Source organism: Centruroides vittatus, unplaced genomic scaffold (assembly GCF_030686945.1).
Source record: "Centruroides vittatus isolate TY-2023 unplaced genomic scaffold, ASM3068694v2 contig_956, whole genome shotgun sequence".
Classification (NCBI taxonomy): domain Eukaryota; kingdom Metazoa; phylum Arthropoda; class Arachnida; order Scorpiones; family Buthidae; genus Centruroides; species Centruroides vittatus.
In genome coordinates, this window is record NW_027122635.1 from 285,463 (window position 1) to 552,874 (window position 267,412).

General features: G+C 30.0%; 5 protein-coding genes across 9 annotated transcripts in view; 4 read left to right on the forward strand and 1 right to left on the reverse strand.

Annotated features, from left to right (window-relative positions):
• Positions 1 to 963: 963 nt before the first annotated feature.
• LOC136985242 (ankyrin repeat domain-containing protein 50-like) lies at positions 964 to 21,446 on the reverse strand. Of its 3 annotated transcripts, none has more exons than XM_067282491.1 (5): positions 21,249 to 21,446; positions 7,568 to 9,267; positions 7,352 to 7,473; positions 4,179 to 5,090; positions 964 to 3,089 (listed from the first exon to the last, which is right to left on the reverse strand). In XM_067282491.1, exons 2-5 carry the CDS (start codon positions 9,216 to 9,218, stop codon positions 1,887 to 1,889), a joined length of 3,888 nt encoding a protein of 1,295 aa, XP_067138592.1. In that variant the 5' UTR covers positions 9,219 to 9,267; positions 21,249 to 21,446; the 3' UTR covers positions 964 to 1,886. The 3 variants fall into 3 exon arrangements, with proteins under 3 accessions (XP_067138592.1, XP_067138593.1, XP_067138595.1); XM_067282492.1 differs by having other exon boundaries at positions 21,245 to 21,446; XM_067282494.1 differs by lacking the exon at positions 21,249 to 21,446 and adding an exon at positions 13,560 to 13,739.
• Positions 21,447 to 21,955: 509 nt separating this feature from the next.
• Positions 21,956 to 86,865, forward strand: eIF2Bepsilon (eukaryotic translation initiation factor 2B subunit epsilon). The gene is made up of 15 exons (XM_067282500.1): positions 21,956 to 22,092; positions 29,520 to 29,644; positions 42,744 to 42,929; positions 43,712 to 43,886; positions 46,701 to 46,856; positions 47,862 to 47,947; positions 52,058 to 52,177; positions 53,749 to 53,849; positions 58,406 to 58,551; positions 60,357 to 60,471; positions 63,276 to 63,470; positions 64,223 to 64,313; positions 66,724 to 66,922; positions 73,532 to 73,696; positions 85,986 to 86,865. The coding sequence occupies exons 1-15, from the start codon at positions 21,964 to 21,966 to the stop codon at positions 86,040 to 86,042; spliced, it is 2,046 nt and encodes a 681-aa protein (XP_067138601.1). The 5' UTR covers positions 21,956 to 21,963; the 3' UTR covers positions 86,043 to 86,865.
• Positions 86,866 to 90,772: 3,907 nt separating this feature from the next.
• LOC136985237 (putative polypeptide N-acetylgalactosaminyltransferase 10) lies at positions 90,773 to 154,189 on the forward strand. 3 transcript variants are annotated; one of them, XM_067282474.1, is made up of 11 exons: positions 90,773 to 90,949; positions 113,816 to 114,058; positions 147,742 to 147,953; positions 148,674 to 148,840; positions 149,575 to 149,763; positions 151,584 to 151,761; positions 151,955 to 152,183; positions 152,503 to 152,724; positions 153,120 to 153,230; positions 153,658 to 153,801; positions 153,880 to 154,189. In XM_067282474.1, the coding sequence occupies exons 2-11, from the start codon at positions 113,888 to 113,890 to the stop codon at positions 154,030 to 154,032; spliced, it is 1,776 nt and encodes a 591-aa protein (XP_067138575.1). In that variant the 5' UTR covers positions 90,773 to 90,949; positions 113,816 to 113,887; the 3' UTR covers positions 154,033 to 154,189. The 3 variants fall into 3 exon arrangements, with proteins under 3 accessions (XP_067138575.1, XP_067138577.1, XP_067138576.1); XM_067282475.1 differs by lacking the exon at positions 90,773 to 90,949 and adding an exon at positions 104,210 to 104,525; XM_067282476.1 differs by lacking the exon at positions 149,575 to 149,763.
• Positions 154,190 to 229,653: 75,464 nt separating this feature from the next.
• Positions 229,654 to 238,845, forward strand: LOC136985244 (methionine adenosyltransferase 2 subunit beta-like). Its single transcript, XM_067282497.1, has 5 exons — positions 229,654 to 229,922; positions 232,621 to 232,735; positions 235,695 to 235,847; positions 235,922 to 236,112; positions 238,505 to 238,845. The coding sequence occupies exons 1-5, from the start codon at positions 229,734 to 229,736 to the stop codon at positions 238,757 to 238,759; spliced, it is 903 nt and encodes a 300-aa protein (XP_067138598.1). The 5' UTR covers positions 229,654 to 229,733; the 3' UTR covers positions 238,760 to 238,845.
• A 13,545-nt stretch (positions 238,846 to 252,390) lies between these two features.
• GatB (glutamyl-tRNA(Gln) amidotransferase subunit B, mitochondrial) overlaps positions 252,391 to 267,412 on the forward strand; it is a 15,522-nt gene continuing 500 nt past the window's right edge. Inside the window, exons 1-10 of the mRNA XM_067282470.1 lie at positions 252,391 to 252,666; positions 252,739 to 252,852; positions 253,369 to 253,567; positions 254,307 to 254,429; positions 257,805 to 257,918; positions 258,055 to 258,139; positions 262,492 to 262,726; positions 262,802 to 262,932; positions 263,008 to 263,131; positions 263,222 to 263,311. Of these exons, the coding sequence (XP_067138571.1) occupies positions 252,397 to 252,666; positions 252,739 to 252,852; positions 253,369 to 253,567; positions 254,307 to 254,429; positions 257,805 to 257,918; positions 258,055 to 258,139; positions 262,492 to 262,726; positions 262,802 to 262,932; positions 263,008 to 263,131; positions 263,222 to 263,311 (1,485 nt within the window). The 5' untranslated portion in view covers positions 252,391 to 252,396. The remainder of the gene's footprint in view (positions 252,667 to 252,738; positions 252,853 to 253,368; positions 253,568 to 254,306; positions 254,430 to 257,804; positions 257,919 to 258,054; positions 258,140 to 262,491; positions 262,727 to 262,801; positions 262,933 to 263,007; positions 263,132 to 263,221; positions 263,312 to 267,412) is intronic.

Sequence of the window (267,412 nt, forward strand, 5' to 3'; positions counted from 1 at the left end):
TAGGCTATTTATCCCAGTCAAAATTCTCTATCAGATAAAATAGTCCACATTTATGTTATACGAACATTAATTTTATAAATTGTTTTTATATAAAATATATTTCTGTTCGGGAGGGAGGAAAAAAAACTATGTTTTGTTTTATATATATATATCATTATATAAGGCAACTCTCCTGGAAATCAGTTTTCTAATGTCCTCGTAAACAACATTAGACAGCGAGCCAAGAGTAAAGTCGATTTTTCTGGAAAAACAATCTATTAAATTATGCAAATATGCCTATTCTTTAAAAAAAAGATTGATAAAGTAATCTTTTTCCATAGGAAAAATCGTATTTTAAATTGATGAATTGAATTTTTATTTATTTATTATTTACTTTAAAAATAATTATTACCGAGATAAAATGAAGTGGTCGTACGAACTCGGTATCGACGGTTTCATTAGTTAAGAGATTTTTCGATATTTAGTAGAATGGTTGCACGTTTCGCGAGTCAAACAAGGATTAGAGTTAAAATGACGTGATGAAAGGAGCCCTAAATACTTTTGGCTCGAAACAAAAACTAAAAGAATGCTCGAAATTAACGAAGTATCTTTAACGAGCGTGATCCACGTTCTTTGTCTAACTGGAGAGTACTTAAAACAGTGTCCAGCGATATCTTCTTCCAAAGGACAAAAGCCAATCAATCTTTGTTGGGAAAGCTTTATTGGGTGGAGTACGACAGAAAATGGGTAGGTTCGGGGTAATTTACAACCTAACAGATGTTCTATACGAGATTCCGATGCGATAGGGTTCGATGCAGACCATTCCAGTTCCCAATAGAAACAATTAGATATCCATCTCCAGTTAATGAAATAATTACAGCTATAGATTAAATTAGAAAGGAAATCCTGTTAACGACTAGAAAATAATAATAATAATAATAAAAGTTGTGTTGTACAAAATCAGTTTCTGCACAGAAAACAAAATATAACTGTATAGCCTTTATTTGTCCCTATATTTTCTGTACACTCGATGTTAACCACGTACATCTGAGATCATAGTTTTAAAATGTTATCTCCGGTCGGGATACAATTTGAATATTCTATATTACAACATAACGATTTCGTTTTTTCATATTACAATTTTTCCTAACAACTCGAACTAATACGAAAGAAAGTATTTATTTTATTTATTTTGTCCTTCCTTTCTTTCTATTAAGCTGTAAAGTCGTCGAATGTTTACTTTTAAAGCACTGATAATCTAAATGAAACTATTTAAAGTATTTTTTGGTCATCGCGATTAGATTATACTCGTGGAACCCAGTTGTTGTTCCAGAAAGCGCACTATTAGCACTAGAGAACATGACTAATATAATTATTTAACCTGTCGTCAAATGAGTATCTTTAGCAATAATCCCGTAATATATTAAGAAAGCTTCCAATTGAATATTCATAAACTTTTCTATACGTTCTGCACTTCGTAGTTTAACCGTTTTTTAATCAATCGATGATTTAAATTTCTGATTTTTATACTTTTCTTTTATATAAAAAAATAACAAAATCGAACGAGATTGATAATCTGATGAATCTCGTTCGATTAAATGAACGATAAAAAATTATATCGTTTTTTAAGAAATAATAAAGCGAGCGATGAACGATTCTTTTAAAATTATTTGTATGTATATATACTTTTTTAATTTTTCGGAATTCAATTTTGGCAGTAAAGATTGTTGCTTTCAAAAGCAGGGCATTGGATTGTTTGATATCTTTAAACGTTTATACACATGGAGCTGCCTCTGTATACATTTATATATATATATAAATCCATTGGAAATGGATTAGAAATTTAGAATTTCTTTCGAACGAAAGAGAGTATTGTTCATATACAAACTGTTTAAAGAATGCACAAATTATAAAGGAGTTTCTTTCTTAACACTGGGTTTAAGTGCCACTTCGTAATGACAAGGAATGTGTTTATTCCTCAAAAACTGATTGGAGTTCATTCCTCCGTCGATTCCGAACGAGTTTTTCGTGGCCATTCCTTTATAATTTGGATTGGTCACGATACCGTTCCTACGAAATCGATTTTGTTCTTGAGTCCTTGATAGGGATCTTCGAGGACTTTCTGGTCCCTGAATTCGCGTCTTCGGTTCGGATTTTAACGGTTGGATGACGAGGGGCACATGGACGGGATGAGACGTTCCATCTGTATCACTGAGTGGTGACTGAGGCGGACTGGGTATGGGGCTGCGAGGTTCGCTGAGTGGCGAAAGAATTTGGCTTATCCTATGTCTCGGTCGGCTACACTGTTGTAATTGCTGTGTGAATGTCATCGGAGCATTGCCGTTAACCATTTCTTTTCCTCGATGAGAAGATTTCGTGGATGTAGTCAGATTGCTGGAAGATTTCGACGAGGAGCGATTCGACACGCTCGATTTCCTCGGATCCACCGTCGATTCCGGAGAACTATATAAACCCGGTTGATACAGAATGGCACTACAAGGTTTAGTTTCGGCCGTAGAAGCCGAAGTTAGAGAAGTGGTACTAATACTTCCGGATTGTAACCCCTGACGTCGATGATTGCTATTAGATGCTATGTATTCCTCTAATAATTGAATTACCGGCGTGTGTCCTCCTTTGGTGGCTACGCGTAGTGGATTGCGTCCGAACTGATCGGCATGATTGGGATCTGCGCCATATTGTAAAAGCACATTCACTACTTCCACGTGACCTTCTTGGGCAGCGATGCATAGAGCGGTGGCACCTTGATTGCAAACGTGATCCACTCGGGCATTTCTCTCTAGCAACAATTTTACAATGTTAACGTGACCTTGCCAGGCTGCCGACTGCAGTGCTGTTCTTTTATCGTTATCGGTCGTATTAACATTTGCTCCGTGATTCAGTAAAAGCTCCACCATCTCGTAATGCCCTTGCCAAGACGACACGTGAAGAGGCGTTCGGCCTTCTACATCCGTCACTTCCAAATCTGCTTTAGAAGAAGCCAAGAAATCGGCCATATCTATCCTATTATCGAGAGCCAACAGATAAAGAGTCGATCTACCATCCGCATCTTTATAGTTCACATCGGCACCCTGGGAAAGCAACACTTGAACCTAAGAGAATTAAAGAAAAAGCAAAACAAATTGAATAGCGTATTATTTAAATTACATAATTCTAATTGAATATTTAAAGATCATTTCGATTAAAATGAGAAAGTTATATACAGTATTGGTATATCAGCTTTATTCTCAAGATAGTTTATTGTTCTTAATGATTTGTTCTTCTCATACTACACTATTAAATAGTAATTCTTATCAATTTTGCATACGAATAAATTTTAGAAAATAATGCTAAATTAACAATAAAGATATATACCATTTTTTAACCGTGAACTTGTGGAAGAATGATTTATACGATTTTGATATATCAACGTTGGCCGAGGGCGAATTTTCTCTTTCTTTAGATTTATTGATCAAAGGAATCTAGGAAGTTTCTAGTTCATTTTTACTTCTTGCAACAGGGAGGTTCATCAAAGCGAAAAAACCAATACCTAACCTGTTACTGGAGCATCAGCCCGATATATCATCCTTGCTTCTTCCCAATCTGCACCCCAGAGATCATCGTTTTCTGATGACAAATGGCTAATAGTGAGATGACTTGGGGGAGTTCTTGACAGAACTTCAGTATTTCCAGGAAATTTTTTATGAGTTCGTTGAATGGAATAACTTATGATTTGGTGATAATAAGTTGAATGGAACCGATTTAACTTTCACTTTCGATTAAAACTTTGAAAATAAATTTACCAATAAATTTTTGTTAAACATACATTTTACTGTGCTTTGTTTTTATACTTAATAAATTTTATTGTGTAGTTTTTCACTTTTGAGTGAGTTTAATTAACTAATCTATTAATTCTTATTATCTCTGGATTTCAGATCCAAGTTCAATTCTATGATTTATAAAATTATATGGGATTATCTGCGGTCTTGACTTAGGTCATAAATTTTTTGTGCTTCAGTACTTCAAATATTAGCAAAAAGATCGTTCGATACTTCTTTTTTTTTGGTATTATATAAATAAAAAATAATAATGATATATTTAATACATTTTTAACTATTCTAAATTATCATCATGTTTACATATTTATTTCTAGTAATTATAGGTAAATAAATTTAGAATTTTTCCTAGAAAGTTATACTCACTACTTCTTTGTGTCCTTCTAAAGCCGCAACTCTTAAAGCTGTTCTTCCGTCGTGTGCTTTGTGATCAATACTAGCCCGATTATAATTAGCTAATTTTTCCGCCAATTTGGAATGTCCTTCTTGGGAAGCCAAAATCAGAGGTATTCTTCCGTCATTATCGACTTCTGTAACTTTTGTGCCCGCTTCTACTAAAATTTCGCAGACTTCTTCGTGACCTTCGTATGCTGCATAATGCAGAGGCGTCCAACCTCCATTGTCTCTGTGCGTTTCGTCCAGTCCTCTGTCCAAAAGTTGCCTAACTACCGATGGATTTCCTTGGGATGCGGCCACCGACAATACAGTTCTACCTTCACTATCAATGGCATCCACTGCGGCACCCCAGAACAACAGAAGACTAACGACAGCGGGATGACCCATAGAAGCTGCTGCGAATATGGGCGTACGACCATTGTTATCGGCATGGTCAACGTCAGCTTCTCCTTCTAATAGCAATTCGCATACTTCGCTATGACCCTCGAAAGCGGCCACGAGTAATGGCGTGACTCCTTCTTTATCTCTATGGTCTACTTCAGCACCTTTCTCCAACAGTAAACTAACAACATCCGCGTGACCTTCGGAGGCTGGAACACATAAAGATGCCACGGAAAGAGCGGTGCGTCCGTCCGAATCTTCGTGATTAACTTCTGCTCCGTGATCTAAGAGATGTTCTACAATTTCGGAGTGTCCCATATAGGCAGCGGCGATCAGAGCAGTTCTTCCTTCGTTATCTGCTTGATTCACGCAGGCACCGTGCTGCAGCAGTGTCAGAACAATATCATCGTGGCCTCCCCAAGCAGCTGCCCTCAAGGCAGTTCTCATGTCTGAATCGGCAAGATCAACTTGAGCTCCTTTTTCTAGCAAAGCATTTACAACCTAGGAATAAAAAGTAATAGATTCTTTAACGATAAAATTATGTTAATTATCCAAAAGAATTCAATATTTCATTAACAGAACGAGCTAACTAAACATAATTAACTTTATATCAATTATTAAAATCCTTTCATTAAACTCTTACATCTCTAACTATAGTTTTAAAATGTTATTTACTTTAGTTTTGCTAATCACATCGATGGGACCGATTTACAACATTAAAATAGAAAACGGAAAGTATTAAAATATAAATTTTCTGAAAGTATTTGAAATAAATAAATAAATATACAACCATAAACACACAGTATGAAACGTAAAGAAATAAAAATGTCAATAACATACAAGTTAAATATTAATATTCTGAATAAAACTTTCGTCATTAGAATATTATTTCAGAACGTTTAAATAATTGCTATTTATCCATAGGACTTTTATCGCTCTACGTTCCTCCATTGTAAAGTTTTAGAATTTATTTATTTATTTTTTTTTTAAATATTCATTTCACTTACGTCTGAGTGTTTTATGTATATATAAACGCAATTTATCACTTTTTCAACACGGCTTGCAAAAAAAAACAAAAAAAAAAATGTCATATTGGTGACATCCTTTAATCAAGATAAATGTAACAGCTACTACATTCAATAAAGAGAATGGAATAATACATTCATTTGCATTGATACTAAGTGCATATTCAACACGAGCACTCGATGCCATGCCAATGCTATTAATTTGGTTTTTACAACTTTTCACTTCTAAGTTTCATGGAAGGGGTTTGGCTAGCGGCAATTTGACGAAATGTTTTTACTTTCCATGCTAAGCTAGCAAATCGCTTCATTCATATTTCATAGGATTCCTCAAAGTCTTTTTTTATTGATTCGACTATTTAATGCATATAACCCCGAGGGAAGAAAAGATTGCATAAAGAGAATCTTGAGAGACGATGATCGCCATACATACGATGATATTATTATTATTATTATTATTCAAAACTATACTCTACCTCATTTATTTTTATAGTTTTCGATCGCAAATTATACATACCTATCCATTCCTTCTAACCAGTTCCCAACGGTGCAAATGCGAATTAAATTTATGGACGAAATGTACAGTTCGGAGAGATATATTTTTGCACGTTTTTTAGTAAATTCTTCCCCTGATAATATCAATAAATCTAAAATGCACGAAAATAAAAGTATCTTTTTTGCGACACATCCGGATGAAAAATATAGAAAAAAACTCGAATGACTTTTTATAACGTAAATGAATTAGCGACGGGAAACTTTTATTGGTAATTAGGAAATTAATTAATATTTCCGCCTAGAGCATGCGAATTTCGATAGATTTCTGCAACGATCTGTGAATAAAAGATTTTCTTCGGATAAATAGCTCTTCGTATCAAGTAATCACTTCGATACATCACCATCATCTCGTGCAAAAATCTCTGTCAGTCGCATTCGTATTCTTTACTTTTACCTAAGTGATAGAATCTTGCGTGAAGATTTATGAACTTATAACCCACGACTTTTTAAATTTTCGCAATTAATTTCTCGTAACGATTATTTTTCAATTTCACCAATCGACGGCTAAAAATACTTTATAATTTATAAAATTACAAAGATTTCAATCAATGAATTTTTAATTTCGCTAAAATAAAAAAATATATATAGAGAGTTAATTAGCGTGATTCGTCTTATATAGCGATTTTTTTCCCCTCACTGCGATAGAAGTACTCAATCTCCAAACAATGTGATGCATTTTTAAATCGAAAAAAAGAAGCTAAAATCTGCCTTTTGTAGTTATTTTTTTGTTTTAACAAAAAAGAAATCTATTTAACTCTTTTTTTTTATTGAAATTTTAAGATTTCTTTTATCGATAATATCATAAAATAACCTTTTTTAAATAGAGATTTTTCTGGAGGAAATCATTTCGGAATGCTTAATATTACAGACATCAATAAAACAATTAATAATATTTAATGATAACGATAAATATACTTGAAAGTAATTTAATACACTTTAAAAGTTGTTATTAAATTAATAGTATAATTTAAGTTTTAATAAATATATAAGAATTTGACGAGATTGATTCTCATTAATTTGATCAAAATGCATCCTGTTTCGGATATATAATAATAATCGTCTTCGATAATAATAATCATTTTTCGATTGACAAGCAAATTACGGATATATTTAAGCTATTCTATTAAACTGTCACCAATAAAATTTCCTATTTCCTCATTACAATCATAAATTCGTGTTACTTACGTCGATATGACCAGCCCAAGCGGATGATCTGAGAGATGTCCATCCGTCACAATCAGCATGATCCGGATCCGCTCCCGATTTGAGCAACACTTCTACCACCGAGAGATGACCTTGTCTCGACGCTAAGAAAATAACAGAGGAAATCTTTAATTAAATATTAAATTACATAGGAAAGAGAGTTTCTTAAACATTAAATATTATTTTCTACAATATTACCTAAATTAAGTGCGGTCTGTCCGTTTTTGTCGATCGTTTCGATGTCTGCTCCCCTTTCGATTAATCTCTGAACGAGTTTATCGTTTCCGTCGTATGCGGCCGTATGAAGAAGAGTTCTCTGGTTACTATCGATCTGATTAATGTTACCACCATTTTGTAGAAGGGCCTCTAGAGGATCATCGGGAATTTTGTTGGTGTTTACGGATTCTTTCTCGCTTTCGTCTCTTACGACGTCTGGCATTTGCGCTCCGGCATCTGTAAGTAACTTCAAAACTTTCTGATCGTTGGGTGGAGGTGTTTCCATCAAGGATGCTTCGACGGGCGCACCGGATACCACCAACCACAGTGGGAAATGATGAGGTTGAAGAACGGGCGAAGGGTGTATTTTTGATAAGTGAAGGGCAAAATCGCATACTTCTTCCGGTGATAAATTAGGTGCCTGACGCGTATACCACATAGCGATCATGGCGTGACCTTCCGTTACGTGACAAAGATATTTCTGAGTACAATGTTTAACATCGAGCAACCATTCGGCAAAGCTATGATGAAAGAGAATTTTTGCTCCATCAATGTCATCGACCAATAACTTAGAAAGAAGTGTCATACGTTTACTAAATTCTTCTTTAGTGAGATGAGTATTTTTGGTCCATACACATTCGTATAATTGATTTTCGGTTAGAGGCTTCCTCGTGGCTAGAATAACATTCAAAATCGGTTGAATCTTAAGAAACTGTTTCCGAACGAAGATACGTTGACATAACCATAAATATAATCCATTTAAAGTTCCCGGGATCTCTCGAATTTCTCTCAACATAATAAAGTTTTCCGCTACCCCATCTAGAACTTTCTCTAAGTATATAAAGCAGCCATTACTTTTAATGTGAAGCTGATTGAGCATTTCGGCTGTTTCTCTATTCAAATGCTGTCTCAGAGCTTCTTCTTGATCTAATCGACTGAGTATATACTGCTGAACATCCCGCACGACATGAGATTTTCGCAAGTCGTCGAGGCTTATCTTACGGAATCCCGTGAATAAACGGGTAATAGATTTATTTTGTTTTCTTGCCGAGCATACTAACAGCAGCCATTGCGGGAACAAATGATGGTAGTTTGAAAGCAGTTCGGCAATGCTACGGCTTTCACTTCCTCTATCGGGAGCATTGTGAAGACATGACTGGTCTATCGAATCCACCAACAGAATATATGGCTGGTTTGGTGGTTCGATTTCCAGTAAAGGATAAAGAACTCCATTCTTGAATATCTCGTCGACGGAGGAATGGTTTTCTTCTTGGCCTACGGCACCCGAATTTTCGATTTCTTTTAACTTTTCGTTAAATGATCCAGCTAAATATGATTTAGAGAGTTGTTCCGCCAGAGATTGGACGAAATCTTTAACTGACAAGGTCTTAATATCGTGGGCCTGACAAAAATGGTAAGCGAGGATTCGTTTGCTTAAGGTGTTCTGCTTTCCTCTTTCGATGGACGGCCATACCAATTCGCAGAAAACTGCCGTTTTTCCACTTCCGGGACCTCCAACAACCAATACTCCACTTGTTTTGGCCGAATTTCGGTTTTCCAAACAATGCGATAATTTTGCAAATACCCATTCCCGACAATAAAAGTTCTTCCCATGAAGTAGACTTTGGGTCATGGTTTACCGTCTTCTACCCTTAAGTAGCATTCGTGTGTCTATCCACATGCTGTAAAAGTAAATTATATTCAAATTAAACTACAATTCATTTACTGTACTTCGACTATTTTTAATAATAACAATGTAATAGAAAAAATTTCGAAATTCAAAAAGAGCTATACTTAAAATGTCTTCGAATAATCATAAATTATTCTCTAATCGGTTTATTTATAATTCAGACATTGTTTGATACAGTTCACGGCCTCTTTGACATTGTTCCAATTTTTTAAATGCAAGTTCAGCGATCTATAAAAGGATATTTCATCGTTCGGCAGCCAATATCAATTCAAATTTACTTCATTAAATGAATTTCTTATAGAATAAATCAAGCCGATCGTCTATCTTTGACATTGAGGACGAGTGATTGGCCATCAGTCAGATAACAATAACAGCTATCTACTTTCTTTGGTTTCCGAGTGAGATAACGTAACCATAGCAACCCATCCGGATAAAGTTACCGTTAAAGGAAACACTCAAGAAAGAAGTCTCTGTTATACTTTGTATCGCCTTTAAGTACAGTACATCCGAGAATTATGATTTGGATGCACGATCAGTCTTTACTCAATGAAAAATTTCAATTTCAAAGAAATTTCGATTAAGATTCCCAATAAATATATAGGACATTGAATAAAAATCATAGTAAAGTTCAAATTTTAAATATATTTAGCGAAGTGAAACGATTAAATACAAAAGTAAGATAAATAAAAATAGCCAAATTTACGTAGAAATATTAAAATAATAAAATGATTGTAAGCAATGCTCTTAGGCAAATATCATCTGGCGACCAAGAAGGAACACGATCTAAATTCACAACATCTGCTGAGCGACGTCTTTTTATATCATCCGGTTTTGATACGGCATAAGTAATGCTATAATTCTCAGATAACTTTTTCAGAAGCTTAAACGACATTACTGTTAACATGCCGAGCAATTTCGGAATAAATTGAAAAAAATATCAGGTGAAATAAGCGGGGAAAAAGGGAAAAGAACGGCGAATTTGGGTCAACATTATCGATTTTCTAATCAGTCTTAACCTTGAACTACATTTTGGCAGTGGAAACATTGAACGACTCGATATTTATTACCACCTACACCACTATCTAACACAAATCCTTTCATGTTAATGACATAGTTTTGATGTAACCAGTCCCGTAATACGTTAGAGATGGAATCTGGTGTGTTTGTGTATCAAGTTAGCGATCACAAATGCCATTATTACATCTCTTACTGAAAGGATTACCGGGAGAGAGCGATACTATTTTTAGCAAGAGATTTGGTACTTTAAAGTTTTTGTATGTAACCAAAAACGGGAGCAATTTCTAATATAATTTTTGTCATTTTATTTTAAAAATTAATCATTTTAATAAAGAAAAGTTTGCTCGAAAATATCCATGCCCTTATCACGCTAAGATTAAGCAACGTCAGAATTGATTCATAGAACATAAAATTTTATAATGAAATAATCAATAACTGTGTGTAATAAGTTTGTTTTATGAATTGATTCTTAATGCACATGCAATTTACATATAGATGTTAATGGCACTATCAAATGATATCAATTCAATTATGGTCGTTATGGACTAACATTACGATTCTATCGATGGAATTTTCTTTCAAATTACTTATCCTTTATAGTTTTATTAATTATTCATTATATAAAATAAATTATTACTTCATACATAAGTCATACTTTCATATATATTGAATTCTAAAAGGATCGTTTAAAGATGAAAAATATTCTTAACTAAGTAAGATCTTTTTGAATTTCTATTGATTAAGCTTAGCAGTTCATAATTTTTACTCTTATCTGATTTTTTTTTCTCTCTCTTTAGACTCGATGGAAGGAAAAAGAAAGCTATTTTACAAATTTTAACGATTTTTAGTGAATAAGAATCCATTGAATAAGTTCAAATGTTAAACATCGATAAAACAATTGTCGTGAAGTCATCTTAAAACGAAATGATAAATCATTCAGGAGAATTCTTTTCCCCTTTTTAAAACGATCTTTTAAGTTATGCCATTGTTAAAGTTGCATCGTTTTTTCTGAAATTCTAGAACTACGATCGATGCAACTGGGGTATCTTTTGTATTTTCTTCTTTTTACTTGTTTTTTTTTTTTTTAAATTTTGGAATGAATTGGTCTGTCAACAATGGTCAAGTGGAACAAACAAGACGAATGATTTTTCTGCTTAAAACTTTACTTTTTATCATTTATGAACACCTGTCAAAATAATTTTCTCATTTTCCTATTTTCATTTCTTTTTATTCTACGTAATAACCATACTTAACAGAATTTTCTTCGATGTTTAATCTTTTCTTTTTAATAGTTCACCTCTTAATATTCTTAGCAACGTATAAAGTAAATGTAGTAGTTCTTCCATTAACACTAAATATTGTTTAATGTTTCAAAAGTTTACGATGACGAAAATTCTCTTTTAAAATTAATTTTAGTTAAAGAAACATAAAATAAATGAAAATAAACTCTGGGTTTTCAGAATTATTATTTCATATAAATATTTTATCCATTCAACAATGCACTTTCACCATTAATATCGTGCATTGTTTTATTTTATACAAGTGAAATGACTTTTTTAAAATCAAAACATACTACGAAAGCCGGTTATATATATACATTTAAATCCAATAATACTATCTCTTACAAAATAAAATATAGGAAAATTGGCAGGAATTTTGTCGTGTAATATGTAACTACTTGAACCCGAAAGGATAAAAAAAAGGAGTACAAAAAAAGTCATTTTTTTCCCACAACAATAAAACATCGGCTTCTGCAATGCAGGCATTCCTGTAAGGCTTCAGTACTGACGAGAAGTATCACTTCAGGGGCGCAATTCGTTTTCATTCTAATCGCACACGGTTGGCTTGATCGAGTAGTATGACCTATCAGTTAAACGCAGTCACGGAAACAAGTCACTAACAGCCAACGTCACGTTACAATTATTATTGATCATTTGTGATCAATAATAATTGTTTTGAACTAAGAGAAGATCAATTAGATTATGAGAATATTCGTCATTTTTTTGACATTTATTGATATTGCATTGACCACTATAGACAGCTTACACATTCGTGATTAAATAAAAACGCCGTCTTTTAGTATAAATAAGCTAAGTTAAAAGCATCATTAAACATGTATAGAAACGACATATTTCTAATTATAAATAGCAAGATGCGAGCGCGACTTATGAAAATTAATGTCGTGTCTGCCGAATTAGTACATTTTTACCTCACTAATTCGGACTGACTCACCCCTAGAAAGTGTATCTTTTGGTATACTCAACGAAAGAAAAAAATAATTCTTTTCCCGAAATATATATAGTTTTTCTTATTTTATTGATGGTGACGGAAATACCATTCTACAAATCTTCAGTGGAAACTGATGTGGACGACACTAAATATAGAAGGCTTTCGCTGCTGCAAAAAGATACATCAACAGATATTTACTAGTTTTCGGATAAGAAAGCATACCATTAATTTCTTACAGCGTTGAAACGATTCGCGTAAGCGATAAAAACTTATTTTTCATTTCGAAAAAAAAATCTTTCGAGTTTCACAACAAATCACGACTTAAACTTTGGACAATGTCCAAAGGAACAATGACCCGATCCCAAGAAAGAGAGCAGAATGTCAATAATAATAATAATAATAATAATAATAATAACACAAAAAAAACAATCCAGTTAATTGAAAGTAAAAAAAGGATTGTTATTGAAGTAGAATTGTTTTCGAGATAATTACAATTAAAAAAATCACGTGTCCTATATTAAAAGCGGGTCGATATAAACCCAAACAAATACTGTCATTGAAAATAAATGGCCAAGTAAATATGGCCTTCTGCTAATTACGACTGCGTGTGAAAGCTTATAATTATTTAGAGAAGAATAATCGCTTTCTCCAAAAATGAATCACTAACGACACGTCCGAGTACTGGGCACTTGACAAAGCGCCGGCTCCATTGGTGCGTTCACCAATTTTTACCAGAAAGCACCTAAAATACACAAACTAATGAACTTTTTCCACTCATTAAGCCATCGTTATCTTTTTTTTAAAAAACAATAAAAATAATAACCAATAAAATCTTTAACGAGAAATAAACGAAGAAGTTGTCCGTAAACTTTTTTTTTTCTTTTTTCCTCTTCATTTAGCGTAATCTCGCCGAGAGGTCAAAGGTCGATAAACGCTTTATAATTCGAGCGAGAGACAACGCGTAGAAAATAAAAATTATACGAACCATTTTGCGCCGGTTGCATGTTGGGTGTGTAAACAGAACCACATAGAAATTACCTGAAAAAGAGAGACTCGGGATAGACGACGCCTGGATGTCGGCTGCTCGCACGTGCACCGATTTGGAAGTCTGCCAGACGAAGACGGCGCCACCCGGCGGAAAACGCGACTGATCGATTTCTGTAATAAGGGTTGGTTACGAGAGTTACGATTCGAATGCATTTTTCGAAATGAATTTTTTGTTTAAACCGAAAATAATTAAAGAAAATATATTTCATTTTTTAAAATATTTATTACCACCGAGTCGGGCTGCTTATCTTTTTTTTTGCTCCCCCCCCGAAATAATGCTAAACACGTGACGTGCCGGTTCCCTCCCCCACTCTTTTTGACCTGTGTATACAAAGATAGAGCGTGCGCGATAGAATGGGAAAAACCAATTCTGTTCTTCAATTTGTTAAAAGCAACTTGATTTTTATCCACTTTAGAAATTAAATTTTATCCGAAGCTTGTGATTTTTGCTCGAAATTTTTAATTAAACGTGGTTTTTCCCTTCGTAAAATAGCTCATCATTTCAAAATTGCTTACATTACATCGCTAATAATCTATTTATTTTTTAATACACGCAGAAATGCTGACACGATTTTATTTATTTATTTATTTATTCATTTATCGCAAGTTATAATTATAAATAACAGATTTAAGAAATTCGAAAATAAAAATTCGCGCGGAGTTTTTTTTACAAATGTATGTATATTCGTTGCAAAATCGATACAATTGTTATAACTAATGCTTCTAAGTAACTTTAAAACATGATTTAATTAAGTACTTTTAAACTTTATAAAAGTAATAATAATAAAATATATAAATAAGAGGAGATTATCTTTAATAGAAGGGGGGAAAAATGTACAGAAACTAGAGATTTAAATATTAAAAAAAAGAGAGAGTATTTTCTAAAATCGATTTAGATCTTTTATAATTATTTATAAATTTTAAATCTAATAACAGTTTAAGAGCTATTATAATGTTTTTTTCTTTTCTTCTCGAAAACATTTTTGAGAATGAGCCAAGAGGAGTTTAACCTTTAAGAAGCCGTAAACTGTGAAAATTGAGCGTTAAAAATTATATGGAGGGAGTGCATAAATTTTATCTTTTTACAAATAAAAATAATGATTTAATATCTTACTTTGTGCAGAGAGGAAAATTTGGGGTGTAGAGATAATTCTTGGCAGAGTCCTTCGTCTAAAGAGAGCGGCTCATTAATGGCAATTAAACCCATCTGCTAAACGTTATTGTTGTTAGAAGAAATGCAAAAATGTCGGACGTGAGGCGCTAAACTTCGATATATCACATGCCTTACTTAAAATTTCGCATCGATACTACAAAATCGGTCACGGAATCAAATAACTTAAAGCGCTGTAATATTACTATGGGCTAAAAAGAAGGAATAACCGTCAAAGAAGAAAAATGTGATTTTTCTCAAAATTCTATTTCTCTTCCGTCAATGCCAAAAGAACCAATAGTTGCATAACAAAAAGACTTGACAGAATAACTGAATTCCCCAATGGATAGGCAATGCACCATATGTTATATTAGGATCAGGTGATCAATAATAATTCTGTCCATCCAGTACTGGTGGATATACAGCCCGTTGTTGCCACGTGGTCTGGTTGGCGCCAGAGTTACCCAGGAAACCATTTGAACCTCTAGAGACAAAGATTATATTTTAATGCCTCTTCTTGAGGCTTCTCTCGCCGGGATTATCGAGAGATTTTACTTGTCTGAATTAGCGAATCATAAAGCTACCGAGATAAAATTAAGTATACTGTATTTCTAACTGTAAATAGGTGGAAATCGATTTAACCAACCGTGCCAGATAAGAGGATATTCCAATTTCGTTATCTCAATTTTGTGATATTTATTATTTAAAAACTTCTGAGAGCCGAAGATCGCATTTCCTCTATTTCCGTGCAATGATACATCTACGGCTCTTTTAATGATTCATTTTAAGATATGAACTTCTCTCTTTTGTTTTATCCCGGAAGGTTTAACGTAAAACAATCTAAAAATAAATCTAGGGGAAAACATTTGTACGTTAACTTTAATTTCATTTTTGTAATTAAATCACTTTTAAAATGTTTACGCTATTTTTACACATTTTAAAATGTAAAAGCACGAATTATAATTTACACTAAGCACGTTTGTAATTTTTTATTTACTAGAGAACAGTTTGTTACTCGATTATACTTATTTAGTAAATGTATCTATCGAGTGTGGTTAGGTCCACACTCTAATTTCTTTTAAGATAATTAATTTCTCAATGATAAATTCTCGAAAGGATACAAGAACGACATACTTTCTCTTCCAATGTTTCCAATTAGCACTCGTATCATTATCTCATTGCCAAATTAAATCGGCCATAGGACATAATATCCCACTAACCAAGTGCCGAGAGAAACAAACAGAAGGAGGTTAAGGACACGATTAGTTACCGAATGGTCAACGACCCTTGGCTATAGGCGAATGAGCATGCGTCGGATACATTCGCACGTGGGAATGACGTTTTCACGCTCGGGATATCACGTGACTAGAGAAAGTAAAAGGGATCGGCTTTTGATGGATCACCAAAGATGAACCGAAATAGACTAAGTTAAGAAACAATTTGACGCCAGCCTTTTATACCTTGATTGCTGACGCTCGAGACTGCAATGAATGACATTCCACGGGATTACTTCACACAATCTCTCCCGCTTTTTTTTTTCATTTTAAATGATAGTTTCTGATTTTTGTTTAGGTAATTCTTGTTTGCTGGACCGTTAACTTCGAGTTTACTGTTCTCTATAATTCCATCTAGATGGAGGCGAAAGAGGTGATGCTCGCTCTCCAATTCGATTATTACAACTCTTAGAGAATTTTTACGAGCGATAAAATCGGAAATATTATAGTTTCGTTACGTATGGATCTTCCGACTGTAACTGCAGGCTGTATACGGTATAATTAATATAGAAAAAATTGAATGGCAGACTCATTGTCCGTCGAGGCCTCCTTATAAATCCGTATCTGCTATAAATTATAGATATTTGCCAAGCTAATAAATTTCAAATTAGACAGACTGATGAACCGGAAATCCGGATTGACTAGTTCACTAATCTGGATAAACGACTTCTGTCAAATAATTGAAAGAATAAACCGGATATTTATAGAATTAAATCTCTTCAAATGAACGTACCATATATATCATATATTATTAAAACAATATGAGTTATGACGAGGCATCAGAAAGTAAAGTACTTCCAACAAAGATTGCAATTTATTAATTCCGGACTGATGTATAATTTCGACCAGGGGTAATCAAATGTCGCACTTGTTGCCTACAAAGGCCATTGACATTTTCGTTGACATACCTGAAGACAAAAAGAAAAAACTGATGTTATGACCAACCGATAAGACGAACGAGAATATTCGAATTTAAGCCCCAGTTAAATTTAGCTAGAATGAAATATTCAGTCAAATCGATGATTTATATTGTATATAAACGTATAATAAATGGATGTTAACGATATAAACTCGGTCTTTTATAAATGAGTCAAGCGTTAATTCCTATTTAACTTCATACACTTGATAAATACGTAATTTCGTTGATAGATTATTAAAATTTTTCCATCCATTTTTAATCGCTACGTTAATTAATTACATCACGCACTTAATGATTCAAATTTAACCTTCGTTCGACTGCATTATATTTCAATACAATTTAATAATTTTATTCGACTATATTTTAATAACCGTAAAAGTTCCTATTTTTTGTTACGTATAAACTGATATTATAAAACGTAATACCTCTATCATATTTCGAGCGTGCAGAAATCCTTTCTGCTAATCGATCCGTTAGAAATATTTCAGGTAGTGAAGGGAAAAAAAAATCAAACTTTGTGCAATTGGAACTGCAGAAAAGTTAACCATTTGGAAAAAACCGAGATTTAGAAAATGCCAGAGGCTAACTCGGGCAGATTGTCACTAATTCGATCTAGCAACGGCATCTCGGGTAATTTCTTATTTAAAATTTAAGGACGGACATTAATATAAACAGCGATGCAATCTCGTTCTGCATCTTAATTCTTTCGGGAACGATAAGACAGCTGCTATAGAGACCACAACAGGTGTTGAATGCTTCTTCCGTTTGTGATCAAGGTTACTGCTTTCACGTTAATACAATATACTACGCCAGCCACAACATTACACGAAATGCATAGAATTACTTCCTCCGGCCCCATCCAATTAAATAACTTTAGTCTGAATAACACGGATAATGGAAAGGTATAAAACAATGGATACAATTTCATTAAGTGATAGCTATGCATCATTAGCAGAATTTCAGTTTCCCTTTGAACATTCTTTCTATCCGGAATGTGCTTTATACGATTCGATCGCATTGATCCTTCGCATATCTCTAGATATTAATTACATAGCGATTTTTTTCCTTATTAATTACATTATATAAATTCAATTCTCGAAAAAATTACAATAAATAAATTTTCAAACGCGATTATTATTTACAAACCTCCATTCGAATATGTAAATTTGCAATTAAGTTACACAAAAACGCAAACCAATGTTATGATTATTACTAATGTAATTAGTAGCAATCATTTAGTTTATGATGATATTGATGATCGTCATTATTAGTCATATTAAGTACGTGTAAACATAAATGTCTCCTCCATACATTCTACGCACGAAGAAGTTCAATTTTGACTAGAGAATCGATGCCGCTTAACATAGTATTCAATTTTATTTATAATTTACGTATTTATAACTGCTAAAACTATTATAAGCCGATATCTCTCTTTTTCGCTATGAAAGAAAGAATGACCTTAAACGCGACAAAGCGTGACAACATCGCATTTGTCACTTTAAGCGAGACGAGATAAGTTGATGTCACTTCGCGAAAAATTCTGTATTCGATACAACTAACAAAAACAAAAAATGAGGAAGTAAAGTTCCATACACCGCACAATTTTATTTATTAAAATCTTCTTCGGAATCTCGGTAACGTTTTTGTTATACACTTTTAAAATTAAACAAATATAACCCGATTATAAAAAGTTAATGCCATGTAATTTAATAGTAAATATAATAGAAACAATCATTTAAAGCCGAATCAAATACTTTTATTGCAAAATTATGCATCGTTCTTTGACCTTCCAGACTCTACCTGACCATATGGCCTGTTCTTGCAATGTACTCAGTAATTAAAAAAATAAGAAAAAAATCCAGATTGCCTATCAATTTTTTTAAATACTGATTATTGTTTTTTTTTCAGTAATTTTAACCATTTTTTAAATTTTTAATTACTCGCGTAGTAATATAATGCAATATTGAAGATGCAACACTAATTACAAAATTGTTCATTGATTGCAAATTTAATTATATATTTAAATCCGAAATTACTTAAAAAGCCTCCAGAAACAAAAAGAAAATTGGCAATCTGCCCTAAATCAAGCGAAATCGAAAAAATATATATATAAGTTATAAAACACACACACACACATATATATATATATATACAGGTGTATATATATATAAATAGAGAGAGAGAGAGAGTAAAAAATTGGAGCCTATTTTCTAATAGGAAAAAAATCTTTGAACATTTTCTACTTAAATAACAATTATATATATATATAATAGAAACTGATTTTTTAAAATTACAAATAATTTTGTTTTATTCATTAACTTCAATTCATAGGAACTAATCTTATATATATAATTATATATATTTTTTGGCTTTATGATTTTGTAGAATTCATTCAGAGGAAAGTCTTCTGCAGTGCGCCAGTAAAAGTCTGTGATAGTGAACACCTGTTCTATATAAATACACCAGAAATAGCCCGATAAATAAAAGTTTTATTGCTAAATTAACTATAAAAAAATATCAATCTTATTACCTAATGATTGCATTTAAAAAAAAAGAAAAACTAGTTGATTTTTTAATCGAAGGTGATGGTATAAAAGAACTAGTCATCTGCATACCTAAGCCATATGATTACAAATCCAGTAGAGGAGCAGTTCCCACATCCATCGATAATGATGACCAAACCTCTGACTCACCTCGTGTGTCAACAGGGACTGTCTACTTTACAGTGCTATTCTGAACTTCAAATAACTAAGTTAAGAGCGTCTCTAGTACAAATTTTGCCACCGTTAAATCATAAATCAATGTATCGATTTTGTTTATTGGCTGTTTGTTTTATAGATTCAAAAAAAGTTCTCTAAGGAGAAAATGTAGCTACTGAAATGTCTGTTTTGAGTAGATGCAATTTAGACAAATTTAAATCGGTAAATCGATAATTGGATTTGATTATCAAAAGGGAAAAAAATACAAGAAAATTTATCGCAAACTGCTATTTATTAACTTAGCTTTTTTTTAAAGCAGAGAAATTAAAAATTGTATTGTTATTTGTATATAATAATTTTTAATTTATAAAAGAATAAATAGAGGTGTTCGTAATTGTTTTTAATTTAAAATTGTTTTAATAGCGTACAAAATTTTAAAACTTTAAGAATTAAAATGTATCAAATTTAAATATGATTAACTGGTTATATTTCAAAATAGTTTGTATATAAAACGAATTTTTGGACTGGAAATTGAGCCGGTGGGATTAATAAAACGGAGAAGAATCGAATTCGAAAGTCATCACGTGACAAAGCGGAAGCAGTTAATGATGTTGATTAGCGAAAATTTTGCAGATCTCTCAAGCAAAACATTATCTTTAAAAACTCTTTCAGCTCCGACAGATATCGGGTTGATATCGAACACCATCCGATAATCCGTCGACGTCTATCGGAAATTAAAAAAAAAACCAATCTATAATTTGTAAAAGTAGCTAAAGAATGTAGACCGTTTGTAAAATGGCGAACGGCTAAGTAAATAATTGCTTCCACATACAGACTCGACCTACGACCTCAGATTTGGACCGAAAGTCCATCTAAGTTACAAGCAGTTTAATGTAAACATAATGTGCCAGGTGTTGGCTATCGCATTTATTATTATTATTATTATTATTCTTAGCACGAAACGGCACACTACTGTATGTAATTTATAATAAGCATTCTGACTCGATAAAGTGTATATAAAATTTAGTCGTCAAGCGTAGTTCCAAAGTTGCAGCACAGCATCTGTCATACACCATAGGAGGTTTTTTCAATTCTGTCCGGGTGGGCAGGAACCTTACCCTCTCTAGGGTAGAGTGAAGTCAGCTGTTGACCCTAAAATAATCCGGTATATGCACATATACAGGTTTTACCCTAGTGCCAGAAAGTAGGAAAATGAAAATAAAAATCGTGCTAAACTTTCTCTCTCTCTCTCTCTTTTAAGTATCGCGCCGTTTCTTTTCAGTAAAAAATAGGGAGAAAAAATTAATGGAAGCGGTTAATAGCGCATCTGTAAACATAAAAAAGAAAACCCATTATAAATACACTACAAATCCGTTATAAACCATACGCGTTAAACTATACACAAAAACACTAACATTTACAATTTTCTATGTTATATACAAAGGAATTAAATTATATTTTCGGTTAAAAAAACGCTTTAGATATTGTTTTTAATAGAAAACATATTTATATTTTTTATGTTTAAAAAATAAAAGTAATAATAATAATAATAATAATAAAATAAAAACATCGCAGCCGTGCAACAAGCCGTTGCTGATGACAGCTCGATGGCATGGAAAAAAAAATCTCATTACCTACTTTTTCAGTATGCAGTTTAACTCATGTTTGCTGTATTCCTGCGGCAATACTAGGTGAATGAAAAAGTTATGGATAGTGATGTTGACTGTTTGGACGTCATGTTCGAATCCGACAGTTCTGATGGTTATAATACTCGAGCGAGAGTCGACCTTCAGATTGCCCCGATCCTGACACAAAGCGAATGGCAACGTGGGAGGAGTCTAATGTCTCCTTTCTGATTGGTTCGTGCTCGACTTTCTGCAATTGTTTTTCTTATCGCTTCTAATAATCTTTTTTCGCTATTATTGAAATTAACAAACCAATTCTAGATTTAAAACATTTTCTGTAAATTATTTAACATTTTATATCAATTTTGTTTTTAGTTTTATCGTACAGATGGCGCTGCCACATTTCTAATCAATTATTTTTTTTTTTTAAAGTATAAAAGTTTTTAACTGTTTATTATTATTGTTTTAAGATTTTTTAAAATTGGTATTTTATTTATATTTTAAAATAAAAAGGGGAGTAATTCCTCTTTTTTTTATGTTAGCGATGACGAAGTTTTAAAAATGATTAGAAAAAATTATTTTATTAAAATTCAAACTTTTTATTAATGAAAAATTATCTTTTAGGTTTAATGTGTGATTTTTATAAAATTACAGATTTTATAAAATATTATTTGATTTTTATACGAATAGGATGACGAAACTTTTTAGTGCTGTCAGGTCATTACAAGATGGCGGAGAACAGTAAGAAGAAGGCGAAAGATAATGAATTATTAAAACAAGAAGAAATAATTCGAGCTGTTATTGTAGCTGATAGCTTCGACGCGAGGTTTCAGCCTCTTACACAAAATACTCCAAGGGTATTTGATCCATTTTTTTGCTCTCTTTCCGTGTTCTATTGCTTATCCACGTGTTAAAACTCAAACACGTGGTCATATTATTATATTGTTGATGAGAAATTTGTTTTTTAATTTTGATAATTGATATGAATTATTTTATCTTTAAAGAGCTTTTCAGCTATATTAGTTTATTTCTTATAAAATATTTTTAAACCTTAATGAAAATCACATATACAAGACTTTGGTAGAAGGGTTACCCATTTGTTTACATATGTTCTATATATATAGGCATATACAGAGAAAGTAACTTTACCAAAATTTAAGTCAAATGTCGGTTGAGAAATATATCCCGAATAGCATATGTTTTGATACTTTTATAAAAAAAGTTAGATTCATTATTTTGTTAATCACTTAAAAATAAATATTAAACATGTATAGGATATCAAAGTATGTAATAAAGTATGTAAATAATCTAATGTAATAATAAGATATAAATTTGAGATTAATATTTAAGTTAAGTTTATATCATTTAAGACATGGAAACATGGATAATACTCAGTGTAAATATTGCATACGTTTGTATTTCTGAAAAACAGAAATATCTTTTAATAAATGTGAGAATTTTTTCTTTATTAGCAATTACAAATAAATACACTTGATTGAAAACTTTTAATAATACTATTATATTTCTGTTGTTGGCCATTGCAGCAAAAATAAAACTGTAGATCACTGGTTCTCAAACTTATTTCGACCACCGCCCACTTTGAGATTAAAAAAATTCCTAGCGCTCCCATATTTTTTAACTTGCCTTTTTACATTACCATCTGTTGCGTATCTTAAAAACAGTTGCAAATATAATGTTTAAACATGCGTTATTATATGGATAGGATAGATAGGGTGTGATCTATATCCTATTTCTGAGATCAAAGAATGTTTCAATGAGATGAAATAAAACTCATACTTAATCATATTTAGAAGTATTTTTATTAACATTAAAAGAAGGCTTTGAATTTAAAACTTATCTAATGTGAAGGATGAATCTGATGTATTTCGACCAGTTTGTTAATAACAGGGTTGAATTCACTTAAAATCAGCCATAAGTCGCCGCGTTCAGTAACTTGCAGCCGATTTCTGTTTTTAGTTAGCAACGTTGCTACAGCACTAAATCCACGTTCACACAAATACGACGATGGGAATGCTATCAGAAATCGTTGAACAACTGACCATAACTCAGGGCACAGTTGAGAGATTTGCTTCTGCAGCCAAAATTCTTAGTAGCCATTCTTGAACTTTCATTTTTAGCATATTTATGCAATAATGTTACTATAATAAGTTCATTCATGCTATAATATAAGTCAACATGTTAGAAATATTCAGGTTGTGATCTTCAATAAAAATTAAAAAATATATAGATTGTCAGCATTTTATATATATTTTAGTCAGATTTTTATAGATAGAATTTGTCTGCCTTCGCCCCTCTAGATTTCCTTAATGCCCCCTAATTTCCTTTGAGCCTTCTACTGCCCCCCTGAAAGCCTCCAGTACCCACAAGGGGGCGTTATCGCCCACTTTGAGAAACGCTGCCGTAGATTTAAAAAAATATCTTCACTTAAATTATCTATTATTAATCATTATAAATGTTTGGATGTTTCTTTTTTAAATTTTCAAGATTAACTCTTAATTATGTCATATTATGTGACTATTAATTATGAAATTTTTCAATTTAGTTTATTACATTTCATTTATTTATTTATTTACTAATATAATGTATTATATACAGTTTATTAATAATTTTTTACAATAAAAGAGAGACAAATAACTACACCATGCTGAAATGTTCATAAAGTAAATAGTAATAAGGATAAAAACACTGTCTTTTTAGCATTGTCTGTCTTTAATAACAAAAAGAATCACTCGTGCAAGTACTTCTAACATTTACAAAAATTCTTCCTTGGGTGAGAAGAACATATATTAGATTGTTAATACAAATTTTAAAAAATGTAATGTATCCTAGTTGAACAAAATTACGAAATTTGAAGAGCTTAGAATAATTAACAAATTCAAACATTTGGCAAGTGCATAGAAAGGTAAACATACGGAATTGAGAATAGTGTTATTTATTGCAGTCAAGTTCATTATATCCAAGAAGATGAGCTCTTGACTTCTAATTAATCTTTTATGGATTTGAACACTGATCCCTTGGGAGCTCTAGCATGAGTTTATTACAGGGCCCCAGTGTTTTGATGAACACTTTTTTTGCAATAAAATCTTCATGTAAACAAAATTATAATGAAGTAAAAGTAATCATTAAAATCAAATTTCTTCTAACTGGCTTAATATTTATTCTTTGTGAATTAATTTCTTTTTGAATTTAACAATGCATTTAATAATAGATCATTTATCAAATTTTACATACATATGAATACAGGAAAGCATTAGTTTGAAATTCGAGTAACAAAATATTCACAACTTCAATTTATTGAATTTCAAATTATGAGAGATTTAGATATTTCTATATAATATGCCAAATGCCATGTAACTGATGTAATTTATTAAGGAAATGGAATATGACTAAGTGTACAGAATGCTATTTTTGTTAATTAGTAATAATTAATAATAAATAATAATATAAATGAAGTACAGGTAAACAGCGAGAACTTCATGGGTTGCCAGATAGGTTTATTAAAAAGTAAAGCAGAATTCCTTGAAATGTAAAATCCATCCAATGAACAAAGTGATAATAAATACAGATACATTGCACTAACCTTATATAGCTTTGCAGTTAATTTTTGAAACATAACATTAATGTTTCAGCCCACCCTAGGACCTTCTTCGGATGGGAGTTCTATGAAAAAATTTTCTGGTGCACCAGTTGTGTTATGTTTCAAAAATTAACTGCAAAGTTATATAAGGTTAATGCAACATATTTTTATCCTTGAAATGTACTAATTATTTTTGAAGTGGCCCAAAAAGTAAATTGCCCAAATGTAGTAGTAACATAGGGCCCTACAAATATCTCAATCTGCTATTTGTAGCCCAACCTTGCAATCCCAAAACCCAGCTGTATTTTATGAGATAAGAGAAAAAAGAATAATCCATGGTTAAGGTAGTCTCTGAAAATATGTTACTTTAAAAGCAAAACCACATTGACCAAATCAGTTATTCTTGATCTATTGTTCTCTTACAGTATGGAGGCACTTTGATCTAAATGAATGAGTTAACATACACATATCACAGTTCAAACAGAATTTTCATGTCAAATTTTGAAGTAGCTGTATTTTAAACTAAGGGTGCAACTATGCAAACATGCGCAAGCAAGCAAGAAGAGGTGTGATGTGATAAACATCAAACCCTGTCAGATATGTGTGAGAACTAGAAATTTGCTCTCGCCAGCGAGATTTCTTGCTTCTTGCTTTTGCATGTTTTTCTTTGCGAGAACTATATTGCTCACAACTTCTCACTCACTACTAAATTTGCGTCTGCATAGTCTCACCCTAACCAGATTCCTTAACATAGAAATCTCTATATCCCCAGCCAGGACAAATAGTACAGTTACAAACTAACAGGATTTCGAATTATCCAAATTTGAATTTATGAGATTTTCTTTAGCATATGAGAGTATAAAACATAATTTAGAAATCATTTTGATTAACTATAAAATTTTTAAAAAATAATTTAATATTATATTATAATTAAAATAAAATATGTTTGGAGATAAAAATCAAATCATTTTCTAAATAGTCTCTTATGAATAATTTCATATTTATTTTTTTCTTTTGTCAATATAATTTTTATCATTATTAGATTTATAAAATTTCCATCTTTTGTAAATTATTTACTTATAAACTTAAAATGGATATTGAAATTTTAAACAAAATAATAAGTTATTTCAAAATTAATGAACAAGAACTATTTGCTAATTAAGAATGATTAATGGCAAATTTTGGTGAAATTATACAGGGTTTGGAACTTTGATAGTGAGCTCAAACTTATAAAAGACACCTGAAGGGAAACAGCAAAATATTAGTTAATGCAGCACACTCGAGCAATACCATCACTTACTGTAAGTGGAACAGTTTTGCTCTGTCTAGTACAATGTGAGCACTGCAGTGATTCAAAGAGCTGACAACATTCTAAAGTGGTCAGTTCAAATCACATTGAAGGTAAAGCATCATTGTTGACTGAAAATTGAAATTGCAAGGGGTCAAACTCAAAAGAGTGCCATTAGGAACTTTTACAGGCTTGCAGTAATGTAGAACTGTTGTATAGTATGGTTAAAAGGTGGATGGAAGCATTTCAAAAGGGACATCACAATGTCCATTACCAACATTGGCCTGGCCATCTCCCAGTTATGGAAGGCCAAGTGCATGCGGGGGCTTCATTGATGAAAAATGATCAATGGTGAGAAGTTCATCAGCTTGCACAGGAGATCAGTCAGGCTTGTACAACATTTCCACTTTCTGAAGACACAACTGCAAATGTGGCAAATTGTGTCTTACTGAGTACCACATTGTCAAAGTGATGTTTAGAAATAGCAATTTTGTATCTGGAATGATTTCCAATGTGAAGGGGAACCATTTTTAAGATGCATTATCACTCTCAATAAAACATAGACTTGCTTGTACAAGCTCCAAGTGAAACACCAGACCAATCTTTGCTCTGATGTTCCAAGTGAAAGCACCTAACTCATGCAGTACCCAAGGACAAGGTCAGTGACCATTTCAGAGCTTTCTCACAGATTAACACAATCTGTGAGCTCTAAGGAAGAACCGGTGTCATTTTCTGAGCAATCCACCCATCATCTTACATGAGACTGCTCATTAGTTTTGTCATGTAGCTGCAAATATCAATGACTTTTTCTCTCAGTGAGGCTGGGAGGTGCTTTATCATCTGTCCTATTCACCTGACTTGAATCCCTTTAATTTGTACACAAAGATGAAAGAACCTCTCAAAGAAAAGTGGTTCAAGACATTTTATGCACTCCACTCTATTCAGACCATTAACACATCAGGCTTTTCTGATGGCATTATTTGACTTCCACATTGATGACAACTGGTAATCAACAATACTGATGATTATATTGAAGGTTTGTGTACTGCTTAAGCTTCTGTGTTTATTTTATTTTGTGTATTTTAACTGGACTCACTATTAAAGTTTCAATTTTTGTATTAATGTACAGGATAATCCTAAACAAAATTGAATCAAGCTTTAGAAATAAATAATGTGTTTTTAAACTATTCAAATTTTTTAAGTATTGTATTTCTAAATATAACATGAAGGTAAAAACTAACTAGTAATTTCTAGAATGTCATTTTACAGATTTTTTTCATACTTTGGAATTTTATTTTAAAAATTCTCTATAGTTATTATTATTAAATTTTAAAATAATACAATCAGAAATATAGTGTTGTCATAAAAGAAAGTGTTTATAAGTGATGAATTTCTAGAGTATATGTTGAAGTTGATAGTTTATAATCAATAGTCAGTATTGAACTTTCATTTTAATGATAGAATGAATCAAAGAGTTCTATAATTTTGTAAATTTGAAATAGTTTGATGTTTTCATTATTTATTTTATTCAAAATAGATATAGAAATATGAAAACATTTGGATATATGATTATTTTGTATTCTGTTTTTCAATTTCAGTAGAGCATCGATTATCCAAAACAATTCAGGACTGGGATTGTTTGGATAAGAGATTTTTCAGATAACTGATCATTTACGAAAAAATATATTAAACACAAAATTGTACTGTACATATTTTGTATCATATGTCTTACAAATACATATCTTATATAAAGTAGTACATTAAAGTAGGCCTACAGTTTAGGTTGGCAGGGAGGGGAAGAGTGCTGCAGCATCACAGCACTAATGGAAATTTGAATTTGCCGAGTGGAATGCTTTCGGTTAACTTGTTTCGGTTGATCGGTATTCAGATAATCTATGCTCTACTGTACTATTGGGTTGTTCAGAAAGTAATTTTGTTTTTTCCATAGAAAAATAAATGCAGTATTCTTATAATAAATAAATATTTTATTGAATTATATATTGACCATTTTGGTCAAATACCTGTTGTCATTGTTTCTGGTAGTAGCATGATTTCACATTCATAAGAGTTTTGATCGTTGTTTACAAAAAACTGATCCAAGTGATTTTTGACATTGTCATTTCAAGTAAATGTCTTACAGTTAAAAAAAATTTGTATAGACCGGAACAAGTAAAGTGCCCGATCTGGCGAATATGGTTGGTGTGATAACACATCCCATCTAAGCTATAACAGTTTCTGACGAGTTACCAAACTTGTGTGAAATTTGGCATTATCATGGTAAAACACTACACTTTGTTTGTTGATCAATTCTGGCCTTTTCTGTTTGATGATATTACTCAATTTGTTTACTCGATGGCAGTACACTTTTGAATCAATTGTTAAATTGTCTGGTAAAAGCTCAAAAAAAAATTTCTTTAAAATCCCACCATAGAGAGCATCTCTCTTTAATAACATGTGGAACCCATATATCGAGCTTTGAAACGAAACCAATTCGTTTTAAGTAATAATAAACGGTTCAATTTAACAGATTTAATCTCTTAGTGATTTTACTTGTTAATAGACGGCAGATTGCTTCAATCAGTACCTTTATTTTGTTTTCATTGGCTTCAAATGGCCATCCAGAATGCGGTGTATCTTCGATATTAAAATTGCCAGAACGCAATTTTGTAAACCAGTTTTGGCACTGTCTTTCTCTCAACACATCTTCTCAAAACATGTACCACAATTTTTTTTTTTGTTTGAACAGCATTTTGATTTTTTAGTTATAAAAAAGCAAAATATGCCGAAAATGATGCTTTTGATTTTCCAAATTTGATGGGTCACCGAAAAAAAACAATTGTACAGAATCAAACAAAATTTTTTACAAATAAGCCTTAAAATGTCAGCTGTCGAAGTATATAATGAAAGTGTGGTTTAAAATAAAATTGGCTGGTAAAAATACATCTAATTCCTCTAGTAATAAAAAAAACGAAATTACTTTCCGAACAACCCAATATGTATTCTAAAACTGAAATGTAAATTATACCATATAACAACTTTGTAATTTTATATTTCTGTTTTGTATCTATTGTTCAAAAATGTACCAAGTAAATGAGATCTATAGAAATGCAGTACTCTGAAAGTTTTCTGATCAGAACTGTAATAGCTTTATTTTTCTTCCAATTTAATTATGTGCTTTTGTTGAAGACACTATTTAGGCTAGAAAAGAAAGTTTTGTATTACAATGTAGTGTTATAAATATTTTGTAGTCTTAAAAGCTAAAATACACTGTGTAATAAATAGGGATAAAAATAAAAATATTAAAACTGTGAAAATTTTTTGTCAGTATTGCATTTCTATAGATCTCATTTTGATCAATTCCAACCCATCATTGATAAATATAATTTTAATAAATACAGGTTCTTTTACCTCTTGTGAACTGTCCTATGCTGGATTATATTTTAGAATCATTATGTTTATCTGGTGTTCAAGAAGTATATGTTTTTTGTTGTGCATTTGGCCAACAAGTAAAAAATCATATTCAGTAAGTAATATTAATATTTATTTTGAAATGTTATAATAATAATATATTAAAAATAATTGTATTTAATTTTATTGAACTGTTTGTGTTATGTGTAATTTATAATTTCAAGGAACTAATTTTTAAATAAAATTAATAACATCAGTTGTCTAGCAACATTTTAAAAAAAGGAAATATTTTAAAAAATAAATTTAATCTGTTTAAGTGTTATAAATATTTAATTACTTTACAGCTAATATTTCTGTCATATTAATATTTTATTGTATATGCTTGAAAATTTTCTTTTCAACATTTTGATACAATATAAAAAAATATAATTTACAGTAGAGCATTGATTATCCGAAACAATTTGGGACTGGGGTTGTTCAGATAACTGATCATATACGAAAAAATATATTAACCTATTCAATGTTGAAATCTTTCTCCGTTGCGTCTCGCTTCGCGTTTAATTTTCGTCAATGATAAGCCTAACAAAAATTTTTTAAAAATAATAATCGTGGCTATTGTATCGGTAAAAATTATTTCTTTATTTTTCACAAATAAAATAAATACAGTAGAGAGTCGTTAATTGGAACGCCGGTAATCGGAATGATTTTCAGTTGGACTGTGTCATGCTGAATCGAACGTTTTTGATACTAGATTTACTTCTAAAGTATAATTTTCATGTTTTTATATTCTTCAATATATTTATTTTGTTTGTACAAAATGCAGAAATAATTTTTAACGATACGATAGCCTCGATTATTATTATAAAAATTTTCATTAGGCTTAAAATAGACGAAAATTCAACGCAAGCGACACGCAACGGAGAAAAATTCAACACGAAGCGACACGCAATGGAGAAAAATTTGAACATCGGACAGGTTAATGTATTTTTTTTGTACATAATGGGTAATTGGAACAACCCCAGTCCCCAATTGATTCCGATTTTCGACTCTCTACTGTATATTGAAAAATATAAAAACAAAAAAATTATATCAATATTTTGGAAGTTAATCTAGTATCAAAAACATCCTGATTCAGCATAATACACATCCGGACATACAGTCCTTAGAAAAACACCACACAAAACAAGCAAAGCTCACCACTCATGATGGGAAAAAAGCCTCGTTTAAATACTGCGCATCCTTAAGTAACCTCTCATGGTCATGCCAGTACTGCCAGCTAAAACACGTACACCAACAAAAATAATATTAGAGTAGCCCAAGACATAGCCAAATATTGTAGCACTACAGTGCTAACAGAAATTTGAATTTGCCGACTGGAACACTTTTGGTTAACCAATGTTTCAGTTGATCAGTGTTTGGATAATTGATACTCTACTATATTTAGACAAATTGGAGAAATGAATTTCTATGGAATACATTTTAAGTATAAAATTTGCCTATCTACTGAAGATGAGCATGGAGAATTATTACATATATTGAAAAACAAATTTTACCCCAAAAACAAGTAATAAATCAATGAAATTTTTAATTGTCATAAAGGCTCATTTATATTTTGATGACAGTGGAAAAGAGAAGAGAAAACAACACTAAATTGGTTAAGCGTGCAACACTTTGCACATTATTTATGACATACTTGCATTCTTTTTGAGCTTGTGGGGAAAATTAGAAGAAAATTCTAATTTTCTTTGCTTTATAACCAATAATTCTTTGTGATGTTAAAACCAATAAAACAGAAATGCTTATTGATACTTTTATGTATTATCCATGTATTTTTGATAATAAATTATTTGAAAATAGATTTTAAATTTAAATAAATATTAATTTAAAACTTATATAAAATATCAAAAATATAGTTTTCTAATATTTTATTGATTCATGAATTTATTAAAATTCTGTATTTAACTTTTTAAAAGCATTTTACAAATTTAAGATAACTTTGATGATTAATTTGCATGTGAGCCAAGAAGAGAATAATAGAAAAGAGAACAAACATATTCTATTCTATTCTCCTTTCCATTCTTACAATGTATGAACCAGCCTTAATTCTTTTAGTATTGAGTACTCTTTGCTTTCTCAAATTTTTCCATTGCTCGAAGCTATCAAACAAATAGGTAAGGTCAACTCTAGTGATTACATGGTATAGTTTGCTTGGAGGAGTTCATATGTTTATATGTACAGTACAGTAGAGACTCGTTAATCGGAACCCCGGTAATCGGAACAATTTTCAGTCGGATTGTGTCATGCTGAATCGAACGTTTTTGATACTAGATTTACTTCTAAAGTATAATTTTCATGTTTTTATATTCTTCAATATATTTATTTTGTTTGTACAAAATGAAGAAATAATTTTTAACGATACGATAGCCTCGATTATTATTATAAAAATTTTTGTTAGGCTTAAAATCGATGAAAATTCAACATGAAGTGACACGCAACGGAGAAAATTTTGAACATCGGACAGGTTAATATATTTTTTCGTACATAATTGATAATCGGAACAAATCACTAATCTGAACAACCCCAGTCCCCAATTGATTCCGATTTTCAGTTCTCTACTGTATATATAAAATTGTAATACTTTAGAAATTTATTCATAAATATAAAATAGCAAAAAGTCCATTTATGAATAAAAAGCAAATATGGTATATTCAATAATTTTCATATTAGAAATAATATTATTTAATTATTAATACTTTTTTAGAAAAAGCTTCGGAAATTTGTCACATAAGAATGAATATGTCAGTTCTTTGTCCAATCAATGTCTTGACAAAATTTTTAATAAGGCCCAACTTATGCAGTGGTGGAAGTATATTACTTGGATCTATGAGTGGCTGGTTTGTACTTGGTATAATGCATGCAGAGGCCAGTCTTTCTTGTAATGGAGATTCCCAACACAGCTATCCCATTGACATAGAAAGCAACAGAACTTTATATAGCCTTGTTGCAATTGTAGTAAAATGGCCAAGGATGACACAATATATTAGAATATGACATTGCCAGACTCACTAATGTTGCAATATATATTCAAGCAGCTTGAATATGACCTCCTTTTGTTTGCCAAAATGAAAGCCAATTGAACTTTTTAAATGGCATTCTTTTGTGTCTAGTAAGGACTGGATGTTTTCATTTCTTTAAAAAAAAATGAGTGTAGAACAGTGTTACATATACTAAGATTGCAAAAAAACTGAAAACTACAAAACTTTTTTGAAAACCTAATTATGACCTGAAACCCAGATAAAACCAGTTGTGATGGCAAAAAATATAACTATTAAGTGTTTTCTGTCTACGTAATTGATTAAATAGACATCATTCTTCATTAATAGAAAGAATAATTTCATTCACAAGAAAAAAGTATGAAAAAGGACGTATTTAAATTTACAATTAACTTGAAATTTTTATTTTATATTTTGGTTATGTACAGTTAAATTTTATTACAAAATTAAAATAAAAAACTTTTAAAATCATCAAAAGGAAAGTGGCCACTTATATTGACAAAAAAATAAAACAAAATAAATAATTATCACCTTTAAAACAGATGAAATACAATCATATTACAACTTAAGTAATCTAAATTATATTCTAATTCTAAAAAAATCTAAATAATAACTCTTCCTTGCTGCTTGTGATTTTACCCAACATTATTAAAAAACTAACAAAAATTTGAACAATGAAACAGTTAATGGTTTCAAAATCAGGTTAAACCAAGATTTTGAGAACCAGTTTTCAAACCTATTACAGTGATGCCTCATACTTCGAATTTAATCCATTCCCGGAGACCATTTGCAGTCCAAAGCAATTTTTTCCCATTAAAAATAGTGGAAAGTGAATTAATCCATTTCCCTAAACAATACCCATTTTGATAAACTTTAAAAACGGCAAATACACACGTAAAAATAACATAATTAAATGCCCAATAATAAATTTAAGCATGAATACAATAATTAAAATGCATGATTACAGTATAATAAAATGAAAATTGCATTTACTGGTTGCACACAGTTGACTTTGGTGTCTTAAACATGGCTGCCAGGTCTGTCACGTGTACTGCTTTCATGCTTCACCAATAAGTTCCTTTTTCGTCTGAATCATCGATATTACAGTCTTTCTCTTACTTGTCAGACATTGTTGCTTTGATACACTTCTTTGATGCCACAGTAAATAAGTAAAGGTAATATTGGGTTTGACAAAAAGTTTTTGTATGTTGTTAACAGTTGTTGTTACTTAACATAGATGTGTGATTTAATTATAACAGTTGTGAAATTTAACACATTGCCAATTTGAGATTGTATTTTTTGTTCAGAAACTTATTTTATGTTTTGAGTGCATTTTTCACAGCATGTGCAATTTGAACTTTTGAAGTATCATTCAAACTCTGGAGTGAATTTTTCAAATTTCACATTTGAACTCCGAAGCATTTGATGTTAGAGTAGTTTAAAGTACGAGGTACTGTACCATTGTATATACTTTATATTTAAGGCTTACAATTTTGGAAAATAAAAATTATAAACTGACAATTTAATGAATAAATTTTATATTTTAGAATATAAATATACATAATTTCAATCATGTATAGATCAAAAGAGTGATGAAGTGATTCTGGTAAACAATTGAAAATTAGATGTAGCTGTAATCTTTGAATCTAAATTTTAGAAATTCTTTGATAATATACAGATACAAAATATATAAAATATTATATTTATATTATATTCTTTTATAATGAAATTTGATGATTTAATCCTTTATGACTACATAAAGAAAAATTTGTAAACTAACAAAATATCAATATTATTTATGAAAAATTAATTTGTTAACATATTTGAATTTTAAAATTTAAGAAAAAAATCAATATTTTAACAATATGCTACAAATTCTGTTAAACTTAGAAAGAATTGATTAGTCTAATTACTCAAAGGAAATATATGAAATGTGAAAAATAAAAATTTTCCTAATCTTAAGTTTTTTATGTTATGGGCTGTTTGAGTATATAAGCAAACCTTGATTTACACTATTTCAATCAAAACAAAACACTTTCAATTAACACAAAATCATTAATAGATTTTGTGTGATGATATCACTTTGAGTAACCGGAACTAGTTCCTGTTTTACATGTTTATTCAATTACTGTGAGATTAACAATTCTTTATATGTGTCTTTCTTCATTAACACCATGTTTTTGACTTGTCGGCTCTTGTAATAATTACATCATTCTCCTGCATCCATTTCTTACTCTCTCTTATATCCTTCCATATTGTATCATGGGTTGAACTTGCATATTCCTCGTTTATCTTAAATACTGTTCTCCATCTAAAGGCTTCTTTTTTAAGCTCATTGATTCCTTCTAGCGCTTGTTCAACATCAGGGATAATTTTATCATATCTAAGCTTTGGGCATGGAACGTACTTAGGGCCAAACTTGCAGGCCTCCTTTATGCACGCTGGTGGTGTGATATTGTCCCAGCACGTTAATGTAGACAAGGCTTGTGGTCTTGTGTTTCTTTGCTGCTGTGTTCTTATCCAACTTATTTTCTTCTTATAATTCTTACTCAACCTTTCCTTAACTTGATTCGCTAAGTTTATTACTCTGCTATTGACTTCTGTAACAATTCTGGGTTTATATCAAACAGATGATTTTCTAATTCTACTAGCTTTTTCATCAAATAGTACTTAGTATGCCATGTATTTTGTATCGCCTTTCTTAAACGTAATAACTTTAGTCTTGGGATAAGCGAAGAGCATTCCTCCAGTAAGCATATTTGCCAAATTGACATAGGGAATACACCTCCCTTTTTACATTCTGTTAAGAATTTTAGTTTGGTATCATTCTTGCAAATCTTCAGAACTAACTTTCTATAGTACCTGGTCGGCATTGCCATTAATCACTATAACTTCTATAACTCAAACTGCACTTACTGTCATAAATCAAAATGTTCCAAAAAACCTTTAACATGCAACTTAATTTTGCTAGCAACTAATGTTTTTGGACGGCTTCACTGACCTTCTTCAGGTTCGAACATAAAAAACTTCATTCAAAATGAAAGTTCTTTTTCTTAACGGAAAAATTCTAGAGCGTTTATTTTTTAAAGAAACAAATCATTGTAGATTTGAATGCGTCGTTTTGTTCTTTTAAATTTCCATAATGAGATATTAAAATTTCTGGAAAACATGAGTTAAATAATTTTTGTATGACACTCCAAAAAATGTCTTGCATAAAAGTTGCTAATACTAGAGTTTTAGGATAAATGTTATATTTTATTTTTAATAACTAATTACTATTCATTTATGTTGTATTTAAATATTTTAATGAGATACCTTATTTTATTTCTTAGTTATTCAAATTTTATGCAAATTGAAAATATCTGATTTTGTTATGCATTATTTCATAGAAATCTGAGTAAAATAAAATCACTTCAGACAACTGTGAAATTCAAAATTCAGTTTTTTATAAGTATGTAATTGAGATCATTGTTGAAGAACACATACCATAAACAGAAATATCTTGTTTGTTGTTATCTATAAAGCAGTCTCTTTAATCATTGATATTAACATTAAACATCACACTTAATATGTTTATTGTATCATGAAATTATGTGAAGATAATAAGAGATAAAGATGTATTCAAATTATGAATAAAAAGGGGTGAGTTTAAAAAGAAATTGTTTATACTAAATCATAACATAGAGGTAAAATTTTTTTTGAAAACATGTTTTTAAAAATTTTAATGGCTGCTGATCCGAAAGACTTTTGATCTGGGATTTATTGTAATTATTTTCATTGATTGTATTAATCACGTAATCCAAATTTGCCTTTTCAAGTAAAATTGGGGTGAATTAATCATTTATAGTGATTACAGTGATCACATAGTGGAATTTGTCTGTAACATACTTGTCATTATGGAAAACCATATTTATATATTTCTATAAATTTTTGTTATTAAAATACCATAATTAATTATTTAAATTATTAAACATTGGTTTGAAGTTCAAAACATCCGAAGAGCATTGCTGTATTGTATTTTGGAACATGCATACAGTGATTGATTACAATAAACATATATCAATGATATGTATCATTGATATATGTTTATTGTAGGAAGTGAAATATTCCCTTTTTTTATTCACTTCCATGTCAGAATACATTCAATGAAAACTTGACCTTTCTTTGTACTTGATTGTCAAATAAATTTAAAATGCCCTTAAAAAACTGAAAAAATATATCTGATCAAATTGTTAAAACTTTTCAAACCAGAATGAGAATAAGTGGGCATTTTCCATTCTTCTATCCATATTGCACTGGTACTATTGCTGTCCAGTTCCATGTTTCACATGCAACCCATGATGTTTTAATATGTGGCTCCTGGGGCTTATTTTCTTGTTTTCTGCCTTATGCCATTACGCAACCTTAGTTAAGCTGATATTCATGACAAATGTTAAAAGTAAACTCTACCAGGAAAAAAGATGCAAATAAATTATACAGGATGTAACAGAAAGGTGTGTAAAAAATTTGAGGGGTTGTAGAGTTGTTAATTTTAAGTTGAACACTCTAGGGCTATATTTTGATTTGAAGCATTCATTTTGAGTTATAAGCAATTTTAAAAAATGTGACACCACTTCCTGTTTAGCAAAATGCCGTTTGAGGTGTGAAAATATTTGTTGATAATTGCACATTGGTTTGATATTTGTTACTTATTATCTGCAATTTTATTAATTTGTTACTTGGATTTTCAGCCTTGTTTGTAACTATACGGGTTATAATGGGTGTGAGGAAAAGTAAAGGATGCATTAGTAATTTATCAATCAAAGTTTTTACAGATATTATTGAACACTTTTATTTAAATAACAAATCATTTACAAAAAGTGTTTGAAATGGCATCCATCAGCTTGAATACATGCTTCAGCCCTTCAACGAAAGGATGGATAGACATGTTCAAACACTCCTGGATAGGGTTTCTCAAACGGGATTCCGCTTGTTTTTTTAACCCAGGAAATCCTGCAAATTTCTTAAAAATTCACTTTTTTCTTATTTTGTGTTAAAGTTCAGGAAATTTTGCAAATAAAAAGTATAATTAACTCATAAACTGTTAGAATACATTTGTATTTATTAATTTTAAATCTACTTATTAGTTTTTTAAATTTTTGCTCGTTATGGCATGTCACAAATGGTCAATAATCAATGTGTAGCTTATTTCTGGCAGGATTCTGAAAATTCTTTACTTGTCAGAACCTGTAATATCTGGAATAATTGTGATTATGCTGTTTTAGTTTTTAACCATGCCCAGTAGCTTCAATAACTGCATAATGCCAGGTTGTGCGAATTGGGCCAGGATACAAATGAGTACAAAGTCTGCAAGTATGAAGTTTTTCTTCATAAACCTAATTATTAAAGACAAACAAACTGTCGAATTATCGGGCTACAAGTTTAATACTGCTATTAAAGCAGCCAAGGTAGACAAATCAAGAATACTAGAGAACAAAAGAAGTACTACAATCTCTAAAACGAACTAGAAATCTCCAGGCTACTGGTGAAAAAACACATAACATCTGTTTTCTCTTAAATGCATTAAACACGATTCCAATCACATCAATTGAATTGGAAAGGGCATTCTTGCAGTGGCATAGCGTGGGTGTCAGCCGCCTGGGGTGGAGGAAAATTTCGCCGCCCCTCATTTAGGTATCTCAATTCAAAAGACTAAAATATACAGTAATTTTAATGAACTTTTTGGCAAAGAACAATCAACATTATTGTGTATTGTACAGGTGTAATGTGTATTTATTGTGAAATTTTGCCGTCCCACTACGCTACGCCACTGCATTCTCGGTAGCAAGACTTTTTATTACTAAAATAAGAATTAGATTGAGTGATCGGAGTATTGACCATCTTTGCTTTTTAAAATCTTATAAAAATTTACAATAATATTTTATATTATGTTTTATTTAAAAAACGAAAATTACCTGCTGAGTTAGAAGTGTGAGAATCAGGGGTTACGCGATGAGGTCTAACCCGTTATCCGACAACGGGGAGGTGATTCCCGCTCACGTGGTCAATGGATGGCAATTTAGGAGGGCAAAAATCGAGTGGGAGGTCATGGATAAGTCGATAAGGTGTTGGCCGCGTTCGAGTAATCACACCTATTTAAGATTCTAAACATATTTAATGAGGATATTATATAAAAGATGCATACATTACTAAAAATGACAATAATGGTTATACTAATAATAATAGTTTAGACGCAACAATAATCCTTCACGGAATAATAAATGAGGTGGCTAGCGGGGGTTTTGATGCTCGTACTCGCATTCAGAGAGATTTCTAACCCTTTCCTTTGTCTATTATTAACTAAACCTCGACCAACTGAGGGGAGAGAGAGATTTCCGTATGACAAGTCAAACATTACCTTGCTATCCGTAAGTCGTCGGCGTCAATTCGAGTGGAGGGCATGGAGGAAGATTGTGGATTAATTCTATTCGAGATCCTTGACGTCACACTCTCTAGTGGGGGTGTGAACACCTTTTTATACCTAATTCAAGGGGTGTGAACTGTCATATAGCCAGGATTTATTTGCACACCTGTTATTGTGGTCATGTCTGGATTTTGTTGGTACGGACGCCGGGAATTGAGATGTTTGTTTTAATTACAGACCTAAGTGCTTCGCAGAGGTGAACTTAAAATATAAATTTCTATTGACATGACAGCTCGCACCCATCAATTAGCGTGTAGCTGACAATAATTATTACAATCTTGTCTACTATTTTGATATTGTTTATGTCCAATGTCGGGTTCGACGATGATCTATGGGATTTATTGCTGCTGCATGTGTCACGTGCAACAAAAAGAGGGATGAGAACATCACTTATTCCCATCTTGTTGATTCTATCGTCTATCGAATTACTGTAATACAAACGATTATTTCCTTCTTGTTTATATATATTTTTAACAGCTATTTTGTAAAGATCATTGCGGTTGTTAACCTTGGAAGGCCTCTTTAACTTTTTTACTTCACATTCTTCCGTAGAATTAAAGGTTTATAAAAAGAACGATACTATTCAAAAAAAGGGGGAAAGGGGGTGTTTCAGATCCTCGCAGAAGTTTGATCTAAATTCTTTTTTTTTTTTTTAAATTTTTAACTTAATTCAAAGTTACATTTTTTTATTGTTGTATGCAGTTTCCAGGAAACTTTAATAGATTTTTTTTCTATTGGTGAACATTTCTACATAATTCAAAGATAATTTTTAATATATATCTTACACAGCGTTATTAATATGATTTTGGAGGTTGGAAACGTATTAAATTACTTTTAAAAATGAAAAATAATTATATCATTTGATTTCACAATATTTTGTATATCTTAAAAATAATTAATTCTATTCCGGGATCCCAGGAAACAGTTCACTTTTATCCCAGAATCCTGGGACAAGCAAAAGACCAGGAAATGAGAAACCCTACTTCTGGACAATTTTTGATTGAATCACATAATCAACTTGATATTCAAATATGGAAATTAGCATTAAAATTAGCAGTACATTTAAATGTTTAAAACATTCCATATTCGAAGATATTCTAAGAACATTTTCAAATATGCAAATTTTGGAACTTGTCACCAGCCTAAAGCAGATGTGTATAAAGTTAAGTCATGTATTGTTACAAAAAAGACTCAAAATCCAAGTAATAAATTAATAAAATTGCAAATAATAATTAACGGATATCAAACTAACATGCAATTATCAACAAATATGTTCATATGTCGAATATCCATCAGATGACGTTTTGCTAAACAGGAAGTGATGTCACATTTTTTTACAGACCCTATCCTGGGATCCCGGGAAACAGTTCACTTTTTCCCGAAATCCCAGGACAAGCAAAAGACCGGGAAATGAGAAACCTATGCATTACTGATATATACTTTTAAATTGCTTGTATCTCAAAATGAACACTTCAAATCAAAAAATGGCTTTAGAGTTTCTGACTTAAAATTAACCCCTCTACAGCCCTTCTTATTTTTTACACACCTTTCTGGTTACATTCTGTATATTACTAGTTTGCATATCATTAGCATATATTATTTTAGTACTAAGTAAACTGTCAATTATGGAGTATATTGGTACTCAGAGGGCTTAAAGCTTTCACCTCCATAATAAAAATAATACATGCAGTGCTCCCAGAAGTCTACAAAGTTCACTTGTGGCTTACATCCAGAAAAGGATATTTATCACTAGGTTTCTCAACTGAAATCCCGGGATCCCAGTTGTTTTTTTAATTTGGGAAATTCTTCTCATCCCAGGAAATCTCACAAATTTCTTAAAAGTTCACTTTTTTTCTTATTTTGCGTTAAGCTTGTAGAAATTTTGCAAATAGAAAGTATAATTAACTCATAAACTGTCAGAGTACATTTGTATTTATTAATTTTAAACCTACTTAGTTTTTTAAATATTTGCTTGTTATGGTATGTCATAGATTGTCAACAATCTTATGTTGTCTTAATTTTTAACCATCCCAGTAGCTTCAGTAACTGCATAACATCAGGTTGTGCAAATTGGGCAAGGATACAAACGAGTATGATGTCTGCAAGTAAGATGTTTTTCTTAATAAACCTGATTATTAAAGCCAAACGAACTGCCGAACTATCAAGCTATAAGCATGATGCCACTATTAAAGCAAGGTAAAAAATCAAGAATACTAGATGGCAAAAGAAGTACTGTAACGCATCTCAAAAATTAAATCTTCCAGGCTACAGGTGAAAAAAAAAACATAACATCTGTCTTCTCTTAAATGCATTAAACACGATTCCACCCATATCAATTGAATCAAAAAGGACATTCTCAGTAGCACGACTTTTCTTTAGTAAAATAAGAATCACATAGTGATCGAAGTATTCACCATCTTTGCGTTTTAAAATCTTATTATAAAAATTTACAATAATATTTTGAATTATGTTTTATTTAAAAAACGAAAATTACCTTCTAACTTAGAAGTTTGATCTAAGTTCATTTTTTTCTTTAAATTTTCAACTCAGTTCAAATGCATTTTTTGTTGTAAGCAGTTTGCAACAAACTTTAATAAATTTTTTTCTATTTGTGAAAACTTTTACGTAATTCAAAGATAATTTTTAATATATATCTTACACAGCATTATTAATATTATTTTGGAGGTTGCAGAACATATTAAATTACTTTAAAAATGAAAAATAATTATATTATTTGATTTTGAGATATTTTGTATATCTTAAAAATAATTAATTCTATCCTGGGATCCCGGGAAACAGTTCACTTTTTCCCGAAATCCCAGGACAAGCAAAAGACCGGGAAATGAGAAACCTATGCATTACTGATATATACTTATCGTATGATGAGTTGTGAAAGATTTCATTATTTTAAATGCTTTTTTTTATTTCTGATGTTTTAAGAGGTTACTGTAATAGATTTCTATCTGCGTTACAAGAGAAAAATATTTTATTAGCATTTCCATTATATTGAGTGATCAAAATGAAAGTACTTCTATTCAGTGCTATCTCAAGAAATATTTAGCAGTACAAATGCAATAAAATTTGATAGGGTAATCTTCCAGAATTTGTGAGAGACATTTCTGTAAAAGAAGGATTAGTATCAAAACTTACCACTTTAGTACTTTTGGCACTACAAACATTTTATTTGTACAAGACACTTGTTCTGTGCAGCGACCTTAGTAATGCATGGAATACTGCTCAATGTGATCTCTATTCTCAAGATATGAGTTCTGAAGACAGTGACAGTGTGTTTAACAGTACACTGTAATTGACCTTTTGTGATGTCTCATATGCAGTAAGACTGTCTTTCAAGACTGCCAAATTTGCATTGTCTTCAATAAACCACACTTTTTAAGTGTTCTTACAAATGAAACTACTTTTTGTTTGTGGTGCCAAAAGTGCCATCGTGGCAAGCTTTTACCAAAATGTCTTCTGTATGCCTTGAAATGTCACCACACCAAATTTGGTTGCATTTAGACTGTTAAATATCCCTCTAGACAACATTTAAACAGAGTACTTTGAATAATTAAATAAAAGTATATTAAAATATTAAATATATTTTAATATACTTTTATTTAATTATTCAATATTTTTTATTTTAATTTGTAAATTTTAAAATATATTTTATGAAAATCTTTACTGTAATTTAATTTTTCCAGGAAATCAAAATGGTCTTCTCCAGTTTCTCCAATGACAGTAACAACTATTCTTTCAGAAACATTTCTTTCAATGGGAGATGTTCTCCGGGAATTAGATTCTCAGGGATTAATTCGTACTGATTTTATTTTAATAAATGGTAACGTAATATCAAATCTACCCCTTGCAGAGATTTTAGAAGAGCACAAGTAAGTTTGATTTTTTTTATATGTAAAAGTTTTATTTAATTAATAAAAAAAAATGAAAACATTGTTAAAAATGATAAAGCTCTATTTCTTCAAGACGTTGTTCTTGTGAATACATCCGTTATCATTTATTTTAATATTTTACATATGAAAATTTATCCAATGAATTAATTTTAAATATTATACAATTTATTTGTTTTAAATATTAAAAATTTCAATTTAAAGTTTAAATTTTTAATGTATTGACTACTCAAATAGATGAAAAGTTTAAAAGTGATTGAAATAAGCATCAAATTCTTTGATGCATTTAGGCAAACAGCAACACATTATAATATTCAGTTATTGTACAAATGATGTTGGAAAGTCAAATTTGTAGAAAGTAACATTTCTGAATTTTTGGATTCGCATAGTTTTAAAAATTAATATGAAAAATATAAATTTGTGAAACCGAATATATTGCAAAATTAAGCAATATTGACTTTCACAGATTTGCAATTAAGCAATATCTAGTTTTTAAAACAATCTGTAACATATAATATTGGTCTATAATTTTGTTTGACAGAATGTCTATTAATTAATATAAGCAATTTGAAAATTCTGAAAATATATTCTGAAATTTATTACTGATGTGATATGATCTTATTAGTGGTTTGAAATAATTTGCTATTTGGTTTTATTCATAAAGTGAAATAGAAAATCATTAGAATGTAATGTTTATTACAGTTTAGGTTTATTTAAATATATATATATAATAAAATAACAAATAAATTTAAATTTTTGAATAGGAGAAATCGTCAAAAAGATAAAGGTACTGTAATGACTCTTGTATACAGAACAGCTTTACCTAAACACCATTCCAGATGTTTAGAAGATGAAGTTGTAGTATGTGTAGATAGAGATACTAACAGAGTTTATTTTTTACAAAAAGTTGGAAATCAAAAGAAAATTAAGTTTCCTTTGGTAAGTCTTATTTACGTTGATACTCAAAATTAAAATTAAAGAATAATCTACAAATCGTAACTCAAAGTGTATTTAAGGAAATGCAACAAAATGTGATAAGGAGGTTTGTTGCATGACTCATAAATATATATATGTATGTATGTGGAATATACTAAACCAAAATCTATTTTCAGTTTGTTAAGATACTTGCATATGATTTAAATTTGTTTTATGCATCATTTTGAAGCTTATTTAATACCCTTTTGCATCTATTTTACTGTTTAATTTCATATTTAAAATAATTAGAAACAAAAATATGCTCAATTTTGCTATTCTTGTAATGGTCCTTCTCTGCCATTCTAGTTGTTGAACTTGCCTCATCCAGTATAAAAACATTTCTGAAAATAACTTCTTGAGTTGATATTCTTTTATTGAATTTTTGTATATTTTTTAATTTTATGATATTAACAGAGAGATTGTTATAAATTACATTTTGGCTAGAAAGATTGATGTGATTTCTTTCAAATAAAATGCTGAATGAAGAACAAGAAAGAAATGAGAAATTATGTTTGATTAAATGTCATCAACTTAACTTTCATGCAGAAATGAATATCTAACTGTGAAGGTATTTACACAAAAAATGCTGTATTCTGAAAAATTACAGTCTTATGATAATAAATTTTATATAAATTACTTTATTTATTTCTTGATTTTCTCTATTTATTTTTAATATAACAACAGTTTTTTACAGTAAATATTTTGCTGGGTACAACTAGTAATATGGACAAATTATTCAAGGAATCTCTCCTTGAATAATTTGTCCATATTACTAGAGATGGTATGGAGGATGATGATAATATGTTAATGCAACAATTATACACTACATTTATCACATGTTCATATTTCATGTTCACATGATGTATGATTACCACTGATGGCTCACAAAAATTCATCATAGTGTTTTTTAGATTGTTAATGAAATCTTTTGGCAATAATATCCACTTATCCACAAGAGCCTTCTGACAGATGTATTGATCTTATAAGGCTTCAGTTTATCTTTTAGAGTGGTAGTTCCCAAAGTGGTCAATATCGATCCCCATGGTCAGTAAGGCATTTTCAGGGGTTAGAAATTAGTTGAGGACAATTGGGAGTTGATTGAAAATAAAATTATTATTGCAATGGGTTAAATATATGACAGTTCATAATGTTATAAATTTGCACACTGCAAGTAGATTTTTTTCTATAAAAATGGTGTATAGATTAATACTGAATCTCCAGATTTATTTATTTAATTATTATTGTATGTATTAGAAAAAAAAGAAGAGGAATAGACAGTCAACAATCAAAAAAGTTTGGGAATCCCTGTCCCAGATCTTTCCATATATGATCAATGGGATAGAGGTCCAAGTGACAAGTTGACTGTTCCATTCAATGAATATCTTCATCTCCAAGGAAATTGTCAACCAAACAAGCTTGATAGATTCAGACATTATTGCACATAAGAATGCGTTTTGGTCTGATAGTTCTCCTGAAAAGCTTTATTTAATATTTCAGGATTGACTCTGGATCTCTATGCAGCACATTCATAAAAATCTCTCTGTAAGATGTACTGTACATACAGTGCACATCTGTGCAACAATTCATATTTCCCAGATGTCAAAATGTGAATTGGCTCAAATTGAATCCTGAATCATTTGTAAAAAAAAAAATAAAAAAAAAAATGGATCCATTAATCTGTACTCCAGAAGAAATGCTGGTGGCTATATAGTAATAAAAGTTATTTGGCAGATTGAGTAAGGGTCTTCTGCCAGATGATCTAGGGGATCTTTCATGAAGCTTTCTATAAACAGTATATTGTGAAATCATTTTCCTTACAGATGATGATAACTTGAGAGAGATTTGCCTAGCTGTCATCTCTTTATGTCATCTTACAATTTTATATGGCAGTCATCTGGAATGATATTTTCTTAGTTGACAATGAATTTCTGTTTATTGGAACTACTTTTAGAGCAGTAATTCTCAACCTTTTTTTTGTCATGGTACACTTTTAATAATTTAAAAATTTGGAGGCACGCACGGTTACTTTCGGTAAGTACTGGGACAACCGGTGAAGTCATAACAGTGATTTTTAAACGCAGTTGGTTATTTAGGTCACATTTTCTAAATGCCTTGGTAACTACCAGCAGTTACCGGTAACACCAGTTACAATTTCCAAATGCACTCTAGGAAGGTAGGCCAATTAAACTACTGTCTGACGTTGCTTATGTATAGATATTCACAGTGGTGGCACACTTCAAACATCTCGCATCACACTAAAGTGCCATGGTACGGTGGTTGAGAATCACTGTTCTAGAGTCTCGAGAGGATATTCTATTGAACTTTTAATCTTTGGACATCTCACTCTGGGATTGAGCTACTTCCATTTTACCACTTGCTCCTAACTGTTAATTCACTTTCCAATCCATTCACTGTCTACATGATTTAATCAGTTCAAAATACCACTAAAATGAATAGAGAGCTGACTGGTACAGTATAAGAATAAATGAATTCAATTACTTCATATTGCATTCATGATTTGCTTATATGGCTCATATGGCAGGCAGAATGAAATCAATGCATTGTCATGTTTGAATGATTATCATATTTCATTGTATTTCCTTACATACATAAGTTATATATGCATTTTTAAATTATTGTTTAACTTTGAACATTACTACATATTATGTATATCTCAACTCAAACAGTAAATGTATATTTATAATTAAATTCTTTGAATATTAAAAATTATATTAGTCAATTTTATATAAATTATAAAATTAAAAACTTTAATTTTAGTCAATATTTCAAGATCATGGAAACATTACAATTAGACATGATTTACTAGATTGTCATATCTGTATTTGTTCTCCTCAAGTTCCATTATTATATTCAGATAATTTTGATTATCAAAACCATGAAGATTTTGTACGAGGTTTACTTTTCAATGAAGAGGTAATTTAATTGTTTATTATTAATAATACATTACATTTATTTAATATAATTTTAAATCTTAATAGAAACATATTATATAGCCTTTAAGTAGATATTTTAATTTGTCAAATACTCTTCAAATAGAAGAGTATTTGACAAATTATATAATAATAAAAAGTTAATACATTTTTTCTAGAATATTTGTGAAATTTCATTAACTATCAAAAATTTTATATTTGACTAAGTCAGACATTATAATTTATATTGTTAAATGTAATGGTATTTATTTACTCATTTCAATAAATAAATATCAAATAACTCACTTCTCACCACACCGGAATTACTTCCAAAAAATTACATACCCAGAACCTTTTACTGTGTGGATCATCTAGAAACGATTTGGAACCTGAAGCAGAGCCCAGAAGGGGTTTGAAAACGTTTGTGTGATGATATTTATGAGTTACCACACCATAAAAAGTTCTGGGTACGTAATTTTTTGGAAATAAATATCACTATATTACAGCATATATCTGAATAATTATTTGTATTTTGAGTATTTTCATATGGAAAATACAGGCTGTCCTCATTTTACCTGTTGTTTTCCTAGAGGATGCAGCATAAACAAAATAGGTGCAAAATAAATCCATTTTATTATGGAATAAATATTCTAGATTTTGTGTAAAAAACTTTTGAGATTTTTCTGGAAAATTTAAAACTAGCTTTATTATCAGCTTCTAAATTCCATATTGATAAGTACAATGTTTTCAATGTCAATTTAGAGGCAGGAATATATACTAATATAGTTTATACAAAAGTTTTATCTCAGTTCTAGTAACTTTTTAAGCTTATGGATTGTGTACAGCCATAGGTTATTTGCACAAAAATACAGTAATTATTATTAAACTTAAAATAAATTTGAATTTATTATTGTTTTCAACAGTAATTTGTTTTTAGACCATTAATTTATGAAATTTTTCTTAATTCATTTGAATTATGTTATTTTTGAAATCTCAATTCTTTATTCAGATTTTGGGTAACTCTATATATCTCCATGTTGCTGAAACAGGATATGCAGCACAAGTGTCAAACTTTTTTATGTATGATTCAATCAGGTATAAAATGTTTTAATTAACTTTAAAAATTTTTAATATTGAAATTAATTTAAAATTTACTAAAAATGTATTTTTTGTTTACTGATTTTTAATTTAGAATATAAATAATAATATATTTGTTTAAGCATTATTATATTGTTAAAGTATGGTTATATTTGTGTTTATCAATTTTTGAGAAATACACATCAGAAGTCATGACAATGACTTCCCACCAATTTTTAGTGATCAGTTATCAGTGAGATGCTCGCCAAATTTCTGGGTCGATAGGTCAATTTATTCCCACTAAGTAAAAAAGTCAATAACTAACTATTTATACAGGAATCAGAGTTGCCGATTTTTGGGGTTTGATTTCTCTGCCTCCCTAAACACCTACAGTAATTCTGAATATCTCATTGAAAAGAACATTTTTTTTAGGTAGTATGCAAAATTTCAAGATTTTCTATAAAGTGGTTGCTGAAATATAAGCAATTGAAAAGTACAAAAATTGCCAAAAAGGCTGTATTTTTTTCTTCTTTTTCTTCTTCATCTAGCATTGCAGACGCTTGTAGAGAAAAAACTACTGCTAGAAAGCTCAGATTTTAAACTTAAGCTTTTCTTGTTATCAGTGAGATGCTCGCCAAATTTCTGGGTCGATAGATCAAAGTTTACAGGGGTTTTCCATAGAGTTAATTAAGTTTTACATCTTAATTTTATGCTTATAAGGATAAAATTGCAATAAGGTCCATCTTAAAAACAATTTGAATAAAATTGCATGGAAACAAATGAATTTTATTCAAAATGTTACTCAGATTTTCAAAAGCTCAAATTTATGCTAATTAAAACTTTTTATGTTGATTTTTCTATATAAAAAGCATCAGTCGGCAATGCATTCAGTTGGCAGTGCATTCAGTCGGCACTTGGCAAGTGCCGACTGATCTTATATCTTGACATAATAATACAATTATTAAACAAAAACAATTGATATCAAAACAAAAACATCCAAGATGTAAAAAGATTTTGCCAAATAAAAATTTATGACAATTTAGACGACAATCAAAATTTTTTTGGGGGAATTTTTCTTTGGTAAAGATAAGCTTGGCGCTTGGAAGCGGTACCCACAAGATTTTTGCCTGTATTATTGTTTTCTACATTTTGCCTTCAAGCACCAAGCTTATCTTTACCAAAGAAAAATATAAGAAAAATTTTGACCGTCGTCTAAATCATCATAAATTTTTACTTGCAAAATTTTTTACATCTCGGATGTTATTGTTAGATATTACAATTCATATTTTGTTGTTAACTTCAGTTATATTTAATCAAAATTAAAATATTTTAATTTAAAAATATTTAGTAACAAATTAGTTAAATAAATTTGGTAATGAATTTATTGTGACAATAAAATTCTAGCAATATTTCATTATTTGCTTTGCATGAACAAATTAGTTTGTAGCTGGATTTTAAGAATTTATGTCAAATAATTAAAGTTTTTTTTATTTAGTTTATTATTTTTATTTAATTTTAATTTTTTTTCTTTTTATGGGAAGTACTAATCATTTTTAACAATATAACACATTTAATAAATTATTCTAAAAAATTACTGGAAAAAGATTCTTCATAATTTTACTACTACAAATTTATTTACTGTTGCAACTTATTTTTAATTATTATATTTCAGAGATTTTATTTAGTTTTTTAACTTTATCTAATTTTTTTATTATAAAAGCAATTATTAAATTAAATTATTCAAGTCATTGATTGATAGTTGAAATATTGATATATCTTATATTTACCTTTTAGTTTGAAAGTGCTTTATTACAATGACTTTAATTTAGAATTATGTGAAATTATAAAGAAAACTCTGTTTAAAATACAATTAAATAATGTTAACAAATTTAGAATTTTAAGGATGACTTTCCAAGAAACATAAAAAATGAGTTAATGTGTTCTTGCTTCAATGTTTCAATTGTATTTCCATTTTTTGGGATTAGGTTGAGCAAAGTTAACTTGAAAATTGTTAGGTTTGTGTAACAATGTGGTATATATAATGGCATTGGAATTGTTTTCTGATATGGAATGTGAATTTTATACAAAATATTGCTTTTGTTTTTTAATTTGCTGCCATGTGTTATTTTCAGTCACAAGTTATCTTCATGTGTTCACTAATTTAAATAAAGATGAATTTTTGGGTACTTCTACTGTTATATGTGTACAGGAGGGTCTAATGATGTGTTCACTTGTTTATAATCGATCAGCGCAAATCGCAACCGTCAATTTCGTAACGGTCAACTCTTTGATAACAGGTGCGTGTCTGGGAATTGTAACGGATAAGTTACGGCGGCGCTGATCGATTATAAACAAGTGAACACATCATTAGACCCTCCTGTACAGTATTACTTATGATGATTTTCTAGTCTGAGCAAATCAATTTCTGTCGCAGTCTGGTTCGATTTTGTTAACCTCAGATCCAGAACTTTCTGTTTTAAGAAAAACAAGAAAAATCATTTCACAATCCTGTTTATCATCAACGCTTGCTGGTCCTCTTGATCCACCATCCAACATTACACGCCCAAGGCTTTTCTTTGAAACAAAAGCCCACAAATCAGGGTGGTCTTTATGCTTTTTAGTAAACAAACATACCCACCCCATGTACTTTTTAGAAAGAACATTATCAAAGTTCTTTAAACCTCTAATTCTGTCATTTGAGCTATGTTTGTGTGCTGAAATGGAACATGTGACTTCACTGCTAATGCAATGTGTTGACAAAATATGTTACTTTTATCTGGGAGGTGTTATTTATTAAAAAATTGGAACCCTGTAATAAATCTATGTTGGATCTCCCAAGAATTTGGGTATCACTTTTTAAAAATTGGGCATTTAACATTTATGCCAACATGGTATTACCTATTTGCAGTAATTCTAAATTTACTAATGACATGTAAATGTTTATCTTATTATTTTATCTAATTTTATTTTTTATTTCATAATAATTTATCTCTATGCTCATGCCATTCTCGTGCATCTGTTGGTTTAAATTTAATTTATAAAATTTGAATTCCATTTTGAATATGTAATGTTACATTTGAAAATTTGTATTCCATTTTCAAATATTTAACTTTGCTTTTTTTAAAATTTATCATAATTTAAAAAATTTAAATTATTTAAAAACCAATGGAGTCAGATTTTGTTGCTAATCTTACTTAATTGTACTATAGACTAGTACACGAAAATTTAAATTTTCTTCCCTTTCTGACTTGTGGAGGATTAGTGACTTCTTAACTCTAAAACATTTATAAAAAATGAAGTAGAATCAAAATTAAAAGGTTGAAAAAACAAATCAGTTTCCCACAAAGAGAAATTCTTTTTATTACTGTAAGCTTTTCCCTAAATGCATTTCGCCAGACACTCTGGCCTCTTCAGTAGGGTCAATTACAAGTACACAGTACAATTTAAATTTCCATCCATGACAAGTACCCATTATTTGAATAATGTACTGTGTACTTGTAATTGACCCTACTGAAGAGGCCAGTGTCTGGTGAAATGCATTTAGGGAAAAATTTACAGTAAAAAAAGAATTTCTCTTTGTTGGAAACTGGTTTGTTTTTTCGACCTTTTAATTTTGATTCTACTTCATTTTTTATAAGCGTTTTAGAGTTAAGAAGTCACTAATCCTCCACAAGTCAGAAAGGGAAGAAAATTTAAATTTTCGTCTACTAGTCTATAATACAATTAAGTAAGAATAGCAAAAAAATTAAATACCTTCTAAAACCGATAACCGGTGTTTATACAACCCGGTGTGGGAGAAGCGTTAGTAAGAATAGCAATTTATCATAATGTTTCAAAGTTACATTCTTTGTCTAAAGATGACTGATAAAGTGTTGAAAGTGCCTGCGTTAATGTTATAATAAAAACTGTTTAACACCAATGGACAATAGTTGTTTCTTGTTTTAATGGATTATATTGAATATTGATATTTACATTCTCTTTATTCTGAATTGTTTCATAATTTCAGACTATGATGTTATTTGGAATTTAACATTAATACTTTTTAATAAATAACATAATACAATATGATTACTCAAATTAATTTGTAATTAATAATATCCAGCTTCATTAATGAATGGTTTTTAACAGTCAAGATATTATAAGAAGATGGGTTCATCCAATTGTTCCTGATGTGCTTGCAATGAATGGAGGACGTTATAGTTACCTTCGTCATAATGTGTATAAACAAAAAGATATTGATCTTGCAAGGTAATGGATTTTAATTATACTTTTTAATAACTAAATAACTTTTTAAAATTACTTTATAATATTTTGTACTGCAAATTAGTTTAACTTTTTTAACTTCAGTATATGGGTAATTTTTAATGCTAAAAATTTACAAGCTAATTAATCTAACAGTTCTATAATTCTACAAAAAAATCACACCTTTAAAATCCAGCAATGAATTTAATAAAATAAGAATGTTTTCGATCGGTTTCACTGACCTTCTTCAGTTACAATAGAACAGAAAAATAGAAGAACATGAATACAGAAATTTAAGAACAAGAATTCTAAAAAATAAATAAATAAATAACAGCAATTGTAGTTGAAATTAATAAAATAAATAAATAAATAAATAAAATAAATAAATAAATAAATAAAATAAAAATTCCATTTCTTGTAAGTATGGCGAAATTTGGACCATGATATATAGGAAACCTGGTTTTCAACCTATTTTAATTCCATACAACTCAGTTGATCTCTGGCACATCAGATTTGCAGTCTTTAGATCCTTGATAAGAAGGACATATACCCATTGTACTAGCATTCAGCACACCGTAATGGAACTGAATTACATCTTAAAAATTGCAGAGCAACAAAGTTATTCGATAAAAATAATACAGAAATTGATTGCAACCTTTCAAACATCAAAATGTCAACATGCATCAGTGAACCAGAAACAAAGAGTTACTTTAAATTATATCCCATCTTTCCCTGACAGGGAAGCCAATAAGCAGGGTTGAGCTCGCAGCTGGACCCCTCGTGGTTCTTGCAGAATCATAGGGGTTATTACCCAGTGGAATAAATGCCTCAATGCTGGTTGTAGTGCTATTGGACTTACTCTTTCCTTCTGACTGCAGTCTTGTCGGCCCATATCCAACTTCTTTACAAGAAGTTGTGAAAGTAATTAACAACGGTAGACAAAGGGTTGTAAAAAGGGAAAAAGTATCTAAACAACGGTAGACAAAGAGTCATAAAAGAAAGGGGAGAGAGGGACGAGAGTTGAAGAAGGAGAGTCAGAGTAAAGGTGAGGGATGGTAGAGTTAGTGAAGAGAGAAGTGATGGAGTTTGAAAGTGGACAAGGAAGGATAAGGAGAATCTCATTAACTTCATAGGATGGAGTTTCTACCATATACGATCAAGTGTCATTAAAGTTTGGTTTTTGCTAAGATATTTGACTGTTTCAACTTGGTACAATGAACTGACAGGAGGGAATCCATGATTGCAGGCTAGATTCTCTACATTGGCGTTCATTACTTTAACTTATAGGTAACAGTTTGCAAATAAATATGCTGGCTCACTTTCATTTGATTTATTCTAATACATTTTGATTGAATAAAGTTATTGAATCTTCTGTTTACTGATTTGTTGATGATAAAAGAAATGCAATACTACAGAACATTATATTTAAAAAAAATAAATTGAAATTAAAATTCATTATAACAAGTTTGAATTATTATTAATTTGAATATAAGCATTATAGGATATTGAATGTTTTTAAAGTTAAACTCATCAATAAACAATAGTTTTAAAGTAATAATAATTATTATTTTTCATAGGGGATGCATTCTTGAAAAAAATGTTGTAATTGCTCAAGGGACTAAAATAGGAACAAATACTAGAATATATAATTCTGTCATTGGATCAAATTGTAAAATAGGTAAGACGTATAATATATTATTGTAATATAAATTATGAAAAAATTCATTTATTTGAATAATTTTTAATGGTTATTGACTATACTAATTATAATTGATTAAATTTGTAATTTATAAATTTACGCAGCTAGAACTGAAATGATTGTTGCTATTTATATAGATTTTGTGTTTTGTTTAACTTCTTGCTTTTGTATTAATCAGAATTATTGTAAGATGGTAAAGCCAATTTTGAGATTAATAATTTAATGCTCAAATTTAGAAAACTTTTTAATATTTAAAATAATGTCATATACAGTAGAGTTTCAAAAACTCAACTCTTGATAGCTTAATATGCCATAAAACTCATCTTGTTGTAAAAAAAAATACATGTAATTTTTACTTCTACAACTTAACACTAAGATCAAATAAGTTATTGATCTTTACTAGGAACACTTGATAATAACATCAATTTTATGTATTAACAATTGAATATATCCCTTTTTCCAAAGTGCACTGCAAAATGCCATGATACAAATGTCACTAACTTAAAAGTAGCCAATACTTTTTTAATTAAAATTTAACTACAAATGAAAATTAACTATTGGGAAGCGGTTAATGTGTACATGAATTTGCATGTATAATATCTTTACAAAAATTCTGCTCTTTAGCATCATTGCCATGCCATAACACTTGCTATTTTCTGTAATTCATCACATTCTCGGTCCACGTTAAATCGAGTTTGTGGGACTTTACTGTATTAATCCTTTAAATTTTATGTCAATAAATAAATTGAAAAATTAAATATTAAATTAAAATAAATAAACAAACTGATAATATTTTAAGTGAATTCAGATTTATTCTCAATAAAATCTAAAACTTGAATTACTATAAGAAATGATTAATTAAATACAATAAAATACTTCTTGTCTAGGTTAAAATGTATAAGTGAGCTGTATAATGGTCTCTTTATTTCTATCTAGACTTATATTGTCATCAGACACAAGACCAGCCTCAATATATCAATTTATTTTTAATAATATGCATTTTGGACTTACAGTCCTCTTCAGCTTTTACAAATTTTCCACAAAATTGACATATTTACAACTTCAAATCATACAAAGGAATTTTGACATTTGGCAATAATCATTTACAATTTTATCCATTAAATATTCAATTAAAAGTATTGGAGCCATGTTTAGAACAATGCAAGACACAGTTAAAACAATAAAGTAATACACAAGCTGACCAATCGTTATAATTACAACATATGAAAGACACTTAAAATAACAAAGTAATACATGGCACTTCCAAAATTAGTGATTCATTGAAATTGAAAGATGTTTTTATTTTAACATTAAAAGTATATAATAATAAATGTAACTAATCCAATAATCACTTAAAATGAAAACAAACAGGCAGATTCCTTTATCGGGTATTAAGCTAAATAATTTAAATTAATTTTAGAATATTATGGAAGAAATCACATCTACATCGTTTGCAGGAGTTGCAGATTTGAGTCTCATTCCAAGCTGATCTTTTCTCAGAACATTCTAAAATTAATTTAAATTATTTATTTATAAGTATTATATTTATCAAGACATGGCTTCCTGTCTCTTGTCAAATTGCTTAGTAACTAGTTAGCCTTAATAGTTTGATAAAGAAATCTGACTATTTGTTTGGTATTTGAAACAATATAAAAATTGAAAAATTTGATGTGTTATGTTAGTTAAACACTATTAATAAAACGTGCTTTATTTCAATTCATTTTCACAAAAGATTATAATTTAAATATTTTCCAAGTCTGTTAGGCTTATTCTTCAAGAATTGAGTGCAGTAAAATTACTACAATACTTTAAAAAAAATAAATATTTTTTATTGCAAGTGTTCTAATATAATCGTAAAAAAAAGCAATTTAACATCAAATAATAAACATCAAACCATGTAAATTTACAAAATTAGTAAAAACTATATAAAACTATATTCAAATATAAATAGAATAGAATAAATAAAAATTTAGCAGTTTTTACAATCATTTTGAATGAATTCTGAATAAAGTTATGCAAAAGAAGTTTGATTAACAAAAGATGGCATTAAATTCGTAATCTAACTTATTGTTATGCAATCATAAAATTCAAAATTTGAAATAAGAGAGATTTTTAAAATTATCAGTAAAGAATTCTGACTACTTTCTACTTCTTAGAGAATATTAAAGAACAGATAAACTCAAAACTTATGCATTTTAATTAACAGAATTAGTGGAGAATTTTACTTGAGGATTTGAATCAGATCAGAGTTGCTTTATTTTAGAGTAAATATTATTGTAAGAAGGAATGTTAAGATGCTTTTAAATAAGAAACAGAATTAATCTCTAATCAGATAATTTTAAAGTTAAGTTTTAACTTATTAGTTTACTTTTGAGTTTCAGTTTCAGTTGTTATTTTATTCTGAACAACAGTATTCTATTTTAGGCTTCATTTTATATACTTGTTGTTAAATATCAATACAATAGAGTCTTGATAAGGGGAAATTTCTTAATTCAAAATTCTTACTAACTCAGATTTTATACTTCTCCTATGTTAACTTCATAAACTCAACAAATTCCATGTTTCTGTAAGTTGAAGTAGTTTTAAGAACACATTTCACTAACTCAAAATTTAAGATTTGGAAACTTTATTTTCTGATTAATTTTGCATGCTTTTTTTTTTTGCATTTTCAAGGAAATGTATTACAATATAAAGTTGGAAATTAGTATTGCATAGAATTACATTTCTGCACAACATAAAATTCAAAATTTTAATGTTGTTTTTGTACCTAAAGTAACAATCTATTCTCAAATACAAATTGACCAATCAAATCATAGCACTTTAAAATCACTCTTTTTTTAAAGCCTTAGATTTTGGAAATTTAAAAATGTAATGACTACATTCGTGATTTTACAATTTACTTAGTTATTGTCCAAAGAAATTTATGAGTTTTCTGTATGTTTCTCTTTATTTGGAATTAAATATTCGTACTGTATAAATTTCACTATAAAGTTTGAATCACATTTAACATTTTCATTGCTGATAGTGACCAGTTAATTAGTTTATTGATCATTTTTATTATGAAGTACATAGAAATGGTAAACAAGAAAAAACTAAAGATTTCGTTGATAGCCGAAAAATTACCAAACATAAAGACCTACTACAAAATCTAATATTTAGATTTTGAATTACGCTGATAAACTATTTTGCATTTATCTAATATAAATAAACAACAACTAACCCGTTATATATAAAGACCAACAACTGCCAAATTATCGGGCTAGCAAATGGCTATAGTAATATTAATAATTTAAGTTAATTTGGTACTAGAGTTAGGCGTTAGGCGCCATCTCTTGCTAAATTTAATAATTAGAATTTTAATTAAATAATTTAAATAAATTTAGGCTTAACTGGAAGAATAATGTAATCGGCCCGAAGCGGTGATTCGAACCGCATACTTCTGCTATCCGTGCAGACACGTTACCAGTTACGCTACCCGGACCTTCGGTCCGATCCTCCCCTCCAGTTGATATAAGATTACCGTAAGCCGATTTCTTCCAGTTAAGCCTAAATTTATTTAAATTATTTAATTAAAATTCTAATTATTAAATTTAGCAAGAGATGGCGCCTAACGCCTAACTCTAGTACCAAATTAACTTAAATTATTAATATTACTATAGCCATTTGCTAGCCCGATAATTCGGCAGTTGTTGGTCTTTTCATTTATATTATTTATTATAGACTGTAAATAGTTTAAAATTTATATGAGATGCAACAAAGCTCAAATATCTGAGATTTTAAATAAAAAAAGATTTTTTTTAATTAGTTTAAATTAATAATAAGATTTAAAATGTGAATTAATTTTTCAGACTATAATATAAAATTATAACTTTATGAAAATGAAAATACAGTAGAGCATCGTTTATCCGAATCAATTGGGGACTGGGGTTGTTCGGATAACCGATTATGTACGAAAAAATATATTAACCTATCCGATGTTGAAATTTTTCTCCGTTGCGTGTCGCTTCGTGTTGAATTTTCGTCGATTTTAAGCCTAACAAAAATTTTTATAATAATAATCGAGGCTATTGTATCGTTAAAAATTATTTGATTATTTTGTACAAACAAAATAAATATATTGAAAAATATAAAAACAAAAAAATTATACTTTAGAAGTTAATCTAGTATCAAAAACATTCGATTCAGCATGACACAGTCCGACTGGAAAGCTTTCGGTTAACCGGTTTTCGGATAAACGATGCTCTATTGTATTTTGATACGGTTTATTTATTATTTGTGATTTGATAATTTTTAAGAAGATAATAAGTGAGTTTGTGTAAAAGAAAGTTTTTATTAAAAATTTAGATTTTTTGTTTATTAATGAAACAAGTTATTTATATGTAAATCAAAGATTACAATAAGAAATTTGAAGCAATCTTAACATAAACTGATAATCAGTTCACAGAACAAATATATTTATTATAAGATACATTATAATTATATACAGATCTTTATATATCAAAATAATGTAAAATGTTTTAAAATTAAAATTACAGGTAATAATGTCACAATTGAGAATTCATATTTATGGAATAATGTAGAAATTGGAGACAACTGTAATTTAAGAAAATGTATCTTGGCTGATAATGTTATAATAAAACAAAATGTAAAGATTTTACCTGGTTGTGTGATATCAGATAAGGTGAGAGAAAATCTGTTAATAATTATTTCATTTCAATATAATTTGTTTATATATTTGACTATGTATAAAGAGCAATGTTTTTCTTTAAAGGTTCTTAGAATGAATTAATAGTCTATTAATAATATGCTAGTTATTTTAAGAATCAGCTAAAAATTATTTGAAAAAAGAAACTGTATTAATATGATTTATGTTCTGCCTAAATGATATACATTGAATTAAACAATTTAAAATTTAATTTGAAATCTAGTTTAAATTATTTTTCTTGATGATATAAGCACTTCTCTTGCTATAAATAAAATACAAAATTAGATAATGTCATACATTCCACCACAAAATATCAATTGGATTTCTATAAATTAATTAATTTCTATCTGTATTTGAGTTACTGGTTTACAAATAGTGCTATCTATTGGCAAAAAGTTTAACAAAATAATAAACTAAATATTATTTTTACAAAAAAGGATATAATTTTAAAAAATAAATTATTCACTTAATTACTGGAACAATGATTTAGCATGAAATAGACCTACTATATCATTACTTAGACAGGTAGCATATAGCCAAACCTCTGATCACATGCAGGGTCATCACAACCTATCCAACAGAGATCACTTTTCAAATATTAATAGTACACCAGTGTTAATCAGTAGTTGTTGACTATCATCTCTTCTGGGAGGAGGTCAACGACTAATTTTAGTCAAATTACTTTGATCCCCTTCCACAACAGTCCTTTTTTTTTTTTTTTTTTTATCAGATCAGTGATATGGTTGCGTTCAAATAGGAAAATTACATGATATGAAGTTACCACCCTGTACAAAATATGTTTTAAGTGGTTTTTGAGGATGCCGAGTTTAAATATTTTGTCTGTTTTTTGCAAAATTTGATTCATTGACAAATACCATTTGATATTTGCCTGTAGAAGGTACAGTTTCTTAGAGTTAACATTAGGAAAAAAAATTATATCTTAAAAATGAAATGACCAATGAAACATGACAATGATAGGCTAAAATTACCAAACTCTTTATATGGTTTTCATTTTAATATTTGTTATATTATAATATTTGATTTATGTAACAAAGATTATCTTACATAAGGATTTATAACACTGAATAACCAATCTAACACATTTTAAAAATTCTTTACTCCTCTACTGTACACAAGTTAAAACTTTTTAAAATATGTTAGATTGGCACTTCTTACATAAGATAATCTTTGTAAATATAAATCAAAAACTATAATATAATATAATAGAAGGGTTAGAAGTATGAAATAATCTAATAACCTTAATCTTTGCTATTGTTATTTTTTACCCAAACAATGCTGGTAGTTTCTGCTAGTTTTAGATAAAAGGTTTCTGAGATACTTGAAACTTGAGGCATTATCATGATGTATCTATGATTATTTATTAGAGAGAAATATTTTTATCAGTCTCCAAAATATGTTTTTTCAAATATAATTTTAAGAAAATATAATTTATTTGTAATATCATTTAAAATGAAATAGTTATTTTAAGTTTTAGCAAATGAAACTAATATATTTTATTATAAAGTAATTACTGTTTATTAACTTAAATTTATTGCATCTGCTTGTACCTTGTGAACTCTTTTGTAAATGTATGATTTCTTGTATATCTCAAACTAAATAGTTGGTCAAGATTTAAAACTTCTTAAAATATAAATTTAGATTGCTGATTTTATCTCAAATATTGGGTGTTTTTAATGTAAAATATTGTTTCAGTATTAATTATTGTCAATTTTGTACATTGAAAGCTTAAATACAACTTAACTTAAGTTTTATTAATGTAGGTGATTGTAGGACCAGATATTACACTTCCAGAATGTACATTATTACAGTATGAATTTCTTGAAGAATCGGAAGACTTTGCAGAGGATATTATTTCTGAAACCCCCAGAGATAATGGTGAATTTAAAAATTTAATTTTTCCAAAGCATTTTTTTTTTGTCTTAATGTAAAATAATTCTCTCTCAAACTTTTTTCTTATTTCTCATTTTAAGCCTCTATACTATGAATATCTTCATAAGTCTTTTATGAAACACACACGAATGTATAAAACAAAATTTATTCAGGAAGCCAAACTATAAATTACAAAACTGTGTTTTGAAATTTATAGTTTGGCATTTCAAAATAGTTATTTTTTGTTTCATCTTTCATTTTCCAAATATCTGACAAGAAAGAATCTGAATTAAAGTCAACAGAAAAAAGTTTTTGAAACAAAGTGTTTAATTGATTAAATTTTTTGTGTCTTTTCTACAGAATAAGTTTAATTAATTTTCTTTTGTTTTATTATGTGAACTCAGGTGATATATTTTTCTTAAAATAAATACTTATCAATATATTTGACAAAAATCAATATCATACTATTATATTTTCTGAATCTCAGAAATCTAGAATAAACAAATGTAACCAGTAGAAAATTTGTTGCTGTATAAGTTATAAGAAGCTTTATTTCAGAATACAAATAAGGTAATTTGCATTAATTTATTTATAGTAAATGATTTGGAAATATGCAAGAAATATCTAATTTTAAATGACACATTCATAAAATACCAAATCAAATTACTTATTCATATTTTTAATGTAAACAGAAGCTTTATGTATACATATATATACATACATACATATTAAACTTTAAACTATTCTATTTTTAAACATAACATTCTACAAGAAATTTATATAACACAGTGTGATTATAAAGTCCCTCCACAGCAGGTGGGAAAATGGGAGGAGCTTCCAGGAATGAAGTAATGAAGTGACAGACAGATCATGTGTTGAAATAGTTAACACTTATCCTGCTAGAAACTTAATACAGTAGAGCGTCGAAAAGTGGAACCAATTGGGGACTGGGGTCCTTCCAGTTAATGATTTGTTCCAGTTTCCGACTTTGTACGAAAAAATACATTAACCTGTCCAATGTTCAAATTTTTCTCCGTTGCGTATCGCTTCCTGTTGAATTTTTCTCCGTTGCGTGTCGCTTCGTGTTGAATTTTCGTCGATTTTAAGCCTAACGAAAATTTTTATAATAATCATCGAGGCTATCATATCGTTAAAAATTATTTCTGCATTTTGTACAAACAAAATAAATATATTAAAGAATATAAAAAACATGAAAATTATACTTTAGAAGTAAATTTAGTATCAAAAACATTCGATTCAGCACGACACAGTCCGACTGAAAATCGTTCCACTTTCCGGCCATTCCACTTACCGGCGTTCCACTTATCGACGCTCTACTGTATTACGTTTCTCAATATATCCTGTTATTTTTTGCTTTAAAACATAACATTACATTTTTAGCAATGAAAATATGATTTCTTTGTGTATTTTTGTGTGTTGTGTGTCTGTTAATAAATAGTGTGCACTATTTATTCAGAAATTTGAAATATAAGCGATTTTGTACAACCACGATCATTGTCTGATTTGGAGTTTTGTCACCATATTTTGCAAGCGAATATCAAGCCATTTTATTTTTTATATATGAGTTAAGTTTACATATGGTATATTAATGTACTAACTAATAATTGTTCGAATTCATTAATAAAAAATCAACAAATATAGTGCCAATTATATTGATTTATCTGATGAAAATGTCGCGATTATGATTTAGGCCTAACTGAGATCGAAAAAAATACAAACAAGCCACATAATTTTGTTATTATTTTAAACCTGTATATATTATATGATATTGTCAATATAAAAGTCAAATTCCTATATTTCTGATAGTGCTAATGCCATCTTATGTACATTTGCTGAACCGACTTAATTACGAAAAATAGCTACGGTCAGAAGTCTACTAATAATATTGATACAGTACATCATTATTATGAATAAATTCATCAATGTACTATATATTTCATACATAAAAATACAAATTTTAAAGCTATATTGTAATTTTTAATTTTTTTATATTGTATCTTTATCTCTAAAACAAGTCCAAATAACATTAAAGCATAATACATAAAAATAAAGTCCACACACATCAAATTGAGTAATGTACAGATAAATGTTTCCAATATCAGAAACTGTTTTTACTTTTTATCGAGCTTTAGTCAATCGTGTTTTATTTTCAGTAGAAAATATTGTAAAATTGCTTAAATCAGTCAGCACACAGGTAAGGAACTAGGTTAACTGGACCAGCAGGGTAAATTAATTAAAGTTATGATGTCGTCAATTGGCCAAGTCAAATGGGCATAGCCAAGTCCACTATGGAAAGACTTATTATTGTACTGTATAATTATAATTCTTTGACATTAGAAATTTTGGAAAAGTAAAATTTGAGAAAGTCTGCATTACTTTTTTTTAAGTTATACAAAATTTTCTATTTCTTATTTCAAGTCTTTGGCCAAAAGTACATCTACAATGTATGTAACTGTTCACTTTTATTTCATCACATTTATTTTTAAGTATGTGTATAGATATCGGTGTTTACAAATTATAATTTGAATTATAAATGTTGATATGTTTACAGTAAGTAGCTATGAACATTATCTGTATGGTCACTAAGTTCTGTTGTTTGTATTATATTTTCTTTATTATCTATTATCATTTACAAATTGATCTTATATTCTCGAACATATAATACTGTACATAAAGCTATATATTGTCTAAATATTATCTATTTTGTTTGTTATGATCATGATGATGATGAAATTATTACAGAAATATAAAATACTGAGCTATATTATAATTTGATAATCTATTTTTAGCATCAAATGTAGCATTAATTGGAACAGAAGGACATGGTGTTTGCTACCAAAAAACCAATAGCAATTTTCCTGAAAGTGAAATATTAGACATCTGGGGACAGTCAATAAATTCTGATGATGATATGAGTTCTATTGCATCTTCTAATGTTGATGAATTATCTGATGGTGTTAGTCCTGTTCCAGACGATACAAATAGTATGTTTTTAAATTTTACAAAATAAATATACTGTATTTACTGGCATATAAGACGAGATTTTTATTTATTTTTCACTGCTTCAAAAACCTAGGTCGTCCTATACGCACGTGCGAAGGATTCTTTGCATTTTTGCAATAATTTTTGTGAACTGTGTATTTGCATTTTTTATTGAATGCTCACCCTCTGGTGTTTAAAAACAAAAGTATTTTATAAGGGTTGTTTGAATCCTTGTGTATTGTCAGGACTAAAGATGAATAGCAATAGGAAAAGCAAAGCTTTTGAATTGAATTCCAAAATTATATGGAAGCCCAATATAAGTTTTAATCCATTCCCACGTGAAAACAGATGATTATTCGGAAATCAGAAGTTGGAGAAACTCATAAGTGTAATCGACAGAGAGTGGATTTTACTGTTAATAATTGGCATAAAAGGTTTCCAATTGTCCAGCTTTACACAAAGAAATTATGTTATCAATTTTACAAGAGTTTTCCTTAAAATTTAAAATGCCAGTAATTTCTGCAGGTCAACGTGTGCATTTACGTGCATTTGATATTTTATTTGTGATTAAACTAAATAAAATTAGAATTGTATTAATAAATCTAATTTTCTTTATTTTGATCTTTAAAGTTACACCTTGTCCTATATGTGAGATTGTCTTATAAGCAAGTAAATATGGTAATTTGCTTACTAATTAGTTTAAGTAAAACCCTATGTTATGAGAAATTAATATTTAATTATATTTGCGACTTAGTGTTTTATACAGAAGTACTGGATAGTCTTCAACGTGGAGCAGAAGAAAAAATTAAATGTGAAAATTTAATTTTAGAAATTAATTCCTCAAAGTAAGTTGATCTGAAAAAACTTATGCAAAATTTTTAATTATTTAATTTTTTCATTTGTTTATTTTTATAAAAGAGGTGAAAGATTTCTTAATGTTTCCTAAACTAAATAGGAGTGTCACAAAAAATAACCATTATACAGCTTGAACTTTATGCCAAATATCACATAAAAAGGAAGTAAAAACACTTAACAGTTTTTTTTATTTTTGCAAGCACTTTCAACAAATTTGTGTTCATCATCTTTAGGCAAATGAAATTTAAAAATAAAACACAATGTTCTAATGCAAATGGAACACATATTTAAATTGAAATTAAAAACTGTTATTAGCATATTCAAAATTCAATTACACTAGATGTTGTATTGTCATGCAGTTCATGCGTGGTATACACCCATGTTAAAGGTGTGATGGCAGACGTATATCACTATTTAACCATTTATATAGGATAACTCACATGCTGGGCAGGTCAAGCATGGGAATGTTGCTTGACCTGCCCAGCATGTGTGGGTTGCATTATATAAATGGCTCACTGTGTTTTCATTTTGACTATTGCTTACAAATTTTGTTTCCTAATTTCTTCAGGGAGAGTGTGATTTATTTCCATGAGGATATATCAATTCTTCTGTATCTGTACCTTAAAAATTTATTAATGGTTTTGTAAAATATGTCATAAACTAAATCAATTTTAGTTTGAATAGTTAAAGAATTTACGTCGAGAAATGACCAATCAAAAGAACATATGTAGTTAGCAGCCTGCTTAAAGTTAAAGTGAGGTCATAATGGAACTCTCGCAAAACGTTTGGGATTGTTCACGGCAGCACAATCAGTAATCTCCAGATATGTTTATTTTATGTTATGGTGATCTTTAGTATGTAGGCTGTTTTTTTCAACTTCCGATAGTCCATAAAACAACGACAAGTGTAAATAACAAAATGAATCTATTATCAAAAGTTAGATACAAACATGATTACTTTTCAACATTATCACCGTGGAGATTGAGGCATTTGTCATATCTATGGATGAGCATTGCAATCCCCTCTTTATAGAATGTTGCCACCAGTGACTTGAGAATAGCCTTAACATTGTTTTGAAGATTGTCATTAGTCTCGAACCTCTGCCCTCCTAGCCATATTTTCAGTTCAGGAAAGAGGTAGAAGTCACTCAGTGCTAAATCAGGGTTATACACTGGGTGTTTAAAAAGTTCCAAGCTGGGTGGAAGTCTTCACACTTTTAATGTGTGAAGGCCCATCTCAAGCCACTGGTGGCAACATTCTATGAAGAGGGAATTGCAAAGCTCATCCACAGATATGACAAATGCCTCAATCTTCACAGTGATAATGTCGAAAAGTAACCATGTTTGTGCCTAACTTTTGGTAATAAATAAATTTTGTTATTTACACTTGTCTTTGTTTAATGGACCGTTGGAGGTTGAAAAAAAAAAAACACCCTTGTAGGCTAAAGATAACTGTAACATAAATTATTGCAAGAGTTATTACCAGCATATTCAAGTAATTTTAAATTTTTGAGATGATAACTTATTTCTTAGTTTTCTAAATATTTTGAAGCAATTAAATTGTACACACAACTTGAGGCAATATTAACTGATAACAATAAAAATTTTGGTATAAAATTTTGCTTCAACTGAAACTTCAAGATATATTACTAGTAATAGTTTGAATCATTCATTTCTGAAGACTAGCATAAATGCATTTTCTGTTAACTTTGCCAGTTTCTGTTACTAGAACAGAATGATCATTTTCAAAACAAAAAGTAATTAAAAATTATTAAAGATCTCATACAGTTAAGGAATAACTGGAAGAAATATTGCTATCATTTCGATAAAATTGTTTATTGAAAGAATCAGACATTGAAGTGCTAATAAATGAATTTGCAGAAATAAAGACATACAAAGTTAGTTCGTTGATTAATGAATGAGTGAATGAATTTATTATTATTTTCCTGTATTCTGTGTATATAACTTGCAGTCTACATAAAAATTGTGAATAAGAAACTATTTCTTTTTTGTTTTATATTAATAAACTTTTTATAAAAATATATTTTTTATTTGTGATGTCATTTTTAATTTTTATTATTGGTTAAAAAGACACAAAGTTTATGTTTGTACAAAGATGCTCTTAAGACTTGGTGCAGTCCTGTCTGTATACGAATATAGCAAATTTAGCTTTAATCATATAAGACACCGAGCCGGAATCTTATTTTTAATCAAATAATTAAACTGGATTTAGTTATTATCAGGCCAAAATTTGGCAAATGAAATATACAACTGCTATGTATCTAAATTACATAACATTTGTATATTTAATTATCAAAACTGCAGCGTGATAATAAATCTGACTTGCTTATTTGATTTGGTTTTTAAATAAAAAATTAATTACTAAATTGTTTTTTCTTAGATATGCATATAATGTCACTATGAAAGAAGTTAACATGCTTGTCATGAAAGCTATTTTAGAGTTACCAAATCAGAAATCAGATGTATCACCTCAAGAATATTTTTTAAAGGTTAAACCATTATTACTACAATTTATGCCTTTGATAAAAAATTATATAAAAAGTGAAGAATCTCAAATGGATTGTATTATTGCACTTGAGGTATGTGTTATTTTATGCCATTATTCATATATTTTTTTTATGAATTTTCTTTCTTGGTGGAAACTACTTATTTAACGTAAACTTTATAATTAATTAATATTTCTATCTTTTATGTTAATAATGAAAATAAGTGTAAATAATGCAAAATTTAATTTTGATTTATTTGCACTTTTATGTTTAGAATTCTTATAAGTCTCTCTACCAAAATTCAATAATTTAAGTAAAAACTACTGAATTACTGAAAGATAAAAAAATGTTCTCTAATTTTGATTTTGTTTTGACATTATGCTAAGTTACAGTTTTATAGATGAACTAGGTAGCTTTGCTCTTCTGACCACCTACAATGGCCAAACTCCTGCTTGCTTTCTCCATGGGGTGCTGCTGCTTGTTTTCAGTATAGATTACAGTGGGTGATTGGTTAACGAACATAATTCATTCCAAGACTTTGTTTACTATCCGAATTGTTCATTAACTGATTATCGATTCACCACAGGTTTTTATGGGAATTTGATTAATTCGTTCTGGAAACTACAAAAAATAAAAAAGTATATACTTTCTTACTATGTTTATTTATATGTAATAATAAAAATACATATATACACAGTTTTGCATTTTTATTAGTTATGTTTTCTCCGTTTGTGGGGGTTAAAGAATATGCCTAATGTCGATTGCTTTTCTCTCTTCTTCAAGATTTTTCAGAAGTGATTAATAGCATTGTAATTGTAGAGATCCCCAAGCCTATTAATCTTAACAAGTGCTCACCTGACAGTCTCGCGAATACTATAAAAGAATTGTTTCTGTCAGAAAAATAAAAGGCTGAAGGGAAAGTAGTTCGCAGGAATACTATCCGATCAGTATATACTGGTTGAGTGTCGATGTCGACGTCTCCCGCGTGCCGAAAAGTTTCGAATTGTTGCCTGAAGACAAGGGAAAACCAATTGGTATTCGTTATTTTATGTCACTTGTGTTTGTTCTGTGAGGTGTTCGTTATCTGAACACAAAAATCTTTTGCGAAAGTGTTCGTTATTCGATTTGTTCATAGTCCGAACTGTTCGTTAACTGATCACCCAATGTATTCATAAAAAAACTTTCATTAATATGTATACCATTATCTGTTCCACAGAAAAATGTTACACTTCCATGGTTACATGGTTTTGCTTCACCCACTTGTCCCCAATATAGACTTTTCATAATAAAAACTTCATGGCAATTCAACTTCCTGTGAGGGACTAACTTCCACTTATTTTATTCCCTTTACTCAATCTTCCACAGAATGGATGATTCAATCCCCATTCCTGCTGACTTTTCTGTTGTCTCAGTCAAACTTCTGTACTCTGCTTGCTTTGTCATTCCCTGTTCAAGTCACTTGCCCCTCAGCTGAAGCCCTTCTCACTTTACCCAAATCCTTTTGCTCTCTTGTTCAAAAGTTTTGTGGCAGTTTTAAGCTATGTTTTATATACATTGTATAGAGTAGGGTTTATCATTTCCCAGTCTTGTCTGTCCCGAGATTCTGGGAAAAAATGAACTGTTTCCTGGAATCCCAGAAAATAATTTATTATTTTTAAGATATAAAATAAATCTTAAAATCAAATGATATAATTATTTTTCATTTTTGTAAAGTAACTTAATACATCTTGCAACATCCAAAATAATATTATTAATAATGCTGTGTAAAATATGTATAAAATTACTTTTGAATTACGTAGAAATTTTCACAAATAGAAAAAATTTATTAAAGTTTGTTGGAAACTGCTTACAGCAAAAATGCACTTGAATTGAGTTGAAAATTTAAAGAAAAAATGAAGTTAGAAGGTAATTTTCGTTTTTTAAATTAAACATAATTCAAAATACTATTCTAAATTTTTATAAGATTTTAAAACTCAAAGATGGTCAATACTCTGATCACTCTATTTCAGCGATTCTCAACCTTCTTAGCTCCACGACCCTCCAAATAGTAAATATGAATAAAATTAATATTTCACGACCCCCACCGAAAGGAATAATAACAGTAAGCTTTACTGTTACTAATTGAATTTTCACTGTTAATTATAAATGTAAATTTTTTAAAATACAGCGTTTAAAACTAAATACAGGAATCGTCTTTTATCACTCGAAAACAATTTGCTTTTGTGTGTTTCTAACATAGATCCACATAGGGAGAAAATTTTAAATGAAAAACAAATGCAACCATCACATTAATTTCTTTTCTTTACATGTGTACTTATTGTAAGTAAAATGTTTATAAGTTTATAATAAATGATTTTTTCTCATAAAATGATTTCATTATTGTTTCGAGAACCCCTTTAATATCACCACGACCTCCAGGTTGAAAAACGCTGCTCTATTTTATTCTTATTTTACTAAAGAAAAGTCCTGCTACCAAGAATGCTTTTTTCGATTCAATTGATGTGGATGGAATTGTCTGTAACGCATTTAAGAGAAGATGGATGTTATGTGTTTTTTCACCTGTAGTCTTGAAGATTTCTAGTTCGTTTTCGAGATGCGTTACAGTACTTCTTTTGCCGTGTAGTATTCTTGATTTTTTTTCCCGGCTGCTTCAATAGCTACATCATGCTTACAGCTTGATAATTCAGCAGTTCATTTGGCTTTAATAATCAGGTTTATATATAAAGAAAAACTTCATACTTGTTTGTATCCTTGCCCAATTTGCACAATCTGGCATAATGCAGTTATTGAAGCTATTGGGCATGGTTAAAAATTAAGACAGCATAAGCACAATTATTCCAGATATTACAAGTTCTGACAAGTAAAGAATTTTCAACATCCTGTCACAAATAGGCTACATATTGATTATTGACAATCTGTGACATGCCATAATAAGCAAAAATTTAAAAAACTAATAAGCAGGCTTAAAATGAATAAATACAAATGTATTCCGACGGTTTATGAGTTAATTATACTTTCTATTTGCAAAATTTCTTCAATTTTAACACAAAATAAGGAAAAAGTGAATTTTTAGAAATTTGTGGGATTTCCCAGGATGAGAAGAATTTCCTGGGTTAAAAAATAGCCAGGATTCCATTGGTGAAACTCAGTATAGAGTGAATATATAATAGAATTAGAATTATGAATTATTGGTCCTGTTAAATGTATATCATATTTAAGACATATTTTTATGGAAAATAACAGAATTTCAATTAATCACCAGGTTTTACAATAATGAAATATATAGTAATGTTTGTCTAAAATGGTATCTGAATAAAACAAACAGGAAGACTTCAAAATGGATTTGTTTTCTATCTTGAATTTCACTATGAGCTGGAAATCTGTTTAATGCAGAAACAGAAGAGGTTTTTGTGTTTGAATAATGCAACTAAATCTGAGTAAAGCAGAAAATTAAAATTTCATTTAAAAACAAATATGTAAAATTGCCTTATCTCAGAACATGACAAAGTATTCTGAGGACAAATTTAAACCTTTTCATAGAAACAATGGTTATGTGATGAGGGGCATATGGACACAAAGTCTTTGTTAATATTAATGTTTGTGAGAATTAACAGAGGAAGAATCAAATTCTTTTAATAATCAAGAATTGTTAATGTTTCTGAGGTTTGGGTTCTCAAGAACAACTAACAAATGTAATTTCTTGAAAACAATGAAAATTAGATAGCACAGTAGTGCTATCAATTCACCTTATATGGACTATGGGAGAAGTTAGTAACTAACTAGTACCAAGTAGTCAAGAACAAATCTATTAAAATTGTTGGTAGTTATATAAATTGAAGTTAACAATTACAATATTAAAATTTCTTAAGAAGTGTAATCACAGAATAACTTGGTCTGTATATTACTGTAATGTGATAGGAATTTCCAACAACAGAGCATGACAATTTATTATTATTACAAGTTATTTTTATTAAATACCTACTTACATAAAAGTGATTTTACTTTAAAAAATGAACATAACAGTGACATTTATTTGGTAAAGTTAAAAAATATAAAAATATTATATAAAACCTATTCAAAACAGAAAAAATAATCAGTACAATGCAATTCTAGTTTTCACAGGTTTTACTTTATTGACATTATTTTTTATCAGTATATTTATTATTCTAAAATAATCCACAACATTCTCAAACAAACTAAAATACATCAAATCACTATACCACTTAATGTTTGCTGAGCAAAGAAGTTTTTATTACACTAACGTTTTCAACCTCTTTTTAGTATAGGTCATCCTCAGGTTTTAGAACACAATGTAAATGTTCCAAAAATGGAACATACCATTTTTTGAATCTATAACATTTGAAATTTAAAAACTTTTAAACAAATAATTAGAACTACACATATGAAAAATAATAAATAAATAAAATACACAGTAAACATCAAGTTAACCACAAGGAACACATGTTTTAAGGGTTTTTAAGTCCCGTTCTTTTTCTATTATATAGTTCCACACTGTTGGAAGTGTGTTAGCATCTCCAGTTTTTAGGCATTGTTTTTTTTTTTTTTTTTTTTTTTCTTTTGTAAATTTCTACTTTTTCCATATCTAATGAAATGGGCAAATGTAATTAACATGTAAAACAGTGTACTCTCCATCTATTGTGTTGGATATGGAAAAGGTAGAAATTTACGAAAGAAAAATAAAAAAACCATGCCTAAACACTAGGGATGGTAACATACTTCCAACAGCGTGGAAATATGTGGGTCGTTCAATAAGTCCTTAGAAAATCCAATAGATTGCGCTCGTAGCATCAAAATTGGCACGTTTTTAGTAAACATCATGGCTCACTAGACAGTTGTGAAAGTCTGTCATATTCATCGCATGGTTTAATTTTTATTGTCGATTGAAGCAAGAAACTTTTATTTATTTAGAAAAATGGAAAAAAGTGAGTTTTGAGCAGTGATTAAACACTTACATTTAAAAGGCTTAACATCGAAAGAGATCAAAGCTGAGTTGGATGAAGTTCATGGCACATCTGCTTCTGTGTTTGCAACCATTTACAATTGGGTAAACGAGTTCAAACGTGACCGTACATCCACAAAAGATGAATGTCGTTCAGGACATCTAGTGGAAGTGACTACTCCCGAAATGATTGACAAAATCCACGATATGGTTTTGAGTGATCGATGAACCAAAGTTTGTTGAATAGTTGAGGCCACAGGCATATCACAAGGTACAGTGTTTTCAATTTGCACGAAAAATTGGGTGTGAAAAAAATCTCAGCAAGATGGGTGCTGCATTTGCTCTCAGTGGAGAATAAACGTAATCGTGTGGTTGACTCTGAGGCTATTTTAGCACTTTTTTGTCATAATCCTGACGAGTTTCTGCGTCAATACATAACTGTGGACGAAACATGGACACTCTACTATACTCCAGAGACAAAAGAACAGTCAAAACAGTGGGTTTTTGAAGGCAAAAGGGCTCCAAAGAAGGCAAAGACAGTGAAATCGGCCGAGAAGGTGATTGCCATAGTTTTTTGGGATACACGCCGAATCATCTACACCGATTACTTGGAAAAAGGAAAAACAATAACTGGAGAATATTATGCATCATTATTGCACCGGTTGAGCAAAGAAATCAAGGAAAAACATCCTCATTTGAAAAAGAAAAAGATCCTCTTCCATCAAAACAATGCATGGGTACACACCTGTGCAGTTTTGATGGCCAAAATCATGGAATTAAAGTTTGAATTATTACAACATCCACCATATTCACTGGATTTGGCCCCCAGTGACTTTTTTTATTTCCAAACTTAAAAAAATGGCTTGACGGACAACGTTCATGTTGAACAAGGAGGTCATTGCCCAAACAGATGCCTATTTTGAGGACCTTCCAAAATATTACTTTTTAGATGGCTTTAAAAAGTTGGAGAAATGCTTGGAAAAGTGTATAGAGCTTAAAGGAGATTATGTTGAAAAATAAAAAAAAACTCTACTTAAAATAATTTGTTTTTCTATCTTTTTTCTAAGGACTTATTGAACGACCCTCATATATAATAGAAAAAAAATGGGACTTAAAAACCCTTAAAACATGTATTTTATTTATTTATTTATTATATTTAATATGTGTAGTTCTAATTATTTGTTTAAAAGTTTTTAAATTTAAAATGTTATAGATTCAAAAAACAGTACGTTCTATTTTGGAGTGTTACATTGTATTCTAAAACCCGAGGATGACCTATACTAAAAAGAGGTTGAAAACATCAGTGTAATAAAAACTTTTTTGCTCAGCAAAAATTAGGTGGTAAAGTGATTTGATGTGTTTTATATATGAAATTAATTAGGTTTAAATTCTTAAAGATAGATTGAAATTTTTTTTGTATTATTATATTGCTATTGAATAATAATTTAATTTTTCTCATTAAATTTGTTTTTCTTGAGAAAATCCTTTAAACTTATCATATTCTGTCATAAAAAGATATTGTGTTGAAATTGATTAATCCTATACCTGTGTGTGTTTTTGTGGTTAATAATTTCTTTAAAACTATTTTTATTATAATTGCAAGTTGCATAATGTGCAGTACATCGTGATAATGAGTCAAGTCATATAAAGTTAAATTGTTTTTAAAATATTTTCAAGAAAACTAAATTATTTAAAATCCATAAAACTGAAACACCATTAACAAGTAAGTTCATCATTTTCAGATATTTGCCATTTCTAATGAAAATAATAAAACAGCTCTATTGAAAATTTTACATCTTTTATATGAAAAAGATATTTTACCAGAAGAAGTCATTTTAAAATGGTATCAGCATCCATCTGTTTTAACAGAACATGATCCTGCACAACAAAAAGATATTAGGAAACAAGTAAGTTTTTGTTAACTACAAAAACTTTATAAAATGTTCTAATTTATTAAGATATAATTTATTAGTAGTTTCAGTTTAATTTTTAAAAATATATACAGTACAATATTTAATTTACTATAGTGACTAATTATTATTAGTACATTATTTTTTCAAAATTAGTATTTATTGAAGATAAAATTTATTTTTCAGATAATAATAGACAACATAAATAACTAGTGGATCTCTACATGGAACATTATTCCATTTTAATGCTTGCCTTTTTTTATTTTACATCTTTATATATAAATAAAGTAAAGGAAAATAAAAAACAACAAGCATTAAAATTGAATAATGTTTCACCAGAGATAACACAATACGGTTTTAGAAGAATAAGATTATCAAAGATAAATAACTAGTAAAATTTCAAAATTGTAAAAAGACATTGTCACATTTTAATTTTTAAAAAATAATTCAAAGAACAACAAGAAATGTTCACAAAATGAAAGTTCCACAGATGATGAAGTACATATCTTACAACAGATCTTACTTGTAAACTACTGCTGGAGTTTGAGTTTTAATGGAAATTTTATCATCTGTGGAACTTTTTCTTCATTATGAGCATCTTTTATTGTTCTTTGAAATATTTTTTTATAAATAACCAGATTTATCATTTAAAAAATAATAATAATAATTTTGAGAATTAATTTAAATATTTTCTTCGTAATATCTTTTAAATAATAATTTACTAATTCACTTGATTATTTATTTTTAAAGCTTTTTACCCTATTATTGTTGTAATTTTGTAAATGAATAAAATATGGATTAAAATATTTTTGTTAATTTACAAAATTATAGCTGTATGTAAATGAATATATTTTATTTTATATGTATTTAGGTTATTGCAATTAATTTGTGTGTCAGTTTTTTTAGGTTTGAATATTTATATGTTTTCATTCATATAATTAATCTCAATTAAATCATATAACAGATGAATTGGATGAAGTATATCTTTTATTTAATAAATTGGCTGATTTTGTTTGAGGTTGTCCATATCAGATTGGGATTTTTTGACCTCTTTGAATGTATAAAGTATTTTGATAGAATCCTGTATTATGAATCTTTTTAATTATGTAGAATGGTTCTTTATATTCTTTAGCATGTTATCTGTAAAACTTCGAAAAAAAAAACTTGATTTTTTTGAAAGACAATAACATAATTTTTATGAATAAAAGAAAATAGATATAAACGTTAATAACAAGAACAAAGCAACATAAATTAGGATAAGATTGTCTTTTAGTTTTGTCAGAAGAAAGTATTAAAATATGTAAAATTGCCATTGTTTGATCTGTAAAAAGTAAAAAACAAGAAATACATATATATTTCTTTATGTTCAAAATTTCAAAGTAGTTATCAAAATTTTATTTTAAATACATGCAGGGTGGGCCAGCGAAAATGAAACGGCAGAGTGTTCGTGTTCGTCCAAGCAAATCACTCGGACAGGTCGATTTTACTCTCGAGGGGACATCTTTTGCAATAAAGTTTTTGCGATTCTGAATATTAACTAAACAAACATTTTTTTCGAAATAAATGTTTGTTTACTTAGTACAAAATAAATGAGTTTTTAAAATTTTTTTGTTGTCTGTTGTATTCAGAATCGCAAAAACTTTATTGCAAAAGATGTCCCCTCGAGAGTAAAATCGACCTGTCCGAGCGATTTGCTTGGACGAACACGAACACTCTGCCGTTTCATTTCGCTGGCCCACCCTGTATATATATATTTATTTAAAATAATTTATGGTCAATAAAATTTTGATAACTACTATTTCTTTAAATCATTTGTGTTTATCAAAATGTAAGTTCAAACTTTGAATGTTCAAAAAATCACTCAACAATGAAAAAAAAATTTCATACTGTTTTGAGTGTGACTGATTTAGAACCAAATGCTATGATAATGTGTTGCAGCATTTTCAAAATCAAGATAATGCATTAAAGAAGTATCGTTGATATTATGAGTGTTTATCTAGTTCAGCAATTCCCAACCTTTTTTTGACCAGGGACCACTTTGATTTCATTGTTGTTAGTGGGGACCACAAGGTTTAAGAAAAATGAACTAAAAATAAACTTTAATCAAAACTTTTAACATAAGTAATCGTTAAACTCAAGAGTAACATGCCTTAACAGTACTATTATAATAGAAAACATAACATTTTTATTAAAATTAAATTCAGTTTGTATCAATGTGGGAATAATAATTTAAAATGAATAAAAGTTTTAAATCTTTCACGGACCATATTTTAGCTTTTGTGGACCACTGGTTGGGAACCACTGATCTAGTTGATTGGGAAATCTTTTTTTGGTAATAAATGCCTGTAAATTTAACTCATATTTAACTTTGATCTTATATAGTATGTTTCTTAAGGACCATGCCAAACTTATCTCTTGTTCTAATAGATATAAGAATTTGAAGCTTTAGAAATATTAATAGATATATTTGGCGTATACTTTACCATGTTATTTTGATATTTTGACCTTTGTCTTTAACTCTTTACTCTCTTGAAATCGTCTGAATCAGCCTTATCTGTTCAAAACTAAATTGGCCAATGGAAAAGTTATGTGACTGGTTATGCTATACAAGTTTCCCTTGTAGCTTGTTAGGGATTTATAAAACCCATAGTTGTTTTATAAATCCCTAAGAATTTGAGCACTAATTTAATTTTAAAAAGCATTTAAGGTTGGCCAGCTGAACTTTAATTTGCTTATGCTATATATATTATTATAACCAACCTAGAATGTTTTTTGAAAGTCAATTGGTGTTCAAATTCTTGGAAATTTCTAAAACAACTATGGGTCTTTTATGAAAATATTTCTTTATTTTTGGGTGATATAAAAACTTTTTTACTTATATTTTATTTTTTCTGTTATTCATTTTAAAACAACGTACATAGAGTCAAATAGGTTTTAATAGATAAAACAACCTCGCTTAACGAGCACCTCACACGAGTATTTTGCATAACGAGTGATGAGGAGAGGGGAAGTCCCGAATTGTGTGCATGCGACATGCTTCATCAGTCTGTGTTTAGCACTTGTTCCACTATCATCTTAGTGTTGCTTGTGATGACATGTTTTTCCAAACTTGTGTTCACACATATTACTTATAAACATCAACAACCATAGTCCATTATATAATAAACACGCCATGCGATATGCCAAATTCTTGGGTCATTAAATTTAATGACCGATTCCAAATTAAATTTTAGAAATGTCTGAATTAAAAATTATTTAAATTTATTAAATAATATTAAAATTTATAGTTATTAAATTTAATATGAGGTGAAAACATAACTACTTACATCTAGTAAAATTAATTAATTTCTAATATTTAATTATAGCCTTTACATAACCCGAGAATTTGGCATATCGTTTGGAATGTTTATCAAACATATTAGCTGTGATTTTTTTTTTTTTTTTTTCCTGCAAATCGAATTCTCATTCTAGGATGGTTCATTCCGCACTAGAAGAAAAGATGATGATGATTCATGCTCCTTAACAGAGTATATTTTACAATTTTTTTTTTAATAAACATTATACATAAAACATTTGAGCATTTTTTTGGCGTGGAACGCATTATCATATTTTACATTAATTTCTATGGGAAAAATTGTTTTGATTTACAAGTAAGACTCTGCAATGAATTATGCTCGTTAGTAAGGTTCCACTGTAATTGTCTGACGTAATATAGTTACATGTATCAACATATGCCAATGGCAGGTTTGACACTTAAGAAGATTTTAAAACTGTATCAATATTCAACAAAATTATGATGGCAATTGCAGGAGATAGCATCCCTCTCAGAGTTAATATTTGGAACACTGCAACAAATACAGTGAGCATTGCACTACGTCCAACAGTGAGCATTGAAAGCCTTTTTAAAGAATTTGAATACCATCATTATCCATCTAGAAGAAATTACTGCTACTTACAATGACAAGTTAGCTAAAACATAAGGAATTTTGAAAGAACTTTGTATGGTATCTGTATTTTTTGCTTAACATCCTCAATATACTTGCATTTTTGTCCAGAGAATTTTGAAGCAATGATTCTTATACTAGAGTTGGCAAATCACATTGAAACAACTCTTCTAAGAATTCAATAATTGCAACAAATATTTGGCCAGAATTATTCTGTTTTTGCCATGAACAAAGTTACAAAGGAGTTGCTCTGACAGGCTCTAATTACGTGAAGAAAACTGAATTGGAGATGAAAGTATTGATCAAACAAGTTCAATTCCAGTTAGCCACTCTCACTCTTCAAAAGTGTCAACTTGACTTTCTGGAACCTAAATAAAAATGAATATTTGACAATGATAAAATAGATCAACTATGCATATGCAATATATGCATATTTGACAATGAAAACAGTAGGAAAATAGAAGTGTACACATATCTAAGATTGCTGCCTAATGATATCAAGTATGTTTTGATACTCATTGAGTTAATGTTCTGTTTTATCAATTTCCATTACTACTTGTGAAAGATGGTTTTTCATGATGAACTAATTGAGAACAAATAGAAATTGTTTGATTTAATTCATTTAGCAGTTGATGATCTAGAAAACAGCTTTTTCAATGCACTGACAGAAATTCAGATTTAGGTTACTGACACTTCACAGGAAAAGAAACTTAGCATGACTAAAACATAATCGTCATTTGCAGACCAACAGACAACAGCTAAAGCCAAGAACAGGTAGGCAGTCAATTTGTTATATCAGTGCTATTGATGTTTTAATTAATAGACAGTTACTAATACATTGTTACAAAATTCATTTAGTGATACATGTGAGATCGAGGGAGGTCGGAGGAAGTCGTATCTCCCCTTTCCGGTAACGGGTCGTTGACCTTTCACTTGTCAAGATGGCTAAAGTTTCGATTTCAGTCCCGAGAGTCGGGACTCATCTTGTCGGGCGAGTGGATAGGAGGTGAGATGGGGTCGACGATAAGGCGAAAGCGATATTTGAGACACAGAGGAGACCATTTAACAATTAAAACAAGGTTTATTAATATTTAACAAGGACACACATACAAAAGCTGACTAACTTCCCTAAGTCGCGTCGGGTTCGCGAGAGAGAGCTTACAAGTTCGGTTCATACCTCTTTATTCGTTTCCTTAGAGTTAGCACTTGATATCCACGAGGTGGGGATTAGTATCCGAAATAGGCACAGGTTTATATAGTCGCGACTGAGCGCGGAGACGTTCGGACAGTAGGTCCGAGTCGGTGACGATGAGCGACGGCGTTTTTCCGGCAGATGATATGAGACTCCCCCGAGGGGGTGGAAGGAGTGGCTTTTATAAGTTTAGCCTGGGAAATTAGGTCACGTGATTGTAGGTGGATGACGATTTGTGTCACAGGTGTTCCCGGGATTCAAAATAGATGACGAATTCGAACGTTAAGTGTAAACTAAGGTTGCAAGATGATCCGTTTAAAGCTTAAGAACAAAGGATTGTTGACAGTTATATGGCCGGGGACGCATATTTTCTCGTCCAGGGCCGTTTTTAGACAGGATGTTTATATTAGGGAAAATTCCTAAAACGAATTATTACAAGTTAAATTCTGAGGAAATCCAGATCTCACATACATATATTATGAGTATATGCTTGCACTGCATGGTTATACTTGACAAGTCATCCACACTTCACGCTTGCATGTTGCATAAATTATGCAACACCAATATTGTACAGAAGATACCAATATGCATTTTGCTGCAATTTTTTCACTCATGAGTTAATCAAAATCAGTCTAAGGCCATTAGCATGGAAGCATATGTTGATAAAGAGGAGTATTAAATGAAATTTGAAGTTTTTATATCAGGCCTCCATGTTTTTTGGTTTGGATCTATTATCTTTCACTTTAGGATTCCATCCATGCTCCTAAAGGCTAGTTTACATTATAACAGATTTTGTAGCAGCAAGTGGAAATGGCACAACTTACTTGCTGTTGTAAGTCATTTCATGATAGAAAAGTAGGGCATTGACAAGTCAAGTCTGGTACAAATTTTTACTACAATGATAAGCAGAAAGTCGAACATTTGTCCAATAACAGAAGATTATTTGAATGATGTAAGTTGTTTATTTCTCAATATAATAAGTTATCAACTCAATGTTTGCTCATGTTGTATGATGATAATAGTGAGAGGATATGAATCTTGATCATCTCTTGTGGTTTTTGATTCATATGATCATTTAAACACATTTTTGCAATTTGGTTATCATAATTTTCTAACTTAACTTTGCAAAATATAACTTTTTACAAATTATCTTTCTTAAACTTACCTCCATTACTAAATTTTGACGAATTTAAAATTAAGATAATTGCCATGATGCATCCATTTTTACTTTCCCAGCTCTGTTACATATAACAGGAAAAGTATGGCAATTGGTCAAAAAATTATCCCCCAAGATTTTTACATTTCTGGACTCAGGACCTTGAAATGTCAAGAAATGCAAAAAACTTTGGGGGGTATTTCTGTATGTGTGAATGTTAGTGTGTGTATGTGTGGTGTGATTTTGTTCACCCTCTTTGAAACTTAATAATTTTTTACATTTTTTGACAAAAATTTTTGAAATTTTTCAAAGAGGATTGATGCTATTAAATTTTGGTGATTAAAGATTGAGGGGGTGAGGAGATAAAGAGAGTTATGTGTCATATCTTGAATAGGGTCAGACTTAATGGCGATTTTACTCATTATTAGCATTTACAAATTTTTATAAACCCATCCCTACCTCAAAATTAAGCTTTTTGCCATTTTATAATAGTTAAAAATATAAAAAGGTTTTTTAATAAAGTATCATAACAGATCGCACCACACATGCAGTTTTAAATGTTGCCAGGAAAGTTAAGCAATTTGTTGCTGGATTTTTTTTATTTAAGAAGTTAAAAAACTTTTTCTATATGTTTTCAGCTGTTAAAAACATTATTTCTGAAATCATTTATATTTTTTTTGTCTATTTTAAGGTATTATATTGTTTCATCTGACATGGGTATTCAATAAAGGATTTAAAACAGGATTGATATCAGTTCAGTGTTTCTATCAATTCATTTTAAAATATTCTTGGCTAATGACTTATGTCTTGCTGAAAAATAAAGTTGATCTGTTGATAATTATTTTCTCACTGAAATTATTAAATTGTAGATAAGAATTTGCTTATATATGTATATATTAATGGAAAAATCAATAAACGTATATATACTATTGATTTTTCAGTTTTCTTTTATCACATTGCAAATAAAAAAATCAATACAGGTCATAATGTACAATATGTTTTATTAAATCTGTGTCATGCTTAATTTGAATGGATCTTTAATTTTTCTTCAGGCAATCTATCTTACTTTAAACACATTTAATTCATATTTTGGTTTATAACTCTTATTTCAAAATGATATATATTTATTATGTTTATTAGAAAAATCTTTTTTCTTGTTTTTGATAAGTGTAAGAAATTTTTTTGTAACGATTTTGTTCTTTTTCTATATTTATACACTGTGTAAATATATAAAAAATACATTGTCTTTGATATATAGCTATTCGTATTTGGATAATTTTATTATATCTGTTATACTGTTATTGATTTTTTTACAAATTTCAGTATTAAACAAGATTGATAACAATATTATAATATTTAATATGAATATATGACATTTTATTATTATTATTTTTTTAATTTTTATCAAATAAAAAGTGTTTTGGCTTTTCTGAAATAATTATTACAATTCATTGTAATATTAATAAATCAGAAAAGTCGATATTTTCAATTATGTTTATTTCTGTTATATTTTGTAAATAAAGGAACTGTTTGAATTATTATTAGATCCAGCTGCAGATATTATTTAATTTGCACATTTTTGAAATATACTATATATATCAAACTACTCTACAGTCCGAATTGATGTGTAAAGACATCAGTTTATAGGTATATGTAGTTGTTTAACGTAAAATCCATAACAAGAATTATTATATGAAAATGTAGAAGTTTTTTAATCTTTTCATTTCTTTCTCTCACCTATTACAATTTTCTTGATTTGAAAATTTGTTTGCATCATGCTTTAGTTTTGATGACCACCAAAAACTTGGCTAACTTGGCAGTTAGCCTATAAACAGTAATTTGTTTAGATAAAAAAATAAATTCAATTATAATTATTTATTTAAAAAAAAAAAAAAGAAAACTTTTGGCAGATTGTCTTGTTCTTTCAAGGAATATTCCCTATAAATGTAAGATTGTAATATTATATAAAATTATTTAGTATTTTTTCATCTCTCATTTTTTCTTAAATAACATAGAGTCTATGATTGATGTATTTTGGACTTCTTTCTTTCTTTTATTCCTGAATATTTTTTTACAAAACGATATTTTTCTTCCACAATAGTAAAATTGTAATGCAATAAATCTATTCTTATACTTACTTCACAGAAGTTAACTGGAAATTCTATAGTAATTTTTGACAATGTATCTTATATTAACTTTGCGAGTTATTACTATTGTGAGGGGCTAGCCGGGGGTACAGAGTTGGCAAAACTCATGTACCACTTAATCGGCTTCTAGTCAATTAAACTGGCCCTCAGAGTCGAAGGATGGCTTCCTAAGACTTTAATGAGAAACAGGATTCCGTGAGGATCCCCTGTAAGTTGTTTTCCTGACACCAGCCTAGTTATAGCGTTAGGCACACTAACATTCATTCGCGAGGAATTTCGAGTGGGAGGATCACGGGTAAGTGGCTAGGACGTAGTCTTGATGGTGAGACAAAGATGAGACCATGTTTAAAAACAATAACAAGATTTAATAGAACAAATTAAATGGATTACAAAATAAACGATAACCTCACACAAAAAACCAAGAACGGTGCGTTATCACATATATATCGTAATTATATGTGATAACGCACCGTTCTTGGTTTTTTTTGTGAGGTTATCGTTTATTCAGCGCGGTGCGCAATTGATGAGTGGATTACAAAATAATATATTTAAACCTATCTCTCAAAGAGAGAGAGAGTTTACATAAATCCGTAGTTGTATACTACCTTATCAAGTTCAGATGTTATGAGGTAAAATTTTGGGATCTGTAATGAGGAATTTTCAGTTTAGAGTTCTTTTGAAAATCGGTGGATATCTTCAACGGCGGACTGGAGAGATGTCTTTCTTGTTTGGACGGATCTTCTCTTCTCAAGGATCGGTGGCAAACTCTAAGGATCGTCTCTTCTCAAAGATCGGTGGTAAACTATAAGGATTGTCTTCTCTCGAAGATCGGCGGCAAATTCCCTGCTTAGAGCACGAAATTCGGTATATTTTTAGGATTTTGTCCATTCAAAATAAAGGATTTTCTATATGTCAACAAGGGGTGAATCCTCGGATGATGCTAAAGTTTTGTGGTAAATGTAGTAATAAGGCTTTGGTAGAAAGGAAATTCAACTTTCCTTGCATTGGAAGTATGTCAAAACATCTTTCTTTTCTCTTAACCAAAAAATGGGAGGTTTTTGGTCCTTTTCCCAATTAATTTAGTACGAAATTTAAGAAACAATATTTTAATTCATAGAGATGTCCAATCTCTTATTTTAAACTAAGAGAAAAGCTAAAACATAACACTTTTAAAAATGAGAAACAAAAGTTCTGTGTACTTTCGTTATCAGGACGTTTCCACTTGAAACTTCCTTTGAAATAAACGCAAAGTTTAAGTGAAAAATTTAAATAATAAAATGAAATATAAAGGGCAGATCTCAACACTATTATATATTTTATCAAATTTTAAAAAGGTAATATTAAATGAAATAAAACTAAGAATATAATTTTTAAAAGAATTATTATTTTATATTAAATCAATAGAATAATTTGTCAATTGTAAATATGTAAAGTAAATAAATTATGAAGTAGAAAATTATTGAATGAGATTAGTAAAATTAGACCTATAGATTTCTATATTGCCATCCGTTCATCTGTCCATTCATCCATTATTTGTTAATCTTGAGAACAGAGTTAGATAGATGAAAATCAAGACAAGATATGGAAAGCTTGGGGCCAGAGGCTCCAATTAACTGTGTGTGAACTTCTGGTCTGGATGGAAGTCACTTGTTTTTTAAAATTAAAATATGATTAAAAATTTCAGCTCGGCTTTGTGACAATGTCACAATAATTAATTGCTGGTTTAAATTTTATAATTAAATCTAAATATCATAATTATCAAGCTTATAAAATAAGATATAATAAATAGTTGTAGTTATTATGTTATTAATAATTCATAAAGATTTCATTTTATGTTAAAACAGATGACGATGGTTGTAAACAATCAAAAGCATTTGTTCCTTTAAAAACTTTACTGAAATATAGTGTAGAATCTTTTTATTTGTCTCGTTATTCATAAATATAGAATTACAAAAATATAAAAGGTTTTTCTAGGAAATTTATTTACTGTAAAATATACTTTAGAAGTGATTTTTATTTTCTTTAAGAAAAGTATTTATTTATTTATTTTTTTATATATATTTGTCATCTATTATGTCTTCTAGTATTTCAGTTTAAGCATCCATTTTTACTTGCATTATGTTTGAAATAAATCACATGAATAGTAATAAAATTCATTTTGATAACATACACTTTTCAAAATTCAAATGTATATCAAAAATTTTGTAAAAATTTAATTAAATATTGAAATTACTGTAAATATTGGACTGTAATAATTTAAAATTAAAATATCAAATGCTCAAAATCATTTTTATTCAAATTATCAAAAAGTTTTTAAAGCTCTTCACAGAGAATAAGTAGTAATTGGGCTGCAATTTAAAAAAATTGTAAACCTATAAATTCCCGCTATCACGCATCTGTTCATTTGTCTGTGCTTCTTTAATCTTGTGAACGGAATTAGATACTTGAAAGTCAAGACCAGGTATAGAAAGCTTAAGGGAAGGAGGTTCCAATTAACTATATGTGAACTTCTGATGCGAACCAGAAGTCACATTGTTTTTATTCAAAAATTTCCCCCTGAAAGGAGTTAGATAATGACCAGCAGGATGCTGTTCCTAACAGGAAAAGTATGCTATACAGGACTAATTTGAGATTAGAGCATATATTTTATGTACTTTAAATTGAATCTAAATCAGTAAGAAATCTTTACAAAACAGGTTTAGTAATTAAAAATAACTGTATTATATTATTTTTTAACATTTTTATTTTTATTTTAAGTATAATTTTTGTTAAGTTTATTATAACTGAATTACAGCAACATTAAACCTCTTGTTTTTGAGGTTTTGTAATTGTGCTTTTCGATTGTTTTACATAAAATTCATTTTGTATTTTATTCGAATGCTGCCAAATTACTTTAATCCACATTAGCGATTTACATTCACATTTTATTTATCATCATCAATAGAAATAAACTATTACATTCATCATACAAATTTATAAATAATAATTTTGTTTATAATCGGCAGACTCTTAATAAAAAGAAATATAACAAAATTAGTTTGAAAAATAGATTAATTGAAATATATTTTAAGAAAAGTTAGTTTATACAGAAAATGTAATAGAAAAAATGATTCATTGCATTCTTCTAATACTAATTTATTTAATTATTAAAATACAATGTGAAATATTATAAGATTCAGTCTCACATATTATTTTTTTATTGTAGAAAATTAGACTGAGGATAATTCTTAATTTGAAGTTTAAATTTAGCAACTGTCTTGAGCATTTTTTCTTTTTGTCTAGAACTGATATGTTATTTAGATAGCATTTAATTTATGAAAGTAAACAGTATGAATTTTATAAAAAATAAATTGATTTTCTTAATTAGAAAATGTTAAATTTAATATTTTCAATCCATTACCATTAATATTTATTTAAGAATTAATATTTTCTACAGTTTTTAAGTACAGAATAAAATTTCCTATTAACATAATTTCATAAATAAAAACACACTTAATTATTAAGTATTAGTACAGAGAAATTAAATTAATTAAAATTAAAAATAACTAATAACATTTTACGATATAACAGTCTAGACATAGATATATACCGATCTCTACATTTAATATTAAGATAATAAATTATTTCAAATAATTATATGGCGGAATTTCGACGTAATGAGAGCGAGTGCATAATGCAGGAATGTCCTTCGTATAATAAATATTCATTATAATTACTTTCAAATCAATATATTTATCAATACATTAAAAATGAAGAAATTATTTTTTTCTTAAATTTAACTATATTAAATATTAGAAAAGTATACTAATGTACGAAAGCATATGCTAATTTTATTATTGGTTTTTAGATTCAGCCGTTCATTAAATGGTTAATGGAAGCCGAAGAGGAATCCTCCGAAGATTAAATACAACCAAATGACAGTTGTCGAGCATACTTAAAATATTTGAGGACAAATATTTAATAAGGATTCCAATTGTTAATGTGTTAATTGTGTTCAAGACTTCACTCTTTTCAAGTCAAACAAATAACTTGTTGAAGCCAAAATAATATAAAAATTTAAATATTATGAATTCTTTTTTAAAAAACTTTGAAAAAAATTACTAAAATCTCTTTAGTATTGTATTTGAATAGTTATTATATCATACAAAACTTGATAGTTCGAAAAAATGGTGGACAAGAAATTACACTTCCTATATACAATCCAAGCATCCAAATATAAAAATTTGAAAGTAGAATTTTTTACTATTCAATATCAATTATAATTTAAAAAATGTAGAAATAATTAAATATTATAAAGTTGTTTTTATATTATATATCGTATGTTAGACAATAGGATAATCGAATACCGTATATTAATGCCACATAATTTTAAAAGTCCGATTAGATATTTGGCAGTGTGTGAAATGACAGAGACTTCTGGAAGTAATTGTGATTACAAATTCTGTTATTTTAATGTGTATTTAGCAGTGGGATAACTGAAAATATAATTAGGATAATATTTTCAGTTATACTACTAATATTTATTGTGTTGTATTGTTGTTAGTGAAAGGGTAGCTTACAAAATTTTATTTATACACAATTAGATTAATAATTAAAATTTAGTACAATATAAAAATGTTCATAATTAAATATATACTGTATAATTAATAACAGATTTTCAATGATTTAAAAAAAAAAAAAAAACATGTAAATAATTATATATCAACCACGCTTTTTTGTATAATAAATTTTCCTGTGTTTTTTTTTTATTTATTTATTAAAACAGTTTTATTTCATCACTTTTTAATATAAGATTTTCATTAAATCATTTAGAGTTTTAAATTTTCTATTTAAATTTTTTGAGATTATTTTTTAAAAAGTGTATATTTTAATAGAATGAATGAAAAGTGGAAGAAAAAAGAACTAAAAAATATATTTATGTACATAAATATAAAACTTTCAAAACTCTTTTATCAAAAAAGAGGAGTTTTACGATTTGCACCTTGGCCTCTCCACTTCCACAAACTCATATTACATGAATTGTGTTAGCAACATAGATCTTACTAGCAACTTTTTAAGAGAACTTGATAGCGGCGAGAAAACTTTTCGATAATATGCGAATCATAAATTTCTAAGTTTAGATCTACCAGATCAGACTACATACGTATCTTGTAAGCTTTTATGCTGCTCTTGATTCTCCAAGAAAGAAAATATGAAAGAATATTTTCTAAAGTTTTCGTGGGAAACAATAGTCAGTCAATTCTAAAGATTTACTGGCATTTAAAGAGAAGTTCGCTCTCATTGATTATTCCACTTTACATATGTTTAATAGTAGTAATACTTTTTAAATTACTGTTTGTTTATTTAACAGAGAAAACTTCTATCGTTCAAACAATTAAAAACAGCAGAGGAAATACATGCATTACAATCAACTTTTATTATCTTTATTAATTTGATATTTTTCACCTTCTAAATATTTTTATTAAGGGTTTTTTTCCGTAAGAAGGCCCACAATGGGGACAGCCGGGATTCACTGTAACTGGGATAAAACGTCGTTGAAAAATGCCCGAGATTGCTCGGCGGGTTCGATTCCGGATCCTCCAGAGCAGTAGGCTGACGTCCTTAGATATTTTTTAGACTTTCCAGCCATTAATAATAATCGATGCATTTTTAATTATGTCAAATGATAATTTGAAATTTGTTTATCTCGAAGCATGGCGACAATTAAGCGTGTTCGAGTGGCCATTTTAGGGATTTAACTTTTTCAAAACTTCGTCTACTCCTATTATTTTTTTCTTTAACTCTTCTTAAAATATTAAAGTTAAATATTTGATTAAATGACGAAGCTTAAATAAAATTACTTGTGCAAAAATCTGTGAACTTAGAACGAATGAAAGATATTCTTTAACTTAATGTATAGAGTAATTAAATATTAATAATAAATTGGCATTTATTTTTTATAAGTAGGATGTATAGCGGAGAGAGAGGGATAGTTATTCCACTTATCTTTTACTTAAACGATATTAATAAATGCATATTTAGTATGAATTAATATGTTAGGTTATGTCCACCTTTTATTCCCGATTATAATGCAATAATAAGCAGATTCGATCGATATTGCGATCGTATAAACTAAATAATATTTATAATCTCGAAGCTGGTTCGAGATGTAATCCAAAATATTGATTCTGAGACTTCCTGAATCACAATACACGAAAAGTCAGCGAATATTTTACGTCACGTGATTCTTTACATTCGGTCGGCAGGATTTATTGATTCGAAAATAAAATATTTATTTGGATTATTCTTTTATGTTGTATATTTTCGTACTTTAAACAATTTTTATATGGACGTAATAAGTGAATGAAGCGTAATTACCGTGTAAATCCCTTGTCTACGCGGTCCAGTTTATATTGTTCTAGCAGCGATGTACAAAATTCATTCGCGTTATATGAGGCAATAATTGTGATTTGAGAAGTTTAAATGAATTTTTTGTGGGTCGAATGAGAACGTCAATTACAGGAAGGACAATTCGGTGTATAGAATGCCATCCGTTAATATCGGATGCAGCAGATAATTGGAATGCCACTTGGAAACTGCTCCAATTTAGCTAAACAATAGGTCTAAAGGCTTAAGTTGTTTATATCTTCATATCAAAATGCGAACACGAAACAGTTTTGGACCATAATCGAGTTAATCTCAAATAGACTAATTTTCGATTTGATTCGTGCCTAGTAGTATGGGCGTTAAACATCTGCATCCGAGTGTATCTACATGAATAATACGCTTAATATCAGAGTAATTAGTTTATGTTTATAAGCGGCAGTTGTGTGAAAGATCCAGATTAAAATTATCAAACTATAGAAACTTAATTAAACAAATCAGAATGCTTCCATAATTTCGTTGGATTTTTTCCCGAGTCAAAATCGTAAGCACGGAGAAACCAGCGCTTAATTGATCGATTATATATACAATATAAAAATTCCGATAATCTTTCCGTATTTGAAGAAGTTTAATCTTTAAATAGACTTAAAAATTTTCTTTGTAAAACAATTAAAAATATTTGAAATAATTACTAAAGTTTATAATTGTATTAAAAGTCGGGCGAAGCCGCAATTAAATTTTGCTTTTGCAAATTAAAGTATTAAAATTTTATTATGATATACTTATATAAATCGCATTAGGAAACAGAATTAGTCGGTTTTAACGACATATCAATTATGGTTTAATTCAATTATATTTTCATAAGTGCAGTCTGTCGGAAAATGGCTTTCACTGGGTACCGACCATCCACTTTTCCCACCTGAGCTATTAAATATGTCACCGATGTAACAAAATCTTGCTGCAGAACGTAATTAAATAATTCCGATACCAGATAAGCGTCGCCAGTCGAAATTTATTTATCGCCACGACTTAGTCACATAATGATGAGATATGTCTATACGTCGTTAACTTCAACTCGCACCGCTTAAAAATCAAACGTCTTGTGTGATTTGTGTCTTTCTTTCAGTGCTTTCTTGTGTTTGCCTAACTTTACGACGCTACAAAAAAAAATTTTCCAAACTTTAACGACTCCGCTTATAAAATCCCACAAGAATTCGTAAATGTGCGCCCATTTTTTTCCTTAGTAACTAATTAGTAAGTGAGACATTACTCGGATTATTCGAAACTGTAATTTACAAAAGGTGTGAATCATCCAGGTGATTCATCCCAATGCTCTGCCCTCCCAGCCATTAACTGTTTTATGACCTCGCGCTTGATTAGCTGAAGTCTATCTGCATTTTATTAAAAATCTTTCTATTTACATCAAAACCGGCGAATTACTTAATTAAGGTAAAATTATCTGTTTTAATCGTTTTATTGTCCCTCCCTATTACTGCCATTGTAAACTCTTGCATAAAAATAACTCGCTAATGTCTAAAAATGATGGAAAATATTAGCTTAATTTCTTTTCTATTGGCTATTTAAATATACAAATATTTGATTTGATAAATTTAAAAAAGAAAAAAAATTAATACTCGCTGGGGTGTCTGTTTAGTAATTTGATAAGAGAAGTAACAGTATTTATAGCGTATATAGAACGAAAGTAATAAAAGTCTACTGCGTTAAAATCAAATTAAATCTTATATTTACTATTGAACTTAATTAAACGTAATATTTGTTGACTAAATAAAGGTATGTTGTTGTTAAACAGGGAATAAAATTTTGTAAGACTAGAAGACATTTACTAAATATAGAATCGAGTTGCTATCGATCTAATAGAAATATGACAGGACGTTTCTTTTTTTCTTTTATAAACTCCACTTATTAAAACTGGAATTTTTTCCTTTACCAATTTAAAATAAGCAAGTTTTCTTACGCGTCGAACCACATCAGAAGCAAAGATGCCGCCGTGTAATTCCGTTACACGACTGTAAATGTGTCTTTCCAGCAAAGCACCGTTCTCGAGTGAGGAAAAAATAGAACCGGTTTTAATAAGCCGCGTTAGTTTGTATGGGTAGTTTCGCTTTCTGCAGGGTCGTGCCGGAGACGAGAGCACTTCTGAATAGAGGAAAGGAGCCAGATGACACGCACGCCGAATTTTCGCAGGCTGATGTATATATATATGTGTGTGTGTGTGTGTGTGTGGGAGGCGACAGAGGCGCTGCTATCGCATGCACACTCGTGTGGCAGCGGAGCGAATAGCAGTCCACGGCAGCTGCCAGGATGATGTCAACGCATACAAGAAATGACTCCCGGAGTACGGAGGTGCAATTTTTGTGACGTCGAAGAGGCTCGATCGACACGTTTCACCATGTAACGAACAAGATCCCCTATCCAATAGATATCACGGTAAGTGGGAGATTTAACTAGGTCAATCTATCTACCGTCTCCGACGTCGGTGTGAAATGCCCGAGTTGTTATACTTGGTCACGAAAATGAATTTATATTATTTGGAAGGTAAATATTTATGGAGATAAGGTAAACATTTTTGTCACGCATATTTTTATAACTTGTTTCCTTTCTTTTGACACACATTCTGCGGTGCACTCCGGAGTTATTGCGTCGTAAAACTTAGAATGACAGATGTTTATAATAGTCGCTTTGAAATATTGTAACGTAAGAAGGCGATTCGTTATCGTCCCGTGCATCGAATTCCCCCGCTCCGAAAAGATTAAATAAATCTTACACGCACGAATTAGTCCAGTAAAAATTCATGGAGACCGGTATCAAAATTAGGACTTATCGGGCGTTTTTTGGTTATTAGAAAGGTGGATCACCGGACAAATTCATTAATAAAAATTTAGATGGACCAACATGATCGAGTATTTTTTATTTTTTTGAAAAGTTTTCCGAACTGACAGCTGCCGTGCCGCATGGTGATAAATATCCATATTGGCCGAAGTGGATCCACTACCTTCGGAAAACATTCTTGTTATTTTATGTTTGAATACACAACAAGTAATACCGTTTAGAGGTTTACAAAAGCTGTTATCAATTCTGGTCGAACAGGATAGCTTCTCTTTTTTCTTCCTCTTCCTGCTTTTGTTTTTGTAAAGACATCAATCACCAGTCCACAAAATGAATTCTGCGGTTAGAGCTTCTTTTCTTTTATTCGGGATATTTTCAATAATTCTGAATTGTTTTAGAGGCAAAGAAATTTTTCATTTGACCGTATTTAAAGGAGTTGTGGCCGTCACGAAAGAGAAAATATTTTTTTTATTATTTTTTTGCTGGAGTGAGAAGGACGACGGAATAAGAAAGAGGGATAGAAAATTCCGGCCGCAGTTTTTACAAGGATAAGATGGCGAGAGCTTCTAAGATATGAGTGTTTTATTAGAAATGATGCGGGATAGAAAGATAGATGCTGAAAGTGGAAATGTCCTCGCCTCTCTATTATTAATACAAGAAGAGAATATGCCCGGGTAGATACTCCTTCATTCTTTATTTTGCTATCCCCAGGGATTTCTTCATTGAATATTTGATTGGTTCGGGGCAGAGAAACATTTCCTACTATCAAAGAGAAAGTCACGAACACGTTCGAATTAAATAAACATCTTCGATTTTAAATAAACGTTCGAATGCTACAGTCCAGACATGCATTCTTACATACGTTTCTCCTTTAATCAAGACTTATTTCTTTCTCCGCTCTATCTAATGGTACAAAGAAAATTTACACTATTTACTCAATTTTGTTTTTTTTTCGATGGCAAACACTTCTTGCCGAAGAATTATGTCTACGCGTACGTACACCTACACCACGGTATTTAGTTAATGGAAATGGTTCGTTCGCATCCACCCACAAAGATGCTCGAATTTATGGAAAATTACCATCGAAATCGCGGATTTTGATTATCTTTTTCTTCTTACAAATTCCGATATTTAATTAATAGTATAATTTATAGTATGTATATACGCGTTGTACGGTTGCTTGGATGCCAAGTTTGATTCCACTTTAATTCGAGTGGTCTTTCTGTTATATATAAATGTCATAAGTCATTATCTGGCAATGGGTTGTCTCTGGATACTCGAAACTTATTACTCTATTCAATTTCTCCGATAATTTCGAGCAAATTAAAATATGTTGGACGACCGAGCGGTACTTCAAATAGTATTTATTAAGGTTAAATGGAGAATTTGGAAATATTTTGTTGGGAATACATTGCTAATAATTCGACGACGTCCTTAGCGTAGGCAATAAAGCTTGAGATGCCAAGAATCAATAGTCTGTGAGTGTCGTTGGATTAGTCGCTCTCGGGGGACTCTCCCGCCAGTAACTAACTGATCAGTTGTTTGGTAATTTAATTGTAGTTTTCCTGTTTATTAGATAGAAAATAATGGGATTTGATGTCGGCTTCAATACAAATATCTTCTCGATAATAATATTTTAAGAGCTTTCGAAATAAGTGCCTCTTTCCCGTGATCCATTTATGGCGACTCTCGACAATTAGTAAGATGGCGACAAAAAAAAGTCTGCCTCTCCTTTTCTATTTTAGAACAATATATGCAGAATGGAAAAAAAATAGTAATAATAAATAAATATGTATGCATACTCTTTCCCTGTCAGTTTAACATTGAATGGAAGGAAATCTTCCAAAGTTTGAAAGAAATATTTGCCAAAAAAAAGAGGAAGTATTTGAATTGTTAATAGATTCTTTTCGGAACGAATTTATTTTGTTTGGAATATATCTAAGCATATTCAGTTTTATTTTCTAAATAAACAGTTTTATCTCCTTTCATTTGATTTTAGGACATTTCCTTTCGCTTTTTATTCAACCGATGCTCAATTTGGATATATTTCTATCCGATTCAGAAATTTGAATTCAAACATTTTTATTGTTTTCCTTTCTTTTACTTAAAATTCCCGTTTCGTTCTATTCCGACGGGATTCGAACCCGCGCCACCGTACTTAATAATAGATATTATTCCTTTTTTTTGTACAGAACATGATGGAACTGGAGGATATTTTTTAATGTTATATTTAAAAGAGAATAGAACAAAATAATAATGAAGCTTTCAATTTTAATCATGGCGTAACATTTTACCTTAATCGTAATGAATTCGAAGATATAATAACACGAATCTTTCAATTATATTCTAAATGGAAATGGACGAATGTAATATGATGGAGAGTAATAACACGTTTGAATTTAATATCTATGATTATTATATTTGTTCGTGTGTTCGTTGCCAACAGTACAGTACAGCTCGAAAGTATTATATTCAATTCGTGAAAGCGCATAATTTCATTTAGATCATAATTATGTTGCTTCGTATAGTTACAAGTCGATAATTACTTTGAGAATCTTTTGGGAATTTTCAATTGTTTGAATAAGTGAAAAGTCGAGTGTTATTTATTTCGTGAATTTGCCCAATTCCTTGAATTGAATAACGCAATCAACCTCCGATATTACTGATTCTGTTTAAGGAAGTGTTTAATTTGATTCTAACCTACGTTTAATAAACATATTCAAATGAGTCGACTGAGGAATTGTCGTACAGAATTTCAATGTTAACGATTGGGAATATTCCATTAATTTGTTAAAGTTCGTAAAATAACGAAGACGAAAGTAGATTTTTTAAAAAGAAAATCTATTCGTAGCAATTCATTTTCTAATTGCGATAAACAATAGAGAATAACAGGTGTTTGAATGCTATAAAATCGGCCAATTACGTCGGAAATGGTTTATTGGTGTTATAATTCTAAGAATTTCCTCATCTACCGAAAGATTGCAGTAATTATTATTCGATTTATTAATTTAGATGCGAAGGCGAGAACTCTCAATAGCACATGTCGTGTCGGTAATGGCGTTGTTGGGGTAATGGCTCAGTTCAAATTGATCATAACTTTAAAATACGCGCACTTAAATTTTATTTCGAAACAATCAGCGTTGCAGCAATCTCACATTTTGCCCATACGCTTTAGCTCCTTCGCTTAACACGGACTGGTCTCTCTTACGTATTTAAATGAGCGTTGGCCTTTGGTCCGTAAAGCATAATACTCCTCTAACTTTCAATTAAGTGCAAAGATAATATTTAATCTTAATAAGCCGAATAAAGATTCGTTTTGTTTGTCGAAGATACGACATCCCTCTATAAATTTTAGTAAGAAGCTTTACTGATCTTATAAGATTATTTAGTTGTACGGTATATGTTACGAACTTAGGAGTAACCTGCGGGTTACTAACCTTTCTAAAACTCTTAGCATTTTAAATTTATTATAACCATTACTTAGTTCGATACTGATGGATAAATTCCCAGGCTTCATAATTTCTCGGATACGTCGCAATGTAGAAGGGAGAAAATAGGATTAATCGGGATTCTGTAGCCATATCCTGCCAGGTCCTCCCGAAATATAATGGTATTTCGTCGGTCTCAACGTGCCAATAAAGCGGATCACTTCGCTACTAATCCTCAAATGTGACTTCCCGTTGTGAGATGTTATGGTTAGCATATTCCTCGAGAGAGGTTGTAAGCGGCCGTTAATCTCCTGCAGACAAATAACTCGCAATGTAATAATATCGGCGATTTGTGACAAGACCTTCGACAAGATCCATTTCTGTTAAATATTTCATTACGCTGAAAATTTGATAAAAATCCTCTTCCTCCTCCAATTGTATCGGCTTCCGGCAAAATGATTAAAATATTTCAAATTTTCGACGTTTAAGAAACAAAGTCGTAATTTAAAATCGAATTTCTGCACAGTTTGGTAATTCTTGTGAAAATCAGTCGACAAAACAAAGTAGCAAATCCTCTCAAGAATCGGCTGTTACATTGCTTTTGTTTAGTCTTTTCATCCCCAAGTAAATTGTCTGCCTATTTATCGATCTAACGAAAATAAAGAAAGAGAAAACTAGAATAAACGATAGATGTGAAAACATTGTAAACACTCATTTCGTTAGCTATATTGGGAATATATATATTTATATAAGAATGAAGTGATATCTTTTAAATGGATCTAAAGTCGATCCATCTTTTAATCCTTAAGAGAGAATTAAAGCAGACATTTTATCGAATTATTATTGGATTTTTATAGGAAAAAAACGAATAGAAGAAAGGTAATTAGCATTTTTTTCCTCTTTCCGAAACAAAGAAACTCTACTAGATATTGTCACGACTCGAATTTAATCCAAGAGCTATTATTACTAAGAACATTTAGAATTTCTCAACCTACTAAAAATTGTTAATTATATAATAGAATCCTTATTAAGTCTTCTAGGATAATTAGATGGATGCGTATGTTTATATACACATTATATTACGTGTTTAATCTTTATTATCTACAATTAAAATAGTACATTTATTCAAAAATGTATGATTTTAAAACCGGAATTTAGGGATTAACAACAATCTTTCTCGATTGAAAATGTCTGAGATTGGTTGGATAAGGGTATTTTCGTCGGTAACTTCTACTTATAAATGTACATAAAACTGTACAAAATTGAATTTATTCATTTAAAGTATTGTGTTACTTAAAGTAATCAATATTAAAGAATATCGTAAGTGCTTCCTGTAGGAAGTAATTTCAAAATTTAGATTGTCACAAACCATTTATTCCTTTGGGATTTCAGTTTCCATCTAAAATTATTTTATCTTACGAAGCGTGTCTTATAACATTGCTATACTTTTTTCTTTGTTTCTTTTTTTTATGAGAGTCCACTACTCGTCACCCACAGCCTACTTTGTTTATTGAAGATAATTGGAAATAAGTTTGGATGAATTTTAAAGAATAAAGATGGAATATCTCGTGTTTCTTCAATTTAAAATAATATGAATGTATTACTTTTTATAAATATTGTCGCCAAAAGATGAAAAATTAATATCAATTTAATTTAAATTTCTAATTTTTTTTTAATACTTTCTTCTGTTTCTTTATCATTCCAATGGAAATATATTTAACAAAAATCTATTATTTTAAAGTTATTTTCATACAATTAATAAAAATAAAACTTTTAAAACTCATTTTTAAACGAATGAAATTAATTTCAATTTTTTGTAAACAAAGAAAATGGATATTGTTTACACAAAATTGGAATTTATGTAAACTTCATTTTCCTTTAAAAAACAAAGCAGATTTATTTATTATTAATCGAATTCTACAAATATAAACAGAGTGGAAAACTTCATCTATCCGCAAATTACATAGGAACGTGCGAAGAGACTCTCTTATTTTCTCCATAAATATTAATATAATTTATTATAAAATATAAATTACGCGATTTTAAAAAGTTGTATACCGATTTATCCTGTAGAGGAATCAATCAAGAAACGAAAGGATAAATAGAAAATACGGCATTATCGATAGACAGAATACAATAGGATTAATACTAAACTCAATTGCACGCTTCGATAAACTTATACTTAACCGAAATATATCTGCACAGATTATAGAATTAATTAAAACTTATTACAAAGATGATATTATCCGGGATCAATTAATTAAATTCGTAACCTTTTTAATTATAGGCAAACATTAAGTAAAATGATTTCCTTAATATCCATTGAATGTAAGAATTAATTTAATAACGTTCCTAGACTTCATTCGATGTTTTTTGACTGTACCTCAATTGTAGAAGGCGCGAAGAAATTTTCTATAGAAACATTATTAAATAAATAATTCTAATATATTTTTAATAATTAAAAAAAAATCTCTTTTATTGGTCATGTTTTTCGAGATTGGAAGTGGAGGATGTGGGGTGGAGAAACCCTACCGCATACATCACTACAGTGCATTCACACACACGCATCATTAAATTCTACATTTGGTTGTGTTTATCGGGGTGGGGAGAATAGTGGGATGCCCCCTAAAACGTCATTAAAATGTATTGCCGTCGGAGTTTGATACGTCTTCAAAGTTTCAGCCTTCTATCTTAATTAGAAGTGGATGGAATTTGAGTTCCAAGATTTGAAGACATTTAAATATGAATATTTAACGAGTAACTTAAAATTTATTTTATATATAAATATATATTTGAATACAATTTAAATTATTTTTTAAAAAATCACTTCTCACAACTCACCATAACTTCAGTTGCAAGAGAAAATTTTTCAGAAATAAAAGCGAATCCGAGATTCGGTCGCTTCAAAATATCTTAAAGAATTGCAAAGATATCTTCGACGGTTATTATGACTTTTCTACATCTTCGTCTCAGTTCGCCACTCGCTGTAATTTAATTTCCCATTAAATAAATAACGCTTTACATTTTTCCATTTACTTCGTGTCGCTAAAACTTGTTCAAATGTTCTACCCTATAAAAAAAAATTGACATTTTAGTTATAAAAAACTGGCAATTCTTCAGATACACTAATTGTTAAAAAACGTAATAATTCAATTATCTTTTAAAAACTCAGTTATAAACTTTACGGCGGTATAAATAAATTCGTCGGAGGCATAAATATGTATAAAGAGGAGGAAGAGATGTTAATGTTAGAGAGTTGGCTAAGGACAGATTTGCTTGGTTTAAAGGACTTCTTATGCAGGACGGAAGTAGGATGCGAAGCGATAACGTGTTTTGATTTATATTTGGAAATAAACGTATCTCTGGATTACCTTGGCACCGGCGTAGTCAACAACACAACTTGGATATCTGCTCTATTAAAGAACATATTTCATTTGAAAGATACGATCTCATATGATATTCGAAAGCGAATGTTTTTACTCTACGTTATAAACGTCAGTAAAGTCAGCTGGGAGTGACTAAGTGATAAGTTATTGCTGTCAAACTCATCTTTCAAGAGTAAAATCCATAAATTACTTGCTGTACATATAACTTTTTAAGTGAGTGTTTTAGAGATCTGGGATAAAGGAATTTTACGGGATAAGTTATACTACTTGTATTATATATATATACCGTATATATGGAGATTTATATATTAGAAAATTCCTATAAAGTTTGTCTTGTTTTATGTTAAGACGGAAAGTCAAATATTAGAATTCTCTATTTAAAAAAATAATAATAAAAGAAGACGAGTAATACCGAGTTTCGAATGGGGGCGAATTAATATTCCTTATAAATATTTCGGTGTGACGAATGTTGCAGAACTTCTTGCGAGTTTATCTGGTTTGTAATGAAATAAAATACTTGTTCTGGCCAACGTAAAATATAAGGAAATTTCACGTGACTAATTTACCTCGTCTTCATTCACCGGAAGTTTGGCTGAGGTTGCTTTCCGGAAGCGGAAATAGACCCGAGACTCGCTGTAATGAATGCATTTCCGGACGTAGCTCGTTGCTTCTTTCTTCGTCGAGGTAATGCAAGTGGGACCAAGCTCCAAACTTGTTGGCGGCAGAGTAATAAAGCGCGACAATACTTTCTGGAAACTCGATTATTGAAAAGAGGAATGCCTATCACGATTTTCGAAGTGTTGCCGTATAAAACTAATTATGTAAATGCCGAATTACCAGTTTAAAAAACTTTCCAAGTATTTAATTGCACACCGTCGCATTTTACTATCTCGCAGCTTAAGCATCTTCGTTTCTTGAATGTATATGAGTTCAAAGAACTTAAAAATCTTTGACGATTTTTCTCCGTGCCACGCTTAATCTCTTCTTTCTTCTCCCTTATTTCCAGTACTATAAACCTCCAAAGAATACTCTTAATAACTTTTCACTTCGGGATTTCGAGTCTGGCCGGTCGAATACCAAGTTTTCAACCAAACCACACACTACTGACCCATATATAATCCAGGAAGCTGTCGTGGTTGGCATTATAATCGTCCTTGTACACGACCGGAAGATGTCCCTGTGCTAAATCTTATTCATTGAGTTGTCTGTCCAGTTGTCGGTCACGAATCTTCTAAAATCCGACGTTCCCTTTTATATTATCTCTACCGCAGTCCCACATATACGGGCCCGTGTCCTCTACGACACCATAAAAAAGCTAGGAAAAGTGAGTAATCATTTTTTTTTTCTTTTATAACACAACGTAATTAATTTTTGTAAATTGTTAGAAAATAAATTAAGCGTTTTATTTTCGTGTACAACAGTCGATTACTTTCTTTTTTTTTTTTATGTCGGCTTTTGGAAATTAAATCGCACCATTATGACCCCGTCTAGGGGAAATGTCTTCACTCATAAAGAAAATTTTAAACATAAAACTATCGTATATTTGCTCGTTAACAAATTCATTTCGCAGCAAACAAGTTTAAAAATATTACTTCTTACACTGTATAATTAATTAAAATTTGTTTATTAATTTCTTAATGATGCCTAAGAAAATAATAAGTTATTTCATTAAAAAGTATATATCATTTACTTTTATAATATAATCTAATCAATTTTCTATAAGCTGGTAAAATACAGCAGAACCTCTGAACAGCGACCGTCGATGCAAACACGAAGATGGCCGTCGTTGGGAGGTGGCGAATTTAAATTCGAAACAGATGAGTTATTAAGAAATATATATATACATATTTTAATTAATTTTGGTATTGATGATTAAAACTGTTTATTATAAACATTAAACAACGCTTTATACAATATAAATTTGAATTGAATTCGAGTAATTCGCGTGGAAAATTGTATAAAGATGCGAGGCCTTCGCTACATAAAGGCCATCAGATAAAACTGTTTTTTTTTTTTTTTTAAATTCGACCTTACGTTTTCTTTTATATAAAGATGGCTTTTACACAAGACGATTATATATATTCATTTTCTGGCTCTCAATCGAAAAATCCAGACGTTATCGAAATATAGAACAATTTCCCGTGTTTTCTGGTGATTCATTACATCTAACAATCCTTTAGACTCGGGAAATAAATAAAATTAATTATATACTCATACGTGTCGGTCGATAACGAGCCTAGAAGATAGGCTCGGAGTTTGTTTCGTGCAATTGTTTAAGGTTTTTTGTTAGGAAAATAAATATTTTCATACTTCACGCTTCGACTCTTCTTCGCTGTTTTGCTATTCGTTCGTTTTAAACTTACCTTATATATATATTTTAATTCTGTTTCTTACGACTTATTCGAGAAGAACGTCTTCAAACCTTTTATCTTAATCAGATAAACGAAGTTGTCCGTTCGGCCGGTCCTAACCTAAACCAAGTTTATTCGAAAATCATATTAAATCGGGTTTTTGCTTTCGTATCGGATAAAACTAATTTCTTGTTTGTTCCAAAGCACGGTTTTTTTGGCTGTCGATGGCACACGTTACCGCAGAGCGGACTGTTAATAAAATTTTCCTGACGAACTGTGCACTTCATCAGGAAATTTCGACGAAAAAATAGGTTTTGAATTATGTATTTTATTTATCCCGCTATATAACAAGAATATTTAACAGATAATATCTTCTTTTGATTTTGATAAATTGCTGGTTTCCCGAGCATAATTTAATATTGGGAATTCTTATTTTCTCTCCTGTGTTTTTTTTTTATTTTTTATTTTAATTTTCCGCGGGGTTTTGCTGTTGAATCATTTATTTCGAACTTAATCATCGAAGAAAACAGAGGAGGAAATTTCTCTTCCAAATCTTCAGGTTAATCTTCCGAAGTAATATTTGAAATTTCTGGTCACTAAATCATTTCAAAGGATTTTGTTGAGATCTTTAAACGAAACAATTTTCTTTCGGCTTCTGCATTTTTCATCTTATTCTTTTTATCAAATTGTAATTTCAAAAATTGCGTTTTTTTAAAAAAAGAAAAACTCTATTTGTTATTTTTATACGGAGACACAATGATAATTAATTTGGTGAAGGAGTGCCATAATTTAAGAAAAGCTGAGATATTTTTGAATTAAATCGGGAAGAAATTATTATTATTTGATAGTAAGCCATTATTTTAAGGAGATTTTTCAAATTTTAAATAAGTTCTGCTCGAAATATTCTCGGAATATTTTTTCCAGAACATGGGAAAATTGCGAGGGGTTCAAATTTGCAAAGTTTTCCAAGTTTACGAGTAAAGAATAAAGTACGATTCGTCTATAAACTGGCAAGGTATCACCAGAGAATTATTGAAGAGATCTTTGCATGCAATGCTCTTAAAAGGACTAGCTATCGTTAAAAGGCATTTTCTAGGCTCTGGTTGCTTCTTAAGCATCCCATCAAATGCAGAGCGAAATAGGAAATAGGCTGCTGTTACTTTCATCTCTCCATTTCCTAACTGATGATATGCTATTTGTAGAAGCACAAGTTCCTCCTCGGGGATCATCTAACGCCACGCAATTAATGACTCTTCGCCTCCCCTCGTAATACACTGACATATTTATTTCAAAAGCTGAAATATTTATTAAATAAGCTCGAGTCGTAGCCAACTGCAAGCTTCTAACAACCAATTATCTTGATGAGTATTTGCTTCCTGAGGCTGCTTAAAATTTCACGAAAGCCCGATGTAAAATTAAACATTTACCTGTAATCGAACTAACGAACATTCTTCTGTAAAGACGAGCACAATGGTGATTAATTTCTTCTTTCGCTAACGAAATCTGATAAATAAATGCACGTAAAAATCTATGGGATTGTTAATTTATCTCGTTGGAGAATCGTTGGTGCCACTCTATAATAAATGCGATCGGCAGTTAAAGCTGTGTGAGTATTTGCAGAGTTCAATGACTGTTTCGATTCGGTATCGACGTTTGATCACACGGTATATGTTAACTTGTACCTTATGTGAGTGAAAAATGTAGAAAACTCTGAAATTCTTTCAGTTTTTTTCCACTAAAAATAGTCGCGCCAACGAGAATTGAATGTGATATTTGCTTAGTTAATGACCGAAAGTCGGTTTTTTGGATACGAATTTGTAAAAAATCATTCACTCTGCGTATGAATTAAAAGCGGTTTCTGTTGTCACGGTGATGTACAGTACGGTTAGAATGGATATTTATGCTTATTTTCCAGACATTTATTTTCGTACGTTCACTCGAATAATAAATAGTTGAAGTAAGAGATATTTTATGATATCTAACAGCTCTTCCTTACATTTTAACAATGGGAAATTCCGGCATTAAAAATCTTCAAAATTTCGTAAATTATTTAAATTTTTCCGTTAAAATATTAGAAAATTTCATTGTAATTAATACTAAGATAATGGCGCGGAAAATTCCTAAAATATTAAATCTCTTAAACGATAATATTTGAAAAATTCGTATTAGAAACGATGGTTTTACGGTGGAAACAATTCAAACGATTTCTGATTCAGTCAGTATTTATAGGCGTTATTTTTATAAAAATATCAGCTTTTTCTTATGGAAAAATTTCGAATTGTCGATATTCTTTTTTCTTTGTTTTTAGTTTTGCGAGTGGAAAGAGAAACGACACGTCGAGACGACTAAGTTTTGCCTTTTTATTTATATATTCCGATATTCGCGAAGAAGCTATTTATGTTTATTCACCGGTTGCAAATCAATATGTTTTACAGTTTCTCTTCTAACCTTTCTACTCTGTTATTACCCATTCTGACATTTAAAACTTATTTTTTAAAATATTGCAAAATATACTAAAATGTCTCTATCCTCGTTTTATTTATTTAAAGTCTTTAGTGAATTTGTTCCTGCGATTTTCACAAATGTTATTCAAAGTGTGTTTATAACCGTTGTAACCCATTCGTATGCAAACATTGCGGACAAACATTTACAATCTCTTTGTTTCGATATTATTCCGATCAATAAACGGATGAATTTTCTATCGAGTCGTGTCGATTCCATTCTTATTTACAGTTAATTTAATTGTTTTTATAGCAACAATTTACGCTCGATAATTACTGAATTTTTATCATTTTTTTCTTCTTTTAAATAATAATATATATATAAAGAATGAACCGCCAGTTTATAAATTAAGCCCGGAGTTTAGACTGTTTCCTTTTCATGTCGACGACAATTATCGGAACCTATTCTTTAGGCTATTAGTTATGACTCCTCCCAGGCAATTTTTAATGTTTATGAAACTCCCTACGTCTGCAGGTGTATAATTTTTTTCTTTCTTCTTCGATCAATCTTACGCCAGAATGAAAGAATTACTCGGAGATACAACTCTACGTTTACAAATAAAATATTTCTTTTTTCCGTTTTTATGATTAAAATAATGTGGCAGGATGTATTGTCTGTTTTAGGAGCGGTAGGAAAGAGAGAAAGGAAGAAAAAAATAAAAATAAAAAAGAACTCGAACATGTGCAATCTTAATGCCGCAGCTTCGTTCTCAAAGATTAATGCGTTGTTTTTATTTTTGTATTTCGAAATAAATTTCAGAAAAAATTAATATTTTATAAGTTAAATAGAAAAAAGAAAACAAAATGTAATCTCTTATTTCACTATTTTCATCAGTTAATTTATATTTCACGTTTAAATAATTTATCTAACAGAAATTTCAGTGCGATATTTCTGGATTCTCTCTGCACGTTCTAAATATGGAACCTTTGCTCTAATGGTTTTTAATGCCTAATTATAGTTTTAGTACCTAAAGTGATGTAATTATTTCAGATACTTTAATTATAGGAGGTTTTTTTTGGCATTACCAGAAAAACTATTAGTCTAAAACGTGTCAAACGCGTATACCTTATCGTGCCATTTTTATAATTCTGTTGAAAATATATTTGTCTAACAGATTTTTATCGGAATAGAGCAAATATACAAACAGAATCGTCTGGAATAACGCATTTTTTGGCAGGTAAACCTCGAAAAAGAAAACAGAATTTCCACACTCCCGATTTCAAACAAGTTCAGTTTGTTCTGTTCTTTGGTTTCGAATTTAGTTTGACTTTCAGCATTTTCTTTTCACCTTGGACCGATCATTAGTCTTATCCTCAATCTTCCTAGTCTAGTCCGTTATCTTCTCTTTTATCTTCCTCGATTGTTGTCAATTTTCGGTTTTAGTTTCTGCAACGGTCGTCCATTTCTCGAATTGGTCGTCCATTTCGATGGAACAGAAAAAGCAAATACCAGACAGATGCAACCTTTCTTATTCTCTTAACAAAAACGGCACTTATTAAATAGAATTAAGGTAAGTATCTACACTTTGTTTAGAAACCGTAGTTACTTATAAACCCCTCTTATACAGCGTATATAATATGTAAATAGTAATTTTTATAGTCGTATATATCGAGAAAATAATAAATTTTTATCGATGTTTATATTTAAAAACTCGAAAATTCGAACGGAATTAATATTTAAATAGAAATTGAATGAAACTCTTTAAAAGAATTAGTTAAATTTTGATTAATGAAGCACTTTAATAAAATTAATTAAAAATTTTACGATTCTTAATTGAATTTAGTTTTACATCACATAACAAAGCTCTTAAAAAGCCATTTTATTATTAAAATAATGATTTTTCCAACACATTTTGCTTTGAAACTTCAAAAATAAGAAAAATTTCCCGATTTGATTTACATTAATACAGTCAAACCTGTCACGACGGCCATCGAATTACAAATACAGTCAAACCTGTCACGACGGCCATCGAATTACAAATACAGTCAAACCTGTGAACGACGGCCATCGAATGTAACAAAAAATGGCGTAGTTTGGAGGATACATTTTTAAAAAATTCCCGAAAAAAAAATGGCCGCCATTATTGGGGAATCCACTGTATAAAGTTTTAAATAAAATTTAAATCAGTTCATTTTAATTAAGATATCACTTACAAAATTTGATATGCATGTTTATTAATTATAATAATGTAAGGTTATACCTTTATGTATTACTTTTAATATAATGAATATTACTACATTTCATACTCTTCAGATTAATTTACTTTATTTTAGAATATATAAAATAGCTGAAGGAATTTCACAAAAGATTAATTTCAGAAATGTCTACAATGCAATTGAATAAATTGTGTATGTAGTAAGAAGGATGTATTTTGAAATGATTAAAGAATTGATTCCTCTGGTTATCGATTACACGAATACTTTTTTTTTTTTATTTTATTAAAACTTGTAGAGTCGAGTTTCAGGAGAACGTTTCTATCTGAATAAACCCTCGTACATTCTTACAATCTCGAGATATATTTTGAAAACACCGTGTAACACAGTATACAGTGTAAGTACAGTATAGGAGGGAGACTATTGCTACTAGAGAAGAAGAGAAGCAAATTAGAAAATAGTCAAAGATCATTTATTATGCGTTGGTAGGTATTATACTGACTTACACATTGATCGAAAGGCCAATTGCTAGGATATTGCTCCGATGGGATCCTAGATCGATTCTTTTTTTATCCCCATTTTTCTATCTCACGGGTTGATACCGCTGAAGAGACAAAGCTACGGTTTGATCGGCTTATTCTTCGAGAGAAGCTCTTCGCCCGCATTTAAACCTCAGAATGGGTGATAACTACCGCGTGCCTTTAATGCACCATAAAACCCCGGGTTAACAACTAATCATTGGCACCTGAGCCTTAGACGATACATCTGAACCGGCGATCAGTAAAAATCTCGGAAACTACAAGCTTTCTGATTGGAGAGATTCGAGATCTTTCGTCGAATCATCGAAAATCTTTCTAGCCACGTCGATATCGACCGTATCGGTGATGTCAAAAAAATTATAAAGTTACGCTTTTACATTTTGCTTTCTGTAATTCACTTCACTCCATTTAGACCCGGCATGTAGCGTTGTTTTAATTAGATTCTTTCGAAGAAGCTTTATGAATAAAATTTGTAATGACAAATTCTATTTACTTCCACGTTAGAAGTTTAAATAGATGCAAAACAGCGGTGTTAGAGCTTCAGATTACAGAGGTTAATTAAGTCAGATAGAAAAGTAGATTTCACGCATTATCCTTTTAACGCCGTTAATCCGTCCAGAAAGAAGTCTTTCCATTCAGACGAACAACTGACTTTATCTATCAGTAATCGATTGTTGGATGTTACCTATCGCGTGATCCCGGATCTTCCAGATAAATGTGATGTTTATCCCACCAACGATACGATACGTCCAAGAAAGATGCCAGTGATCTTCACAGCTAGTTACTTACTCACCTTTGATAATTAATTTACCTTACCCTTAACACGAAAATCGCTTAATAATCGATAGGTAATTAAAATTCGGTTTAATGTATATCAATTTCCTTCAAATAAATCAATTTATTGGCCCGTTATTCGTATTTATAAAAGTGTATAGAATACATTTCCCAGAATACGGATAGAAAAACAATACTCTGGTACAACATTTTAATAACGTAGGAAATGAATAAATTATAAAATTATAAAATTCGCAGAGGAGAATTAATTTTACTTGTTTAGCTGTTGTGAGGGTTATGCAAGCTGTTGAAGCTTAGCTAATCCTCTCAAGAGGCATTTTCATCAATAAGAAAAGTGTTGTGGAAACTAGAAAATTTGAGAACTTGTATTAATGCAAGATTTGAATTCCCACGACTGAAAGATCTGGTTTCAATCAGTGGAGGGGTTTTTTTTAAAGTTCTGTCGGAGCATAACAGAGTTGATGGACTGTATGTGTTACATATCGATTTTTCAAATGTAAAATTCGCTCTCATAAAATATTTTCAGTCTGGATATAGTAGATTACATTAGAAAGCAGTTTTTAAGAGAAAGATGATTAAATGCACATATGCGTGGACAAATTTAATAAATCTGGTTATATGCTCGGTAAACCGATAAATACAATTAACGAATGTCCATAAATTACGTAAAGAGAATAGAATTCGGCACATCCTACACCTGTTTACTAAGGCTCTGTGAGATTTCTCGGTAAGGTCAGAAATACATCAATAAAAGTTAATTAAATATAGAGAAGAATGAAAGAGGAAACACGCGTAGTATATTTAACAACGCCATTCGACTATAAATATAAAATTATCCAGTCAAAACCTATTAAATAAGATGGCGGATATCCACCGAGACATTTCTCTTATCTTTGAAAGCGATATCTATTGATTGTTCATTGACTGACGAAATTCATCGTCGAATGATAAAATGGGTTGCATAGATTGCACGGCCATTAAGTGTAAATGCCTTTAAACCGTAGGAAAGATGAGTTGGAATTTTACCTTTCGTTTTTTTAAACTTAACTAATTAATTAACAAAGAATTGTTATTTAAAAATGAAATGGAAATAGTGCGATTAAACCTCGTCCTCACGTTTTTCTTATTTTGAATATATATATATATATATATATATATATTGTTTATCTAAAGGAATTTTGATAAAATATGAGTGAAGCCATCTTTTCCAACGATGGAAGGATGTCTCCGAAGGAATTGTAATGCCGTCGTATATCGGCGACAGGAATTTATAAATGCTTCTTTTTTCATAGAATATCTGAAACTGTCAAATATACTTAAAAACTTATAAGAATTTAAATTTTATAATTCACATTTTTCTTGGTTTACTTCCTTATTTGCATGGCGTGTTTCCATTAAAAAATAATTGAGCTGATAAATTTTTTTAATATTTCAAAAATGTTTTCTACCGAAAATAAAATAAATAAATCTATATTATTCGTTCTTCAAAATATTTAATTAAGCCTGTTTATTAATATATTTTACCTTAGAAAAATAAACAACTCATCTACCACTCATCTACCACTGACTTTATCAATTTTAATCGAAACTGCTTCGGGCTATTTATTAAATATATTAGTTCCGACTTGTGTTTTTATAATATCTGCCTAAACTTAGACTATAAAACCAACCGGATCCATAATTCAATGATATAAGGAAACGAAGATGGATCTGGAGTCGGGATGACAAATTAATCAACTTCTACTATTATTGCCTCTACCGTGATTAATCGTGAGTACGGAATGTGTTATCTACTTGTTTAAGCACATTGTTTAAATATTTATGACGTCCGAAAACATGAGTCGAAATACCATAATTATAAAATAAGATTAAAGCTTTATTTCGTCACATTTTTTAAGGGCGAAGTATAAGTTTGTTTACTTAAAAAAAAAACAGCTTTAAGTTTTTCCTCGGCATATAAAATGCAGACTTTATAAATAATATTTGGAAAATGTAGGAGAATTTATTCTTTACAACACGGATTACCGTCATTCACTATCTAAAGACCAATGTCTCCAGTTTCTTCCTCGCTTCAGTAGCTGAAAACAGTCGGTATAGTGATAATATAGATCGGCGAAAGTCAAGAACAGTCTTAAAGGTGATTAGTCTTCTCGTCAGAAGGAAACAGAATCAGTCTCAATTTTGTGCCGAGATAGACAGGTGAAAAAATTTTATCCTTGGCGATTGGATGTCTTTTCTGGAAAAGAAGAAGAAAAAGAAAAAAAAAGAGAGAAATACTGACAGATTACTCCAGGAGAGGCTCTGGATTTTATACCCCTGTGAATACCTCTGCAATCAGAAGTTTACGATTCAAGACACGTTTTGTCAAATGCCCAACATGTGATTGGAACCGAAAAATCAATTACTCTCGATCATTGCTACCTAAAAGTTACCTATATCTTTAGCATTGTTTATGCTCTCAGAAAATGTACTAAATTAAACCAAAGGTTGTTGTCGTTTTCCGGGTAGAATTCCAACGAAAAATATCCATTAAATAATTAGCTAAAAGAAATATTTTTAAAAAATTTTAAAGTATTTTTCCTTTTATTAGTCATAAAATAAAATGTTATCTCGGTAAGAGATGTTAATAAACAAAGCTGATACTAACAAGAGATGCTATTTACCGAATTTTTGTTTCCATTCTGGACATGATCTGTTTAGATTTTAAGAAGGAAAAAACAAAAATTGCTTTTAACATTTCATATTATTTTTTATTCTTTATCTTTTGTATTATTATTTTTTTTGTATTTTTCGACGTTTGTTTCAATTGCAAACTTATTTGATTCACAAGAATATTCATACGTCGAGATAATGTCCCCCGTAACAATAAATGATGATAAATGTAGGAAAAAAAAAATAGCACTTAGCTTTTTAAAATTTAGATAAATTTATCTTTGCGGGCTTTTCATCACTTAAATAAAATATATATATATATATATATATATATATATATTTTCTTTTTAAAATAAATTTAAATGTCCCGAAATAAATTTAAATTTTAAATATAGAAACTGTTTAAATAATTTTAAATTAATAAAATAAACGAAATTGAAAAAAATATTCTAGATTTAAATGAAAAAATAAAATAAAATAAAGTAATAATAATCGGTTTGGTAATAAAATTTAAGCGAAATTTACGCAAAAAAAGAAAAAAAAATCATTGGAACTGGTACAGAGAGAAAGGGGGAAATTAAAATTTAATTTGAAAATATGAAGCCAACCTTTGAGTATTTTAAAAAAATAAAATAGTAGCAAATTTAACTATTTAAAATTTTCTATATATTATATTAAAGTGGAAGATGAAAGTAAAAATAAGAATGAAATTTCTATCTTGATGGTGACCATCAAGATAGAAATTTCAGTTTATTTAATATTATTTATTTATTTTATTCTTTCAAATGAGACAAAGTGGCTTTTATTTATTTACTGTAATATAATATTTATTAAGTTTAGTTATATTTATTTATTTATACATTAGTAACTATACTTCTTATAGTGACGATTTCATATAAAATTGTTAAAATATAAGGAGTGAATGTAACGTTTTTTTAATCTTCCATTAAAAAAAATACATCGTAAAACAGCTTTATAAAATAAATAAATTTAAAACAATCGATCTTAAATGTAAAATATAATTTAATCTCGGTTGAAAGTTATGTAATTAATTTTCAAAGATGTTTTTAAATATATATTTTACACATATTTTATTTTTCTTTGTATTTATTATAAAAACTTCCAAAAGAGTAGAGATAAGAATTATTTCTTTCAAAAGTGCTTATTAATATATAAACGAAGTAGAAAAATTACGTTATCTTAATTAATTTAACTCCCGTAAAAAAAGGTTTTTTATGTCGCCATTGTGTAAGAAAATTATTTTAAAAAATTTCTATTATTTTTAATAAATATTTATAAATTTTAAATCTCCCGTTCGCTATGCATTAAATCTTCTTCTTTACCGTTAATTTTTCTACGAAATTTAGAGATAATGTAACATAGATTTAGGCTCTTAAATTATGTATCTTTTAAAGTTTAATTATTGCTATTATTATTATTATTATTATTATTATTTTTCTACCTTTCTGTCGCGATCTTGCTTAAAATAAATAAAATATATTATAAATACTATTAAAAATTTAAATTTTTTTTTAGATGAAATTCTTATTAAAACGATAAGCTTACTCGGGAATAATTTACCATTCGAGATGAATTAAATAGAATTAAAGAAAATAAAGTTAAATTCGAGTAAATGATAATTACGAGAATAAAAATTAGAGCCAATAACTATTATATTTATATTCTGTGCATTTATCAATTTTGTTAACAAATGGAAAGTTGTAAGAGCCGTGTTCTTCCAATCATTAGGGCAATAGAGTTTGTCCTCAATACGAAAATTTCCAATACACGTTAAGTAAATCGGACGAAAGATAAATATAGCAATTATCATCCAATTACTTTAATGTCTTGGCTAAGAGGAATTTTAACTAACAATCCTAATAACGTGTATTTTTAAATAAAATAATAATAATAAAAAACAAATAAATACATTTCTGATGCCTTTAAGATTAGGTTAGATGATTTTATAAATGGAACATTTCATGAGGTTGTTTGAATTTATTTTTTTTTTTTTTGGTAACTTTTTTAAGTAAAATATGATGGAAATTCGAAATTTTATTTAATAGTTTCCTCGAGTCTTAAAACGAGTGTAAAATGTCCTAACCATTATTTCGTTCCGGTAGAGTTTTAAATAAAAGTGCATTGACCAGAATTACTATTAAATATATGTGAATGACGCGATTTTACTCGCTTTTCTTCCACCAAATTTGGTCAAAACTCAATTTCTATACAAAGTTGCACCTTGGAGGAGTTTTTTTTTTTATTTTTTCTTGGCAATTTTTTAAATTACGACCATTTCAATTTCTAAAAAATCATATAAAAAAATCTAGTCTGGGTTTAATGCCGTATAAAAGATTTGGAAAATTCACTCTCTCGGTCTATCGTCAATTACGAGAATCATCAAGTAAAATTTATATTTATTTAAATAACTCGCAATATATATATATATATATATATTTTTTAAAAATACTAAAATAATTAATTTAATAAACGACCCCGTTATTAACTAATCGGATATTTACTGAATTTTGCTCCAGTCGAAGATATTTTTAATCTCATAAATAACATTTTTCTCTTCTCTAAGGAAAAAGGAGAGAGAAAAAGTAGAGAAAGTATCTTCTAGAAAAGAAATAAAGGCGATGTTTTGTATTTACTTACACAGATGTGAGATACTCCTACGTATAAATATTAATACAAATCAAGATAGAAGCGATCTCAACAAGAAAATATGTTGCTATCTCCGTGACAATATTGCTTACCGGAAAACAATCAAATGCAAACACGACTTTTGCTGCTAGAATTCGTTAAGAGATCAATTTCTTATTCCATTATAGAATTTTTCTAGCGTCAATTTTATCGCAAGGATATTGTCTAACTGTATAAACAAATTGGGCTTACGATATTTACAGAATATTTTTCCGATCGATATTCACGGTTTGATTTCCCAATTGAATATTTCTTTTATCAGAATTTATATATATATATATATTCCTTATATAAATATTAAGTTAACTAGTTCTGGTGTAAAAATAATTCCAACGATAAACTATCATTTTACAAGATAATTCCTTACCTACTATAAAATCCCATTCGAGATTCATTAGAAGCCATTACATAACGGAGTTTAAATGATAAACTGCAAACAGAAAAACAGATAAGAGCCGAAATTACTCTCTTACGATTTACAAGAGTCGTAATTTAGATTTTACTAGCTTCTGACCTGTGTTGTTACTAACTGATATTTATCATTTGTGCTCGGTTTTTTAACCTGAATGCACTCTTTATATACGATACTTGTTAGTTCTCTTCGTATTCTTTTGAGATGCGGCAGCTGTAAGGGGAAAATAATTCCAAAGTAAAATATTTGGTTCCATTTTATTTATCAAATAATTAAAATTTAAAATAGGCGGACGAGGAATATCAATATTTATCTTTCTTTTTATATTTTTACATTAAACTCGTATTGTACTGAAAGGTTACTTTTCTTTTTTTTAAATTACTCTATCCGAGTTTGTCGATAATTAAATATTCTACGAAGATTTAATTTTCGTATTATTTATTTTATTTTACCTCTCGATAAATATATTTTAAATGGGTTTGTTTTAAAATAAAGATGCAAAACTTTAAATAAATAAATAAAAATCATTATTTAATTATCTTGATTAATTCTAATTTGTATTAAAGTGTATATTTGATTCGAAATATTTTATTTAATTTAGTTCTGTAAAAATTTAGTTAAAATAGCTAAATGGATTATTTACTGCGAATTGTGTTTTAGCCAGCGGCAACAAGTCGACTCCAAAGACTATAATTTTAAAATTTGGAATTATGTTAATTAGAAATTGAACCAATGTCTAATTAACTTGCTATTATACGATTAAAATTTTATACGGTTTTATTTTATAAAACATTTAAAATTAAAAATATATATATATATATACAAGTTAGCGGCTATTTAAACACGGCTCTAATAAACCATTAAATTTCAATAATTCATTTTTACGAAGAGATTTTTTAGAATTTATTATGATTCAATAAAAATTTTAACATCACTCGTCTAATCTCATGGTTAACGAAAGTATTTAAAAGCTAGTTTAGCCAGGAAAAAAAAAAGTCTTTAAAAGGGGGAACCGTATCACTGGAAGTTAAACTCAGAAATCTTGTTCATCTTCGTCCTTTCTCCGAAAGGATTTTAACAGAGAATATTTTCGTTTCATTGATGATCCTCCTATTCATGGAAAGATAAGATTTTGTCATTAAGTCCTTTATTATCTAGCAATTACAGTAATTGCTACAGCGTTGGCTTATATACAGCAATGTAATGACTTTTTCACGGTCTCTGTGCTGTCTCTCATCAAAGACATGCGGTTGCCGAAATAGCTTATCTAAGCCGATGTTAGAGAGGAATTCTCATCTAATGGGCGAATGAATATCGTTTGGGAACAATTGACACGTTTTCTACTCCTTTCGGATTAAAATATTGCCTCCTTTGATCCGAAAGGCCGCACGCTATCCGCTCTCCTCTTCGTCTTAATTATTTAATCATGCAGCAATCTGTGCCCCATTGATCGATGCAACTAAAAAATTATCCTCCTGTTTATCTTTTTATAGCTTGATTTATTAAGATTGTTTTTTTTTTTCCTCTCCTTCTTTTCTTGCAGAAATCGGAGCGAATATAAATATGAAGACGCATAGCCTCTAGCACCGTATCGGAAGGTGGTGCTTTTGGCGCCATGCTACGAAGAAATAGTAAAAGACTGATGAAATATATCAGTACAGGATTGGTGGCTGTACTGTGCGTAGCTATTCTGTTAAAGATGACATACACGGCACATCATCCGTTGAACGCCAGGGATGTTGCAGATATGTTGCCTCAAGCCTTCAAGGCACTGAGAGCTACCAAGGTAAGTTTACCATTGAGGTAATAATGACAGTGAATGTTTGTTGATAGTGTTATTGCCTACGGCGACTAACTGTACTGCTCGATGTCATTGTCGGTGGTCGATATAGTCTATATGAGTGAGAGTTTTCTTAATGGCTTTCTTCTATATATCAATCTACTCGCTTACTGTCCTGCATACTTATCTAACGGGTAAATACGGATTAATTAAAGTTTGCATTTACTTATTACTTGTCTAAAGGTTCATTCATTTGGCATTTTTAACGTAAAAAAAAGGAAAACGATTTACGCTAAGATTATGCTAGTTATTTTATATGCTTTATTCTTATTCGGTATCAATCATTTTTAAAATTGCGGTGGAAGGGAGTAAGATACAGCTATCGTGTTTCGATCATCTTTTTGTTTTTATCTCTGGAGAATTGTTCGTCTTGTCATTGGAGTGAATTTCACGTCAAGAAATGTGATAGTTTATTATTAAAACTAAAATATCTTTACTGATAAAGATATATCTACGTTGTCAAACACTCAAAATTTGTTTTGATTAAAATCGTTCGGTTTAAAACGGGCGCCTGTAAATTGCGAATTTCCACTCAACGACGTTGTTTAGAGCGGAAGATATCATTACAGGGGCTCTCCATTCATTACTGAAGCGTTAATTAAATCATTAATAAAAATATAAATTCGCTAAAAACTTTATCGTTTATTATTTAATTGAATAACTGATAAAATAAATATATTCTGTTAATTTAAATTGCATATTAAAATATCATATTAATGATATTTCTGAAACGTGATAGAGATGATATATTAATAAACAATTATCTTTTTTTTTTGAGGTTTCTTTTTTCCTATTCTTTCGAAAGCCAGTGAACACGTCAATTAACGAAACAAACCATTAAGTACCGTTTCTTTTTTTAAATTTCCTACATTAATATGTATTATTCATGAGAATACAATGGGTTTCTTTGATTTGACTCCGCTTCAAAAACTTAGATGCTGACTGCAGATAAAATCAGATAAGCTCCTTTTTTTGGATTATGAAGTAATATTATTTCCAAGGGAATTTCTGTCGCGCAATTAGAGAAATTGGTTTGTGTAACGGGATGTAGAGATATTTTAATGACAGATGAAATATTAGTCTGTAAATTACTGTCGAGAGAGCATTGGGATGCGTGAATCAAATTGATTAACATTCCTGTAAAGATATTAATAATGATGCCTATAGGGATACTTTCGGTGGAAATGGAAAAACAATAAAATAGAATTGCTTTCAAAGAAAGAAATCGTGCCATATTAACGCAAATATTATGCAAATTTTATGTTTAAAATATACACTGGGATTTTTAATAATGTCTATCAAAGAAAAAAAATAGCGTTATCGTCATCTAAATCTTCCAGGGTAAAAGATAAAGTCGAAGAATGTTTTGGTGGATAACATTATGAGTTTCGTCATTAAATGCCCGTTGCAGAAGGTTTCATGTTAATAATACAACTGTTTCATTCCAGGCTGCATAATAGTTTCGCCGAGTCAAGAATGCACATTAAGTCAATCTGTCCGATGGAAACTAGAAGACTGGTAAACATCTGCTGCAAACCAACATACCAACATCAGTAATAACTTCTAAAGCAAGTTGTGAAAAACAAACGAAAACTTTATGAAACTAGAGAGAAAAATAGCAAAAGTAAAAATGTATAGAATAGGTCGAGCGTTCACAATTGAAGAGAGGAGATATACGATGGAACATTTCTCTTTCTTTCGGTTTTTTTTTCTTTTTTGGGGAGGAGGTTTTTTAAGGAAAATAAAAGAAGGCTGTCGATGTTCAGAAGCGAAAATCTTCTGCTTAGTTTCACCGATCGGAGATCGATTCGTTCAAAGAAACGGTTTCTCTGTTTCCACAAAGATTAATATTAATTTAATTATAAAAAATTCTGGGAAACAGTTCGAAAGAATAGGGCCTGCCGTCATTTTTATAAAAGCGACCTTCATTCTATTAAGAAAAGTTGCACAAGCAAAATAATGAACCGTAAAACAATTCAAACAAAGAAAAGATAAAAACGGATTTCAAACTATTTCTAATGATTCTTCTCGATGTTTTTTCTTTCTTTCTTTTTTTAAATTGAAAGACAAACGTTATCATTTAAACAGAAGAGATTTCCGTTTACAGTAGATTGAATTTAAAGTTAAAAGCATATAAAATTCGTTTTAAAATTTATTTATTAATTGTATCGAATTATATATTTTTCAATTTAAATAATTATTTTATTTATCTACGAGAAAAAGATGTAAAATAAAATTAACATTATATAATAATGACGATATTAGTGGTTCGATGTATAGGAATCGAGATACGAGGTAAATGTGTTTGTAGTTTCCGTTTATCTGATTGGTTGATGGAAAATCTTTAATGTTTCATCTTCGTAGAAAGTGCCGTTAGCCAATCAGATTATCGCAAATGGATTTATGTGTAGGCTTGTATCTCGGTTCTTACGACTCGGATGATCGTGTCGATGGGTGTCATTTATGCTGGGGATTTTTTTCGTCCTCTTTTACCTCTTCTTCCGCCTTTTCCACTGCCTACTTATTCATCTCGCGTAGTCTCTCGAACCCATGTGAATGACTAATTATAAATATAATTATTCATCTCGGTATTTTACAGTCTAAACGAGACGATTCGACATGTTCTATGTTGAATTTTCAAGTACTCTTTGTCTCTTCAATGCTTTTCGCAGCACACTTCATCTGTAGGATTTCAAAGGGAAGTTGTTAAGTGTAGTCGGTTGCTCGAGAACAATGCTACTTTCCCTTTCCGAGTCTGATTACATTTTGATGAACAACGTATTCAAAATATTAACAATATAAAATGGAAGATATGGAGATTTTAATTTAACGAGTTTGTAAGGCCTTATTCTATTGGTAGAAATAACATTATTAGCAAAATGAGAAAGTTATTATTGAGATAAGGTGTAGTTTAAGTGCGTCCTATCGTAAAGTGGTGGGTTCCGTTTTGAGGAATCAAAATCTCTAACGAATTAAACGGGAGTTAACGGTAACGAAGGGTGTACTGTACATCCCGGCGGTATATTGGCCAGTATCAATCTACAAGAAAAAAGAAGGGCTTGGACATCTGTCAGAAGAGGTGTGACCTATTGTCCGCTTCGTCTAACATCGGACGAGGAAATGAGATTTATGGGTGAGATAGGTCTAACCGGAAGGCTGCGTTTGGGCCGTGATAATAACTTTATTATCGATCAGCCAGCTGCACAACACCTCAGTCTGGCACGTAATCTGTGGCCAGACGAAAAGACTCATAAAACTAGCTACGGATCTCTGGTCTGAAGATTGGATCACCGCCATTTAAAGTTTCCTTCTTCTTCTTCTTCTTTTTTTTATTTTTCTTTTTCTCTTACCCCTTGTACTTGCTTAACTGGCTGAAAAACCATCCCGTTACTTTCAACCATGACGTGTTTGGCAAGTCTGCTTAACGCCCGATATGCTTTCCTTTATGTTTTAACGTCACTCAACGCTTACGAAAGATCGATTAATAAATAAAGACCAGCGTGCGAAACTCGATAAGTTGCGAAATATTTTAAACGAATTTCCACTTGTAAAACCATGGGAAATTCTCGGAAGAAATAGATAAAAGCCCAAGAAAAGAGGAGTTTACAGAGAAGTAAGAAATGAAATGCTTTATTGACACCATAGAACCATCGAACAAGTCCGTCATGGCCAATACAAACCGTTAAGGGCACCTAAATATAATACGAAGTAACGATCGGGCAAGAATACGTTGTGGTGATGACCTTAATGTCTTCTTTAGGCAGTGGTAGGTTGCCCTGGTAACAGCGAATCTTTGTAGTTATCTGACGAAAAATATGTTATTTTTCTGTAAGAATGCCCGAAGTGTTACTCTACTGAATTATATTTGTGCCGTTGTGAGAGATGTTCCGACTGTGGCATATCACATTACAGTAGTTTCTCTTCTAAACTTTATTTTAAACATAAAGATAGGAAGAAAAGGGGGCGATGATTACGATTTTTATATCTGCAACGGTCGTCCACCTTCCGCAAAAGTACTTATAATTAATGATGGCCGTTCGCATAATTATTATATTTATAACAAATAATCTTTATTTCTGTCTCGGTAATTGATGCTAAATGTAAATGATAAGAATAATGATAATTAGAAGTTATATTTGGGAGTTTCTCTTTTGCTTGTTTTAAACGAAAACTCGTTTAGTTGTTAGTAATGTATCTATACATTTTTCTCTTTTCATTAATTCCGAGTTTTAAGTATTAATTTTTCATTTAAGGAAACGATCCTGAGTAATTACTTTTCTCGTTTCTTTGCATTTTAGATAAATTTTACAAAATTTCGAATAAATTCATTTAATATCTCATTTTTTGGACATAATTTTGCGGATTTATCGACCCTTTTCTAATAAGAAAAAATTAATTTATCGTCGTTTCTGTATAGAATTACGCATATACTTTTATAGCTAATATACGATATATAAATAAAGTCAAACTTCGATATAGCGTTCTCCTAAATAGTGCAACCCTCTTGAATATTAAACAGAGACATCTTCAGTTTCTACAAATTGCCAAATTTACTATTTTGCACTGCAAATTGTATGTTTTTTTACCGTGAAATTAAGCGAACTTTCATATTTAAACTCGTGTAGGACTTATTATTATTATTCGTGATATGCCTACTTCGATTTAGCGCTGGATTTAGTGTAAATTTCAGAGGCGATAAATCGAGGTTACAAAATTTTCTTGTAATAATAAAAAAAAGAAACTATAAAATAATTTTATTAATTTATAAATATCAAGAGAACATTTTATACTTTTTAATTACATCATTGAAATATTTTTAAGTGAATTGACTTAATTCAAAATTGGCACATAAAAAGGCACGAAGCAAAGTGGAGATGGATAGAATTTTACAATTGCGAACAGACTGTTATGTTTAAATTTTACAAAGAGGATATTATTTTTATTTCCAAACATAAAATTGCTAGCCCAATTGGCAAGGGAGCCTTGAATGGACGGTCAGAACTTTTCTAGAAATCACTATCTAAATCGATCCGAGTAGATTTTATTGTAACAAAAGAGCATTGTTTATAGCAAGTCGCCGAATCTCTACGCATCAGAGAGACTTCTTAACGTTATTTCTTACATAAATATAGAGATATGAATATTTTTCTAGACGTTGCTCTACGTGCTCGTTTTATAAACTCACGTCTTATATGAGAAAATAGCAATTTTAATAATAAGTAATTTTACTTACCTGACTGTTATATATATAACAGAGCAAAATCGGTCAAAAACTGACCCCAAGCTTTTTACATTTTTTTTATATTTTTAAACGTCGAGAATTGTAAATAAAGACGTATGAATGTAGGTGTTTGTGGGGAGGCAAGATTTTGTTCACTCACTTTGAAGCTTAATAACTCTTGTGCCTTTTGAGGAAATTTTCTGAAATTTTGCAGGAAGGTTTGTGTATAAGGGGCATTAATGCTATTAAATTTTGGTAGTTAAAAGTCGATGGGGTGGAGAGATAGACGTGGTCACACGTCGCATCTCGAGTAGGGTCGGAATTAACGAAGACATTACTCGTTATTAGCATTTACAAATTTTTATGAAACTCGTATTAAGCTTTTTATCATATTATAATAATTAATAATAGATGGCGCCATACACAATTTTAACTTTTTTGCCTGGAAAACTATGCAACTCGTCGCTAGATTTTTTTTTTTTTTTTTTTTTGTTAATTCACGATACGGAAATACAGTCATAAAAATATGAGTAATTTATAATGAATATTAACGGAATAAATTCATATTTTGCAGTTATAGATGCCGCTTAGGCGAATCGATAATAATTTAATGCCGTATCTATTGCATATGGCTAGCGAAAATGACGATAATTCTTACATTATTAAAATCTTATTTGGTTCATTCAACTGCAAATTACTCATTTATGGCATTTACTAATAACTATATTTATATAAATATAATTAAATATTATAAATAAATTGCTTATTCGTTGAATAGGTAAATTATACGGACGAAGAATCGAGGAAATTTTAATCTCATTTATTAATGTGATTCATCCGAATTCACTTCCCATGCAATAACCTTTCATTTTATTGTATTAAATTATTATTATTGCTCATGATCTTGCTAGATTATCGAATGAATTAATTCCAGTACAGCATCAGAAATCGCAATTTTATAGCCAGATGTGGAAGAGTTCATCTGAAACGTTTACGTGTCTAAAGGTTGATGTCGTATAATAAATTTCTACAGGAAATAAATAGATTACAATTTTATACGACGTTAATTAATATAAATAATTGTAGCGGGCATCCAGGCTAAAATTTCATAAATTTAAAATCATTATTTAATTAATTCTATAATTATAAAAAATAGTCTTTTTATATATGGAAAAATCTTTCATATTTTTCAGAAATGATTAAAGTTCATCTAATTTTTTTTATTTCTTTTTTCTGGTTTTATATTGGATTTGATCGACGTAATGGTAATTTACTTTCTCTTTATGTTTTTTAATTAAAACATTAAATTTTTTTAGTATAAACTGTTCTTTCTCAGAGTTTAAACTAAAAAATAAAATAATTAATATAGATATATTTTAAGTTTATAATTGGAAACGGGTTATTCGGGTCTATATATAACTTAGTAAATTAATAATTTGGGATGACAAAGATAAAATATTTAGCAAAAATAATCGTAATATGTATTATACAATGCTCGATATTAATGTCGCTATAGAATATATTCTGATCATAAAATATTTCTATCTAATATATCCCTACACTCCTCTAATTTTTCTATGTTATATCTTCAAATATAATCTTAAAACTAATAAATTTAAAACCTAGATTCTGTATTCTTTGAGATTCATTGACCTTTTCATCTCTTTCAACCAAGCAAATTAGAATAAATTGTTAAAAATATAAGGCGATAGGCTTATCTATTGCTCCTTTTATTCACTAAATAAATTTCTTGTAACATTTCATAGTACCAGCATCACTTCGTCACAAGATATTTACACCATTCTTTAGCTATAAAATATAGATGCAAGTATTTAGCATATAAAATAAACAGAAGAATATACGAGATAAATTCGTTTATTCGTTTCGCTACTATAGAATAAAAATTTAAGTCGTCTTCATAACTTGCATTAATTAGTCTCGGGACTAACTAATTGATCCGTGTATCTCGTTTTATTTAAAGATTTTAATAAACAAAATTTAAATAGTGTTACAAAATTATATTTAACTTATACTATTAATTGAATAAGAGTCTCTTCTAATGAAATTTTCAAAGATTTTAGTACTTTTTTTAATCGATTTTTATTGGTATAATCATATCTACGTATTATTCCTTCTGTTAATAATGACTTTTGTGTAAGGTTTGCTAGTCATAACTTGGGTAGAAACGAGATACCGAAGAACAGATTGTGCTTTGGTGTCTTATTTCCGACTCGGGTCGAAGTGGTTCTTTTCATATCATCCACGTGTATGCTAAGGTGAAGTAGCAAAACGATTTTGTAAACATATACTTTGAAGAACCTATCATTTCCTTTGTAAAAATTGTAGAGCGGCCACTTGAATTCTCGAATGTTTCTCCTATTTCTCTATTCCTCTTGGACGTCTCGGGGAAAAAAAAAACTGACTTTAAAGTATCTATAGATTTGGAAACTCTGTCATAGAAAAATGGTTTTGGTGTAATGAGGTTATCCTTACTCTATTCCTAAGACTTAATTCAATCTTTCCTAGATTTGAAAAGGCTTTTCACTTCTTTTCTCCAAGCTCTAGCCGGCTTTATATGAGGATTATTTCACTTTCAAGCATCAAATTTAGATTAAAACTAAATAATACTTTTTATATTCTAGTTTTTAATCGTTATCGCTTTAAGAACTTTTTATTTAATTAATTTATAGTCTTAGGTTTTATTGTAATAATAATAATCAAAAAAATTTTACTTACGGATACTTTAGAGAATGTTTCATAATATTTGATACTAGTCTTTTAAATTCCCATCTCATTTATCACTAGAAAGAGTACGAGATTGCCAGCAATAGCTGTTCATTATTTATAAGATAGCACTTTCAAAAATTGAGAAATAAAAAAACATAAGTTTAAATTAAAAGACTAGAAGTAAAATATTAGTTATAAATCAAAAGCCTGTAGTGTTTTATAATTTATTAGTTTTACGTAAGAGTTTATAAATGTCTAAGTAGCATAAGATTTTTTTATAATTTGATATATTTCGCATCGATTCAAATTTCGTTTTTTTAATTTACGACGACGTCCTTTTCGAAATAAGATATTGGAATAGTTTTATATTTTAATATATAACCCGGAGACTATAACTCGAATGGAGACAAGTTCCCCTCCTTATTATAAATAACACAAAAATGAAGTAATATAAGTTGGTGTAGGTCTAATCTATTTTGTATGTTAAAAGATAAAATAAATGTTAATAATAACATTATTGAGAAATGCAAACATTTACACGGGCCTGTATACCATATAATTGCGAATTTAAAGGTGTGATGTCACAATGTCACACGGGAATCGCACATCCTTTGGCGTGTCAGGTCACTTTTGGGTTTTTCGTTCAAAAGGTGTTTAGTCCCTGTGACTAACGAGATGTGTTGCCCTGGTCTGGGCGTGATCTACACCATAAATAAAACTGTTTATATTTGAGCACAACGAAAAAAAGTTGATTATTTGCATTTGTGGTAGACAGACAGTCTCTCCGGCGTGTTAGCCGGTCTTTTCTTCTCAATCTTCCTTCCCTAAATGTGCAAGTAATCCACAGTTTATGTTCACAGTTCGCCTATTTGGATGCACAGTTGGAGGGTAAGATGTGAATTCCCCACGTAAAGTGTCCGATATGAGTCCAATAAATTATTCTGTAAAGAGGATTCTCGCCGATTTGTCGATTTGGTCTCGAGGGTTGAACATTATCGGTACATCACCCGAAGCTAGGTGACATGCCAACAGTGATTCACATAAGAAGGGACCCTGTGAGAGTCGATCGTCTTCGCATCCCGAGCCGCGACAATTCGATGTTGTCACACCTTCGGGACTTAGTTTCGGACATCAGGAATTTAGTTCATGAAGAAAATAAAGTTTATAAGAATTTATGAGATTGATGTAGAATTTATTAATGTTTAAATTGCCCATATGAGTAAATCTGTAATATTAAAATTAATATTAAAGATTGAAAGTCATCTGGTTTAAAAACTTTAAAAATTCTAAATATAAAACTAATTTTAGATGTATTTCGAGCGTACCTTTCACATTAATAAACTTATTTATCACTTAAATAACAATAAAAATCAAATAGAATTAAATTAATTAGATTTTTAAATACCGTTTGTACGCAATATTACATTAAAAACATTATTTACAATTTGAAAATTTGGTTCTTAAACTACAATAGAGCATCGATTATCCGACCCCCCGATTAACCGGCTTATCGGTTAACCGACCGCGTTCTAGTCGGCAAATTCAAATGTCCGCTAGTGATGTGGCACTACAATATTTGGTTATGTCTTGGCTACTTTAATATTATTTTTGTTAAATTTTTGCATGTTTTAGCTGGCAGCACTGGCTCGACCATGAAAGGGAGGCTAGTATTTAAACCAGGCCTAATACACTACACTCAAACCTGTTTTTGTGCGGTCTTTTTTTGTGCGATTTTTTATATGTGCAATGTGTTTTGTGCAATTATTTTTGTGCAGTATACCAATTTGATTGAAATTCATATACCGCACACAAAAAATCACACAAAACAAATCGCACAAATAAAAAATCGCACAAAAAAAGACCGCACAAAAACAGGTTTGAGTGTATACTAATAATGTATTTTTTCATACTTTTCGGTTATCCGACTTTTCAGTTATCCGATCAACCCCAGTCCCTCAATTAAGTCGGATAATCGATGCTCTACTGTATTACTATTTAGAGGTATTGTGTGGATATGGTAATTTCTTGTATCAGAGCCTTAACAGTTGTAAAATTAAAGATTAAACAATATTCATTTCACTACAACGAATTAAATTGAAAATTGAAACCGAAGAGAAAGATATATCCGTAATTAATAAAGAGTATCAAGTTTCTTAGTTCTTGATGATTTCTTTCTGAATTGATACTTGAAAAATCCCGTCATTTAAATAAGAAAATATCTACTGAAGATATTCTTTTACTAAAACAGAATAAAATTAAAAGTTTTTAAGTAAATACACGTTTGATAATTCGACTATAAAATCAAAAATATATTCACGAGATTAGAAAAAAAAAGAAAATATTTATTTTGCAAATGGACCTATTAAAATGAATTCTTCTTTAATAAATAATTAAACAATTTGAGTATTCGCAATTTCGTATAAAAACGTTACACAGAATGGCTGTTTCCATGTTAATATTTTGAAGAATTGTTCGACAGAGAAGGAAAAACCAGGCTCAGCAGGAAACAGATCGCCCGAAGATATCAAACCATCACATGGAATGATGCAAGGAAGAAAATATGAATGATTGATATCGAAAGACATATATTTGGTAATTTTATGAATTCAAGAAATAAATTTACAAAAATATATTTTACATATAACGTTAAATATTGATTTGTTTGGATAGGCCTATACTTTCATTTATATTCAACAACAGTTACTACTGTAATTTAATACGATGACAGCTAAATTTGTCTTCTTTTAACCTTGATTTTAAACTTCGTTTTATATTTTCGAATTCACTATTTTTTTTTATTTTTTATTTGTTTGGTGCAGTTCTATAGAATTAAATATACTGGATAATGTAGTAATAAAGGTAAGGATGTCCTGTCACGACAATAACGCGAAGAAAAATTCCCCCCAAAAAAATAAACTACCGTAATAAAAATAGTTGTAAAAACCGCACAATGCTATCAATTTCTGTCGTAGAAAAACGATTTGGACTCACCTCTACTAAACAATTTTTGTCTATTTTCATTTAGATGAAAGCGAGTCGGATCTGTCTTTAAAAGTTCTTATTGATCAGAAAACTGTACAAAATCGCTTAGGTATATCGTCTGGGGAATCCAAAATCGACTAGACTATCACTGATCTTCACTTTTTTTTTTATCTTAGCCGATATTCTTTCGCATTTCTGTAAATAAATTTGAACTTCGCTCCACCGTTTCGGTTTCTTAGCTACTGAAAAATTATGATAAAAATCTAGTTTAAGCGAATATACCCTGTTGTATCTATACGCTAATCTAACTTATTAAATAATAATTAACATTAGCGACAGTGCAAATATAGGTTAATGTTACCTATGGTTCCAAAATGGCGGCTTGTCTCTGATTCCAGCAAATAGAAGAAAGGAAACAGTGGGGACGCACGTTCTAACCTAGCCTAACCTATTCTAATAAATTACCGTAATTATTACCAACAAAATTATTAGAATAGGTTAGGTTAGGTTAGAACGTGCGTCCCCACTGTTTCCTTTCTTCTATTTGCTGGAATCAGAGACGAGCCGCCATTTTGAAACCATAGGTAACATTAACCCAAATATATGATGTAAATTAGTTATTACTTTTACGGATGTTTTATAACAGAGGGAAAGTATGGAGATCGATAAAAGAAATGACCCTGAAATGTCGAGAAATGCAAAAAAAAAAGTTGGAATTTTTCTGTCTATAAGGATGTTAGTGTGTGTATGTGTGTGCATGGGGCACGATTTCGTTCATCCTTTTTTCAGCTTAATAACTCCTGTGCTTTTTGTCGAAAATTTCCGAAATTTTGCAGGGAGGTTTGAGTATTTGTGAGATTGGTGCTATTAAATTTTGCTGGTTAAAGGTCGACGGGGTGGGGAGATAGAGGTGGTCACATGTCGTATCTCGAGTAGAATCGAACTTAATGGAGATTTTATTCGTTATTAACATTTGCAATTTTTTAGGAAACCCATCCTTACCCTCAAAATTAAGCTTTTTGCCATTTTTAATAATTACTTATATAAAAATAAAATATCATAACAGATGGCGCCATACGCAATTTAAAATGTTTTTGCCGGGAAAGTTATGCAACTCGTCGCTAGATTTTTATTATTACTAAATATATTAAAAAATAAGATATTTGATTAAAAATTGTATGAAGCTTTCGTTGAATTATTATTGACAAAATAATATACTAAATAACACTTAATAAACTTCCGTTAGTTTGGAAAGGAATTTTGAAATCAATATTTTTGAACACAAATTACTTATTTTCGTATTTGAATATTGTGTAATAATTATATCTTCTACTCATGTCGGCAGAATGAAGTAAATTCCTATAAAATATAAATGAATTTTATTAGGCTCGTCTGGCCAACAAATCGTCACACGAGCCAACCGGTTGGTCACAAATGTAAGTCATTCTTTCGGTGTAAGGGATCCGGGTTCGATTTCGATTCGAATAAAATTGAGTTGAAATCTTATCCGGATCGCTGGCGGCTAGAGAAAGCTTTCGTGGGTCTTCAGAACGTGACATCGTTGCCTTTCTAACCTCTATCCAACGACGGCCGGATGGCCGAGCGGTCAAGGTGGCAGCCTACCGCTCTGGGGGACCCGGGATCGAATCCGAACGGGTCGAATAATCCCCAGGAATTTTTCGGGGGGTGGTCCGTTCGGATATGTCGGGCCCCGTCCCTCACCACCCGGTCGCCCCATTGTGGGCCTGGCCGAACCCATAATGGGCCTTCTAAAAGAGGCCCTCTTAGTGCCCACAGGGCGGAAAGAGTTTAAAAAAAAAAAAAAAACCCTCTATCCAACACTCATATTGGCGATCCATTGGGGTGGAGTTCCCCTAATTGTATTTTCGACTAATTAAGGCCATCCGATTCAAAGGCACGATAATAGACTCAATTAAAGATAAAAGCTTCGCGAAAAATCAAAACAAAATTTCATTTTTTTTTACTTAAAAACATTTTCTTTAATCTTCTATTAAAATACCGAAGATATTTTTTCTAGTTAAAAAGATAATAAGCTAACATAACGACTTAATTCTGTTGGATATTAATGGATATAAATCTTTAAGAATTTCCTTAATCTTTTCCACACAATTCTCGCGGTACCATTAAAAGCATTTGAAATTTTTAAGATACTCTCGCTGACCTACAAACGTTTTAATTTGTGCTATAAATATCTAATTTATTTCTTTATATAAATATTATTATTATTTTTTAAATACATCTCCACTTCTAACTTACTTGTTAGTTTGTATATGCGAAGAAAAATTTTATTAGATTTTTCTGTAAAATTAAAATTGTATAATTATTATGAGAATTATGCGAGAAATCAATAAAATTTTCTTTTTAAATATTGATTCGTGGTCAGTGGGATTTCTATCGTTCACTGGAAATGCATTGTAGGCGACGACGATTTAGCAGAATACACTACTTCGCAAATACTGAAACGTACAGTACAACATAGAATGTATATTTATAGGCCTCTTTGGAATTCTGTTGGAAAATAGCATAGCACTTGCGAAATTTATTATTCGATTTTAATCTTAACATACGTGACTCCGAAATAAATCGGCTTCGCAACGAAACTGTAAGTTTGACTGCCAAAAACTTATCTAGGCACAAAATAAATTGAATGAAAAACCGACGAAGAGTTTCTACAAGTCTCTGGAGTTCAAAATCATATAAAATGTCCTCTTTCGAACTATTTTATTAACATAAGATCGGTATTCACATCCGGCATCAGAAGGCGGGTGTTAAGTAACATTCATTCTGACTCCGAATATTGATTCTGGATTGTAATTACGAATGTAAGGGAAGTTATAATATCAAATGCAATGAATTACGTAAAAAATACATCATGTTTTCTTAATGCGAGTACTTATATAATTAAACATAATATAAAATTCACAGTGTTAATTCTTAATATACAGTGATTAGCCTTTAATAATAACTGAGACATCGTTTAATTTTTAAGGATAAATCTTTAATATATATTCAACTTTTTAACGTGGGCTGACGAAAACGTACAGTGTACTGTACAGTACAGTGCAGTACAATGGCTATCGACATCCTATGTTAGTAGCTGCCAACAGATTTGCATAACTCTTCGTTTAACTATAAATTTGCATATAAATTAGCATTTGAAAAAAGTAATATATATGTATATATATATAAATTAAATTTCTTAAACTTAAACGATGCATGTTAATCTATTTTAAAATCGAGTTAAGCGTAATTAATAAGCTTTCAACTTATCTTAAACAATTAAAATTTTTATTTAAAAAAAAAAATATATATATATATATATATATTATGAATAATTAATTTTTACGGGAAAATTCAATTAAAATTAGTGTAAAAAATTATTTGGATTAAAATTTCTAGTTAAAGCTTATCCGTGTACAAATAACGATAGAATGGTTGACAGATGAGAAAATGGGAAGAAGACGAGATCCAATTGGGGTGCTGACTAACAATTTTAAGTTAAATCAACAAAATCGAAAGGGCATAGAAATCCCACGAATAGAGTTTAATTCTTTTGTTAAACATTTATATAATCGTTGACTAATTTAATTACAAATTACGTTTTCCTTTATTCAATTATCTTGTCTGTATTTCCTCAGCTTTTGTCAATGGACGTGCTCCAACTGTAAATGTGGCAAATGTCCACTTAACACCTTTAACTTTCCATCTACTTTTATGGAAAATATTTATAGAGGAGAGAAGGACATCAAACAGAATTTTAGCAAACCATTAATTAATTTTCCTCTCTCTCTCTCTCTCTCTTTTCGGTTTTAGTAGAAGCGACAGTTCATTAACGCGAAATACAACGACTTGTTAAAAAAATGAGAAAAAAAAATATTTTATTAATTCTTTCGGAAAATCGAAAAGCATTGATAAGAAAAGTCATTTCCGGAAACATGTTTGGATTAGAAAATATTCGACAATATTCGCATTTCGCAATTTAATTTACGCTCGACGGATGACAAAGAGCTAAATATAGAATATCACACCAGAGATAATTTAAAATTTATAAATTCCGTTCCTTTAAACTTTTAATAATGATAAATGTCAAAAAGAGGACACCATTATCTACATGGAAATTAAAAAGAGGGAAAAACTACACAGGCGAATATCTTTGGAAACTAAAGAAGAAAGTAGAAACGGATTTTATGAAGAATAAAAGAAGATAGATGAATGATCTTCTCGCCGAATTTATAAACTCCCTCGACTAATAAAACTAATTTATTGGTCATTAAGCATCCGAAGAAATCTACAACCATGAAAAATTTAAAAAGATCTAAGAACAATTGCCAGGATTAATAACGAATTGGCCACGTCGAGTAAAAATTGATACATTGATCCCCCGAGCTGTCATAAATTGAGACGATGGCTGAATATCCAAAAGAATAAAAACGCTTACTTAGCTCTTAAAGGATCAAAGGTACTTTATGCGAGATCTACAAATTAGGTTTTCTTGTTAGCTGTCTGATTTTTTTAATAATGCTTTTTTTTTCTATCCGGTATTAGCAAACGTATTTAAATTGGTTAATTATTTAATGAAACGACAATTATTTATACAGTCCGGTTTACTTTAATACCGCCGAATTGCCAAAGTAGACATATAAACGACATCCATTAGTCAAGAGAAGTCTGTTAAAGACAGCTCGAAGGTTGTCGTAATTCAACCGAAGATCTTTCAAAAACAGATGTCGACCAAGGTGCATCAACAAGAGGAGAAAACAGAGAAAACAGATGCAAAACTGAAATTAAAATAAATATATGCAGATGAATATTTTACCAAAATACGCTGGATAAAATCTTTAAGATGTTGTTAGTTGTTGCCTTTTTGACTTTTTCATTTCGTTGGTAGAAAGAGGAGATGCTCTACTAGAAAACCAATCTATTCTCCAACACCTCACATTTTCATCCAACAGGATAGGTCCGGACGAAGTCGTCCAACAGATAAAACTGCAATTTATACTTCCATTATATAAAAGAAGAGAGTAGAATCGATCATGGATATAAAATTTTATAGGTTGAATTAAAACTACGTTAAAGTTTTCTAATGTTACAAGCGACGTGTGGACTGGGTCGAGATAAAGAACCAAAATGCTCGAGAGTTTCGAGTGCGTGTCAAGGCACAGATAATGGTTATTCGACGTGATTTATTATTAAATCTCTCCTCCATCCACCGATGGGTGTAGCTGATTTAAAAATAAATAAAAATAATGCACAATTTTAATGTTTGCGATATTTCTCCATCGCTCAATTTCGGTTTTTTTACATTAAAAAATTCGGTAAGTTGTTTTCCGATATCCGGAATGAGTTTCTTAAAAGTATTAAAAAAAAATTTAAATGTTCAAAATATTGATTTATTTTTTATTTTTACATTTTCTTTTTCTTTTTAAAAAAGTTCAAACAAACTACTCAAACTTCTAGAAAACATTCATCTGTTTCTAGAATCTCTAAAACCCTATCACATTCCTACACGACATTTATATATAGGCAGCAACTGGATGAAACTTTTAATTTTATATACAAAGTCATTTCTCTTCGGAAAATTCGTTTCTTGCCTACAGTTTTCTATTACTGTTTAATATATATATATATATATATATTATTTTAATATCTTCTGGGTATAGACGTGTATTAAAATATAAAAGAAAAATCTCCATTGGTGCATTCGTTATGATGGAAGATTGAATGTAAGACAGGATATCTATTAACGTGTGCTGTCTTGCGTGTTGATCCGGTACGAATCTACAAACCAATTTCCAAGTTTTACAAACGGAAAAGGATATCTATTTTGTTAAATTCTATTTAGATTATTCGTAACAAGTTCATTTCATGCTTGCCCGATTTGATTCACTCGTGAACATTAAACGTCGTTTAGAAGCACTCCATCTACTCGTTCCTTTAATGTTTACTCATTTCTGATACTTTTATCAATACATAAATATTTATAGGAAAAATCTATAATTTTAATAAGTCTTAAAGAACCTCTCATCGGTTCTGATTATGTAAATTTAACAAAGTGCGATGCTCATTTTTTTTTATCGAAAGAATTTCTTATTTATTTGCTATACATTAACTTTACATTGCGTATAATTTGTTTAAAATGATTAATTTTTACTTAAGAATTTTATTAAAAATGTAATATATTTTGAAGGAATTTTTAAAATTCTTAATTAAAGCTGGATGTCACGTAAAGAAAAATTCTGTAAAGATTCTGCTATACATTTATATATTCATGCATTTAAATGTAATTTGAGATTAGGTGTAGAAATTTTTCCCAGAGATGATTCTACAAATCACATAATTGGATGAGATTAAGTAAAGATATAATGATCTAATAATTAGATGAATTGATTTGGATAATGCGATGAAGCTAAGCACCGTAAATAATGAAAGGAAAAGTAAAAAGGAAAGTAACGTGGAGAATATTTAGATTGTTAAAAGGGAGTAGATGACAAATTTTATTAATTTATTAAAAAGTGTTTAGATGAAAAGTTAAAAGCATCCATGTTATATGCTTGACAACCTCCTTTGATCAAAGATTAAATAATCATTATTATTATTATACACGTTCATTTTTGCTGCAACTGATACTTTCGACTTAATTAAATATTCTATGCTTATTCTCCGTAATTTATTTATATTTATTTCCGTTACGCTTTATTTATTATCTAATGATAAATCCTCAGATTTTAATATCTAAGGATAACAAAGATCTAATTTACAGTATAACATAGGTCTATCGAAGAATGATTTAATTAACATAATAAATATATCAGAATTAATTAACTAATGTTATAGAATATAATAAACACACTGGCTGAATTAAATTTAAACTTTCTTGTCCTATATGATAACTGCGTAAAGAATTTAAGAAATTTAAAAATTTTATTCAAATTTTGAAAACTTTGTCTTGTCTTCTTCTTTTTTTTAAATGTTACGTCTTGTAGAAAAATTGCAGTTGTTTTAATATTTATTTTCGACATACGAGAAATGGATAAATTTAAAAATAAAATAATAAAAAAAAAGTTACTTCTGCTTTTGCTAATATCTTGCTCGGTTTTATTTCAACACCAGAAGAAAAACTTTGTACCAAAAAGCATTTTATCGCAGAAGGAAAAATAAATTGTGAATCAAGTAGCTAGAAAAATTCTCTCATTTTTTTTTTTTAATTTTTTGAATGAATTAACTTAAAAAATTTTCAGAGATTGCCTTTATAATGAGATGCGGTTGAGTCAGAAAATGCATTTTGGATCTATTTAGAAAACTAAAGATTTTATCGCATTTAAGTTCTTTCCGAGTAAAAATTGATCATTATTCCTTCAAATAAATATTTACCGCCTAGTGAATTTCGTATTTTAAATTCCCAGCAGCAATTTGATGAAATCCCGGTATTTTATATATATATATATATATTTATTTACAACTTAAACGAAACGTTTATTTTCTAATTGATTATTGTTAAAGGAAACTTTAAAATTCCATCTTAGAAATGACAAGTGTTGACACTGACGACATCCAGTCTGTTAGACGATGTCTTATTGATCCTAAAAGTCAATTTTTATCTTCTGCTAAGAAGTTGAAAGTGAACCTGAAAAATTATTTGATATAATTCACTTGTGCCAGAATAAACTCTTAGAACTGACCACGTTCGAAAGAATAAAATATTGCAATTCCATTTTAAGCACAATTTTTCATTCCTCTGACCTATTTTAAGAAAATTGTGTCTGTATGCGAACTTGTATATTTATATTATAAAATAGAATAAGCAATTTCGTAACTGTTTTCAACTCTTACGTAGTTTTTTTTTTAATGGATTATTAATATAAAAGGTGGATAATTCGAGATATTTTAATGCATCTATATTCTTTGCATAATTTATTGATAAATATAAGTGATTTTTTTTCATATTAAAATTTTTTTCTAGGTAAACTATAATAAGTTTCAATTATTTACACATTATTTCAAGACGAAACAGATATTTTACATTAGAAAAAGAGAGAAGGAACGAGACATATTTTACATTTCTTTTCAATGCTGGGTAGAAAATTACGAAATAAAAGTAGAAATCGGCTCTTCCGGGATACACTTAATAATTTAATATTTACACCGAGTTTAGTAGGCATAAATCTGACGTTTGCTAGAATATGAGAATTTTCCATAACGTTTCATGGTTGGGAAATTTGTAGAATGCAAAGGCTCTTAGGTACATATAATATATCAAAAACAGAAACAGAAAATATATGACTTACTACTTTAGTTTTAAAATTTCTTTTATACTTGTTCGATTCTACTTTTACGAGTTTTCTCTTTACAAAATATAAAATTTCGCTACAGAAAATATTGTTTTCATTGTTTTCAGATCAGAAACTTTTCATATTGTTTTACTTCTGACAATGTATATTATTTTCTATATATAAATTTTCAGGAAGGGGAGGAAAAAAATATGTTTGCTATACAAGACTTCGATAAAGAATTTTTCTATAATCGATATCTTAATTTTTTTATCTGACATTTTATTTTACCTTCTTAAATTTGAATGTCACATTTTATAATATTATTAAATATAGAAGTGTTTAATAAAGCACGTTTTAAAGGTAGATATTTTTATTTCATTTACTTTAAGAATTATTTATTATTTCCCTCTTATTTTTGAAGGTTTTCTACATTAATATTATTTATTTATATATATATATATATATATATATATATTATATATATATTTTAATTTATTTTTTCGATTTATCGAAAAAGAAATCAGTAATCTATATGGACGTAATTAAATATTTGATACATGAGACATTAAATATATAATTTATGTTATAAATTAATATTTAAAAATATTTCTTATATTTATAATGAATTTATTTTTTTTATTTAAATATATTTATATCAATTTCCTTTTTTTTTTTTTGAAAGGATTTATTTATATTTTGAGTTTAAAACATTTTTACTGGAAATCTAAATGTATACTTTAAAGAATGTAGCAAACTCATATAAGATCTTTGAAGAAAAGAAAATTTCAGCCCCAAGCTATGCTCACACTCCTCATTGATTTTTACAGACTTCTTTTTTTAAAAAGAAAAATAAAAAGGAAAAAAATTTTTTTCAAATGAATTTGATGGTATTAAAAAGTTTCATTATTTGTCATAATCTCTGGATGTTCTGTGTTATTAAAGAATATTTAAAATGCGGATAAGTGGTCTTTTCAAATTGTTATGAACAAAAATCGCGATCGATAACGAGGAAAAAATTATTTAAGAGTGATAAGAATTTCTTATAAACAAGGAAATTTCTAAAAATTAAAAAGAAAATTACTTTGTAATAGGATAAAGAAATTAATTACAGTACTTAAAATATATACTTATAAAAATAAAAATGCTCGTAATTACAAATGTAAAGATGCATTTAAAAAGCTTATTGCTGATGTTTTAACTGAATTTGCACAATTTGAGGATGCTGATCCCAGATACACAATCAGAAATTATGTATCACGTGATAGTTTTTCACAATTACCTTCTCACACATAATTTTTTATTCACAAGAGTCTAAGTTCTGTACTTAATCAGGCAAGAAGTTTCTCTTCTTTGATTTTCGGTGGTATCGGTAGTGTTACGCTGCTAGCACAAAGAATAGTCTGCTATCATGTTTGTGTTTCATCTGCCTTGATATCATTGTTCCAAGACCTTTATATCTTGGGGAAGCGCTCGCCTTGCATTTCACTTACGGAATCAAGATTTGAAGGAAAGAAGTTTATGTGGCTGTGCAGGAATTGCATCTTGACACTCATGTTTACTCCTAACCCCTGAAAAGCTGTCAACAAAGTTTCAACCAGAACCTTGTAGTTGTCTGCTGTGAAGTTGCCAAGAAAGTTTGTAACAACATCAGAAAATGCACACCAAACATCCTTCTTCGTGCTGTTCATGGTGTTAAAGATCAGATAAAGACCATTCAACTCAATTTGAGTGAAAAGGCTTGCACCTTCTGGTTTCATCGCCTGACAACACATCATTACTATCTGTATTTGCAGGGATACTTGAATCTTCATTGTTTGAACTTGCAGATTTGGTGATTGTAGCGATAGGTGTTTCATTGCAGTGTGGAATGGGTCTTCTGGTAGAGAGTAAGTTAGGATATTGTACGTAATGTTTCGACTTTTTGTTTAAGACATTCGCCATACAGTCATTAACACGGTTTCGTTCCTCTGGCCACATCATTGGGATTCCAAAACTGAGGTCTTTTTTTCTGATTAAGGCATTAATAGTAGCGTGTAACATTACTTTCACTTACCTTCTTTGTGATTATGTGGGAAAACCCGACGTGATTGAGAAAAATGGATATGATTTTTAGATTCATCACCCTCGAATTACTAATAATCAGCAAACTTGATGTAGACTAGTGTTATTTATTATAATGCAAATACGTTTACAACAAATAAAATCTGGAAGTAACTCGCTGTATTTATAATTTAAATATATTTCAAATAGTGTTATTTATTTATTTTTTCTTAATTTATAAATTAACAATATGTTACACATATGTGTAATCTATATATAACATAATTCATTAATTTTAAATGATAAATAATTTATTTATTTATAATTTTCTTCTGCTGATATACGGGCCTGTAATACATGTAATTTCTAAAAGCAAGTTTTGTATCTAACGAATTAAAAATTGCATAGGATAAATAGTCATAACCGAATTTAGACTTGTGTCCTGTGCTACAACATGCAAAACGCCATTCCTCCTTTGCCAAACAATAATGAGCAATACGTATAAATTGTTTTTGAGATCCTTGTAACGCCAGGTCTCAAGCTGTAGCTTGTTTAGCTTATACGTAAACCCGGCTCTGTAAATAATATTCAAAATTTCTAAGCTTTTATCTAATTACAAGCGAAAGCAATAAGATAAGAGCATAAAGGTTTTATTGGAATAACCGAAACGGACCGAAGCTAACGACTAGAACAAGCAGCAGGTTAAATGGATCGAGATAATTCATAAAAAAATCTGATAAATTTTGAAAATAAAGTATGAATCATTCCGTATGATATTAGTATATAACCTGTGTAAGTTGACCACTTTGAGCTGGTCTCTTTAGTGGTCACAATTAGCAGGTTTCGCTGTAATAAGTTTGAAATAAATCGGTACGAGTTTTCCTTCCAGATATTTTGATTCTTAATTTAAACATTTAACATTAATGACGATGAGACAAGTAAGTAAGAGATACAAATACACCCTTGCTAATCCCGGCCATTCCTTGCCCGGAGGTTTGCCAGATTAGCAAACGTACCGGATTACCGAGAGTACTCCTAAAGCCTGCCTAAAGGCTTTTTTGAGTGACCCGTCGCCTTTCGGTACTGATACTTTTTAGCGGCAGGCGGGCAAATAATACGGCGCGCCGAAATACAATACTGTACACAGAAATGAAACCCGAATAAACGGGAAAACGGGATGTGTGACACGACCAACATTTTCGACCACCCTACCAGATAATTGAGAGACCGGATTAACGAGAGTCAGCTGTATTTATTTTGTCGATTTTCGATTACTTTGAATAACCTAATCTCTAGGTAAACTTTAAAAAGAAAGTTTAGCAAATTCGAATCGTGTTGAGTTTACAAAAGGAAATGCACTTGTATTTTTCTTGTCGTCCGTCTGCTAGTATAGTAGTGATCATGTGTATTGTTTTATTTTTCTATACGGTTTCTGATTTTTGGAATCTCGTATATCCGTGTGGTGTTTGAACCTAGTTTAAGTAGTTCCGCGTTTATTATCTAGCTACCACACACCCACACCAAAGGTATTTCACCGTTATGGTTTTTTTTTTTTGTTTATTTGGACCAGTTTATGACTTCTATAATTAGTATTTGTTAGGTGATCGATGTTTGTTGTACTTCTGTATTTATATCTCGTGCTATTTTGGCCCACTTTCATGTTTTTCCGTATGTTTTTCGTGCGGATCGCATGATATATGTGTTTCTGAATCTATTTATGAATTTAGTTGATTCGTATACTTACTGGCTTAATTTTTATGTTAATCGGATGGTTATATTCGTCTATTTGAGAGCCTGTGCGATTAATTATCTTTGTTTCAGTGGGCGATTTTTTTTCTGATAATCTATGCGCTGTCTTCTGGCCTGTTAGGGCTCGAATTTTTGATTCCCGTAATGGTAATGTGGAGAGACTCGTAAGGTTGGGTATGAGGATGTAGGTAGGAAGAAGGGAAGTAAGGGAGAAGGAGGGAAGCAAAAGGAATAAAGAGCAAATTCGAATCGTGTTGAGTTTACAAAAGGAAATGCACTTGTATCTAGGATGGGCATAATTGTACTTAATGTAACAATTATATCTGTAATTGACTCTCGACTAGATGATTTGAATTATAATTTCAGGTAATACAAATCCAAATTTCATCAAACAAAGCCGAAAGCATATTTCTAAGATTAAAATTGATCTTTCTCCAAGTTGAGAAAGAAAATTAATTTGCTATTATAAATTAAGAATTTCTTTTAAAAATTAATATTTTCTAGATAATGGACTGATTTATTTATTCAAAAAGCAAGAAAATTAAATAATGAAATTGAATTATTATTTTTTTTTTCTTAATTTTTGTCTTTAGGGAAAATTTAACTCGAAGATAATATAGAGAAATTGATCTTTATTATATTGTTAATGTTCTGAAATTATCGATTTTTTTTATTGCTTTAATAGCTTTTAATATTTAAATGAAATTAGGAACCTAATACGAATTTGAGGAAGCAAAATAATAAATAAAGAAATTTAATTTGAAGAGAATTATGACGAATCTTACTCTATTAATAAGTTTATAATTCTTTAAAACGTCTTGGAATAAGCATGGACATTGCGCTCCTGTAGAGTATTGTTTAAAGAAACAATAAAAATTCTTTCACACATCGATATCAAAATGAAAAAGAATAAAAGGCGATAAGAAACCTACAAACTTCTTGTGTTTTTGGTAATAATAAAGGAAGTTTGATGTCGAAACACCTGTACTTTGCAGAGTATAGAATACACACAATGTTTATGAGGCGCATTGTTAAATCAACCAGACAGCTATTAAGCAACCCCTGTTGTATTTTATTGCTCTCCAGTTTCATATTCTAGGTGCCATAAAGCGTTAATCCGAAGCAGATACGAGAAATTTGTTATTCCCTTCTAAACGACTTCTCTAGAGAATGAATCGACGTCTAGTCTGGAAAAATTTACCAACTGTTCATGATTTGATTTCTGAACTAAAATTATGTAGGACAAATTAATCGAATATAAACTTCTCACTAATTAAATTTGTAAGAAAGAAACATTCGAAGCCCCGAAGCAACGCGGAAAACTACCGAGGATATAGTCTCTTCTCTACCTATACGAAATTTAATGAGTTGAAAAGGAAATTAAACGAATTAGTATAAGATTTTTCGAAAAAATTAAAAAGATTTTTAAAAACAATTCTCTAACTTAATTTACCCGTAATTTCGTAATTGTTCGTGCACGGAGATCAAGGATATATTTTTCTAAAAAATAAAAAACCAACCAAGAAATCTGAGAAGAATGCTTTAAATCTAGAATCCAATTGAAATGACAGGTGTTTGCTCGGGATGCTGCAAATTTTGACATTAAGGGCATCTTAATGTCTCCTCCATCAGCACACTCTTAAGTAAATAATAATACAGCAGACAAATGGCAGATATGGGTTTCTTTTTTTCGTCTAGAGACGAATTAAATTCTGTAAAAATACTTTTTTAAATCCTTCAGAAAATTATTCATAAACAAACAGCTATTTATTATAATTTTTAAAAAAATAGTCATTTGGAAATTTTATAATTAGAAAATTCCAGATAAGACTTTTAAGGATTCGGTAAACCTCGCGATGAAAAATCTAATTAAAAGTTTTGATTACATATTTGTATACACATATTTTTCATTTATTTAAAGAAAAAAATATTGTAATTTTATTCCAGTAGCTTCGAAATCAGTTATATAATTAGAAAGAACGTAAACACGATAGTTATTATTGATAAGAAACGTAACTAGTGTGAAATTTTAATGAAAATATCACATTAGTCGCCATTCATTTTACGACTTTCATAGACTTATCAATAATTTTATGTACGAACGTTAAAAAAAAAGATGCTTATACAAAAGTCTTTCGATGGTCATATTACATTTTGATGTCTTTCCAGACAATAATTCGATCATTTCTTTTCTCTATTGTCCTTATCCACATTTTCTTCCTAGAGTATTAATATTTAATAAGTATTCTACTGTCGAATTCCATTCAATATATTGCTTATTGGTTCCATTTTCTTACCCTTCTATTCGGTTTTAATTTAATTAATAAATTATTTCTTTTTAAAAAAAATACATTAATTTTAATATTTTTTGCACATTTTTATATTTATTCTGTACATAAAAATTACTATATTAAGTTAATTTATATAAGAATTATACAATTTCTTAAGAACTGGTGCTTATTTACATCATTTTATAAGGTTTGTCAGCGTTATAAGCTGTAAATAATGTCGTTAGATTTAGATATTTCTCATATTTAATAGAAAATATACAGTTTCTTACGTGAAATATATAACTTAACACAATAGAATTAAAATTAGTTCAGTCTACCAGGCAATAAATGTTGAAGATCCGGAATAAAATAGAGTTATTTTTTATATGAAAGACTGAATCAAACATCGATTTGTTGTTAGGAAAGTAGAAAAAGGGGGGATAAAAAGGGAATAGTTTCTGTTCCATTTCGGTAAACGGATTATAGGTACATACGGCAATTGACAGGATGACTATTCGAGAATTTGTACCAAGGTTTTAACATTGTTTAAATATAAGACAAGGTATATTTAGTTTGTATTTGTTAATATATATGAATCATTAAAATCTCTCAGATTATATGCTATAAAAGACAAAACTATTTTCTCGTTAAAAGTAACAATTTAATTAGTTTCTAGTATAATTAAATTTCTTCTATCGCAGTCTCAAATTAAGTTTAATTAACGTTATACTAATTAATGTATATACATTCGAGGTTTTTCGCTTATAAAATTATATATTATATATATAATCGATAACGAGTCGTATTTCGAATTATAAGTACTTAAAGTAGGAGAAGAAGAAGAAAAAGAAAACAGTATTAATTTAAGGAGAGAAATAAGTAAGGTAGTTAAGTTTAACTTACTCGTTCACTCATAAATCATTAGATACTTGTCTACTCATAATAAATTCACATTCTGAATTAACTTTTTAAATATTTTTCTCCGTTTATTAGATATACTTTGAGAAATCAGAGATATTTTAAGATAATCTTTTCATAGTAAAATCTTCCACGTAGAAATTATTCCCACAGGAGCGTTAGCAAAACTTGTAATTATCTAATTATAACTCTTCGTATGGAGTGTTGGGCTTGATTTATGTAAACATTTCGAGAAGATTTGTTCTTTTTATTTTCATTTGTCGTTAAGAATCATTTATTTATTTCACTTTTTCAATTTTTTTTTTCTTAAAAATATATTTAAATATTTTGTAATTTAAGCAATTTCGTTTCTTTCCAAACTACATGATCTTTAAAAATAGCCTACGGTTCCATGTTGATGCTGTGTATAGTCGTAATTCTTTCCAGCGGTGACATATTTATTGAAAGTTCCAATATATATTCTTGTTTACTTTATCAATTTTTTTAAAAAATCAATTTACTTACTCGGAAACAATAAAATCGTGTTAGGAGCAATACTTTCGTTTCGTTTAGTCATTTATTCGATATTTTATACATTTTTTCTTACGTTCTAAAAACGTAAGGACATTGAAAAATGTTAACTACAATTCTATATGTCTATAATTTAACAGATTTTTCTTCAATATCTAAGGTAAATATTAATTAAAATTAATTAGGCAATTCAAAATTCACTTATTTAGAGTAAGAAATTCTTAAATAATCTCTAGTGTATAGAAACTTAACATTCTTCTTACTTGTTAGTAGATTGTATATGTTTTGATAGATTATTTTGTTGATTTTCTCATTTTAAATACATTTTTTTCTTAATAAAATTAAAAAATATATATTTTTATTTAACTCGATCTATTTCATTAAATATACACATTAAAACCTTAATTTTATTATTTGAATTTTTAAAAACGTTAAAGAATATATACCTAGAACCGACATTTAAATGTTAAATTTGCTATTATATCGATTGTATTTTTATTTCTTTAGCCGTTCGTAATTAATTAATTAATTTACTTCAAATGTGTACGAGTTGACGAAGCAGTCGTCTTATTTTAACAGAGAATATTAAAATCTGCCAATCTTTTAACCGAATGTTTTAATGGTCATATTTATAGATAAAGAAGGGAATAACAGGAAATTTTCTCATTTATCCTCGGGCAACTAAAAAGCAATTAACTTGCGATGGAGGATGAAGTGACAGAATTACAAGCAACTCTTGTCATAAGTTTTCTTAGAAAGTGCAGCAGTTGTTTATGGCAGTTGTGGTGTTCCGCAGATGAATTCTCCAGAGACAAATCTCCATTCCCTTCCATCGTTCTTGGTCACTTCTATGATTGCCATTGCTTATATACAGCAAACTCCTCGTCTTTGCTCGACTCTTATTAAATGAATATCATACAAAACACATCGAAGACCTCATTCGGCATTGATAAAATTTCAAAGATTTTTTTTCCTCTTGTTTTTCCTCTACAAATCCTTCGACATAGCAATTAACCTTACAGTAATTAACTCTTAATTAATTACCGTAGTAAACACTTTAGTTATTAGAATTAATTACTGGAAAAAGAATTATTTTATTAAAGTAATAAAATGATTTGTTTCCTTTGTTTTTTAATACCGTCGATATATTTAAAAATAGATTTTTAAGTGATCGAGTTTGGAAATTAAACGAAATTAACTTTTTCGATAACTACTTTTAAATGGAATTTTTATTATTTCCGAAGGAGAAATCAAGATCCTGTTATAATTGGATCCGTTATAACAGAATAAAGTAATCTTTAAAGAGAAAAGAATAAAAATAATTGGAAATTTTGGATCAATAAATATCACAGCATACATTAAATTCATTCTATAGTAATAAAGCGCATTAAATATTTGTTTACGTGTAATTGCGTTACACTATTAATTTTACAGTATTATTAATTTTTAAACTTCGCATAAGTTATATTAAAATTTAATAATAGGAGTTTGTAGAGAGGAGCAGGCATAAAGTAATTCTTCAACGATTTACTGTTGAATAATAATAAAAGTTAATTTAGAGACAAATAAAAGAGATGTTTACACAATTAATGATTTAATTTATCAAGTATTACTCGAACCATAAACAGGTTTTAAACTGTAAAACTATTAATTATTAGGGGGATAATCTCAAAAGTGGAAATTTAGCAGACTAATGGTCCGAGATTCTTACGTGTTTGGTAAAATTATGAAAATTTCCGTACGTAATTACTGTAAAACGGGTAAAGCTATTACTTAAATTAAATTTTACTACATTAAAACATTATCCGGAATTTCTATTAGCTATTTAATTTTTATAGTTAAACAAATTGGGATTTATCATTAAATAAACAAAGCTAGTTAAAATGTTATCGACCTCTGAGCATTTTGTTAATCTCTTAATCCCTCATTTCAAAGTGTTTTATCTTAACACTTTGAATAATTTACTATTCTACAATCAATGCTTTATAAACCTTATCGCTATTTGTGATTAAAAATTGCATTATTTTTTATTCATTAAACCGTCGATTTTTAAAATAAACACACATTTCTTAACAGATACAAACTATAAATTTGTAACAGAAGAAAGTCTCCGAAATTACTTACTAATTACATAATTATTATTACAGATTCTGAGATAACTTCGCTTAATTACGAATGGATAGGTTAATTTTCAATTCATCAACTTGATTGTGTGCCTTAAGATAACATAATCTTACACAATTTCAAAATAATTAAATTAATATAAATGTGAATATTTTAAATTTAATATGGGATAATGTTTATTTATTATAAGAATAAGTTTTTCCCCCTTCCTACCGGGACTTAGCCTATAATGGAATTCTTTCGGCATTTCTTAGATAATCGGATTATAACAAATATTAATGATTGTTAAAATACAATGTAACAATTGATTCGGTCTATTATGAATGCACTCTATGTAATTGATGAGATTAACCTTCATTCCAATAGATTCTATAGTAATTATTATCAACATAGCTATAATCGAAATGATTATCACAGGTAGAGTAGAGTTAAGAGAGAATTACAAATTAGTTTCGCTTCAAATAACAGAGAATATTAGAAAATGAAAATCATATTCTACAGTTAAATATTTAATAAATTCTTTTTAAAAATGTGAAAATTTATCTCATATATTCGCTATAAATTCAGCGATTTTATGGTTTTCCTTTCCTGTACGGTTGTCTGGACGTTGTCTTGTTATTTATAAAAAGAATTAGTGGAGTCTAATTATAGATAAAGTTTAGCTAATAACTTTGGAAACAAAAGTGTATTGACATTAAAATTTTACGGCTAAATAAAATAGAGTGCGATCATTTTTTAAAAGTTGAAGAATATTATTCATTTTATCGAAGTTTTCTGGGAAATTAGGCATAAAGAATGGGCGCGTTTCCTCGGGGGCATCTTTTGTCGTCAATAGGTATACAGTAAGGTTCCATTGTTCACCTTACAAACTGAGTGTCATGATTAATTAATGTGCCCCGGGAATTGGCTCCGCCTCACGTCTAACTTCCTACCTAAATCCCTCGAAAGTTGTGAAGGTGTCTTATCTACTCTGCAAATGTTGCTAAGTTTATAACTTGGCGGCTAATAGTTGTCAGTCTCCATCACCGTCTCTTACCAAATCTAACTACTACGGTCACTGTTCATCCCCCTAACTGATTTAATCAAAGACGGTACCTCCTAATTAACCTTAAGGTTTCCATTCTCTCGTTTATTCTGTCTAACCGGCACCGATTTAATGATTCCTTAATAAGAAAGTAATTACGGGTAAACATTTTATAAACAAACCATAGTTTCGGTCGGTGGCAAACCTTGGAGGATTTCTGAAATTGCAACCATCTTTCTCGATCCGAAGAGAAGATCGGCTTTACCAAATTTAAACTGTTTTGCATATATTTCGAAGCATTAACTAAGAAAGTTACCCTTGCACGAACATAATTAACGCTATGCATATGCATAAGGAAAGTAGAGCTTATTTAGAATCTTATTAGGAAATTTTCTATCCAATTCCTGTTTTTCTACTGCGGAAAACTAATCCTTAAATTCGCTCGAATTATTTTCTTACGGTCAATAATTTTTAAAGATATCCGAAAAGTATTAGGGATAATTCTTCTTACTTATTTCCGCATTATTTCTTCGTAGAATCTGAAGAATGTGCGAAAATTTAATATGCCAGCATCGTAATTCCATTACTTCCATTGTTCGATATTACCAAAAATATTGACAGTTATTGAAAAAATTTTAAATTTCTCTAGAAAATACTATCAAAAATTTAATGTAAACAACCATTTAAGGAATTTTCTTTTAAAACTCGATTCAGTTTTTATATTTATACAAAGTTTCTCTTTATTTTGTCGGTGGGCAATAGAATGTATGGTTTTAACTGCATAATAAAATATTAAGTACTGAATATGGATCAATAAAATAACCCTTTACAGATATTTAAATAGGTAGATGCACGCTGTTCTCAATCTGTAGTAAAACGTAGCTAAAACGTAAAAATACGAATAAATGTCTACCGTAGATAAAAATTGATGAAATTATTGTCGAGTCCTTTTTAAGATTGCGGGGATGTTTTTTAAACCACGTTTAGATTGCAGGCGTTTGAGTTGCTTTTAGATTTCAAACTGCATCAAGTTTTTTCACGCATGGACTGTGTTTGAAATATTCCAATGTAGAACAGCAAATAGAACCGATTAAACTGTCTGTGTCTTTCGAAAACGTCTGTCACTTGTCATCTGTCATCTCCGTTCGATTTCCCTCGCGTACTTTGACAGTGGATATATACTGAACAGCGAGTGCTTCTGACATCCCTTAAAAGTAACTGTATCTACCCAGTTATCTAACTTTGTGACGTTTTTCTATAGAATTTTATTTCTAAGAAAAAAAATAAAATAAAATAAAACTTTAAAATGGAATTTTTAGATATGAAGAAATCATTCGGTTTACTTCAAAACTTTTCTAAGCTTTTGGCTAAAAATCTTTACTTCGATAAGCTAATTTATTATAAATTCGAGAGGATTGTAAATTTACAAGATAATTAGCATTCCGGCCAACAACTTTTCCTAGTGTATATCATTATTTTCTTACGAAAGATTTACACGATAATGACTACCTTTATTCTTCTTGAAAATTTCTTTCGAAGCAACATTATTCGGCATGTAGACCCTTTAATGACGATCTTTAGCGATTACGCTAAAGACAAAGCGCCTCTCGATCCATTGTTTCATCATAATGCAGATAATTGTTCTTCTGCACTACGCTTTACATCCTTCTTTTAAGTTTTACCTACAGAATTGCCGCATCTTACTGTCAGAAGTTCTAACAATATTATTTTTGCCAGGAAAATAAAATATTTTTTCTATCGATTTTTAATCTTTTTTTTCTGCGAATTTAAATTTGTAATTGAACTCTGTAAACAATAAAATTGCTTTTCCAAATGGTTAAAAACACAAGAACTGATACTAAATTTAAAAGTGTTGAATTATTGACTGAAATTGTTAATTGTATTGTTTCATTAAAGTACAAAGTAAATTACAAGGTGTGTTTTTTTTCATTATTTCTATTCTTTTAATGTGTTTGGTAAGTATTTGAATCCTTTACATTTTCTAAATTAGCAATACAAATGATTCGAAAATTCTTAAATTAGCATTAAATTTATGTTTTGTAGATGCTAAATATTCTATTTTTTTCTTTCTTTTTAAAGCTGAATATTACTTATTTAAATTTATAAACTACTCTTAAATATATTCTATGGACGTACTAAAATATCGAATGAATATAAACGTAAATTCGACACACGTTTTACATTATTAAATCAATTAAAGCTATAATCGAAAATTTAAAAAAGTGCCCGTGTAATATCATTTAATCATTACAGTATGTTGCATTCATTTTAAAACTATAGGCAATTTGTTAGGTGGAAAATGTTGCCGAGTAACCGATGAACGATCGCGTTCAGAAATGTAAATTGGAACAAATTCAATCATTCTAATAAGAGCAATAGGAACATATTCTTCTTGGATATCTGACAGAGAACAAGTGTTCGCATCGCCTTCAACCAGAAAGATCGATGCTCCGAATTCTCTCAGCCAGACATCACTGTCTCAACGCCATCAATTGGTCAACTCTAATGGAACAAACCAGTAAAAAATTCTTTTTTTTCTTTTACGCCGTAAGATTTATTTCATTAAAAATTGACACCACTCGTTGAATATTGGAAGGGGAAAAATTATTTTTACGAATTAGACTCCCGGATTTGCATTTGCACTTATAATAATTAGAAGCAAGCTGATTACCAGGAAAGAAGCGGTGATAAATCTCTTGCATAATAAAGGTATTAATCAAACAATCCTCTTCTACGTTGTTAAGCGTATTTGACACCCGAAAACTAATTAATTATTCATAATGAATATGAAGAATTTTTTTTTTGTTTTATAGGCTGGCAGTTTCTTTTTTGTTACTTTTTATTCGAACAAGTAGCTGTTGGAGATTGATGAATGCTTACTTTGTTTCTCCTTATTCTGCAGGCTGCAAATCTTACTTCTAGACGTTTTAATGTTCTTTGATCCGAAATAAGTTTCTCCCAAAAGAATTACCCATTTGTCGATTCCTAAGCATTTTCTTAATCACGGCGTCAAGTTCGTTTGGAAGAGATAGCAAAAGGATTCTGCATATTCTGTCACGATTGATTGCACCTGGATGAACAACCATCTTACGAAATCTAAAATTAATGCTTTGATAGATTATTCGGATTGAGAAAACGAATAAAAATATAAATTTTATACACAAGTCGATTCTTTTTTATTTTAAAATTTCAAAATAATTTAATTAAATGTGCATTTTAAAAGATTTGCCAAGCATTTCTTAACGAATGCTGACGAATCCATTGTTGTTCTTTATCTCTCACAGAAATAGACTTTCATTTTTTTTCGTTTTAGAAAGAGTTTTCTTTTTTATTTTCCTTATTTATGTCCGTCCAGCTGCTAACATTTCTATTTCTTTTTACCATGTTTGAATGCTGTAATCAAGACTATTTTTATAGTTACACTCGCGCGACTTTTGAATATTTTTGACAATCAGAAGTGTCAAGGTGATTACTTATCGGCTTCCTTCTTGTAACATTTCCAAACTATTGGATCGATAGATTTTCACTGAATATAACCCGAAAGTCAGGTCTGTGTAGGATATATTTGGATTTTCGATCAGTTTTTCAAGGTCGGATATTTCTTTATAAATCGTATCTGATCGATGAATGTTAATAGGAATTTATCACTTAATTTTAATCGATAATTTTAAAATTAATTGCTGGTTAAGTGAGAGTGTAATAAAAGAAACTTGGAAAAACTTATTTACAAATTGAATATTATATCATTGCAGGCATTGGAGCAGATTAAAAAAGACTGGCACGACTATAAACAGATAGCCGAAGATAAACTTCGTACGGGAGCAGGAGAACAAGGTACTGCTTTTTATCTACCACCAGGAAGCGAACAAGAGAAAGATAAATTGTACAAAGTGAATGGATTCAATGCTATGGTCAGTGACTACATAGCACTTAACCGTTCTCTACCAGATATCAGACATCATGGGTAAGTGATTGAACAAATCTTTACAAAATGCAGTTTATGTTTCATCATTTTGATAAAACTATCTCTATAACCATCGCGATGTATAAATTCCAAGGCTTCTCTGTTCGAAAATCAGAAAAAAAAATGAATCTACGAGACCGGACATTCTTCGCAAGGAAATTCGGAAAAATAAATGATAATAAGAAAAAAAGACAATTTAAATTCGTAGAAGTGCAGTAGAAGGATTTAAAGATAAGAGATCGAAGAACAGAGAAATTTCGTTTATTCTTTTCGAAAAGAAGATTTAGAGGCAAATGGAATGAACAAATACCGAAAGTCTAGCGTAAAAAAAAGAGTAGGTTACGTTTCTCATTGAAATTCAGGTGTTGGCTCTAACCAGATGCCTCGGGCATCATTTTCTTGCGGATGACTTATCAACCACTTTGACGAGACGATGGAACGGAAATTGTCCGATGAAATGATGAATTCAGGAGAATATAGACAGCCAATTCGTCTTTTACTTTTTGTAAACTCTGACAGAGTCCATCTGGAATGCTGATGATAAAGTTGATACACATCTACGCTTCTGACAATTTCGATGTTGTTGAAATTGTCACATTCCTTTCACGATTTTGACGTAGCTAAAGTTAAAGAGATTTTAAAAGCGCGCCATTACATAAATAATTTATATGTATATATTTTTATTAAAATTACCGATTAAGAAAATGGGCATTTTTACAGATGTAAGAACAAACTATATCTGAATAAATTACCCGTTGCCAGCGTCGTCGTTCCTTTTCACAACGAGCATGGATCCACTCTTCTCAGAACGGTCACCAGCGTTCTTAATCGAGCGCCTCCCGAACTAATTAAAGAAATCATTTTAGTAGATGATTTTAGTACCAAAGGTATATTTAAATGTATTTAGATAATGGAATGTTTTCTCGTTTCATTTGATAAATAATTAAAATAAAAGTATACACCGGTCAAAACAATTAAGGGAGTGTACGACCTGATAAAAATGCGAAAGTCGGTGTAATAAATAAACGCAATAACATCTGAATTGTACGGTTTTCTATGCAACGTGTCTTGCGCCTCTAATTGTTTCGACCAGTGTAGTAAATAACGTATTTTTATTGATTTATAAGGGATATAGTTTAATACAGAAAATGTTCATAATGAAGTGTCCATAGTTGTAAGAAATTCCCGAAGTTTCTCTCCATTTTCTTGTTTGTTCAGTTGATATACTTTCAACTTTTATTAAATTCTGCACACGGGCTGTAATTATTTCGAGCGTGTAATCTTAATAAAAACTTGGTTTATTAATTAAAAAACGTCCAAAATGGAAATTTTCTTCTTAAACAGAATAAGTTGTTAATATTGAAGCTTATTTATTAGTTAACTTTTTATTTTCTGAGAGATTTTTTTTTTAATTTTTAGAATTTTCTTAATGAACTCTTAAATAAATACAAAATAAACAAATGAGTGTTTTACACGTGAGAATTAATAAAAACAATGTTTGAAATGCACATTTTTTTCACAAAATTATATACTATTTTTATACATAATGGTGAATAATCTACTTAAAAAATTAATTTTAAAAATTAGAGTATAATATAATGTACTGTACTTGTTTTTCTAGAACATTTAAAGCAACCTTTAGAGGAATATGTGAAGGAGCATTTTCAAAAAGTGAGAATCATTCGTGCTACGAAAAGAGAAGGGCTGATAAGAGCTCGATTGATGGGTGCCAGAGAAGCAACTGGTGATATTATTATATTTTTGGATTCCCACACCGAAGCAAATGTTAATTGGCTGCCTCCTTTAATAGGCAAGTTTCTTTTTTATATTTAAAATTAAAGCAACGAACCTATAAACAGAACAGATTTCTTTAGAGTTTCTTATGGGAGAGTTAAAGCTGTTGGTATTTTTCGTCATTGGAAACATCGCAAGGTAAACATTTTATCTGCAGCTGTTTAGTTCCTCGACATTTCATCAAGAAATGCAATTTTCTATATGGTTTGTTTTATTTAATTTGAAAACTGATCAGGCATTATCGAGAAAGCGATTGTATACGTTTGTTTGTAGAATAAAATCTTTTAAAGATTGAATTAAGAAAAATATAGAAACATTCAATTTAAATGCTTTTGATGTTTCTTACAAGCTGTAGGGCAATGATATTCATTCATTTCTAAAGAATTCCCTTTGCTCCGTTCAATCTAGATAAATACTTCTACTTTAAACTTTGGAAATGATAGTCATTTGAATCAAAGCTTTTGATAATTTTACATTTTCATACGTTGAATGTGCTTATTGCGTTGATTATTTTCAGAATAAATGCAATTTTTAATCATAAATTTACCGAATCGATATATCGAAATCTCCAATTTTTTTAAATAAATTAATAAATTTTAAAATTTTCATATTTATCGTGTAAATGTTTTTAAATGTATTTTAATTCAGTAATACTCTACATGAAAATTTGTGCGGTTGTTTTTGATTATTCGACGAAAACAAGGAGAATTTCATTTCATTTTCTGACAAATATTTTTAATTATTTAAACTAAAATATCTTTTAAAGAATGAATAATAATAATAATATATATATATATATATTTATATATTTCTTTCTAACTTTTGTCTTTAATTAGAATCCGTACTGTAAAAATGCCGTTTGTCAGCTGTAGTAGCGAAAGGTTAAATTACAATGCATAAAATTTCTAATTTTATCTGTGAACGTTGTATCTTATGAATATTCTATTCTATAGTCAGAAAAATTCCGGCAAAGAAGTATAGTTCTACACCTGAAAAATAACTAAATTCTTTTATGCATTCGATATTTAAATAAAAATAAAAGAAGAGGGAGAAAAAAACAAAATGGTTACAACTCCATAGTTGTAACAGAGACTTTTATTTTGTTATTTATCAAAGATTTGCCTTGTCTTCCAAGTAAATGGAAACACTTCTCTTCGGAATGCAACCTAATTCCCCAGCGAGAATCACCTAACTTGAAATTCCATTTTGTTATACTTTACTGCCTATTATTGCCTCGCATTTCCGCATGTACTGTACAACCCGCTTTCTAACAGAATGCTTACATAGAGAGCGAGTAGTGAGAGTTCAGATTCATTCAGATTCTATTAATATATACGACCCGTTCTTATATTTCAACGTTTCTTTAAATCTATCCGCGAATTAATTGGATGTAGCTAAATTGAATGCACAGTTTTAATGTTTAACCTTTTCTCTTTACTATCAAAGTCAGAGCAGGAGAATTGAATCGAGAAGAAACTTAATTGGATAGTTGGAATTTAGGAACGTTAGCAAAAATTGTTTTTTTTTTCTTTTTTAAATCTTTATTAGAGGAGATTCGAAACATTTTAGCGCAATTTTCTCTTCTAATTGGCATTTTATAAATTTATTTTTCAGTGTAATTCGAATTTCTTTAGTATTAGTTAGTTTTTAAATAAATTGTAACATTGGTCGTTAAAACGAGTTTAAAATCTAGTTGTGGGCTACGTTTGAATATTTTATTAATTTTGTAATTGTACGTATTTATTTATTTTCTTGTTAATATAACTAAAATTGACGGATTATATTATGTCCTATCGAATGCTGTTTATAAAATAATTTTTTAAATATTAAATTCAGAACCGATTGCTCTGGATAAAAAGACAGTGGTATGCCCCTTCATCGACGTCATTGATTACGAGACCTTTGCTTATAGAGCTCAGGATGAAGGTGCTCGAGGATCTTTTGATTGGGAGTTATATTACAAGAGATTGCCACTTCTTCCAGAAGATCTCCAACACCCTACAGAACCTTTTAAGTGAGTAATAATAATGTTACAAATGTCCGCATCAAACTCCTAACTCATAAAGGTTTCTTCTTCAAATAAAAAACAACAACAATAAAAAAAGAGAGTTTAATAATTAAAGTTTTGTAAATTTTTAAGATGTAATTTCATTCAAAACGTAGTTCCAACGGAACATCGTTTTACAGCTATCGGTTGGTTTGTTTAGAAGTCCAGTAATGGCCGGAGGGCTGTTTGCCATCGATAGAAATTTCTTCTGGGAGTTAGGAGGATACGACGAAGGACTGGACGTCTGGGGTGGAGAACAGTACGAACTATCTTTTAAAATATGGCAATGTGGAGGAGTGATGGTGGATGCGCCTTGCTCCAGGATAGGACACATCTACCGAAAATTTGCACCCTTTCCTAATCCCGGTATAGGAGACTTCGTCGGTAGGGTAGGTGATATTTTACTTTTTATGTAAGAAATTTCAATTACGATAATTCAATTTTAGTTGATTAAAATGCCATTTCGATAATCAAGAAAGTCCTAACACTGGTTTAAACGAAGTAATTTAGACTGTATCTAAACGACCTAATCAATCAGATATGACATCAACATGTTTCCAAAAATTAGACACGAGACGTTTTGTAAGACGTGGCGAGGATCGATACTCTGCGAGATCATTAGTTAGAAAGATGCGAATGAGAAACTTATTGAACTAGATTCAAATACAGTTTTATTCGTGGAGGTAAAATATAACATTTCTTTTCAAGAATTACAAACGAGTGGCAGAAGTATGGATGGACGAATACAAGGACTTTTTATATATGAGAAGGCCTCAGTATAGATTATTAGAAGTAAACGATCTAAGCCGACAAAAAGAACTCAGGAAGAAACTCAACTGCAAACCATTCAAATGGTTCATGGAGAATGTTGCTTTTGATCAGCTTAAAAAATATCCTCCTATCGAACCACCCGATTTCGCCAAAGGAGAGGTAAGGATCGATTTATTTATTTTAAAAAGTCCTTAATAAATATCACCACGTGTATTAATTATGGACGATAATTATGTGGAAGTTTTCACTAACGTTGTATCTACCAACTCTTCCTTAATTAATTTTTACTTTTTTCGGCTCCAACTTTTTATTTCTTATATATTTTATAAGCTTTTTTATATCTAAAAAATACACTCGAAAAGTTTTAAAAGTAAGCTAATTAATTTCTCAAGCTAATAAGTAGTTGTAAAATTGAACAGTTCATCCTTCTCTCTGTTACATTTCTTCATTAATTTATAAATTTTTTAAATAAATTATGTAAAATTTTCTGAATTCATAAGCTTTAAAATGCGATTTTAAATGAATCAATATGATGTCGAACAATGTACTTACAGATACGAAATGTCGGAAGCGATTTGTGCGTCGACACCAGATTCAGAGGACAGAATGAAAGATTTGGATTAGAGAAGTGTATTAAAGATAGCATTAACCAGGGTGGAGAACAGGTGAGTGTTATGAGGCGGCTGACCAGTCTCGCATTTTAAGTACGATACTAATGTTATTACATTAAGCCAGTGCATTAGTGAATCCGTCACGTTCATAACAGAAATTGTTCATTTGTAATTTCTCTCACAATCAACTAGTAGTACAGAAACACGGATCAAGGTGTAATTCTGTCAAATAAACCTATCATTGTCTCGATAAGATCACGTAATTATTTTAAAATGATATGCCAAAATTTGAAATTTAATTTGTAAAATTTCTTTAAACACATTTTACTTTTTCTGTATTCTTTTCATACTCAGAAATGAAGTAATTAACTAGGATATATTTTAGTTGAATTAAGAATTAAAAAATTGTTGTTTTAATGAACGTTGATACTAAAAAAAAAAACCGTATTAAATTGAATGTTGTTTGTAATTAACCGAGCAGCAGTTCGTTCTGACCTGGCACAAAGATATCCGTCCCAAGAAACGAAGTGTATGCTTCGACGTGTCTAGTCCAGAACCTCACGCACCTGTTGTCTTATGGAGCTGTCACGGGTTGCAAGGGAATCAGTTGTGGAAATACGATTTGGTATTTTCTTTTCGGTACATTCCGTCGCGGTTAAGTTATTTATCTTTTTATCTTAATCCGCTTTTTCTCCTTCTGCAGACAAATCGGCATTTGGTACATCCCGTGACCGGCAATTGTCTGGATTGCGATGGAGAGAGAAAGGAGATATTCATGGGCCCTTGCGATACGGATAAACTGTCTCAACATTGGAAATTTGAATTCGTCAATGCATCTGCGCTTTCTGCATGGTGAAGAAGAGCGGAAATTTTTCTACCAATATGAATATAGAACTCTTTAGCTTGAAGTAACCACTATTGGTGAGACGACTCGAAGAGATATCAGGAGAACATTTTTTTTGCTGAATAAAAATAATTGTGTCGTTGTAATAAATTGTGATGATTTATAAGTATTTGTCTGTGTTATATTTCATTTTTCAGTTGGAGTAACGAAGATATTTCTGTCATTTTTAATTGGGTTTTATATTATAATAATAATAATATTCGGAACTAAATATAAATTCATTACTTTATTGAGGACACTAAACATATTAAATAATCTCATTTATCGTGTACTGACAAATAAAAGTCGAATAGTTATTATAAACCACATCTGTCAAGTAAATATTCGAGTTTTTTTAAAAATTATTTTAATATCTTTTCCGGCATTTAAAAAAAATGGAGGAACAGTTCTGTTAGATCAAGAAAATTATTGAAACGAAAACAAATTTAATTGAAAAGATAAAAATCACCGAGTACTCATTTCTAATTAAGAAAATTCTCACGTTTCGCTTGAATACAATTAATTAAAGAGAGGATTTAATCGCAGCAACAATTGAGACACCAGAAGAAAGATCGGATGCTCAAAGAACTATTCAACCGTCTTAATAATGAATAATAATTGCAGTTAAATCTCGATCGATCGATAAATGTTCTTATGATAACTTATACGAAATTTAAAGAAATAGAATTAAGGGAAACTAAGAAGAAAAATATGTATGTATGTATATATATATATATATATACTCGTATATTTAATTAAAGCAATAGAAAAACTAACTAGACAAAACTGAATATAAAATAATCCAGATAGAAAATAAATAAATTTACTTAAGCCATCTTATTTTTCATCTTTGTTATTAACTGCAGGAGAGGTTAAAGAAAAATGGCTTTCATTTCCTGCATTACTGCAACTAGGATCAAGTAGAAGTTAGTTAAGCGGGAGAGTTGTTTTCAAAGACAAACTGTATGGAAAATTTTATCATCAGCGAAGCTGCAGATGGAATTAAGTTGAAGCGAAAGAAGCAAATTTGGTGTAATGAAAAAGGCAACACAATAATAAATTTGTATAATCGCCTTGTTAACATAAAACAAGACGTATAATTAATATCGATCGCCTTAAAAGATAATTCGGAGCAGTTGGGCTAAATCGATTATTTATAAACTTTTTTTTTTTTTTTTTTGGAAATCCTAATTGTTTGCTAGCCTTTTTCATTAATGACATTCTTCCTTTCATTTCCTCTCGACTAACAATTGAGGTGATTAATATAATTATCGAAGTCTATAAATTATATGAATTTTTATCGTTTCTTTTTTCAACGTTACATTAAGTTTTTAATGTTTTAAATCTATTATCTACTATTTAAATGAATCTTTACAATTATAATTACTTAAAAGTAAAAGATTTCGAAGTTAAATAAAACAGAACTTTCCGATTTTTTAAAATTTTCCTACTGTTATAGAATATAACATGGGGAAAGTATGGTAATCGGTCAATTTTGACGCTGGTTCTTTGACTAATTCTCGGCGTTTTGATAGTGTGGTCAGACTTAATTATAATTAGAATTTTTAAAAATGTATTCCTACCCCAAAAATAATCGTTTTATAATAATTATTTAATGGTTAGGCAAGGTATTTTTTGTTTAAAAATGTAATATTGAAAGAGTTTATTATTCCACACTTTCATCATTAATAATAAGATTTTAAAATTGTAATTATTTTAATAATAACAAATCGATTCGACATACATTCAACAATGTGAACCAGACCATGTCAGAGTAATCCAAAACATCGCATTATGACCTTATGATCTCCTATATGAATAATTTATTTAAGTTCGTTTTAAATAATATTTTACGTATTAAAATCTACAAAAGTGGCTTTTAAAATATATTAAACAATTTAATTAATATCACGTACAAAATTATTAAATAAATTTAACTGTAGAAGATGAATTTTAACTTTTTTTTTTTTTTTTTTTCTTCTTCTTCTTCTATTTATATAAGCTACTTAATAACAGATATACCCGAGTGAAAAGTAATGGGAATAAATATTAAAATGGAAACCATATTAAAAGTTTGGTTAGTTTAGCTGTTACGAAGTCTCAAGGGGGAAGAAGTGGTATATAGTAGTGGGATGCTCTATGGCCTCATATTTTTCGAGGGCCATAGGGAGTAGTATGAAAAATTGGAGCAGATTGGTGTTTAGAGAACAGACAGACAAACAGACATTCTATTTTATATATAGATAAGTAGAATAAAAATGAAAAATACGGCAATATAATACTGAAAATGGCTTCAGATTAATTTCACGAAAATGATATTTAACATTATACCCGGTCTCAACTTTCATAAAAATCAATCCGATTTTGGTAAATTTTATGATACTTGGATCCAGAAATCATTTTAGTATCATCCGTAAGATATGGAAAATAAAACGTTAGCTTAGGGATCCAATTCTCATAAGGAACTATCGTTCCATCATATCTAATTATGTTATATATAAAGATTAATATCGGAAAATCGGCTGAAAAAAAATAATAAATTCAGTTGTGTCTTATGGACTTAAATTTATGATAAATTTATTATTTAGAATTTTATTTTATTAAAAGATATTATAGCATATTTTACATATATAATTTTTTTTTTTAAATTCCTTAATGGATTAGGAGCCATTTATGGAAACAATGCTTGGAAAATTGAATTAATTTCCATATATTCTGATCTGTTTTATTGAATTTTTTAACAATAATGACTGGCTGCAGCCATTAACTTGAATAATTCAGCGAAAAAAAAGAAACACAATTTGCTAAAACTTAAAAAAAAGAAATGTTTTTATTCATAAAAATATAATAAAAAAGAATATTGTTCTATATATGTAGTCAATAATGAGCTGATTTAACTTTCTGTAAAAGTTCGTTTTTAATATAGAATTTAATTAAACCTATCGAGTTTTCATTTTACGCTATTTCAAGATTACATTATATATATATTAAAAAGAAGATGACTGTTATATTCCATCAAAAAAAAAAAAAAAAAAAAAGAAAAAGATTATTTTTTAAGGAATAAAATTAAGGGGGAAAAAACCCTTCTTTATTTCAATAAAATTCCAAGTTGACAAGCAAAAAGTGTCGAATATGAGTGAGAAATTTCAAGTTTCTTGCATAGTTTTTCTGTATTTAAAAAGGGAAAAAATTTTGATAAAATTGCAATTTCATGTTGAAATTGTTAATTATTAATATTCTTTGACAATCAGAAAATGAAATCTTGATGTTGAAATATAACAAATTTTAATAAAAATTCTAACCCATAAATCATACTTGACATATTTGGCGAAGAAAAATGACAGTTTTATCATACCATGATTATTTCTTTAGATAAATTAAGAAAAAAAGATTACGCTAAGGATATATTTTATAATTCCAACTGATTTATCCCTTTACAGTTTGAAAAGAAATGAAACTTCTTTACAAGATAACATTTTCTGTTTATAAGAAAGAATTTTTTTCTTTTTTTTTTTTAAATAAATATTTCTATCCTTCAATTGGTAAGAAGTATTATTACAAAGTAATTCTATTATTGTTTTCTTTTTAAATTATAAAATAAATATTTTGTTTATTGTATACACGATTTAGTCTTTTTGTGTTTATTTTTTTATGTTTAATTATAGTATTTTTTTATTTACATTCGATGAATTATAAATAAAATTCGGTGATCAGAAAATAAAATAAATTCCTTTATTTTTCTATTATAATTAATTAATTACTTTTATGGTTATAAAAAAAATTAAGAAATTAAAATTAAAAAAATGTAAGGTAAAAATATAATTCATTATTCTTATAAGAATCCTTAATTTTATATCTGATCATCCATTACATTAATCTTCTTTGAAGCGATAAAATCAATAAAGATGTTTTTTTTCCTATATTTAATTAATTAATTAAGAAAAAATCCTCGCAGCCTTGTATAAAAAATAAGGTTTCATCACAGTTTAACGATACTATCCGGTGTTATATGATATTAAATAATAATATTTTTCGGTCGAATGGAAGTTTTGATCATTAACATCTATCTAATTTATATTTATCGTAGAGATTCTGTTTAAATCAATAAAGAATCGGGAAAGGAATGAAGCTTAATCTAATTTACATCGTATGACTTTCTGAAAACTTTAATCGATGATCACCTGATTTAAACTTAAATAACGATTTCTGGAAATCGAGTCGAATACTTAAGTGCTCTTGTTGTCGAATTGTAATATTATAGCTAATCTGTATAATTTATGTGTGGGCGAAATAAATTTATTATATTCTGCCATAATAAAGCTATAATAATTGTTAGTATTAATTATATTATAATGAAAGAAAGGCCATTTAGAACGGTGCCTCTCCCACTAACAAGGTTCTGGTACATCCTCTTTATCAACAATCCCTCTGAAGATTAATACGTTTATAAAAGAGCTGCTTAAAAGAGCCGATACCTTTCAATTAAATTCGTAATTAAAGTTGCGAGATCGCTTCAGAAGCATAGCTTTTAACCTCTTTCAGAATGGAGGAAAAAAAAAGTTTGTTGTCGACTCCTTCCAGTTTTTCTCATCATTAATTTGCAAAGAATTACGTGTCGTAAAATGATTTTATTGAGCGAATTTCACCGTTAATCAGCAAATTTTTGGTTTCTTAATTATTTTTCTTTGTTATTTCTCTTTAAAAAAGATAAAAAAATAGGGATTTCATCCATTTTCCTCTTTTGCACCTGCAATCATAATCCAGATAAATATAGTAATTAATTTTAATGAGAATAAAATGAACCTTTGTCTCCGGTTACAATAAAACTAAGTAAATAATGATTTATAACTTGGAAAAATTTCGAATGAGTTTATTTAAATTAGTATATTAAACTAATTAAAATAATTAATATAAAATTTAATTATTTTTATTAACATTATTACGTTAATTACAGGGATCACTATAGTAATTACAATATATAGTTTCCTAAGTAGAGCACTTTGTGAAGAAGAAATAGTTTTCTGATTGATTAATATGTCAAATGTGACAAGTGGGGCCACTAGAGACCTGTCTGATTGAGTGGCCCATACGGATACCTTTAGAAAATGGTCAGAAAACACTTTGTCTACACCTCTCTCTGGGACTCGCTTCTCTTACATTTTTAAATAATCTAATGAAGAAACAAATGCTCCTAGTTAGAGCTTAATTCTTCACAAAGAAAGTCGAAATGGACCCAATTTAGAAATTAAATAGCTTTTTCCGTTTTACAGTTTGTATCCATTGGGATGAATTGTCTTTTCTCTCTTTCTAAATTAAATCGAATTGTTTACTTTTAATAGGAAAGAAACATTTTATTTTTATTTTTTTAAATTAAAATTGAAAATTTTTACAATAACATCTTACATAAAATATGAAGAAAATCCTCAATAAAGATTACAGAACTTTATAAATAAGTATTAAAAACTTTAAATGATAAACATAATTTTTCTCGTTACCTTATATAAACAATTTGGTTATTTTCTTTCCTAGAATATTGAGTTTATTCAATCGTTAATATCCATAAAAATAAAAAAAAATTAAATGATAAATATTTAAAGTCAGCCCCTTAAAAGAAAGGGGGAAAACACATTGAAACTTTACTTAATTAACTTTATTGTGGCAATCTAGTATAATAGCAGAAATTTTCGGAGGGATTTTTAAATTACTTTCTGAATGAGAAGTTTAAATGAAGTGAGAGAAGAAATTAAAGGCGATATCTGATCTCTAGTCGATAATGAACCCTTTAGACTGGAAACTCAAGATATTACATATTAGATTCGTAACCTTCTACAATTTGATCATTTGAAGAACATTTCCATGCTTTTAACTATAAAACTAATAAACAAATTCGAAACCATATTTTATGACTAATAATGAAATAACTTCCACCTCCTTGATTAAAAATGTATGTATAAATATAATTAATTATATTTAATATTAAAAAGCAAAGTTAAACATTCTTTAAATAATATATAATATTAATTTAACAATTTATATTATATAATAATTATTTTAACGTATAACTAGCGTATTGTAAGAAAGCATAAATATAAATTTAATGGTATTTTTTCTGATTATAAATTATATAATTTATGGCTTTTTCCTTTATATATATTTCGTTTTCATTATTTCACAATAGTAATTAAGTTAATAAGTATTTAATTATATTAAAAATTAACAATAAAATTAATTATTATTGAGACAAAATCAAATACAAATGCATTATTATAGGTAGAGCAGTCTGATATTAAGGAAATTTGTTTTTAAAATCGTTTCTTAAAATTAAAATCTTTTAGTTCTTCGTCTATTGTTAACAGAATATTTAAATTCTCAACGACTTTCTATTTTAAAATGAAAATGAAAAGAAAAAGTTTGAATGGAAGGAATGGTCCAAAGGTTTATGTTTATTCGATTAATGATGATGATGTGACTCCTTTCTTTTCTCAGTTCTTTTATATGCAAGGAAACTTAATGTCTGTTTTTATGCGATTACATTAAACCAATGAATTTTTATTATTAATATTTAAATCGCGTCATTTATTAGTTTAATAAAAGATCCATTATAATTTTAAAGCTTCCTGCATCAATCTGGTTTATTTTCGTCTGTATTTTGAAGCTATTATCCTAGTCTATACGGCTCCATAAAGGTCGAAGGTGTCGAAATTCCACCAGTCTGTTGAAGCATACCAAATGTAGACATGTCACAAGTGACGAGAATGCGTGCAGGTTAACAGAGCGTAAGACATCAAGTGGGAATTCTTACAATCCCTATATTATATGGATATCGCTTCTTCTATCGAATATTTCGATCACACGATAACAGAATTCCAGGTAAATAATACTAGAAATTTTCTTCTTCTGTAAGAAAAGCAGCTTGATCGATCCAGAAATATTTCAATTCTGTTCCAGTAATAACATCAACCAACTTATGGATCTATTTTATTTTTTATTTTTATCTTTTTGAACTCGTATTGTATGTATTGTCTGTTTTATTTGTGTCTATTTTTATTTTTAGAAATCTTAAGGCCTACTTTCGAAGCGAGTTACAATATTTGTGGAGAAATAACGGCAATCTTGAGATAAGAGTGGCTTGAATACGATCGAATTAAAACACTTACAATAAATTAACGAGAAAAAGAAAATTGTTAAAAATGACAAAAGTATAAAGCGATGCCTCTTTCGGTTACTTCTGTCATTGACCTGTGATCTAAGTTAGATTAATGTTTGTTCATGGAGAAAGTCATTAACTAGCCGACTTAGTGAAACTCGGATAATTGCTTCTCGTAGAGGTCTTTGGACATTGGTCAATCAATTCCCAAAGTGCTCACTGTACTTCTAGCATCCCGGTTTTCTTACACCTACAGATATGTTATTCTTCCACTTGCTGAAATATCATCCGAATAATCTTTTATAAATGATATCTTTAAATCTCTATTACAGATGACAACTGGATGAACACCATAAATATCTTTTATCGCGATCATTTCTACTGACACGTCTCAATACATCTTCGGTTAAACACTTGAAAAATTAATCGTCATTGTTTCTGTGAAAAGCAACAAAGTACTAATGCGGAATATGAGCTTACTGTCAGATAGAAAGAACCGCTATCAGATTGGAGAAAGATTTAAAAATTTCATTTTTAAATTAGATAATTGATCGAATCTTATCTTTTCAGTTAAAGATAATTGAGATCTCTGGAGAGAGGAGATTTTTTTTTCCTTGCTTCTTTTCTTGTCGCCTTCGAACTCTTTCATCCGTGGTTATCTACGGAGTTTCACGGACCAACTGGTTGAACGACCATTTTATCGCCATTCTGTCTATGGCAGGTGATTCCTCCATCTTTGTTTCGCATCGTTGACAATGTCGATAGTAAATTGTGTTGAAAATAATCTTTGGTTTATTTTGACTGCAAAAATAACAAATAAATAATATTTACAGTCTCTACGCTCGTAAAACCTTCAGAAAACGGTTTGTGTTGGAATAATTACATATTTCTTTTTAAGATTAAATATATGGAGAATGATAAATTAACTACTAATGACAATAATCTAATTGTCTAACGTCTCATTAATAATTCATAAGTGAAAAGTATAGAAATTAAGTATTAAGGATTTTTCTTAGATACATATATCAAATTACACTCAATTAGAGATACTAAACTGAAAAGGGTAGGCGGCTAGTAAACATCCGATAGATATTCTCAGATAGATTTCTAGAGCATCCTCCTTAATCTAGAGGGATTAATTTTTGTCCACCCGTGTCTCACTTTACGGGAAGCACGTACATTCTCCAGATTTATGTAAGACAGACCACATCTATAGCTTTGTTATCTACGTCCGTCACCATAGCTTTCTGTCAGTGAGTTTTTAGTCACATGGGAACTCGGCTGTCTCTGTTAATCTTCTCATTAGGAGGAGAAGCCACATCCCTTTGGGACAAAAGTCTGCTTCACTCGATGATAATGTCTAGAGAATGTTTGACGTTTCTATATAAATGATATAAAATCAAAGTGATTAAAGATACGAATGAAACGTTTTTAATCAAATCTTTTACATAAAAAGTCTAGCTAATTTTATTTTTTAATTATGATGAATGAATAATATCAAATATTTCTTCCTAAGATATATTAAGGTGTATATTTAGTCGAATTAATAGTCCTTTTATGCTTTTCTTGATATTATCGATTATCTTATAAGTGAAGCGCATGCTTCTCGAGTCAATTTGTTATTCATGAATAGGAAGACTGTTCTGTTAATAAAGTTCAGTTTATCCACTCGACAATTTTCGATTAAGATGCACAATATCGCCCGAAGATGTTACAGATATGCAAAATAATTGTAAGAATCTGTTGCTATAAGGCTTTTTCAAAGTTTACCTAAACTTTAATTATTAAAACATTTTTATTATACCCATATTGAAATTCTAAAATAACAAGAAGAAAAAGTTTCAAAAACTTTCTATTAAACTATAGTCAAGAATTTAAGTGATTCCAGTTAATTTAAATCTCTAGAGAATAGAGAAATTTTCGTTTCTATTTCATTGATTTTCCCGAATGTTAAAGCTTTTACATCTTTTGTACAATGCGAAGTTATAACGACAGCAATATTTCTTTGTCAAATGATAGTAGACCTATTAGGAAATTCCAATGTTAATTGACCATTACTGAATACTTATGCGACTCAGAAGTTAAACAATAAAGGGAAGTGAAGCAATTAAAATGTTAATGCAGTTAATATTAGTTTAGTGAATAAAGATTAACTAATTTTCTACTAAGTTTTGCAATACTATCAATATAAAAACCTAATTAATTCGTTTCATTTTTTATATATAAAGCCACTTTAAACTCTGTTACAGAGCGACAAAAAAACTATTTCAAACTCTTATACTCCAATTAAAATAAAAATATAATTACAGTATAACTTATGTAAAAATGATTTATAAGATATTAATAATCATTCATTTATTATAACTAAATACATACTAGTGAATTAAGTTACAATCAAATCGTAAAGGAAAATATGCAAATAATAGTGACTATAATAGAGATTTCATTTATTTATTAATGTTAGGCAATAAATGCATAGAATAATGTAAAGATGCTTTGCATACAAAGTTATTTTAAAATATTTTTTTAATTGTTTTTACTAAAAATATTAAAAAGAACACAAACTGAATTACTAAACGTTTAAATAATTCATTTCTTTAAATATTAAAAAGTTATAATATTAATACTGAAATGGTCACCTTATAAATAGAGCTAGCAAGCAATATAATAGAAGCCAGCGCAATCATTGCAAAAATCTGACACTCGAGAGTCACAGATTTACGTAATAGTCCCTTATGTTTCTTATTGATGTCTTATTTCACTTCTCATAGCTTTCAAGCAGGAGCCATTATTCTGGTTAGAGTCCAGCTGTCCAGAGACTTCCTCCATTTATGTCTCTGGTGGGAAGTAGACTCAGAATTACAACCACCTGCGACCATTCCACAAACAATCCCCCAACTGTATTTCCTCCACTTCTTCATCCTTATAATGAGAGTTGTTGATTCTTTTTTGTAGAATTTAGGTTAGCCACATCTGTAGAAGCCGAGATAAATAAGTCACAGCTCCAGAATTATTCAACTTCCCGTGGAAGACCAGGCTTTCTATTGTATTACTCCAACTGTATGATAAATCGAAATGGCCGCAACCTTTTTCCTAAATGTAGGAAGGGGAATTAAAATCGAATATACGGAATAAAAAAGAAATAATAAATTATTTATTAATATATTCAAGTACGTGCTTTAAACACAAACTGCTTATATTAGCCGAGAATATGAGTAAAAGGCACGAAACACTCTTTAGTCCGATCACGCTTTCCATTTGTCCAACAGCAGAAAATTTCTTTGATTCTTTCCGCAGAATACAACTTTCTTCTTGCGAGTCTTTCTTTTTAGTTTACTTGTGCATTTGGAAAAGTGCCAGCAATTTTTTGACGGGATTTAGAACATTACTAGTGCTTTCTCCGCAAAGTTCAAAGAAGAATAATCTCTGCTAACCAACAAAGCACATCAAATTACAATTGGACTCCAATTCAATGTCTGAATGATAGACAGTATAATCGATAAGAATCCGCAAAGATTATGATGGTTCGCTAGGTTTGCAACTTGCTATGACGCTCTTCTCTTTCTGCAATTCTTAAACTTCATTTCCTGGAAATAACAATTGCCCTTTAAGATATCCTAAGTTATTCCTCTGCACAAAAAATACTTCAAATAAAACTTACAACGCTTTCCGATAAAAATGAGATAAAAGAAAAATTCTCTTCTCCTTCCTTTCTTTCTCCACTAGAATTTTCAAGAGATAACTTATGCCACGAACTTTGTTTATCGATGGCATTTTAAATTAAATTAGTACATTTATTATAAAGTCATTAGCTTATAATATTTACTACGTTTTTAAATTACTTAGTTCATTTAAAAATAAAATTTAAGTATTTAACGTGGCATTTAATTAAAATAGAATATCGAATCGGGTGTTAAGATTTTTATTCTTATTATTTAGATACCATTTTAAATATATTCATATTCGTTTAAAATTATAAAAAAAGGATAAATATTTGTAGAGAAAGCGAGTCTTGAAAAAACCGCAGTCCATTGATAGATAAATATTGTACGATGTTTTAGGTAAAGCTGTTTACCAACCGAAGTGTAGTCTATGCTTTTGGAGAATATCTTTTCAGACGATGCTCCATAGTTTAAAAAGAAAATCTTATCCTTCTCGAAAAGACTGCTATATAATAAAAAGAGATTGTATACAATGTGTGCCCAACTATTGTATGTATATTTATATATATGCACGCGTACGTATATATATATATATATATATATATATATAAAGAGTAATAATAAACTAACAGATTGAGAAAAGAAAGTTTTGTTATTTGAATAAGATGTAAACAGATTGATTGGTTGATTTGAATAAACAGAATAGAACAAACGAATGGATTTGTGAGTTTGCACAAAAGGAATGATAGCGAAATTGTCCGTAAAGTAAATACTGATTTGAAAGTTATTGGTGTAGGACATGAAAGGAAGGATGGCTTTTCTAAATATAAAGATGTCAATGTATGACGTTGCAATATAGTTGTAAGAATTAAAATCAATACTAAGGAAATATTAGAAGGCAAAGAAAGAATTTTTAAAAATACGCCAAGTTTAAATTATATTCTAGTTGATTTTAACGAATGGTTAAAGTTTGTAAAATTATCTTTACGAATTAAATGTTATCTAAACATTACGCTGCTTCACTGACAAGTTATTATTTAATCCATCAGAATTACCTCCTCGTATCTTTATCGTTTACTCTTGAACCGTTTCAGTCAGTTTAGAGTTTATCGCAAATTTTAGTAGTTTGTTATCTAACGTCTTTTCCTGCGCTCCCTCACTTCCTCTGATATTACACGATTTACCTTATAATATTCTTCCTATGTTTCATATTTCTTATTTCTTGACATATTCACATTATCCAATATGAAATTTATCTCTGGAAATTCCTTCACTTTTCCTCTCGATTATATCGGAATATTTTTTTATTTATGAAATTTTGTACATTATTAAAATTCACATTTAAAAAGTTTATTTAATTTATTCAATGATGTTTTTTTTTTATCGTTAGAATAGTTTTATCGTAATTAAATCCAGAACTTGGTATGCATTTAAATTAGCTCAAGTCTTAACTAGCATTTTTATTTATATTCTAACTTTAAAAATACTTTTCTTTCATTATTCTAACAGCTTTATTAAGTTAAATACGGCTACTCTCAGCGTTATTAATTCTAAGTAAACACTTTAAAACTGTATTTAGACTAATTCCTCATTGTGCAACATCCATTAAAGAAAATAAAATATAATGTATTTATTTATTTTGAAATATATATATATATATATATATTTAACTTACAAAAGAGAATTTTATAAATGATATGAAGAAAGAATTGTTTGTTTGAATCTGATGTTTTATTTATTTATTTGAGATTCTGGTAGAAGAGAATAAATCACTCTAACAAAGAGTGGCCTTTTGAAGAATCCGGTCCATTGGAAGTAGAGAAAGTAGGAGACGTCGTAATTGGTAAAAAGACGAAACGGGACAGTCTGTTATTCGAGAACAGTATATTGTAGTAACCAATAAATGTCTCGAGTTGTTACTTCTCCATGCTCTTGAAACAAAGTGAAATTCATTGATCCAATGTAAAAACATGGGCTGTGTCAAAAAATATGTAATTTTCAGTCGCCCAAGAAGAAAGAAAAAACAGAGTAGAGGAGAAAAAAATGCTTAGTTTATAAATAAATTGCAAGCTTCTTAAATTTTAAATAAAGTAAATTTCTCCAACTTCATTAATTAAAACTGAATCTCTTGTTTTCTTTTATTAACACTTTCGAGTTTATAAATAGTTTAGTTATTCTTGCAAATAGAACAAAATATATTGAGAAATATTTATTTTAAGATAGTAAGAAATTAATTTATATAAATTTATGTCACATTAAATCGTTATAAATATAAAAGTGCACTTGTTAAAAATTTTTATTCGTGGTAGAATTTTGTTATGATTTCATAACTTATCATCATTTTCGTATGTGTGTTAGATATTTATCAAAATTAATTAGATAATACGGCATTTTATTATTTATTAACGATGTAGAAGGAACGTACAGTACATTATATTAAAAACCGTGCAGAAGACTGTTTCGACTCTAATAGCCATATGCTAATTTTTTTAGATGAGGATTTGGCACGTTTTAATACTTCAGAAGAATCTTCAACAATTCTTAAATAAGGACAATAGATAAGATGAGTTTATTCACTTTATATCAAGACGAATGAACCATCGTTCATGAGTATCCAAACATCACGTCCTTAAAGAAGAAAAAAATATATATATTTTATTGTTCCAAGTTGTCTGTTTAGATTGTCTAGATAATATTTACATCCTTTATCTGCTAGAAAGCAGAATGGTTATTGAAATTAATTTAATATAACATAATAAAATTCCTCTTATACGACATTTTGCTGATTAAAAGAAATTTCTATTGTCTGTTATTAAGAAAAAGTGTAAACACCTCCCATTTTTAGTCACTTAAATAAGTTATGCACTCGAATTTTAGCCTAGAGAGCCTAGAATTAAGTATCGCTATTGATTTATTTTTAATCGTTTATAATAATTAATTGATAGGCTAATTAGAGAAATAATTAAGAACTTAATCGATAATATTCAGTAAATTTTTTTAAATTAAGAAGTATTGAATATAATATTTAAAGAAAATTGATATAACAGATATAAAATTCTTTTATGACTATCTTCAATCGATAGAGCAATATAAGCGATAAACAACAGCAAAGTTGCTGTATCTATAAAACCAGATCCGACTGTTATTCATGACAAGTGAAGTGGTAAATCTTGGCAGAATATCTCAAAAGTCTGGGTCAATTTTACAACAGACGGATTTTCATGCCAAATATCTCTCTTCCTCAACACGTGAGATTCAAAGTTGATATGCGAACTTGAGACAAAAATATACAATTTCAAAAATGTATATTCTAGAATGACATCTTGATATAAGGTAATATACTAGAAGGGGGGGAAACAGTAGAACTGAAGCGAATGATGGAAAATAATCTAGTTTATTCACTGGAGAGAATCGAATTTTTTTTGTCTTGTAAAATTAATGAATGCTATTTATTCTCTCATTGTTTATTAATAATAATTATCTCGCGTGTTTTCTGCAATTTTCAGCGAAGAAATGTTTTTATTTTTGTTTCTTTGGAAATATTTCAATTATTTACACAATTTTGCCTTTTAATTAATACACAAGTACACCTGCCAGTACATTTTTTAAAATTATAAACAGGTAGACCTGTATTACTTTTAAATAATTTTATTTGGACGGATATTTTAAATTTATAATTTAAATATTTTATTTATTATATTGCATTATAATGTATAATAAACTTTAAAAATAAATTTCTAAGGCCAATGTTTAAGTTAAAAGCTACAAAATGAAAAAGTAATGAAAACGTCGTTTTTGAGTGAACAAGATTTTTTTTTTTCTTTAAATATTTTATAAATGTTTTCGTTTAAATTTTAGTTTTTATATGCTTTTCTTTTAGAGAAATATTTTAAATTTTTACATTAAAATTGAATAAATTTTCTTCATTTTGTAAGTAATCTGGGGCTATGATTTTCTCTCGAGTATGCGTACAATGTAGGGACAATATATTCTAATCCCAATCTGTAAAATTTCCTAATATTGCTACAGAGACTTACTACGATTACGTGAAGCTTAGTAAATTTCCATGGAGCAGATCGAAATTAATGACATCGGATCTATACGGTGACGACGTTATTGGGCTTTGGAGAGAATATGGAATAACCACAATTGGACATCTCGTTTCCAGGATGTCTCTAGAAGAGAATTCTCGTTCATCCTCTTACGGGTTTCCTTGTAGAAAGTGAGAAAAAGAACGATTGATTGTGAGATTATCAGTCGGTGCTAATTGCTGTCGACGGAGCCATTTACGGAATACAGAGCAATTTTGTTCTTATCTCTTGTTGTTACACAATTCCGCTCAATTGGTTTTTGTTTCCTGTCCAAAAAGGAACAGAGAATGTCCCATAAAGAAAAATCGAATCTGAGAACTTTTGATAATCTTCAGATAACTTTATAAAGTTTATCAGATGTCTTATTAGATTTTTTAAGAGTTAGACCATAAGACGGCTATCGCTTTTGACGGAAAAAACAACAATTATTTTTACTTTATAACAGATTTAAATAAATAAAATAAAATTCTCGAGTTTATTTAATGCGCCGCTCGTAAATTCGATTAAAAAAAATAGAATAAAATAATCTTTAGATAAATTTATTTTACTTTTGTTATATTATTACGATGAATTTTTTTATGAACCGAACAGGAAGATGTTATTGATGTTAAAACTTCAAACAAACAGACCACCTCAATCAAATTAGTCTCTAAAGTAATGAAGAGTGAAAACCCAGGAGAAATGAAAAACAAAAGGGAAAAAAATGACTTTTCTTCTTTATCAGTAATCATAGCAACATGATAAATGAGAAAAATCGCTAAGTAAAGGAACGCCTTCGGAAGGAAACTTTCTCTGATCTCTTTATTATTATTTTTGCTTGGCAGTTACAATGACCATAACTAAAAGATAACATAGTTCTCGTGAACTCCGACCTCAAATGGAAGAACACAGAGATTTGGGGAGTTAATGGAGCATTCTCATAAACCTCATCTGTCACATCTATGGTCTGTGATTTTCTGATATTATTTCCGTTTTCATTTTTTTCAGGGCTTCTTATTACTTTTATTATTTGTAAAATTCTCCTTCTGTTCGATTTATTCTACAATAAATATAAATATATTATTAATTTTAAATTACCTTCTAATTTTCCATAAGTTAAATCGTATTGTAGTGTAACTGGCACGCATAAATTCATGAAATTTATGAACATATTTAAAATTCTGACATTGCTTTTAATGATTAAGCTTATCGTATGTATTTTATTTAAAATTAAACCAGTTAAATCCTTTGTAAAAATACACGATAACGTTATAGAAGTAAAACGTTAAGAATAAGATCCACGTTTTATGAGGATGGAGGAAATGTATAATATATAAAGATTTATGAAATATATTACATTTTATTGAAGAAATATGTATTTTAATAAAAGAAACCTTTTAAATAAATAGATTATAGAGAAATATTATCCCAATTGAGAAGGTTTTCTATTTGTGTTTTTCTAGGAAACTAAACGAGAGTGGACAATAACCGAAATCGTTCTGTTGTAAACGATATCCTAAACTCCATCATCTTTGGCGTAATTCTTACATTTTCCACAGCCATGCACTGTTTCTTATGTATCTGGAACTGCCTCCATTACCAATGTCCTTTTTCCAAAACATAGTTGGCTGGATTTTGCCCGGTTTCTAAGAAAATAAATGGACGGTTCTGTTCTATTGTCCAAAAATCTAAGCATGTTTTTCCATCTCGATACACTCTTTCGATTACATAATTTTAAAAAATATCAATACATTTAAATGTATAATATTTTATGTTATAACAGAAATTTGAATTATTTTTGTTTTCTTTTTTCATATTCTAATTCTTTTTCCTTTAATTTAATATATTAATTATCGACAAATATAACAAATTAACGCTACTTTCAGTGAGAAATTGAAAAATTTCGTGCATTTATCTTAAGTTAAAATTTTATTTAATTTAAAATAATTTTTATGATGAAATTATTTAATTAATTTCTTAATTACGTAAAGAATTTACTTTAAAAATATTTAAAAAATCCGATTTTGTAGGTCAATATGATTGCTGCATTACAGATGAAGATTATATAAATTTGCTGAGAATAGAGAATTTTTCACTTTATTAATTACAATTAATATCTATCCGTCATACCATTAATACGATGGCATAATAAATAATACTGCATTATCTCTCATAGACTGATTAGAATTACTGAGTCAGAATGCATCCCATCGTAGATAACAAGATATTTAAACGCCTGGTGACGTTCCAACTATCCTAAATGATTAAACTAACTACGACATGTCTGTTAGGTCAGTAAATGTGCCTACATATATCATTAGATAGATCATCACGTATAAAACTATATATTATGTCTAATTTATTGATTTTACAAGCTGCTTTCCTCCGAAAAGAGTGTAGGGTTTCATACAAAATCTCTCCGCTACATAACGCAAAGGCATAATATTTGGAATAATTATCTACTTCCAAGGTTATTTGAAATACATTACTAACTGGTTTTAAGCAGCTTATCCGGGATTTATCAAAGAAAACACTCTTTTCAGTCGATAAATTGATTTCTATTACAGCGAAAAGATGTCGCGAAAGCTCTCCCTTGGTTGCACAATTAGAACTGTCACAAAGTTTGAACACGCGTATGACGAGGATGCGAAGAGAAGGAAGAGGATTGTCTAAAGACAAATGTCTAAGGAAACAAGGGAATGGGACAGAAAAAACCACAAAGAAAACTAAACTACGTGAGTCTTTTATCAAACAGTTCACTCGAGCAAAAGTCGACAGCGGAACAGATCAAAGCGTACACAATGGAATGCAATAGTTTTTGTTGATTCAGCGAAATTTCCAAAATGTTGCTCTTTCTTTCGGAACTAATCAGAGATAAAAGCTTTAAGGATAACAATTAGTTAAGCCCTTACATTGATAATCGAATTTTTTCTCATTTAATTATCTGAAATTCTTTTCCGCCAATTTTTCATGAATATTTATTTACGCGATTAATTTAAAAATAATTTAAAAAAAAAGATAAATACCTTCTCTCATTAATAACGAGAAGGAAGAATTCTTTACTTTTATATTTAAATTATTTCAAAATTTAAATAAAATTATAATAAATCTAAAATGTTTGAATTAATACTTAATCCAGTAACATCAATACTAGATTTAATGTTATAATTTACGACATACTCTAACACTTTTACCGAAGGGAGGAAAAAAAACTTGTATATAAAAATTTACATATTAACTTTCGTCTTTTTGTTCATAAAATTCATTTTTTAAACAAAAATTTACAAGTAAACTAAAGACAAATATGCTTATTTATGTATTATTTTTTTTTTTTTTTAAATTTTAGTAATTTGTTTATGACAATTGCAGTTATTCTCGGTTATTTTTCTAGTGTTTTTACGGTTACCTTATTAAATATAAATTATTTTTAACTAGAAATAAACGCAATTAAGTATTTAAAAAAATCATCTTTAGCTTCGAATATCCTTTCTAATTTAATTAAACTGAAACGTTGTAATTTTCTTGTTTACCAACTTATTTTGCTGAAGATAATATAATAAATTTAAAGATAAAATATTTAATATTAGAAAGATGAATATTTAATTTTTGTAAGAACTTCAAATGCTAAGTTTTTATGCTTGAAATGCTTTAAAGATTAAGATTATTATTCATAAAGTTAGTAATCATGATTATTTTGAATGAAGATGCTTTAAATATCAATTTTTTTTGTCTATTATTATCTGGAAATGGTGTGGAACTTTTTGAAGAATAAACAAAGGATAAGTTTGAAGCGAGTAATCTTGTTTCCTGATAAGTGTTATTTCTTGTTCGCAGTAAAACGAATTAAAGTAGAAAATTTAATTCACTTAAGTGTTATATGTACAGTACTTTCTTGTAAGAATTCTAGATTATTCAGTGTAATTTAATTAGCTAAAAATTTTGTAACAATTTTTTCTTTATAATTTCTTTCTCGAGTCGTTAATTAATACATTTATTATTTGAAATGGTGTAAATTATTAATTTCACAATATAAGTTATGAAATTTAATTAATATATTTTTTCCCCCTTCTTCTTCTTCTTCTTCTTCGTTTCTGAGACTATAAATTGATTTATAATAATAATAAAGAAAAGCTTACACAGCATTAAAGGACAGAAAGTTTCATCTTAACTTCATTTGCATCTCGATTTATATATACGTGAATTATTCATTTAAATAATGATATCGGCCATTATACTTCAATTTTAAAAACAAGAGAAATGATTTACTTTTCCTTGTTTTCATGCATAAAAATATTTATTAATATGCAATATCATTAAAAAGTTATTATCGCAGGCAAGTTTGATTGAGTAAAGGCAAAAAATTAAAAAAAATACTCTTAGATAAAAGAAATATTACATGATAATATTGACATAAAATAATTACCAGGAAAAATCTATTGTTAAAAAAAAACTTTAGTACAAAAAACAATTTCGGCACTCATTGTTATCTCCTCCATACACCCATCATCTCACCATTATTGAACACACCACCGAGCAATCAAATTGCTATTATTGGTAATTCATTCAATCGAAACTATTTTTACAGCAATCTGTCACATACTGATGATAGATACACACTTTATCTTAAGTAAAATTTTGAAAATTTATAAATAACATTTCAAACTTTTAAGGATATTTAATCCCAACGTGATGGATATACAAGTTTAACGAGAGAAGTTTCGCTATATCTACGTTTAAATTTTATTTACCGGTTAGAAATTACCATCAGAAAAATGAATAGAGAATTTTTCTTTTTTAATAGTAAGAGATATACGAAAAGACGTTGGACAGGATGTTTCTGAATTCTAGCGATGTAGTTATTTGACTTTCAATAAGGGGATGACACTAAGATGACACGGGTGTCTTGTCACAAGAGAGTTGACCATTTGCTGAATCAGATAGAGTGATGTTTCTCCTTCTAGAATTTAATCGACCATCTCAGACTAATGTTTACCAATCAAAATAAAATATTTGTCTACGATATCCGAATTGATACTTTTCGAAAAACAATTTAGGTTTATCTAGGTAGAAAAAAAAAATTGAAATTTAAAATTCAATCCAATCGAATGGAAAGAGGGGAGGGAAAAGAAGCAAAATTTTTATTTGATGAAATTTTCTTTAGTAGCAACCTTTACAAAGCTTAGTTTTTATCAATTTTTTATTCCTTTATTCTGAGTATTGACTACTTTGTGGCACTGACTATTTTTAGAGTTACATCTAAAAAGCTGAATTCATCTAATCAAAGGCAATCGTTCCACTTAAATAAGAGATGTAGTTGTACACTTCGCTCTCTTTATCAAGACTAAATTAGAAATAAATTGAATTATTTTAATATTTCAAGTGAACTTTTAGAAACTATAATTTAATAAAGCCATAATGAACCTACGTTATGTTTCCAAATATTAAATTTCTTATTTATAAATAAAATAAAATAAAAAATCACCTGGAAAAATATTTTGCATTAATGACTAATTTATTATTGATTATTCTTCAGTTATTATTTTTAATTAACTAGAACGATTTCTATTAATAATAGGTTATACGCCGTTTTGTATTCTAATATTGTATTAATGTTAATAATTTTCCTTATTTAATTACTCTACTCATTGACTGATTAACCTTTCTCAGCATGGAATTGTCACTAAACTCTTCATTTGTGAAGAATGCTTTAAGAAAAATCAATTCAATTAAAAGAATTGATTGGCAAGTAACAAAAGTTAATTAATTAAATATTACAAAGTGTTGGTTATTAACCTTTCTCTATCGTTTAAACCTTTATGAATGTTATAAATATTTTAAAATATATCATATATATACTTTAACATTACTCATTATTTACAATATCATACATCGAATTGGATATTTCAGAATTATTCATATCGAAATTAAATTGCCTAAGCTACACTTCTATTTAAGTAAACACTGACTAATCTATTAATTTCAAACTTTGTTTATATTATAATTATTAAACTCGACTATTAGAAAATTGTATAAAATACTAATGAATGACAGACTAATATTTACATCATTAAAATCTTATATTTACATATAAATAACCTTTTTCCCCCCTTAATTATGCAAATAAATTATTTATAAAACGGGTATCAAATTATCTCCTTTGTAATTATTTTGTTCTTAAAATTAGTTACTGTTTTTATTATGCAATATTTTTTTAAATAAATAATAGTTAAAGCTTTACTACATACGACCCACTCTTATTATTATTTTTTTTTCTAGCATTTTTTTTCAAGTTTTTAATTAGGTAACAGTAACTGCCTCCCGGGCAAGCACGTCACTACTTAGAAAATTACAGGAAAATACAATTTTTTAACATGTTTTGTTGGAAAAGTTTTTAATGAAATTTAAAAAAAAATGTAGATTCTGAGGTAAATAAATTGGATATAATTTTAATAAATAAATTCTTTTTTGTTTGTTTAATTATTATCCATTAAAAGTGAAAAGTACCCCCATAATACGATTACGAGAAAGATTAAATATTTTGTAAATTTGTATAGTAAAAATTTAATTTTTTTAATTAATATTCGTCTATACGTAGAGTATTGAATATTAATTAATTAATATTCAGCATTGAAAAGATTAACAGATTTCATTATTTTAAAATATAAAGAAGCACTATATTTAATGGACGAAACTTCAGATTGATGTCGATCGTTTATATTTTATCGAAAACGATTTGCAATTTCAAGTCAATAGTTATTTTATTTTGCTTCATGACGATTTCAGTTCTTTTGATTAAAGGCCTGTATTATTTTCGAGATTTATGTCTGCCGACATTCTTGTCGTGTAATGTCGATGCAATACATGTTCTAGATACAATTTTGAATCAATAAAAAGAAAAAGAAAAATAAAAAATAAAATTAGAACGATCCTGTATGAAAATGGGAATTAGAAAATAAATAAAATTCCAATTTATCATTTCAGATGCGCGACACGGTGTCAGATTTTATTGATAAATTTTCGACTTATCTGCTACTTGATCATGAGCAGTTTGTAGGAAATGTTTGAAGAGCATCCCTCCCTGTTGATGTCTGTTAGCAAAATAAATCCCATCAACAACGCTTTGTTCCAGTTTCAAACATTAACAAAACAGAATGTTTCGTGATTACGACTAAGTATACCGCTCTATTCTTTACTTCTATTCTATTTTTAGATTAAAAAAAAGTAGAATCTAGTTATATTTGAACGAAACGAAGAGGCTTGGAATAGTTTTGAAAATTTATTTCGAATGAAAAAAAAAAATGAGATCAAAACTTTGATTTTCGTTAAATTCTACTTTCTTCTAAAAGTAAATCTTCTGTTGATAGCAATACTAGCCTTATTGTTATCAAAAGAAAATCTAAGTTCGTCTAAAAATATTACGTTTGCTACTTCAGCTTATCCAATCTCTATATTCTTTCGGCTGAGTCTTTCTTTTAGCTTTCATAACATCAGTTAACAAAAAAAAAAGCAGGAGTTTTGCTTCAATTCCCGTTTCATGCAATCTACTATGAACTGTAAAAGTATTTGAAAACAAAAGTTAATGGCGGCTTGGGTAATGTTTTCAAATCGATTGTTTCAGTTCGTGAAACGAACAATGTTATTGTCGATTCTTTAATAGACCGAAAAACTATTTTTATTCTTTCCTTTTATTTTTCAACTTTTCAATAACACAAAATCAAATTCATCAATATAGTAAACACTTGACGACGTATTTACGTGTTCTCTGCAGAATCTAGATTGGAAATTGAAAAAAAAAATCCATTGCGAATTTTCTTCTTATTGAGAACGAATCTTGTAAGAAACACTGAAAATAATTGGCACTACAATTTTAACGTTAAATCAGCACAATTTCTTTCATTGTTTTCCAGTAGGTAACACGAGAATATTTTTTTTTTTTTTTTTTTTCAGCCCGTTAATGGTCTGTACGTGCGTAATATTGTATTTCATGATATTCTCGTTAATTTTAATAAACTTCATTGCTGTTCGTAAAATAATAGAATATTTATTTATACATTGTATAATTTAAATAAATTATGGCACACTGTAATAATAACATTCGTTTACAGAAAGAGATTTAGTTGAAGTTTGAGTATCGAGGCAAAGTTAAAATTGCCGCAATCTTTCCATTAAAGTATGATAACGATCGTTGTGTAATATAACTCTGCTAAGGTGTTTCCGGTGTCAGGACAATGTTTCCAATTTCTGGTAGTTGTCTCTAAAATAGAAAAGCAACACTTCTAACCGCATTTCCGTCCAACACGTTCTTTCCATTGTTCCATTTATTTGACAGATTTTTCCTAACATTACAAAGAAAATGGTTTTATCAATTAATGTTTACTTCAATCCATTTAAATTCTGTAATATAAAGATTTTTAATTTAGATACCCGAAAGAAAAGGGGGGGAAAAAACAAAAAAAGAAAGAAACTTAGCGAGACGTCGTTCATTTATTGGTTTTATTTTCAAGTAGGATTGGATTTTATTAACTTTTCTCCATTGATGGTCTCAAAAATTAAATTACTTTTTGCTTTTACAATATATAAACCGTTTTATTTCTTTAATCGAATGTTTATTTATTATTAGTTTTAAAAATATAAACTTTTAAAGCAAAATTCCATTTTATTTTTAATAAAATTAAAGAAAGGAATTGGATACATTTCATTTGTATAAATATATTAATATTAATAAAATAATTTATGAACGCCCTTGCATATATATATATTTTATTTATTATAATTTAATATAAAATTGTACATATATATATATAGGCATTAAATTATTTTCATTCCATAAATATTTATAATTTAATTTTATATTTAAAAAATAAAAAAGAAATGGAATATTATTCAATTATATCTTGATGTACTTTAATAAAACTAAATTCAAATAAATCTATAAAAAATGTATAAACAAATGTTAATCAATTTAAATATTTAAACAACAACAAAATAAAACATTAAGTTATTATTATTTAATATTTTATATGAAGGAATTCTATATACATGCAGCATTATAATTTAATATATTTGTTTTAAAGATTTATTTTATATTCATTTCTGTTTTTTGATTTATTTTTAAAAAAATAAATACAGTTTTTTAATAAAGTTAAGTGGATTATAAACCAGAAAATTATATATATATTTTATAAAAGGAAACATCTTAAAATATTCAGTCAAGTAAAAAAACATTCTGTAAATATATAAAATTCTTTCAGAAAGACAACTCAATGAGTTTTATACGTTAGTTTGTGTTTTTTTCCCATCGATTCTCAATACTTTCATCGGATTTAATTTTAATCCCCAGATAAGATGCATTTGGAAGTAAATTATTTGCATAATATTTTCGGTAAACAATGATAAGAAAAATCTTTTTGGCATCCAAAAAATGATATAATAATCGAAGAAAAATCGAGATGGTTTTATATTTTTATTATATATAAAAGAAATTCAATAGTTATTTACATAACTTGTTTTGGTAATGGAAATGATTCTTGTCTAACAATATATATGTTTATAAAGATATTGTTTTGGATCTAAGATAATACAAGATTTTCACGTCAAAACATCAGGCAATTGTCCATATCTCATCTTTTCATTTTGCTACAAAATGGATTAAGATAGCCGGAACGACTGAAAAATCTCTAGGGTATACCAAAATGTGATGTTAAATGGTCTTGTTGCGTGTAAATTCCAAATGTTGAGAAAAATTGATACCATTAAAAGATATAAATATCTGAGAAGAGAGAACTGTAAATCGATTTGAAACACTTCGTACAGATACATGAAAGGATTTACAATTGTGACTGGATTTTTATAACAAGTTATTTTGTCTTTACAGATAACAATAAAAGATATGGCGAGTGTAAATCTGTTGAAATACATCAAAATTTTATGGGATTTTCTCGACTTATTTACTTTTTCGCTAACTTTAATAATCGTATTACCTTCGTATAATTTAATACTTTCCATTTCGCGACTAGAAAAATAAAAATAAAAGTAAAATTATATTTAATTCTTCTTCATTTTTCAGTCTGTTTAATTTTCAAATTAGTATTTTTCTTTTTTTAATCGAGATTTTCTATTTAAAAATAATCACACGAAAGTTATAAATTTATATATTATTTTTATACGATTCAATTTTAATCTTTCAGAGATTATAATTTAATTGATTCGCAAACTTCGAGCTATTTTTTAATAAAATAAAAATGACAAGGGGGAGGGAAATTGTTGCAAAGTTGATTTTATTTTCGACTTTTGAATTTCACAGCTTTGGATCTGCCAAACATCTTATCGCTATTTGAAATGACTGGTTTATCAACGAACGTAGAAAAATCCTGGTATTATTACAAAACCATTTCTACTTCTATCTTTAAACGAGAGAAATAAATGAGAATTCGCTTAGATTTTAATCTCGGCTATTAGTTTAATTGATGCTTTAAAAATAGTTTTCCTAACTTATATCCTCATTTTTCTCATTTCCTAATTTATTTTCCTCTTTTTTTTGAAGTTTAAGGATTAAAAATTATCCGGAATAATTCGTATCGATTATCATTTCGATTTAGTTTCTCTTACTCTTGTATCATCAAACACTACCAAAAATAAACTTATATCTGTAAACCGAGTTTACATTTTGATACCAGAAGGTAAAAGAAAGTTTAAATTTACTTCCTTTAGTGTCCAGGTATCCGGAATGATAACGAGTGTTTGAAAAGAAGAAGATAAGAAAGTAAAGACTTCTGCATAAAGCGGCAATGTTTCGTTTCTAAACTACTTCCAATAATTCGAATGAAGATTATTTGAAATCGAAGAGCTAAACCATCAATTTGTGAGGTCCAGTCACCACTCAATAACATCTGTCGACAGTGGATTAAGCAGGACAAAGAAAGAAAAATTCCGACGAATAGAACTCAACGTTTGAGAAAGTTCAGCAAATGCGTGATTTTTTTGTCAAGAAAAATCTCCACCTTTCTCTTGTCGTAAATCTGAAATATTATATATTATTGCTTTTTTCTTCCTAATTCTATTTACTATTTTCTAAGCGCTTAGTAAATTTCAAATATTAATATTTTGCAATTATAATTTAATAATATTTATATGTAAATGTGAGAATTACAATATATATATATATATATATATATATTTCATTCTTTTCGAATAACAAAGATGTGAATTAATTACTTGAAAAATGTTCAAATAATCGAAATGTCATTTTCTGATAATCTTTAGAATATCAGAAAATGACATTTCGATTTGAAATTTCAAATAAGGTACTCCATTAGATAGAAGGGGAAAAAAAACATTACCTTGTTTAAAAAGAAAAAAATAAAATAACTAAACTTTTAGTAAAAATGATAGGTTGAAAGAAGACTTCTTACTAAAATCATAAAATATATTTAATTTACTTTTTAAAATTTGCGTGATTTCATAATGTAATCAGTAATTTTCGATCTTTAATGTCGACGTTGGCAATCCATCTTAATTAATGATATTGAAAATTTGGAAATTGTTTAAGGAATTTCATTGATCGACGATATTATTTTATGGATTTATAATGTTTCTGTAAGTTAAAGTTTGTATTTATGATAAATTGTTCGTTGTCGATCGACGTATCTTTTTTCTTTCCTTCTTCTTTCTTTTTCACGGGAATGTTCCATTGGAAATCGTTTTGAGAATTTCCTTGATTTTAATTTGTTTATTTTTATATCTCAATAAATAAATTAAGATTTATTATGTATTATTATTTAAATATATTACACATTTTATTATTAATTTTACGTCGTTTGCAATTGAAAAACGTGTTTTCTCTATGTTACATATTGTTAACACAAAACAGATTAAAATTCTTAATTTGTTTACCTATTTTTTTGGAATTCAGACAATTATTTATCTAAAAAATAGTTTTTCAATACAATATAAGGCTAAAGAAAGTTATTTTTAGAGATAAGAAAGGTTAAGATATCAGGGAAAACTTAACTAACGTACTTATAATAATTGCACAGTCAGCTTTGTTCAATGGGATATTATCAGTGAAGCGGAATAAAGGCAAGGAAACGTTAGGGAAAAAAGGTCTTTCCAGCCAGTAATCATGTTTCGAACAGCCTGGAGGCTAAATCGGATAAATAGCTGGATAAATTTGCTTCGTCTGCACATCTCCTCCTAGATATGTTGTAGATCTTACGAAGAATAATGCCCTACAAACATCTAGTAACACAGTTATATTCGAAGCAACGATTCTTTTAGTATTTTATCTCAATTTAATACATTTTTTTTTTCTTCTCGTTTTAATTTAAATATTCTTTCGTATACGTTCTTTCTTTAAATCCCACTTGACTCTAGTACAACCTATTTATATTGACAAAATTTCTTAAAACAGTAAGTATCTATAGAAGACAAAGTCATTTATGCGTACAAATATTCTAAAATATGAATAAAAATGAATTTTAATGTAAACTTGGAAACTTTTAAAATTGTTTTAAAAAAATCTAATTTATTCGTATGAATAGATTTGGTAAACAGAACTATTGCTTAATGAAGGATTTTCGATAAGTTGAACTGAATTTTTTTTTTTTCATTTTTGCTTGCTGTAGGCTTAAAATCAGCTTATACAATAAATGTTTAATTTAAAAATTTGCAAGTCTTGTAAACATTGTCAGGTATATATATTGATTTTTTAAAATCTTTTTTATATAAAATATTATGTTTTTATTTCAAAAATTTACTTTTATCTATTTATATAGGCTACACCTTTTTTTACTAAGAAAGAAAAAATCATATAACTTTTTACTTCTATAAAAATAAAATAAATAAAACTAATGCATTATCAGATAAAATACGAAAAAAATCTAGAAATTATATTTCTAATATATTTTTCTAAAGTATTTTTCTAGAATTAATCTATATAATAAGAAAATATTTGTAATTCTGGAAAAATAAAGAAATTTAAGGGTTTTTTTTTTTCCTAAAAAAATATAGGTATTACTTATTGAAAACTTTTGGTTAAAGAAAGTAAACTTTAAAAACATTGTTTTATATTATCTTCTTACTCGTTTCTTAAAAATAAAGTATAATACTTTCAAAGCTATTTTTAAAGAAATTCAGTGCAAGAAGATGAAAGATTTAAGAACATGTGATCTAAAATATGTGCAGTTTCCCTTTTTCTCTGTCAGTAAGGTCAAGCAAATGGGCTATTTGGAAGAATTCTTCAAATCCCCATTGAGGACGTCATTCTGAGCTATTGGTTTTAAGTCTGATCGTGATCCGGTAATCTTCCTTGAGAGTTTACCACATCCTACTTCTTACAGAAATGATTTTTTTCCAGAATTTATAAAGTAAAACCCTTAAAGAAAATTTTTTTAAACAAAAATTGATCGCTTATCTTTTAAGTAACTTCAACATACTTCTCACGAACCACAAATAGTGGGAGTAAAATATATAATTATCTTCAGCCCACAATATATGTTTAAAAAATCGAACCCCGTGAGTTAAAATGCATTAAGAGATTTTTTTTTTAATACAAGGATATGTTCGACTGATCAAGAAATTGATGAGCCATAGCTTCATTAAAGGATAATTAAAGTAGACATCTATGGAATCGATAATTGCCATTCCTTTAGGTTCTAATGCATCTACTTCTCTAATATTCTTTATACACGCACATCGCCTACATTTGGTGTGGATTTTATCAAACATGAACTGTCCTAAAGAAGTCTGTATGTAAATTCCTTCTTTAATTAATGAATTCAAATAACGACAAAGAAACATTCGTGGATTCATTCCCCATTTTATTTATTAAATTTTAGTGAAAAGTTGTCATGGATTTTAATATATAAAAAAAAAATTTAATACATAACATTCTTTAGAATTCCTCACATTTTACAATATTCTATAAAATATTCAAGTTTAATTAAACATTAAACTATGATATATATTCCAGCACATCATTGTAATAAGATGTAAATAACGGGATTATAATAATAACATTAATATTGTTTGTTATAAAGAAAGGAGTACTAAATTCCATTATATTCAATGGCATGTGATAATTAAATGCACCTCCATATGCTTGTAATCAATAAAGAGTCTGGACATTAGTGAGGTGGATCCAAAATGAAATTTCTATAATGCTGATCTTCCCTTTAATCTCTAATCAATCAAACGTATCCGACAATAGTAAATCACAATTCCTATAGTTACTTGCATTGTATTATTCCACGAACAATATATAGATTTTTACAGAATTTTCTTTCGTTTATTATACTAAAGTATTTTAATTGACAAAAATAAAAATTTATTCGTAAATTTAAGAAATTAGTTAATTTTTTTTAAACAAGTAAAACCAAAATTTAGAGAATTTATTATTCTGAAATGTCAGATTAGGATTAAGGCAGTCATCTCTTCATTATAAAATATAGGCTGGTTGAAAAATATTGATTTTTCGATTTTTAAATAAAATTTTTATTACTTTTAAATCAAATTCCCAATCAAATAAGACGTTTTTATAGTTAATTTAAGGGGAAAATTCTTTGTAAAAAAATATCCATTTAAGAATAGAAACTTGCAAACAAACTTTATAAAGAAAAACGAAATAATAATAATTAAGGAATTATTTTATAAAGTTTAAATTCATTTGTTTAAAGAAAGAAAATCAAATTTTGCATTTAGAATTTAAGCATTTATTCATTTTAGAGTCAATTGCTTTACTATTATTGAAGATTTATCAATGCCGCATTCTTCAAATAGTTCCAAACAATTTCCATTACCAGGTATGGAGTTCGAAGTTAAGTTCTAAGAGAGTTGAACATGTTTTATTCAAAGTGAAGAAGATAGACGAACAGGCAAAGCAGAGAGCGAAATAATTACTAATTTAAGCAACATTTAATTCATTTATCTGTAGGTAATTAAATGTTAATCCCACCAAACGAGCAATAACTCTAGGGATGTTGTATTATTCTTTCCCTTATTTTCTTCTATCCTAAATTATTATAATATGCAAATCATTTGCTAAACTTTTACCGGATTAAAATATAAGAGCACATAAATGTTTTCGATAATTTTTAAGATATTTATTATTATTATAAATTTAAAAATAAGTCAGTACAATTCCGGTAAGATGGTGGAAAAAAAGTATGAAAATTTTATTGTAAAATATCAAAAATTAAAGTTATTATGCAGAACCCATTTTCTACATCGTATAAAATATGAAGTGTCAAATTCCTCGAAAACATTTTAGACAGATGATGGTAGTATAGCAGGAGTTAGTATGGTTGAATATATATTGGTATGCATAGTTTGTACATCGAAGGCCAAACTAAAGTATTCTTGGCTTTCAAATGTGTTTGAGTTATTACTGTTGCGAAGATGAAAATATATCTTAAATTCATGGCAGAATTCAGATATATGCTTGATAAAAGAAGAAAAGTTCCAAAACCATACATTTGTATCCTTAATATTCATCAGTTCCACGTGTAGATTTTATCGATACGTGTTATGAATATGAAATTTTATTATACAATTGTTAAAATCTACAATAAATATGTAAATACAAATAATATATATATATATATATATATATATATATATATATATATATATACATTTTAAATTCTTAATTTTTATATTTATAATATCAAAATACCATTTTTTTAGAGATAAAAAACAGACATTTATAACTTCGTTTCTATACATTCCTTTCATATTACATATAAAATAATGTAAATATATTATCATTTTAACTATATAATATAGAAAAATGCATTGATATCAATCATAATCTTATTAATGTTTTTATATAGTAAATTCTTTAATATTTATTATATTTTATACACGTTTTAAATGTTTAAAACCAATGTTATGCCACATATTAAATATTTTATGTAAGTGACATGCAAAGATCTTTTCAAAAAGCGAACGAAAAAGAACATGATGGATCAATGTAACCCTATTGGGATTTAAAAAATGAAAATTTGAATAAAATATTTTCTTTATATTATATTATAAATTTTTAATTATATTATTACAGAAAATGTACGTCGAAACGAAATTAAACGACAACTTTAACAAATTCGTTTATAGAATAATATTTTATAATCCGATAGTTTTTTAATATATATTAAAATATTATTTTTAATGCATTTTGTTAATTTTATAAAGAAATTAAACTCCATTTACCGAATTAAATTTTCTGGATGATGCTTTAGCATCATCAACCGCTCAAGTACCTGCCTTAAGGGAGTAGGAAACAATCACAGAAAGATAAAGATTTGTAACCGATTCAGATGTGATTTTTTTTTTTTTTTTCCTTTTCGTTCGTAAAAGTTTTCTGAAAGTCTAGCAAAGAAATCTCTTAAAATCTCACTAGAAGGAAACCACGTCAGAATACATAAATACATTGAAGCAATCAGTAAAGAAGGAGATGTGTTTCGAGATGGACCAAAAGAGGATAAATATTTTATAAGATCACTTTACTACAGTTTCTTTATAGAAAATACTCAATTTTTGATTGTTTCTTAGGTGAAAGATAGATTTTACATTATTTTAAAATATGTTGTTGCTAGTTCTAATAAAAATTTCTCTAACGCAAAGTCTTGCTTAGAGATGGTGTAAGTTCTAAATTGAATTATTGAATTTCAAAAGTTGCAGTTTTATTGCCGTTAGAGTGAATTTCCAATGCAACACGAAGAAAAAAAGAAGGAAAAAATTGTTTCTGTTCTCGATTTATTTTGCCTTTTTCGGTTTATAAAGATCAAATTTGAATAGTTTTTATAATTAAATTGTATTTTAAGTGATTTCAAAAGTTATGTCGTCTCCAACGAAAATCTTTAATATCATTTAACCCAAAAACATTTTCTTTATAGAATAATGATTAAAATTTCTTTCTGCGATATCCAATATTGTTTTCAGAATAATAAAAATAGATTTACGCAGATATATTTGAAATTCTTAATAACGTAAAAAATAAAATTTAAATATAAAATATTAAAAGAAAATTTATTAAATTAAAGTTTCTATAAAATTAGAATCTTTATTAAACTTTTTATGTAACACACATTGACTACATTAATGCTTAATATAATGCAAAATATTATAATTAATAAATTTATTAATTCTTTCAGTTTAAAGTTTCTATTAATTAAAATGAATTTTCAGTAGTTTTAGCTTAGTTTGAATTTAAATTTAATTTACAATTACAATTCATACACTTGCAATTTAAACTAGTATAATTACAATAGTTATATGTATATTAGTTTAAATTGCATATATTATATTATATATATTATTATATAATTAAATTATAAAAAATAATAACATATAATCATATGAATTATATGCTAAATTTAATTTACAATTGCAGTTCATTTATTTGCAATTTAAACTAATAATATAACTATAATAGTTATGTGTATAGTATTATAATATGCATAATGTAGTATTATAATTATTGTATATATATATTACTAATATACGATTACATTAATTTTAACTGTAATTAAACTGTTTTATACGAGTGTAGACAGTAAGTTAAGTCTACACGCGCAACAGATAAACAATGATTTAAAGTGAAAAATACACTGATTTTAAAATTCGATTTTTAAATATAGAATCCATAACTGATAAGTTCAATCAATAATTTCATTAAATAATAATGATTAATGTTATCAAAAATATGCCCATTATTTTAAAAAGTAAATTTTTGCATTATCGCTTGGTTCCACAAGAAAGGGCTGATGTTTACTACACAATGAACTGTTGATAAATGAATCATAAAACAATGCATATCTTGTGAAAGTACAAATCATTTAATCAATGAAGTAACATGGATCTTTTCAACGTCAACCTTTGCTTCCATCATTGTATTTGCGACAATAAAATAAGAAAATTGATCCAGGTATTTTCGATAAATCGATTTTAATAATCGCATTTGCCTGATGTTTCGAATTTTGATATATTCTAATCAGATTATTTATTAACTCCAAAAAATATCGAATTTCGTGTTATCGATCATAAATCACTCGACAAATATCGTCATTGATTCGAATTTCTCTCTCTCTCTTTTTTTGTTTTCATTGCAGAACAAAATTAATTATGAATTTTATTAATTTTTATTCTAGAAATTTATTTCCGGAAAAATAATGGGAAATTCGCTGTAAAATTTTTTTAATAAAGCTAAACTATTAAAAAATTTTCAGATATTTTTCTTTTTTAACAGAAAATGTAAATCTATATATAAATTATGCATATATATATAGTTCATGTGACATATGTGCAAAGAATAAATCTATAACTATATGCCTTTATACAGATAAATATATAAAAAGATTTGTAACATAAACACATACATATATGTATATATAACTTATATATAAACACATATACATTCGCAAATAATACACATACAACAGGAAAGAAAAAACAGTGGCCCAACCAAAGGGAGAGAGCGGTTGTCATGTTAAGGGAAGCAATCCCTAAAGTATTTCTTTCCCCCTTTATCCTTTCCCCTATGGAAAAGTCTATTGTTTTGGTCTGACAGTGTTACACAGATGATTTGAAATTAGAACTGTATTCGTAACATTGGCAGCAAAGAGTGATATGATCGTACTGTACAACGTTCAAATATGTATACTGTATATATATATATATATATATTTGTATTTGAATGTTAAACATATATACTTTATAAATATATTAGGCAGTACATTCATATATATTCTTTAAGCGTTGTATATGTATTTGTGAATGTACGGTACAGTACAGTACAGTACACGTGTTTCTGTATACAGTGTATATACATATGGGTGTATGTAAGAAATTATAAAATTTATATAATGTATATATAAATATAAAGCTGTCGAGAGCTTCTATGGGGGCTAAGGATGAAGCGGGCCTCTTTTGTTTCATAGCTGACCCCTGACCCCTTTTTTTGAACAAATGAAATATGTAGAAAGTAGTCTTAAAGATTTTAGTTTCTGTTAGTAAAAATAACATTAATTTATAAAGGTAGAAACCACAGAAAAAAATCCCAGCTTTCCTCCTCTCAACGGGCCTGTGTGTATATACTACATACTGAATACACATTGTAAATTTAAAAAGAAACTTGCCTACGTATGAGCCTATACTATACTTTTTTCTAATAACAAGACGTGTAAAAGTATTTTATATAATTATGGTTGTAAATACTGTTTAAAATTTAATTTAAATTGATATAATTATTTTTTAATTTATAACTATTATAAGAAGAAATTCTGGCCATATGGTAATCGTTATCAAAATAAAAATTTACGTTAATATTCTTTCAAAAATCAATATTTAATCTTAACTTCCATCATATTTCATAAATTATACATTAAGTTTAAAGTATAATTTTTAAATTTTAACATTTTATTATACTTAATTTATTTTTTTCCCCCACTTTAAAATATTTAAACTTCAGTAATATTTATCGCTTCTTATTTACAACATGATCAGTGTTAGCATCTGGTTATTGTCGTGTTGTTTTAAAAGTTAATTGAATAATCTATAATATTTTCGGATTTTGTTTGGAGTAATTAATGAGTGCACATGCCGATCCTTTAATCTCATCTTTTATCCTTCTTATCTAAGTCATACCAAGGTAACATATACTAATAGAACTCAGTTATAAATTATCTATGTCAACACATTTTAATTTAAAATATATTTATTTGGTGTTTATGCACAACTTAGATTTATTTACGCGCTGCATACATCATTTACAGGAATTTTAAATGATAAAATATTAAATATTCTCTTAAGACTTAGTATATAGGTCAATAAAATTAGTAGAGTTAGATGAAATCAATATTCTACCGTTCTGGTTGTAAAATCTCATGTTTTAACACCTCTACACGTTTTATTGTATGTTTATTATATAATTTTATATTAAAAAATATATATATAATTTACTAGAAATGTTATTAAAATTCCTTTAAAAATATTAAACTGTTTTTTCGCTAAAATGATTTGAAAAAAAAAAATGTTTGCAATTGTTTAGAAAATTAGGTAATAAAAGGTAAATATTATAGTATTTATTCTGACTCAATTATAAAGTTTATTTATTTATTTATTTTTTAGAAGCTTTAAAAGTAAATTTTTCTTTACTGTTTTTGTTTTTTAATAAGATTTTGAAACGCAAAAATTACATTATAACTCTCATCATGTCAAATTTAGATAAAAGAATTTGAAAATAAGAATGATTAAGTTATAAGGGAATAATAAAAGTTTTTAAAAATAAAGCAATTTTCCTTTCTTCCTCCCCTCTTAAAGAATAATTAACGTTAATTTCCTTTTCGATAATTAGAATAATAATATATATATAAAAAAATATACATTAAATTTATCGTAATTATTTTTAATTGATAATTTTCATTCAAACAATTAATTTTACCGCTTCAAATTATAATTTTAAGACATTACAACATAGTTTAATTTCAATTAAAAGTTTTAACATTGAGAGGAAAAAAAAAAAATATATGACAAAAATCAATATCGGAAACGATACTTTTTATTCTCTCCTCTTCCTTTTTTTCAAATTATTCTCGTAGGAGAGAAAAAAAATAATTTAAGTAATTAATAATTTAAAGGTAAAATTGAATATTTTTTTTTCTTAAATTTAAATGTAACCGAAAAATAAATTGTATTAAACGTTAATGAGAACAAATTAAAAAAAAAAAAAAAAAAAGTAAAAGTCTTATTGAGATGATTTATTTTCCATTCTAGATTATGAAAGATTGTAGATCTTTTCTGGATCATAGAAAAGATGAAGAATGAATTTATGAAAAGAGTCATAAAGTGATAATTTCACGGATAATAGATTTTTGTGTTGTTCAGAAAGAATAATAGATTAAAAAGGAACAAGATCATTTATCACGAAAGCTAAAGTTGCAAATTGGTTAATGAGAACAAAAATATAAATTCGCTTTTGTAATGTTTTTTTTTTCGTCTTTTGTTCATTAATTCGTTTTAAACTGATAAGATTTGATATTTTTCCCCCTTACTTTACTTGTTACTTTGATAGTATTCAATTAACTATTTAAATATCTGCTTCGTTATATTGGTTTTTATAATGCAATGTAATTTATGGAATATAAAAAAACTCGTAAATAGGATAAAGGATAATCTATAGAATTCTACTTCTTTTTTTAATGCTATAAGGTACGAGATAGAATGATATAGCCTAGTACTGTATATATTATTTTTAACAAGGTTTCCTTAGAGAAACGATTGAAAATGAAAAACATAAAAACTAAGTCAATAAGAATTAAAAAGGAAAAAGCTCTGTGTATATATATATATATAGATAAAATATAGCTAGAAGTCGATAAACATATTTTATTTTACTGTATTCAGCGATGTTTAATTAACTCGGGAACTTTATTAAATCGAAATTTCAAAACTAATTCAACGTTATGAAGTATCGAGATCAAATATTTTAATTTTGAACGAATCCCGAAATGATTTCAATAACTTCGGTCGGAAAAAAAATATCATTAAACTTTATTTAATTAAAAAAGATTTTTTTTAAAAAAACTCCGTAAACCGGTGTCAAAATTAGTATGATTTCGAGTATCATTCAACAAAAGATATGCCTTATTCAGACTCATTCAGAGAATTTTAATAACAAAGAACTAAAGTAAGTGATTAATTTTTTTTTTTTAATCTTCTTTCCCCCGCAAATGGCTGGTCGTGTCGTTAAATAAATGACCAAATGACACGATTCCGAGTCTTTCAACTTACATTTTTCATTTAATTATCATTTATGTGGCTAACAATTTATTCTCGCATGTGTACTATTCTAGGTGTAAAAGGGGTTGCTTCACCTCTTGTGCATTGGCGTTCAGTAACTTGTTTGTAAATGAGTCTAGATGCGTTCAAATGTGGCTTTATGACCAGTAATCAATCATACAAACAGATGGTATCTATTGATCTTGACACGATATCCTGGCACGTAAAAGTAAAAGCCAAGCGCCACTGAAAGGCTATGATGAAAATCTTTTATATGTGTTAATTACACATTTTTCTTTTTATTCCCATCCATTCTTATCGATAAAAGAATAATTTAAATTTGTTTTTAATAGGCGATAATAACTATAAAATCGAACTTAACGGTTAATTATCCATCATCTCACACGTCATAAAATCCCAATGAGAACGATCGTCATTCGAGTGAATTTGATTTTACCAATATTAATTTTATTCCCGAATATTTACTCAGATTTATATATATATATATATATATTAAAGAAAAGCACTGTTTTCTTTATACACAAATTTAAATCAGCAAAAATTACGAATTATATAAAGAAGAATATTATGTAATTCAGTAAATAACTGTGCATATCAAAATGGTCGTCTAGTTTGAATCTATTCTAATGTTTTCTAAAAAAGTTCTGCCAGTGTAAAATTGAACTTAATGGAATAAAACTTTCGCATTCGTTATCTATTCAATAAAATTTCCCGAACACGACTTTATGCATAGTAGATAAGTCGAGGAGAAGTTTACAAATTTGCATTTAACTTCTAAAAAATTTTACTTCGCAGACTATTTAAATAATAAAAAATATATATACATTTAAGTTTATATATTGTGGAGTCTGATCATTTTAGTTTGCATTCAAATTTCTACTATTGTAAATTATTAGTTACGTCATTAAAAAAATTGAAATGTGCAGTTGAGCCGTTATATATTCAGTAAAATGAAAAAAAAACATCTTTGTTTCAGTTAGATTTTTTTTAAAAGATTTATTTTATTTATAAAAAAACGGAAAGAATGTTATTGTTATTAATCATTCGGGTACAAGTATGTAAGATTTAAAATAATTACTACCGAAGATAAATTGCAGGAGGTTTTGTAATTAATTCGTGTTATTAATATACTTTCAACAAAAATTGCATTTTTTTTGTTTAAATTATTTTATTATTTGTTCTTATATATAAATCCATCGATTTATCGTATCCACACACACACGAACATGTACTGTACATAAAAGTATTGTACCCATAAAAACTACATTAATTCGAATATAGCTCTCAGCTTTATAATATCACTTTATTTTTTATAGTTATTGATAGTTATAAGAATTTATTTTTTGCTTAAAGAATTGACTTTAGTATGACAAAGTCTATAAATATTAGTCAAGAGGAAAATAATAAATGTAGAAAGTCGAGTGAAGCACCCATAATCGTAATCAAAGATGAACAGAAGCAAAAATAAATTTAGTGTTTTTCTGATAAGATTGGTTTATTCGAGAGACGATAAGAAGCGAAATTTTTAAATGAAAGTTAATTAAAATTGAAGCGAACTAATGAGTTTTTCTAGTGGAAATGAAACTTTGATTTATTATATAACTGATAATTTAAGAATTTTATTTAGTAAGAGTTTTTATGGTGATGGATGAAACGACGCGAATCTTTTTAATGTTGAAATCTCAAGATGAACTCTCGCTCTCTAAGGTTAAAATTCAATAAATAAAGTCATGAATTTACTAATTACATTCTCCAAAATTACTCTTTGTTGTAATTAAAGTTTTCATTCCTTAACGATGTGCAGAAATTATGGATTGAAGTAGTTAGCAAAATTAAAAATTTTGAATCAATTCTTGGATGGCGAAAATTTTAATATATTTATTCAATTTATTATTATAATTTTTTTTTATAAGACGAAAAATAATTAATTAAAATGACTTTAATAAATATATAACGTTAAAAATTAATTTAGATTATAATAATTCGGATGCAGAAATCTATATACGGACTATTTATTATTCAATTTTTATGTTTGATGAAATGATTAATAATTTATTGTTATATAAATAAATAAAAATTCAAATTAAATTTAATTATTTAAAAATATAGAAATTTAAATAATTTATCATTAGATTTTATAAGTTTGTGAAATAATTTTTTCTATAATTTTTCCGTTTTTTCTGTTCTGTGAGCATTAAGAAGGCCCTTTTTTCCCCCTCTATCCATCTTAGGTTCGGTCAGGCCCACAATGGAAGCAGCTGGGTGGTGAGAGATAGGGCCCGACATATCCGGGATAGAAGGAAGCGGCGCATTATAACTTCATGTGGCCCAGGCTATTTTGAATTAGTTAGCCCCATGTACTTACTGTACAGTGTTGATTTCAGACATTTTTCTTCGGAGGAATTTCGTGAGGGAATATTTTCTTATAAAAGATTGGTTTGGGGTCTTTGTTAGTGGGGACCTCCAGACAATTGTCCTTTTTTCTCATAGGATAACAAAGGGCCTATAAAAATTTATGGGGAGTTGCACGCCTGAATCCGATTCTGGATCCCCCAGAGCGATGGGCTAATGTTATAACCGCTTTCGGCCATTCGGCTTTAGAAATAAAAATTCTCCATAAAAACATATTTTCGAGAGTTATTTAGGATTTCACGTAAAAAATCACATAAAGAAATAATTTTCTTTAAACGATTTCCAATTAATAATGATTTTTAACAATGATTTATACATTAAAACCTGTTCAAAACGGAACTTGAATAAAACGAAAAAAAATATATTCGGTACCGTGCGATTCCGGTTTATGCAAGTTTTACTGTATAAGTAATTTTCAATAAATTCAGTGCAATATGCAAAATATCAAAAAGATCTAATTATTACATTTAAAAAAATATAAATAAAAATGAAATCAATCTATGTAATTAAATTAAAGAGAGGAAAAAAAAACAGATAAAAAAATATCAATCAATTTTAATTTCATTACTCTGATATAACAACTTTTTTACAGCTGTACTAAAGAAAAATTTAAGATTCGACTGATTATTATACAGGCAATTGAGATTAATGATTATAAATCTACCAGGGACAAGTCTCTTAAGCTTTATTTTTTAATATTAAATATTGATAACAAAATATTCGTATAATTTTAACTATTTAAATTCGTTTATTTTTGAAAAATTGGAAGAAATGTACAGTCAAACCTGTAAACAACGACCACTGACAGGATTATAAAAAATGGCCGTTGATTGGTGGTTATTTTGTATGCATTTTTGTTCAAAATATGATTTTTCAAAAATGGCCGCTGTTTAGAATTGTCGTTATTGAATGTTCTCCTGTGCTATGATTTTATCTTGAATAACTTAATAATTTTACTGTTTAACGAGCTAAGCCGGGCTGCAACTTTTAATCATATTTTTAATTTATTCAATTTAAAATATACGCTGCCGATCTCAAATTAGTAGTGCCCCTGTACATCATACTTTTCCTGATAACAACAGAGTCGTGCCGGTCATCTATATAAGACCGTTCTGGGGAAAATATTTGGATTGTAACCACGTAACTGCCAATACAGACTAGAAGTTCATATATAGTTAATCGGGGCCTCCTATCTTTAAGGGTTCCATATCTTGTCTTGATTTTCATCTATCTAACACCTTTCTGGAGATTAAGAAAGGACAGATAGTGGGACTTCATATGTATAATTTTTTTAAATTGCAGCTCAATTAAATATTGCTTACTTTGTTTATTTAAACTATTGATAATAAACATTTTTAAAAGATGTTTTAAAAGTCTTTTAAAGTCAAACAATAGAAACTTTTTTTCTGCATTACATTCCGTTTGATTTATTTAACTGCTGATCGAATTTGGAGAGGGTCATACTACGTTATAGTTATTCGTCTCGTCGACACTTTTTCATTTAGACAGAAATGGTTTAAATATCTCCAAAAATATAGCATATAACTATTTCCTTTTATGTTTAATTGGTTAGAAAATATTATTGAATTTAACCTTATCATTGATACAGTCCAGTACTTTTATCATAAATATACAACACTCCATCGCTTCAGAGCTCTTATAAGATATTCTATTCTCTAAAGCGCATTTCGTTTAATAAATGCATCTTCTATTATTCTAATATAATCATTCATTATTCACCAACGAATATTTTTGTTTTTGTAAACAATATTTTAAAAATTCGAATCCTTACACAATTCGAGGTTTAGGTAAATTTAATGGCATGGATTTTATTTATTTTTTTCTTAAAATTCATTAAATTTTAATTGCCTTCATTTATTAAAAAAAAGGAAACCGAAATAATTACGTGCGGTAATTAAATTCAATCAAACATCTTTTGTAAATACGGTATTATTTTCATGTGCCATTTAAAGTATTGTATTAAAATGCATGTTTAATTAATAATTAAAGTATATACATAAAATAATAATCTTATACTAATGCATTATTAATATAAAAGTGAAATAACGAGCAGTCGGCACAAGAAAAAAGTGAAGTAGTGGAAATTCTAGAGTCATTTTTAATCTGGAATAGAAAGAGAGAGAGAGCCACGTGTCTCGTTGGTAGCGATATGACGTACTGTAGATGGCCTTTTCAAACAGTTTTCAATGGCAGATGTTTTAAAAGAAATATATTTTTCTATTAGTAGATCGAATTTTTAAGCAGACGTTTTGTATCACGATCCAATATATTGAACAGAGCAACGGGAGGACAGAAACGGCCCGTCTGTTACAAAATCAAACACAATAAAATAGCAACAAAGTTCAAGTTACACAAATTAGTTTTAGGTATAATTTAGGAGGGTTTTAGAATTTATTTATAAATAAAACTCCATAGCTTGGTATAAAATGAGAAATGAATAATTACTTTGCTTGAAAGTGTATCTAAATATGTGCATAGTATGCATCAATTACTTCTTAAGAATATATTAAATCAAAGTTTATTCGACTTCGATTTAACGGAGAAAAAATCAGTTATATAGGAAATTTTAAAATCTTTTTTATTCGTTAATACAGCGTACAGTATACAAGTTCTTTATAAATATTATAGCCCACTGTCTGATTTTAAAACACATTCAATTTAACGGATTTTCGGCAAGAGCGGACATCTTTTAACACAATTAATCCGTTAATTCGAGGGTCTACCGTATTTAAAAATCATTATTACTTAAAAATTTGCCCACAAAAATAGACAAAATGGATCTTGAAGCAATTATTGTTACTCCTAACGAGCGCAACTTTAGAATTCTTTCAGACATACAAAATTTAATGTATTAAATGTGGACGATTTAATTTATTCTCATTGAATAGAAAATGCTTAAACAACGCAAGAATATTTTAAATTATTTATTTAGAAAGTAAATAACTTAATAAATAAACGAGAAGCAAGAAAAAAGACGTTTTCTTAGTCTTCGTTTATGGTTTATTGAGGTATTGTTATCTGAAATTTATCTCTCTTTGTTTTTGTGGTGATTCAAATAAAATGCCATTTATCAACAGGAATATTGTTCTAAAAAAAGGATCATTTTTGTAAATAAAAAGAAAAGATGGATAATTTTCCTTAACAATCACACATAACATATATACTGTACATACAGAATTTATATAGATGCATTCATACTTTAATTACTGTATTAATTTTTAAAGTCATTTTTGTTGTAAAATATTAGAATGGAATTTCATTTAATTTATTTACTATTAAATTACATAAACATAATTTTAATCTGCGTGTTATTTAAATCCGTTTGTCTGCTTTAGTTATTTCCCTTATTAATTTAAAAATACTCGATAAAAAAAAAACAAAACAAAAATACGTCCAACAAACATCTCTGTTAAATTAAAATTTAAAAATAATTCTCTTTAATTATTTTATTCTCGAATAAATATAATCATTCGCTTGTTTTTTAAAAATATATTTATATATTTTAAATAAATAATATATAAATTTAAAGCGAATGAATGTTATATTACTATTTGAATAAACAATATTTTAATTTTAAAAAATAATTTATTCGTTTTAAATTATTTTAGTTTTAAAGATTAGATTAGAAAGTTTTATTATGCTAAAATAGAAAATTTATTTATTAGAGGAAAGACGGTAAAGAATTTTAAAGATTTATTCAATTTTGACAATAAATGATGATCATATTTTCCCTCAGATCAACAAATGAAAAATGAAAAAAAATAAGGAAAAACATTCTTTTTTTTTCCTGTTAGTTTTGATATCATTTCTCAATTCTTGGGAATTTTTGTTTACATTCAGTTACGCACAATCTATCTTGTGTGAAGCATTACATAATTTAATAGGATAAATTTAATAACACTTTTTTGATAGAATTATCGAGAATTTATGAAATTTTATTTAAAATAACCCTTCTGTATTTTATAAATGGAAATACATCCTGTCTTTTTATTATCTAAGTAAATTTTTCAGAAGACGTAACTAAATTACATTCTTTAATTTTATCTATTTTTTATTTATATTCTCCTCTACTCTCTCTCTCTTACAAATGTCTTGAAAAATGCGAATTAAATGAATCTTGTTAAATTTAAGTTGATTGGAATTTTTTTTTTTAAATAAAATATTTTATTTTCTTCCTCCCTTCCTCTTAATAAGAAAAAAAAAGCTATTCTTTTGACTTTGTAATGGTTAGTGGGTTGGACAAAAAGCACTACGTCAGCTTAATTTTATCCATTTTCGACTTTATGAACCTCATAACCTTAATCAAAGTGACAGAAATAACACCATTCGTTGAAGGTTATTACGTTAATGCATTTCTATCAATGCTGTACTGAAAGATGATTAATCAGGGGTGAGACAAAAAGATAACCGCTTCGTTCGGTGTCGCCATCTGGTGAATTATTTCGAAAACACGCCCAAGAAAATTCCACACAACAAAAAAAAAAACACCCCCGGTAAATCCAACGGAAGTAGAAACGTAAACTCACTTTCCGGTAGATTAAACGAATACAATTGTTACGAATGAATTACTTTCGTTGTAATCGTTTAAGGAACCAATACATAAATTAAATGTAATCAATAAAACGAATTGATTTTCTTGAATGAATACTCGTGTCATTACGAAATTTCAAACGAAACAATTCTAGTATTAATATTATTCTCTGTAATCATTTTGTACATACCGATACGGTAAAATATTAACTTACGGGTTAATATGTAAATTTAATCCACACGAATATAGATGTATGTATATTAACGTGCTCAAAACGCTAGTGTATTTATTATGTATATAACTTGGGAATTTCAATGTTCGAAAACGATTATTAAACTTCATGAATTTATGAATGCTCTAAACTCTCCCAATCATCTCTTAACTAAATCGTACACATAAATAAAACTTTCTATAACCAAACTATTCATTCCACTTGTAAGATTTGTAAAGGATGATTCTGAACGCACAGAAAGTGATGTTGCGTGAAGGTGATCCAGCATCAATACTTATCATTTAAATGATATATTTGATTATAAAATACTGAAGCGGTATTATCTCATAAATTATGATTTATTATGGGAAATAATGTGACTTAAAAAATACCCTTATTACAGCAGTTAGTAACAAATCATTAAGCAATAATTCAGTTTGTCTTGTTTTAATGTTCGATTTAATTCATATCAAGTGTAAAAATTCTTCTGTTTGAAAAGTTCTGTTTAAAAACTTAAAAAAAAATTAATTTAAATAATTTTGTGATTTTGAATTTATACTTTAAGCTTCTTTGCAATTAACAAATAAGAATTTGTTAGTTTTATTCTCTATTAAAATTCTACTCAGCTTAATGTAATTTGTCATTTTACAGTAAAAATAAAATATATTTTCTTCTTTATCCGATTAATAAACTTTAACGTGAAATGTAAACAAATGATATATCTTTTTTTCCCCTCTTCCTATTTTAAATTAAAGTATTAAATAATAATATTTATTAAAAATTAGGTAACAAGATTTATGATATAAATCTGACATATTAAGTTAAAATAATAGGTACACGGCCATAAATTATTACGTAATTACGAATATTCTTCTTTAAATAAAATAATTTTCGTGTCTTTTAAGTCAAATTTTTTTTTTTATTCAATTTAATGATTTCAAATAAACTGTCCAAATTTAATTATATTTTAAGTTGAACTCATTATACAATTTGCCCTTTGCAATTTTAATATTAATTTAATTTAATAATTTGTACACTCGTAAATTTCTGACGAGAACCGTTGACATATTTTCCTCATTTATTTTTTAATAGTTGAGCTACACTTTTGACTCATATAAAATTTATAAAATGATGGAATCTTTCGTATTTTTCAAATCGTTACTAAATGTGATGACGATTTTTATATGTCTAATGAGAAGTTATAGACTATTTAAAACATTAATTATAGTAATTAAGTTAAGTTAAAGAGGTGATAATCGACAACAAGAAAATTTTTATTTGTTTATAATTATTATAATTCGCAGAAATTATAATTTCGTATTAGCAACTTACAGAGATTTAAAATGGTAAACGTCGAAGATATTCCTTACTCGTTATCCTAATACAGGCTCGTAGACTAGTAAATAAATACAATAATTATTTACTGTTATACGATCGTGATGTTTACGATTAAAAAATAAAAGATAATTTGTTGCAATTATTTAAGATTTTAAATATACGTAATTATTAAAACACGAACTTGTGATAATTTAACTGTAAATTACCATTATCGTTCGCAGTTTTCTACGATTTAATGTGTTTTAAGAATAGATAAATTCCTTATCTGAAGTATCAAAAAAAATTTTACAGGATGTCCGAAAAATTACTGTAATTTTTTAACATTAAAGTTATGCATAAGGTATTGCATAGGCGATCTGTAAGTTGTATGCAATTACCGTACATATAACTTTCTTACTGCACAGTAACTTTTCGGACACCCCGTACAAATCATATTCAATTCGATTTTTAAATAATTATCGATATTCGAATAAATTCATTAATAAAAAAATATTACCGAAGATATATTAGATAAAAAAAAAGCGGCGTGACTTTTTTAAACGTGTTTTTGTCAATAAGCATTGGTCAAATGGAAAAATTGCCTTCTGGCCATTTCTCTTAGATTCATTAAAATGATCAATTCGCGACGTTTTCTAATGTGTTTTTTGAATATAGTGTGTACTTTTACAGATGTTACTTAAGACTATTAGAAAGTTTGCTCTAGAATATAATGAATTGGCAAATTTTAAGAGTGTTTTTAAAAGAACTCCGAAAGAATACCTCGCTTACAGTTTTAAAAATTTTTCTCGTGTATTGATTATATTTGATATAAAATTTTCGAAATATATAAAATGTCAATACAATTTCATTTATTGGGTCTATACATTGGCAAAAAAAGTTATCCACCAAGGAGGAGGAGTTGAAATCGAATGAAACTTTATTATTAATAACGATTGTAATAAGTCATTACATAATATAATGACTTATTACAATTGTTATTAATAAACAAAGCAAAAAAATTTACTGTGGAACAACGGTACAATCTAAAAGAACCTTCACTACTTTACAAGATCTTGTCTGCACGCATGCGGCGATACGGTCGGGCATGAAGGCATTCAGGCAACCGTGTGCTATCCTGCAACGAATTTGTCTATAGATTTTGCAACTGTCGTTCCAGATCCCTCACGCTGGAAGATGTACAGTACGAAGCTACAAGTTTGTTGCAACCTGATGGAGACATTCCTGGAAAATCCTAGCTGTGTGCTGCCGAGCATTATCTATCTAGGCTGCAGGAATTCTCGAACATATAGTACTGTTCCGTCAATATCCTTTGTATCACTAGTAGGTTTCGCCGCCTGTTATATGGCATGGGTCTCCACACCGGCGCGCCAAAAGTACGAGCATTTTATTGTGCTTAACAATAAAGCCGAAAGTGAAACCTCACCAATGGCCTTCCAAACTCTAACACGATAGTCATCTGTTTTCCAACAGAATCGGAATTCATCGCTAAAGACGACATGCAGTCCATGTTTCTCTGAAACGGCATCACTTCAAATGAAGACGACGATGTTTGTGTGTTAATGGCAGAATATGTTGCAGTCACTGTACAGTACGTGCAAATATGCTTCTGCTAGTCGCTTGCCAGTGGTACGGGAAGAGGCAGAGTTGTATAGCCATGCTTTCATCTGTTTTTAATGATAGAGAAAGCATCGTTGTAGCTGTTGGTGCTTGTCTTACGATCAAACGATCTTCTGTCCTGATGGACTCGGTGGGTATCTAGAGCCGTTGCAGTTATTCTGTGTGGCCATTGTCTCCAATATCGCCTCATAATCTGTGGCGTATTTATAAATATGGCACGCTTAGGCACACAATATACAGACGCTTCCTCCAAACTAATAGTGCCACTTTTGAACTAAATGATTCTATTTTATTATATTAGTTTTGCAATAATTGTACTTTTACCAATTTTTAAATAATGAAAGGGAAAAGGGCATTGCTATTGAAAACCCCGTCATTAGTACTCTGTTAATGCAAATTATATCTATATAACTTATTAATACTACTCGACTGATATGTCTTATTTTGTCCATATTTATGCTTTTAATTTTCATTAATTCTTTCACGAATTGTTCCTACGTAAAATTACTTTTTCATTGTTATTATTATTATTATTATTTTGAACCCAAACTTTTGTGCGACTAGACCTGGCCCTTGTGAGCTTAATGGGAAAATCTGCCATTGCTCACAGTCAGGTATACGTGGCGGTAAATTCGACGAAAAGGTCATCCTGCATTCCTCGCTTTAATGATGGACCCTTTCTCAAACTCTGTAGTCGTGCGTAATATCTTCGACTACGTCATACAGGCATGCCTGGGTTCGAAGACCTCCAAATAATAGATATGGTAATGATGTTTTGTTTCTATTGGATTTACAAAAGATTATTACAAAGTATTGATTTATTTCTCAAATATTAAATGTTTTATGCCCAATACTTTACATAGTTAAACTCAAACCTTTTATTATATGATTACGATTTTACTGTATATTTCAGAGAAATTATGCTAGTCTTGTCTTCCCCATTTGGTGGTTCGCGGACTCTGGAGGTCCACAGAACCAATTTTGGCATCATTTAAGTAATAATTCCAACTTTTTAAAATGCTTAAACCTTTAAAAGGCTTGCTAAAATAAGGCTCTGTTAGTTCTCACAGAGCGGAAAGAGTTAAAAATACCATATCTATGTGTACAAATATTTTAGATTTTTTGTTGTCTGAAGAATAAGCGTAGAAATCGCATCGATGTTAATCCTGATTTAAGGTTAAGACCAGGAAATATTGAACCAGATATGGAAGAAATTGTTCGAAACGAAAGGAGGCATAATATATCCCACTAAACAACTGCTAGACATATAATTTAAAAAAAAATTATAAATAGAAGTTAGTATAATTTGTCTGTTTTGAATATCCCTACCTACTTATCAACTACAGCCAGTACACAGATGGCTTACCTCTTTAAAAAGAGTGTCTACAGTTCTTAACTAATTAAAAAATCATTTATGTAGGCAAATGTTATTATGAAACGAAAAAAATACGTGGAGAATATTAGAATAATATTAATAAATTAATTCACGTACGAATAATATTAGTAATGAAAATTTGAATGATTGAAAAGCGGTTTAAAACAGGTAAAAAAACTTTTTAGTTACTAATTTATTTATTTACCAATTTTAAAAAGTAACGCAATAAAACAGATGAATGCCACAAAGACCTTATTCAAAAGCATACAATAAACAATAAATACATTTATTGTATACTTTTGAATGAAGCCTTTGTTGCAAAGTAAAAACATTCCAACGAAAAGAATATAAAGAAAAATACAAAAAATAAAAACAAAAACAATAAAAACAAAAGCAATTCTTTCTGTTATAATAGACTTAAATGGACGGCCATTGGCGATTGCCGATAAAGGTTTCCCCGAATCGGGCCGGTTCTGTTAGGCGCATGCACGCAGGCGGCCGATAGTGCACCTTAAAAAATAAAATTAAAATATTATTTTAATATAGTGGTCGGCGATGAAGTAAATTGATATTTGGACGACGACTGATGATAGAGCTGTGCAGTTTATGTATATAACGCCATAGAGTACATCTTAGGTGTTTCGCATCAGAAAACTTAAAAGTCCGAGCAACAGGTGATGGAGGATTCATCAGTTGAACCAGAGAAAAATTCGACATTCGACTAGCAGTAAATTCTAGTTATAACAAAGACATCCAGTATAAACTAGTTTCAACTAGTTAAAACGCGTTCTAACTAAAAACAGGTTTTGACTGCAACATATAAAGTGATTCGGGGTAAGATGGTACGCGGGGGAAGATGCCTACTTTTTGATATTTTCAAACGGTGACGTCAGATATTGTCATGTGTTTGTATGATGAATCGTTGGGCCAATATTGAGTGCGGAAAGCTGTAGTTGGCTACCGTTACCTCATTTTCCACATCCGAGAAGAATAAAAGCAAGATAAGAACGAAGGTTTTGTTGTAAAATGTTTCTAGAATCATTTTAAAACTAAAAGTTAAAATAGAATTTATTAAAAATTGTGAAAAGCAATTAATGTGTGACGTAGTTAAGGTTCTAAAGTTTCCATTGTGAGCTACCGCCGATCCCGATCGGACACGCTAGAACACGTGACTCCGCTAGGCATCTTACCCCGACAAATGGAAAAGATGCCATATTTTTCTTGGCGTAACCTGCCTATATTTTGTTAATTGAATTTCAATATGTCTATTTTTAATAAATTTTTGTTTTCTCGTTTTATTGCAGGATATGCATAGAAATTATATAAGGACTTCTCAAAAAGGTTTTCTGGACTGAAAAGAGCTTTCAGCTAGCTATAGAGCACGTTAGAACGGGCGGAAACTTAACAATACTTAGGCCTATACTGCGCTGTTATACTTACTATGAAGTACTTTGTACTACATATGCAATAAATTAAATTTAGTTAAGAAATTCGAAAATTAATTTTATGCAATTATATTTGTTATACCCTAATGGCATTTGGCATCTCACCCGGATACTTGGGGTGAGGTGCCTAAAATGCCAGACAGTAAAAAAGTCGTCATTGCAAACACAATATACAATTATTTTTCATATACTCCAAACTTTTATTTGAAAAACATGCTCAAGAATATGATATTTTCGTTAGAGGCCTCCAAAACCCAAATTATCGTTATAATTTCCATCATAAGCAAAATGTTAGGCATCTTCCCCCGAATCACTATACATAACTTTATTTGTTTCCCCCAAACATATTTATGTAGCTTAAATTAGTTTAACTAATGTTGAAAGTTAAAACTAGTTTTATCTAAAATCAAAACATGTACAGCAGTAAATTAACTAGACAAAACGGGTTTTAACAAAGACATTCGGTATAAACGAGTTTCAACTAGTTAAAATGCGTTCTAACTAAAAACGGGTTTTGACTGTAGCATATACATATGATAATATTAATGCTATTATTATGTTAACGTCTTGTGATTAAGTTTAAGGCGAGCGGTTGCATTAAATAACATAGGAACAAGGTTTTATGTTTATGCTTAATTTTCATTGTGAATGGGCCTTTATTTCCGTACCTCTAATCATAAAGCGATATTTACACCATTGTTTTAATTGTTGACAGAACCCAAATGAAACGAGCGATTTATTGTGACATCGTCACAATGCCGGGCTGCAATTTATAATCTTTAAATTATCTGATACGTGTAAAACAGTACTTAGATTTAGTCTTTATAAAGATATGTTTTGAAATTTAAAGACATTATAATCAGTACAGTAATGACTCCCGATGTCGTGGTTAATTAATAAGTAAAGGTAATATTGGGTTGAACAGAAAGTTTTAATGTATTTTTAATAGTTGTGGTTATCTGAAATAAATGTGTGATTTAATTATAACAGTGTGAAATTTAACATATCATAGTTGCTGATGTGAGATATTGTTCTTTCCTCTTCAAGAGGGTTTGAAAGGACTGAATGGAAGTAGACATATCCTGTATGTATTGTCTACTAAAAAGATTTTTTTGTAAAAATAGTAAAGAATAAAAACTAAACAATAGACAACAAATTCATTAAAAATTGACAAAAATGGTCAAAACTATGACTTTTTCTTACTACATCTAAGCCAAATTTAAAAGCTTTTTAAAATAATCTTTTGATTTCGTTCTACTAATAAACTGTTTATTTATTTCATGCGTAAAAAGTGTATGCGTTAACGTGAGTTATATACGTTGTCGTACTTCTGTCACTGTCATTACAAGTACTGGGCAGTCGATTATTGCTTGTTTCTTCTTGGAGACAACTTCAGCTTTTCTCTCTAGTGGAAATCGTCGCTTTCGGGGCGCTTTAATGCTTAGATAGGAAGAACAATTGGGGAATTTAGACGGAAAAGCATCCGGAGTCAGTGCCCATCTATCACCTGCAAGCTCATTAATTGGCCATCGATTGCGTGACTGAATGATTTTATTAAGAATTGATCCTGAAAATGTTTATCACATACACGAACGAGCCTTTGTGATTAATTTATTATCTTCACGTGGAATAAATCTTATCCAGCATTCCAAATAATTTTCTGGCACCTTAATTGCGCCTTTTATTGTCTTTTTCACTAGGGTATCCGGTATCCGAAATTGCACCCGGGAACAAAGCATGTCGGTATATTTGCTAATGACTAAATGAATAAAGTCTAAGTGACTAAATAACTAAATGCTTTAACGATTAAAGGATAATAACTAAATGGATTAATTAATAAATAAATGCTATAGACGAAACGAGTAAAAAACAAAAGATTAAACGTCTGAAAAATAAAATATCTTCTACTATTTTCACATTGTAGCAGACGACATCGAGCTGGCAATTAACCGGGAGTAGTAATTTTACATTTGTTTACGTTTTCTGAATCGCAGTTATTCTAACTGCGATTCAGAAAACAGAGATCAATTTGACAAAGACAAAGACATTACGTTAAAGTTAAGGTTTTTAAAGCGTTATTTTAAATTAGTTAAGCACACAGGGCTTCATTCTACAAGTCGACTAATTATGCCAACACTATTATTACTAATCCAACAGTTATTTTTTATCGGTTTATTCAACAAGCGAACAAATTTTCCAAGTGGAGTTTCGAAAGAACATAGACAAAGCGCCATTTGTTACAAGTATAATAAAATGCATTGCTGAAACGATTTTGATTTTTACTTAATACGAAGCATTTGAAAGGTTTTCAATTCCTTTATTTGTAAGAACACGTGTTTACTATAAAATTAAGTTTTTAAACCATAGTTTAAGTGTTGAAAAATATATCCAAAATTAAGTTTCTGTATCCATCTGTCTGTAACCGAATTCTATTTTGTATGCGTGAATTTACTCAACCCAACAAAGCGAAAGTTTTCCTCAAAGTCAAGTGTGTTTTTCTCTGGAGTTAAAAATGTAGTTTTTAAAACTGCAAAGCTCCTCTAAATTTTATAAATAACATTTAAAAATTTTACATAACATTTCAATTTTTTTATTATTATAATGTTTCACTAATGACATGTTTAAAATGCTGCACATTTCACAATTTTTTCACTATTTTTTGTGTTCTTTGCAATAAGACAAAGAAATAAACAAAAAACTGGGACTGGGACATAGGATAAAATATACCAAAATATCACTGGCCTACTTGTTGTTATACTATGCCCTTGACTTTTAATCATTAAAATTTAATAGCACCAATGCACGTAACCCTGCAAAATTTCAGAAATTTTCGTCAAAACCACAGGAGTTATTAAGCTTCAAATTGGGTGAAGAAAATTGTGCCACCCACTCACACACCCACACACATATAGAAAAAACCCAAATTATTGTTTATTATTAATTTTTTTACATTTCTCGATATTTGGGATGTAATTTTCCGACCTATCGCCATACTATCCCTCAGGCTAATATCACTTTATAAAGATTTCTTATATGAATCATTTCATTACTTGTTTTCCTAAGAAGAAAGCAAAATTTTACGTTAATTTTTTGCTTTCATTCTATGATGAGCCGATATAAATTATGTTGAAATAATTATTATTAACGTATTAATGGATATTTAGACAATACGAAGTTCACGCAAACTTGACTAATCATTTATAACAATTGAGATTTGAAATCAATAGATAACAATCTGCATAATGTAACAGTTTAAAAACATCATTAACAGTCTCGCTACATTCCTACAGCAACAAAATTTCAGGGAAAACAAAAATATTTTATATACGAAGTAAATAACATTAATCTACATTGATTATAGCAGTCCTTGGCCTTTTACTCGGGACTTTTGGAGAATTATTTTTGGTTAATGGGTTAATTCATTGTTTTTATGAGATGGGGGATATCTTTTGATTTTTGGGGGCTTTAGTTTCGATTTTGACTAGATTCTGGTGGTTATGAAAGTATTCTGAGAGATAAAATACACCGATTTAATACATTTCTATAATCGTCATATTGGAAAAAAGAGATGAATGAAAAAAAACAAGTTTATACAAAGAAACTCTATAAAAACAATTCTATTTATAAAACGTTATGGAAACTTGAACCAACGCTTAGTCATAACCAACGCTTAGTCTTTTAAGGCAATCCAGTATTATTCAATCAGTGAATGTGGTAGATTTTACCTGGAAAACCTGCGTAAAATAGTGTGAAAAATAGTAAGAATGCGAGGCCACACTTATTACGCTTAAATTAAAACAATAAATGTAGAAACTCATAAGTTATTTGCAGACTTCAACATTGGAAACGGGTGATGTAATTACAGAGGCTCCTGGCGATTTTAATCCCACAGAATGATATTCAAGCACTCATTTGATGGGAGCTGAATGACCAGACAGAACATATGGGAAACCATAACAAAAACTACCTCTCTATCGAGATAAGAACCGCTCCATCCCTGCTGATGGCAGATACAGCACTATCTGATAATTACAACTCCATAATCGGATGTTTTCATTGCTTACAATATATTTTATAAATGTCAATACTAAATGTAATAACAAGTTGAATGTAAGACAGTTATTTTGTAAAAAATTTTCTACTAAAACCATCTTTAATTAAGCATCGAATGTTAATTAAATAAACTACTTGTAACTGATACGGTGTGTATTTTCGCTTTCCGGGAGTAGTAACCTCTTACAGAAATAAAAGGATTTGGTCATTAATTTATGCTAATTTCCCGACTCTGTTAAGTATAACAGAGGAAAAGTATGGCGATCGGACAAGAAGATGCCAGATTTGTCCCATGATTTTTTTCTGTACATATGAATGTCAGTGTACGTGTTTGCGTGGCACGATTCTGTTTACCCTCTTTGAAGCTTAATAAGTCCTGTGTCTTTTCTCAAAATTTCTGAAATTTTGCAGGGAGATTTGTGTATTACAGGGATTGATGCTATTAAATTTTCGTGGTTAAAGGTCGAAGGGTTGGGGAGATAAAGGGAAGTCGTATGTATCTTGAGAAAGATCGGACTTAATAACGATTTTACTCGTTATTACCATTTACAAGTTTTTGTAAAATCTATTCCTACTCTTAAAATTAAGCTTTGTGCCATTTTAAAATAATTAAAAAATATAGAAAGCTTTTAAAATATCATAACAAATGACGCCACCAATATTTATATGTTGCCGTTACGTAATTCGTTGCCGGATTTTTTATAATTACTATTTAAAATAAGTTAGTTTAATGTATTAATGTATTTTCTGTTATAATTTTAAACTATTGCTCTGAACTAATCAAAGGAAATACAGGAAATCCTTGTTAATTCGAAATTCAAGGGACGAAATAATCGCGACTTCGAATTATCGAGTTTCGAAATATCCTAGATTTACATATATATGTACAATAAGCCAAATGCAATGTAACTGGAAAAATTAATTAAGCAAAAAGAATGTACACAGAACGCTATTTTCGTTAATTAATAATTAGTAATAATAATATAAATGTGTAGGTAAACAACACGTGTCCGGTGAGAACCTCATAGGTTGCCAGATAGATTTTATTAAAAAAATAAAGCAGAATTGCTCGAAATGTAGCCCAAATTATTTTTAAAGCGACCTATAAAGTAGTAAGCCCCCTAAATGGCCTACAGCCCTAGAAATATCTCAATCTTCTACTTGTAGCTCAATCCCGAAAGTCAGCCGTATTTTATGAGATAAGGTTAGTACATGAATAAGGTGACACCCGAAAATGTGTGACTGTAAAAGCAAAGCCATATTGATCAGATAAGAGTTGTTCTTGGTCTATTGTTCTCTTACGGTATGGAAGCGCTTTGATCTCTTTGATCTAAATGAATGAGTTAACATACGCATATCTCAGTTCGGACAGAATTTTCACCTTGAATTTCGAAGTAGCAGTACTTCGAACTAACCGAATTCCTAACATGTAAATCTCTATATCTCCGGCTGGATCAAAAATATAGTTACGAACTAACGGGATTTCGAACTCTCCGAGTTCGAATTAACGAGGATTTCCTGTAATCACATTATATAAGTGACTAACAACAATAATATTTGGATTCGTTTTTATAAACTCTCGTTAAAATTTATAAATCTATTTTTCAAACAACAAAGGATAACATGTCAAAAACCTTTATGCTTTTATTGTTTTCATCTAAAAATTTCATTTGTTTTCAAAATATTTTTATTTTTATACCAATAATTCTAACTGAAATTGGGAGTTGAGGTGAAAATTTTCTTTAAAGAAAGGCTTAAAAAATCCAGCAACGAGTTGAATAATTTTCCCGACTGTTATGAGATTTTATTTATTTAAAAAAATAACTTTTATATTATTAATTATAATGAATAAAATTGCACGTGGAGCTATCTGTTACGAGGTCTTATTTCAAAATCTTTTTATATTTTTAATTATTATAAAATGGGGAAAAGCTTTATTTTGAGGATAGGCACGGGTTTTATAAACGCTAATAACGAGTAAAATTGCCATTAAGTCAGACCCTACTCGACCCCCTTTTTCTCCCCACTCCCTCTATCTTTAAGCACCAAAATTTAATAGCATCAATCCCTAATAAACGAACCTCCTGCAAAATTTCAGAAATTTTACACAAAAAGCACAGGAGTTATTCAGCTTCAAAGAGGATGAGCAAAATCGTGCCCCCGCACATTATCATCATACATACAGAAAATTTGTTTTTTGCATTTCTCGACATTTCAAGGTCCCGAGTCCAAAAATGTAAAACTCTTGGGTGGTCATTTTTTTTGATACTTTCCTTCTGTAATATATAACAAAGCCGGGAAAGTAAAAGGGAAGCACTTCAACTTCTTAGTTTTACCAATAACAAAATCTAATATATTTAACTTTAAAGTTCTACAATAATTATTGTTTACTTACTCAAAAATCAAATCAAAAATAATGTTTTTTATTTAGTTCACCTGTGAACTAAATAAAGAACATTATTTTTGATCTGTAAGACTAAATATCTGCATCCATAATTTCCAGTATAATAACTCCTGTTAATATATAGAAAGTACTAGTATACAAAACAAATTTTAAATAGAGTTAAAAAGGACACAAAGGCATAATAATTAATATTGAACTCAAAGAAAACTCTTGCAAAATTAGCATTTCATTTGAAGTTTGTAAGTTTCGATCAATTGACGAGTATATGTAAATATTTATTTTTCTCTTTCAATTTTGTCTTACTGACAATATTATAACATAATTAATTCTACATCTTTCATCTGTGTTTCTTTTACAATTAATAATTAATCATTTGAAATTTATTAACATATGTACTGTACAACTAAATGCTTCTAAACAATAAATATTAATTAATAATTATTATCAAATAGTAAATACATAATATTACAATAGAAAAATGTTTTTGCTGTTTTAAATTTCCATCGTAGGATTCAGGTTTAAATCCTGTAGTAAATAATATCCAGGAATTTTTCGGGGGTGGTTCGTCCCGATATATCGGGCCCCTCCCATTACCGAACCCATTGTTGGCTCGAAAAAGGCCTTAGTGCCTACAGGACAAAAAATAAATAACATTTTTATTATTAAGTAATCTTAACTGTTAATTAATTTTATTTTACTAACTTATAATTAAATGTTTAAACATTATATATCAAATTACAAGTAATTAGCATTTTAAATAAATAAAAAAACATTTTTATTGTATCTGATATTAATTAGAAATTCTCTTATTAAAGAGCCACTAATGCTAATTTAATTACCATAAAATATTTCAGGTATAAATATTTTATAATTTTAAATATTTACAATTAAAATTAATAAAAATCTTTTTACATTATATGTATATGTTACCGGCAAAACCCGATTTTACGCCAAACTAGTTTTTCCTAGGCCAAACTAGTTTGGCGTAAGCGAGTCAGGCCAAACTAGTTTAGAATTATTATTCAAGTATATTAATGGTTAAAATTAAATTAAAAGGCAATCAATTAGGTGAACAATATTTATTCAAACATAGTTTACTTTTAATTATAAAAAACAGGGTATTAACCCTGTTTTTTATAATTAAACCTGTAAACTTGTAAATTAAACCTGTAAACCCTGTAAACTATGACCTATGTTACCTTAGATATCGAAGTTGGCGGCTCGTCTCCGATTCCAGCGATCAGAAAACAGGGAACAGTGGGGACGCACGTTCTAACCTAACCTAACCTATTCTAATAATTTGGTTGCTAATAAGTTGGTTGCTAATAATTATGGTAATTTATTAGAATAGGTTAGGTTAGGTTAGAACGTGCATCCCCACTGTTCCCTGTCCTCTGATCGCTGGAATCGGAGACGAGCCTCTATCTTCGATACCTAGGGTAACATTAACCAAAAACGGTATTGATTAGAAGTGACACAACAAAAGTATAAAATGAAAATAAGCTAATCAGTACGTACCAGTTTGTATTTTTTTTTTTAAGCCATGCACTTTTAAACGTAATTAACTTTCGAAAATATTTTCAAAAATTCAAACGAAATAATGAAAATATTTTCAAAAATTCAAACGAAATAATAAAAATAACTTTTAAAAATCAAACTAAAATTAAAAATGAACTTATTTGTGTTTTATGATGAACTTAAATTAACCATTAATATACTTGAATAATAATTCTAAACTAATTTGGCCTGACACGCTTAAGCCAAACTAGTTTTGCCTAGGCCAAACTAGTTCGGCGTAAAATCGGGTTTTGCCGGTAACATATATAAGTCACAGGTAATCGTTAGTTTTCTAAAAACTATAATAAAATCGTAACTTCTACATAATGTATAACAACTTATCTAGCTGCGTATATTATTTAGCCATTAGACTATAAAATATATTCAATATTCTGTTTTTTTCTTATGAAATAAAATATGATAACAAGAATGTCTCATCGTTAATAACTACATGTTGTGTTTACAACTGGTTAGCCTAATTAAAATAATAAATAATATTTAAATGCTGTTTTAAACTAATAATTTAAAACTTTAATGAATTTAGACCATAACTCGAGAATAGCTTTGAGAAAAAATCTCTAGCTTGTCACATGTTTGCTAAGTCTGCGGTTTTTCATGTAATAAAGCCTATCGTGTGAGAAAAAACAATCAAGAAAGTAAAACCTCGTGTTCTATTTACTTCAATATGGCATCAGTAATCTCTCTTAATACCCTTCTCTTTCACTATTCGATCAAAGGAACGTTTCTCTTTTGAGAAGTGATGGAGTCTGTTTACAAAAGTGAATTCTGACAACGAGTAAAGTATATTGATTTCTAACCAACCATACAGAAAGCTTTTAATTTCCTTTCCTTTTTTTCTCAAAATTTTGTTTTTTAAAAATACAAAACAACTAAATTCGTAACTAAATCTTAGCATTAGTGTTGTTTAGAATTTCTAATACAAAGATTTAAAAAACAGCCTCGTTTATTTATATGGAAGTTAGTGTTGTTAAGACATTCTTCTTTTCTGCACAGTTACTAAAACAAAATTATTCTATTAATGTCAAAATTAAAAAGGGCAATTCTATTTTAATTTATTTTATATTTTCGAATAATTTGAAATTAAAACAATTTTATGAAATTAATTATCTAAAAAGTTTCCTGTTATTTTTATAGTGTTAATATATTGTCATATTCTTTGACTAATTAAGATTGTTCTTTTATCATTAATTTAGAGATGCAGTGGAATCTCGAAGCCACATATAAGATACAGTGACATCGAACAATCTTATACACGAGACAAAATTATTATTATCGGAAGTTTGACCGAGAATCATCGATCTCGCCATTAATATACAGGGGGTTGCAAGTTCTGGTATACAATTGTTATTATGGAAAAAAACATACAGGGAGAAAACAGGAAGAAAAAACGTTTATTTTTATGTACAAATTAAATCACAAATAAGGAATACAAACTAATAAAAGATGAAAATAATAATAATGAACACCAAACATTTGTATTTCTCAGATTTTCAACTGTATATCTACTTTTGCACACTTTTATATATAAAATTATTAATATTAAACAAATAATATTAAAAAGAATTTATGACATGTTATATAGAAATAATAAACAAGAATTTGTTAGGAACAACTTGAAGGTGATATAATGATTGTTACTAATGTAAAAAAAAACATTGCAAAAAATAGCATCTTAAAGAAATGTTAATGTTGCTCATCAAAATAACAACTTAGCTATTTGTAAGTGATCAATGGAAATTATTGGATTATATGTTTAAAAATACACTTTTATTTACGTAAATTAGACTGGAAGGGCAATTGGTTCAAAATGCATTTCTAATTCATCATCTGGTAACAGCGGCATGGGGTGACATTTGATGATGGGAAGCTGTGCTGGCCCATGGATAGAATCATTGGAAGCATTATACGATATTTTGGTGTGTAGCATCCATGAGCTAAACTGTATGAATTTGGTGATCTGTAAAGCATATGGGCGAATGCGTATAATCTGGCTGATTTACAATTCAAATATTTTTGCCGTGGAAGCTATCCCGTATTTGACAATACGGCACTTCCATTGGGAATATGCATACACAAATTTATATTCAAATATACAATAGCAATCTTATCATTGTTTTTCATATGTAGTATAGAAATTTGTAATAAGATACATAATGCGGTTATAATAAAATATTAAATTAATTTCCAAGTATGTTAAAATATGAAAATAATCACACAATATGTATTTATATTTTAGAAAATACAAGGCAAGTGGCACTTCCACAACTTCCGTGGAAGGCATGCTACTGGCTGTAAAGCAGATAGCAGCATCTTTGCTTAACACTAATATCAATTCTACTGTATATTTATTACATGTTATTATGTTGTATACATATTATGTTGTTCTCTTCCACTCTTAATTATAGCTAGAGCTGTAGGAAGTGGAAGAAAAGAGTTAAAATGATTGAAGTGTAACAGCTAACCTATGCCACTGTAAGCTAAATCAAAAGTTCGAAATAGTCCTTACATATACAAGTGGAATACTAAGGGAAAAGGATTTCTGCACTAAAGTATTCTGAGAAGCAGTTAGAAAATCAAGCGAGATGACTGAACAAAGGTAATTGCAGACCAAAAACAACCTTGACAGTTACACATGATGTCTTATTTTATACCAGATGGCTCCAAATGTGAGAGGGAAAATGGAGAGGACATTATACCAGAAGTGAAATTCAAATGCCATGAAAAGTTCTGACAGTTTTGCTGCAAGCAGCCATAAGTCCCCATGGACGTATCTCAAGCCTGTTTCATGCACTAAACTTTGCATTAATAAACAGAACTACAGGTTGAGAATCCTTTATTCAAAATTCTTGAGACCCAACAATGTTTTGGATTTTGGAATACAGTAATACCTCAGTTTTTGTCGATAATCCGTCCAAAAACAATTGGTGAAATCCAAAACAGAGACAAATTTTTCCATATGAATCAATATAAATCCAATTAATTCATTCTAAACACTCTAAATACATACCAAAAATACATTTTATATAGTGAGAATAAATATAGTGTTTAATACAAAAAACAATAAGAAATTAATATAAAATGATTATTAAAAGACTAATGTAAACAATAAATGAACATTTAACATGGCATTTATCTTTCTGAAGGCTTTTCTTGGCATATGGAAGACTGAGAGGAGAGGAGAGAGAGGGGGGAAAATGTGTGGATAACCCTTTGTTTTTGCAAAATTAGCAGATAGGTCATGGGCACACCAACGAAATCCGAGGCAACTGATGAAAACAGAAAATTTTTGACAAAAACCAAGGTATTACTGTATCTGTATATTTGCATCTGATTTTATTTCTTTTCTATGTTATTTTATTTAGGAATTTTTAACAAAATGTACTTTTCTATCACTGGAAACGTAATGTCTTCACATCACAACCTCTTCAGCTTCCAGCAAAATGTAAACTGAATCAATTTACTATTAAAATATTTTTATTAAAAATTCCTAATGTTTATGTGAATATGTTTTTTAAACATATCTTAATTTAGAGTGAAAATATTTTTAAGATGTTCATATAGATGTATTTAAAATGATTTTAGACATTCACAAAGAGGTGTTAATTGATCTGTAGGAAAGAACATGTATTAATTTAAAGTTTAGATGTTTTCTGGTAAACACCTTAAAAGTTAGGATGACACTGCACTCTAGGAATACTAAAAAATCATAGCTTTTGTTTTATATATACATACATACATACATACATATATATGTATGTATCTTACAAAGTTTATCAGCTTGGTGAGTTTTATGGAAAAAAGGGCCTCGGAAGAACACAAACATTTCCAGTACTACTAGGAATTTTCCATTTGTGGCCTGTCATGTCAACCTTCAAAAAACCGGTTTGGTAATTTTAGATAAAACCTATGTTATGTTCATATGCTGTTCATCTGTGTTATCTGATAAGAATGGACATTTATTAAAAATGCTTTTTTAAATAAATTTATTCTCAAATATTTACAATAAATGTGTTCTTAATAAAAAATTCTCAAACCAGTAATCAAATTACAAATTTGCATATTCAAACAGCATATAAACGGTCAATCAGAAAATTTCTCCAAATACCTTACCTATAGCAATAAATGTACTGTATATATATATATATCTATATCTATATATATATCCTGCATGGGGGCCAGCACTAGCATTTATGCCACCCAGGGCAAGACATGCATTTGAAGCCCCTTATCCCTCTACATTAAAACAAAAAAAAAAAAAACAAGTTTTAAAATGTCATACTTATTAGAAATGGGAAGAAATTTTTGAATGATTTTAATTTTATTTAAAATAGTTTAATTTCACTTACACTACTATGATAGTTTCACTCATGAAAATTTATGAAAATTTGCTGCCCTTGGCCCAGTTTGCCCTTGTGGTAGCACCAGCCCTGATCCAGTGTGTAATTATCATAGAGTAAGAAAAGCAGAATTATTAGCAATTTACAAAACAAAGTTCTCCCCTAGGATTTATGAAGTCCTCTTCTACAACAAAAGTTGGTACATACACTGTAACAGGCATCTCAATGTATTCTTGGAAACATTTGATTCAAAACGTAGAGGCAAATTAATGTGCACTCTACATTTGCAGCCATTGCTTGGCTGGACTTATTATATCTGAACAAATCTACTGTCAGAATACTATTGCTGCTTTCAGATGCAGTGGAACAGACTGCCAATGACTATTGCCAGGGAAAATCACATTTTGCATTTTCTTTCTCATCAAATACTGACCTGTTACATTTGTGGAGGCAGCAGAATTTTGAATATATAGACGGTTACATTTTGTACAGGACAAATAGGTTACCTACACAAGTAAGCAGAACCCCATGTTCAATGTTAGTAGTAGTATGCAAGAGGCAAGGACAACCTGTCCTGGATAGAAAACGATGGAAGGTGATTTGATCTGAAGACTTACCCTTCTTGTCCTCTATAGAAATACTGGACAAAGAGATGCTGCAATGAAGGACTTGTCCAAAACTGCTTGAAGCAAGATATCAAGTTTTCAGCTATGGTGTGGGGTGTAAATGCTGGTGCAAAATATACAGTTTGGTTCCATACAAGGTCCCATTTTATGGAACCAAATTGTATATTTTGCACCAGCAATTCCTGCCTTCTGTGAAATACTATTTTGTAATTATTAAATTATAAAATAGTATTTTTGGGCCAAATACATTTTCTAACAATTCACTGGATTTGCTACTTCAGAATAAAATTGTGATAAAAAGTTGAATAAGAGCAAGATGAACACATGATGTTGAGCTTTTCGACCTGGTGTTTTATTCACTCATCCATGCTTGCTTCTTTCAGTTTGTTTATAGAATAATATGTAATGTCTGCAAAAGTTTAAACAATTACTCATAAGCTACTACTCATTAGCATGAGTTATGTTCAGGATTTCTACTCAAATTTGTTTTAAACTCCACGACTTTCCCTGACCAACTTTGCACATATTAACCAGTGGCGTGTAGTTACATTTGATGACAGGGAAGCTGTGTTTCTGTAAGAAGCCGACTTCCAGAGGCAATCAGTTAATTGCGCGTCAGTGATGGTCTAGGGCAGGGATGAGCAACCTGAGGTCCTCAAGCCACATTCATATATTTTGTGGCCCGCGACGCATAAAATGTGAATAAATATATCAATTTCCCAGCTTAAGACAGTTCTCGATGAACAAAACAAGCTGCCATGATGCTTGCAAGTATGATGAAATATACGATAAGCACGAAAATCTTTAACGAGTTAGCAATACTGAAATACGAGCGAGATTTGTGCACAGATAATTTCTTACCACACTAAATTTAACAGAAAAATTCATCACAAAACGATTATTGATGCTAATGTGTGAAATTCCATTTAATCGAGGCAAGATGGGTGATTACCAGAGCCCCTTCGGCCGCCAATTTAAAGTGTTTTAATCTTTAAAATTGGCGTTTCCACTTCTCAGGACGAGGACCCAGGGGTTGGATTTGTGGGAAGCGAGTGTTCGGGTTGTTTCATTGTGTTGAATTGCATACACAGAACGAGGCGCTTGACGTGTAAGTGCGTGAGTGCGAGAATTCGAGTAAAGGTTAAACGGTGTATATCTTCGTGTAAAGTGATGTTATGTCCGTGCGTGTGTGTGTGTGTGTGATCAAAGGACATCTTCGGCATGTCTAAAAACAGAAAAACAGTAAATTACGATACGAGAATAAGATGTGTTGAAAATGAAAAGAAAGAGTTCTTACCATCGGAGACTTCGGAAAATATTCACTTGTACGATAAATGGCCACTTCGTCCTCTTCGTGGTAAAGTTGGGGAGGGAGATTGTTCTCCCTCCCAAATGTTCCTACAAAACACAAAGACAGTGAGAAAAGAAGAAGTTCATTCATTTATTATCTAAGGTCAACATTATTACCTTTATCAGCTAGTCTTTCTTCCCGAACAGTGTCATGAGGAGAGCGAAGGACCTGACCTACCTAACCTAACCTAACCTACCGGAAGCTCAATCCTCGTAACAGCTGTTTGGGAAGAAAGGTCGGCCAAATTTCGCGTCCGGTGAAGAAACGTGTCACGTCTGGGTGGTCATAATCGGGAGTCAAATCCGTTGTCGTCGATCGAGTGTCACGTTCGGGAGACAAGTCCGTGGGTCACGTCCGGGTAGGAGACAGTCACGTCCGGGAAAAGGCGCCGAGTCCGGGTGAAAAGTGTCGAATCCGGTCAGAATGTCGCATCCGGGTGCAAAGGACGAGTTGGGGAAAATCGAAGAGGATCACCGCCTAGGCCAAGGGAAACGCAGCCACCCGCAGCAACAAAACCGCGGTCCCTCGACTTCGGCGGCGCTCTCCTCCGATTCTTCCCCGTTCCGACTTCCGAAAGACGATGACGACGACGTCGCGAGCGTGGACGGCAGGCATCATGAAGTAATGAAGTAACAACGAAATCCAAGAAGAGGACTCAGAGGTGTTGTCACTCCCTACTTCTTCCACAACAAGGCCTGTGGCTGGCTGATCCCTGACGACCTTGGCCAAGTGGAATGGACTCAGAACTCTCCCGCCTCCGGGAGAGTGCCACGCCACACGCACTGGGGGAAGGTCGTCACCACCCGCTGCCTCTCGCTCGACGGTCTCCAACGACACCGAACATTCGGCAGAGACCAAGTCCACCACCGGGTCCTCGAACGTCTCATCGGAGCCGTCCGAGGAACCCCCTCCCTCCGGCGCCACCGCATTCTTCCGTCGGAACCTCCGGCGAAACCACTCCAACATCTTCATTCTGAAAAAAAAAAAGAAAGTTTGAAATTAGTCGATTAATTAAAACAAAAGCTTAAATTAATGTCTAAATTCTTCCGAGAAAAGCAAAATGCTCACCGCAGCTGCCTTTTTAAATCTAAAAGATTCGAATCCGATTATCGAACGACGTGCCGAGATGTCTTCTGGGACCGATTCTCCAAGTAATATTAAATAAATTCTTACGTCTAGGGTCAATATGGACTAAGACTTACCTGAAAAATCTTCAGTCTTCTCCGCAAAAGTCCGCAAATCGCAAAAAAAACCAACGCAATCCAAGAGCACAAGAAAAGCACGTCCGACCACGACCAGAAACACAATCGAACTGCGAATCGTCATGTGTGACGTTTTTCGAACAAACGTTAAAAGACGCGTCAACAATGTTCGAATTATGTAAAAATTCGAATTTAAAAAATCAATTTTATTTTTTTTTAATTAATCTTATATATAAAATTCTCGTGTCACAATGTTAGTTACCTTACTCCTCCGAAACGGCTTTACCGATTTCTACCAAATTTGATATGCATATTCAGTAGGTCTGAGAATCGGCTACTATCTATTTTTCATACCCCTACACCATTTCCCCCTTTCAAAAATGTATTTATATATGGATTAAGGCTTTTATGTCCAACAGATGGCGCTAACTTCCGACGACCTAAGTTTGCTTTTCTGTCAGGCATTCTGCTTTTCTGTGAGAATGGACTGAAGCGGATCATTTTCTATCTATCTATATAAATAAAATATAACGTTCGTTTGTTCCTACCGATTCCTTTGAAATTTTGACACAACGTTGCATTCGAATACGCACGTGTTTTTATATAATATACATGTCGAAATTCCCCCCAGTGGGGGAGATGGACGGGATTAAGGCTTACCGTGAAGAACTCGGCTTCTATTATACTATTTTACATGCGGTTTTTTGCGTTTTTAATTGCGTTTTAATACGTTACGTCAACAGAATATACACTAAAAAGGAATTTTTCGATATTCCCCAGCGGGAAAAGTGACGGGATTAAGGCTTACTGTGAAGAACTCGGCTTTTATTATACTATTTTGCATGCGGTTTTTTGCGTTTTTAATTGCGTTTTAATACGTTACGTCAACAGAATATACACTAAAAAGGGATTTTTCGATATTCCCCAGCGGGAAAAGTGACGGGATTAAGGCTTACTGTGAAGAACTCGGCTTTTATTATACTATTTTAGATGCGTTTTTGATTGCGTTTTAATAGGGTACGTCAAGAGAATGTACACTAAAAAGGGATTTTTTGAAATTCCCCCCACGGGGGAAGTGTTATACATTTATAATAGATACATTTTGAGCCACAGCAACGCGTGGCCGGGTCAGCTAGTTTATATATATTTTTTTTAAATTTTGCTTCAGTCATTTTCTTGTGTTCGGAATTTGATAAATAAATTATCTTCTGCATTTACATAGTGCAGAATGTCCAACGTGGAGATCTTTTTCAATTCTACGTCTAGAGGCTTGACCATCTCCGAAAATCGCCCGAAATTCGTTTGAATAAACGTCTTTTTCGTCCATTTTCGGCCATGGCAGGAAATAAATCAAATTCTTAGGATTTCGCCCAATATTATTTCGCTTTTCGGAAAGATTCCTCGGTCGCCGTCGGGGTTGCCGGTTTCGCGTATTAATGCAACATCAAACTGGATAAAGTTAATATTAAAAATATCGAAAAACTTTTCTAATACGGCCGAACGAAAATGAAGTCCTTCACAGCGGATAAACAGATTGAGCCAGGGAGAACCTACCATTCTTTCTCCTCGAATTTTTGGCTTTTAAAAGGATCTCTCCCCTAAATTCTTAATTTGATAGATTAATCAATTTGACACCTCCGTTAGTCTTGGTCCGCGAGTGTTGATTTAAATTTGAAACTTTCGCTGGTATCTCACGCCGTGATATTTTCTTTTCTGACGGCTAAAATTTTTCCTTTATGTCTTCAATACTTAGAACGTGACAATTTTTGCTTTCAAAGGAATGCTACATTTATTCAATAATCTCAAGAGACTCTGATATACGTTACACGTACCCCTTTTCTCTTGTTAACGTCTATTCCCTACATGGCGTCCAGCCCAGTGGCGTGCCGTCATTGGAAGCGGTGGAAGCGCCGCTTCCACCTCCCAATGACCTTTCCTTGTAGTTTCTAAAATATAAATTTTCATATTTTAACGTACTTTGAATTAATTCAATTTAATATTTTATTATAACTGAATTATGTATCTTATTACAAATTTCTATACTACATGTGAAAAAAACGATAAGATTGCTATTGTATATTCGAATGTCAGTGGCGGAATGGAAGCGCTTACGAGACAGCTTCCACGGCGAGAATAACTGAATGGTGTAAAGCAGCCAGAGGGCATTGGCGCATGCGCTTTACAGAGCACCAACCTCACTCGGTTTAGTTGGTGGAAGCTACACACGTGTAACGCTTCCAACGATTCTATCCCTTTGCCACTGGGTAGGGATCTATCTGACTGAGTAGATTGTTTAAATACAACATAATTTATGAAAAAAGAGAGCAAATCTGTAATGTGTCGTCTCTGATTAAAATGAGACTATCAAAATTCACAGCTACATTCGGTGACGAAATACAAAGTTTGCATATAAAATGCCACGTCACTTTTTATTACCCTCGGCAAATTTTTAACTTTCCAGTTTTTTCAGCCGTATTTAGGATAGACTTTTTATGAACAATGAGAAATACGAATCTAAGTCTTAAACTTTTTAATTGTGACATATAATAATTTAATTTTTTTAATTGATCTTTCTCGTGGTTTTGAAATCTTTCATGCATTTACTCCCATCATTAGCACAAAAGAAAAAAAATAGAATTCTTTATTATCATTAATAAAAATATTACATTGAAAATAACAGAGCTAAATATTCATAACACGCAGATTATTCGCGAGATGTTTCAAAATTAGACAGATATAATGTAGTTTTCACGTTTTTAAAGTCATATATTATTAGATTTAATATCATGTCGGATGTTTAATCTGATATTTTTATATTGTAGATTAATAAAATTAAATATAAAAGTCAAACGTTCGTCATTTAAGAACCAGAATCAAAAGTCTAATACAGTCGAACCTCCAAATAACGGTCATTTTTTGTTATTTAGTGGTCGTTGTTCTCCATAACTGCGTGGAAGAAGGCCAATAAACAATTGTCTCTCGGTAATAACATTACATTACTCTCGATAATTGGTATTACAAACAATTGACTTTTAATATAATTTTGTTATGGGGCGAATTAAGTTCCTTTCAAATATAAATTTTAATATTATATTATTATTATTTTATGCAATTAAAATTACTTGTATTGTATATTATATGAACAATTTAAATGAAAAGAAATACAGTAGAGAGTCGAAAATCGGCATCAATTGGGGACTGGGGTTGTTCAGATTAGGGATTTGTTCCGATTACGGTCTATGTACGAAAAAATACATTAACCTGTCCAATGTTCAAATTTTTCTTCGTTGCGTGTCGCTTCCTGTTGAATTTTTCTCCGCTGCGTGTCGCTTCGTGTTGAATTTTCGTCGATTTTAAGCCTAACGAAAATTTTTATAATAATAATCGAGGCTATCGTATTGTTAAAAATTATTTCTTTATTTTGTACAAACAAAATAAATATATTGAAGAATATAAAAACATGAAAATTATACTTTAGAAGTAAATTTAGTATCAAAAACGTTCGATTCAGCACGACACAGTCCGACTGAAAATCGTGCCGATTATCGGGCGATTCCGATTACCAGGGTGCCGATTTTCGACTCTCTACTGTAATACTTCATATATGCATTTTTCGAATATAGCTATCAGATTCTCATAATTGTCTACTAAAAATAATCTATTGGAACTATTATTAACCGTTATTTTTTCTGTAGTTTTTTTTCAATTTTATAATAATCACTAAATATAGGCTTTTTAATTTTTCATATATCATTAAATTCCTACTATTAGTTCACACTCTCCCTATATATATATATATATATATTTTGTTCAAATTTTCAATCGTTAATAAAATACTTTTTATTCATTCACTCAAGTTCAAATACATTTTTTTAAACTTTTAGTGGATGACACTTGATGTTAATACAGTTTTTTCAAATATTAATTCATTAATTAAATTTAGTTACTGGTTAATATTACCTGTGGTATCGAAGATGGCGACGGGGAATTTTTTCCCTAGATACTAGACGGCAACGGGAAAATTTTTTTCCCTACGTTCGAGATGGCCGCGTTTCGTAATCTCGAATCAGATTATCGAGTGATAATCTGGAAGCAGATTAACAATGGATAATCTCGAAGTAGAATACCGAGTGATCTAAACGTTAGGGGGCGTACCCGTACTATCTGTCGCATTATGCAAATTAATAAATTTCCCCGTCGCCGTCTAGTATCTAGGGAAAAAATTTCCCCGTCGCCATCTTCGATACCACGGGTAACATTAACCTAATTATTAATACTTTAAATAAAGTTTTAGCGGTTTGTAATGAAAATTGAAATCAACAGGCAGTAGCTCAATCGGTAAAATGCAAGGATTTCAGTATTTGTCACGTGAAGGTGAAGAATGCAAGTTCAATTCTCGCGAAAATCAATAAATTTTTGCTTTAAGTAGACGTTTTATCCAAATGATTTTCGAGAGTGAGTTAGCAGTTGTGGCTTAGTGGTTAGAATGAAGGATTTTTCTCAAAAAATAAAATTGAAGAAATTTTATGCTTTGGGTTCAATTCCGATTTCTCTTTCTATTTTGCCATCTAATATTGTGATTCTGTCATATGTATATACATATTTATATTAATTGTAATTATTTAATAAAAAGTAACTAAAATAAAATTTTTCTTTGTTGACCTAAGTAGGAATTGACTTAAAAATATTTTTTTATATTACTTGTTTAAAAATAAGACATTGTAATTAATAGTATATTATGCAATTAATTTATAATATAGGCGATTATGGCGTAAATGAAAGTGGGGACAATTTCCATGAATGACATAATCGCTAATTATAAACTAATTGTCATACGGTATTTTGTGGTCAGACTACACCTAAAACACTACACTTATGAAAATCAAAATTATGTATAAACACTGTTTGTGTCAACCGTGCTTTATGGTATGGTTGACACAAACACTGTGTTTATACCTAGTTTTGATTTCTATAAGTATAGTGTTATAGGTGTAGTCAACCACAAAAAATATTTTTAAACTCCTTCCGCCATTAAGAAAGCTTTTTTAGGAAGCCCATTATAGGTTCGGCCCGGCCTACATTGGGATGGTCGGGTGGAGAGGACGAGGCCGACATATTTAGATGGATCATCTCCAAAAAATCCTGAAGTTTTTGACCCGTTCGGATTCGATTCGGATCCCCCATGTTAGGCTACCACGTTAGCCTCTCGCCCTGTCAATGAGCCTTCGCAATGTTTCCGGACAGATGATAAAACGAAGCTTAAAGTCTCTTAGTTACCTTTCATATAAACTGAATCAATACAAACTGGACAGGTACAAATCGTCATCACAATGTGTAATACGTAGACGCCATTACCCTTTCTCCCTCCAGCACCTATCAAAAACGTTACATACGCGCCCCCACCCAACATACACTTTCTTCTGCACTAATACGATTGATACCGAACACGCCCAGTATTGTAATAGATTATTAGGTAATGGATGTGAAACGATCACAATGTAGGGCAAGTCTACACGTTTTTAGTTTCCTGTAATAACAAAAGATTTCATAAACATGAAGGAATTTCCTTGTTCCTTGTTCGAGAGTGGAGTTTTTAGCAGCTGAGGCTTTATACTCCGGAAGAACAGGAGAATGATCGCACTGCGACCGAAGAGTCGGCCTTATAGAAGACAGCCAATCCGAGAAGACAGAGGAGAGGTCACGGGGCAACCAAAGTCGGCCTTATAGGAGACGGCCACCGCGAGAAGGGGAGATAGAAATGCCTTCCGGGAGGACTTGGGGGAAAGCTGGCCCCTATTCAGGCGTCATTGGCAAGGAGGAAAACCTGGAATAAACTCCCGCTGCCAGCTCGTCCGAGTGAGGTTCGAACCTCCGATCGAACTCCGGTGTTTAGGGTCTGGTCTCCGCCAGTATGAGCGGAGATTTCATAAACAGATATTGTTCCTTCAATAAAAAGTCATTTCTGAATCTATTCCAATGCGCAGTTCTTAATGATTATAACATAGTTCTTAACGAACATCCTAAAATTAAATTTATATATAGAACAGTATATCACCAGTTACGAGTGGGATTCGGGTCTTGTATGAACGAAAATCATTTTGGAATGTATTAATATTACTGTTAATCAGATATGTGAGTTTATAGCCTAGTTTACTAGGAAACCACTTTTCATTGCGACTTCAAAAATTAAGGTGTGCCATGAAAAGGCATTATTGTTTTCTTTTACTATAGGCTATACAGTAAATATAAAATATTCTAAGGCTTAGAATATTTTATATTTATTGATGTTTACAAACCCATAAAATTGTGATTCTGAGAGCATGTTTGATAATGCTTCACCACTTCCACTTTTTCCACCAACGTGTTCGATAATTCTTCACTAGATCTGTTGCTTTGTTCGATAATCCATTATTTGTAAAACGTAAAAAAATGGATCCACTTTTTCTCCATTTTGAGAAAGTAATAGAAACGATGGAAAGGTAAAGGGCACGGATTTTAAAGTCTCGACGCTTGAGTCGGGCTAAACCAAAATTCTGATACCAATAGCAACAATCCTCCGATGCATCGATTATCGGCACTTAGTAAGCATCCGTTATATTTCTTTTATTGATTGAAAAGGAAAATGTTCATATAAATATAAATATGACTGTACTGTACATATTCATATAGGCCTAATATTTTTTTTCAATATTTTAAATACAAAAATGGCATCATAATTATGTCTTCTATTATAGGTAAAACACTAGGCCAACAATTTTTTCAAATTGCAGCCCAATATACTTGCTTAAATGGTACATGAGCTAAATTTCTAGAATTCAAATCAATGTCGAACACACTATAGAAATGTATACATTAGCACTGTAAATTATTGTTTCCTTACGAAAAAGTCATTCCGTATGCCGTTTTATTATTTGAATTTCACTTCTTGACGTTGATAGGAATAAAGCGGTTTTGAATATATTTTTAAATAAATCAGGTTATCATAACTATAATTTTTGATAAAAATATAAATTTTTTCATGTTAAAAAAATTAAAATTTGAATTTTAAACTAACTGCACTTATTTACGTATTATAAAACTAAATATAATAAAATATATGCTCTCCACCTCAAATTACATCATACTTTTCCTGTTAGCAATAGAGTCATGCTGTCATCTATCTAACTCCTTACAGTGGACAATTTTTGAGTTGAAATAACAAGACTTTCGGTGTTCGTATATAGTTAATTGGAGCCTTCTGTCCTTAAGCTTTCCATATCTATTTCTGATTTCGTTTATCTAACTCCGTTCTCGAGATTAACTCCAGAATGGGCCGACATATCTGGGACTTACCCCGTACCGAAAAATTTCTGGAAAGTTGCTCGCCTGGATTCGGCCGTCATGAGTTAAGGTCTGTCTTTATCATACGGTTCACTCAAATCCTCAATACAGCGTTGGTCTGCTTATATTAACGGCGCTTTACCAGACAATACGCCCAATCAGTTGCGTGCCGTCATTGGAAGCGATGGAAGCACTGCTTCCACCTTCCAATGACCTTTCCTTGTATTTTATAAAATATAACTTTTTATATTTTAACGTACTTTGAATTAATTAAAATTAATATTTTATTATAACTGCATTATATATCTTTTACAAATTTCTATACTACATGTGAAAAAAACGATAAGATTGCTATTGTATATTCGAATAATTCAGTGGCGGAAGGAATGTCGAAACCGGGTCAGTTTCCAATCAGCCAGATTACATAGGCATTGGCGCATGCGCTTTACAGACACCAACGTCATGGTTTAGCTGGTAGAAGCAAACACGCATAAAGCATCCAATTTTATATCCCGGACCGGTTGTGGGCTGTTAGCCGCCTGCCTGCTAGATATTCGGCCGCCCTCGCCCGATTATGTGAATCGTGAGTAGACTAGACCAACGGCGGGCAACCCCCGGCTGGCGGGCCAGCTACGGCTCGCGAAAAGTTTCTATCCGGCCCGCGAGATCTTTAATAGATTATTAAGTTGGAAAAATAACTAATTAATAGTTATTTTTCCAATTCTTTGTAATTTTCGAAAACGATAAGAGAAATAAATAAATAAAAAGTTAATTACTACATTTATTTCATATTTGCAGACTAAAAAAATTACAAGTCACAAGAAGGCGTCAATTAACTACTACGGCCCGCGGAAAAAACGTAAAATTTATTCTGGCCCATGTTATAAAAATGGTTGCCCACCCTAGACTTATAACTCAACCCAACCGATAGGAGTTTACTGGCATGTTTTTATGATAGTTCTGTATAGTCGGCAGGAGTTTAAAAAAAATCCATTAAAAGATTTGATATATTTAATCTGCATTTATTCTGCTCTCCCATCTTATATTACTTACGGATTTCAATGTTAAACCGGTGATTTTACGATTATAGTATGTCCCATCTGTAAGGGAATGCAGAAAAAACGTGTACAATTCTTGTATAATGTTAAAAAATTAACTGTTACTTTGGCAGCATCATTTACAACCAAATTTAATGAATGAGACGTACAAGGTACAAAAAAACTCCAGAATTTATTTTCCTTAAATTTACGATTTATATATCTGTTGTCATAAAAATTTGTCTTTCCAATGTTCTCCCAAGACTACAGATATTCAAGTACAAAGTAACTGGTTTCGACTTATTTCTACTTAAGAAGTGACTAAATAATTAAGAGATTAGGGAATGGGGACATAAATAAAACCCTGCCGAAAGAGCCAGAATTTTACTTAAACAGAAGCTTAACGGAACCAATCACTAGATCAGTACAGTGGGAAACTGATTTCCGTGTACACCTGGTATTAAAACGAATTAGTTAGAAAACAAATGACTATTAAGTTTAACATATTTAGATTTTTACAGCTATGATGAGAAACGTTTAAAATTTACAACAGTCCTATCGCGTCCTTTGAGATATACTAGTGAGGTGTGTGCAACGCACACCTACCAGGACGTCTCTGATTCCATTCATTAGCCATTCGTAGAGAGCTATTTCACTAAGTGGGTTGTTTTAAGATTTAAAAAGTAAAGAATATTTTGTTATTTTTATGTACGTTTCTTCACAAAGTTATATTTAATTATAAGTTTCTTTAAAAGTATATTCATACGATTGAAGAATTTTTTGTACTAGGTATGTGTACTCATCACACATTTTGTTTTACCAAGTAAGTTTTTTTTATAATTTTAATTTTAGTCGTTATATCGTGGCTAGTGATTAAAAAATTTATTTTAAAAAAGTTTTGGTTCGAGACCATATAATGAAAAAGAAAACATTATTAAAAGAGAAAGACCAATGCCTAAATTAAATATAGATACGTCAACAAAAACATTTCGACATTTTGACGATAAAATTTATGACGAATGACGATTCTTTCGTAAAATTGAAGCAATTTGGAAATCAAAATAGAATAGAATTTAACATTGGTAGACAATATAAAATAAATATTGAAAATTATAACAAGATAATTACGATTAATAGATATATCTAAATTAATAGATGTTATGTTTTTTCTCAAAGCAAGAATTGGCATTTAGAGGGCATTATGTCAATTTATTGAATCTAATAAGAAAGTTCAATATAATTACCTCTGTTATTTATTAAATACGTCAGATAATCTATTAAAAATACATTAAAGTTGATGGTTTTTACTGGCTTATCGAACAAACGAATACGAACGGGCCCTGACGCGCAATTAATTGATTGCCCCTGTAAGTCGGCTTCTTACAGAAACACAGCTTCCCTATCATCAAATGTCACAACACGCCACTGCGCTCAATGTCTGCGTTCAGCAGATTCAAATGTCCCGGAACAATTGAGTATTTTTCTGCCGGACGCTCTCTGTAGTAGCAACACTTCCGAACACTTTGAGTGTTTTAACATTACTGTTATCGGTAGCCAAGCGGTTCCGTCCCCTGAACACTGGAAACGGAACCGCTTGGCCACCTTCGCGTTTCGCCAGGACGGGCTGGCCACGTGGAGTTTTCAGGGTTTTCTCTAAGTCTGTAACACCTGAATACGGGTCAGTTACTCTTAAAAGACTTCGCGGAAGGCATTATTTCTCCGCTCTCACTAAAGGCCAAGCAGTTAACAGCTTCTGCCGGCTCATCGGATATTCACACCATCGATCTATCGGAGTAATATAGCCGGAAAGGCTGGAATTCCATATAAAATAATGCTGAATAGTTCCAGAATTTATTTACGATGCCTATAACTTATCAAAGATGGCCACATCTATCTAGCAAGTACAGTACGTGTTATTTACGCATATGAAGGCGAGCACTGCAGTATTAATCAACTCAAAAACGTTTACTAGCAACTAAATAGATATAAATGCAAAATAACATTTAAAAAACATTCGACGAAGTAAATTCATTTTTAAAGTCGAGTCTGCTCAACTCAACGAAGTTTAGTCGTAAGCGCTACCTTATGGCCATTTACAACGTCACTGCTAAAGCCACGAGTGGCAATAGTGGGAGTTTTTAAAAAATGGCGAGTGTGGAGAGGAAGGTATTGATAACGGGTGCTTCTGGTCTGCTCGGAAGAGCTATTTTGAAAGCGTTTAAGCGAGCCAAATGGAATCCTCTAGGATTAGCGTATTCCCGTGCCGAAGGAGAATTGAAAAAGGTGGATTTAACAGATTCAAAAGAAGTTGAAGATGTTATACAAACTTTCCAGGTAAGATGATGCAGAATGATGTGTAAATATCATCGTATTATTCAGAATCTGTTTTATATTCAGTACATGTTACGGGTAATGTCAACCTTATCCGAGTCAGGTAAATAAACATCTAAACAGGGAGGAAAATAATATAATCAAGTTTACCCGGATAACCTTGAAATTTTCCGCCAATATTTACATGATCTTGGATACCAATTACAAAATTAAACACAGACATAAAAACAGTCACTCTATTTAAGTCAAAAAAAAATGTTTTTAAATCAGTTAAAGTACCATCAATTTAAAAAGAAAAAAAAATTGATGTTCATCAATTCTTTTTTCTTTTTAAATTGAATCAATCAATTCACCATTACCCATACTTTTGGATAAGGTTGCTATCACTTTGGTAACCCTCTACGGTTAATGTAACCCTTGGTGCAAAGATGGCGGCTCGTCTCTGATTCCAGCAAGGAAACAGTGGGGCGCACGTTTCTAACCTAACCTATTCTAATAATTTGGTTGCTAACAATTATGGTTATATAATTATAATTTATAACTTATATTTTAGCAACAATTATAATTTGGTTGCTAACATTTAAAAAACATTCGACGAAGTAAATTCATTTTTCATTCAAGTAATTCTCTAGAATAGAATGTAATAATTTGCATAAATAGAATATATTACTTCTAATATCAATTTTGGTAATTTATTAGAATAGGTTAGGTTAGGTTAGGTTAAAACGTGCGTCCCACTGTTTCCTTGCTGGAATCAGAGACGAGCCGACATCTTGGCACCAAGGGTTACATTAACCAAATATAAAAATGATAAAATAGCCTATTGGAAAAAATTCTTTTCTGTTTCAGATTACAAATTTTGTATATATCATGAAAATCAATTTCATTTTAAAAGTAAATACTTTGCTAAATTTACATAAGTATTTGCAAATTTAAAATATACAGGGATATAATGATAACTTTATACATAATATAGTTCATCTCCCTGGTTATATATTGAGTATCTAAGCTGCAAATTTTTTGAAAAGGAAACTTTTTTGGGTGAACTTTACCTTGGTAGTCCCAGTGGCTGCACTTCGGTTGGTTAGGTAAGGTTAACTACATTTCTAGTAGACATTTCCTTTTTTTATTTTTAGATATTCCTTTCTTCTGTCTACTAAAAATGTAGTTAACCTAACCTAACCAAACCAACCTAAGCTAACTGAAGTGCAGCCATTGGGACTACCAAGGTAAACTTCAACCCTTTTTTTTCTATAAAAATATGTAAAAATATCAATATTAAAAGAATAATAGAAAAAGTATTAGAAGTAAATTTTTCGTATTAAAATTTGTCATTCAAGTAATTCTCTAGAATAGAATGTAATAATTTGCATAAATAGAATATATTACTTCTAATATCAATTTTGATTTTATTAACAAAATATTTTTTATTTCTGAAAGTTGTGTTTATGTGTGTTTTTTACATGACATTAAAAATAGGAAAAATGGATTAAGAATTAAAAATGCTTTATGTAATGTAGTTTGGAATAGTTACTTTATGAATTTAAGGAAATAATTTTGAATTTACAATTCATATACTTTTCAACCTGTAAAACTTGTTCAGAATTATGGAATGAGAACAAAAAATTTTTTCTTAATTCAAAAATACTTCATCTGTAATGCTTTTGTGTTTTATTCAAAAAATCAACTAAGATTTTTTCCATAAATATTTAGTTTCAAAAAATTTTAAATATAATAAATTGAGTATTATTTTGATTTCAAGTTGAAAGAACTTTAAGACTTTTTCTTTTATCTTCTAAGGATTATCACATTAAATTAGTAAGTTGAACACGATTAATCATGATGCAAATATTAACTTTTCCAATGAAAGTTTTGCATCCAAAGGTTTGCATCATGATAATGTGCAATGTGTTTAATATGCCAACAAAGTATCCAAAATTTCACAAAAATTTTATATTCTATTATACAAATCTGGACTTACTTTTTAGGTCATACTTAGGAGTAAATGTTAATATTCATATTAATTAAGATCGATGTTTGGACATACTAATTAAAATTTTGTAAGATGTTGGACTGTATAACAACAAGTTCTATTTCCAATATGAATCTTTATACAAAACTAATTAGAAATTCTGTTTTTTTTAAATTTTATTTTGTTTATATTTTAAGTTTTTCAAATGTACACTTTTTATTTTTTTATTTTCTGTTTTTCATAATTTTTTTTACTCTTTTAATCTTGTTTTCAAATTTTTGTTGAGAACTTATAATAGAAACTATTAAAATACAAATTGATTATATAAATGTACTTGATGATGAGTTCACTTTACAAAGCCTTGTGCTATAATTGTTTTTGAAAGAAAATAAAACCTAAATTACATTTTAAATCTTTATGAATAATTTCTATTATATTCTGATTGAGAAAGTGTTACCTTATCATGCCAAATAACTCTTAATAATAATTGAATTTATAGAAAATTAAATAATAATAAAACTCCAAATAATAAATTGTGAAACAAAAATAAAAATGAAAAAACTAAATTAAATTAAAACCAAATCCACATGGTTTAATTAACACTGTGGGTTTTGTTTTAATATATTTCGTCTATGAATAAATTTTTATTATTAAAATGTATTAAGAGACTATTTCATCAATATTTTATGCTGATAGGAAATTATTTCAAAAATTTATTTTCTGTTTTAGCCAGATTTAGTTATTCATTGTGCAGCTCAAAGATTCCCTGATAAAGTTGAAAAGTTTTATGATGAAAGTTACAAACTAAATGTTGAAACTTCAAAAAATTTAGCCAAACTTGCAAGTAAGTATATATCTATTCTTTAGAAAACTCATATATCTTAATCTTGTGTATTTTATGTGATTAATGTTGTGTAGATTATATAACACTATAGTAGTATACATGACCAGTTTTGGACTGTTAGTTGCATGCATGCTACATATATTTGGCTGCCCCTATCAATGCTGATTGTGAGTAAATTCATTACCTAACCTATGAAAGCCTACTGGTATGTTTTATGACAGTTTCGTATAGTTGGCAAGAGTAAAATAATTCATAAAATATTTGATATATATTTATTTTAATTTTATTTAAAATTAAGCTGCTCCATAGATAACATGCATCTTTGTTCAAAGTTATATTTTACAGTAGCATTTCCATAAAATAAAATTTTCTAATTAAAATTAAATTAATTTAAATATGAATATTTAAATTTATAACATTCGTAAGCATCTTTTTCTTTATTTAGCCTAAATTTCCTTTTTGTTCTGCCAACAATTAACACAATTATCTCCTTAAGATTAATGGTATGAGAATAAAGATCCATTTACAATAAAAATTAAGCATAAACATAAAGCCTTGTGCTTATATTATTTAATGCAACCATTCACAATGAGTTACATAAGTGTAACTTTAAACTTAATCATAAGACAAACATAAATAAAGATTGATTATTTATATGAATAAATTGCATAGCTATATCTTCAGTCGTCATGCAAACATCAAACTATTTCATCACTGACCACTATAGCCTAATAAAATAATAATAAATTCTATTTGAATTTTATTTTTTAAGTGCAATATCGGCCACCTAGGAATTTGGCAGCCTGCATATATGCATGCATGCACTGCACACCTGTTGGAAGTGGCCCTGGTAGTATATATTCTTCATATATACAAATATTTGTCTTGATATTTATTAAAATTTGTATAAAATACTGTATTTTTCACATGATAAATTTTTTATTATATATAAGAGGAATTTTTCATATGGAAACTCAAATTAAAAATCAATAAATGATGTTTTATTTTAAAATATGATGATAGTATAAGATTTAACATATGGTTTGCAGTATGCTGATTGCAGTATACATCATTATAAATATTTATTTTAAAATATATAAATTTTAATATAATTTATAAATAATTACTTTTGTTGATATAACCTTCATTAAGTTTACAAAAATATTTAGAACTTGCTTTTAGATATGCTGTTTTATTATTAATAATTTCATATATTATTATTTAAATATTATAACTAATAATTTTTGTAGTTAATAATAATTTTAATAATTTATTGTAAAAATATTCACATTCTTAAATTAACTAAACATAACATAGGATGGACAACATTTATACATAAATAGAGAGAACTGTAATGAATGCAGACAAATGTGGCAAGAACTGTATTACTCTGTGTCTAACACAAAAACTTGTAGTATTTTACAAATCAAAGCAATAAAAAGTCTTTGATGAAAAAGATACGTATAGCAGTTGTATGTACATAGGTGGAGAATGGATGGAAAGTGCTTACCAATACCCAGGCCCTGTCAGTATAGAATATGTCCACCTCAAACTGTACTGCACCACTCACAATGTTTGGCAGGCTCATCATCAAAACTTTTTCTATCTATCACTGCTAGCAATTGTGTTAAACCTTTGGATGCATGATAGAATGAAATTATTTACTAATGTGCTAACACACTCATTGCCGTAAAAATTATCACACCATGAAGCAGTTGTCAGAATTGAACAAAATTGTACATGTGTGAGTGTAGCTGTTATATAAGTAAGTGATTGCAAAATGAAAGCAAAAGGATCGTTTATTGCAGGAACAACTACAAATGAAAGGAGATTCTAGTATCCTATTGGGCCACTTCTAGCATGAATACAAAATGTGATATGGGCAGGCATGGAGGCATATAGGTGTGCTACGGTGTCCTACATGGAAATGGTTCTTAGGTTGCTCTCATGGCAGGGATTCCATGTGGCTGCAGGATGTCACTAACATAATGTTGGGCTGTCATGGTCCCTTGGATCACTACTAGAGATGACTGGTTGTCATATGTGATGGCACCCCAGACAATCACATCAGCTGTAGAGGAAGTATGCCACTCCAAAGCATAGGCAGGATTGAAATGTTACCACAGGGTGTCCAAACACAAACACAGTTGTCGTCAGTGTCCAAATTGAATCTGGATTCATCACTGTAGACAACTCAGTTCCATTCCATTGCAGTCCAATCCTGTCGGGAATGACACCGCTCTGAACGGAGGTGATGGTGGGTGGTGTCAATGGCAGCATGTGTAATGACCACTGTGATACCAAATGTTCCTTACCCAGAAGCATCAAAATGGTATGGACAGACAAGGCCCTGTTAATGATTGTGCCACCTGTGTCTGGATGGTGGAAAACTATATGGTCAGCTATATGCATACTTGCAGAATACCAGCAGTCCTCTCAGCTAGTTGTCTGTTGAGAGTGTCCTGAGCCTGAGTGCTGTGTTTGTGAACTTTCTCTTGTCCACTGATCCCAACACTTCCACCTCCTCACAGTGTTATCAGAACGGCCTATGTGGTAGGCTATTTGGCAAGATGACCATCGGGCTTCTCTCAACCTGGTGATCCTTTCTCTCTCAAATTCAGTTAGTTGTTCATATGGTCTTTAATTGAAACATAAAATGTATATAATTATATATTTTATACCAGCATTATTATAATTTAAAATTATTCTTTTAATTATATCAATAAAAAAAGCTGATAAAATATTTCACATTAAATCTTTAGAACAACACTATACATATATATATGTACAGTACATTGTGTGTTTTTTTAATTAAAACAAAAATTTTTTAATTTATTTAATGAGAAATTTATAGTTGATATATCTTATCTCTCATATGAAGATTTTATGCATACATTTAACAAAGAAACAATTTACATTCAAGTTTTAATATTAAAATTTCTTAATTATTTTTTATTAGGTGAAAAAGGAGCAGCCTTTATATTCATTAGTACAGATTATGTTTTTGATGGTACAAATCCCCCATATAAAGAAAATGATAAGGTTTCTCCAATCAATAAATATGGAAAAACAAAAGCTGATGCTGAAGCTGCAATTGAAGAGGTTAATGATGGTAATATATTTTATTATTATAATAATTTGAATTTTATTGGAATTTATTTTTATTTAAAATTTTTTAAATTTTAGAAAGTATTATTTTGAGGGTTCCAGTTCTCTATGGAAATGAAGAATACCCTTCAGAAAGTGCAATTTCAGTTTTATTAGATTGTTTATTAAATAATGCTCCTAAATCAGTATCTGATTATGAAATAAGATATCCATCTCATACAAATGATATTGCATTAATTTGTTTAGAACTAGGAGAAAAGAAACTTCAGGTAAAGTTTTAAAAAGTATTTATACTATACTGTATATACATATAGTTTTTTAATTCTAAATTTTTCATTTAAGTTTACCCTTAATGAAAGTTTAGTAATCTGATTTTTAATAATTACAAAAGAAAATTTAATGGGAAAAATAAAGCAAAAGAAAACATGAAATTTGTTAAAAATGTAATCTTGAGTTTAATTTAATATGTAATTATGTTACAAGTTAAAAGTTAATGACATCATGGGCAACATACATATACTGAATATATTTTTAGAACCTTATAAAATTTAATGTTTAAATTAAGTTTTTGCTTTACAAAAATAGTTTGTAAAATACGTCAAACTGTTTGCATCAATTATTTAATTTTCAGATAAAATAATACAGTAAATATATTTTTTAAAACTGAAAAATTATTTCACATTGATATAATTAACCTACAACAGTTAAAGTTAAAAAATGAAAAAATCTATTGTAACATGTTAAATACTTAAATTTATATTGTCAAACATTATATTTTTAATTTTAAAATATAAATAATGTCTGACAATGTAAATTTAAATATCTTTCTTATTACAAAATAAAATACAGAGTACTTGTCTAAGAGTGATCTTTATTGACGTGGAGTGCTATCAGTCAACAAAAATTCAATAAGAAATGGTATTGTTCTCTAGATATTCTAATAATAATTACTGGTTGATCTTGAATAATTGCATATGATGATTATGACTACAGATTCATACTACTCAATACAGATATTACAGTTTTCATTATACAGTAATAATAAATGATAAATTTTGCATCTTAAAATAATTACATAAATTAATGCAAAGCAATTTGATATTTAACTTTAACAGTCAGTTTTAGAAATATTTTAAGCTACTGGAATTTATAAAATGTCATTTTTTTTAAAAAAAATTTTTGATAAATTAACTTTTCAAAAATAGAAAAAAGTTGCAAAACATATCTTCAATTTTAATTCTTCTGAAAAATTGTTTTAATATAGAATTGTTGATAGTATTGTTTGATATTTTAAGCAAAAATAGATATCACAATCATTTTACTATAAACTTTTAGATTAAAAAAAAATGTTTACATAAGACAACTTATCTAGAAAACTAATTATAAAGAAGTGCTTCAAATGTTGATTCCAAAATATTTTTAAATTTTTCTGACTTTCCTTTAGAAAAGAGAGAGAATTTACATGATGGGATCAGTTAAGATATAATAGGAAGGGATATATTCATCTCTTACAATAAATATGTTACAATGAATATTCTAGCATATGTATTGTAATGTAAATAGGATGAATTGCCTGAACTACTCATTCATTTAATTATTATGCCTTTGTGTCCTCTATTGTAATTTAAAATTTATCTTGTATACTAGTATTTTTTTTTTATCAATTAACAGGACTTGTTATACTGGAATTATGGATGCAGATATTTAGTCTTACAGATCAGAAATAGTATTTTTATTTAGTTCACCTGAACACATTCAGTTTAAACTTGTGTTTCAGACTTGTTCATTCCTCCTTGGCAGGCATTCAAAAGACACTTTAAATTCTATATTTCCGAACTTCTTCACAATTCCAAATAAACTCGTGATCCACATTAACCATATAATTTGATACGTATTCATCTTTGATTATTCTTTTTCACTTAATCTATCATAGAAGTTTGGAAATATAGAATTTAAAGTGTTTTTTGAATGCCTGCTGAGGAAGGACGAACAAGTCCGAAACACAAGTTTAAAGTGTGTGTGTTCAGGTGAACTAAATAAAAATATTATTTCTGATCTGTAAGACTAAATATCTGCATCCATAATTCCAGTATAATAAGTCCCTGTTAATTGATAAAAAAAATACTAGTATACAAGGTAAATTTTAAATTACTCATTCATTTGCTTATGAATATTTTATAATAAATGAAAGATGTTGCTTGATATAAAATTTACTTGAATAGAAAAATTGGGTTTATTAGTTAATTGGAATAAATTTTATTTATATTAAGGAATAACAATAAACTTTTATCTGATTCTATACAGTTCATTTAAAATGCCTTATTTAAAAAACTGATGTGAACCTCTAATATACTATGAATATTACATCATCATTGATATTAATATATTCATTGGTTTTAATTTTAAAAAAGTATTATGAAGAAAATTAATACTTTTATGTAATTGTACATTGTTTTCGACAATTGCTCCTACTTGAACACTTTTCCTCTATACAACTTCAAAAAGAGAAAGTCTTTTGAAAAATTATCCACTTGTCACTTTTAATGTCTCAAATTATAGTACCTAAAATACTGTTAGTGTTTTGCTTTGCATTAAGGCTTACATATTTACGTTTGTCACTCAGACATCTACTAATATCAATGTATCTTTCTTTTTATTTAGGATCCATCCATAAAAGGTATTTATCAATGGTGTGGATTTGAATCTTTAACAAAATATCAGATGGTTAAAATAATGGCCAACGTATTGGGATTATCTGCAAATCACATAACTGGTGATCCAAATCCTAGTTCAGGTGCACCTCGTCCACACAATACTCAGTTATGCCGAACAAAATTGGAATCATTAGGCATTACAAAGCATACAAACTTTAAAGAAGGAATTAAAGAATTTAGTAAATTTTTGAAAAGTAGTTAATATAAAGATATATTTTCGTGCAAATAAATGTATATTCTTATTATGGATTTTATTACGTTGAATAAAATTATTGTTTCAAAATTGAATAGTTTGAGTACGAAATTAAGCTATTAACTACAGAATCTTTTAATTGGTTATAACTTTATATTATATTATATTATATATATATATATATATATATATATATATATATATATATGTACACACATATACAGTATTATACTGCATATCAAATATTGTTTATAAATTATTTCATATGAAATAAATACTTTACATCAGGAATACTACTAAAAAATTTTGGATGATTCATAATGTTGGGGCCTACCACTGGCTGAGTGAATTAAAACCATTGAATACTGGTAGTTGGTCATGGGTTCAAGCCTCGCCAACGGGCTGGTCACGTGAAGTTTTCCGGGTTTTTTTCCATCTTAGTAACACACAAATAGTAGCTAGTTTCTCATAAGACCCCGGGAGGCATTCCCCTCGCAGTTTGCCTTTGTCATGTTGCTGTATACGAATAAAAAACCAAAACCAAACCATAGTGTTGGGCACTATCGACTGTTTACTGATCAGTCTGTTTTCAGTCGAATAAGTTTTATTACACAATTTAGTAGAGTTCCTTAGTTATAACATACATTATCAGTTATGAAATCTCGATATAGACTATATTTACAATTAAATAGCAAAATACACTGTTGAAATCGTTATACGGTTTATTACAATGGCGTACCTGACGACAAAAAGAGTTTTTGAAGGGTCTTCATATTTCCAAAAATCGAGTTGGGGAAATGAAATGAATGTCCTTCGCTTTGTTATAAATTTATCAATAATTTAATGTATTTTAAAGAATACGTGTACAGCTGACCCTTGATAATCCGACATGCTCAGTAGTCCGACGCATTTCCGTCAAGGTCACTGTAGTCCCCGTCCCGTTACGTGTCTGCTTGCACAGAAGGACGTCGCGACATGAATCTCCCCACCCAATTCTTACACGATGACACACATTTCTTGTGTTTTCCGTGAGCAGTTCTGTACGCAAAGGCGTAGCCAGGGGGAGGGCAGAGGGGCAGTTGCCCTCCCCTAGAAATTCGAAAAAGTTATTTAAATGCTAAGTTTTAATTAAAATAATCTTAGGCTTCTTGTAAGTTAAAGAAAATGTTTTATTTGAGATATTTCTTTTCCGGTACATAGTAAATGATTAAAACTTCATGAATCGTTTCTATTTTACCTACATACAATTCATATCCTCTATCAATTTACATCATTTTGCCCCCCCTTACCCATTGGCTGGCGTCGTCCTTGTCTGTACGTACTGTATGTACAGTACATTTATTGGCTTCCATATTTCTTTTAATAAACATGTTTTAGTTAACCGAAATGGGTGTTTTATTTCCATATTAACCTAGGCAGCATTTTACTCATAAAATGTAGGAATATTGTAGGCTACTGCTAGCAAAACAATGCCAAATATGTAACCATTTTCGGTAATCCGGACACTTTTGGTAATCCGACACCCCTTTTGTCCCATACCTGTCAAATTATCAAGGGTCAGCTGTATATTTATTTTACGTACAGCGGGAAAAACTAGCTAAAATGAAGTCTCAAATCACAGCTTTCGATATTTATCTCTGCTTTTGTCTGCATTGATGAAAAATATAAGTAACATCGGTTAATATTCTCACTCCCCGCTAGTGGCACTGACAAGTGAGTTTAAAATAAGATCACAATATGTAATTTAAAATTAGATAGGGCCAACAGCTTTATGCTAAAGTTTGGGAAGGATCTGACCCACCCAACCACTCCTCCAGGCACGTCCATGGTTTATCATAATATAAAAGGAAACTTTTTATTGAAAATTATTAAAATTTGCATTTTAATGCTGTTGCTTTTTTTTTTATTTTAAATATTACAGTAAAACTTGGATTTAACGGACAAAATTTCCGGTCTATATCGTATTTGAAAATTAACACCTTGTTAATTTAAAATGCATTTTATATGTAATTTTTGTGTTTTCGTCTAATTTAAAGTTTGTTTTCTTTTAAAGAACATTGTTTATTTATTTCGATTTAGATCGTATAGGCGTACTTGTTCATTACAGTCGCAGAACTACTCGCTGTAGTTCTGCGACTGTACATAAGCAATAATACATAGAGAAAACTTTTTTGCAAAATTAAACTTCTCATTCTTGCATAATTTTAATTACATAAACGTATCTACATAAGTAAAAACGTATAAACTAACTAATATGCCAATTTTTTAACACGCTCATTTGGAAAAAACTACTTTATTATATAACGGACTTTCGGCTTTAACGGATACCCCTCTTCGAACTAGTCCGTTAAATCGAGGTTTTGCTGTATATTAATACAAATGCAAAATTTGAATATTTCATAACATTAAACACACAACGGAAGAGCACGACAGAATGAATTTTGTAAATCACGAATCTTTTTGTTGAATAAACAATTATCATTTTATTATTAGTCGTTAAGAATATACGTTACGATTAGTATGAATGTTACTGATGTAGTGTACTACTAATTGACACGTATGTTATGATGGTAGCTGAAGACCAGTTTCCATAAAAACGAGAAGAAATTAACAACTGTCATAATAGTATGGGTTATTAGTATAGACCAGTGTTTCCCAAACTTTCGACATCTGTGTACCCCTTCTATAATTTTCTTAACGATGAGTACTTCTCGTCAAAAAAAATATTGCATATACTTTAATAACAATCAAAATACTGTATATTCATTTTTCACTTTTTAGTACATAAACAAAATAATAAAAACGAAAAGTTAAATTTATTCACAATAAAATATAAATAAAAGTTATATTATAAATAACATTTATTGGGATCAATGAGAAGGATAAAATTGTTTATGTTGAGACGACACATCATCATAATTTGGTGCCCTGGTTGTTAATTTTAATCTCAGATGCGGTTTCACATCCAAAAGTCTGTTCCTTTTTTTCGACTCTACTTAGGTGTTACTAATGTGAAAAAACCCAGAAAACTCCATTCTGTTTGCCATGCCCTAACCCCCGACTAACTACAAGAGTTCGGTGGTTTTATGCACTCGGCTACTGGAGAACGCTTATTAGAATTCAGAAAGTACCGTTTAGAAATGAAAAAACTCGAGTTGTTGGATGTGGAAAATTAAATTCTTATAGACTTTTCACAGGATAATTATCACTTTTGATTCCACGCAGTCGACAACATTACCGGGAAACGACGTTAATTGCCAATTATTTCTAACACGACCGGATTTCAACAAATTTAACCAAACTTGGGCCAGAGGTTATACATATAACACATAGGATACATGGATGGGAGGCCGACAAAGTCTCGCTTGGAACGACTCGGAGTCGGTTTTGGTAGGTACGCAGTGCGTACATGCACGCTGGCGGCCGATAGTGCACTAAAAAATATAATTTTTCGTACTGTAAATATAATAATCAACTGGCTCCTGCCGGTCGTTATCTAACTCCTTTCGGGGGAGAACTTTTTGAACAAAGTATAGTAAATCGGCACATGCCGCCCCTAAGCTTTCTATATTTGGTCTCGAGTTTCATGTATCGAACTCCGTTTTCGAGATTAAGAAAGGACAGGCACACGGACGGATGACAGTGAGAATTTATAGGTCTACAATTTTTTCAAATTGCAGCCCAATTTAAATAAACAAAGAGATGCGTTGTTAATTTAAATAAATTTTTATATACACATATTCATATACTAAATAAGAAAAATTTCATTTTAATTCGCAGCTTATATTTCATGGCGGTGCAGAAAGGCGTCTATTATCAACGGGGAGGTTTGATTTGAATAAAATTAATTTTAATGGATTTTTTTAACCATTGTCAATTACACGAAACAATCGATAGTACGCTCTCGTGACGGCCGGATGGCCGAGCGGTAAAGGTGGCAGCCTACCGCTCTGGGGGACCCGGGATCGAATCCGAACGGGTCGAATAATCCCCAGGAATTTTTCGGGGGGTGGTCCGTTCGGATATGTCGGGCCCCGTCCCTCACCACCCGGTCGCCCCATTGTGGGCCTGGCCGAACCCATAATGGGCCTACTAAAAGAGGCCCTCTTAGTGCCCACAGGGCGGAAAGAGTTAAAAAAAAAAAAAAAAAAAAAAAAAAAAGTACGCTCTCGTGGGTTGGCTTGGGTTTTGAATTTACTCACGATCAGCATTGATAGGGGCGGTCAAATATGTGTAGCAGACAGGTGGCTAACAGTCCAAAACATGTCCTGGTGGCGTCGACAAGAAAAGGTCAACATCCGCCTCCCACATACTGTAGTATTTTCCATTATCAGAAATTGCTTCAACAACAGCTACCGTGAGAAACTAAATTCATTCCACATTAAATAAATGTTCTAAAAACTGAAATAATTTCCTCAGGCTATAAAGTATTAATTAATCATACCATTTAACTTAGTTCCAAGAGTGATCACCTTAAGCAGGTCCTATTGTATTTCTATTTTCATATAAAATTTCAAATTATATGCCTGCAAAGACTTCAACTAAGTATGAGTTTATTAAACATTAACTAAATATCTGGTGAAAAATATGCTTTTTCCGAAATTCGTTAAAATTTTATTTAAAAAATTAGTTTATTTTTACTTAAAATTTATTACTTTAAATAAATAAATTATTAATTCTTGCTGTATTCATTAACATTAACATAATTAAAGGGGCAGGATTAACTATATACAGGGTTGCTACTCAAATTTTTGTTTTAAATTCCATGACATTCCCTGACCAACTTTGTACAAATTCTCGGACAGTACAGCACATTGACAAAATAAAACAGCATACGACTTACTATGCAAATATGCTATTGCTTCTTTGACCTTTTAGTCAGTTATTTTTTCTAATTAACAGTTACAGAATTTAAATAATTGCTGAATAATTAAAATTAAAAATAAAATGTTTTATTAAATTAATCCACAACCATAAATGTATGTGGCTTTGAAAAAATAAATCAATAAAAAGCCATTATTTATTGATCCACGTACAAAAGTATATATTTATTGAAATTTCCTGAACTTTATAAAATATTAATAAACGGGATGGAAAGATCAGAAATTGTTTTTATAACAAAATCACATAACAGATGGCGCCACACACGGTTCTATTTATTATATCGTAGTTAAAAACACAAAAGTTATTTTCTAAATAAAATCTCGCAACAGCCGAGAAAGTTGCGCAACTCGTTGCCGAGTTTTTTGACTATAAAAAGAAAATTAAATCGTTCGTTTCGAGCAGTAGGCTTTACTCCATTTTCGTACAAGAACAACTATAATATTTTGATTCATTGGTGTAGAATACGTACACGATATTTTCTTTGAGGCAGGTAAATTCATAAAATTCGCTTATTTAATATATGTCACTTTAATTAACGTTTACGTAACTAAACTATAACATGCAACGAACGTCCGATGACGTCAGGTAACCGCTTTTAAAATGGCGTAGGATAAACGAAATGTTACGAAATTTAGTAAAAATTGCGCTGTCGGTCAATCGGAGAATACTGGACGAACTATAGGAATGATTTGTTCTAGTTTTGGGGGTGGCGAGGTAAAGATGACGTTCGATTATAGAAAATCTTGCTTCTAACCCCTTGTGGAGAATGGAAACCGAAGGCGTAGGGTGGTAGAGAGTGTCTCGATCCCAATCCGTCGTCATTCGGGGAATAGAAACGTAAAAAATGCAGATATTTAGCCTTAAAATTCAAAAAGAATTCATTACGTCAATCGCATTCGAATTCGTTAGGCGCTTTCTAATCTCCATAGAAACGGCAACAATTGCCGTTTCTATTGTTGCAACACGATTTTGCGTCACTTTGCACGTTTTTCGCTTGCCGGACGGACGTGTGCGCTCTGTGCTCTTGTTTTCGCTGTGTTTTTTGCCTTTCGTCAGTGTTTTTTGCTACCGGAACGTGGTTTTAAGAAGACTTTTGGACGCCTACATTATACCAAGTAAGATTTTAATTAGAATTTAGCTAGCTGTAAGATTTTATTTTCGTTTCGTTTAGTCCAACTTTCAAAGACGACATCGGCCGGCGTATTTGCGTTTAAATGTGCCGTCGCTTGTGAATTCTTCTTCTTCTTCCTGGTTTATATGGAGACGTTAGCCTTGTATGCTCTTTCTCCGAACAGACGTCGCTTGTGAATCAGGATCCGAAATGACTTTTAAACGAGCCGCCACGTCGGAAAGCGACCGAAGCGCCGGAAACGGATTAAGTATTTGCTCATTGGTTTATTTTCGTAATTAATTCTTTTATATTTTATAAACACGGTCAAAGAATAAGGATTATTTATAGAAATTCAATTAAAAATTATTTAATGCTAACTTTAAATACGAATTCCATCGTAATTTTAACTGAAATATACTCTGGTAACATTGATGGACGGAGACCGTATTCCGAAGCATGGGATGTTCCTTGGACAGGTCAAAACTTTCGCCCTTTGACCTCCGACTTCTCCATGCAATTTATGTACTACTTACAACGCTTTTCAATGGCTTATTTTGTCAGAATTAAATTGTCTGCAAACACATCTAATACTAATACACTTAACAGTTATCTATACAGGCTGGACACAAAGAATTCTTTTCCTTAGGCTCTTTGTCTCTTTCCACGAGGTGGTCTTTTCTGAGTGCAGTCGATCTGCCTATGCTTTGTGCCAGTTAAACGTTCGTGTCCCGAATGGCGAGTTGGGATGTGGGCACGTTTCGCTTCTTCGTACGTTTGTCTTGTGTTTTGGTCGACTCGTTGGCAATTTCTTTGCACGAAACTCTTTTAAATGCCGTCGTTGCGTTTATGTGACGTACACGTTAGGTAAATTGCTCTAGAACGAAACACTTGTTACGACTCGGGCTCGAGTGCCTTTTCCTCATGGCTACGTGCGGCGTGTCTTTAGTTTACTGTCGTACAAATACAAATTACACGTAAGAGAGTTTCTTCGTTCCGGGTCGGTCGTCTCTACTGCAAATACAGTAGGAACGTTCTAGCAATTTCCGGTAGGATCTAACGCGAGCTATCCGAATTCCGATTCGTCGTGAGTATAATCTTGAACTTTTTCTGCGTTAATCGGTCCCAGAAGACATCTCGTCACGTCGTTCGATGGTCGGATTCGAATCTTTTAGATTTAAAAAGGCAGCTGCGGTGAGCATTCTGCTTATTCTCGGAAGAATTTAGACATTAATTTAAGCTTTTGTTTTAATCGACTAATTGCAATTTTTTTTTTCTTTTCAGAATGAAGATGTTGGAGTGGTTTCGCCGGAGGTTCCGACGGAAGAATGCGGTGGCGCCGGAGGGAGGGGGTTCCTCGGACGGCTCCGATGAGACGTTCGAGGACCCGGTGGTGGACTTGGTCTCTACCGAATGTTCGGTGTCGTTGGAGACCGTCGAGCGAGAGGCAGCGGGTGGTGACGACCTTCCCCCAGTGCGTGTGGCATGGGACTCTCCCGGAGGCGGGAGAGTTCTATTCCGGGAGGCTGAGTCCATTCCACTTGGCCAAGGTCGTCAGGGATCAGCCGGCCACAGGCCTTGTTGTGGAAGACGTAGGGAGTGACAGCACCTCCGAGTCCCTTTCTTGGAGTTTGTTGCCACTTCCTATTTACGCGACGCCTGCCTCTTCGTCCTCGCTTCTCGCGACGGCGTCGCCTTCGTCTTTCCGAAGTCGGAACGGGAAAGAATCGGAGGAGAGCGCCGCCGAAGTCGAGGAACCGCGGTTTTGTTGCTGCGGGTGGCTGCGGTTCCCTTGGCCTAGGCGGTGATCTTCTTCGGTTTTACCCAACTCGTCTTTTGCACCCGGATGCGACATTCTGACCGGATTCGACACTTTTCACTTGGACATGACACCTTTACTCGGACGTGACCTTCTCTTACCCGGATGTGACCACGGACTTGTCTCCCGAACGTGACACTCGGTCGAAGACAACGGATTTGACTCCCGATTGTGACCACCCGGACGTTACACGTTTTTTCACCGGATGCGACATTCGGCTGACCTTTCTTCCCAAACAGCTGTTACGAGGATTGAGCTTCCGGTTAGGTTAGGTTAGGTTAGGCTAGGATAGGCTAGGTCAGGTCCTTCTCTCTCCTCATGACACTGTTCGGGAAGAAAGACTATCTGATAAAGGTAATAATTTTGACATTAGATAATAAATGAATCAACTTCTCGTTTTCTCACTGTCTTTGTGTTTTGTAGGAACATTTGGGAGGGAGAAGAATCTCCCTCCTCAACTTTACCAGGAAGAGAATTAATTTGCGATTTATCGTACAAGTGAATATTTGCCGAAATTTCCGATGGTAAGAACTCTTTCTTTTCATTTTCAACACATCTTATTCTCGTATCGTAATTTACTGTTTTTCTGTTTTTAGACATGCCGAAGATGTTTTTTGATCACACACACACACACGCACGGACATAACATCACTTTACACGAAGATATACACCGTTTAACCTTTACTCGAATTCTCGCACTCACGCACTTATATGTCAAGCGCCTCGTTCTGTGTATGCAATTCAACACAATGAAACAACCCGAACACTCGCTTCCCACAAATCCAACCCCTGGGTCCTCGTCCCGGGAAGTGGAAAAGCCAATTTTAAAGATTAAAATTCTTTAAATTGGCGGCCGAAGGGGCTCTGATAATCACAACTTGCATGGATTAAATGGAATTTCACACATTCACATCAATAATCGCTTTGTGATGAATTTTTCTGTTAAATCTCTGTAAATTTATTATGGTAAGATTTGTGCGCAGATGGTATATCTGCGCACAAATCTCGCTCGTATTTCAGTAATGCTAACTCTTACTTAAGATCATCAATTAAAGATCTTCGTGCTCATCGTATATTTCATCACACTTGCAATATGGCAGCTGGTGATTTTTTGTTTCGTTTTGTTTATGGAGGGCCGTTTTAATCTTACCCATCTTCGGTTTCTGAAGATCACAATTTGGGCTGCTTGACACACCAGGTACAGATCGCCCCGGGTTTTTGAACAGTCCGAAATCGATTTCAGTGCGGTAGACTGAAGCCTTAACAGCTCAATCTTCCGGCCGTCACCTTGTTATACTAGGTGTTGAAAGTATAACAGGTAGCGACACTTCCATATAAACAGTTTCTTATTGTACGCAGGACACTTGCACATAAATTGTTTTAGTTGGTCTGCAATGAACCCATATCTCTTATACAATATATTATTTCGGTGAGAAATTGACACCATTTTGTTCACGACGCGTTTTAGGATCTTAAATGAGACGAATTCTATCTTACGAGAATTTTCTTTATTATTAACTGTATCTATATATATAATCGAGACGAGTTAATAATAATAATAATAATAATAATCTCTCACTTAACCCAACAAAATAATAATAATAGACATAATCAAGTAGCAAATATAATACACCAAGAACTTGTAAAGAAACACAAATTAGTAGACATCCACGAGCCATACTACAAATACATTCCACAGACAGTATTGGAAAACAACACGCACAAAATGTACTACGACAGAGCCATAATCACAGATAAAACAATTTACCACAACAGACCAGACATCACACTCATTGACAAACACAATAAAATCACATACATTATAGACATATCCATTCCAAACACTCACAATATACAAAACGCATGCACTGAAAAAATTAGCAAGTACACAGAACTCGCCCAGGAAATAAGGCATCTGTGGAGGATGGATAGGGTGCTTATTGTACCTGTTGTTCTCTCCTCTACAGGTGTCATACCACACACACTACACAAAAGCCTGGGCACATTACAATTGAATAGAAACATATACATCACACTACAGAAGGCCACTATATTGAATACATGTCATATTGTGAGAAAATTCCTGAATACAGACACACATACTGATACACTTCTTTAATTTCTGTTTTGGTTACTATGCCTTGACTTTGGTCCGGCATAGTACACAGCCACCGGTGTTAACCGAGTATCTCTCACTTAATCCAACATAATAATAATAATCAGTGCAGAGCCCAAACGGTTAGGAGTTGAAAGTTGAAATTTGGTACACAGTTAGGGTACGTCACGAGAACGCACGCTAAGAAGGGATTTTTCGAAATTCCTCTCTACGGGGGAGAGGGACAGGATTAAGTCTTAACACTTCCATCAACAATGGAAATGTCAAGTAACAATGTAAGGGTTAAGTAACAATGGAAGTGTTAAGTAACAAGGGAAATGTCAACAATGGAAGCGTTAAGAATGGAAGAGTCAACAATGGAAGTGTTACGTAACAATGGAAATGTTAAGAGCACAAACGGTTAGGAGTTGAAAGTTGAAATTTGGTGCATAGTTAGGGTACGTCACGAGAACGCACACTAAGAAGGGATTTTTCGAAATCCCTCCCCACGGGGAGAGGTACAGGATTAAGTCTTAACACTTCGTGTTACGTAACAATGGAAGTGTTAAGAGAAAGCGAAGTGCAAGACGCAGATGCAGTTTTTTTCGAAATCGAACATATTTTTAGACCTATCTAAAAAGTCTGTAATTAGTCTGGAAACAGAGAAAACCCAATTCTTGCATTCTGTGAAAACGGGTAAGGTTGACTATAACGTAATAATCTTAATATTCACTAAAACGGTTAGGAATTGAAAGTTGAAATTTGGTGCACAGTTAGGGTACCAGATATAAGTTCCAAAGTGTTAAGTAACAATGGAGAACAAGACAAAGCGACGTGCAAGATTTACGGGCTCTGGAAAAAAAGAAAGAAAGAGTAATATGTAGGAACATATTCGACTTTCAAATTTAAACAGATTAGTTCGGTTTTTCTCGACCTTTCTTCTTTAGAACATTCGATGAAAATCGAAGGATATAATCAGAACATGTCGTGAAAATCGAACAATATTAGAACATTCGATTTTCAAATTCGATGTTTCTTTAGAAAAACTTAATTCGTTGATGAAATTACTGTCTTTTTTGTGACTATAATGTCTATAGTGACTATCTTAATCTTCGCTATCGTTACTTTTGCCCGAGAAACGCCGGGCCTACTTGCTAGTTTTAGAATATTTTTTTGCGATTTAAATTTAAGAAAATGTAATTGCTGATTTACATTCGATTTGCTCATTTACAGGCAGCGTTATTTATTGACGCTCGTTATTTATTACGCATGTGTGTTCCTGGCCTTAAGGCCAGGAACACACATGCGTAATAAATAACGAGTTATGTTACGAGTAATAATTTTACACATGCGTAATAAATAACGAGTTATGTTACGAGTAATAATTTTACACATGCGTAATAAATAACGAGTTATGTAACGAGTAATAATTTTACACATGCGTAATAAATAACGAGTTATGTAACGAGTAATAATTTTACGCGTGTGTTCCTGGCCTTAAGGCCAGGAACGCACATGGGTAAAATTCGGCGTAAAATCTAGCGTAAAACAGAAAGCGTAAAAATTTTTCTGAAATTTTGGCTGAAACAGAACTGAAAAAAAAGAGTAGAGCATGTCTCTACTTTTTACGCCAAAATTTCTCTAATAAAGAGGTCTTTTCTGCGACGTCAAAGTAGACACGTGGTTATTCTAACAATGGCGGCAATGAGGATTAACCCTACAATTGTGACGGTCTCGAAAAAACGAAAAATAAATGAAATAGTGGAGTTTATTGAATCCTTTCGACCACAGTGTCATGCATAAAGACACTGTATTTAAACAACGTTTACGGATGGATATAGGTGCAAAATTTTAAATAAGAGGTAGGTGTAATAGAATAGATATATAGACCTAGTATTTACATCACACGTTCTTTATTTGAATTCGGAATACAAGTGTATTAATTTAAATTTTCTATATTATAGCAGAGAACGCGGATAAAAAAATGGAAGGTACAAAGGGATAGATATATGAGAGGAAAAAATTAATAAAATGTAGCACTGTTAGTGGCAGTGGTGTTTCCTATTCGGCGTAAAACAGAAACTGAATTGAAAGCTGATTTCTGATTCAGTTTTCTGCCACACAATTTTACGCATGTGTGTTCTTGGCAAAACACATGCGCAAAATTGTGTGGCCTAACCTAACTTAACATCTATCTAACACCTTTGAGTGAAAACGTTTGAATTGAAATAACGTGACTTCCGGTTTGCATCGGAAGTTCTTGTATATTTAATTGGAGCCTCCTGACCTTAGAGTTTCCACATCTGCTCTCGACTCTCTCTATCTAACGCTGTTCTGGATTATAATGGAAGGCAGCCGGACAGACGGCGGCGACAGTGGGAATTCATAGGAATACAGTACAATTTTTTCAAATGCAGCCCGTTTCAGATGGAATTCAAATAAAACTTTTAAAATTTGAGAAGCCATTTTGTAAATAAATGGTTTAGACTTGTGAAACACCAGTAATAAACGCGCAGAATTGCTATTAAATTAACAATTCCGCGCGTCAACAATAGACTTATTATTGCCAGTTGCTTACAATCTGTAATGCAACAGGGAGCTGTAGTGGTCGCCTCATGCGCTCCGCTCCGCCGTTTGTGTCGTCTTGAGCTTGTAGGCATGGGTTCGATTCACCGATGCTCCTTTAAAATAAAATTAAAAATAATAATAATAATAAACAAACAGGCATCCGAGCTCCTTTGCTCGGCCGGGGGGGTTCCCCAGGACAACTGCCTGCTTGTTGGGCGGATCCGGCGCCCTGCGAGGAACCCGCAGTTAGTCGATTACATGGGGATTTAGATACGGATTCCCGTTGGAAGGACCACCAAAAAATCAAAAATAGAAACAATATAAATATGAACGATGCACCGGACCGTGTTCCAGTCGGTCGCACGCGCGTCCATTCATTTATTCTTACACAATCACACACTTCCTGCACTTTCCAAACAATTTTTCTGCTCCACAACATGTAATCCCTTTCCAACCCCCGTAAAATCCCCATTTTTATTATAAAATTCATCATTTAGCCTTCAACAATGCAAACGACAATGTATTTCGTAACAATGATAACAATTGCTGAACGACAATAAAAAAAAACCGTATTAAATTTTCCATTCGGCATAAATGTGCCTATTTTTTCATTTTACGTGGCCAAATTATGCAAAAATGATTATCGTCCACTTAATTCTCTCAAACCTTACTCTATTCGTTACATCTAAGTACTAAAATCTTATATAAAGGAATTTTATATAGCAGTGTAGACTCAAAATTCGTATATACATTTTTCGCATAACACACAAGGCATTTGTAATTCAATTATCATTTACACCGAAATATTACAAGACATTTTTCATAAACATGCTACCATTAAAGAAAATGGAAAGTCTATAAAGCTATTCGAAAAGAGTTGAAAAGCAAAATGCCTGGTTAATTCTTTAGTTGCTTCGCTTCTCAAACAGCTTTAGGATATTTTAAACTCTCCTATAGTTTATAAAAGTTTTCGTTATTCGTTAAAAAGGACTGTTGACAAGATCAGAGTAATTTTACTATTTAAAAAAAAAAAAATTTTCTTTTGAAGATTTTAAAATTACACATATAATTTTATAGTATATAATTTCATCGTACTTGGAATTTTATTGAATAATAATATACGTAAAATTTTCTCGATTTAATAATTAGACACCAGATGGCGTCTCGCGAGAATGGCTACCGGCGGTGGTTGTCGGTCGCTTGGTTTAAAATGCCGAAGGACGATAAATAAGTTATTTCTAAATAAAATTAGATATTATTGTAATCAGAATGTTCCTAATTACGTTGTGGACGAAGCAAAATGGAAAAGTGTCGTCGGTTTAGAAATTCACGCTCAAATTTCGTCGCATTCAAAACTTTTTTCTCGATCGTCCACCGAATTTGCCGCTCTTCCTAACAGTCGAGTGTCGTTTTTCGATGCCGCGTTGCCCGGAACTTTACCGGCAAGTGACTTTCTATGTCGACGCTTGTATAATTTATCGTTAATCAAACTAAATGATTGTGTTTACCGACAGGTTTTGAATCGTTCCTGCGTGGAAAGTGCAGTTTTAACGGCTCTGGCACTTGGATGTACTGTACATAAAGTCTCACTTTTCGATAGGAAACATTATTTTTATGTCGATTTGCCGGTAAGATGTACTCCCAATGAGAAACTTTCCAACCCCCGGAGGTGTAGAGTCACCCGCTCGAACAAAAAAGTCAATGAAACTGTACTTCTCGCCTCCCCGGGTCGGTATGCTGCCCATTCTCTGTGCTCCGCACGTAATCGTGCACTTCGGTGCTCACCATTGCTTGCACCTTGGCACCCACTAAAACTATATAGAGTATTCTGCCAACGGTCAAGTGGACTAATCGAAGCCAGCATGCTAGCTTGGGCTAAATACTTACGTGGGATACTGGAGCGATGTGACCTCCGATTGCGTGTGATCCGGAAGTGGGTTGATTTTGGAGGGCCGTATTTTGCCAACGGTCGTGTGTAGAGGCGTGGTTCCTTTGACTTTTTCGCTCCCGTGGGTGCAGTCTCTGGCTCCGACAAGATCTCGTTTGGAGGTGTAATTGTATCGATTTGCCCCTGTGAATTATGTTAGTTTTTATTTCTTGCAAATAAAAGTTTTTTCCCGAGTTTAAAACTACTTTATTTACAGGCGGGTTACCAAATCACTCAGCAGAGAAAACCCATTGCTACTGATGGAAAATTAGAATTTGTCGTTTATAATTCTGCAGTTTACAAATCACCTTTCCTCTGTTCCTCCCACATTAAACAATTGCAGTTAGAACAAGACAGTGGCAGAAGTCTGCACGATATCGATGACGGTCGGACTCTGATAGATTTAAATAGAGCTGGTAATACTGGATTATCCTGCCGGAGTATACTAAGTGAAAACTTATCATATGTATTGTTATTAATTCTGGCCTTAATTTTGGAAGTTGTATAGATGACTCCCTAAGGAATTTCGGGACTTTGAGTATATATCTGAATTCGGGACCGAGATGAGTTCAAAAATACCCTACTTTTGGACCGGAGACCAAAAATAAAAAAGTTATCATATTTACGATTTCTTGCCTTTCACAATGCATTCTATGTCATTTTTGAGTTTTCCACTAGGTGGCACTGCTTGTAGTTCAGTATACGTTTACTTTTTTTTTTCTTTTGTTCAAGGACTACTGTGAATCAATAACTAGTGATGTTAAACACTGGGCAACCTGCCAGCGGCTCCCCTCCGGGATGAACAGTCAAATGCCACCTAGTGGAAAACTAAAATGGCATAGAATGCATTGTGAAAGGCAAGAAATCGTAAATATCAAAACTTTCTTATTTTTGGTCTCCGGTCCAAAAGTAGCATATTGTTGAACTCGTCTCGATCCCCTGAGTTCAAATATATACTCAAAGTCCCAAAATTCCATAGGCAGTAATCTATACAACAGCCTTAATTTTAGTAATGTACGTTTGTCAAACTTACAAAAGTCACTATCGACAATCGTAATAGGTCTTTGAAGATTTGACTCGTTTAATGTATTAATTCTGTATAAATTATACTGTCTTTTATTATTTTAAAACTTTAAAAATTTATGATTGATTTAGGAATAGGACTGATGGAAATAGTATTTGAACCGGATCTCAGAAATGGAGAAGAGGCGGCAGGATTGATTAGAGAACTTCAAAAAATCTTGCAGTGTTTGGGAACGTGTTCTGGTTACATGAATGGTAAGTTCTAGTGATTTTTCAAACAGTTGATTTTAGAGAATTAGTTAATCATTTTATTTTATATGTTTAATTTTTAAATATTGATTTCCTTTTTCTTTTTGTCAGAATAATTCACTTTTTGTCTATAAGAAAATATTAAATAATATAGTAACAATAATAAAGATAAATTCTGCAAAAATTTAAATTTCTAATGTTTTGTTTCATTAATTGTAATATGTTTGGAATAAATTAATATTATGAGAATGCATGCAATATTTCATTTTTTTTTCAGGTTTTAATACCAGGTTGTTCAATAAGTTTTGACGCTATTAGGTTTGTGGCTTTATTTCTCTAAAAATAGTACTACTTTTTAATAAACACGTGTGAAGTTTCATGTAGATCTGTCAACTCATTCCTATATTTGCAGCTGTTCAAAGTTGACGTGTCAGTGTATTTTTTTACAATGGAAAAAATTGAATATCGCGCAGTGATAAAATTCTTATTTTTGGAAGGTGTAGCACCAAAACAAATTCATGAACGATTGGTAAAAGTGTATAAGGACTCTTCACCTTCAATTAGAACAGTAGAAAGATGGGTTGCTGAATTTAAACGTGGCCGTACAAGTCTCGAAGACGATCCACGTGAAGGACGTCCAAAAAGTGCATCAACACCAGAAATCGTAGCAAAAATACAGCATATGGTTTTGGAAGATTGTCGATTAACTGAGAGAGATTTAGTAGAAGCCCTAGGATCTCATTAGGCAGTGTGAGCAATATTTTAGCTGATGTTTTGGGTTATAGAAAGCTGTGTGCACAATAGGTGCCGCATTCGCTAACTATGGAGCAAAAACACATTCGAGTGCAACTTTCTCAGCAACATTTGGAGCGTTTTAGAAAAAATAAAAAGGATTTTGTGCGTTGTTTCATTACTATGGATGAGACTTGGGTCTACCATCATGATCCTGAATCAAAACAAGAGGCTAAGGAGTGGTGTGAACCTGGTACTTCGGCTCCGAAGCGAGTTAGGGTCCAGAAATTGGCCAAGAGGTGTTAGCATCAGTTTTTTGGGATGCAAAAGGAATTTTCTTCGTGGATTATCTCCAAACTGGTAAAACAATAAACACAGACTATTATTGTAACTTTTTGGACCAGCTGGATGTAAAAATTCGTGAGAAAAGACCTGGTTTACAGAAGAAAAAAATCATTTTTTATCAAGATAATGCACCCTCTCATACAGCTCAAAAAACCATCGCGAAAATCAGTGAATTAAAATACGAATTGTTGCAACATCCTCCCTATTCGCCAGATTTAGCTCCTTCTGACTTCTGGCTGTTCTCACATCTCAAAAAATTCATGCGTGGGAAAAGATTTTCATCGAATGAAGAGGTAATAGCAGCCATGGAAGCGTATTTCGACAGTCTTCCGGATTCTCACTTCAGGGATGGAATCCATAAATTGGATCAAGTCCTGAATCAATAGATCACTGGAACAAGTGTATTGAAGTTCAGGGAGATTATATTGAATAATAAAATGTATTTCAAACCATAAAATTGTGTTTTTTTTATCGAATGACAAAACTTATTGAACAACCTGGTACATGGAAATAAGATTTAAACAATAATTCAAAAATAATTAAATTTTACAATATTCTGATAAAGTTTCCTTATTACAAAATAAAATGTATTCAGTTCTTTTCAAAACTTGTGATGTATGAAAGTGTAAACCATAGACTTTTAATCCAAAAAATGAAAGAATAGTGAGGTTATGGCCAATGTTTTCAACACGAAAAAGTATATGCTGGACATTCGGCGCTGCCTTCCTGTAAGCCTAGAAGTTTGACAATGGCATTTGGAACATTGGTGGAATCATGCTTGACGTTCCAAATGTCATTGTCAAACTTCTAGGCTTAAACTGAACGTCCAACGTACACATTTTTGCATTTAAAACTTAGGCTGCAACCTTGCTAATATCTTCTAATTAATTGCTATGTAAATTTAAAGCAGTCATTCAATAATTTAACCTTTTGGCACCTCTGCTCTTAAATGTCATTCAAATACTTGAGACTATGTGATTTCATTATAAAGCTTCTTCAACCTGAACAGTAATTTTAAACATTTTTTAATATAATGTGCTTTATATAGTTAATTTTTCAAACTGTTTCAATGTGTGTAAGGCAGAAAGTTTTTAAAAGTGCTTGAAAAAATTATTACTGCTATTTTAGGCTGAATAATTATTTTATATTGGAAAACTATAAAAAATGCAATAAATTTTCTTTCAAAGTTTTTTTTTGAATTTAATGATGATAAATAGTTATTCAAGTGTGATAAATGAGATTTATTTAGTTCATTTGTCTTATTTCAACAAAGAATCAAACAATTTTTTTTAATATAGGCAATTTAATTAGCTTTATATAAATATGAATGGTGTTTGCTCACTGACACAATATAAAATAATTTATATTCTTCTCCTTATCTACAGTTGTATATAATTTTTTACTTTTATTTGTTCTTAAAGTAGTTTTACTTTAACTAGAAGCGGTCCTTTTCTAGCCATCCTTTCCAAATTATTTCCACAATTTTTTTTTTTTAAATTGTCATTTTTCCCATATTATGAGGAATTATAAAACTTTCAATTTTACTTAATTCTTACATGATTAATTCTCATACAAAATTAGATATAGAATATTTCTGGCAAACTCGAAGTATCAGAAGAAGCATAATTTAAAAGACAATAATAAAATCGGAGATTGTGAATCATTCAAATTATTTCCACATGCTGATAATGAATTATGCAAGAATATGCCATTCATATAATAATCAAAGTGATTGAATTCAAATGATGATCTATTATTTGAAATGTGCCCAGTTTCATGCTTACCATAATAATACTTCTCTCTGTCATTCTGGCTATTGAACTTACCCCATTCTGTATAAAATTGCTCCCAAAAATAACTTCTCCAGTTGACATTCTTTCACTGATTTCCTATTATTTTTTAATTTTATGTTATTAACAGAAAGATTATTAAAAATTAAATTTTGGTCAGGAGGACTGATATTATTTCTTTTAAGTAAAACAGTGCAAAGCATAGAGAAACTTTTACAAGTAAATGAGAAAGAAACAATAAACTATATCCAAAATATATCATTGAATTAATTTGCATACAGACACGAATACTGAACTTTAAAGTTATTTACACAAAATTATTGTTTAGAAAGTAGTTTTGTAAGCCTTATATTAATAAACTTATTTGCTTTATTTTCCCCATTTGTTTGTAATTTAACAACTTTTTACAGCAAATATTTTACCGGGTATAATTAATATAAAGAAAAGTTATTTTCAAAATATTCTATTACAAAGATATGAAGATAAATCTAAAAACATGTTCATTTATTTCTAGAAGGTGCAATGAGAATTGATGCTAATATATCTGTCAATAGACCTGGAGAACCAATGGGAATAAGAACAGAATTAAAAAATATTAACAGTGCCCGTTATGTTGCCAACGCTATCGGTAATACAACTTTTATTAAACAATTAATTAAATTTATATTTAATATTAAATTAAAAATTTTTCAAACAAATTAGCTTATTTATTATAAATTTATAAATCATTTGAATAACAATAATAATTTCCAGTTTTTAACCAGATTTTGAAATAAAACGTCAGATTAGATTATTAGAAGCTGGAGAAAATATAAAAAATGAAACAAGAAAGTATGATCATGTAATAAAGTAAGTCATTTTATTCATTTAAAAAGTTATTCTAAGTATTAAAAATAATTATAATTCAAATATATCAGGTTCAGTTCTGTTTTTGAATAAAACAAAGATCTATATTATTACAAATCATAATAAACAAATATAACATTTTAAAAAGATCCTACAGGTTTTTTTTAAGTCTCTGCTATATGGGCAATAAGAGGGCTTTTTTAGCAAGTCCATTATGATTCACAATACTAGCCATGCTCACAATAGAACTGTCATATGGTGAGGGATGATATATCTGGACAGATCAAAAGATTCTTGGGGTTTATAACCCATTCAGATTCAATTCTGGATCCCTCAGAGCAATAGACTGCTGCCTTAACTGTTCAGCCATCTCGTCGTCATAATCCTATAGGAGAAAGATTCATTTCTTTTTAACACTATTTTATGGCTGATTTCTTCACTCTTGTGTGAAGAAGAAATCACCTAGATTCACTTTTAAAGAATTTTCATTTAAAATATAATTGATAAAGAAAAATAATATACTTTTTGAATAGAAAACATTCTTCTTTATTTTAAATTTCAATATTACTTTTTGTGATAAATTTTTTATAATTTAATTAAATATTGTGCCAAACTTCTTTTTCATCTGTAAGACTGGTGTCACTCTATACAATTTTCAAGTGAAATTATCATACGAGAAACTCATATGATCAGAATCAGTTTGGAATCGTATGATAGCAGACAAGATGTTCAGCTTTGCTGTTGGATTCCAGCATTGTGCTGCACCAAGTTAGCCATTGGTCAGACTTTGACTATATACAGGACAATGTTCTTGTCAACTCCAGCAACAGATAGCAATCTTGAGACTACATGTTGCTATTGGACTATAAACTGACCTTAAATCTTTGTATGCAGATGGTTCAGCAAGTTCTTGGAATAGGATATAATAAAATGAAAAATCTGGATAAACTAATTTCTTATTTTTTGATGTAATCTCCTTTTTAGAATAACAAATTTATTCCAAAGCCTTTACTTCAGCAGAAAAAGCCAATTGTCAAGTTCTGCAAAATAGCTGTTCACTGTAGCAATAACCTCTTCATCTGTTTGATATTTCTTGCTTATTATCATTTTGTTCAGGTATGAAAAGAGATGGAAGTCACTAAGAGCCAAGTCAGGAGAGTATGGGAAATAGGGAAGGATATGAAAGTGAAAGTCAGCTAGTTTTTGCTGGATGAGGCAGGCAGAATGTGCTGATGCATTGTCATGATAGAAAAGGATTTTCTTATTCATATGGAGCCTTTTCTGTGCAATAGCAGTCTTCAATTTGTCTAGCAGGTCACAATAAGTGGCAGTGATGGTTTTATTCTTTTCCAAGTAGTCAATAAGAATAATTTCCTTGGCATCCCAAAAAATGGAAGCTATGATTTCCCAAAGAGGGAACCACTTGCCTTCTACAGAGTCAGTGAATGTGCACATGTTTCATTGTTTAGATTGTTGCTTAGACTTGGTTATAGGGGTGGATCCACATCTCATCTGTCATGTACTAATGCAAAAATTCTCACGGATTCCTCTGATAGATGTTCAAACACTTCTTGAAAGTTGTCCATATACACTTTTGTTTGGCTGTGAGCAAATGTAGTACCCATCATGCAGAGATCTTTGTCATGCCTAGTTTCTTGGGTCAGAATTTTGTACACTCAGTCAGCAGAGATGCCCACAACCTCAACAATCTCTTGCACTTTCAAGTGGCAGTCAGTCAGTACAACATCATGGATTTTGTCTGTTTATTTTTGGGATAACAGCAGTTGTGGGTCATCTGTGATTGTCATCTTCCACACTTTCTCAGCTAAGTTTGAAAAGCATTATCCATTTGCTTACTATTGAATTGCTTTGATGGGGCACTCCAAAACTTGATCCATATTGGCTTTGATCTGTAACATTTAATCTTTATTTATCAGATACAGTAAGACCCCATTTAACGCTGATTCGATATAATGTGGTCTGCTTGAAGCCTAACAAAAGCTCAAAATTTATGCTGATTTAAATTATCGCGACATTTTATTAATTCATACATAATATGATTATTTACGATCACGAATGAAGCAGGAAAAGGTGGCAATTCATCGTAGCACTGTACTTTCCTTAGATCTGTTTGTTTTGTGCAATTTTGGAAAAAATATAACATCATTGATGCCATAGGAAATATCAGATTTGCTTGGCAAGAATTAACTTATAAATGCATAAACGAAGTGTGGAAGAAGTTGTAGCTGAAAGTATCCAAGAATTCTCAATGAGAAGAGCCTATCGCTATATCATAAAATTGACCAAATTGTCAACCTAATTGATACAGAAGGACTATGAGATGTAGATGAGCAGGATATTGAGGAGTTACTGCAGATTTCTGAGTGAATTAAGTGAATTGATTCTGAGTGATTTCTGAGTGATCTGAGTAAATTGCTGAGAGCCTTACCAACAACAGTTGGTAAGGCTCTCAGCAATGACTACCTTCAAGAACTGGCAGAACAAGAAATTCGTGTAGAACAGGAAAATAGAAATTCTGAAAACAAAGAACCCAAAAAATTTCTCTACAGATTTCCTTAGTAAAAGTTTGGTAACGATAACTGAAATCATTGATCAAATTCTAGTGAATGATCCAGATTTTGAAAGGAGTGCAAAAGCAAAACAAGGTGTTCTGGATGCAATCTTCTGCTATCAACATTTGCTTAAGGAAAAAAAAGAAAGCGACAAATGAAACTACATGACTTTATTTCAAAAAAGCAAGAATTTCAGGAAAGCCAGGACCTTCATCGCAAGAGAAGAACTTTACATTTCTGTGTGCATATGTTTGTGTTATTTAACATATTATTATGCAAATTAATATAAAAATAACTTAAAATTGAAGTAAAATTTGTTTATTTTTGGTCGCATGTTCTCCTTTCCCTGTTTACTCTGTTAAAATGACTTTGTTTAACACTGTTTCGTTTAGCACTTTGTCGTCTAGGAATGTATCCCTGCGTTAATCGGAGTCTTACTGTATTTTATCTTAGCACAAATTTCTATTTTCTGCATTTTCTTTGTCATAATCGTCCTTCACTGCTTATGTCATCTACCACAGCATTTTCTATTTCCTCTTTGTTGCCAAAATGCTACACACGTGACAAGTAGAGATACTGGTTCCTGATGCCATCTGTTTCATATGGACAACACCAAGTAATATGCAATTTCAAGAACTTTCCAAACCACCTGCATAATCATCATATAAGTGAAAAAACTTTTAAACATCATGTTTATCCTTAAAAAAATATTTTAAATTAATATTATTTAGAATTTTAAATTTCATTGATTATATTTTGATCATTATTTATTTAAATTTATGCCAAATGTCAAATTTTTCAAACTGTATCTACATTATTTAATATTCTAAAATGCCCATTCTTAATTTCATATATTTCTTTATATATGTATATTTATATATATAATAATAATAATAATAATAATATATTTTAACTCTGGCTATAGGCACTAAAAGGGCATTTTATTCAGACCCATTATTGGTTCAATTAGGCCCATATGGCACTGCCAGCTAGTGAGGGATGAGGTCTAACATCTGTGGGACAGACCATCTCTGAAAAATTTCTGGGGTTTTTCAAATTGGATTTTATTCCAGGTCCCCAGAGCAGTAAGCTGCCTCCATAACTGCTCAGCCAACTCATTATTGTGGGTCTTTTGTAGAATATACAAAAAAGAACTCCAGTTAAAAAAAAGAATTAACATTTGTAGTTTTTGTCCACCATAATGAACCTATTAATCTTCCCACTTTTTCTTATTACACCCCCTCATGTTCAAAAAACATCACTTGACAAATTTCAATAAATTACAAAATTATCACAATTATATTGATTTATATCATATTAAATTTTACTATTTGAGCAATAATAATATGATTATGATGTAAAAATAAAATTTTTCGTCATTAGTGTAATGTTTGCATTTATTAACAATTAAATCATTGAAAACATAAATTTTTACATTTATTTAATAAAAATTCCATAATAAATATCTTTATTTCTCTATTTTTCAGTCATTGGAAAAAGATAGTTTTGAAAAGTTTCTTTATGAACATTGATTGAAACAAACTGCAGTTTGGATTAATAGAGTAATAATCCAAATATATCAAAATTATATGATGTTAATAAAAGAACTTGAAATTTTTAAAACAACTTTTAAAATTATTCACATAACATCAAATTGATACAGACGGGTATTGTGCACTTTGAAATCCATAATCATCATTTAGGAATTTATTAATGTTGAAAATTGAAACATTTATACAACAGATTAAGCATAGCTTTTTATATTACACTGAACCTTTCTAGGGAGACTGTTTTAATGAGAGAGAAAGAAAATGTACAAGATTATAGATATATGCCAGAACCAAATCTTCCACCTCTTAGGTTATACGACGATTCGGATAAAGAGAATTTTAAACTTACTTTGGATACTATTAACATTGATCGTCTGCGAGAAAACATTCCGTTACTACCGGCCGACGAGAGAAAATATCTAATTGAAAAATACAATCTTCCATTGAGGTCCACATTACTTTTAATGGTTGGTGTTTTGAGTTAAACTTAAGTTGTTTTATTCTGTTTATGTTATAAATTGTTTTTATGTTTGGATTTATAGAATGAAGGTTTACAAGAATTGTTCAAAGAAGTGTCCACAGGAATTAAATGTAATACAAAATTCGTATCTCATATATTGTTGACAGATATTTTATCACAACTTAACAAACGAAAGTTAAAAACTAGTGAAATGTATGTATGTATATATGCATGTATATTGCTTAAATAGGATTCAATAAATTTATTAATTATATTCTATTTTTTTAGATTAATTTCCACAGACAGAATTCAAGAATATATTGAAATGATTGACAACAAAATAGTGACATCTGCCAAAGCAAAAGATGTCTTACAATTGATGTTTGATGGCGATTCTCGTTTTCCCATAGAAGTGAGATTTAATTATTTAATTAGAATGTACACAAAACAGATATCTGAAAAAAATTTTAATATTTTATAACATTTTTTCTCTTTATTATAGATTGTTCAGGCAAATAACTGGACAATGATTTCAGATTTAGAAGATTTAAAAAAGTTATGCTCTGAAGTGATAAAAAATAATCCAAACTTGGTAATTTTTCTAATATTAGCTTAATTTTTATGCTTAGAATAAAATTAAATTTGTATGTTATGTGTTTGTTAGGCATTATAATTTTTAATTCATTCCGCTTCTAATGCAGTTTTTAAAAATTGTTTCTTCTCATGTATTGAATTGTATATACACCTCTTAACATTAACATCCAGGCACTTACACTTTGACAAATAATTTAATATGCTCTAAAACAATATAACTCATATACAGTATATAAGCAAACATCATTTACTTATTTATGTCACATTGCTTTCACTTGCAATCAATGTAAAAATTTTGTAAATTTGCTTGAAAATCATTAAGTGCAAGTTTCAGTTAAGAACTCCTATTTAAAACTTGTTGATATATTTTGTTCTTATTTTAAATATAAGTGGATATGTTCTATTTTGCCTGAAGATGATGTTTGTGAAATGTTAAAGTACTTGCATACCTATTCTTGTTTGAATTAATCTAAATCAATTCCAGAAGACAGCGTGTATTTATTAACTGCGCTAAAACTTGTGGCTTGCATGTTTTTTTAGGAAATATCTGATATATTCCACCATTTGACTTTCAAGGAAGTGACCAGTTGAGTTTTGTTTTTATGATAATCATACACTCAACAATTCAGTTCATTTCAGAAATTCCTTACGGGATTCTAGAGTAGTCAGTCCAATTTTTTATGTACAATGTTATCAAACTTATTCATAATAAAAGGACCAAGAATCTATCGAAGACTGCAGATATTTGGGACTGCCATTGACATGCATGATTCCAGAATTGATTATTGAAAGTGTGGGAAATTATCCAAGAAAACTGCAAAACTTGCTGGACTGTCATGAGGCATACCAATACATATTGTTTGGATGAATTGAATATGAAACAAATTGCAGCAAAGTTTGCTTCTTGTCTCTTGAACAATGACCAGTGAGATTATTCAGTTTGAGCATGCACAGAGCTTCGACAAAATGTTAAAAATGACCACGACTTCCTGTCCAAGGTCATAACAGGTGATGAACTGTAGGTATGCTGTTATGACCTCAAAACAACAGTCTTTGCAATGGAAGATGCCATCTTGTCCATGGCCAAACAAGTGTTCAAGTTTGCAACAACATTGTCAACATTAACAATCAAATACAATGTATGACGAACATATCAATAATTAAAATGCAGAAAGAGGTAGCTTAAAGGAAGCAAGACTAGGATGTGCAGGGACATGACATGCAACAAGTCAAATGAAAAAACATTTTGATAATAGGCATATAGGCTTTGTATTCTTTGATGCAGAAAAATGATCTTTGTGATAGATAAATCGAGGAAAATTTTTGTAGTAGTACCCATACATTCTCTAAATATTTCTCATAATGCTTCCAACTTCCTAATGCTATCCAAATTCAACAAATGTTTATTTTTAGAAATGGTGCTAAAAAATGGTTTGTTATTGGTATTTAGTCATCCCCAATTAATTCACAACCCCATTTAGTTTGAGGCACTTGCAATTGGATATCTTTAATGCATTTCATAATGTTTTCGTTTGTTAAGTTCAAACTTGCATTTTTGTTAGTTTGAAGTGTTACTTTGGTCCCAGAGCAAGTCTGTTCTCGATTAATTTGAAGTGAACGATATTGTTACACTCTTCCTGCTCTTAATTATGGCAAAACTAAAATCTGTTTTTTAATTGATACATAAAACATTTGATAATGTTTTATGTATTAAACTTAATCTGTTTTTTGGTTAGTTGACAAACACCCTTCAGTCTGGTGTGAAATAAAGAAACATTTACTGTATTTTACGGACTATAAGACGCATTTTTTTCTTCGAAAAATTGCCTCCAAAATTCAGGTGCGTCTTATACTCGAAATTAATATAAAAATGTCCAGTGTTTGATTTAAAATTCCTGCCAGTCTTAAAAATGGCCATAGGTTTCCCGAAGCATCAAATATATCTCTATCTGGTAACATTGAATTCAACTGGCAGTAGCAGTGTCGTGGTCCGGAATCGTGAGACGGGCGATTCCCGCCTTTTTATTTGTAACATATTTCTGTAAATTCAAATCAATAGCCGTTGGAGAGTGACCGATAGAACGACGGTTAGGATAACGGCCATTGGGTTTAAATCAAAGAGCGGCGATTGGTCGACGAAAGCGTACGTTGGGCCGGAGACTTCGTAGTGCTGATTGGAGGATGGTTGTGGACTCCAACCAGTATAAAAGGAGCAAGTTTCGGCGGGAGAAAGATTCCCTTTTGAAAAACCTGGAAAGTGTGAGGCTCCCGCCAGTGAACTTGAATTGAAAGTGATTTGTGTTATCGGTAACAGTACAATATTTTTGTTAGTAGCTAGTTTCGTAATGGAAAAAAATAAAAGGTACCGGTGTTCATATAATGCGGGCTATAAATTGAAACTAATAGCATATGCAGAAGAACATGGAAACAGAGCAGCTGAACGGCGTTTTGGCCCTCCACCAACAGAAAAAACCATTTGCGATTGGCGGGCTAGTAAAGAAGAACTGAAAAAAATGAGGAAGACTAAATGTGCAAATAGAGGATTGAATGCAAAATGGCCAAAACTAGAAGATGACGTATTGAACTGGATTCAAAGACACCGTCAAAATGGCATTGGAATTAATACAAAAATTGATTCAAATATACGCTCATAAGCTAGCACTACAGTGGGACTTAACAGACTTTAAGGGTGGAATTGGTTGGTGCTACAGGTTTATGAAGCGTCATGGACTTAGCATGCGAACCAAAACCAAAATATCTCAGAAGATGCCACAAGAGTACGAAGAGAAAATATTATCATTCCATTGCTTTATTATTCAACATTGAAAGAAAACCAGTGTGGAACTAAGCCAAATAGCGAATATGGACGAAACTCCTCTGACATTTGATGTGCCGAGTAACAGAACTGTTGCCATGAAAGGTGCTAAAACTGTAAATATTAAAACAAGTGGACATGAAAAAATGCACTACACTGTTGTCCTTTCATGTTGTGCTGACGGTACTAAACTTAATCCAATGATCGTTTTCAAGCACAAAACAATGCCAAAACCTTCTGAAATACCGCCAGGTGTTGTTTTCACGTACATGACAAGGGTTGGATGGATGAGGCTGGTATGAAATTATGGATTAACAGAGTGTGGGAGAGAAAGAAAGGTGCTTTATTGAAGAAGAGTTCTCTTCTTGTACTAGATCAGTTTAGTAGTCATTTGAAAAATTCTGTGAAAGAGAAATTCAGACAGGGAAATACAGAGCTTGCTGTTATTCTGGGAGGACTTACTTCACAATTGCAACCTCTCCATGTCTCGATAAATAAATCATTTAAAGTGTATATGAGAGAGGAATGGAACAAATGGATGATGGATAAAACCCAACATGAATTCACGCCGAAGGGAGCTTTAAAACGACCTACAATCAAACAAGTGTGTCAGTGGATAAAACAGTCGTGGTCTAGAGTGAGAGAAGACATTATTGTTAAATCTTTTAAGAAGTGCGGCATAAGTAACGCTCTCGATGGCAGTGAAGACCATCTTATATATGAAGAGGACAACGATGACGACGAAGAGGAAGAAGAAGAAAGTTCAGATAACGATTATCAGGGATTTTAAAGGTCAGTTCGGTTTTATAAACTAAGAATTTTTTTTTAGTCTGGCCTTGCAATCTAATAATAAAAATGGTAAAAATGTTATTTTTTTAAAAAATTGCTTAAAAATTAAGGTGCGTCTTATAGTCCGTAAAATACGGTACTAGAAAACCTCACCATGTTGCATACATAATACTCTTTGATATATCCAAGAGAAAACAGAGTAACGGCTTCCATAGGATCCATGTTTATTCTATTTTTATAACATAACGACTTATAAACACAATGTTAAATGGCATTTGCTTGCAATACTGTAGAATGTCTGGTAAATATTATATAAAATATTACATTGTGCAATAACACTATGCAATATTTATTTTTAAATATTAAAATTATCCAATTTTGAACTAAAAGGGTAAAGTGCCATTTTCAAGTTCATAAGCAGGAACAACTAGTCATCTGCACAACCAAATATAACATGTTAATAGCAATAGTCGATTTGATGTTGAATAATTTTAT

Bases quoted from the DNA above. Each gene is read 5' to 3' on its own strand.
- LOC136985242 (XM_067282491.1), bottom strand. From the start codon at position 9,218: ATGACCCAAAGTCTACTTCATGGGAAGAACTTTTATTGTCGGGAATGG. The intron at 7,474-7,567 runs GTAATATTGTAG...TTATTTTCTTAG, and splicing joins ACAGACCGCACTTAATTTAG to CGTCGAGACAAGGTCATCTC. The intron at 5,091-7,351 runs GTAAGTAACACG...TTTTATTCCTAG, and splicing joins CTTGGGCTGGTCATATCGAC to GTTGTAAATGCTTTGCTAGA.
- LOC136985237 (XM_067282474.1), top strand. From the start codon at position 113,888: ATGCTACGAAGAAATAGTAAAAGACTGATGAAATATATCAGTACAGGA. The intron at 114,059-147,741 runs GTAAGTTTACCA...ATATCATTGCAG, and splicing joins AGGCACTGAGAGCTACCAAG to GCATTGGAGCAGATTAAAAA. The intron at 152,184-152,502 runs GTAGGTGATATT...TTTCTTTTCAAG, and splicing joins TAGGAGACTTCGTCGGTAGG to AATTACAAACGAGTGGCAGA.
- LOC136985244 (XM_067282497.1), top strand. From the start codon at position 229,734: ATGGCGAGTGTGGAGAGGAAGGTATTGATAACGGGTGCTTCTGGTCTG. The intron at 229,923-232,620 runs GTAAGATGATGC...TTTCTGTTTTAG, and splicing joins ATGTTATACAAACTTTCCAG to CCAGATTTAGTTATTCATTG. The intron at 236,113-238,504 runs GTAAAGTTTTAA...CTTTTTATTTAG, and splicing joins TAGGAGAAAAGAAACTTCAG to GATCCATCCATAAAAGGTAT.
- eIF2Bepsilon (XM_067282500.1), top strand. From the start codon at position 21,964: ATGGCGGAGAACAGTAAGAAGAAGGCGAAAGATAATGAATTATTAAAA. The intron at 53,850-58,405 runs GTAAGACGTATA...TTAAAATTACAG, and splicing joins TGGATCAAATTGTAAAATAG to GTAATAATGTCACAATTGAG. The intron at 60,472-63,275 runs GTGAATTTAAAA...ATCTATTTTTAG, and splicing joins TGAAACCCCCAGAGATAATG to CATCAAATGTAGCATTAATT.